This window comes from Columba livia, chromosome 2 (genome assembly GCF_036013475.1).
Source record: "Columba livia isolate bColLiv1 breed racing homer chromosome 2, bColLiv1.pat.W.v2, whole genome shotgun sequence".
Taxonomy (NCBI): domain Eukaryota; kingdom Metazoa; phylum Chordata; class Aves; order Columbiformes; family Columbidae; genus Columba; species Columba livia.
Window position 1 is genome coordinate 116,420,737 of NC_088603.1, and position 225,299 is coordinate 116,646,035.

A 225,299-nucleotide genomic window follows, 5' to 3' on the forward strand; every position below is an offset into this window, starting at 1 on the left:
TTTAGGTACTGTATAAGGGGTGGAGGATGGTGTGGTGTGGTGTGGTGTGGTGTGGTGTGGTGTGGTGTGGTTTGGTTTGGTTTGGTTTGGTTTGGTTTGGTTTGGTTTGGTTTGGTTTGGTTTGGTTTGGTTTGGTTGAGGCAGCCTACTTTGCCCCTGCTAAGAGAGGGGAAAGACCAGATTTTCTCTACTACTGTAGCTTGATGGATGGAATTGGTGATTAAACTCACCTGGTGCAATAAGAGCTGGACCACTCTCCATCATCTTTGCCAAGTCTTAGGAGACAGTAGAGGTGCCTGAGGACTGGAGGAAAGCTAACATCACCCCAGTCTTCAAAAAGGGCAAGAAGGAAGACCCGGGTAATTATAGACTGGTCAGCTTCACCTCGATCCCTGGGAAAGTAATGGAATGACTTATCCTTGATGCCATCTCAAAGCATATAAAAGATAAGAGGGTCATTAGGGGCAGTCAACATGGCTTCACCAAGGGGAAGTCGTGCTTGACCAACCTCATAGCCTTTTATGAAGATATAACGAGGTGGATGGATGATGGCAGGGTGGTGGATGTGGTCTACCTTGACTTCATTACAGCATTTGACACAGTGTCCCACAGCATTCTCATAGCTAAACTGAGGAAGTGTGGTCTGGACAATCGGGTAGTGAGGTGGACTGCAAACTGGCTGAAGGAAAGAAGCCAGAGAGTCATGGTCAATGGGGCAGAGTCCGGTTGGAGGCCTGTATCTAGTGGAGTGCCTCAAGGGTTGGTGCTGGGGCCAGTACTGTTCAATATATTCATCAATGACTTGGATGAGGGACTAGAGTGTACTATCAGCAAGTTTGCTGATGACACCAAGCTGGGAGGAGTGGCTGACACACCAGAAGGCTGTGCTGACATCCAGCGTGACCTGGACAGGCTGGAGAGCTGGACGGGGAAAAATTTAATGAAATATAACAAGGGCAAATGTAGAGTCTTGCATCTGGGCAGGAACAACCCCAGGTTCCAGTATAAGTTGGGGAATGATCCATTAGAGAGCAGAGTAGGGGAAAGGGACCTGGGGATCCTGGTGGACAGCAGGATGACCATGAACCAGCACTGTGCCCTCGTGGCCAAGAGGGCCAATGGTATCCTGGGGTGTATTAGAAGGGGGGTGGTTAGTAGGTTGAGAGAGGTTCTCCTTCCTCTCTACTCTGCTCTGGTGAGACCACATCTGGAATATTGTGTCCTGTTCTGGGCCCCTCAGTTCAAGAACTACAGGGAACTGCTGGAGAGAGTTCAGCGTAGGGCAACAAAGATGATGAAGGGAGTGGAGCATCTCCCTTATGAGGAAAGGCTGAGGGAGGTAGGTCTCTTTAGCTTGGAGGAGACTGAGGGGTGACCTTATTAATGTTTACAAATATACAAAGGGTGAGTGTCACGAGGATGGAGCCAGGCTCTTCTCAGTGACAAACTATGGTAGGACAAGGGGTAATGGGTTTAAGCTGGAACATAAGACGTTCCACTTAAACTTGAGAAGAAACTTCTTCTCAGTGAGGGTGACAGAGCACTGGAACAGGCTGCCCAGGGAGGTTGTGGAGTCTCCTACTCTGGAGACATTCAAAACCCGCCTGGACACATTCCTGTGTAACCTCATCTAAGTGTTCCTGCTCTGGCAGGGGGATTGGACTAGATGATCTTTTGAGGTCCCTTCCAATCCCTAGCATTCTGTGATTCTATATGATTGTCTGTTTGCAGCCTGATGGGATCCAGACCTCTAGTTGCTACTCCAGGCTGTGTCTACAGGGCAGATCCCTAAAACCTTCTTCTGCTATAGATCCCTGGAGGTATATAATAGCTTGTGGAACTTATTTTTACCAGAAAGGCTTCCTAGGAGCCTACATAGTCCTTAGGGCAGTTGGGTGTTACTCATCATCTCTCAAAGGGTGCAAAGCTCAGGGAAGGGGGTCTAAGTGGGATAAGACTTCAGTTGTGACTACCATTGCTTCTACTGAGAAGACAGGTTCACCATGTGCATCACCTTAAGGATCTGAACTGCATGAAAGGAGAGAGTTAAACTTATATTGATTCAGAGCAGTAACCACATTGGATGACAGGAAATAGAGTCAGTTATCAGAAACTGCTCCAGTTTTTTTTTCTACAGACTGTGCCTTCCAGCAAAGCTTTCTAGAGTTCTTCTGTATGTCATAAAACAGGGACAGAGCACTCAACTCACCCATAATGCAGAGGAGAGAATAATTCATAACCTGAACAGTATCCTGAGGACTAATGTGTAAGTTCCCCAAGGAATGGTGATATTGCACTATCTTATTCAACAAAAAGCATGTAAGCTATTCCTGGATCAAGGATCTATCTATTTTTGTGGTATTCTTTTACTGCCCTATCTTTTCAATCTTTTCGGTGTGTCACAATATATATACAAAAAGCTCAGTTTCTTTGAATCCTAAAACATTAATATCTGATCCCTGAAAATGTTCTTCTGCACTCCAGAGGATGTGAATAGGATCTTTTTCTGCTTCTTCTCTCTTTTCTTCCTCCACAAAACTCGTTGTGGTGGTGTTCATGAGCAACATCTCTGGCATAAGGGGATCTGAACCTTTTCAGGGTATGCTTGCAAAAGTTTTAATCACTTAATGATGCAGTTTGCTACTTCAAAGAGAACCCAAGAAGTGCCTTTAATACAATTTATGATTCCAATTGTCTGTCCTAGGATTGTCTTCAATCTTGAGGATATTTTTCAGAAGTTGTGTATATCCAGAGGGTGGCCCCTTCAAACTTCCTAAATACTACAAAATGCAGTCCCTTTTCTCCTGAAAACACTATAAAAACATCCTACTGGCCCAGCCACTTTTTCCTAAAAGTAGTTTGCAACACTGGAGGTACACAGAGACCAGATTAAGTGTGGGGTTTTTTTAAACTGTAAAACTACGTAGGAACAAAATAACTTTCCAAATTCCATCAATGTAATGAACATTCTCTGGATTTTTTTTTTAAACTCACGAGTGCTCTTACAATGGATACCAGTAAAGAAGGACTTCACAAATTCTACTTTTCCAGGAGGTATTTCTTCAAGTAAACCATGAATTCAATCCAGATGAGGTGCCATAAGACAACTGTAAAACTTTATTGAAAAGTAGGACACGACAAAGGGTTTTGTTGCCCTATGTTTGAGACTGTGGAAGGAAGAGGTTAGCCATAAAAAAAAAAAAAAAATCACATGGAGCTGCAACACTGGGAAACACAGAGAATCCTGTGCATTCTGTGTCAGATGGATGACTGAAGGATGAGTCTGTGCCAGTGTGCTCTAATATGCTGCAAGTTATGCTGCAAAACGTAGAATTTTTGAGTGACTCAACAGACTTCTATACTCTCAATGAGCTAAAAGTTGAAGAACAGGATTATCCATCACTGTGGTTTACTTTGCTCTACGAAGAGTGAAGAGTTCAAGTGAAGTCCTAGTAGTGAATGGGAGCATCACAGTAGGTTTGCAGCAGTTGAAACATTTGTCACCACCAAAACAGGTTCAGTGACTCACCATAGCTTGAGTCCTTATACTGACTCTAGCCAGTAAATGCAGTGCAGGATACTTCAGACTTCCTTGTCGATTAGCACTTTTTTTCCACCCAGTATTTTGTTCCTTAATTAAGTCAATCTTCTTAAAATGTAAAGTTAATAGTGGTATGTTGTCAAATGGAACAGGTGGAGAGAGTAACCATTTGTTTAATGGGAATGATAACAGTGAAAGTGAGTGTGCTACAGGGTTCAGTGTTAATAGCATGTGATAAGAGGGAAAAGTATCATGAAATATGAAACTAACACTTTTATTGGAATCACAGAAAAAATAGGTTGGAAGGGACCTTCAGTCAAAGCAGGGGCAACTTTCAAGTGACATCAGACTGCTCATTCCAAACATAATTCAAAGTACCTCCTGGCAAGACAGTGTAGAAGATTCACATACGGATTTTTTTTGTTTCTTCCATGGCCCTGAGGAATCAGTCCATTGCATTCACAAGTTTCTTAAGGGTTTTGATCAATTGCTGTTTAAAAGCACAGAAGTAAAATGCAGGACACAGCTCCAAAATATTACATGCTGTGTTTCTACTCTCACTCTTCCCTGGGTCTTCTTTCCTTGATGCGATTCTACATAGCACAGGGTAGGTAACACGAAAAGGTAGCAGAATTCATATAGAGAAACTACAGGTATCTGAAGTTAACCTGATCTCTTATGTTCTCCACAGAGAGGATTATGCAGAGCACCAGAGCTGAAATCCCATTCTGAGCTGTTCTTTGGAACTCTGTCTCTACTAAGTAGGAGACTAATTTCCAAATCTAGGTCACTGTCAAAAGTATGAATGCCTCCCAGGGTGCCAGTTGGTGTCAAATAAGAATTCCAAAAGGCCTAGGTGGCCTTACTATCCAGGAGGTCAGATATTCATAGCCAACTTTTTGCAGGTTGTCAGTGTCTAATTGCTTGCTTGTGTCTTATCTGGGTAATGCAAAGATTATTTGGGTGCATATAAGCAATCTGGCCCAGTACTATAAAGATTATACAGTCCCTTCACACACAGTACACTGTTGACTTGAATTCAGTGGAAGGAATTATTTTTCTCCTGCAAAATCACCACTAGTTTCATTTTTTTTTTTTTCTGATTCTTCTAACTGTTAAAATACTTAGTCATTCTAACGTGCTTCCCTGCTCTACTCACTTTTCAGCATCTGAGTAAGTGATAAGTGGAAATAGCCAATTAACAACTGTTTCTTGGTTGCACTTTTCTCATTTTAGGGAAGCATTCTCTTAGTCAATTTTGAAACAGATACTGCAGCTCCTCATATGACCTGACACTTGTACAAACCTGTCCCTCGTATAAGAAGTGGTGTTCAAACTGGCTGCAAACTGGGAGCTTCACATCTACTGGTAACGACAAACCTTCCTCTGGAAAGACTGAGACGTTATTGTTTGCTCCCCTCTGTACTTTTGCATCCTCTCTAAAAGGAGCTTCCCAAAGTAATTGCTGTTTAATACAATTACCTGGATCACACACACATGCACACACTCCAGCCATGAAGGAACAGTAATTACTTTGACTTAAAATTACTTTTTCCTCACTACTCTTAGGCATTTCATGATGACTCAGGTCTTCTTCAGACCTGTGTTGACCAGCAGAGATTCAGATGAGCTGTTTCTTGCTCACATTGCTTCATGGACCACTAGTTTGGGAAGCAAGAAGCCTGGTTTCTTTTGTTCTCTACGCCTGAGCATTGCTTTCACAAGCATGCAAACACTCTTCTTTCCCATTGCCATAGGTGCAATGCAAACTTCTTTATAGATTTAAATTCCATCCATTTATTGTTTTTTCTTCTGTACTGTTACCTTCATGTAGAAGGGAGATTTTCTAGCTATCAGTAAATTTTGTAAAGACTTTTGAGCCAAGCTCTTCTTGCAGTTTGAATAGCAAGTGATCACTTGTCAGATTTGATGTACGTTTGCTTTGGGTACAGATAGGCAATGGATAAAGCTAAGAATTTTTCTTGCTGTCTTGCACATTTGATCTACTCTTCCCACTCTCGCAGGAATAGTAGAGTAACACAAGTGACTAACTACTGTTTCTTTCCAGTGTAATAAAGATCTGAAGGTCTCTCTTCACAGTTTCAAATACAACACCTTTACATAACACTAATTCTTCTTCCACCAGGATTAGAGAACTACAGTTATTCAATTTAATAAAAAAGGTGCTTAAATATGGCATCTTTTGACTTTAAACTGATGGACATTGATAAAAGAAATGTCCAAAAAAGGTCCTTGACACAGGCAAAAAAGAAAAGGAAATATATTCAGCTTACTCTAGGTCTGGCTTGCAGCATGCAGGCTGTAGATATTGAAGGGGAACCTGCCTACAGGTTCAGTAATGGAGTTCCTCCTGTCAGATGAAGGGAATTTAAACTGCTTTATTTCTCAAGGGGCTATTTCCCCAGCTAAGGGCAAGAAAAAAATCCTGTTTGAACACGGAAAATACACTTAAGAAATGTTATATGATAGCATGTAGCACTAAGCTGACAAATAAATGTTTTTCTTTAAACTTATACGAACTTTACATGTGGTGAGACTGTGCTTTTTACTCTCTTCATGCACTATATCTCATTCAATATTCCCTAAAGCCTTTGTTAATGCTTGAATGTATTCCAGCAGATGGATCAGCAGGAGTAATGGAGGTTTGCCAAACCTGGATAGTCCAGTCTGCCTTGAAAGTCCACTGAAGTTGTAGGGCCTTGGTTGGTCAGTCACTATCTCCAACAAAAATTCAAGTTTCAGATTATAGCACTGATTCTGTTTATTCTGATCACTGTTCATTGTGATCACTGTCTATTAATCCTTCATAAACATATGCCAAACTATATTTTAATAGAAAACCTAATTTTCCTTATTACTGCTTTAGCATTAGAACTAACTTGAAACTCTGATATAACTATTACCAATGGATACTGTAGGGTAATATCTAGCATTTATAGTCACATTTATGCAATATTAAATGCAGTAATATTGCTTGATTAATCCAAACTGTGTGAAGCAACCAAAAATAAGCTTATTAACATACAGCTTGGTTTGAGGTAAAATCACATAAGAAACCTTAAAGTATAAATTATTTTCTTCATATTAACCCTTTCAATAACATAAAATGCTAAGACATAAGTTTAGAACATTAAGCAAATTCAGAAAAGAGGGACGTTATTTATAGTGTTTTTCAGTGCAGCTATTTCTGTTCTCAATTATTTTTTTATTTTCTTATTTGCCAGTCTGTAGTTAATCTCTAAGGCACTGCTGTATATTTTCATTTTCTATCTTTCCAGACGTAGATACAATCAATTGTTTAGGTTCTGCACACAATGCCAGGGGAAAGATATTTGAAACTTTATCCTTCTGAGTGCCATAAATAAATAGCATCAGATAATGAAAAAAAAGAACAGCAATACTTTTGGGCATAAAAAAGAATTGAGAAAGCACATGCTATTACTTTCATTTTTACTGTGCTCCCTAGACTTTCCCTTTAACCTGATTATGCCTGAGATTGTTATGGAAAGCTAAGAATCTGACTACCTTTGGTTCTCACTGATGGTTTCTGTGAAAGCCTGAAAGCAGTAACAGTGCTCTGAAACACTACAGCGATTCTGAAATGGGAATTTCTCTCTCTGTCTTCATACATATTCCAAAGGATTGTTCAGGGTCTCTCCTCAAGCTGTGTAAGAGATATCAGCTTTCCAGAACAGTCCAACATAACCAGTGATGGAATGCTATCTAGCATTAACAGTGTAATACTCTCACATACTATTTGACAATGTTTGGGATTAACATTTTTTGATTAATTCCTTTGAGCTTTAGTCTAGTATTTCTTACCAATCAGAAGAGGAATAAGTCAGAAACAGTTTTATTTAGAGAAGAACTTTCTTAAAAGGAAAAGCACACATGCAATTTTCTGCTCTATTACTTATCATGTGTTTGAGTGGTTTTGTATGTTTTATAAGTAAACACATTGTATAGCAAATGCTCTAACAAAATATATTGAAAAATTTGTTAAAGAACAAATATCACAGTGACAAGATTATTCAAATTATCACCTTGTCAAAGAAGGAGACTGCTGGTTGTCCCATATGTGCCACCTGATGGCACTCAGGATGATCTGCTCCAAGACCTTACCCAGTACTGAGGTCAGACTGTCAGACTGTCAGGCTTGTAGTTCCCGTATCTTCCTTCCAGCCTTTCTTGTAGACAGGTGTCAAATTTTTTAACTTCCAGTCAAAAGGGACCTCACCGATTAGCCAGGACTTCCAATATAATAAATAATAGAAAGTGGCTTGATGAGCACCTCCACCAGCTCCCTTTGTACCCTTGGGTGGTTCCCACTTGAATGTGTTGAAGTGCCTAAGTGGTGTAGCAGGTCGCTAGCCAGCTCAGGGGGCTGGGTACCTGGAGAGCAACTGGTTTTACTATGAAAGGCTGAGACAAAAAAGGCATTAAGTACCTCAGCCTTTTCTTCATCCTTTGTCACTCTGCTTCTCATCACATCCAATAAAAGATGGAGATTCTCCTTACCACTCTTTTTGTTACTAATGTATTTATAGAAACATTTTTATTGTATTTTACAGCAGTGGGCAGGCTCAGGTCTAGTTGGGTTTTGTCCCTTTTAATTTTCTCCCTGCATCACATGTTTGCAACTCTTCCTGAGTTGCCTACCCCTTCTTCCAATGTTCATAAACTCTTCTTTTCTTCCTCAGTTCCAGCCAAAGCTCTCTGTTCGCTCCAGCCAGTCTTCTTACCTAATGGCTCATCTTTCAGCACATGGGGACAGCCTGCTCCTATGCTTTTAATATTTCTTTCTTGAAGAATGTCCGGCCTTCCTGGACTCCTTGGCCCTTCAGAATTGCCTCACAATAGCTTATTTTTAACAAAGACAAGCCTGAAGTATCAAAAACATCAGCTCCACCTTGTTTGTATTAGGTTGTTGCTGAATACATATTTGTTTAAACAGATTTCATAACCACAGAATAATTAGTTTTGAAGAAATATCTGAAGGCCATCTGTTCCAACCCCTGCTCAAAGCTCATCAAATAAGGTCAGGTTGCTTAAGATGGTGTCCAGTTGCACCCTAAATATCTCTAATATTATAAGCCTATCTGGGCATGCTTGCGTTTGACCACCCTAATGAGTTGGAATTTTTGTATATGTTTTGGATAATAATAATAATAATAAAAAATTATCAGAATTTCATGTTTTCTGAATTGTGTTCACTGGATCTTGTTTTATCACTGTACACTGCCAATAAAATCTCAAAGTCATCTTCAGTCTATCTTCTGATAAAGTAATTATAATACCCTTCCTCATAACTCCATGAAGAAAGGTTTCATGAAAACTAGCAATAATAATACTATGTGTTGCTCATTTTTGAACCAATTTTTAAATAAATTAGTCATCCCTGAAAACAATACAGCTTAGGCAAAAATATATAGGCTGCAGAAGTTCCTATTATGCCATTAGCTGATTTATTCACCTTCTGACACTTTGTGGAAAAAAAATGTAAGAAATCATATAGAATTCATAAAGCTTTCAAAGCTTTCTGAAAACTGAATTCAATAGATGATTTATTTCTAGGAAATAATTTAGCTACTTTGACTTATAATGGAGCCAGAAGTGGGGAAAACAGTATCCTCCTAACAAAAATCAGACAGATTGGTTTCTAATTACACTCTTATATGTTCCAGAGCCATGTAGTCTTCTGGGTTTTGTTTGTATTTTTCTCTGAGAAGAAACATCCATATAAAACAGCTGCAGCTCCAAAAGGACTTTCAGTGGTAAATTGATTTGATTGATTCAAATTTGATTACATACTGGAAACACATTTAGTTCAAGTTAAGCACATTAGCACACATCAGCTAGAATAAAATTCCAATTGCTTCTTTGTTATTCATTAATGGAACTTAATGACTCCAACAAAACATTAATGAAGAAAAAAATACTGGCTTGCATAATTCATTTGGAAAAATTAATTAATTGTTGTATTAAGGGCAGCTTGTTCCATATAGTAATTACTGAAGCTTTGGTGGGGAATTGCTTCACGATATTTATTTTGCAAACTACTGTTTACTCCTTTCATTTCACATTGATTTCGTTATGAAGATATATTTTTCTTACAGAAAGAAATTAAACACACTTTGAAATGATCATAACTAAGTATTTACAACTGATATGGTGACTGGATGTTCACACTCAAGCTGTTAACACGATGTTTACTACATTCAGCATCTGTTGGAAAGATAAGAAAATTTGGCTAGACATAATATATGAAGTCAGGAAAGACATTTGCAAGAACTAATTAACCAGTTCCAGTGGATAACAGAAATAGTCACTTTGGCTGAGCTGTACCTTTCTAACAAGTAGAAAATAACTTCTGGGGACATATTTTCTTCTTGCTAAGTTCTGTTAAGAAATTTGTGAGGATTTTCCATAAGATCTTAATATTAAGACATCTTCAAGAAACTTCGTTCTTTTGTTCACAAGTTACTTGACAGCCACAAGTAGGAATTTATTTTAATGGATGTAAAACTTTAAGTAGAGCTAGACCTAAATTAAGTCCCTACACCAATCAGGTAGGAAGACTTGCAGTCTAATCCCCTTTCCCTCACACATGGTTTAATATCATGTTTTTTTCAGGTCTAATGGAAGAATAAATCCAGTACAGGTGAGATTTTTACAGGTGAGAGTTTGCAGTGGAGTTTTTTGGTGCGGGGTTTGTTTTTGTTTGTTTATTTGGGGTTTTTGGGGGGTTTGGTTTGGTTTGGCTTGGTTTTTAGACTCCTAGCACCCAGAACCAATAACCAATGAAGGCCTGGGTCTGCTACTTACTCCGATCAGGTTTTGTTGAAAGTACTTTGCAGCTCTCACAGGTGCTATAGGTTGAAGTTTACTTAGCATGGAAACCAGATCAGTATGGAAAGACAGGGATGGAGCAGACTGAAGTGTCAAGGGGACAGGAGTGTGCCCTAAAACCCAGAAAAGGGAGGTGTTGTGAGGTTCCCATATCCATCCGTCTGTGGGTGGCTCCAGCTTACATCCCAAGCATTCCTATAAATGAAACACATCATAAGGAAGTCCGAAAATGTAAACTAGATTAAGCCAACAAAAGTGTTGCACATAAATTTTTTCTCTCCTTTTTGTTCTAGGTTCATGGTTCAGCATGCTGCTCCTTTTACTTTATGTTAGTGTCAGATCACTTTCAGTGGAAGGGAAGCACGAGCAAATAAACACGTACGAAGGGAGAATAGGTGCTCCTCTCAGGATCCTGACCCTATTCTGTAAATTAGGCAAACATAAGCTCAGTATGTAATTCTCACTTTTAAAGGAGTCTTAGTTCTTTACCAGAGCTAACCTTTAGCTGATTTTTAATTGAAACCTGACATGAGAGTGACTTTAGGTTAAATAGCAGCCAGTGTCATTCAGCAGTATTGTTGACAGCAAAACCAAAGTTTGCCTGGAGGGATACAGTTGACTGGAGCCAAGTGTCACTTACCTAATAATGGACAGCCAAAAAAGAAAAAGAAAAAAAAAAAAAAAAAAAACCACAAAAACAAAAACAACACAGCACTTCTTTAAGTGTTTCCCCAAGGGCAGTAGGACTTCTGTTTTGTTTTGTTTCTGTCCCTGGAAAAGAAATGTTCTTTTATCAGTGTAAGGTGAAAGGGAAATACGTGAGTGAAAATATTTCAGGCTTCTATCCAGACTCCCAGAAGAGCCAGTTCACCAAACACTTGGAAGACTCTGCAGGCTCTAGATGTAACGTGGAACCATACATCATCATAATGATAAAACTGTACAAAATAAATCAGAGGTTTGTTTTGTAGTTGACTTCTCATTGCTGCTTAGAAATTTGGCTGTTTTAATGAACAGTGCTTGGCTACTTAACTACTGCTTTAATAGAAAAGTAAAAGTTGCTTATATATCTTTTGGCATTTTGATCACAGCCCATGTACCATGTAAGGTTTGAGTTTCTTCTCTTGCCTGACCACAGGAGATAGGAACCAAAGCTAACTGTAATTTATGTGATCTTCTTGCTGCATTTAGTAGGATTTGCATTAAATTTTGTACTTAGAAATATGTATGGAACTTACTAGAATAGAAAATAGATACTGGAGATGCATTAGTTTAGGTGGTCACAGTTGGAATGAATTGCAAAAATCCTCTAGAAATAGTTTCCTTAGGTGGCTATTTTTCTTCAAGTACAAAGTCCTCTCATTTTATGACTGAGGCATGAGACAAAACAAACTAAGTAATTCTCTTTTATGGTTTTAGGGGATCAAGAGAGGACTTTTATCCAATTTCTCCTATGATAACGGTCAAAAGGACAAATTGTTTATATAAACTAAGGTAGAAAGTGAAATTCTACTACCAAATAAAGACAGGAGTTTCCTTCATCATAAGTGAAGAAGATATGATTACTGGAAAATTTCAACATCATGGTCATTAGCTTCTGATGTAAGGCTCTTTCCAGTGAAGCTGAGAATGACCCACAATATCAAAGGCTCAGCAGGGTTTGACCAGCATGACAGGCTGGATTTTCTGCTGCATTTGCAAGTAAAGGACAAAACCAGGAAAGAATCTGAAGAAAACTCCAAGGCACTAACGGGGATTTAAGTCTTCAGTCTCTCTCCTGACAGACACTTCTGAGCCAGCAGCATATGAAATGGGAAGAAAGAAATGGTGGAAAACAGATAAAATTTATTTTCTTTTAATGTTCAACAAATGAACACGCAACATGCCACATGATGGCAGCACAGGCTGCAAAATACAAAGGAGTTACTGTACATGGTAATCAGGGCAAACAGAGAAGATAAACTAATGTTGGACCTCCTGTGTCACAAATGCTTCTGAGGGGTAGGGTATCATTGAACACAACCAGCTGCAAAGTTCAAACCTGACCTTTTCCTGTACACTACTCATGTTTATTGAGAGCACTTTTCCAGTAAAGACCCTCTTCTTGAGTATTTCTGCTCAGAAAGATAAGGAATTATCGTCTCTAAAGACCTTCTTTTACTTTCGCACCACCCCAAATTTTCTATGCTCTCTCTAAAGAGTAATTCCTTCAGCTCAAGATACACTTGCTACACTCTGGGACCTGTTCAACCTGCATAAAGTTAAGGTTAGAGATTAGCAGGGCAGGAAACATTTCTAGCAGAAATCTCTGCTTTCCACATACAGCTGTCTGTAACACCATTTCAAAAAAATCAGGTTTCAAAAGAAAAAGTAAAATGAACCACATTGATCAAGGGAAGGAAAATAGGCTGCAATTTTGCTCCATAATTGAAGGTGGGCTTGGAATCTGTGGTGAAGAAGGCATCACTTTGACAGCTGAGTAAGATCAACACTTCTGGACTGCTTTTTAAATTTCTCTTTTCTTCTTTTTTGCTCCCTTTCTGTGCAAGCTTAATCCTGACCATTGGATTCTGTGCTGCTTTTTCGTGTGTCAATGATTAAGTATATAGGAGATGAACATGCAGTAAGTGAAACTATGAAAACCATAGCACTTACAAACAGAAATAGCAACCTAGAAACAAAAACTAATTAATCACTTTATCTGGATATGGGGCAGTGGTGCCTTTTAATTCTATTTTATCCTAAACTGATTTGTGGAAGATTTTTGCCGTTTAAGAGTTACTGCAGTGTTTATTTTCCATTTTGCTTGTTTGCAGCAAATCAGGATGCATATTGGAGTTGGAACAGGTATTTCAAACTCTCGCTTTACTGCCATCGTATGCTGCCATCCTGAGGCCGATGCTTGCAGCGCATATTGAACCGAGCAACCTACATAAAGGCTGTGCTTCACTGCCTAGTGAAATATAACTCCAGACCACCATTTGAATCTATTTTAAATCATTGCCATTTCAGAGGTAGCACATACTTTTTAATTTTCATTCCAAGTAGGCAAATTAAATTTCATTTTTAATAACCACACAAGATTCTACTGCACTTTTGACATGTATTTTTGGTTTGAAACTGTGCTAATCACTATTTTTATGATTGAAATCTAATTTCATGTTCTCCTTCACTAGATACATACAACTCTGCCTGATATAATTATTCTTTGACTTTTGCAAATCATAGATTATCTGTCTAAAAGTGGTATATAACCTACAACTTGTTATCTTTGAGTTCTAAATGCTACCCTAGAATTTGAGGAGTTAATATGTTGTCTTCACAGCTGCATGCTATTTCTAATGTATGTTTTTGTCATAAGAAAAAAGGCCTTGAAATGAAACTTAATGTTAAAGTTAAGCAATGATGTATGGAGATAGGGAAACTAGAAAGTTATATTTTTATGATTACTCAGAAAGCTGAAATACTTAACTGAACTAGTAAGAAACTTTGTAGATTATTTCCTTTGTGAATGTATATGTAATATCTTCCTCATCTCTTTTCACTGACTGAGTCACAGAGAGTGCCAAACCTATTTTGTCACATCTTTTTAATCTAGGTACTCATTATTTCACCTGCTCTCCCTCCTTTTTTTTTACCCTGTTTCTCAAGGAAGGAAATTAAGAATTTCCCTGAGGAGAAACAGAGTTCCACAAGTTTCTTTCACAACCCACCAAGGCAGAACTGGTGAAAGATTCAGTGTAAGATTCAATATGAGTTTATTTAATCTGTTTGCCCCAATGACTGTGTGCAGTAACTCCTGTGCAGGAGATTTGCTCCTCTGTTCAACTGTGGGTTGCTGTGTTCCAGGCAGAATGGGAATCGAAATATGAACCTAATCATGTTATAGTAGTTAATATAGTTCTGTATCATGTTTCACATTTTAAATGATGAAGCATAAAATCCCTAATTATTAGCAATGAAATTGCTTGTTTTCAACTAGTGTTGGTCTTACAGCCGGAAACATGATAGCTTTAACTGTTGTTTCTGCCAGCCTCCCTAATGTAATCGCAATGTTTTCTTCTTTGTATATAGTATTAACTGCTTTAGAACTAACTGCATTAGAGTTAGCCTATCTTCTGTGGCCAACTGCAACATTTAAGATCAGTTGACACATTCAGGATGGAGCGATGGAGCTGTATTGACAAGAAGCACGGGATAGAGCTTCAGGACATGCGCTTTCTGCAGAAGGACTCAAGTTTCTCAGGCCCACTTTCAACCAATTTGAAATAGCTGCTGTCAGGATCTTCAAGAAACAACAAAAAAAGTTCAGCTAAACATCTTCCAAGGGGTTTGACATCTGGGAAGAAGGAAATGTAGGAGTAGGAAGTCAGGGGACAGGAGGCAGAAAACTTCCAAGCTCTCTGTACTTACTGTGGGAGAGAGCATTGAGCTGTAAAACTGATTCAGTATCTTTATGCTGTGATTTTAAGTTAGACCAAGAATAGCCTGTAGATAGATGCCCTTTTCAGAGTGTCTACAAACACAAATACATGAAATACGGAACTCTAATGGTTTTCTGCAAGGGTTTTTTGGGTACACTTGAAGGGCTAGTTCCAATAAAAAGACAGTTCTGGAAATACTACTGGAAATTCATACTTTAAGTATGAATTGATATGAGTATTTATCTCTTTAAGTGCATGCAGCTAGATTTGCTTTTTTTTTTTTTTAAGCTAATTTGTGGTTTGATCAAATTCTTGCTTACAGAAGCGAGCTTGGAGAAAAACAGCTTGTAACATATTTGTGAGATTATTGTAATTAAAATATTAATGTCTTGTCAAAACTTGTATAATTATGAAAATTGATGCAGTAAAGACACCCAGTTATCATATATGAATATTAGGAAAAGTGGAAAAGTACAGATGAACTCAACTGAAATACAGAAAATTTCTGTCCCTTTACAGTAACATGAAATAAATTAAGAAACATGAAGTTTGTGAATAAGTAATTGTTTTACAAAAATGATAATTATAATTTTGAGAAAAAAGGTCATGTTTTCCATTGTAATCTGAAAACAAATATTTGTATTCCTATGAGTACACAAGAGAAACAGCATAAAAATAGCATCATATGATAAATGTCAGGTGGAATACTGCAGTGGTGTTACATCTGTTGACTGGAGAAATAGCCAACTGTGTTAGGCAATGTTGTACATCTAATAATGCTGTCCACCTTCGTAACTTCTTCCCTCCTTCTTCCCCCAGCTTTTATTGCTGAGCACAAGATGATACCGTATGGAATATCCCTTTGGTCAGTTGAGGTCATCTATCCCAGCTGTGTCCCCTCCCAACTTCTTGTGCACCCCCAGCCCACTCACTGGCAGGGCAACGTAAGGAGAAAAGGCCCTGATGCCATGTAAGGTCTGTACAGCGATAACTAAAACATCCCTAAGCTATTAACACCGTTTTCATCAAAAATCCTAACTGCAGCACAATACAAGCTACTATGAAGAAAATTAACTCTACCTCAGCCAAAACCAGTGCAACTTCTTTAGAATATATACACTGTAGTGTGGTTTCTTTTAATTTGCTATCTCCTTTTATAGGTTGGGCACAGTGAATCTCTGACCTATGAGCTTTACTGTTAACGGGAGTGACTTAAGACACTTAAGTCTTTAGCTACAAGGCTGGTAGCAGCCCTCTTACAGAAATAAAGGATCAAGGTAAAGAAAAATATCTGCTGCAATCTAAAAAGCATAAGCAATTTCTTCAGCATTAAGCAGCATCATACTTTTTTATTCCCGACCTTCATTCCATTGTTGTTGGTTCCTTTCCTAATTTTTTGCATGCAACTGGAATAGTTTAGGCTAATACCTTGGCAAAAGAGGTTGTTTCAGCCAGAAAAACACAATAAACCAGTTATTATTAATTAGAATGTAGAAAGTTACACTATGTTAAAATGAGGAATTGGACAAAAGTCTTCTGTCCGTCTTAAAGTACTTCACTGTGTTATCAGACACATATTTAGCTAGAGTTGAGCAACTTAGATGGCTGAAGGAATACATAACTAAACCAGCATTTGTTGCCAGCTAAGTAAATGGGTTTAAAAGAAAGGGGCAGGATGTAAGCGTCACATAAATTATTTTAAGAAATGAGACCCAAAATCCCAAACCTCTAAGGAGAACGATCTTCCCATAGGTACTACTGACTGATTATACCAGGACAACAATTACAGTATTTCTCTAATCTAAGTCCCTGAGTGTCTCTCCATGGAAATTCTCTGTCAGGACAGGTTTATCCCTGAGAATTAACTGAGAATTTGAATATTGAGGGTATCAATGGAAAACAGGGGATATGTCTGATAAGACTTATATTGTCTTCTATGTCTTGCAATGTGCAACTCTTTCAAGAAGACCTGCGTAGTATGTTCTTCATTACATTAGTAGCACTACTATTTACAACACTAATTCTGTTTTATATAGATACAGTCAGCACACTGGGCTGAAGTGACACCTAATACAAAGCTGCCTCTGGCTTTAACTAAAATCTTGCTTCCTTTCCAAAGTGTAAATGTTTTTTGTGTTTTTGCAGTGTTTCCATTTCTTCCTTTCAGAAGGTTTAAGGGTCTGTACCCCAGTAAAATATCTGCTCATGAGACACACTTTATATGTGCTCATACCACACAGCCACATGTGATTTCACCATTTAGGATGGGCATGTATTTGTGAAAAGGTGATTGGCCACTGTAAAACTGAACATCACTTAACACTAAATAAATGAAGCAGCTGTCATTCCAGTAATTTTAGGGCAAAACAACCCATGTTGTTCTGTCCCTGCAAAATGGTCTTCACCCACAGCCAAGAGCAGAACTGACATCTGCCCAGTCTCTGAAAGATAAATTTTCTGCACCCAGCAAAGTAGCTTTTGATGCTTTACCCTGCTGTTCTTACTGGTGCCAATTCATTGGGAATCAGCCCAAGAGGTGAATACTGCAAGTGTGAAAGGACACAAAACTTAAAGAAATACTGCCAACTTGCTCTTTCTTGTATTTCTATCTTAGATGGCAGTGAAGTCTATGCACTCCATCCTGGTTCACTTCACCTGTGAACCTCAAGAGTTACTACTTATCCCCAAGAGTCATTTTTGCCACTGTTCCTTTTGCTTACAGTCTTAATTTCCTCTGACAGCTAGTATACTACAATATTATGGTAGAATACATATATATAATATATATAATATATAGTATATATATATAACATATATATATTTTTATATAATATATAGTATAATATATTCCATCCTTATAGAGCAAAATCAGTGTGCTCAGCTTGCTCCCTGAAATGCCTGTACACCAATGCACACAGCATGGGGAATAAGTAGGAGGATTTAGAAACCTGTGTTCAGTCAGCAGATCATGATCTGGTGGCAATTACAAGGACATGGTGGGACAGTTCACATGACTGGAATGTGGTCATGGGTGGCTATGTCCTTCTAAGGAAAGACAGGCCAGCCAGGCGAGGTGGTGCAGTTGCTCTTTACGTGAGAGAGCAGTTACAATGTGTTGCGTAATGTCCAGGGACGGATGAGAAGCAAGTTGAGAGTCTGTTGGTGAGAGTTAAGGGGCAGGCTGGCAGGGGTGATACTGTTGTGGATGTCTATTACAGGCCACCAGGTCAGGGTGAGGAAGTTGATGAAGCCTTCTACAGGCAGCTGAGAGTGGCCTCACAGTCACAGGCCCTGGTTGTTGTGGGGGATTTAAACTTCCCTGATGTTTGCTGGAAGGACCATTCAGCCAGCCAGCCACAGTCTAGGAGGTTCCTCCAGTGCCTTGATGACAGCATTCTGATGCAAATGGTGGAGGAGCCAACTAGAAGAGGAGCACTGCTGGACCTCATCCTCACTAACAAGGAGGGTCTGGCTGAAGCAGTAGAGGTTGAGGGCTGCCTTGGCTACAGCGAACATGAAATGGTGGAGTTCAGGAACTCATGTGGCAGGATCAGAATATCAAGCAGAATTGCAGCCCTGGACTTCAGCAGGGCAAACTTTGGCCTTTTCAGGCAATTGCTAGGGGAAACCCTGTGGGCAAAGGTACTTGAAGGTAAAGGGGCCAAGATAGTTGGTTAGCATTCAGGGATTGCTTCTTTCAAGCTCAAGATCAGAGCATCCTGACATGTAGAAAGTCAAGGAAGAGAGTCAGGAGACCTGTGCGGTTAAACAGAGAACTGCTGGGCAAACTCAAGTGGAAGAGGAGAGTTTACAGGTCATGGAAGATGGGGCTGGCCACTTGTGAAGAATATAAGGCTGTTGTCAAAGCTTGTAGGGAGGCAATGAGGAAAGCTAGGGCTTCCTTAGAATTAAACCTTGCAAGAGTGCTCAAGGACAACAGAAAGAGCTTTTCAAATACATGGCAGATAAAACTAACATGAGAGTTAATGTAGGCCCACTGATGAATGGGGTGGGTGCCCTGGTGGCAGAAGATACAGAGAAGGCAGAGTTACTGAATGCATTCTTTATCTCTGTCTACTCTGCTGGAAGCTGTCCTGAGGAGCCCTGTACCCCTGAGGCCCCAGAGGAAGTCAGGACAATGGAAGAGTCTGCCTGGGTTGATGAGGACTGGGTTAGGGATCAATTAAGCAATCTGAATTTCCACAGATCCATGGGTCCAGATGGGATGCACCCATGGGTGCTGAGGGAGCTGGCTGAAGTCATTGCTAGACCACTCTTCATCATCTTTGCCAAGTCATAGGAAATGGGAGAGGTGCCTGGGGACTGGAGGAAAGCAAATGTCACTCCAGTCTTCAAAAACGGCAAGAACGAGGACCCAGGTAACTGTAGACCAGTCAGCCTCATTTCCATTCATGGAAAGGTGATGGAAAAGCTTCTCTTTGGTGCCATCTCAAGGCATATCAAGGATAAGAGCGTCATTAGGGGCAATCAACATGGCTTCACTAAGGGGAAGTCATGCTTGACCAACCCCATTGACTTTTATGAGGACATAACGAGGTGGATAGATGATGGCAGATCAGTGGATGTGGTCTGTATTGATTTCAAGTAAAGCATTTGACTCAGTCTCCCACAGCATCCTTGCTGCTAAGCTGAGGAAGTGTGGTCTGGATGACTGGATATTGAGGCGGACTGTGAACTGGCTGAAGAAAAGAAGCCAGAGTCGTGGTCAACGGGGCAGAGTTGAGTTGGAGGCCTGTATCTAGTGGAGTGCCTCAAGGGTCGATACTGGGACCAGTACTATTCAACATATTCATCAATGACTTGGATAAGGGAATAGAGCGCACTGTCAGCAAGTTTGCTGATGACACAAAACTGGGAGGAGTGGCTGACATGCTAGAAGGTTGTGCTGCCATCCAGCGAGACCTGGACAGGCTGGAGAGTTGGGCAGGGAAAAATGTAATGAAATATAACAAGGGCAAATGTAGAGTCTTGCATCTGGGCAGGAACAACTCCAGGTTCCAGTATAAGTTGCGGAACGACCTGTTAGAGACCAGTGTAGGGGAAAGGGACCTGGGGGTCCTGTCCACCTGGGTGGACAGCAGGATAACCATGAGCCAGCACTGTGCCCTTGTGGCCAAGAAGGCTAATGGCATCCTGGGGTGTATTAGAAGGGGGGTGGTTAGTAGGTTGAGAGAGATTCTCCTGCCTGTCTACTCTGCCCTGGTGAGACTGCATCTGGAATACTGTGTCCTGTTCTGGGCCCCTCAGTTCAAGAAGGACAGGGAACTGCTGGAGAGAGTCCACTGCAGAGCAACAAAGATGATTAAGGGAGTGGAGCATCTCCCTTATGAGGAAAGGCTGAGGGAGCTGGGTCTCTTTAGCTTGGAGAAGAGGAGACTGAGGGGTGACCTCATTAATGTTTATAAATATGTAAAGGGTGGGTGTCACAAGGATGGAGGCAGGCTCTTCTGGGTCACAACCAATTATAGGACAATGGACAATGGGTACAAACAAGAACACAGGAGGTTCCACTTAAATTTTAGAAGAAACTTCTTCTCACTGAGGGTGACAGAGCCTGGAACTCACTGCCCAGGGAGGTTGTGAAGTCTCCTTCTCTGGAGACATTCAAAACCCACCTGAACACCTTCCTGTGTAACCTCATCTAAGTGTTCCTTCTCCAGCAGGGGGATTGGACTAGATGATCATTTGAGGTCCCTTCCAATCCCTAACATTCTGTGATTCTGTGGTTATTGATTTAGATATGAACATCGTAAAGCATTTGAGAACACGTTCAATACGAATAGCAGTGAAAAAAAAGAAAAAGTGATATAGCAGTTCCCTCTACATAGCACAATGCAGACAAATAGGAACGGACCTGTAGAGCAAACTAACAGATGTTGAGGAGCAGTGTCTGCACTGCATGTGTCTCAGGGGAATTTATACTCAACCATGGCTATAGTATATACGAGTTGGGTATACATGTTGATTCTGATCCCATGGGCTGTGTGTTCCTGTGTGTTTCACTCTTCAAGGTGAGGTCCAAAAACAGGACAATGGAAAAGAAAATATAATGTAAAAACAAAGAATTTTCACAAGCAAGTAAAAGAGATTATGTTGATGACATGTACCTAAGCAAACTAAAAGAAAGATCCACCCCCCAGCTTCTGAACTCCCGCTTCCAGGCCTTCACTGATCACGTTTGTAGATTGACGTTCTGTAATAGGTTATTCACTTTGAAGACTCTAATCTTCCTTATAGTTTAATCTTCCTTTCAAATGTGATTTTCTGATGATTATGTTGGCCCAGTTGCCTCACAGGGCATTGTATTTTAATATTACTTTTCAGGTGAGTAAACTACAGAGTATTTTGTCTTTTGGCAAACTTAGCTTTCCTGAGTGTCTCATGTGGCAGGAGTCAGTTTTAGTTGCTCAACATCTCTCTTCTTCTATTACATTTATGTTTGATCTTGTCCATGACTGAGTCATTGTTGCAGGAAATTTTGCAATCATTGCTCTTTGAGAATTTTTATTATCATAGTAATTTGATGAGAGCCAATTAAATCATGTTGGTAAGACATGTTTGGACAGTGAGAGGAGACTGCCTTGTAGCAGAGAACAATGATCAGTAACAGTGTCAAATCACATCAAGTAGCAAACCTCATGAACAGATATATGAATTTCAGCTTACTTTTTAAAGCAGGTTGCATGACCAAAATAGAAACTACCAAGTAAGCTGATATAGAATCATGGAATAGTTTGGGTTGGAAGGGACCTTCAAATGTCATCTGGTCCAACCCCCTCTGCAATGAGCAGGGACATCTTCAACTAGATCAGGTTGCTCAGAGCCCTGTCCAGCCTGGCCTGGAATGTCTCCAGGGATAGGGCATCTATCACCTCTCTGGGCAACATGTTCCCGTAATTTACCATCTCCATTGTAAAAAACTTCTTCCTAATGCCTAGTCTGAATCTCCCCTCTTTTAATTTAAAATCATTACCCTTTGTCCTGTCATAACAAGCCCTGCTAAAAAGTCCATCTCCATCCTTCTTATAGGCTCCTTTTGAGTACTGAAAAGGCACAATAAGGTCTCCTTGGAGCCTTCTCTTCTCCAAGCTGAACAACCCCAACTCTGTCAACCTGTTCTCATAGGAGAGGTGTTCCACTCTTCTGATCATCTTGGTGGCCTCCTCTGGACCCTCTCCAACAAGCCCATGTCTTTCTTGTACTGAGGGCTTAAGAGCTGAATGCAGAACTCCAGGTGGGGTCTCAGCAGAGCAGAGAAGAGGGGCAGAATCACCTCCCTCGACCTGCTGGCCATGCTCCTTTTGGTGCAGCCCAAGACATGATTTGCCTTCCAGGCTGCAAGAACACATTGCTGGTTCATGCCCAGTTTTTCATCCACCACTACCCCCAAGTCCTTCTCTGCAGTGCTGCTCTCAATCCCTTCATCCCCCAGCCTGTATTGTTAGTGGTGGTTGCCCCAGCCCAGGTGCAGGACCTCGTGCTTGTTGAACCTCATGAGATTCGTATGGGCTCACTTCTCCAGCTTGTCCAGGTCCCTCTGGATGTCATCCCATCCCTCAGGCATTCCAGCTGCACCACTCAGCTTGGTGTCATCTGCAAACTAGCTGAGGGTGCACTCAATCCCACTGTCTATGTCATTAATTAAGATATTAGACAGCAATGGTCACAGTATTGACCCCTGAAGGACACCACTTGTTGCCAGAGTCCATCCAGACATTGTGCCATTGATCATCACTCTCTGGGTGTGACCACCCAGCCAGTTCTTCATCCACCAAACAGTTCCCCCATCACATCCACACCTCTCCAGTTTAGAGAGAAGGACATTGTGGGAGACCATGTCAAAAGCTTTACAGAAGTCCAGGTAGTTGACATCCATTGCCCTTCCTTTGTCCACTGTTGTAGTTACTTTATTGTAAAAGGCCACTAGGTTGGTCAGTCAGGACTTGCCTCTCTGGTGAAGCCATGCTGGCTGCCCAGAATCACTTCCTTGTCCTCCATGTGCCCTAGCATAGCATCCAGGAGGATCTGTTCCATGTTCTTCCTAGGTTCTTCCTAGGTGAGGCTGACAGATCAGTAGTTCCCAAAGTCCTCCTTTCTACCCTTTAAAAATTAGGTTCAATGTTTCCCTTTTTCCAGTCACCAGGGACTTCACCTGACTGCCATGATTTCTCAAATGTCAAGAAGAGTGGCTTGACCACGTCAGCAAGTTCCCTCAGGACTCTGGGATGCACCTTGTCAGGTTCCATGGACTTACGTATGTTCAGGTTTCATAAGTGTTAATGAACCAGATCCTCACAGTGGGAGGGACTTTGCTCCCAAAGTCCCTTTCTTGTGGTTCATTTTGCACTTGAGAAGTGTAGGAAGAGAGCTTGCCTGTGAACACTGAGGCAAATAAGCTGTTGAGTACCTCAACCTTCTCCTCTGTTGTTACCAGTTTACCAGTCTTGCTCATCAGGGGGGCATGCTTCCTTTGACCTTCCTCGTTTGGTTGACGTACCTGTAGAAGCCCTTTTTGTTATCCTTTGCATTCCCTGCCAAATTCAGCTCCACCTGCACCTTGGCCTTCCTGACCCCATCTCTGCACAATCAGGCAGTGTCCATGCACTCTTCCCAGGACACCTGTTCCTGAGTCCACTACTGGTGCATTTCCTTCTTGCCCTTTAGTTTGACCAGCAGGTCTCGACCCAGCTACATAGGCCTCTTGCCCTTCTTACCCAATTTCTTACACCTGGTGATCAAGATCTCTTGTGCTTGATGGAAAGCATCCTTAAAGATCTGCGAGCTCTGTTCTGCTCCCTTGTCCCTGAGGGCAGTTTCCCAGGGGATCCTGTTGAGTAACTCCTTTGAACATCTGCTGATGGATGCATAGGTGGAAGCAATACTTTTAAATATAGTTATCATCTTCTCTCTTCAGAAATTTTATTCACTGAGCAACTAAGTATTTTAGCATTTTGAAGGGTTTGCTGGAATACACATTGTCTCTGCTCATTTCCTCTTATAGCCTTTCTCTTTCCTCTGTTTGCCTGGAAGGAAAAGGAGAATTTTATGCAAATTTCAAAGAAAAAAAAAAAATTGGAAGTACCATTTTGAGAAATAAAATATATTCTTTTCAGAATACAAGGAGATTAAGGTGATATTCCTTCTGTAAATGTAAAGAATTACTTCAGTGCATTAAAGTTGTAATGTTTTTTTTTTTTTTTGTATGAACTTAAATATGTCATTGGTATAATACTTTTTTTTTTTAAACTTGGCTTGAAAATTGTTTTCCACAACTCATATTCACACAGCCATTACTATATTTAAGTTAACTAGTTTTGATATGTGCTTTCTGCCTTGATCTTAACTGCTTTTAATATTCTCTTCATTCTTGGTATGATGCTATCTGTTGTCCCAGATTCTGCACCTACTATGTCATCAAGGGTTTTCTATGCTGTGCTAGCAAGATGTTCACCAGTTTCTGCACAGCTATAGACTTACTAGTTGATCAAGACAAAAAAATCCTGTTTTCCTTGTGCACTTGAGTTTCATAGCCTGGGGTGCACATCATCTTGGCTTTACATGATATCAACAAATTTGTCAATTGATTTTTTTATAATATTAAACTTGTCTACTTTCTGCTTTTATTGCAATGAACCTGTCTTTCCATTTGGAATGCCAGAGACAAATACGGTAGCTGTAGCTGAAGGTAACTAGAAAAATATCATATACTCATGTATCTTTAGTGAAATTTGATATGAAGTCCACGAAGAACCTCATGAAATATTAACTTAGAGATGTCTTCTTACTGTGTCAGAGGTTTATAGCAAATCTTAGATCTCACATTCCTTTGACAAGCTGCTGGATCCTATGATCCCTTCATTGGGCAAGAGTCCCCTAGTCATCAGAATGGTGTCTACATCGACATTTTACTCTACAGCATTTTGAAGTGAACGTCCCAGTCATCATTATCTACTGCATGCCAGTGCAGTTCTCAGACCAGTTTTGGTACCAGAAATCTGGATTTGTTTAGGAGGAAACTCAATCAAAATTTCTGCTCTGTGTGTTCATCAAACACACTCATCACCTGTAATGAAAACATAAAGCTTCAGCCAGTGAACAGCCCTTTGAATAGCCTCTAATCACAGGAAGAGGACATTCAGGTCAGGGAACCAGGCTAAATCTTGATTGAGGCCACCTGAAATTGCCCTAACCACCTTCAGTGTATAAGCAGAGGCCTTGGCAACACGTGCTTTAACCAACTGTTCCAGTGTTGGTGTGCCAGAGCTTTTGTCAATGTAAAAGTAGCCTGAGACTCCTACAGCCCCTGCTGAACTAGTCTTTGGGGCTCTGGTTGCCCTTCGTGTAGTGTGCAGGAAGATTCTGGAAAATCTATCTTGTGTTAGCAATTTCCAGCACTGTCTTGCAATGGCCCAGCTGCTTGATTTTAAACAATACTTGAAAAGGGAGTTATTGCTCCCTTGTAACCAAACAGATCTATGCAGATGACATGTTATTTCCAAACTCAGTTTTTACTTTGTTTCAAGTCTTGCAATAGTTAACTTACTGCACATTTTACTCATTCAAAAATGTTTCAGTTTACTTTCAGTAAGAGTAAACCGTGGTTTCAAAGTTGTCTGTTCTCATGATATTTATTCATCAATGTCCTCTCTAACTCTCCCTAAACCAGATTGTATGTGGATGCTTATTAAGGCATAAATGTTGAATGATTTGCCTATTTTTTTGTTGCAATGTTGATCACAGGACAGGCTACATATCCTGGGATGGACGTTCTGACTATCAGTCTGTTATTTTAATGTTGAAAAGAGTCACTTAATACTTCCTTTTTAAATCTGGATTTACATGTATCATAGTACATTTATACTCTGTCATTCTACAAATAGCTAAATAATGCTCTCTTCCCATCTTCTAAACTTCCTTTCGCAGTTTCTGTTTCTACTCTGCTCATGTTCCTATCACTAATGAAAACAACTTTCGGTCACAGCTGTGGTCCTTATTAACAACAGTGCAGCACTAATTGCTTCATGCACAAATGTCAGGGAAGGGAGTATTCTGTCAGTTAGTGCTGTTAGTCCCTGTACTCACTTATCTTTATATACGCAAATGCGTGTGAAACAGCCACTATCCAACACTTTGCTATAATTCTGCAATAGCAAACATAACTGCCGCTTCCGGGATCAGCTGATTACACAGGCTATCTCCTGCTTAAATCAAACCACACTTTTCATCTGCAATAACAACTAATCAAACTGTAGTTTATTTTATTACAACACCTACCCTGCTCTGACCAATTAAACCATCTCTTATCATTCAAGCAGAAGTAACTGCCTTGGAACTGCAAAACTGTCTGACAGCTTGCAAGGTTCATCCTCCCTGTTAAAATCACATCAAACAGATTCTTCATCTCATCTACATGTTTTCCTCTCTTTTGCATATATAGAATCATGTGCATGTATATCTTCTCCAAAAAGAAAACATCTTGATGTCTAGAAAATTAGTACCAAAATTTGTATTTGTCAGAAGGGCAGCACTGCTTTTTACTCCAGCAAACTGTCACAGGAGAGGTTAGGGTTAAGTGATATTCAGGAATGAGTTCCAGTCTTTCTGTAACTGTATTAAATTTCAGAAAATTTATAGGGCTGCATTTATGACAGGCATGTATTGCATCGCTGTCTGGACTCTGGTCTTCCCCGCAAACTCATTTCCAGAAACACAAAGCACAGCACGCCTGGCATGTTGGCACGTTCTCCTTGGCTTGGCATCTCCCACAATACCAGCAAGAGCTGCCTCCTTGGGAAGCAGAGATGGGAATGGTGTAGCAAGGTGCAGCCTTGCTACAAGAGAGGATGCAAGAAATGAGGCAGATATTGGTGCCATAAACCCTCATTCCTGCCCACAAGTCACCCTTTAGTAAGAGTTTCAAATCTCCTGTCCTCTCACATGCTTCCTCTTTGAATGAGTGAATACTATAAAAGGAGTACTGAGAGCAGAAGTCACATTTTTTAAGCACTCAGGAGGGTACTAATAATAGAAAGAAATACATTTTCATCCAAAAGTGATGGCTCAGAGATCTTTCACATAGTGTTTTTTACCTCATTCTCATACATGAAAATGCAGTAGCAAAAGAGGGTGTCAATGCAAACACCTAACAGAAATTGGAAGAGACTTTAGCAAAATGCAATAATTTTAATAAGAATGGTGAGGCAAATAGATTTTCATTGGTCAGTGTTTACACTTGACTTCATTCAATGCTAAGTGAGCCTTGTAGTGAATGGAGAGGACACAACTATTTCTAACATCTTCTTGCCACCATGTCATGCCTTAACACAGCACTAAAGCAGCTGCTAGAAAGAAAATCAACTCTATCCCAGCTGAGAACCAGGACACAGCATTTTTCTTGTAAGAGTGGGCCAGGCTTTCTTTTTTCCCAGTTATCATGTTTAAGACCGGCGGATCCATGCTATACCAGTACACAAACAAGACCGTTATCCCAGGAAACAATGTCATTATTTAAAACATCAGTAGTTAAAGGAATATTTTTCCTGAATCCATAGTGCACACTAGGCTTAATATTTTATCAAACATTTTTTTTCTCCCATACAATTTCTGTAAGATAAATAAAACTAATAAAGCTAACACAGCAGAGGTTATGATTGTCTGCAGTGCTACCTCACATAATGGTATGATCTTTGAATTTTAATTTTGATATTGTTATTTCCTTCATCGTTTTTAAGTATAAAAGATAATATGTTGTGTAAATGCTTGCTGGTGTTTAAAAGCACTGTGACTTCGGAGTTCTAGCTATCATCTGGTTGATTCTGGTTGTGAGGTAACAATTAAAATTTTATTTTCAGTGACTTATTCACCCATCCATCATCAGCGAAGCCTCTCCTGTGTTACTACAGAATTCAGCAGTGTGAGAAAATCATGTATCCTTTGATTATTATCTAAAGGCTTCCTGTATTTGCTTTATGTTAGGGTTCTGTGTTTAACCTCTTCCCTTTAATTTTGTTACTGATGTAACGACTGTTTGAGCTGTGTACAAAACAAAATCCAGGTTATAAGATGATCTTAAAACTATGTGTTAGGGTGGCAGGGAAAAGGTGCCAACTGCTTTTGTGTTCGAGAGCACAGGTGGAGCATAAAACCTCATCATATACGCTTTGATCTGGTCAAATTATAGCCTCTTTAAAGTGGGAGGGAAGAGATGGGTCTTTACGGGCCTATTTATCTGTTTAAATATTTATGTGATAAGTTTGTAGTGGTTTGGTTGTAGTTGTGGGATGGCTTAATTATAGGTTGATCCAGAAAAGCTACCTGTATTTAAAGAGTTGCATAATGCTTCCTTGTTTGCCCAAAACTACTTTCAGTCACTCATAATGATTTCAACAGATGAAGATCATTTGCATTGAAAATGTAAGTGGTTTAGGATAAGTGGAGGCTGATTTTTTTCTCAACAGCCTATTTACCTTTAGCTTAAAAACATAATGTTTTCTTAGAAAGTGAGAACAAAAATAAAATAAAAAGCATTGCATACATACACACAACCTGCCTGTTCAAAAATGTCAGTGTCTCTAGCTTTTAAAAGAAAAGCTTTGCTATTTCCCAGGGATTACTCTACTGTCAGGTATATGTATATTGCTATCATGGCTGTCACACTTGATTAAATCATGAGTCTGATTTGCACTTTGCAGACAAGTCATTAGTGTCTGTTGGCTCATATGCAAAGAATGACCTTTCTGAAGTGTGTTTCATCTAAGGATATTTGAGGCTGACCAAGGCTTTCCTTTTAGTTGTCACTGTAACCATAGGCCTCATAATTGAAATTAGGTACACAGGTCAGATTTGCTTGGCCAAAGGGAGACCTTTATCTTAGATTAAATGAATCATTATCCAAAACTCTGCTAACTATAAATTCACTGCAGGATGATTACCTTATTTGTAGTTATCTACATTTTAGATGCTTATGCTAAGTTATTTGCTTTTTCCTCACATACCCTATACTGCCTCTCATGGTGTGCAGATAGCTCACTCAGAAGCAGATGACAGAGGAGCTGAACTGGAAGAAGAGAGGGTAAATTGGAGCAAAGGTGTTTGAGGTATGAAAAAAAAAAAAAAAAGAAAATAGGCCTTTTGGGATGTAAGAGATCATACCAGTATTTAAAGAGAGTCATGGCTGAGAACAAAGAAGAGACAGCTAGGGTAAGAGAGAGATGTGGAGGCTAGAGCTAAAGTGGACAAGTCCTAAGACAGTATGAGGAGGCTGGGCTCAGAGAATAGAACAAATTGTTTTGGGAGTTGCTTGTATATTAAAAATGTCAGTTCTTCAAACCATACAAAGCTAGCAGTTTGGGGTTGCATATTTCTTCAAGGTACCTGCTGGTGCAAAGCACTGCATAGAGAGTTTTCAGTGTGCTCCAGACAAAACAGGACTCTAGATATTTTGAAAACTGTGCAAAACAATGTATCACTTCTATAGATCTCCTTGCTTAGGTTTGCTTATCATCTGTATTACTTGAGCAACTTCCAATCAATTTTTATGCATAAACTCTTTTAATGTCAAAGATTCATCTAAAAATATTACAGAGTTTCGAATGAATATCCATATTGTTCCACTTGAAGTGGATATATAGTGAAGGCTAATAATCAATGAATATTTCTATAGTAATCAAAAATACTTGATGGGAAAACACACACAGTCCTCTAAGAGAGATAAACCTGCTAATGTTCTTAGGCCAAAACAAAACCCATGGCAAACAATGATAGATCTCACAGTAGTCTATTTTCAATGTAAGTAACTATTAGACAAGCCAGTGCCCTTCTCGTCTCAGGTATATTTCTGTTCTAATAACACAGTTCTTTTAATCCAAACAGCTTGCCTAAAATGCATTCAGAAGGCTCTGAGGTGGATTAAAAGAGCGAGAACAGTGTCTTGTGTAATAGCCTTCTGAAAAAAGAATGCTTTGCCCCCTTGCCTCCTCCTGGGAAAATACTTAAAACATGGAAAAAAGCAAGATTAATGGGAGATTTTTAATCCCATTTTCATTGTAGTGTTCAAGTATAGCCTCAGCTTGAGGTTGACTGAGGTTGTGGTGATTCAACTCAGTTTCAGGTCTTTTTTCTCTCCCCTCCCACCAGCTTCTTCACAGCTTAGCTGCCCCAGCACTCAGCACTGTGGATGTAAGAACTCTCCATCTCATGAACATGGCCCGCGCACAGGTGCTGAGCTCAGCCCTCTGACACCTGCTGCTCAGTGAGGCAGCAGGGAGTGCCAGGGCACACCGACTCCCTCCATGCTGCCTGTGTGCCCACACTCCTCCTTGCCTTACAGGCTCCAGAATATCAGGTCACGCAGGTCTGGAAGAAGTGGCACCCTTCATATGAACTACAGCTGAAACTCATCAATTGCCTCAATATTGACAGTAGGTGAATACTGAAGCAGATTCACTGTCCTCAAAGCTGAGGAGGAACCAGGTGTGCTGTCAAGAGAAACATCTGGGCCGACTGACCTTGAACCATGCAGAAGCACCAGGAGGAAGCAGTGAGTGACAGTGATGGGCGAATCCCTGCTGCAAGAGATGGACACACCCATTTGCCAACCCAACCTGTTGTCTAGAGGAGTTTGCTGCTTGCCAACTGTGACCTTATGGGTAAGAATTAAAGAGCAGACCAATATGGGTGACAAGGTAGTGAGGGTCTGCTAATGGGCCTCCTGACCAGGAAGAACAACTGCATGAGGCCTTCTGTGGACAGCTAGAAGCAGCCTCCCGTTTATGGGACCTGGTCCTGAAGAGCTATTTTAACCACTCTGATATCTGCTGGAGTGGCAATAGCATAAGCAACTCAGGAGTTTTCTGGAGAGCATCGATTACAACTTCCTGACACAAATGATAGAGAAGTAAGGGAGGTGCTCTGCTGGACTTCATAATAAACAACAAGGAGGGGCTTGTCAGTTATGTGAAGGTCAAAGTCAGTCTTGGATGCAGTGACCATAAAATGGTGGAACTTAGCATCCTGGGTGACAGAGCAGGGCAAAAAGAAAGATTACAATGCTGGACTTCAGGAGAGCAGACTTCACCCGCTTCACATATCTGTTTGGTAGAGTTCCATGGGATAAGGACCTGAAGGGAAGAGGATCCTAGAAAGTTGAATCATATTTTCCTCTTCCAAGCTCAAGAGTTCCATCCCAACGAATATTAAGTCAGGGAAAAATGGCAGGAGGCCTGCATGGGTGAACAAGGAGCTCCTAGCCAAACTCAGACACAGAAAGCAAGCCTACAGAAGGTGAAAGCAAGGACAGGTAATGTGTGAGGAATAAAGAAACACTTTGCAAGCATTCAGGGATGCAGTTAGGAAAGCTAAAGCCCAAATAGAAATTATTTTGACAAGGCATGTCAAAGGCAACAATAAGTGTTTCTATATGTACAGAGGTGACAAAAAGAAGACCAGGGAAAATATGAACTCACTGCTCAGTGAGATCGGCGACCTGGTTACACAGGACATGGAAGAGGATGCAGTACTGAATGCCACCTTTGCCTCAGTCTTTACTAGTAGGAGAAGCCTTCAGGTATCCCAGGTCCCAGAGATCAGCAAGAAAGGGTGGAACAAGGAAGATGTACCCTTGGTGGAAAAAGATTAGTTCAGTGAATATTTAAGCAAACTAGATGTATATAAAGGGTACACTGCAAGTGCTGAGGGAGCTGGCAGATGTCTTTCCAAAGCCATGGCAACTGGGAGAACTGTCCAAGGACTGGAGGAGAGCAAATGTCACTCCTATCTTCAAGAAGGGCAAGAAGGAAGACCCAGGGATCTACTGGCTAGTCAGCCTCACCTCAGTCCCTGGGAAGGTGATGGATCAGCTGACCTGGAAACCATTTTTTCAGGAACACAAACAACAAGAAAATCATCAGGAGCAGTCAAGTGCGGCTTCAACAAGAGGAAGTCATGCTTGACCAACTTGATAAACTCCTACGATGAAATAACTGGCCTTGTAGGTGAGGAGAGAGCAGTGAACATTGTCTGCTGGGACACTGGTAAAGCCTTTCACACAATATCCCATACGATTGTTATAGAGAAGCTGCTGATGTATGGGTGGAGTAGCGCTGGGCTCATTACAAGAGAGACATGGACATACTAGAGTACAATGAAGTGCCACAAAAACGACAAAGGGGCAGGAACATCTGTCCTAGGAGGAAAAATTGAGGCACACAGGAATGTTTAGCCTTGAGAAGGTTCAGGAAGGATCTCATTAATGTACACAAATACCTGAATGGAGGACACATAGAGGATGGAACCAGATTCTTTCAAATTGTGTTCAGTGACAGGACTAAAGTCAACGGGCACAAACTGAAACACAGGAGGCACCACCTGAACACCAGGAAACATGTTTTTACTGTGAAGGTGACTGAGCACTGGAACAGGCTTCTTAGAGAGACTGTAGAGTCTCCACCCTTAGACACACTAGAAAGCCATCTGGTCCTAGACAACCAACTGCAGGTGGTTCTGCTTAAGCCAGCAGGTTGGACCAGGCAACCTCCAGAGGTCTCTTCCATCCCCAGCCATTCTGTGAACATACCTCTTCCCTTGAAGCCAAACAACTGAATCTGATGTTCTGCTGGCCCCTTGATCATAGATTCACAGGGATTGCACAATCCCTAAAATACTAATATCCTGCAGCTTATGACTGCCAACTATGTGAAAGTTCGGTATCTGCTGCCATTGGTTTTCCTTGAGAGGTTTTGAAAACGGGCACTGTGTATTGTTTCGAAATTTATCAGTCAGATGACAGAGTAACACTTTGTACTTTTAAGATCCTGAATGCATCAAGTGTTCCATGATCATTTTAGGAGCAACAAGGAAGCTCCAGACAACCATCCAACTTGTGCTATAAAACTTCATCTAGAACTCAGCACTGCTCATGTTGCAAGGACAAGTACTACTAGCCTGACAACACTATAACCACACAAGAACACTTCAATTAAAATTTAAAAATCCAATCCCCTTCAGAAATAGACATGCTTATCTTCATAAACTAGTTGATGTACAATAAATGAACAGTTTTTGTAGAAGATCCTTTTATTTGGAAAAAAAATTTATCACTCACTGTTGTACAAAAAAAACCTAAAACATGATGTTAAGATAATGTTGACACAACTAGATAGTTTGCAAATTATCTAGTTGAGAAGAACAAATCTTCACAATTTTTAAAGTGATTTGAAACAGTAACAACAAGTGAATTATACATTTTGAAATATTTCATTTTTAGGCTTCACCAAATGTTATTTGGTACTTATATTTGTAAACCTTAATGCTTTATACAAAATTTTCATTCAGATTAGAGGATACAATGAAAATAATGACTTACAGTTCATTTTTTAAAGCACCTCAATTACCCTTCTACTCTTGGTTTTACAGAAATAGCTGGTTCAGTTCACAACTTTGATTTTTAAAAGACACAAACAAGTAGAAGTGCTTGCAAATTTGTGCTTTGTTTGAAAATGGACAAAAAATGCACATAACCAATTATCTATGTTTGTTGAAATGTAAAAGAAAAAATAAAAACATTTTTAAGGTAAATTAGACTAGAAAACATTATTTTGGTTTCAATAAGTTATTATTTTAACTCCAGAGTGGAAAGGGGACAACCATCTACTTAAAAGAGCCAACATCAATTAAAACTCATACACATTTGGTCTATTCTTTTAGAACAGTACTAGTATTGTATTTCATGAGGAAAGAAAACATATTTGCAGAGATTTGTCTATGCCATCCCCCAAGTAATTTTCAAGAGTGCATTCTGTTATTTATCCTAGGTCCTTCCGAGCTATAGGATTTTTATATAATTTAAAAACCAAAAGAAAACACCAAACACTAAAAGGAGGGAGGGGAAGACATTAACACTACCTTAAAAAGTGTATAGCAAATAACTGAAGATAAAGATGAAAGACACAAAGTAGTAAGGACATCACTGGGGACAGATCTTCACTTGGCATAAAGTCAGCACAGCCCCACTGTCATCAGCTGAGCCATCCTGCCCACATCAGCCCCAGATGTGCCTTCCCTTGTGCAGCAAAACTCATTCACGTTAGTTAGTGATAAAGAAGAGTAGTGTCCAGATGAGTACTGTTAGCATGCATTTTTAAGATCAAGTAAGTTTATAACATCTTGGTTCTCATCTGGTGTTTTGCTGCTGGTGACTGTTGCTCTTACCACTGTCAGTGTATCCAGTTCTGGATGAATTCATCACCACTTTCAAATGATGGAATATATATAACATTGGTCCACAAAGTTATTAGCCACAACTAGTTCTTATCAGAAATAGTCTGAAGCCCATTTACAGTGTGAAATAGAAGGTTTCAAAAGTACTATTTTATAACTTGGGTAAGTTTTTATACTGTTATGGGTTTTCACTGACCATAACCTGTGTGGAATGAACCACAACCACTGGAAGTCAGCAGCAGATGCACACTGAAATTTAGAGCAGCGCGACTTTTTGTTGTTACTAATAGTTCCTTTTACAGATCATTAGCTATAGTAAATTTTTAAAAATATCTCCATAAATCATATGTTTACAAAGCAACTCATAAAACCAGAATTATAACAACAGAAATAAGTAATTGCACAAGTTTCTCTTTCTGATAGGCAGGAAGAAAATTCTTTTAAGGCACAAGAGAATTCCCAGATTGCAGAGGACAGGCTGTTTAACCAGAAGTGCAAATATTAAAAACACAGGAAACCTGGGAAGCAGAGGCTGAATTCCAGAAATAGCTTATGGCAGTACTCAGGTCTCACTACTGTCATCTGTCAAAGGTATTTCAGACTTTCATATATATATAGTGTATATGTATGCTTAATCTAGTAAAATAACAAATGGGATTCAGATGATTTCTGCCAGAGATCTGTGTAAATGCATACCTCTACGTCCACCACATAAACACTCAAAATAGTCTAACCCTGTGTAATTTTGCATCTCAAATAAAGCTATTTTTAAAACACATTATTAATGCAGTGTATGCTCAGTCCATTTGAGTTGTATTTTCTGTGAAGTTCTACTTACAGAAAGAAACATTTTAATGAAGTTGGTAACAAGGCAAGTAAAAAAGGTAGTGGTAGCTACACTGAACAAAACTCTTGGCAATGCTCATCATTTCTGCAATGATACTGTGTTAAAACTCACAAGAAACTGAGGTACAAACTTATGTGAAGTAAACATGAGATTTGTCTTGCACTCATTAGAATTACAATAGTCACCCCATTTCCTGATTTTGTTTTAAATCTTTTATTTCCTTAAAAGAAAAATATATACTCGCATACAATGCTGATACCCTATGTGGTGACGCCATAATCCCTTAGGATAGCAAGTGTGATGGGTGGTAACCCATTAGGAGAAAAATATATTTTTGAATATTATTTTACATATATACAATATATATATATATTTAATTTTCAATCAAAATATAAAATTTTCTAATGTATTCATCAGTATTTTTAATGTGAAAAATGAAGAAGTGTTTTGTATTTCAATTCATTTAAGTTAAAAATTAACAAGGTATTTGATATCCACCAGTAATGTTTTTTGGTTTATTTCTACAGCATTAAAAGAAAACAAAGAAACAGTGAGTTAAAAAGCTTTCCTTCTCCAAAGCCAAATACAATAAAATTTTGAAGCTGAATAATTAATTAAAAGGGCAACACCAAGTTTTGCATTTTGAGTAATCACAAAGAATAGGAAAGGTAATCTAAGTAGAAACTAGCTTCACTAAATTAACATAGTCTAAAGAAAAATCATTTTGAATCCCTTATTTTTGATGGAATGTGTCTAGCAGAGATAAAAAAATAGTTGTAAATTTTAAGTAAGAATTACTTACACTCTCATCAGCCTATACTATTTTTGATAAACTTCTCTCTCCCTCTATTCCAAAATACCTAATATCACAAAAGTATGACAGCCACTTATTTACAGGTCTTTTTTCAGCACTGTGAAAGGCACATTTATCTTTTTACGCATGCTTCTGCTAATGTCCTAAACTTGGGTTCCAGCTGATCTAAGAAGTCAAGTGCCTCTTCTTCATGCTGATCACTGCAGCAGCCTACAGAGCCAGCCAAGGATCCTTTTCCTTCATAGTGATACGAAAGAAGATAATCTTCAGAATGCTTCTGTTCTTCATCCTGTCTGCATAGGTGCACCTTCTGCATAGGAACAGAACACACCGTATTATTTTCTTAAATTGATTATCCTAAACATATTGCATAAAAATAATTTCTTTTGATTTACCTTTCATTGATTAATTTTTAATCAGAGTGTGTCCTCTAATGGATTCCTATATACAAAAAATGCACATGATTGGTCTATATCATTAAGACTACAAAATATAAGTATTTAATAAAGAAATCATTTCTATTAACCATGTAGGTAACAATAAAAGAGGAAGAGCCTGTTTAAATAACCTGTCAAGCAACTAAAATTCACTCAGTATTAAAAGTCTGATTTACACATAACTAGTCAGGCAACTAGTGAGAGTTTTTGATCTCCAAAGCATGGAGCAACTACATTTCTAATGCTGTACATTCTCTCCCGCACCATTGCTAAGTATCAGGTTTAAATTAGTACAAAGCAAGCAGTTAGGATAAAAGCAAACAGAAAAATTTTCTCAGAAAAATATCAAAAAAGCTTGAGTAATTATTCTAAAGAAGTAAATATTCTACATGAAAAATAGCATACTGTCTATAGTTTAAGCCAAGAAAAGTGATTTACACTGATGTCTAAATATGTGAAGTGTGACTTTCTGAAAGGGCATTATTCCAAAGGGGATGCAGGGGAGCAAAGGAGAGGATAAACAAAACCAAAAACAGAAAGCCACCTTTCTAGCACAAACATGTCTTCCTTCAAAAGTCTGTATGTACTGACCACAACCTACACTCAAAAAAAAAAAAAAAGTTTCAGAATACTTACTTCACCTAAACGAGGATGTGTGAAATTATGCCATTCTGAGTAGGAGTATCTACACGTATCCATCACAGTCTGTCCTCCTCCTTCTTTAACTGATCCCAGAGTCTGATGTCCGCCTCCTTTGACCGATTCCAAGGTATGCCCTCTTCCTTTTACTGATTCAAATGTTTGCTGATCTCCTGTTTTTATTCCATATCCTCCTTGATCAGTTGTAGTTTGTAGAGGAATTATATTATGATCCTAAAAAGAAAAAAAATGTGGGGATACCATTATTTTTCTTTGTTTCTCCCTGCACCGCCCCCCCTCCCCCCCATTTTTTTTTTTAATTCAAAAGATGAAACAGCAATCAGGAGATGTTGATACTGAAAACTAGAAAGCCTCCAGCTTTGTACTGTGATATCTTGAACAAAAACCTATTCTTAGTAATTAGTGTAAAAAGATCAATAAGTGGTCTTTGGAAAGGATACTATGACAAGCGGGAGAGGAAAATCTGCCTTTATATATGATATGAGATACAAAAACTGAATCTTTATCCCAATGAAAGCTGTACTATAATCCATATACTAGTTTCTAAAATTGTCATGTAAAAATAACGTGGTGTTCAAAGTCAACAACCTGTAACCCATTAGGTGTGGTATATGGTCATATGCATCAGTTTCATTCTGTTTCTTCACACATTAAGTCTTCATACCGTGTGAAATATGGAAAAACTAGTATGGGATCACAAATGAAAAACTACATTATCAGTTTTTAACAGCACTGCATTACGATTCATAGACAACAAGAAATTTAACACTTGTCACCATTAGGACTTCTTGGTTTTCAAGGTGAAGTAAACTCAATGGGCTTTAAACTAATCTCCTTTTCTTGCAGAGGGCAAAGTCAGAGGGTGGAGGGTAGAGAAGAAGAGTCTGAAGTGCTTAGTCTTTGTGTATAAATGCAGTCTCAGGCTAGAATATGATCATGGTAGACTGAATCTTAAAGTTTAGATGCCAAAAGCAATTACATCTTTCACAAACATGGACTAATCAATTTTTTCCACTGGCTCAAAAAATCAACTGTATTTGGGGTCTTTTTTCAGGGGAAGGGCAGAAATTGCACCTGATTTTACAACAGCTATCTGCTAAATTTAAAAATCCTTCTCCAAGGAAAAGCAATAACATTTTTCCACAAACATACATTCAACATAGACAAAATGGTAAATTTCCATCTGATCTCATTGTTGAAAATGACTGACATGACTAAAATAGTCATCTGAATGTTCCAACCAAACAGTTGAAGTCTGGAAAAACCATAAGCAGCTGGGCTAATAACTACAGGATATGTTTAAATATATATGGTACTATCAACTGTGCCTAAAATACTAATTTTCAAATTCTTGTTAAATAGCAAAGCATATCCAACAATATGTGCATTTATTGCTTATTCCCTTTACTAAATCACTTACTTGCAGAGGGTCCCGTTTTCAGACTAAAATGGTATGGATATCTTAATTACATGCTTCTATATTGAAGTAAACAGGTGACTTACCATCACTTCTTCTCCTGGAGCTTCTGTATTCGAAATTATTAAATTGTGATTGGCACAATCATCAGTCACATGCCTGTGCATTACCCCAGTGCCACAGCAGCCACAAATTGTGATCAGGATTACTATGGAAAGGAAATCAGTGAGGAAGATACTATTACCTCATAATGGTATCTACTTCTATTGGATAACTACTCTTGTTGTATTAGCTTTTTTAAACGCCCAAGCATCAAATATGGTTTAAAAAAATAATTTTTTTCCAAAAATGCCCATACTCAAACTGTACATATGTACATTTTTTTCAAACAGTATTTGGAGTTTTCACTAAACTGTTGAACTAATTCATTCTTCTAAAATTCATCTTGGTTTCCCTGAAAGAAATGCAAGCATCCTTTACGAAAACACTGTGACTGCAAAATTTCACAGTAAAAAAAAAAGATTACACCAAATCCACATGAAAAATCATGTCTTATGTACAACGTTGTTGTAAGCATAAGACATTTTTCATCTATGAATATGCAGACATCAAATTATATCATAAGGAACTAATATGCAAGCTAAAGGTCCCAATACCAGAAACTTCTGTTTCCCAGAAAAGGTCAGCAGAACCCTAGAGGATTTCAAGCATTATGTTACAGCACAATCTTATTTAATTCCTTGTATTCAGCTTATTCCTCCTACAATACTACTTCATGTTGTCATGGAGACTCAGCCAGAAATGACTTTGTATAAAAGAATCATGAGCAACTAATACCTCTCCTAAACAAAGGACTAAACATTTCATTCAGAGAACCACTCTTTCCTTCTCTTTTCAAGTTGACAGCTTAAAAATAAAGAAGCCCAGGAGGAACAGAACAGTTCTGCCTAACTGCCCACTGAGCAATCTGATCTCTGAACATAAAACTTCTGTGGAAATTGGCCAAGAGCCACTTTCAAGTTTATTTAGCTTCTGCAGCTATCAGCTGTCAGACAGATCTGCATCAGTGGTTCCAGCAGGTCACTGGCAGATGGGAAGAAGACGTCAATGACAGCACTGAGCAGAGGATACACACACTAAAACCTAGCCACAATAAAATAGTGGCTCTATCTGGAAGGGGTGCACTCAAAGAGGCAGTGACAAAAAGGTAGCTGACATTTCACACAGTCCCCACATTTGAATGTTCCACAGTCCCCACATTTGAATGTTCCACCTCCAGGCTGCATCACAAACTTAGGTACCTGTGCTGCTTATATAAAACATGGCTCTATCTAATCTTCAGAACATGTGCAGGTCCCAGTGTTCTATCTGCCTGAATAAGAACAGTTAGCTGAGACTGAACAGGGGCAAGATAGGTTGATCATTCCAGATAAAATTGAAAAGAAAGAAAAAAAAAGAAAAACAAAAACAAACTCTGAAGGATTTATTGCTGTAGTATATCCTCTGGTAATTAGTCAGACTATGTCTGATTCTGGTAAAAAAAATGATCTGACTTTGCTATTACATATCACTGTCACCACCTCACTGGTTAACAGCAATATTAAGCTGCTAAGAATCTGTTTAGTCTTTGGGCAACTCCAGTACAACATGTATTCAAGGCTTTGGTTTGTTGTGGAAGTCTCCAACCTGTCCTTCAACATCATGCCGGCTCTTATAAAATCCCTTGTGAAATCCTGTGTCTCAGTCCATGTTTTAACCCATGACATAAGAAAGGCCACAAAAAGCTCTAGGAAACTGATGTCAGCATTCCCACAAACAAAAACGTGCATCCTAAAACCAGCACTAACCTCACAAAAAACTTTTGCTATCCTCACCTCAAGATGAGATCTGATAAGCACTACAAATCCTATCTTCTTTCCGTTCAAGTGCTGAATGCAGCTTTTTTGGCCTTGCTAACATGAACACACAGAACATCTCACATAAAAGATACTTAAAAGAATAAACAAAAATCCACACACAGTAACTACAGGACAAGATGAGAGCAAGAAGCCTGTGACACTGATACAAACAGAGCAGATACATGAGGGCTACGCAAGTGCTTGAATAAAAAAAGAAACATTTGAATCAAGTTTTAATCAGGTCCTCTCAATTTTAAAATTAGGTGGTTTGCATTTTATGGTAAAAAACAAGTCTACTTACACAGCAGCAACAGTGATCCTAAGATCATTGCAAGGATGGCCCATATGCCAAGAGTAACGCTTCCTTCACGAAGCTCTCGGGTACTACCATTGCATTCAGTTGGAGTCATGCAATCGCAGTAGTTAACTTTTACATGGGTCTCTCCTACCTTTCCTCCATTATCAGTCACACTTACAGGAATATCATATATTCCAAATGGAATATCACCCTTTGGTGAAAGATACACAGAATTATCTGTAAAAAAAGACAAAAACAGATCTAGTGTTAACAATACCTGAAACTCTGCTGTCATAAATGTAACTGTAATCACCATCTTCCCTTCCTTCACAGCTATACTGCTACCAGACCCCCATTAGCTGGTTTAAAGCTAGCTTAAATGTGTTGACAAAAAACTACATCTTGGAAGGATTTATACTATCAGTACCTTTTAAATGTTAGAACTGAAAAAGCAAACCTTATACATACTTCTGACAACATGTGATTTGAAACTCTGAAGTTGATTCGGTTCATTATATGAAATTACACTATTTGGGCTTACTAGTAAAGAACTATCAGCTGAACTGACATTTACTAAAAGGACTTCTAGCAGTGTGATTGGAATAATTAATCATAAACTTAATAGACCTAAAGAGTGAAAGAGCTATAAATTGCTATAGTCACTGAGAACATCTATATCCAGTAGGAAGTAAAATTCATTTAGTTAGCTGCCCTGCTTAGTGGCAATGATTAGTGGCCATTAAAGGGTGAAAATATGCACAAGATAGACACTGATGTACATAATGGTTGCTTCATGATGAGGTATATGAAACTGCATGTGCCATCTAAAATGTTTTTTTAATTTGCCCAATATAAACCTTAAAACTCTCAGATGTCTTTGCTCTCAGACTGCTGTCTTCTGCCTTTCATTGGTGAACGTTTGATGGAACACTTCGGAATCAGATTCTTTTCAGGCTAATTCATGACAACACAGTATCAAATGTACCTGCTGATCTTATTGCTATCATCTGGCACCCACTAGGAAACCACCATCAGCTGTAACTTTTTATATTAGCAACCTTTATGAAACAATTATTCCTATTGTAATAATCATTTATCTACTTCTACCAAAATTATAAAAGATAACGTAAACATATATTAAGGGAGATAGTAAAGTTTTCTTTCACCCAGCTCAGCTTTACCAAAAACATGCTGGCTGATTGCAGTACTAAGGAAAAAAAAAAAAAAAAAAAAAAAAAAAAATCAGGATATTTTTAGTCAGCTTCAAATCAATTTTAAGTAAAGTTTCAGTTTCCAGTCCTTGACCATATCAGCCTAAGAAAAGTTGTATTTTTCTTTGGAGTACTACCCATTTCACTCTTATGAATTATGAGTGCATACTTCCTTTTCCAGAGGGTTTGATGCAATGTATTACATCAGTTCTTGTTTTCCAGCTAATCTTTTTATATCATAATTTCAGACAGCACATGATTGCTGACCCAATGATGCTAGGACAGATTCTTGTTCAGGCTTTAAAAGGCAGAATATCATATCCTTCTCTTTGTCTTTGTGATGCCAACAACGCCACCTTCTTATCTTCTGCAAACTGTTTCAAACCCAGGATGGTCAAGGTAAAGAATACTTTAACTGTTGCCCTTTATTCCTGGCATACTCTTATCTCCTGTATGAGAAATGAAACTGAGGAACCACTAGAGATCATCAAGGCTACCTTGTCAGTCCCACTAACTATACCAATTCCCAACATACTTTCATCTAATTTATCCTTATAGCCCACCCAAGGCAGAGGTGGCAAAGCCTCCTCTGGCAACCAACAGTCAAGTGAGGAGGAGGAAGTCAACATACCGTTGTGTCGAGTTATTTTCCACGAAGAAGCCAAGTTACGGTCAGTTATGCGATATACGAAGGGCGCGCTGTAAGGAGATGCGTCACCATCCTGTGCAGTAAGGCAGATGGGTTTTCTGTCCCTGCACATTATATAGTCAGTTTTCAAGATTCGTGGGTAATTCTTGTTCCCAGGCTGGATGACAACCTGAATTGTTCCAGTGCCTGTTTTGCCATCTATGCGACAAAAATAACTCCTTTTAGCACTTACTTTTAACATTCACATTTTTTTTATAGTCCAAACTTTCACAATGAAATATCATCAACTGTAGTATCCAAGTTTAGAAGTAAGTTGGAAAGCAGCTGCTGATTTAGCCAAAAAGAGAGAAGGGCTTCCCGCAGTCTCTCTTGGCTGCTTCTCTTTGCTTGGCTGGCTGTGGAACGGATCAACAGCTCCCAGACCTCCATATTCTGCATGTGCAGACATTGTATTTTGTTGAGCATGTGTATCTGTGTAGAGACAGATACTGTTCTAACAGGAGGATAAGAGAAGAAAGAGCCCATAAATCAGGGGCAAAGGATGCTAAGCCAAACTGAGAGTCAAAAGCAGAAGGTCTCCAGCCTTTCCACTTCTGGAAGCAGAAAATAAATTATGCTTTCCCTTGGGAACACAAACACTTTCAGAAACAGTGGGCTTCTTTCTGTCCTCTTCCCTCTGAGTCACCATGCAGTAGCATGATTCAGTAATGACACATACTATGTCACTGAAGTCTACATGCAAGAAGTGAATGAGCTCTCCCTCTGAATTACATTTTTTCCAATAAAGGCATGGGAAATGCTTGTATATGCATTCCAATGAAATTACATCAAGTCTAATTTTCAAATTTCTCTAGAGATACCTGACTGCAAATGAACATATCATGTTTACTAAGTGATAAACAATTTAAATTCATTTTATTTACATTTAATTTTAATATGCGAGATTTGGATGGAGTCAGAATTTTTAGCTGTAAACCACCTTCCAAAGGTCTGCTCAAAGGGCTCAAACTAAATCCTGCCATTGGATTTATAAAAACAGACCATTTTTCCTTTTTAATGTAAGACATATTTTGGAATTAAAAGTGTAATCTATAAGCCTAACATTTTTCTTTGTTAATCCATTTGCTAAATTTAGTATTTGGGAAGTGAAAGGCATATTAAATCTTCTTGGCCACATGTTGTTGAGGCAAAACTATGTCTTTTCCTACAATAAATACATATACCCAAATTAATCAAAAATAATAGATGATCGTTCACATTAAATCAGAACAAAAAACTGTTTCAGAATGAGAATCTGAGTGTACAACCCTTCCTTTACAATCAGAGCAATTTGTAAGAGCTTGTCACCTGAGCAGCATATAGTGTGACCAGTCACAGAACCTGGATGACTCAGAATAAGAGCCTTGATTTCTTAAATGCTTTCCCTGCTGCATAAAATTCCCTCAGCATTTGACAGAGCTATTCCAAAGACAAGACAATGGACTACGTAGGCCTATGGTCTAAAACAGTATACCTGTGCCCACACAAAACTTGCTCATAAACATCTTGTTATAGATCACAAAGAACACTGACAACATTTAGTACTCACTTCTGTCTATTGCGAGGACTGTGATATTGCATTGACCTTGTCTCATTTCTGCTACATCTCGGTCCAAGACTCTAATGGTTCTGACTTCACCAGATTTTTCGTCTATGCTGATCCAATTACATTGGCCAGGTGCTATCCGGTAGCTGTCAAGAATAATTTGTTTGTTTAAAGATGTCAAATACACATGTATACATACATACATGTACATATATAGATACATGTATTCATATACACTCACATGTGCACACACACATATATATATACAATCAACAACTATTTCCCTCTTCCCACATCCCATCCATGCTTCACTCCAAAAAAACTAGCAGATAGTGTTGTTTCATACCATATGCCTTCACTATTTCCCGTCTCTGGATCTTCTGCTACGTATCTCCCAATACTTGTCCCAATGTCTTCACATTCTTTAACGTCTATGCGTAAGAGACAGGGTTTAAACACCGGCCCCTCATCCACATCCATGACATGCACAGTAACAGAGCTGGTGCTCTGGGAAACTTGTTGTGAATGTGGTACCAGCATGTAGGGTGCCTCATTGTTGACTGCAATCACCAGGACCCTTTGCTTGGCGGTTTCATAGTCCAGTCCCTGTAACAGAGGTGTGGTGTTGGGTTTTTTTCTTCAAAATAATACAAAACTTGGTATTGTTTTCACTGCTCAATTATTAAATAGATACATCTGTACCACATTTATTTACAAAAGAAGTCAACTATCCTTCTAGAACATCCAGGTAGAGACACAAGAAAGGGACATAATTAAAAAAAACAAAAACCACGTTAAGTTCTAAGTCAAAAAAAAGAACCTGAGGAACTATCCCTAATAAAGTAAGCAGCAACACTGTAAAATTTTAGGTGAATACTCTGACAGTCAATTACTAATAGAACTGAGATAAGAATTACATGTAGTGGGGGATTTTCTCTGTCTGTACCTAGTTGGCCATTATTTTTTGTTACAACTATTTTCTTTTCAGCACAAGTCAATCACACTTCCCACTAGCACCTACATGTATTTCCTAGTAAGATTTCACCTATGGCAAACACATCTGAACTTGTGGGGTTGGTAAGTATCTATCACTTAGTCTTTTGAAACCTTCTCCAATGTTGTCATATGCCTTTAAAAGAGCTATTTATATCCTAAAGTCATAATACTCTCTAGCCTACCACAGCATAATACTAAATATTAGAAATTTCAACTGGGTTACTATACCAGGGACACAGCTTTACAAAAAACTCTAATGATTACCAGCAACAAAAAAACCCAAACAAACAAAAACAAAACAAAAAAATGAACTGGCACATCTACCCTTACAATTTACATCTTCAAATTTTAACATTAATCTTCTCTGCTCCTTAGAAGTTACCTATTATTGCAGTTTTAACAGATAATGAAAAAGAGGCATGAAGAGGCAAAAGGACATGCTGAAGTAGAGCTACAGTGGTGTTTTTACCTCACGTCTGTAAAGTATGGCATATAACAAGTAACTAATCTAACAGAAACTCACATGTGTATGTGAATTCCCCCACACCTCAGACAAGCAAACCTGAAGTCGCTACCCTGCAAAATAAAACCTGGAGAGTTTTATGCTGAGTCAGTAAGTTAAATCAACTCCTGAAGAGAACAAGACTGGAGGAGGTGCTCACCCTTCCCCCCACTGTGACACACTCCTGTTTCTGTTAAAAAGCCAGCCATGACGCATTCCTCAGTTACATCCCTAACTCTGAACAACTTCAAAAGCTTCAAGTTCTTCTGGAATGACAAACCAAAGGGAATTCCTTGAATTCTGCACACACAAAACTGAAGAGTAGTCTGGAATGTGAGTTTTGTAGGTTATGTATCACAAGAGCCTCATTGGCATTATGCAATCTGCTCTAGAAGAGAGTTCAGATCAGGAAGAAAGCATGATTCGCATGATAGTTACAGATATTCTTTGAAAAAAAAAGACAGGCTTCTAGATTATTGGTTTTAAAAGCAACACCTGAAGACACACAAATTTTCCTCTAGCAGTTCTATTTCTACTTACCTTAACAACACACAGTACTCCTTCATTTGTGTTTCTATCTGTTGTAATTTCAAAGGACCGATCGTCATTTCCTCTTATAATTTCAAACACTACTGCTGAGGCAGGCGAACGAGGTTCATCGAGATCAACAACAGGGATTCTCAGTATTTCTACATTCACTCTGTTTTCCTCCACTCGTACTTCATACTTGGAGTGTGCAAAAAAACAATAAATTTAAATCAGAGAATACTGTTCCATGATGCCGGACTGAAGAACACTGTATTTAAATATGACTATTTAAACCCAAAGAGTCAATCTACCAAGCTACTGTAACCATTTATTTTGTTTTCACGCATTATCATATTTCCCCCACTCCTCCCTCACATCTTAAGTGAAAGAACAAACCTTTCCTGCCAGCACAGTTGGAATCTCAGCTCCTTTGTACACTCAAACTATCACCAATTTAATTAAGTCTGGAATTCTTCTTCCAGGAAAGGTAAATTAGCATAGTTTCCCCCAGTTAAATCAGCTATAGATGCTAATTCACATACAATATGATCAAACTGAGCATTAGAAAAGCTATTGGGGTAACTTAAATAAATAAATAAATAAATAAATAAACAAACAAAACACGAGAATTTGAAGAAAATCCAAAAAGGGTGAAATACATGTCTATGAAGATGGCAAAGGATGAAAGGATTTTTCTTATTCTTTAACCTTTTAAAGAGCTGTGTTATTCTGTACAAGCTCAATAAGCACAGATAAGAGTGAATCTGAATTAATATTACCAACAATATTCTACAGTAGTGAGTGGAAAGGATAAGGTACATGTATTCCTCATGGATAATGAATTATCTTTCATAAATTTCATATTACAAAATCTCCTGTAGTATTTGAGCTCTATATATGCTTATTGAGACATACTCTGCCCTGAATAATTCAGATGGCTGCAACAAGCAAAACCTTAGGGCTGAGTTATTAGTGAACCAGAAGTGGTTAAATAATACTTCTGTAGAAGAAAAAAAAGTTGGAAAAGCACTGAAAATCTCAGTGAAAATCCTTGCATCTACTCACTGACACTAACACTTTATTTTGCAAACAGAGTAGCCAAAAGCTGGTGAATGGTAACAAGATCATGACAATGCTTAGGAGTGTCCCCTCCCTGAAAATGGTTATACTATGGGATTTCTAAGACTATGCATTGCAGCAGAGGTGAATGAGGGAGTCACGTCAGCTCTCTCCCAATGGACACAAGGCAAATGACTCAAAATATCTAATATACCAACAGGTCTCATTACCAAACAGCACAAGCAACAGAGCATGCTCAAATGTCTATTTTTGTATTAACTGTCTCAGGCTTCATATTTGAGAGACTGCCCATGAAGAAATCAGAAAGAGGTTAAAAATAGTCATCTTTTTTTGTTTGTTTTTTACCTTTTTACAGACACTTAACTTATGAAGACTTACTTGTGTCTGTCTAAAGGACGGTGCGTTGTCATTTGTATCTTCAATTCTAACAGTAACTGTTCCTGTAGTGCACAAACCAAAAGGCTGACCTGCCATATCTCTTGCTTCTATTAACAAAAGGTATCCAGATTCCACCTAAAAACATTAATAAAACCATACAGAAGTTTGACATACTCGTTTTTGTTTTGTTTTGTTTTTAACCACATAGTTACACAAGAGTAGAACTACATATTTTATTCCCATTCCCCAACTCTGCTCTACATTCAATGCTTCCCTACAAAATGGGGCAACTAGCTTTGGGGCTTTTCCCCCTATAGTTCCAAAGGGAAAACAAGCAAAATATTTTTCAGCAGCTAAGCAACACCGAATTCAGCACCTGTTAGTAAATGTGTACACCATATGCTGCATCAAATAAAGCTTCTCACAATGCCAGCTTTATTTTCCAATGCTTGAAGTTTTGGAAAACACATATTTTGCATGTCAGTGCGTGTCTCTTATTTCAGTGAGGATGGTCAAAAACAGTGCTGCCATCTGCCTTTGTCAGGGCTATAGGTGACAAGGCAATAGCTGCCCTTCCCCAGGGTCTGGCACAGGAGTCACTGCCCTTATCAGTTTCAAGGCAATCACTGATAAGCAACCCACTTAAATCCCTGACTTGACTCACAACATCAGAAGGCTTTTTCAGCCTTATTAATACCTAAACAATCCAGGGATAGGGGAACTGGACACAAAATGAGGGAGTTTGTAAATCAAGACAGTAACTCCCATTCTGGATGCCTGGAAGTAGCATTATGTTTCTCAGGTGAAGGATATAAATGTTCTGTTCAGCTTGGTAAGTTTATCTTTAAAAGATAGGTAGTGGACTCCTTTTTGAAGCTTTTCTTCCTTCCCTCAGTAGTTACTGTTTCCTTAGTAGTCATGGGGATGCTCACAGTCACTGATAAGAATAATGGTTTGTGCTTTAATTTTAGGAAATGTTATACTGCTGTTTAGGTTTCAGATATCGGAGATATTTCTGTTGAGTACAGGATGACAGACTACTTCCAGAAAAGTTGGCTCATCTTTCCTGTAAGGAAGCAAGAAGCACCTCAAATGGAACTTGATTAGGTGGCTCATGGGATTCATGAACAGACAAAGAATAAAAATCTGTAGGATTTGTGACCCATAGGTCAAATAGGAGAGCAGATGAAGGGCCCCTGCCAAGATTAGCTAGAATATGGTAATCTATGCAGAAACTCTTTGCACCAATTACAGGACACTGCAAAGCTTCAGAAGCTCCTTAGGGAAATAAAACCAGAAATTATTTATCTGGTGATTTCCATGCCAGCAATTCAGAGTTAAGAGGCTATGTGCCCTAGATGACAGGTAAAGATGCTTCAGGAAAGATCACCTCTCTATCCAGCTGCGGTGATGCTACAGAAATGACACCTGTGTCACCATGTAAAGAAAACACTGGGGGTATTGGTGGATTTTGTGACACAATGCGGTACTTCAAAGCAGTATGCAGAGTATAAGGCTCATCTTTGTCCTCTGCAGTCACTTTTCCAACAATTATACCTGTGAACACAATACAGCAACTTTTAGTTCCAGAAAAAATGTAAATAATCAAACATTACTTGAATGGGCACTTCTACTTTAGATACATGAAAATAGCTATTCAATCATTTAGCTCCAAATTAACATAATATTGATAACACAGTAAATAGTAGTGAAAATACAGTAGCAGTGTAAAATTGTCTATTTTAATCCTCTGGCTATTATTTCTCCCTCTTAGACAAAGCTGTAATTATTGCAGCTGTCACAAAGTATACTATACACAAGTATACACAAAGTATACACAAAGAAATACTAAAAGTTTAGATTTCAGTGGTTTTGACAGTGACTTCTAATTGAGCATCCCAAACACAGCTGAAGAGGAGTTGCTGGCGCTGGCGGGGATGAGGTGGAGTTTCGGCACCTTCTGACACAGTTTGAGCTGTACTATCACCTCTCAGGAACCACTGCTGTCCTTCATCCCTATAGCCCAAGTGGTTTTGAAACTTCACTCTAAATCAGCAACTCACCCAGCAAGAAGTAGAACAGCTCAGAGAAAGAAATGCAACTGGTGTTTGGGGGCAAAGGGGAAGATGCTTTGCTTCCTTTTTTTGTGAAACAAGTTAGATTTTCCCCATGGTGATGCTCCTAGCCTACGAGATGAGCGAGGAAGGGCAAACCAGGGCTTTGGCATTCCTTATTCTCTGGGGTCCATCCTAATCCCTGCTTTTGTCCTCTCTTACACAGATACGTGAAGGCAGTAATGCTCAAACCCCTGCCTTTTACAAGTATGTGCAGAAAAAGAAGACCTTCTCCCTGCCACCCCAGGCAAAATCCTACCCTTAGTTTATCAGCTTAAACACTGTAAGCTTAATCAAAGGCATTTTATACCTTAGAAAACCACTGATTTAGTTGTTTAGGAATCTAATTTGTTAGAAACTGCCGTTCTGTCAATGAAAACATTTTATGGAAATAGGTGATTTTGGATAAAGCTATAAGAATAATGTTCTGAAGCTCTTCCATATTTTTAGGAACACTAAATCATCTCAATTTTTAAGAACTTTTTTACACAATACTTTTCACTATGATTGAGATGGTATTTTGGAATTTCTAATCATTAAGAAATCTTCAGTTGCTCTTTGCAAATCCAGCCTTTGCTGTAAACAAATACTCATTAGGAAATCCTACTGAAATTTATTAAAAGGCAAGCTTATGCCTAGTCATACTGGTATGTAACTGAGCTGAGTAGTGGTAACTGAGTTCATAAGTCTTACCAGGTTTGGAATTTTCTGGGACAGAAAACTCAAAAAGGTCTTGTGTAAAATACGGAGCATTATCATTATCATCCTCTATCCTGATTGTATGCAGAAGTGGTACCTCTGGTGAATAACCATCAGGAGTGGTTGCAAAGCAAATGATCTGTAAAACATAAATTAAGTAATTTGCTTCATGCTTAAGCAACACAAAGTATTATTACACTTTTAGTTCAATAGAGGAATCAATAAAATGAAATACAGCATGCTAAGTATGCTCTTCTCAAAACTAGGCTCTTCAGCCACACGGAAGGAGAAGTGACTGGTGTCTTATGAGGACAGCAACACAAAACCTTAAAATGCTTCCCAGTCTTTCCCCTTTCTATTCCTCACACTATAGGTATTTGAATCACTTTTTTTTTTTCCCCCTAACTCTGTCAAACACTTTTACCAAGTCTCTTGGATGCATTTTTCCAGGTGTCTAGGAGACCATCTCAGCCTTACCAAAAATCCAGATGTAAATATTGCTATTTAAAAGAAAATCAAGAACAACAGCAAAACTATGTACCCATTCCAACATAATGTAATAAAATGCAGTAAAAGGTACTGCCAATTACCTAACTATTTAGAATCTGTTTCTACTAACTGTCTTCTTACACTTCTCAGCCAGTAGAGAGAGCAGTGTACCTTATTAACAACATACCAAAGCTGAACAGCTTGAAGGAAAGGCCAAAAAAAACAAACCTGTCTGGAGTTTCTCATGATTTTAGTTTTAGGCAGACCTTTTCAACCTTCCCTGAAAAACTCTGGGATAACTTCAAACTCTTCCTAAACGTGATGAAAACCCTCTAGCTCACTACATTTATGGTGTAACTAAAGTCTAGGCAGTGAAAAGTGAAACTCCTCTTAAGATCTAAATGATCAGCTATTTCTTTATTTGTCACTGATTTCATCTCTACACCACCAAAGATATTACTCAGAACAGACAGCTGATTCCAGATCTTGTCTGCTCCTGGTTTCTCCTGTAATCCAGCTTTCAAATACATGCATGACAGAAATAAAAAGATCTAATTATATTTACATAATTTAGGCCTGTACCTGAAAGCTTGGATATTGTTCACGGTCTACTGCACGAGTAGCAAAGATATTTCCAGTTTCTCTTTCTATGTAAAACAAACCCTTTGGATCTTGATCAATTCCAGGTCCACTTGCAGAATAATAAATGGTGTAGTTCTGGGCTGTGTCTGACTGGACCTATAAGGAACACATTTTTAAGCTCAAGAAAAAACAGCAGCATCATTCTAATACATTTTTCAATTTTTCATGATTATATCTTGCACAAGCAGAAACTCTTGAAAAAACAAACCTCAAACTTCATCTACTTCTTTAGCAGCTTAAACTTCACAGGATAAGAGAAGAGCTTGCCATGTAACTGCCATCCTTTATAATGTGTTTGCATGAGAAGGGGTAGTTAATCCAAACTCAGAAGTGTTTAGGACTATGGAACAATTAAAGAAATAACGGTGTGCATAAAAAATTATTTTGAAATCTATTTTCTCTAGGATACTGCACATACAAGGCACATTCAGATACAGATGGCTTATTATTTCTGTCCCTGTTCAAGAGATTTTGGTTTTAGTGCACTCATTGAGAATTTGGTTTGCAACTGCAGAAGAAAAAGCAAAGCAGAAAGAAAGAGACCACCTAGACTACAGTCCAGAGATAAGCCAATTCAGATAGCCTCTCTGCATCTCATTACAAACACCAAGGAGGTAATATCAGCAGTTACCTATTCATAAACACTCTCCTCCCCAAATACTTGCTTTACCTTCTGAATGCTAGAAGTGAGGAAGGTAAGATTAGTAGAAGAATGATTGCTTTGCACAGACTCTGTTATTACACTTGTCTCTACACATCTGCTACCAGCCACTCTCTAATCTAGAGAGGGCTAGATGGATCTATGATAACTTTAGTTCTTGCTTTTCTCTTTCATGCCTACATGTTTTCTTACAGTAAGTACTTTTCCTAATAATATAGGCCACATTCAGTCTTCAGTGGTGGAGGAATATACCTCGAGCTCCAGAAAGGATGTAGATGTGTGGGTAAGGTTGCCCCCACTCTGTGTCTACAAAAGCTTTTTCTAGGCAAGGCTTTGTATGGGGTTGTTTGTTTTGTTTGTTTGTTTTCTATTACACACCACTGATTTGCAGGCCAAAGAGCTCTCTTCTGATGGTATGTCACTCTCCTTTTTACAACTCTTTCACATCTCCAGTTCACCCCAATAACTATGACCCCAAGTTATTTCAGTTACAAGATCACAGATACACAATGAACAGGACAGAACAAGACAGAGGAATAGTAGCAGGAATGGCATCAGTAGGAAATATGAGAGCTCACTTTTGTTCCTCTCTTATTATAAAAGTCACATACAAAACTACCTTGTGTCATAAAATTAGGATCCATATAAAATATACCTGCTGAATTTGTAGCGGAAAAGGTCCCAGTGAGTTCTCTATCATAACGGATGGAATAGGGCCCCACCTTCTTTTGGTTCGCTTGAGAACTGTATCTCTAGCATGCCTGGTCCTCTCTGTCTGGGTCTAGAAGATAAAAAGGCAGGTAAGAATATAGCCAGCTATATTCTTAACTGTGTATATTTTTGCTTAACTACTGTCCTGCATTACCATCTTTTTTTCCCTCTGCTCCAGTTTTCCCACTGACCTTTTTTTTTCCCAAGGTCTCCATTTCTGATTATACCTGTGATAGTATTCCAAGAGTTTTTTGTTTTATTATAGTTTCCACACATAAAATCTGCTTTGATTCCTCAAACATGGCTTTTAAGGTTCTTGATATACCTGATTAAGTTCCTTGCTATTAGTTCCTGTTTCAGAAGGGTCGTCTGCTAACTTAAGCAACAGAGTAATCAACAATAAAAATACACTCTACATCAGAGTGCTTTGCCTGATTATTTGAATTCCAAAATTCAGCTACAACTACCCAGCATGAAGCTGTACTCTGTAAAACAGTATGTTAAATAAGTATGGTTGATATTAGAGGCTCACCTTTTTTTCTTCTTTTACCAAGCTAACATGTATTTTCTTTTGTACATGTTCTTGAATGTCATTAAGTAATATGGTAAAATTCTTTCTCTCAGCAGACAAAGAAATAGTTGATGTTGTGTACACAGAACCATCCTCTAGAATTTTGAAGTTCCCATCAGTGGAACTGATGAACTCTGCAGACGGAAGGCATTCCTTCAAATCAACTGTAAGAAAAAGCATTCAGACAATAACTCAAACACCGAAAAAATAACATCCCTCACAAAACAAAAACAATGTTCCCTAAGTAAAAATTACATTTACTGACACATGGAGTCTCCAAACATTTGTTCTTTCTGTATTTAAGTATCACAAATACAGACTCTAGAACCCATTTGTCCACTCAAATTTACAGAGTCTACGTGAATTGCCTCTTTGGTGTTCATAAGCATTTCATAGAGGACACAGGTGCATCATGTATATCTTTCAAGACATTATTACACTAGTAAAATAATTGAAGTATCAGAGATGAACTAATACATTTAAATGCAAAAAAAATATTGTAGACATGCTCATTATTGGATCAGTAGCTATTACATCTGCCTTGTGCTCCATGCCCCACAAAATCAGTGAAGATGATGAATTAATGCAAATGCCCAATGGAGACAGTACATCTGGAAGTTTTGCCCTCAGGAGGAAAGCAGTGACTGGTACTATGTGATTTAATAGTCTTAGGAGGACAAAGACCTTTAAATTATGAGGCAGACAGATGGGAGAGATAAAGACTAACTCTAGAACAAATGATTGGCAGGTTTTTAATACGTACATGATAGAAACCCATGCAGTTTATAGAAGTACCAGGTAAGTTCAGCATACTCCTCAAGTTTTTTGTTTTTGTTTTTTTTTACTGCATTTGCTATGACTTGTGGCTAAAATAAACTTAAATACACTTCACTAAACTTGGTTCATCGGTAGTAATTCATCACTCTGTAAAATCAGGGTAAACATAATGACCTGCAGTAGGACCACAGCACTAAGCAAGAATGACCTGACACCCTGAAAAAGATGAGGGCCAGGGACCTAAACTCTAGACAAATGACCCTTGCAGAGTACAAGAGGTGTCAGTGTAATGTTCCCAAAATCAAAACTCTTCAGTACTTCTTCCATGTTACCACAGTGGATAGGGCATTGCCCTATGAAAGCTGATTGCAAAATTCCCAGAGTAGATTCAGAATTTTACCCCATATATGTAGATGATATTTTCAATAAACTAAATTTCACTTCTCTTTCAAGAACACAAGAACTGATGGGAAGGACAACTTTAAATATAATGCAATTTCTTCCTTCCTCTTGTTAAGACTTTCTTTTAACTGCTCAATTAAACGTTTCCTAGATTTTCTGCAGCACTGCAGCAGTCACTACTCTCTCTTGTCAATTTGTACAATGAAAATTTAGTATTAAAGAGAATATCATTGCCTCACTTAAAAGTGTCTCATACCGCTGCATATTACAACACTGCATTTCCAAAAATACCAGACTGGAGATTTTGTTTCTGGTGGTTATGTGAGTCAACATTATGCTCAGTTAGCCATAGCTTTGTGGGATCTTTTTTTCTTTACAGCCTCTCATATACAATGCACAAGTCAGAAATATAAAAATATCTTAAAACAACCAGGAAAATTCTTACTTATTTTATTGTCACGGTATGGACCTTGCGTCACTGCAAAATATAACATGCTTTCTGAATAACTGTTTAAGTAATGTCATTCAAGCTATAAAGGTTTTGTTAAATGTTTGAAGAAAAAAATAAGTTCAATGTTCTGCAATTTCTTTAATAGCACTGTAATAACATGGAATTTTGTTTTTATATAAATCAAGTTTATTTACACAGGGAAATGCTAACATCTCTGAGAACACACTAAATATTTAAAACAGCTGTAGCAACCTTTCATTTTAAAATTTAACAGTAAGGTCAATTAATTTTCATTTTTAAAGCTAGATTTTCTGAGCACTTGTATTGTGAGGAACTACTAAGCCACTTTATTTGTTCCTTCTATAGGAACACTGAGTAGGATTTCAGATTTGGAACACACTCCTCTGTTGTTCTAGAACGCACACAGGGCAACTCTGAATCCTCAAATTCAGTCTCAGGCAGCACAGAACCGCATAGCAGCTCCTACACCACACCTTTAAAAGCCGCCTTTCAAAGACTGGTCTGAAAAAAGAAAAAGGAATGGGATGTTTTCTGGTCTGCACGATTCCTCCTGTCCCTGCGTGTCCTGAGTGCCCCAGCACTGCTGAGAAATCACAGCCATGTTTCATGTTTCAGCTTCTGGGTGACTGGTTGTGTGGGTTTTCTCTTCTTTTATTTTCCATTACCCAAATGACTTCTTCGTATGACTCTGAGGGTTATGGGCGTGTTTTGGAATATTAAGCCACTTATTTCAGTACTAAGCCCTAGACTCCGAATTTTGAAAACATCTGGTTTTAAAATAAATAGTGAAAGCTGACAATAGCTGCTTGCGCAAAAGTCAAATGGATGCACGGTGCCAGTGTTCAAATCCGTAACAAACGCAGGGCGTATCCTTCATAAAAAGGCTGATCCAGCTGTTTAACTGGCTGTCCAGTCATCCATTCATTCCATTAAAAAAAAAAAAACAAAAAAAAAAAAACGGAAGGTCTTTTTCACTGTTAACAGCATCTCCAGCAAAGGTGCAATGTTGTATTGTTAACACAGGGATCTCATAGTTTCTCACCTCTGCCAACTAATGTGTCAGCCTCTAGTTCAGAAGGAACATGAAAAATTACTTTCTTGCAAGCTTCACAGCACAAACTCAGTACCTAGAAAACAAATTAGAAATCAGGAAAAAGAAAAAAATCACATGGTATTTTGAATAATATCGTCACTCATTGAAGCTACCTTTGGTTTGTTTAAGACAAGCCAGTTAGACAACACAGAAAGCACAATTCAGCTAAAAATTCAGGTACTAGGCAGCACAGCATGTAAAATTCCAAACTGAGAACAAGATCTGACTGTAGCCCCTGGATCTGTCCATGGTTTGTGGTTTTTTTCCTAAATTACTGCAGCACCGACACGAACAGCAGGATTTCCTTTTGACTAAAGATTTGACCTACACTATTACTTTAGTAATGTAAAGATAAAATACAGCTTTGCCATTCACTCCCTTCAACAAAACTCTTGGCTAATTTAAATCTGTCTCTGAATATTAAGGTTCAATCCATCAACACCCAGTTCAGCAGAACTGTGGTGATGCTCAACATTAAAGGGACAAGTGTCTTATTAGAACCACATGACGACACTTGCACTTACATAGCACTTTACATGTTCAAAGTACATTCTCAACAAACTAATTACATCTAGCTTCGGCAATTAGATATGACATAAATAAAGCATTGTGTATCACAGCAGTCCACTCCCATATAACCAGTTACAAAATGGGGTCCTCCTCAAAATTCAAATGAGTAGTAGATAACCAGTCCTTTTCATAAAAAGTATCATATGGAGGTACAAAGACTTTCCTCAGCACAGAGCAATTTAGTCCTGACTTTGCCTCGTTTCTATCCTGATGTTTAAAATTGTAATCCAAAACTCACATAGCCAATTAAAAAAAAGAAAGAGAGAAATGAAATTAAATGTATTCACCCTTTTAAGGATTAAAGTCTAACAAAAAGAAAGTAATTTTTATTTTGTACATACCTGTAGGATTAAAGGTATAAAAAAGCAAATAGCTAATGGAAAATCTGAAAAATACTTGTGATGCCTATTAAGAAAATATTTAAACAAAAATACTTTAAAATCTTCAAGGAGCTAGGAACCTACAGAAAAACTATTACCAGCTAAAAAAATTAAGTTGAAATGTGGAATTTGATCTTGTATTAAAGCAATTTACATGCTGTGTTTGCACCACATGAATAAAAGCTCTTCACGGTGTTTTTACATGTATACAGAGACATAAAAAATGTTGTCTATAAAACAATTTAAACATCCTTGCTTATGTATTAGTAGACACTTTTCTTATTAAGAGATACTTAATAAAACACTCTCTCCTGACAGACATTGTATTAATTTTAAGTTATTAAAATCACACCATCTTACTACATTGTTCTAAGATATTTTAAGGATCAATGACATCTAAGTTTGAAATAGTAATGCCAAGCCAGTCTGATGTCAGCACGAAGAACTATTGAGGAGTTAAATGTAAATGGTGGTTATTTGCACATATAACGATATAAGGAAACACCAGGCAAAAATAAGCTGTGATGTCCTTTCACGTCATACAAAGAAGACACTTCAGCAGTTATTTTGAGTTTGGGTGTTTTTGGTTTTTTCCTACTTGACAGGAGAATTTCTTTTTTTATTTTTTTTTTTTTTGGTGTGTGTGTGTGTGTGTGTGTTTAATTAAATGTATGAGTAAACTCGCTTGGGTTTCTTCGGGTTCCATTATTAATATCCTAGCAAAGGCAGGCATGCATAGTGTCTGGAATGGTAACACTTTCATTAAAATGTACATATATAATTAATATAAAAATAATAAATTCAGTGCTTCAGCACTACTGAGCTTTTTTCTGTCAGGCTAAAACGACCATCAGCCCTCTTTTTGTGAACGCAATAGGGAAGAAAGGGGGTAAGAAACAGAAGACAAATTACTTTCACTCATCCACTAAAAAAGAAAAAAAAAAAAAAAAGAAATAACTCCTCCACTTTCCCCGACAATGGCTTTTCTGTAGCTAATAATTATGTACAAACACAGCAAAATGAAGGTAAAGGAAATCGCTGACATTGTCCAAGACACAGCTAACTCTTCCAGAGGAGTTTAAGACGCTCCACACCATACGCACAATGCTTCCCATGGAAAAGGGACAGCCGTCGGGGGGAGATTTAAATGAAATTAACTGCTGTTTAAATTTTCCTCTGAATAACCAGAAACAGTAGCAACGACCAGAGCATGTGTCCACCGCGTAACATCACGGCACACTCCAAAATCCACCCGACCGCCGGTCCGAAAGCTGACCGAACCACCAACTGGTGCTCTTCCTTTTCTGAACCACCACCCCCCCACAACCTCTCTCGGCTCCGGCACCCAGAGATGCGCCCCAGGGCCGCGCAGCCACCGCGCTCCCCTGCGCGGGACACGGGCTGCCGGCCGCTCCTGCGCCCGTACCCGAGCGCGCCCCTCGCGAAAGCTTGTTGGGAATAAGGAGCCGCAGATCAACTCCTCCAGAGTTTCTCCTCTGCGCTGCGCACCCGCGGAAAAGCAAATAACAGCGCAGAAGAAAAGCGCCTCGGCTGTGCACCACCACCCGACCGCTCCGCACCCACCCACTCACTCACCAGAAGGCCGAGGACGAGGCGGGGAGCTGCGGGGACCATGGTGCGCAGGGGTGCGCAGGGGTGCGCGGAACAGGGGGAGCCGCCGCCGTCTGTGCTGCCGCGGCGAGCGAACGAGTGCGCGGTGGCGGTGCCGGAGGTGACGCGTCTCCGCGGCAGGGCCGTCTCCCTCTGTCCCCTCCCGTCAGCCAGAGGAGCCGGCCCGTGGGGAGGGTGGGACCGCGCGCAGCAGCGGCGACTTTAATTACTTTTTTTTTTTTTTTTTTTTTCCTCCTTTTGAGAAATGCCTGTCCCGGGCACGGCGCTGGGACACCCCGCCTGCTCTGCCCCGCCCGCCCACCTTCGCGGCGGGGCACCGCCCGTCCCCTCCCCTCGCTGCCCCGCCCCACCCCGCCCCGCCCCGCCGCGGCGCCGGCTCTGCGCGGAGACGCGCCCGCGGAGGCTCAGCCCCACCCCGCGCCCGGCCTGCCCGACCCCGGCGCGTCCCGATGTGCTGCGCTTCGCGGGGCGCAACGCGGCGCGATGTGCGCAGGTACCGCGCACGGGGGTCCCGTCCCCGCGGGGCGGTGTCAGCCCCCGGCCGGGTCGGGAGGGCAAGATGCGCCCGGCCGGTTGGAGGGGTGCGGGTGGTTATCGCGAGCGAAACCTTCGGGTTTTCGGTCGGATTTCTTTTCAGGGGTTTTGTTTTCTTTTGTTTCAGGCTGTATGTGCTCACCTGTGGCTCCTCGCCTTGCGGGTTGCAGAGTGGCTTCAGATTAATAAAAGCAGAAATAATAATAATAATAATAATAATAACAATAATAACAATAATAACGATAATAATAATAAACAGAAATGTGGTCACACACACAGGAGATGGGCTTTCTGCAGAAACACTTTGCAACTGAAGACTTTTCAGCATGAGTGAGGAATGATATTTCTATTGCAAGCTAGTAGATACAGGGATTTTTATTTCATGCTTTGCTTCAGAAACTGTTCTGACTGATTTGTAACTTTTTTATCTGCCAATCATAAAGCACATCAAAAAGGACATCAAGTGGATTGGGAGTATTTGTTTACATTCAAATGCACAATTAAGAAGCAAAATATATTGAAAAAAACCTTCAATTTTCTCTCTGTATCAAGTTAATAAGGGGGATCAATGACCTCGTTGCATCTGAAAGCGTAAGACATTCGCCTCTTGAGGTCACTGATATTGTAGGTGGCAAGGAGGTAGGGAGAGGTGTAACTATCAGGCAGTTGCAGTGGGACACTTGCACATTTGTGTGGGCATGAAAAATGCTGGAATGGCTGAAACCACAGCCATGGTCACCACTAGTCATGTGTGCAATCTACAGAGGTGTGCGCCCTACGGACTGGTTGCAAACGAGTCCACCCTGGGCCCAGTGTGCTGGGAGAGCAAGAGGTGGATTGAAAGAGTTCCTTGGGCCTAGGGCACTGTGGTAACCTGTGATAACCCATGATAACCTATGATAACATACACAACTGTGTGCTGCAGAATTCCATTGCATGTTGGTGTTGCAGACTGGCTCTGTTGATGGTTGCACCGTAAATATAAACATTGCACTAGGCTCCAGCATACAGATTCAGTGGGAGCAGAGGAAATATAGCTGCAACATTCCCTTTTTTTTTGTTTGTTTGAACCGGTAAGGCCAAGTTTGTATTGAGAAGCAACGTCGTATCCCTCGTTTCATATCAGTTAGATTCACCTGGCATGAAGTTCATGTGAGCAGACAGCGAGAGCCCGCACCCCCCTGGAGTCCCCTTCAGCTGTGCCCAACCCTTCACTTTGCCATAGTGGGTTTCGCAGCTAGGTGGGAAGCACAGGGCCTAATTTCTGAATATTTTAATTCATTATGCTCTCTTCAAGTAATTGTGGACATGGAAAGGGAATGGATTTGTTTGGACCTGCAATAATTTCCAAACATAATAACTCAGAATACTAACTTTGTAGTCAGAACTTCATTTTTTGAGCTTTTTCATTCTTTGTTTAGTGTCAGTGTGGGACAAACCCACCTCTGTCAGAATAGATACCTAGAGCTGGTTGACCCCAACTGTCTCTTCCAAAGCCCTAATTAACTGTCTTAAAGCTCTGGCCTGACTTCGTACCAATCATGTTTTCCTCCTCCTACATGCCATTCAGTACTTGCAGTAACACACTGGACCCCTACACTGAATGTGAAGCTCCTTCTGTGGTTGTGAGAAGTCTGCAGGAGTTCAAAGAGTGGGCAAATACTGGCAAAAGACATATAGACAGGAATAGCAATGGGATGGGGTTGTGTTACCTGCAGCCCAGGACTGTTGGAAATGTCATAGCTGGCAGCCTTGTTCCTGCTTCTCCTGGGCGTCAGCTTATGGCCAAAGCTGCAGAAAGCACACTAGGCTGGATAGGCTTTTGATCTGATGCAACATGGTTGGTTGCTCATGTGCTCCTGTGCTGCCGTGAGCTTCTCTCAGAAACTCTGGAGCCTACTGTAGTGTCAGTAGTGTCAAAGTTGCTATGCTGTTCAAAAATCCGATTGGAAATTCCACCTGAGTGAGTAAATGCCTTTTTGTTGCAGCACTTTTTAGAGTCATTCACGCCTTCTTCATCACCAGGAAGCATTTGTGCAGCAGAGAGTTATTTGAAAATGGGCTGTCCTGCCCATCGAGAGAGTGGTGTTGTGTAACTGCAGTAAATCCCTGCCCTGTTTGCTACATATCCATGAGCCTATGAATGCATTTCAGGGCTTTTGTTTGAACATGAGGAATCTCTCATAACTAGAGCTCTGAATTAACTTTAGAATCAATCATAGAATCATAGAATTGTTTGGGTTGGAAAGGACCTTCAAAGGGCATCTAGTCCAACCCCCTGCAATGAGCAGGGACATCTTCAACTAGATCAGGTTGCTCAGAGCCCCATCCAGCCTGGCCTGGAATGTCTCCAGGGATGGGGCATCTACCACCTCTCTGGGCAACCTGTGCCAGTGTTTCACGACCTTCATTGTAAAATATTTCTTCCTCATGTCTACCCTGAATCTCTTCTATTTTAAAACTATCACCCTTTGTTCTGTCATAACACACCCTTCTAAAAAGTCTGTCTTCATCCTTCTTACAGGCTCCTTTATAGTAGTGAGATGCTGCAATAAGGTCTTCTCAGAGCCTTCTCTTCTCCAAATTTTCTTCCTTTGCAGTGCTTCTGACCATGGGTATGTATGGATGTGCTTATATTTAAAGTTTCTTTGAGGGAACTAGGGGCTAGAGTCAAGGATCAAGAATGTGAGGGGAAAAGCAATCCTTTGTTTCATGCTACTTTGGGCACAGAGAGTCTAGAAATGTCCACAACAGAGTCACATTATTGCAGAATGAATCCTCCAACAGTGTTAAGTCTAAATTTGACAACAATATTTACCATAGACTTGGGGAAAAAAAAAAAAAAAAAAGTTATTTGTAACTTTCTTAGCTTGGAGCCCACTTAGTATATGAGAATATTAAAGGCTCAGTGACCACATGAATACCTATATAATATTGGAAATGAATTAGCATTACTTTTGTATAGGGAAGTTATTTCTCACAAATCAAATGCAAGGTAATGCTGGACTCAGTAGGTGTATTGCTAAGTTACACCTAATCAGTGCAGAAAAGTTCAAAAAACTTTCTAAAGACCATTAAAAAAAATCCTAGTGAAAATTGCAATAGGAGGAGAGGTTTTACTGTGATCATAGGTTATTTAAAATGGAGAAAAGAAGAATTATACAAGTTCTGCATTAGAGGAGGTTGACAGCTGGAGCATGTCCATATATTCATATAAGATGTGGGAAGGGAGATTAACAGTAACAAAATAACATTGGAGGATAGCATATTCATGACAGGCAAATGTAAATCTGACTACCTGAAGTTACACAAGGATATTACCATATTAAGTGAATGGGCGATAAATTGATAACTGAAATTTTAAATTAGCATCATCATGGAAAGGTTAACTAAAGTGGTAAGAACAGAGTGATAGGCTCTAGCCTTTCTGTTACCTCGCTGAGAATAGATTTGGGATAGTTCTCTGGGAATATCATGGGCTCAGTGACCAATGTCAATCAAAGGGAAATAAACCAGCAGGAATTATTTGGAAAGAAATAGCATAAACCTCTTTATGTTTAATTTTATGTATTCTCTGTAATCACAGGTGCCTTCATATATTAAATACAGTTTGCAATTCCATTAACCCTTCATATATTAAATACAGTTTGCAATTCTGTTGACTATTCTATTTCATAAAAGGAGCAGTAAAAGAAAAAAATGGTACCAAAAAACAACAGGAAAAGATTGTGGTTATGAACACTAAGTGCAGCAGAATTCTTGAGCTTGGAATAAATAAGTTGGTGTGGTGTTGTAGAGGTCTACACAGTTGGTTATGATACAGAGATGTGTTGTGAAGGACTGCTTACTGTTTCTCATAGTCCAAGTACCAGAATAATTAGACCACAGATATTAAAAGCAGTGCCACCTTTGGTTCAGAAAGTTGTAAAATGCTTATTGCTGGAAGCTAGCAGGGTATATGACAGAAAGTAAATCCAATATTTTCTGATTTCTATTCTTTTTCTGTAAAACTCAGCAACTTTTTGCTGCTGAGGGCCACAGACTGTTGAGGTAGAAGAGCAAACCAGTTCTTACCACTTCCTTAGGTAGCTCAGAGTGCGTTCCTGGCTGGCTGTACTCAACTCATCACAATACACAGTGCAAAATAAAACCAACAAAGGAGTGGGAAAACATGGAGGCCACTTTTCCATGTGCAGTGGGACAGTGTAAACTTTATTAGTTGAGTAACCAAGAAAGCTACAGCCAGATGTTTATGTTGGAAGCATCCTTGGACGTGAAACTTGCTTCCTTGGTAGGCCATCTCAGAAGGCAGAGGCCCAACACATATTTTGGCCCAGGGTTTCTGTTACTGTGCATTGCTAATAAAACATGCTAAATGTTCTTAATTTAGGTCAGGCATACTAATTACGTTAAGGGTGCCTGAACAATAAACAGCAATGACCCTAACTGAGAAACTAATTAGCTTTGAAAATTTGGCTTTCTTCATCATCAAAGAAGATCCGATAAAGCTCATCTTTAATTTAGAGAATAATTATTATCAGTGCTCTGAAGCTTTATACATTACTCATTCCCGCACAAGGGTTGGATTGAATAAGGCTCTGGAGCCTGTAGCCTTATGCTTTTGCACTACTCTTTCTCTCAACATAAAAGGCAAGCATACTCTGAAATTTAAGATGAAATCTCAGTTTTTAAATTGCTTTAAATTAAATGTTTGTCTAAATTTTAAGTTATATCATTTTTGCATCACAGAATAATAAAATGCACCTTCTGTACTTAAGCCAGCTTTTCTTGTTTGCTTTGCCTTTTGCCTAGCAAAAGGTGCACTTTTCATGATCCAAGTGTACTTGTTGTCACAGCAGATATTGATTTTCATATGCTTTTTTGGAACCAGGAAATAATCAGATATTTCATGTGCTATTTCAGAAAAATGCTAGATAATTTCTTTCTTTGCCATTTAAAAATATATACCTCCAGATATTTATATAAAAAGATCTTTTTAGAAATTGATACATTTTAGTAAATATTTTTTGTTTAAATAAAATCCATTTTAATACTGATGATTAATGTCTAAATTAAATGGAAATAATTTATTTAATATTGTATGGGTATATTTGATACTTGGATTTTAAAAAAGTATCTTTGGGTGAAATGCTAGGAAAATAGTGGCTGCTGTGTCAGTTTATTTGGTCTGTTTATCTGTAAATGAGGAACTAGAATATTCTACCTCTAAGAAGTGACAATGAAGGAAACATTACGGCTTTTCTTGCCGTGTTCGGGCCAAACCCAAAACCAAAAGGAAACAAAGAGCTCACATTAAAAGTAGCTTCTTCAGAATTAGAACAAAAACTTGGTCCAAAACAAAAGAATTTAGAAGAAGGTGGCTGGTGATGAAGTATCATAAACTAACCTAATGCAGAAAATACAGTGGTAGGAGTTAAAATATGTCTTGTCAATAAGAAATTCAGTGCAGCTTTTTTGTGTGTTTAACAAGTTCCTCTAAATGCTGCTCTGTCCTCTTTTCTTTTGATATGAGAAATGACAAAGATCTACCATAGGTGATATGATCTAAACAGTCAAATGGTAGCTATGATAAGAACTAATGGTATTTATAAGCAAATAGTTTTCACTATTACCCAAGTGTAAGTATTTGCTTTCTAGAAGTGCACACACTTGGTCTTGAATTACAGGAAAAAGCATAAATAGCTTGCAGTGCAGAAACCCCTCACAGTAAAGGTTAGTGTTGTTTCTCAGAAAATCTAAAGTCATTACTCAGGGGCATTCGAAAAGCAAGAGGATTCTTAAAAATTATTAGGAAAGGAAGAGAGGATGCAAAATCTAAAACACAATCATGTCACAGTGTAAATCCACAGACTTATACTTTGAATACTGCGTGCTGGTCCAGTCATCTCAGAAAACAGCTATGGGAGGCAGAGAAGCTATCAAGAATAGAAATTAAAATGAGTGGTTTTCATATACTGAAACTAAATGTAATATCAGCAATGGAAGACAGTAGGTGGAAGGACAAAAGTGTGAGGAAAAGGACCATGACAGGGATTTGCAATGTAACAAGTGAAAATATAGAGAAAAATTGGGAATGTTCAGTCCGTTTCTTGCAAGCTGAGAATTTAGAATGTATCAAAGGAAATGGTCTAGCGGTAGAGATGAAACAAATAAAAGCAGGCACTTATATTTGTACAGTAAAACAAATGGTACCACTCAGTTCTGTCACATTATGAAGGGTAAAAGCATAAATATGTCAGAAAAAGGACAAGAGAAAAATAACACAAGGTGTTCTCATCATTGGTTGCTAGAGGTGCAGGTCTGAACCCTTGACTTTGGAAGTCCCTAAATATTGATTGGTAGAGTTGGACTGTATACGGGAAAAAGACCACACTACACACGCTTTACTTCTTATACTTTCTCTCTAAACATCAGTTAATATTTGCTGCGAGAGACGGGATTAATTTAATGGACCTTCAATAAGATGTAGTAAAGCAGTTGGATTTTTTTCTTTTCTCATAAAGTCTGTCTATTGAATTTTCCTAGAGATCTGACAAAGGTGAGGGTGTTAAGCAATATGAGACAAATGTGATTTCCTGCTTTTTAAAAAGCTCATAAGGCACATTTAAAGTCTCAATTTAGTTCTGTATCATGCTTTTTTCTCTGTTTTCCTAGTTACATTTAAAGAAAATTATCTAAGAAAGTAATGTATCTAAATTGAAAAAAATTAACTAAATTAAAATGACTTGTTGAATATTTTTAAACGGGAAGTATTTGTTCTGCACAGCTTTATTTTTCTTACGTCAAAGACAGGTAATAAAATTGCATAAGAGAGGCTGATATGGGAGTTGCTTGAGTATTATTCATCAAACATCTTTTTCATATACTATCTTCACTAATCCTATGACTCCTTTTTCCTCATGTGAAGTATCAAAACTGAAACTTTTTATATCCATATTCCTTGTGTGAAAGAGAACAATAGGTAGAAATCATTCAAAGAAGAGGTTATTTTGAAAGAACAAGAGCACTCCTCTAACACATTGGAGGGTTTTTATAGTCTGCAAAACAGAGTTGGATACGGGCTAGAAAACTCTTTGAAACTGTGAGAAAAATACATACTAGTCAGAGTTACGGAAAACTTTACATTTTCTAGACACAGTTTTGACAAGAAATCCTTACAGGTTACAGCAGTAATCAATACCATGGTAGCGGTTCAAGTATTCTTGGAGACTGTACCAGACAGATTTCATTACTAAGGTATCACTGAACTATAAATAGCTGCCATGTTATATTTAGTTTAAAAACAATTAATCTTAATTTAAGAGTGGGGACTGAGCAGTGAGAAAAGTTGTTTGAGAAAGTAATCTTGGAATGAGTGAGCACAGATAGATTTAAAACTGCCATGTTAGGTTCAAGTGCAGGGTAGACAAACAGGTCGGTAATAATCAAAGCCTCATATTTCTGGAGACCAAATGTTGAGGCTATAAAGCAACCAAGAGGCACCCATGGACTGAAATGTGAAAGATACATGGAATCACATGAAGATAAAATTCCAACAGTCTGCGCTTGAGTTTTGAGCAGGAGAAATGCGTAGATAGGAAGAATTATGGACCTGTGTGGACCACTAAACAGCTAACATGGGACATTGTAAGTAATCAGGAAATGAGAAGCTTATAGATCTATAGGTCAGGAAGTGCAAAAATATAGTGAGAATAGCAAAATATGCATCTGAGCTGGATCCTTCAAAGAAACTGAGAAGGTTTCTACCCACAGTACCATAGAGATAATATAAAGGGGACAGGTAGGGCCGTGTCCTGAGGACCAGGTGCTGAATAAGGAACATCAAATGTCAAAAATCTTAATACTTTGCCCCAATATTAATAGAAGAAATTATGTATGCAATTAAGGAAACATTATCAAACTAGGATAGGAAATGGAAATGATCACATCCATAGTGGATATAAAAATAATAATGTATCATGTGAAATCTGAACAGTCTGGATAATGTCCAGTAACAGTGATTTTAAAAGAACCTGCAGTTTTGGGAGTGGTACTTCATTCCCATGAGAGAACAGTAAGTGTGATAGATGTATCTGAAAAGGCAAAGTAGGTTATCCAAAAGAATTTTCCATTTATCCATAATACAATATGCTATTACAGATTTTGAAAGGAAGAGTAACCAAGAATGTGAAGTTTAAATAAGATAAATTAAAAATGATCTTGGTAAAGTTAGATTGTGTCATGTTATAGTATATCTTTCTTTGATATTGTTATAAATGGGATCAGTGCAGTCAATTTAATAATCTAGATTTAAGTAAAACATTGATTCAAATGAATTAAAATGAATATCAAAGGAAATTAACTGAAAGTGTGAATTAAAACCAGGACTATGAAATTATTAACATGCTACTTGAAGGGAAGACTACATTGATAAGAGAGATATTCAAATGGATAGAGGCCAGAAATTATGTTTTCCATGAACCAATCTTGGAACAAGTTCTGCTTAATATCGTTATTCATGATACTGCTTAAAAAAAATAGATTAAAGTTTATATTAATAATCCATGGTATGGATGATACAACACTTGAAAAATCCTGCCAGTGTTGATAGGAACAGGTGGGTCAGACATTGTGAACTGGAATTACAGGAGTAGGATAAAATAGCATAGTAGAAAGGAATGCACATTGAGACTAAATCCAGAAATTTTACTCTGAATTGAAAGCTTATCAACTGGACTTGGCACTTCAAGAGAGGGAACTAGATTTACTGACAAATCACAGGAGGACTGTCCAGAATGATGGGGAATCATTTCAAGATTAAAAAAAAAAAAAAAAAAAAAAAAAAAATCGAAGGAATTTTAGTGTTACAGTGCATAATGTTAGCAAGATGTTCTTTAAAATGTCAGTTCAAGTTTTTATCATCCATGCTTATAAAAGTATATATTATACATTTGAACAGAGATAAAGGCTAGTATAAGAATAGGAAAAGGTATTTTAGAAAGTTAAAAATTCTATTTAAGCTCCCAAGTCCAAGTTTTAGAGGAGGTATGATTAATCTTTAAAATTCATCTGGATAATCATCAGTGCTGGAGAGAATAATCTTAGAAAAGGCATTGGATCTGTACAGTCTGTGACTATTAAGAGAGTGAAGCTCTGTAGGTGGTTTTCAAATGAAGCAAAATAGGCAGGAGTCTTTCATTGTTTAAATATGATGCTTGTTAAATTTATGAAGTGTTTTACAGACTCATACATGCTTTGAATACACTGGTAATATTTGTTACAGAGTCTTTTATTGAATTCAGTTTATCCCATGGATCACGGGTTCACTTAATTTGTACATGAGATGGTAAAGAATTTTTACAAGTTTTGGTGCACAGCTTGGACTCCAGGGGAATCTTTATGCCCTTACTTTAAAGTCTGGAAGATATCAGAGACTGGCAAAAGTCAGGGAGGAGATGCCATCAGTCATTAGACTTAGAAACAGAAAGTAATTTTTCCTCAGTTGCCAGTATCGGAAGCCCTTTTTTTAGAACTCATGCTTTATTTTTACATCACTTTTCTAGAAAGCTTGATACTTTATTTCTTTGGATCAGATCATTTACGAATATTTCATGCTCCAAATCTTTCTTGTATCAGAGGCCAAAGCAACATTTCTTCTGTTTTCTGGTAGAGAGAACATGTCCCAAGACATAGGTTTTACTGAAAACCTAAACATCTTATAACAAATAGCAGGAAGTCTCTGTGATGTCCTTCAGTGGATGTGCAAGGAAGGGTAAGTGAACTACAGTTTATGATAGATTCTTCTGGAATTAACATCAATTACAGACTGTAATACCATTCTCCACTGTGGTGCTGGAGAGCTAGGTAGAGTTTACAACACAGATGAGTCTCTGCAATGCTATACTGCAACCTTCTAATGAATGCTGTTTTTAAAAGTTCTCTTAACTTGAACAGAAGTAATTTTGGGATGCCCAGACACTTGCTAAGGAATTTTTACTGTGGTGCTGTGGCAGTGTCTCAAAAAAAAAAAAAAAAAAAAAAAAAAATCCTCTTAGGTAACTGAACAAAGATCAAAACATATGTGCTGCAACTTTCAAAGTCAAGCAAGAAATAAACCAGCACATGTGGGCAGAGAAAAGAAAAAGCAAACAACAAATGCTGACCTTGCTGGTTTCTGATACTGAAATTTTTTGACATGTGAGAACAGTGACAGCAAGAAAAGCCACCTTGCTATTAAAATAAAGGACTTCATTGACACCAACTGCTTCCTTCAATTGTGAAGAAGTGAACCACATCTGAAGGGTGAACAGAGAATAAAACAACTTTGAAGAATATACCGCTTTACTTTGGACACCAAAGAGAGTTTTTGGGTAATTTTGATTACTTTCATATTGAGTTGGCCAAGTATGTGTGATGTAGGTCAGATAACTGTAACAATGTTTTATCCATGTAACATCTGATACTGATATTTTTCCACTTTAATGTATAGGCAGGTATTTCTATTTATTGTTGAAGTTTCAGGGTCTTGGAAATGTCGTCATCCACATGTAGGAGTGGATGATATGTCAGAGGGCCATGCTGCCATCCGGAGAGATCTTGACAGGCTAGAGAAATGAACCAAAAGGAACCTCATTAAGTTCAACAAGGAGGAGTGCAAAGTCCTACTGTGTCCAGTCCTGAGCTCCCCAGTACAAGAGAGACATGGACACACTGGAGAGAGCTCAACAAAGGTCTGCAAGGGTGATGGAGGGACTGTAGCACTTCACATATAAGGAAAGGCTGAGAGACCTGGAACTGTTCAGCCTGGAGAAGAGAGGGTTTGGGGGAGCCTGGTCAATGTGTATAAACATTTAGAGGGAAGGTGCAAAGAGGACAGAGCCAGGCTCCTTTCAGTGGTGCCCAGTGACACAAGGTGAAGGGATGGCTCCCTAAGGTCTCTGCATTCTGAAGCCTGGCTGTGGAAGTCTCAATAGTTAGGACTCTACATGGCTTCAGGTATGAAAACCCCTCCCTGCTGAAGTCATTGGCAAAAATCCCATGATTTCACTCACAGACTTTAATTGTAGCATTTGTTTGGTAAAACACAATAATATGGTGGAGCAACCCTGAAAGTTTCCTTAGCTCCCAACACCACAGAAAGTCAAGCCCTAAGAGGACAGATTTAGAAGGCAGCAGAAACGGGACCGGAACAGTGTGAATGTAATACTACTGCTGTGATAGAAGTAATGCTATACTATTCTGTGAAATTATACTGCTGATTGTCCTTAAGCAAATATTCTATAATGACTAAGTCTTACTCTTGACTTCTTTCTTTCTCTCTGACTCTCTCCCATTCCATTTTGCCTTCATATTCTTGCTGATTTACTATATGCACACCTGCATATGAATATTAACAATTTCCTTTATGCTTGGCAAATATTGGGCAACTATTTAGACAGAGATTATATAATTAACAGTGTGTTATTAAGGATGCTTTTAGAATGTGTATTACTGTATCTTAATTTCCAATTGAAGCATAACAGTAAATATTAGGACATCATTTTTAAAAGCAAATATTGATTAACTAAGAAACTTTTTCTTATAATGCTTTAGCTTTGATTATACTCTGCATAGCAATGTAGTAACTGGTGCAGTGGTGATAAAAGGAAGATAATAGAATAGCAAGATTCTGATGTGGACAAGGTAGAACAAAAGCTAAGAAGATTTATTACCAAGAACCTAAATCTACACATACATTTTAATGATACAGAGTTCTGATCATAATATAGAATCACAGAATCATAGAATCATACAATAGTTTTATTTGGAAAGGACTTTCAAAGGTCATCTAGCCCAACCTCCCCTGCAATGAGCAGGGATATCTTCAACTAGATCTGGTTGCTCAGGGCCCTGTTCAGCCTGGCCTTGAATGTCTCCAGGGATGGGGCATCTAAAACCTCTCTGGGCAACCTCTTCCAGTATTTTATGACCCTCATTGTAAAAAATTTCTTCCTCATTTCTAGTCTGAATATCCTCTCCTTTAGCTTAAAACCATTACCCCTTTTCCTGTCTTAGCAGGCCCTGCTAAAAAGTCTGTCTCTGTCTTTCCTATAGGCCCATTTTAAGTACTGAAAGGCCACAATAAGGTGGCCTTATTCCCCAGAACCTTCTCTTCTCTAGGCTGAACAACCCCAGCTCTGTCAGCCTGTCCTCATAGGAGAGGTGTTCCAGCCCTCTGATCATATTGGTGGCCTCCTCCGGACCCTCTCCAACAGGTCCACGTCTTTTCTATGCTGAGAACTCCAGAGCTGGATGCAGGACTGCAGGTGAGGTCTCAGCGGAGCAGAGCAGAACAGAGGGGCAGAATCACCTCCCTCGACCTGCTGGCCATGCTGCTTTTGGTGCAGCCCAAGACATGATTTGCCTTCTGGGCTGCAAGCGCACATTGCTGGCTCATGTCCAGTTTTTCATCCACCAGTACCACCAAGTCCTTCTCCACAAGGCTGCTCTCAATCCCTTCATCCCCCAGCCTGTATTGGTTCTGGGGTTGCCCTGGCCCAGGTGCAGGACCTTGCACTTGTCCTTGTTGAACCTCATGAGGTTCAACAGTAATAGTTGTGATATAACTGCTATAAAAGTAATGAAAGAACCTTGCTGTAACACAGCAAAAGGCAGAAGTGGCAGTTTGAGATTGAAAGCTTGCCAGAACAACTATTGTTTACATCCACTTAAAGAATCAAACACAATTTGTTCAGGCAAATGAGGGACTCTAGTTCAAAGTAGCATGTTATTATTTTTCTGGGAAAAGATTTGGCTAAGTTCCTAATACATTAGTCCATCATCCAGACTGGTTTCTGTTGAAGACAGAACTATAATCTATGTGCATATCATTGAACTGTAGACATGTTCCCCTGTTCTCTTTCCTACAGCATCAAATGAAAACTTTTTCTAGAAGATCAACTTTCCTGGAAGGGGAATGGTCTAAGAGAAATCTCAGTATTTTTATATACATAAGTAATATAATGAAAAACTCGGCAATTGCCAAGGAGAACAAAAGCCAGAAAGAAAGTGAGTCACAACCATTTGGGATTTTATGTGCAAATGCAGAATTACCCTAGAATGTTTTTCTGTCTTTTCTTGTTCTGTGTAAATTGGTTATTCAGGTCATCTGATTATTTGAACAAAATCACAGTTAATTTACCAAATGGAAGCATGAATTTAACAAATGCAAGTATGTCTTCAAACCTTAATTTTCTTATAATCAAGAAGAAAAACTGTTAACACTGTAGAGAAATAGTCATCTTGTGGCATTTATATACTGTGGCATGTCGGAAAAATAAAACAATATTACAGACACAACAAAGAAAGTAGAATGGCTAAGCAGGTTTTGAAAATATGACTACATCTGGTACTATTTTTGTAGCTATATTGTTTTGTAATTCTATTACTACATCTTTTACTGCCACATCTAGTCTATTTCCTTGTCTTGCTGGATGCAAGTATCCTAGGAAAGGGTATCTATAGGTGTGTTAGAGAGAGTTATGCAAATAGTGTGAAGAAAATGAAAAATATGCTACAGAAGTGTGATGCTTCAGCTAATGAATTACATGCATTAAACTAGCCTTCAGTCTAAAAATAGTCATTTACATTGGTAACAAAAAGAAAAAGGCTTTTCCTTTGGCAGCTGTGCATAGATGTTTTAATTCTATCTTCATTCTATTTTATTAATTTTTGAGTTTTGCTTTGTCATCCATAGGTGAAGGTAGCAAATGGAGATGTTGGCAGTGAATTGTTTTACAGCATTTCGTATTTTATTAAAAGAAAATAAGCAAGTCCCAAGGTTTCTGTAGCTTCTCTTGACTGATGCTTGGAAATCTGTACAAATCTAACATACTTCTTCATTTTTCTCTCACATAAATATTTAAAGCAGCTTCCTAGGACATGTTTCCTGAGTGTCCTTGAATATGCACTCCTGTTGGAACAACATAAACCTCAAGGGCTTACTTTTTCTTTTCTTATTCCCCTGAAGATTAGTAGAATATGCAGATACAAAGAATTTCTGAGATGTACAACCTTAGGAAAGGTCTCCGTGCAGGGGATTGGGAAAGGGCAGCAGTATTTCTTGTGATTGAGGAAACAGAAAACTGTTGAGCTCAAGGAGAAGAAAAAGGAGGGAATAGAAAATTTTTAAACCCAAATTCCAATGTTGTGCTACTGAAACCCAAAATAAAGCTTCTGTGAGTACAACTAAATGACAGAATGGCAGCAATGCAGGCAGCACCTTGAAATACTGCCAGTATTTTGGCTGTCTTGCTGTTACTATTCTGTATGCATGTAGAATTGCTATGAAAAAATACGGAAAAAGTTTGCAAAAGAGATACTGTTTCAAAGAATATGGGATTAAATGATTTGGGCTTTCCTGGAGTGTTAATTAGATGGTGATTGAGATGAGCACTCTCTTTATCTCTGTTCAAAAGTATACATTAGTGATCAAACAAAGTTATGTATCGGTGTGACATGTTTTAGAGGAAAGTGTTTCAGAAAGTTCTAGATCTAATTCCATGAAATTAAAACCAACCAAACAAACAAAAAACTTGATTTAATCTGTACTATGTAAAGTTTCATTCTGTGCTGTGAAATTAACATTTTAAGAGAAAGTCTATCCTCTGTGATCTCATTAGGGCTAGTACACTATCCACAACATACACAGAAATTGTATACCTGATCAGCCAGTGTTTCTAACTGAAAACTTCCTACTTAGATTGTTTACATTTGGATTCTTCTCAGTTTTCTGTGGCCAGTACAAAATACATGGAATTAAGATATTTAGAGAGATTACTTCATTTCAAAATAAACTTTTTCCATTGTTGATTTAAGAAAAGCCAGTAGATAATATATCCTTTTGGAGGTCTTAATCTTGGTTGAATGCTTGGATGTTGGGTATAACCAGTAAAATCTGTACTTTTAGAACTAGTATAAGTCTTTAAGATTATTTGGATGGTTTACCTGACTCTTTAGTTGGGTTCAGCACTACAAAATAGGGTTTGCCTGAATTGAATCTAGTCATATATATGTGATCAACACTAGTCCGAAAAGGGGTGCAGTCTGAAAACATAACATGGAGTCCTTCTATATACCATCCATTCTTCAAGGCCAGCTATGACCATTAAAGTATCATCCAACAGGAAGACAGGGGAAATGAAAGCTGCTTAGTTGAATTGTATTGAAATCTGAAATTCTTTATTCTTATGCATATCTCTGAAACATTATTCAAGGAAATGTAGAAATAATTCAGAAGCTAAACCAGTGTTGGCATAGGTATTCAGAGTCAATCAAACGGAGTCTCGAGACATGCATACCTTCTTAGAGAAGTATGGAAAGATGTATTATGTTGTGTAGCTTACATTGAAAGCCATGTAATATCCTAACTGGCATACATGCAACTGTATGGATGACTTCGCTGGTGTTTAGGGCATATTGATCTCCTACCAAATTTTGCTACATACAGGAATAGATGTAGGATATTTCTTATTCAACTGATTTTCTTTTCAAATTGCACCTATTCCTAAGTTTTCAAAATGCTCATTGCACATCTGGCTTTTGGAAAGAGCAAAGTACATACATAGGGTGACAAACTTACGGGACAGTATAAAACAGCCTTTGTAAGAGGCAGAGGAAACAAATGACTCTACAACCCTGTGTACTCACACTGAACTTGGTGGCTGCATGGTTGCCTCCGAAGAATCAGTCCAAATCACTGGTCAGCAGCTGGCTTTGGTTCCTTTTTGTAAGAGCATCTTGCTCCACTTATCTCAGGCTTTGCCCAAAGGTCAGCAGCCCAGTTCTGTCCCTGACCTGCCAACCCAAGCCTCACCCTTTCTTCTTGCCCATGGCAGGAGCAGCCCCATATAATTCATATAACCCTCCCACAAAACTCCATATGGGAGGTTGAGTTGGCTACTGTATGTGAGGCAGGTGCTCCAGATTTTTAAATCCGATCAGCTGGTAGGTAAGTGAAGGAGTTTTCAAGGGCAGAAGTGAGAAGAGAAAAAGAAGGTTCTAGACCTCTCTGGCACTTTCTACAGCCTCCTGAAGCCTCCATGTCCTGTTCCAGGGCTCTCCCCAGCTTCATACCCTGGAAAGTCACTGAGCTCTTCCAGCACCCAGAATCATCACAGGCCTTTCCTGTTCCCTCCAACACAGCTTCTGGAGCAGCCCATCTGTCTCAACCCTGCCTCATCACACACAGCTGTCTCTTGAATCCCTATGAGCCTTCTTACCTCACCAGATCTCCAGTGTCTGACCAAACTCCCAGGTTCCCCCATCCTAACCCACTCATATGTGAAATGCCCTTTGCCACCGCCTAGTTTTGCCTACATTGTTAAGGTGCCTCAAGCCAGTTCTGAGATTAATTTTCAGATATACATGCCCTCAGACATGTTAATGCCCAGTCTTTATCCTACCATAGTTCAGATAAATCATTGTCTCAAAACAGCATTCACAGAACTATGAACCATCCATTTTGTTCCCAGTCACCTGAACTTACTAGAAGCTTTTGACTCTGGTGCATGTCAGTTTGAAAGGCTGGCCAAGAGTCTTTCTTCTGCACTTTAGATACTAAAGTCACATTGAGTTGTGTTAAGTTCCCTCACTACTTTGTAGGGTGAGGTGGGCCCCCTGCAAAAAGGTTTTATGGTGAGGGGATTTACCCATGGGAGATGCTCTTCTTTGCTCTCAGTCGCTACTGGCCTTGCCTAGGGATTACAGCTTATTGTCCTCTATTAGATGGTACAAGACCAGGTAATTCTACCTTTGCTTACTTGGGGGAAAATGGTACATAAAATGATATTTTTACTTTTATTTTTGCTTTTTAGTAACTTATCATTCTTACTTTCCCTGTCATTTTGCACAGAAGCATCTTGTACCCAGCTCTAAAGCTTTTTCAAACTTCTACTTCTGTCTTTATTGCTGTCCTACCATTTGTTTTTGCCCTAATATGACCTTTTTGCACTGTTCCATGTATGTCTGTATCAATTTCTTCCAGGGCTGGAATACTATCGTAATATTAGTTGTGATATCTGAAAAGAATTGACAATTAATAAAGGCTAGGGAAATTACCCCTGGAGACTTTTAAAGTTTTCTTCAACTTGTACCATATTTTGATTATAAGAAAATAAATTACATTAAAATAAAAGATGCCTATTTGTTGAAAAAACATGCCTAGGCTGCAGCTAATAATGTGATACTGTATCCTGTTGTGATGATTTACAGATTCACAAAATCACACAATGACTGAGGTTGGAAGAAACCACTGGAGATCATTTTATCCAACCCCTCTATTCAGAGTAGGGTCAGCTTGAACAGGTTGCTCAGGACTGTGTCCAGCTGGATTTTGACTGTATCCAAAGATGGAGACCCCACAAACTCTCTGGGCAACCTGTGCCAGTGCTTGACCACTCTCATAACAAAAAGTTTTTTCTTTTGTTTTAGTAAAATTTCCTGTGTTTCAGTTTCTCATTGCCTGTTGTCATATTGCTGAGAACAGCCTGGTTCCACTTCCTTTCTTCCTGCCATCAGGTATTTATAAACATTGAAAAGATCCCACCTGAAACTTCTCCAGGCTCAATAGTCACAGCTCACTCACCCTCTGACTGCATGTCAGATACTCATCTTTTTGGCCCTTTGTTGGACTCTTTGCCCTTTGGCCCATTTCTCCAGCCTGTCCTGGTCCCTCTGGATGGTGGAATGGCCCTCTTGTGTATCAGCTACTCCTCCCAGTTTTGTGTCATCTGCAAACTTTCTGAGGATACACACTCAGTCCCACCATCCAGGTCACTAATGAAGATGCTTAGCAGCATCAGACTCAGTGTTGACCCCTGAGGTACCCCAGCAGTGCCTGGCCTTAGCTGGACTTGGTGCATCTGGTTGCAGCCTTTTGAGCCCAGCAGTTGAGCCAGTTTTCAGTATACCTCACTGTCTACTTATCTAGCCCATATGTCAGTATTTTGTCTGAGGATGCTATGGGAAACAGTGTCAAAAGCCTTGCTAAACTCAATGCAAACAACATCCACTGTTATTTTTACCTTGTCCAGAGAGCTAGTCACTTCATCGGGTTGGTCAGACAGAATGTCTCTCATAAATCCATGCTGACTACTCCCAGTCACCTTATGCTTAATATATTTGTAAATGGCTTCCAGGATTACATGGTCCATCACCTTCCGTGGGACAGAGTCTAAACAGCCTGTAGTTCCCTGGATCCTCCTTCTTGGTCTTCTTGAAGATAGGAGTAACATTTGCTTTCTTCCAAGCCTCAGGAACTTCCCACAATAGCCACAACTTCTCAAATATAATCAACAGTGGCTTTGCAGTGTCATCAGCTAGCTCCCTCAACACTCTGTCCCATGGATCAGTGTATGTTCAGTGTGTTTAAATGTTCCCTGACCTGATCCTCCTCCACTGACTTTCCTTCTGGTCTCAGGGATGTGGGATCACCAGTAAAGACAATGGCAAAGAAGATATTGAGTACCTTGGCCTTTTTCATGTCGCAGTGTAGGAATTGTACCAGAAGCAGCAACTGACCACTTGTTTCCAATGCAAGTAGTTAACAAACCAAAGTTAATGTGATCCTCTAATATGCAGAAACTGGGAAAAAAAAATAATTCACATCCAGTACTGATGAGAACAGTACTAGAAGAAAGTACCTGATTCTTATGGTAAAGAATTTAAAGGCAACAGATAAAAAGCCACAATTATTATTTGAAAATTGGTAGATACTCTACACTATGAGACATTTTAAAATCTCAGCATGTTAAAAAAAAGGGATGAGGAGTTGGAGACTCATGCTTCGGAATCTTAAATCAAGACCAGAGGCTTTTCAGAATAATTCTTAAAACCAAAAGGATGCTTAAGTATTAATCAAGCACAGATTACTGGGCCTACTGGTAGAGAAGCTGACCTATGATGTACAAAAAGGCCAAAAGATCAGATACTGTAGCAGTGCTTTCTGTTTAAGTTCTTGGAATACTGAATGGAGATGGACCGTTACTTTCTGTATACAACATGACACAGAAGAAATTAACCTCAACCAAAACTTTTAATGGCAATTGAAGAAAGAAGAAACAGCTTTATGGATTGCATAATTTTAGTAATATACATAAGACAGCACATTCTCCATGTTGTTGAATAAAACACCTCATGCAAGTCCACAGGCATCAATAACACAGCTGCATTTAACTGACGAGCTTGGATATTCCCATCGCTTCCTGCTGCCTTGGCCATGTGCTTGCCCAAACAGAGTAATGTATAGCAGCATAATGACATACAAAGGGTTGTCAGCATCTACAAGTTCCCATCCAGTGGAAATCAGGACACAGAAATGGTAGGAAGGTGGAATGATTTTGATTTCCATAAGGATGTGGTTGGGGTTCTCTGATGTTGGTGCATTCCCAAGTCTCACTATATGTGCTAGAATATCTGTAGAATTGTTATACTACTGAAAGGTGTTTTCAAATTACAAAATAAGTATTCACTTATTGACAGAGAGTAAAGGATATTTTAAATAATCTCACATATTTAAATTTGCATATTACTTCCAGATTGCTTACGTTTGCTCATTTTTTTTTTCCATTAACTTTATAATGCTCATGAAAAAAAATCTGCAAATATGTCCCCAACCTGTAAAAAAAAAAATAGCCTTGTTTTACTAGGGGAAAACTTTAAATTTGGAATTGGGTGTCTTTGTCCCAAGTTGATGTTTTCACACTGGTTCCTGCTGAGATCAGTTTCAAATTCTGTAGAATTTTGTTATGATGGTCTGGTTTGGTGGCTAGAGAAACTACAGAGGAAGACCCTTTGTGATTTCTACAATGTGTACAGTACATTTTGGATATAATTATAATCCCAGAAATATTAATTTAAAATGTCTTCATCCTGACAGCACCCCACATTAAAATATTTACATTTTAGTAGTTTACTGCCATAAGGATTTTTCCTGTAAAATCTCTGCGTTAGGGCTTGCGTTCACAAGAAAGGTTGAAACTCTGACAATAATAGAGCAATTAACAGATGAAACGCTTATTTAATTATTGTGTTGGTCAGATCTTATTCTGTCATGGGAAGAGGAAGCTGACCAGGTCCACCTCATCCACTTTGCGTTAGTGATACATTCATTTAATATCACCACCTTAAGTAGTGTATACACACGCACATACAATTTTCTTTCACTCACTCATGCTCTTTCATGTTATTCAGTTTTACATGCTTTACAAGGATAGGTGTGGTTGTTTCTTTATTTTTCTAATACCTATGCCATGTTCTGTTTAAATTATTCCATTTGTAAGCATAGACAAGTTGATACACGTACGTTAGTTTCGGCACACGTTTAACATTCATTAGTTTAGATGTTTTTTTGAGATTATAAAGGAAGATAGCTGCAAAACCAAAATACTTTCTGGTCTAATTAATTTATACCCTTTCTTGTAATCAGTTTGTTTTATGTGTCTTTTCTTTTCTGTCTTTCATTTGATCTGTATTTTTGTCTGATAGGCAGAAGAATGAAAAACTTATTTAAAAACTAAAGTAAACCAGTTCTAATTTCCATCTTCATTGTGTTGCTATGAGCAAATGCCATTAAGAAGTTTTTATCTTTGATATATTATTGCATTGTTGAGTACCACAGAAAAAAACACAGCTTTAGCTAATTATATGTAGATTAAGCAGACTTCAGTTCACATATCAGAAGATCATATGCTATTCACAATATTACCAGCATATGTATCTATCATTGGCATATACAGATTCAGCAGACAGAGACCTGCATTATGAGGATGCACAACTGTAAAGGCAGCTTGACAGAACAAACCTTCCTGGGGTTTCCTCCACGTTGAAACTTGTTCTTGTGTGAAGAATTAAACTAGACATTAGAACAAAGAGTTATTCCTTTAGATTTCAAGGTGCATCATAAACCACCGCTTTTGGTGCAACTCAGACCAGAAATATGGTCATGACAGTTCTGCTTATGGGCCTGACTCTGCTTCTTGGAGCTTTTTGTAGAAATTTAAATTTTTTGCAAAGTAAATGCATATTAGACTTTGATCTTGTTTTATGACTTTGTGCTCACTTTTTAACAGAATAAATTAAAAAAAAAAAAAAGTTGCAGAAGAATACAATCCTGTCACACATGTTCTTTCTAATGATAAAATGAAAAAATGGCTTCTAAGGAGACACATTTTCATGATTTTCCATTACAGAGAGCTGCAATGAAAATATGCTAATCAGAATGCATAGAGGAAGAACAGAAAGAAAATATGGGTGAGTAATCAATAATATGCAGCTGTTTTATTAAACCACCAAAAGACCTGATATTAGAAAACAGAAAAAGAAAGAAAAATGTCAAATACAGAAGTCAGACATTATTGGCGTAGATGGTGGTGTACAAACACTCAAGTAGAGATGTCTGAAGCAAGTCACCAGTTTTACTAATGTTTTACTAATTTAATCACTTTTCCACCTGTAAAAACTAAGCCTGTATCTGCAGTAAAGTTTATAACACAGATATTTAAGAATAAAAAAGTCCCTTTTCCAGTTAAATTTACATGAACTGTGTTTTTAGTATACACGTTTGGACTAGCTATTGTATAATGATTTGTATGTTCTGTATGAAAATAGCCTCCGTAAAATGTGCTGAGGCACCCATACTGACACCAAAATTGAAATGGTATTGCCAGTACCTTTAAAAAGAGTAGTAATTCTTTCTAACCTCTGAATTAAATTAATTCATGAATAATTTAAAATGTCGTTAAATACTTTGAAGCTGGCACTTATTATATAATTCATAGCATTGGACTTATTCAGACTCACTGAAGCAAAACAGTGGACTCCACCAGCTTCACCAGCTGATGGTCAGTGGAGGCCAAATGTCAACATATTCCGTTGTTGATATTCATGGTGCTTGAATTCCTCATCTTTATCTATCATAATCATTACTCTCCAGCCCTCCAGTCTTTCCACATCCTTTGTGCTCCACCCAATGGCTTTGGGGAAGTCCTCTTTCATGTTTTCATTCTTCAGGGAACCACCATCCCTCCGAGGCTCTCATTATCCTTGAAAATGAGGTTGCTACTCAGTATGGCGTAGAGTGAGTCAGTCAAACTGTGTTTATGGACTTTGCAAAGATAGCATTTTTTTTCCTGTAGGACAACAGTGTGTTCAAGTCAGCCTCCTTCCTCGTTTTCTCTCCTCCCAGTCCTCTCCCTTCCCACCACCAGGACTTGAAAGGCTGAGCAAGCCATAAAGGACACTGCCTGAAAATTATGAAAAAATAACTATTGAGGAATTAGAGAAGGGAAAACAAGAGTAAAGAGGAATGTGAGGGAAGAACTGAATGGACAGAAAGAAAGAAAATCAGAGGAGAGAAAATGAATGAATGACTAGAGGAAAAAAGTAACAAGACTGGGCAAGAAGTAAAATAAAATAATGAAATAAAAACAAAATACAGCAAAGAATATGGAAATATGAAAATAATTAGAAAGCACAAAAAATGAACCAAAGAAAAATAAAGCTACATCAAAAAGACATCTATAAAAAAAATTCTTCTCAGTGCTGAAGAAGGAATATATGCTACTTTGTGAAATGTCACAGCATAAGTTAAGGGCAAGATTCACAAAACCAGAGATATGAAAACAAGGAGGAAAGTTGTAAAGCGTATGAAAAAAAAAAAAGGCAAAATGGAAGGTAAAGGAGGAGTAGCTTAGGCCTTTTAAATGTTTGTTCTTGCCTCCTTTCCTTACGATGAGCTGTCACTCCCTGAGCAGGGAGTGTTTGGCTGATGGAGTCTCAGCCGCAGGGCAGACAGGAGTGCCTCACCTCACCCAGCAGCCAGCACCTCTCCCCGTTCTGGGAGTGGTATTCGCAGGCTGGAAGGAGCTCTAGGAGAACCCCCATGTGTGTCCAGCAAAGAAAAGGGGTGGACAACTCCATACCAAAACGCACGCCCCTTTCCTTTTCCAAACAAGGAAAAAAAAATGTGGCTTAGTGCTGGTGGTACAGCTCAAAAAGCTCTCAGCTCTTCTGTGTGTGTTTAATATAAGCTCCTCAAGCTTTTTTATAACTGGAATGAAGAGGCTCAGTTTTCTTAATCAGCTGTGCTGTTTCAGCTGGTATAAAACTCGTGGCCTTGTGGCAGCAGCTGTTTGAAAATTACCAGTGAATTGAATTCCTCTTTTGGCTAACGGGGCACCATGAAATTATATTGGTTGTACATTATTCAGACATCCGACTGATTTAGACTTATGTAGTTTCCAGTCTGTAAGCACAGACCCTGAGGAAAACAAAGTTCGGGTTAGACTTGTTGGGTTGTCTACAGAAGGCAAATTCAAGGGTCTGTACCCTGAAGCACGCACACACACAAAAGACACAATGACACAATGTTAGATGGGTTTTCTCATGTTTTTTGCTTGATCTTATGTGAACATGTTTAGTCACATGACAACACCAAATTCCTTGTGTACCTCAGGCATATGGATGCAAGTGAAACTGTTGTCTCACAGTAGAACTGGGCAAATATATACTGGTGATTCCTATAAGCTTACCTTCTTTTTGAATGTGCTATACCACATCTGAATATTCCGCTTTATAACAGCAGAACACCATTACAAAATTGCGGAAGTGTACAGTATCATTTATCAAAATGAATTACAAAATATGTAATTTTAAAAGTCTGGGATATATTGTGTAGAAATGCATTTGATTGGTGAAGAGACATTGTGAACCAACTTAAGAAAGTTGCAGTGAGTGATATCATTTCTGATGAGTTCAGCAAGGCGAGTTCAATCATGCCAGTTTGGTGAGAAAGCTGAACCTCACCCAGCTGTGAGATTTTGCACTGGAACCTCAAAGCATCATGAGCAATTACGGTTGAATGTGTGCAATGCTTATAGCTAAAACAGCAAAATACTTGGTATGGGTGAAAAATAATCTACATAAAGTTAGCTCAAGTGTTGCTGTTTGTTTTTATTTTTTTCGCCAAGTAATTTCTGTGTATGTGAAACATGCCCACCTGTGCAGGGGTGTACAAGAGGGGATGGGTTTGCTCTCCCACTTAAGAGCTACCCTGGCCTTCCCCGCCTGGGAGGCAGCGGAGGACCAGCACAGCTTGCGGCGATGGAGGCAAGTGCAACCGTGGTGCCAGAACAGCACCGACTGCTTTCAGGAGATCCTGCTTTCATGTAAACACAGACTGCACCACTAACAGGTTTAAGAGCTAGCCTTCTACAAAAGCGTTAACAAGGCGGAGCCACCAAGTTTTCCTGTTTTCAAGGCTGATTCTGACGTGATATTCCTCCAGCAAAATATGAAACTTCCAGTGATGGTGTTTACAGCACTTAGAAGTAACATTTAGAAGAAAGTTCTGGCAAATGCAGAGTAATGTGACAAAAGCACATCTTTGAGGCCTGCCACATTTCCAGTGATTAATGATTTCCATTGAGGGATTACCTACCACGACCAGTTAAGTCCTTCCTTCAAGGTGTGGCTAGAATATTTGTGGGAAATTCCCAAACACCCATAATGGACTTGCCTCTCTGCTAGGGCAATCATGTAGGTACATAAGAGAAGGGTTTACAGGTCAGTATCACCAAAGTAATCAAGAATAGTCATAAGGAAAAAGAAAATATCAAAGTAGTAATGATTTTGACCCCCACAGTTAGGAAGAGTGGACAGAAATAGAAAACCTGGCTCAACACCTACTTCATTTACAAAACTCTGCTAACTTTCACTTTTTTGTATCACCTTTCGCATCTTTGGGTCATGACATTTTCTTTTTTGTTTTCTGTGTCAAAACCAAATATTCGGGTATATTTGTCTGAAAATAAGCTCCATACATTTTCGTAAAAAAAAATTCCTTGAGACAAAGCACACTGGATTCCTATGAAATGTGGAACTGGTCAGTTTAGGTTCATTTCAATGCCTTACTAACGTGAGTAGTATCAACTGTCGTAGTACTCTCACAAGCTTGAGATAAAAACACAACTGGTAGACTCCAGTTATACATAAAAATCTCAAATGTTGGTTCAAAATAATGTACCATGTCCATGGGTTTTGTTGTAGGAAGAAGGTGAAAACAAATGCTTGAACATCAGAAAGCCCCATTTTAAAACAACTCAGTTTTTGTTGGAGTATTTACTTTTTTTTTTTTTTTTTTCCCACTAGTGCCATTATTTTAAAGTGCTGCTGTTATGCAGTATTACTTGACAGTAATAAGCTTCAGTGCACAAGCCAGACTTCACAGTACAGATTTTTGGATGAAGTCTTCTATGTTTAGTATGTATATGTGTCCCATTAGGTATCATGTGGGGGACTATGGTGGGTCCGTGGATTCCCTGATGGAGGGCATGGGAACAGAAATTAGCCTTGAAGATATTAAGGCCTACCCGTGAGAAAGATGGGAGTAAAGGAGTATCCGGGGATGTTAAGGATGTACCCGTGAGAGAGAAGGGAGTAAAAGAGTAACATTGATGCTAGCAAAAATAGCCAATGAGATGTTATTGCTGTAACTTCTAATCAATAGTGAAGAGACACATGAACTGATAACTGTATAAAAATGCACTTGTGGCAATAAATGGCATCTACTACTTTCATCCTGGAAGAACTTGGTCTATGTCGTTTGTCCGTCTCAACCGCAACAGTATCATTATAGTATTCATACATCTTTTGACACTCTTTCTTAAATATGGATAATTTCTTCTTCAGTGAAAGGAAAAATCGCATATCCATTTTAGCATATGTATAGAAAGAGAATAGTGTAAAATCTGACATTGAACAAAAAATATACTGATTAATATTCTTATCAGATATACCACAACCACTTGCCTTTCAACCACGATCTCTTCATCAGCTTCCTTCCAGTCTACTCTTCATCACTGAGTAGCTTTCCATTGCAACGAAAGTTTAAAAAAGATTTATCCTAACTGACAAAATAAATAAACTTTACATTCCCCCAAAAATAACTCTGCAGTCTTAATATGCGTGAGAAAGATGTAGACATTTGGAAGTGTTCAATATTAAAAGACTGCATTTATATTGTAGATAGAGTAATAAAGCAAAAGAGCATATTAAATACATTTGGTAAATCTTTTCACAAAATATAAAGGTCAATGTTATTATTCTTGCTATTGTCTATTATCATATCTGCATACTTTTGATTTTTTTAATGCTGTAATTATGGTATTAAGGACTCTACCAGTACAGAAATCTGTGTGCTATAAGACTTCATGATTAAAGGGGTACTGAGAAAGAGCAAATGAGTTTCTCTATATTATTTCAACACATAATGCAAACTTCTGATTTATTTTTATTTTTTATTATATTAATAGGTAAATCAGTATCAAATTTCTGCAAATATCTTTTGTTTGCTCCTGTAAATTAAGCAACTTAACTCTAATATTCTGAAAATGTTAGTGTCTAGAAAACAATATATATGGTACTCAATTATTATTTTTGCATGCCCTTAAGAGACATTTCTATTTACACAGAACAAAAGAAATCCAACCAAACCTATTTCTTATATTCAGTATTTTCTGAGGACAAAATTATGAATTATTATTATTATTATTATTATTGGACACTCAAGCACCAGTTTAAAACATTTGTAACAAGCCATAGCTAAAGTTGCTGATTGTGTAATAAATTTCAAGAAATCTGCACATTCTGAAGTTACACTCTAGCTTTCAAACACGATTTACAACTTTAATTTGCACAAGGCAATGTTTGTCAATCTCCTATCAAAGATATTAAAAGAATTTGCCATGGAGTGTTTGAAGCATAAATATTGAGTTATAACATATCTAAAGACAAATAACTTAGAAAATACTAATCTTTGCTAGTTTCTAACAAGTTTGAATTTGGTAAATGAACATTGAGCTTGTTCTTTTCCAGAGTGGCCCAAGCCCACCACCAGGCTGAACTTTGGAGCTGGCACATTAACTGCTCCATGGAAGATGCAAGCACAGTGCCCACAGCAGAAGACGAAGGCAAGCAGGCATGTGGTTAACTAATATAGTAACAGGGAATCCTAGATCAATACCTTGCCTGGCCTCAGCAAGATCAAGGCCACCTTTTTTATTATTAATATTATTATTATTTCCTCTGCAACTGCCCTAAATATCAGATTAATTGGGGTCAAGTCACCTTTCCTTTTGAGGCTGCACCTACTTATGCAGGAATAGGCAATGTAAGAAAGCAAGGACATTAGAGGTTAAAGCACTCAGAGTGCCCTAATCCCAATAACCAGAACCTTCTGTTCTTTTCATTTAAGGCTTATTCAATACTCACGTATTTCCAATAGTAGTTAAGGTCTTGATGCAGATTACAGAGCTTGACCTTTGTGAGATAACTGTCCCTTCTGACCCTAAAATCCATGATAGGTTCACGCCTTTGAATGAAAGTCATACTCCTAAATTCATAAAACTTTTATTATTATTATTATTTAATAAACAAAATGAAAATGTAGTGTAATAATTTATGTTTTAATTTAACAAACCATGTTGCTGGGACTGCACTTCATTTAAGTGGATCTGTGACCAAAGATAGATTGCTGCTTTTTTCCTATTTGTTTGAGTTTTTAAATTACAATGTAATAACCTGAAATTCCAAAGGAGTTTTAGAAAATTTTTCCCGGTGTCGGCAAACATCTAATTTCTAATATATTATTTTCTTGAAAGAAAAATGCATAGCAACTGGGTTTACATAGTGAATCAATCACTGCAAGACCTTTTTAGATAATATTTATGTCCTCTAAGATTTCATAGAGTAAAAAAAAAAAATCTTATAAGAGACTGGGTTTTTTTTTCTGATAAAGTTTAAAAGAAGTTCATTAAAGTTTTGGGCAACTGAGATTCTTTCATATTCTCTGGGTTCAATGTTGAGGGACAGGAATGAAGACTTTATGTAAAACACCTAATTTGAAAAATTATGCTTTTTATGGGCTAATAAGAAGTTGCATTCTATAATTAGGTGCTTGTACATACTACTTCTTGCTTTGAAAGTTTGTTGCAGTATCGGGTGAACAGTTGCAAGAATCACAGTAAGCTGAAGCTGCTTTCTTGCAAGGAACCAGCCATATGGTATGGAAATAAATTTATTGATGTTTCACATAGACTGCAAGCCTGCACACATGCAAGCTCATACATAGTCCATTTTATAATTTATAGTTTTTGTATATTATATGCCATGAATATTACTGTAATTTAAATTCAAGCACACTCTTGTCCTCAAGCTTACAAAGCATTTCTACACGTGATGAACTGTCATTGAAGTTGCTAGTTGTCATGCACATCATTAAATATTTTCAAGATTAGAACAATTTTTTAGTTAGGGGATTCAAAAAGATTATTTACGTATGTTAAACAAATATTCCTATATTGCATAACATACAAAGCTGCATAAGATAATAGCAGAGCATGTGTACATGGTCACAGAGAAGACTCATGCTGAAATATCCTCATTTCTCATCAGCACCAGAATCAAAAAATGAATATTGATGACAAAGTAAATGCTGTTTTTGGAACACACAACCAGAGTAGCCAAAAGTCACAGAGGGACTGACGAATTTTGAAAATAATTGTATTTCACATTAGGATGGGTGGTGTTAATGAAACTTAAGGAATGAAAAATATTCTAAAGTGGCTTGAAATTAGGCACCTCTAGGCACCTCTAGGCTCTGTCTCTTTCCTTATATTTCTTTTTTTACCATGAGAGAAATGTGAATATTTGAAAAAGTTTATGGGTATCAGCCATGCTCTAGTCACTTGTAAATTAGAGATTATAGGCAAGAAGTAATAAATGCCAATAGATTTTCAATTCCAAAATAGGCAAATGCTTATACTTTCAATGTAATACTAGGAAGAGTATTTGATCCATAATCTACATGCCTTATTGGATAGGCAAGATATTTATTTTTAGAAAACTACATCATCTGAGTATTGTAAATTAAGCAGATAGTTTTACTGTTAATGTAAACCAGGTCATTGGAGACATTTTGCACAGCACAAAACTCAGAACTTCCTTTTAATTAAGGATAAATGGGAAAATTTATAATGGGAAAATTATCTCTTCCTACCGTACCAACCCACACTTGCATTGTATTTAGTTGAAAGACTGGAGTTCAGAATCTGAAGTCAGATTACAGTTATATTCTTGCTCTTTAAAACATTTATCTGCTTATATCCTTGGTTATAAGTAAGCAGGTGTTAGTGTACTTAATGTGTACCTTTTCCCAAAACAGACATGTATCCTTATACAAAAGTAGTCTCATATGCTCACTGGTTTCTGCATGACAGGAAGTAAAAATGGCCTTTACATTCTCCACTCATCAAGGGAAGGGACGAAATGCATGTATCCAGTACTGAAATAAGGGGACTATACATCATACATTAAAAGTTTTGAGGATAACGATTTCTGGGACATGGTTATCCCAGGCATGAGATAAAGCCACGCAGGAATATCTAGCCTGCTCCACAGGAAAAATGTCAATTACAAGCTGTCTTTGAAACAATGTTGAAAAAGTAATTTCTTATTAATCAATGCTACATATTAAACATTTAAATATATGTCATCATATTGTATAGCTCTATTTCAGAGTCAGATTATTGTCCATCTAAGCAGATGCACAGCAATTGGATATATTTAAAAAGAATGCCTTTGAGAAAGGTGTCCTGTACTTGAAAAGGACAACCTTCCACATGACAGAAATCTCCACCTATGACCCTTATAAAAATAAGTATTTTTATTGTATATTCCCAATACAACTGTTGGTATTGTAACAGTAGTCTACACCAGTCCATTTATACTAAAACTCACACATGCACATCAACATACCTGCGCACACTGAACTGACTTGCACATGTGCAACAGAGTGATTAGATATTGGTATGTGAATGTATGCTTGTTATATTATACATCAACATGTATATTAGGACTTTGCAAAACACAGGTGTATTTTGTGACATATTCACCAGGATTTCTAAATGTCCTTTTTATCCAAAGTGTTACAAAACCTTATGAGAAGCACACCATGGTTTTAAATAAGTTTTGGGTAGTAATTACCCCAGGTTGCGAGAAGAATGATCTGTTGAATTTTGAATCTTAAGGATAATAAATATAGATCTTTTTTTCCACTTTTGTTCTACGGGCCAAGTCTGACAGATATTCAATAAGAATTTTTCCTAAGAAAGGGATAAAAGTATTATTTTTTATTTGCCTTGTTTCTTGAGTTCATAGTAAGTGGCTGGTTTCCATGTAAGTTTCCCTAGTCATACATTAAACTGTAGTTAAGTGTGAAAATCTTTTCTCTCATCTGAAACCTTGATTTTTCAAAGTAAATAGTAAGCAGTAGACTTGTGGCCATTCTCTCTTTTAATAAATTTAACATGGCACCAATGGAAAGAAAATAAAAGACCAAGACAATTTAAAGGATAAACTATTCTAGCAAACACTTTATGCCTCTAAATTGGTGAGGAAAGGTTGCTTTTGAGGGTGTTGAGTCTGTCAGCAGACTTGTGCTTTGTCCAGGAGATGCCCTGTGCAGGTCTCTTGGAGGCTCTCAGAGAGCCAGTCCTCTCTTCCTTGACTTTTATTGGTGTTCTCTTTGAAGTCAGGAAGAGTTTGGCCATCTTTGTCAGGAGAATTAGTATTCGAGTGCTCCTTCTGTATAATAGCAGGTGTGAAAAACTGGGATGCCACCTCTGCAGCTGTTCTGTCCCCAGTTCCCTCCCCTAGTGCAGGACCAGAGCTGTGTACCAGCTCAGAGTAATCATGCCACATATTTCAGCAAAACTAATTATAACTCAAATAAGCTGTTGGGGAATGTTCTTGTGGTATCTCAGAATACAATTCTGTACCATTCCCCAAAGGGAATTTTGTACCAGAGATCTGATCTAGTTATAAGCAAGCTCATTAATTAAATCAGACCACATCAATAATTTTATTTAGTGAAAAAATGAAGGCAGCAGCCACACCTTCCTCTGGGTAGCACTGCATCTCCTAAAGCCTCCATCCCAGGGAACAGGCAGTCAGGTGAAATCTTAACATGACTCATGTGTTCTTGCAATTGGATTATTCATTGTAGGAGTAGTCACTGTACAGAAGCTTAACTTGCCTCTCACTTCTGCAAGACCAGATTTTGAAATGGTAATAGCAGTATGTACATGCCAGAAATATTTTATCAGATATTTCAGATTTGTGAGGAAATATCATCTTGTAGTATTTCCTAATTCTGTTTAATACTTTAAAGCTTGTGATCTTTTTGTTTCATATAAAGGCTCAGAAAAATAATTAATAAACTCCTGTATTATTTCAAATATTAGATCTGCAAACTCTCACATATCTCTACTAAAAGGAACAACAGACAAAGCAGGATCAGTGGCTCATGTATTACTTTATTTTTCTTTCACAGATCCAATTGTATTCACACATTGGTAGGATCTACCTAGACCTACTTACATAGAACTACCAATATGTTTTCCTGTTAATTATGACCAACAATTTTGGACCTACTGCAAACCTTTTACAATATATGCATCAGATCAAGATAGATACATGCTTTGATATAGATACCACGAAATTCCCATTTAAATAGCAATCTTATTTCCCAGTTGCTAACTAAGTCACTACTCACGAATAAGTAGAAGTGAACAGCCTGGTAAGCAGTCTGTATAAGCAAGTTCTTTGCAAGAATACATAACTTCTGACAACAGCATCTTTAAGATAGAAATAATTTTTCAAAATCTTGATTATACATTTTCTTACTAAAGTAAGGCTCTTAAAGCATCTTTAAGTCTTGCACAATGAAGTACAATAGTTTGAAAATAGCAGGTGAGTTTTCTTCTAAGTCATATGGTTGTAGCCGTTTTCAAGGGAAGGTGAAGGAGTATTTACTAAGTAGTAAAATGTTAACTTTTAAGATGTTTACTAGCTTCTATCTCCCATTGTCTTATTACTTTTGACATCAGATCTTACAATCCTAATTCCACATCTATCAGGCGTAGAGGCATGCCTTTATTCCTTTGGCTTTGTGAAGAGGCCTCAAAGTTAGCTTCAGAGATAGAAGTTAAATACATTTCATAGGTATCCTTAAGAAGGCATAGGACAACTTTCCTTTAAAAGGCTTCTAATACATATTATGTTGATGCCATATTTTTCCAGGTATAGATTGCTTTTCAAATTTTGCATTCACAGACACACACACATCTTACCAGCTTTCCCACGTTGTTACAAAATCACACACAGAAAAAATCAGTAACAGAAATCTCAGAGTTTCTTCATGTAACACTGGCAACATTCCGCTGTCTCTCTATCCTTCACCTTCCTCCCAGCTTGCAGGGTTTTGTGTTCACCTGCTGCCTCAGCCCCCTGTATCCCTGGCTCGCCTGGAAGTCCACCTTGAGATCCATGTTTTGGCTGGAATCAGACTCCCCTCTAGTGAACCAGAAAAGAGGTGACAAAAAGTGATGCCATCTCCTGGCATTCTCCTATGGCAATTATCCCTGTTCCCCAGGTCACTGTGATGGAAATTGTGCATCTCTCTCCCTCCTTATTGAATGTGTTAAAATAAAAGGGCTCAGCGTGGGAAAATCAAAGAGAGCAATATAGGTATACGGGAAAGTCCTGGAAATGTGGGGAATCACCATGTTCAGCTTTTTGCTTTACCAGAGGGAGCCCAGCTTTGCAGGATTTATTCAGGCCTGCAGGGATGAACCCCAACTCTAGCAACTGTTGTCAGAGAAACAGACCCATTTCCAGCCTTGCATAATTACAGGAGAGTCTTTGCAGGATTACATGGAGCACATTATTTAAACATAAGTGTAAAATCAGAGTGCAGGCTGGGTTGGAAAGTCACGGGGAGAAACTACACTGGGAGGAACTGAACATGCGGGCAAATTTTGTGTTTCTTGGTACAGGAGCTTAGCTCAGCGTAGAAGGTGACGCTTCCATTGGTGGTTTTTATTTTTATTAATTGCATAAATGGGAAATAGGTTTGAGCACCTTTACCACTCTTTTAAAAACAATGTGATTCAACTAAATATAGATAATGCTTGATTGTCTGCCTTTATGGCTCCTTTCTCAATGAGAGAGTGATTTATTAATGCATTTGCTCTTGCTTTTCTACTACAAACTTGCAGAAACAGCTTCAGTTCTGAAGGGAGAGACCCAGGCTGGGTCAGAGTGCAGTAAGGATGTTTAAGGCCACCTGTCAGAACTGGGGTGTGTGCTGCAGCTGTGCTGGCTCCTCCTTAGCCCTGTGTTTGAAGCACCGTCTCTGCCAAGTCCATAGCTTTGCAGGATTATGCTCTAGGGCTGTCTTGGCTTGTTTCATTTTGCTCAGGGGAAGAGACTGTACTTGTTATTTGGCAATGTGGGTATTGTTTGTCTTCGTTTCCAGAGCCATTAATGGAATCCTGTATTTTTTTTTAATAATTTCTTCTTTACTTTTCATCCTCTTTTGATGGTTTTCTAACCTGATTTGAAACACCAACATAGTTACTTTGAAAAACTCAAAAAAAAAGGAAATTCTACTCCACAATTCATTCATATATATGGGATATGCAAATGTTTACTAGTTTAAATTCCCTTCCTTTCACTGGCCCCAGTGTGAAATAAACACATTTCATATGTGTCTTTGTGTATCCTCTGAAGTACATAGACTGAGTGATGTGCTGTTGGTCATTCTAAATTATTTCTTTGTTGTTTTGTATTTCAAATGAATGCCAAACTTTAAAAAAGAATAAATCTCTATAATTATTAGCTGAAATATCAGCTTTCCAACCATGGTATGAGTGGCACCAGTGAAGTGCAATTTATAAAGCATCTTTGTAGTTTTCCTTTGTTTTCTTCTTCTGTTTTCACAGTTTACTTTTTGTATCCTTTACATCCGTGTCCTTTTGAAGACAACTGTGTTAAAATGCAGGTTCATACTTGCTTTCGTGATACTAACTGTATTTCAGTCATGACAGCTTTTTGTAAGGGTTAAGCTTTATATTGATGTCCAGCTATGATTTACAGTTACGCTATTTCATAAGGTATTTCTTTCAAAGTACTCAAAGAAAGAAATAAAATACTGAAAATCAAAAGCAAGGACTGTAAATGCATCTTGTAATCTAGTACACTGTACAGCATTGCACACCCTTCACCCAGCTTGTAAATGTAACATGTTAACAGGACAGGTATGTGCTTCTGCATGCATTTGTTCCATTTCTCATGTTTCCAACAAAATACACTTCAGGAGACTGATTATTACAGTTCAACATCTCTCTTAACTAGATTTCCTTTCTTAGTATCTCTGTACACCTTTAAAATTAACCTAAATGTCTCAATTCATAATGTAAAATTAGTTTGCTAATAAAAAAAATAAAAGTGAAATAATACTGTCAAGCTAACAACTTATATATCTTCTTTCTGATGTTACACAACCCTTTTGGCACTGACTTACCTGACATGTTCATTGCTGCTACTGCAAATATCTTGCAGATTATCTAAAGAAAAAAAATCAATTGCTAATGCTGAGAAACTAACCAGAAAACAAACCAACAAACAAACAAAAAACCCACAGGTTTCTATTTTTTTAAAAGGATTCCTTATATGGGGTTATAAAGCAAAGCTCTAAAACAATTCCTTAAATTAAATTAAATTGTTATGATGGAAAAATCAAGAATTGTGATCAGCATTATGTTTTGAGGTGAAAAAGCAATATATAGATGTATAAACTAGCAGTGCTTTAAATGTTCTAGCTGCCACAGCAGACAACACATGGCTGTGCATATCCCGCCTGCATCTGGGTGGCCTTAGGAGCATGTGCAGGTTTGCAGAGCCCCATGTCTGAGCTGTTCAGCAGATCCTCTCTGATGAAACACATCAAGGCTTGAAGCATCACCTGGCCCTTGGGAAGGGGATGTGTTCAGTGTGCCCTCTTGGCACTAGACACAGCTGCCCCTACTAAGCAGGGACAGAGAATGGACTCATTAAGAGAGCTAAGACAAAGGCTGGGGAGTGTGCAAGCCCCATTACACACTTGCTGAGGAAAGAGCTGGTTTGGGACTGCCCTGCAATTTTAGTCTTTCATTTCTGAGAGAAAGGGGTGGAAAAGTGTGGTTTCTCTGCAATTACCCCAATATGGCCATCAGGCTGTAAATGGAAATGGTTAGATTAGAGCAAATTAAAACTTTAATCATGCAATCCTTATTAGTTTGTAGCATGGCAAAAGCTATAAACTCAGGAACTAATTTGCCAGCCCAGTTGTGAGCAAAAAGGAAAGAAATTTAGGTCATGGGAAATAATTTGGTTTAGATATGAACTTCTCACTTACACATCAATCCTTATCTCTCATATTTTGTGAAGGTCAATGGGTTTGGACTCCCCAAACCTCCTAAACATTCAGAATTTAAAGTTCTTTCAGAATAAGATTTTGAAGAAATTTTGCATGATAGTATTTCTTCTTGGAACAAGTTCGTTCTACCTGTGAAACAAGTCAGCTTTAAATCTCCTCCTAAATCCCACCTCCTTCAGCTAACCTTTTTGACCTCTGTCTCTTTGCATCTATTCCTGTGCCTAATCCTTAAATTGTTAGTGTTGTGGTTGTTCAAAATAGGCTGCAAATATTTCAGGGCGGGAACCTTGTCTAAATTTGTATTTGTAAAGCACCATCCACACACTCTGCACCTGGGGCACTATATGGACAGTAAATTATCATGAAACTTCTTAGTGAATAACATGTGTCTAAAACTCTTTTTCTAAAAGTTATGATTGGAACATAAACATTACTGATACTGAAAATATTGAAATGATAAAAGGTACTCGAATTTAATAATGGCAAGCACACTGCACTATAATTACCATTTATCTTTCAAAAACATTTATTTTTCTAATCGTGTTACTACTATCATAAAGTAAGGAGGTACTGTAATCAAAATGCCATTTTTTAAATAATTTGAACTTCACAAGGACAGAAAAATATTTAAATCAAGTGTTTTACCTGGGTCTACAAGAAAAAAAATGCACCTACTATTGTTGGTTTTATACCCTTATAACTCCACAAAATTTCAATGCAATTACTCTTGATTTGCACTCTGCTGTAAGAAACAAGCATGTCACGTTTCTCCTCAGGAAATCGCTGCACCAAAGTTTGCTGTAGGCTGAATGAGCTCGCTAGGAACATGACATCAGATACCTGCCTTGTTCATATAAGCTTTCCTGGAATCTATTATTGACCACTATCAAAGAGAATGAACTGGACCAGCTCTGGTTTGATTTGATATGTTTGCTTTTACAGCCTTAGATACATGTGGAGAACTTAAGCTCATCCTATAAAATGCAGAACAAACAAGTAAAATTAAGGCAATTGTTGTTTACTAATCATTCCTGATACTTTTGCAAGAACCAACATGATTTAGAAGACTCGTTTCCATAGACAAAAGCCTGGAGATATGCTTTCAGTCTTATCTGACCTTCTGCAGGAAACCTCATGGGATTTGATTCTAATCTCACTTTGCAAATGAGAAGCAAACTTCAGGGAAATGAATGGAATGTCATAAAACTGGATTTTAAATTAGGATTGGGCCAATAATGCTGTTTTAGAGGATTGTAACACAATTGACTTCAAAGAGCTCTCTGTGTCCTAAATGTGATGATAAGGGTAACTTAGTTTACTGACTTCAATATTTTAGCCTGAAATTACTACAAAAAGTACTTATTTCTAATGTAGACTTAATACAACTTGATTATAGTGCTATAAAGATGTGCAAAATCTGATGAAAAGCACAAAGGTGAGTTGAACATGCAAACACAGAGGGAAAGCCAAGTTTCTCCAGCACTGTTAAAAGGCACAGGTCTCATATTTCATGGGATTTACCAGATTGTACAGAATTTGGCAAAGTTTAGGTAGTTTTGGTGACCATCTGCTGTGAGCTGTAGTCTGAGGACAATGTGACTGTCAGACCTCTATTTCCAACTTGTCCTGAGGCCTTTTTGTGCTTATATATGCCCCACCTACAAATGTGCTTAACTAAAGGACTAGTACTTATGAGTGACGTTCAGTCAGCATTTTCACACGATTAACTTGCCAATTAAAAATGGGCTTGGTACTGAGTTTAGAAGTTAACTTAGATACTCCTAGCTTGGGCGAAGAGTTGCTTTCAGGCAGGGTGAGGCCAAGTCTGATTTTGCAGATGTCACGCCTACTTGGAGGAGAGACGCCGTGACTCGCTGGGGATCTGGTGTGGCCTCGGCCTGCGCACTGGCTCCCGTCATCGGCCTTTTTCCCTGGATCGCAGCCAGAGGCAAAAGCACCTTTGTGAGATGGGAGCGTGGCTTCCAGCCAGCCAGAGGCTGCAACTTTGCCCAGTGCCTCTTCTTTGTTTATTGTGGTTTCTTACACATCCTCAGCACTGCTCTAGTTGAAGGTGTCCCTGCTCTTTGCAGGGGGGTTGAACTAGATGACCTTCCAACCCAAACTATTCTATGATTCTATGATTGCTGCCATAATTTGGCATGCTCTACTACATACAATGGTTTCAGAAAAAAAAAAATAAATAAAAAAAATAAATAAAAAATTCTGTCATCAGTTTAAATTCTTTGCAATAATTACCTTGGTCATAGCCTAATTATGTGTTGCTTCCACTCTAAGAGGAAAACCATATGTTTCTGGAATTTGAGGACTGCAGACTGCAAGAAAGGAGATTTACAGTGTTTTAAGTATAATCATTATATATATTTTATACCAAGAGAGAAGACAGAAGATACCACAAATATGCCTTTCCTCTAAGTGATGTACAAACAGAACATAACAACTGCTGTTTGTCTTTGGAAATGTACTTCTGGGGGTTTTTGAGAGGAAAATGCTTATCTTGGAGATCAAAAACATGAAAGCATCTGGAAAATAATAAGTTGTTCAGATGTGGTGTTGCACCTGGAAAATGCACACTTCAATCTGGAAACAAATTGATTATTGGATGTATCTGGTTATACATATGTATGTGACATTATTCAATTTGTGCAAATAATTGTGATCACTGTGAATACAAATTAGATGTCTGTCATTTGCACATATTGTGTTTGATATTGGGCTTATGTATTTACACATTAACATGTGAGATATTGCAACATAAGGGGTTACCTTCTTCTTGGCTTCCTCATGTCATAAACATGAAAATGTTTGGATAATCAGAAAACAGAGCTTGATTATTTTAAACAATTGCAACAATTACTTTTGGTCTGCTCTAATATTCTGAATTAGTCTGAATAATAATGAAGAAAATTATAGTTCCCTATCACTGTCCAAATCAAATAGCAATACAAGTTCTCCCAGTGGCACTCGTGGAGATATCGCTTGTCAACACCTCCTACTCTTTGTGATCGCTTCAAGGGCCTTATCTTTCGTACAAGATGAAACTTGATTCATTTACATTTTTTCTTTTCAAAACAACAAGTAGTAAAAGCCAGAAACTCCCTCAGACCTACATTTTTCACATCTTCCCTGTCACTGTCATTCGTGCCCTCTTACTTAAGTAAGACATAAGTTAGACATAAGAGGCACGTTTTCCAAAGGAAATAACTAACACTCTAAAGAAAATCCTCGGAAATTTCTCTCTGACCATCTCACCTTTGCTTTGTTTAGTAACATGATCCAGAGCTGTTCAGTGGAAGTATTAAGTTTTTTATGATGTTATAGCACTTTCTGCATTATTGGTGCTTCTATAGTACAAAAACCCAATAATGTTAATGAGATTCAAATGTCAGCAGATATATTCCAGTAGCCATTCCAAACAGCAATTCTATTACTCTCATCAGCTTCTTTATTTTTCTCCAAAGATTACATGTTGTTTTTCTTAATCAAACTGTGGAAAAGGTTCATACCAATGAGACTTAAAGTATCTCTTCGGCTCCTGGGGGAAATTATTGATTTATTTCATTTTTAACAGGATTTTCATCTTGCATATCCTGCCTGAAAGTTTTGCTATATTTGCCATTTTGAAATAATGCAGGTAATTTGTAGAGACAGAAAGCTAATCACAGGAAATAGCATTCAGTACTAATTCATTCAAATTAGCTCATATAGACAGAAACAAAAATGTAAAAGCGTACATGAACCTGCTATGGTGATGCAGGCTCCCTGCATACCAGACTTCTCAGATCTGAAGTTCATATGATAGTTTAAGGAAAGTCAAGGTCCTGTAGCTTTTTCTTCATTGACGGTGAAATTTGGGAGCTGAATTCTGTCTATTCATTACATTGTCTTTCACCAGTGAACTACAGAAGGCAAACGCACCCCATAAGTTCTTCACTTGGCATCTATTGGCAGGTGTCTCTGAACTGAGTGGTGCTGTGCCTGGGGTGTCACTCAGCATAAACACTTTACCAGCCTTCTTCAGCACAACAGGGTTTTTAAATTAATAATAGAAGGCTGTCTTAACCAGCCCTTCTTGCAGCACCTTTCTCCTTCTGTCAATATTTGTGATGCCATTATATCTTTCTTCAGTCAGTCTCACTCTGCAAAACACAGTCACTGGCCAATGTAAATCACAGAAGTTTGATTTGTGTACCCAATGATGTATCCAATTCTGTGCTATGCTGAATATTTTATGGGTTTGCAAGACTATGTAATGGTGTCTCAGAGACATAGCCTGATTAGTAATGATGCTTAAATTGCCTCAAATGTCAATGTTTTTAGTTTTAAAGCACTTAAAATAGGAACCTTAGACTTGTAAGCCATCCTACACTAGATACAGACCATTGATTCACTCCAAAGGAGCACCAGTTTTATTCCTTCCATGTATAACAAATGTGGGTTTAAAATCATACAAACTTGACTACTAACTTTTGTTTTGAAAATGGATTAATAGACCTGGAAATGAACAATAACAACTGAAAAGCAGATTACAATGAATTTAAGGTAATACGGGATAACAGTGATATATTTTCAGCTATTAAATAGCCAGATAAAACTATTGAATTCTTTTTGTAAGAGCCAAAGAGTGCCAGGAATTTAATAAGCACTTAGGATCTGTGTGACATTCAAAAGGCTGACACATTCAAGCAAACCTTTGTCCTCATTGTTTCAAGTCTGACTAAATGGTGATAAAAGGATCAGTCCAGAGTTGACTTTCATAATATAAGGCTATAAAGGACCTTCACAGGGTCACAGAGTCCGCCTCCTTGTTGTTGTAAGCAGAACGTCAGAGATGTCCTTTTCCCAAAGTTATCAAGTAGCCATCTCCTAATAATTAGATGTGTTGTTCTCCGTCCTTCAATTATAACCTCGGTGACACTGCAGAAAACTGATCCCTTCTTTGTCTATATTGTTTTAATTCATGGAAAAGTAGTACACCTTTGGGTGGAACACACACAGGTTCCTCTCCTTCAGTTACTGTAATAAATGTCTCCTATTATTTAATATAATAAGATAAGTGTCTAACACAAGACCAGAGGATTTCTGCTATAATTTGTGGGAATGGTGTATGCTCAGCAATTAGAATATTTTTGTAATATAGCTTTGCAAAGAAATACAAACAAGAAGACAAAATAATTATTTTTTATTCTAAATAATAAATATTTTCTTCACAAATCACTAAAGCTTTTTAAAAGACAAAGCCAGAAAAATGTCCTTCACCCCAGGTATAGAATAGTCATCTTTCAAGGGAGACTGTCTTTCCAGGTGAGAGGAAGGTGTTGCTCCGAGGCGCTCTGTCACACAGATAGGCATGACAGTTCTCAAAGAACTTCAATCCTACTGGGCTAACATTAGGAAAAAAGCAAGATTTAAGGCATATGACCAGTTTTTGTTTGTCTATATGATTTTCCTCTAAAACTGTGTTTCTGACTGCGAGGGCAAATAGAAGTTTGAATGTAAGAAAACAGAAATTCATAAGAAAACAAATGTTTCTGATTTCAATGAGGCTGGTTTGGTAAGCCTGTTATATCCTGAGGACGTGTCTGGCCTGGTGTAGCAAACTTGCAGACTTCAACTATGTGACAGAAATGACATAAATCCTGAATAACTGTGTGGTGCCTCGAAGTGACCAGAAGGGGACAGAGGCAAGGATCTACTTCTAAATTAGAAATTCAAATATTTGGCTTGTCTTTCAATCACTAGTACTTTGGTTTGAATTTCCTTCATCGTTTTCTCTTTACTCAATCTCAGCCAAATCTGAGAGTGAGAAGTTTAAACCCCAGTATTAGCTTTTTTATAAAATCAGCCACATTTGTTACTTATTTCAAACTTTCAGGCAGGTTTGGTCACCTATTTCCCTACTCTCCAAAGTCTTCATCTGAATCATTCTTGCTGTTTTCCTTTCCCTCAGCATCATTCTATGGCTCCCTTTTCCATAGCATGGTAAACTCAGGCTCCTTGAGTCTAATATGACTTACCCATCCATTTGAAAATTTAGTTCCCTTCACCCCACTTTCACACACGTCCTCTATTTCACTTAGTCATCTGTCTCCTAGTTGATCACTTCATCTCTTCATGCAACCTCCTACTGGAAAGATCTCTTACTTTTTTCCATCAAACTTATGCAGAAAGCAGAGCACTTCTTTGACTTCAGATGATCCTTTCACCTTCACTTTTCCCCCTATCCCAAAAGTCAATAATTTCTCATAACATAGTGCTTTCACTGGTCACTGTCTTGTGACATTTTTAGAACAATAAAACATCCTTCTTGACTGAGAAAAAAAGAGCCTTTGTTGTTATGACTATTGGCAGGAGATTTTTTTTATGAGCAACATACTTAACACAAAATAAGAGTTAACTTCGTTGCTGGAGTTTATTTTGATGACAGCAGTTTTTTCTCCTTGACAGTTTGAGGCAGTGTGCTATATTCCTGTTAGTACATTGTTTCATTTCCTTCATTTTTGACATGATGAAAGACCACAGAAAATGCTGAGTTCATAAAGAAAAAAATATTTTATTAGAAAATATTATTTATTAGATTTTTTGTGTTTAAACATTCCTTTTTCCCAGAGAGCAGTATATCACCATCAGGAAGAACTGTGCACTAATCAATCACATTGTGCTGATTATAAAGTGTCATTGGTGAGACTAAAACAAAGGTTATTTTCTGAGCTGCACAGACAGTCTAGGATTAAAATCAGAAAGTAAAACTATTGTTGGATATGTGTATTAATAGCAAAGCAAATGACCTATATCTCAGAGATTCTTTAAGGCATTTTTGGTTTTTTATGCCATCATGGGAGTTGCTGGTGTACAAGTCCGTGTAAGCTGAAGTAGGTTACAACCTTCAAAATAAAGATACACAGAAGCTAGCTGTTACTTCCTGATTCTCTTTCTTGTTAATTTATGTAATTCTATTGCAAATGGGTTTCTTTATGGTTTATGCTTTATGTTTTCTTTACAGTTGAACAGTATGGACAAACTACTAGGAAAGAAAAGTTGCATTAGGGGAGTGACTCTGTACCAAAGTGTGGTTTCTTTGGGCATTGAACAGTCCTTCGCCTCTAGCGCCTCCCCAGCGGCTTGATACATGGTCTTGTCCCACTTATTGCCCTCTGGAGCAGTCAGGAGTCTCTAATTAGTCCAGTCAGATTTCTCTGATATTTCCTAGTGGGTCATTCTGGATCCCATGCTATGTGGCCCAACAACAGAAGTGCCAGGAAAGGAACTGTTGTTGGTTGCGCAGCAAAGTGTTGGAAAGCCCAACCAACACCTAGTTTATGTTCTCCATTACTGTTGAACGGATGTCCTTGTCTGTTTGCTACTCTTGATTCTTAGTCACTGTAACTGACAGAAATATTTCCTTCTTCCTCAAAGAAAGTAAGAAGCAAAGGAGGCATCAGCCCTTTGCTTTCATTTGTGCACAAGCGTCATAACTCCCATTGACACCTGTGTATTTTGCTAGCTGGATTCACATGTCCTTTACAAACCTGCTCACTGTGGAAGAGAGCCCACACCAAAAACCCACTGACATTACTCAGAAAATGTCCACATTGTCTGTCCCCTTTTCCATCCCAAACATCCTGAAATAAAAAATATGAAATCATCAGATCATAAAGATGACATCAACTATGAGTTTAAAACTACTATTGATTTTGCAGCCTGTCTGAGCACTCCAGTTTTTGGTTTACAAGTGAAGGGTTTTTTCACCTGCCAGATAAGCAAAGGAGATCCACCAGAACCAAATATATACTTTTTCATACAGTGTTTCATTGAGGTGTGTCAATGGTATACCAAAATTTTGAATTTTTTATCATAAAATTGTCAAGTAAAACACATATATAACTATCATATTTTATGATTCAGACCCTGCTCAACTACAGAGCATATTTCACTAGATTTTCAAGCAGCCTTAAAATGTAAAAGATGTCCACTCAAAAATTAACAATGCTACCTGTATTACAGGTCAAAATATTCAGCCTGTAACTGTCTGCCTTCCCAGACCTTATTACATACTTTATACATTCCCTTTCACTTTTAAATAGATAAGTGTGTGATTATAAGCAGATAATGTTTTTTAAAAATATATTTTAGCACTTAATTTTATTGATAGGGAAAGATAATCCTGTAATGTATTCTCATAGAAATGATAAAGTCTCTTAAATGTTTTATACCATAATGGAAGACTTGGTAAAAATATAAGTGTACATTTAGGCTACAAATATTTGGACTAGTATTTTATGTTTTCCTTCATTTTTAAATGTAGACTATACTGTATTAATTCCTATTATATTTATACTGTGACAGATCTCCTGCAATGTTTCTTCAGTACTAATCTTGAAACACAAGCTTACAGTTACTGGATATGTACCCAAAAAGTACAGATGCACTAAATAAATATTCAGGATAGTCAGTTAGTAGACAAAGAACATGAAAATAACAGTGCTAGATCAGACCAAGATAATAGATAACACAGGATAACAAATTAAAAATTATAAAAACAGGGCAAGTTAGTACTGGTACTTCTCCCAAGCATTGCAACAGACTGGTTATTTGCAAGTTGGGGAGTTCATGAGCACTATAGATTTTCCTTCCATTAACTCCTCCAGTTTGTCCTTCAACCTGTGCAAACTTTAACTTTCACAAAACCCTTTAGCAAGCAGTGCTTGGATTTAATATATGCTGCATGAAAACAAAACAAAACAAAACAAAAAACAAACAACACAACCTTTTGTTTGTTTTGAACCAACCACCTATAGGTTCACTTGATGTCACTACTTCTGCTATTAGGAGACACAATGAAGAAGTGATGCCTATTCACCCTTCCCACACCACTCCCCATTTTCTATGACTTTGTCTCAACTGTCTGTTTTCCAAGTTGAAGTCTTCCAGCCTGTGTAATTGTTCCTCCCATGGAAGTCATTCATACCTTTGATCATCTTTATTGTTCTTCTCTAGATCTGTCACAGCTCTTCCATATCTTTTTCTAGAGGTGGGAAAATCAGGACTGCACAGAACTTTCATTATGTAGGGACAAAGCAGCACCCTGATAATCAGAATAAATATTTCTTGAATAATTTTAGTGTTTACATTTATTAAAACATTTAATTCTCTCAATTTCCTATTACAAGTCAGGATTTGAAATTCAAAATTGACTAATGAATACTACTTTTGACATAGCAAATTCAAGTTTATTTTTATGTGATGCAGCTCCAGGCAAGCATATGTTTGCAAGCTGAGTTTGACTATGCTGAAACCAGACAACATAGATCCAGTTCTACCTTTGAATGTTTAGATAATAATGAGTCATGCTAATAGAGACTGTCTAGAACAATTCAACTCCAACTCACTGAAGAATTTATTATAAAATATATTAAACAGAGACATAGTCACAAGTGAGTCATAGATGTTAATAGACCAGACTAGTCCAATGTACTAACAAGCAATGGAAATGAAATGTATCTTCCTAAAGGTGTTCATGCTCTGGTGATAGCCCAGATAGGACCACTTGTCATATGGTATAAAAGAGCAAGGCAAAATAGCTCACCCTGGAGTAGGACACTAGCCCTGTTCCTTTCCCATATTCAAAAAATTATTCAGTGGAATTTCACCCCAGACATCTAACAGGTCATTTATGAATGTAGACAGGAGATAAACTAGCCCATAGCAGCTCTTTCTGTATGTTTTATTGAACTTGCTATAATTCTAGAACTGCAACTTACAGGCATAATTTATCCCTTTTTTTGTTGTTGTTGTTTTTTTTTTTTGTTCTTCAATTATAATTCTGTTTCAGGTGTGTGTGGTTTTTTGGTTTTGGTTGGTTGGTTGGTTGGTTGGTTTTTGTTTTTTTTTAATTTAAGGAACAGAGGTTTCTCCTGTAAGTTTCAATATTCTTTTAAAATCAAATATTTCATCAGGTTATTTTAAAGATGATATTTTAATCAATTTAATCAATTCATTCCTGATCATAGCATTACCTATTCAGCAGTACAGAGAAGTTTCAACAGATAGACATGTCTTTCTTGAATTAAACGAATTTCTGCTTGTATTTTACTTCAGGTATTATTGTGTTTCTTTGGTGTCTTACTGGATTGTTTTGCAAAAGAAAAGTTATGCAAGTATTATTTTACTATTTTCCCTTAATTATACATAAATTGTATTTCCATAACAAGCTTAAAAATTATTTAAGGGAGTCCAAAGGGAATACATATTTTAATAAGCATTCATTTATTTCTATGCATTACTTAGAAAGTGAAAGAAATGAGAAAAAATGTTGTCAATCCAACTTTATGTCTGAAAATTTGAATAACACAATGTAAAGATGCTTGAGGTTCACATTTCCCATCATGTGAATAATCTGGATTATTTGTGTCTTATTACACTGCTGTGACAGCTAAAATATTTCTCTCAGTCTTTGCATTCATCAAGGAATAAATTAATCAAACAATACAACAAAAGCTTGAATTTTCTTATTTTGGACCTGTGAAATAACCAGACACAACATTCTCAGTAAAAGAGACCATATCCTGTGCCTATAAAAAAGTTACCAAAATGGCACATTTATTCAAAAATATATATATTCAAAAATATCTAACATCAACTAACAAGTTTTCTCTGAATAGAAGTTTAATGAGAAATTACCAAGAACTCCAGAATACATTGTCACTTGCAATTTTTAAATGTGTAGTGGAGATTTATACATCTCCCATGAAGTAGTTTCTTTCTTGCTGAACAGGTTTGAATTGCCATGAGTACTCCACCCATGCATGTATGAAAGATTAGCAATGAAAAGAATGGTTGGAAAATGTCAGCTAGGAATGAATTAGTAAGTGTGTGTCATACAATTCTATTTTGCTTTGGAAGAAAACAATGGAAAATATTCTGTGCTGAATCCGCAAAAAAATACTGAATTTTTCCCATGCACTTTGAGGATGGAATTGGTGGTGTACAAGGTTCAGTAGTCACATTATACTCCTCTCCTCTCAGGCATGTCTGGCCTTCCAAGACAGATATAAATTTAAGTAAATGGGCTCAGGGTTTCATTTACTTCCCAAGTCGCATAGAAGTTGCATCTGTTTAGAGGAATGTAAATAACACGGCAGCAAGAGGAGCTGCTGAATGTGTTGCAAGCAGATTTTACATGATGCAGGAATCATGCTGGACAAGCCTGTGATAAGACAGGACCTATGCAGAGGGTTGTTCCTGGGGAAGAGCTGATAAGAGTTGCCAGCTGCATGTGACACATAAGGTCAAAAAACAGAGATGTTGCCTTGACATGTGGCTAAACCTGAGACATCACCGTGAGGGGACAGGCCAAGAGGGGAGCAGAAGGGTGAGCGAGCCTTTACTCAGCACATGTGACTTGACAGGTCTGGACAGGCTACAGATGAAACCTTCAAAACTGTAACTTCCTTGTTAATGAATGAACAAGTGATAATGAATGTATGGGAGGTAACATGGTGAAATCACCTATCTTTTCCTTGCAATCAGTTTGCTGCAGTCTGACCCAGGAAAGGGCTAACCACAGTCCAGTTTTATTTAGCGAATAACTAGACATTATCTCTTGAAGTTACCCAGCTGTGTAGAGTGTGACAGCCATGAGGATATTTGCAATTAAATATGTAGCACAGAAGCACAGTGATAATTATATATATACTGATATTGCGCATAGAGCCCGATGCCAAAGTTATGTTTCACACAGTCCAGCTATGATCATCCAATAGCAGGAATATGAGTGGTGCCAACAACTTAACAGAAGAATATAATAGATGAGCTGTAGTGGGGTAACAAAAAAGCTTCTTTAAAGGTCTGTAGCCTCCAGTATAGCCCTCCGCTCTCCTCTCCCCTCATTTACAGATCCCTGTTCTGTGTCATAACTGAGGTGACAGCACTGCGATGTCTACTGGAAGTAAACAAGAGCTGATTAGGCCTTTGAACTGTTATACTCCATGAAGCTGGCTTGTGGGAAACTGATATTTTTATCAAGAGGTAATGATTTAATGACGCATTTTAATTATGAAATTTAAATGCTGCTCCATAAAATATTTAACTTTATTGTGCCATTTTTCTTTTCCTGTAGCTATTACACTAGTGATTGATGACCACCCATCTTACTCTGCTATTACTTCTTCAGGAAGGGATCATTTTAGGTAACAGCAAAGATTCCTATAGTCAGCAATCACGGCAATTCATATGAAACTAAATAGAAGACCTTTTCTGCCTTCTGACTGATATAGCTAGTGCACAATCTGTAATAAAGCTTTTAGCCAAATGAGGCTCAACTAGACCTCTCATTAGAAAGGAGCACTTGATGACTGAAGTGCATTTGCTCTTTCTTTACTTTGTGATCTGTGTTGTTTAAGCCCTTGAGACTCCATGGGCCCTGAGCCCTCTGTTCCGTTCTTTTATTCATAATCTCCATGAAAGCACTTCCCACCTCAGGACATGCTCCATCGTTGAAGAGTTCTGGCCAGCATGACACTGGGACTTGACTCTGGAGCACTGCAGCCAGTGTGGCTTCAGCTACTGACTTCAACAGGGTTAGGAACAGTTCCTAACTACCAGAAGTATGTTCATGTAACATAGGTTGTGTAACAGGTGCTAATATCGATTTTAAGATGTTTCACCAGCAATAGACCACACAGATCTTAAGTTCAATGCTGAATCTCCCGGTAGCATGCAGGGACAAAGCTTAAAAATCTTGTGTGAGGATCCTGAAGAACCACAGAGCAGCCTAAACTGACTACTCAGCAGTATTCAGGAGTGATCTTAGCAGTTAATCCATGGCTGTAAAGAGGATTAAGAAGCCATCTATTTGCTCTTTGCATCTCCTGATCAAGTTAGATGTTTAAATCAGTCCTTTCTCATAAAGGGTAGGAAGATAGAGTTTAATCCAGGCATCTGTAGTACTCAGGCTGTAGTACTTAGTCCATTTATGAGGCATATGTATTTAAATTCATCTTTGGCCTCATTTCTGCACTATTTGTGGGAGTGCCCAAGGTTATTAGGTATTAACAGTCTGCAGAGAGATGGTTCCAGGAGACTGCTGGTTTTCCCACTAGGCTGGGAGTTGGGAGGCTTAGCTTTGAATCCCTGTTCCAAAGTACACAATGTAACATATTTAATGTTTACTGGTAAATTGAGACTACCCAGTCCTCCTCCAAACATGTGTTTTGTATGCAAAGAACTCTTGTATAGGGACCTCATATAGGACCTCACAGAGCTGACTAAGGGTTTCTCAGGGCTGGATCTTGTCCTAATAACTTGTTTTTCCATATCTAGACTAGCTTTCCTCAAATCCCGGTGACAATTGCGGTGGTTTAAACAGCTTTTCATCACATATACTGTTAGATTTGAAAGGCTGTAGACTGAATACTTTAAAAATATTGACTTATACATGATCATTTGTTTTTACTAAGTGATCTCCAGCACCCTGCGGCTATCAAGGCTCTTGTGCTCTTGCTGCTGCTTCATAAATTGCTGGATAAACACAGACATCAGCAGGAGTGCTGAACCATGGTGTGGCTAAACAGTTTGGAGAAAAGAAAGCAATAGTACAGCTATGATGTTTCTGCTGTTCAGGTTAGTGCATTAGGCCTGCTGGAAGGCAATGAACAAGACAAGAGAAAGGGAAGGACAATGACAACAATAAAAATGCGCTCTTGTTGTTTTGCTAACTATCACACAGCTCAGCATGGCCCAGCACTTTGTAGATATTTGAAATCTCTGAATCTTCTCTTGTTTTCTATTCCATCATGTCTTTACAGTCACGTAGATCTGTCCCTAGAGGAAAGACTGCACTGATTACAGCCTATGTGTCAGCTGAGACACCATCCAGGACTTCAGAAATTACTGTCTAAACCCTAGGGAGCTTTCATTGGAGAGAAGATTCTTCCATTGTGTCCTTCCCATACCTCCGGGAGAACTCAGACCTGACCTTAGCAATTCATATAAACAGGACACATGGAAATACATGCCTTTTTAACCTTTTGCCCTGCAGTGCATGATGTAATGAATGCTGTGAGAAGGATGGATTTGTCTACATTGAAACTGGGAACTGACCCTGAAGGGCAGGTTTCACTTGGGCCAAGCCACATGAACTACCTTTCCGTGTTTCTATCTTATTGAAAAAGCAGTCTCATCTTCTCAGCTTTTCTTCTTATGGAAAATAGAAATAGAATGTGTAGAAGGGAAGGGAGTGAAGAAATCTGGGAGAGAAATTGATGGATTGCTGAGGGTGGATTTCCTGTGATTTAGGTGTGTCCTTGAAATGATTTCTATGAGCCCTGCGGGATACAGCTGAGCAAGGACAACAGACACTAAAATTCATTGGTGCTTCTAAGCTTAAACTGTATGGTTATCAGAGTGAGAAGGAGGAAAACAAGCTAATGCTTTTTAGTAATACAGATATATTTAACAAGTCTCTACTAGGGAATTTATCAGAAGGGTCAGTAAAACTTTTTTTTTGGTCATATGAAAGGTGGGATTTCGTATTCCTTAGGAAGAATTTATTTTCTGCTGTCTTTCTGTCTGTTGATCAATTACTTATCAATTATTTTCAAATATCTACAAATGTTTAGTACTATTTAGTATGTTTTTATGGTCAGTTTTCATTCAGCTGAATCTGGAAACAGTATGCTCAGTATTAATGCTTTTAGATAAAGAAAGTTTCACCCTAGATACACTAGCAAGTTACTTAGAGCTACAGCCAGAAAAGGATGTAGGGAAATAATTGATACTGTAGGTATATACGCAGGATCTCCAAAGCCTCCGTCACTTGCTGTCTCCTCTGGCAGCAGCTGCATTCCTCCATCATTACATTACCGCCACTAAAGACCCATCGGCACTGAGAAGTCTGACGCGAGGACTGTCCGTAATGCCACTGAGCTTTTGTCATACCTGTGCCTCCCCATTTGCCAAACTGGGAATGTGGATCCAAGGGTGGCTTTAGGCTTAGGCAGAACAGGAAACCGTCTGGGTCATTTGGCTGGCAAGTAATCACAGCTCTGGTGGAGGCACTACTGCCAGCAGCTGCTTTGCATGGGCATCCCGGAAGGGCATCAGCTTTTCCAGCAGTTGGTATGGCTCGATAGGCTAATCCTTGCCTTTTGCTTGGAACATTTCGTATTGCTGCTCCAGCTGACAGGAGAAGAGCTCAAAAGGAGAGCAATCACTTCTCTTTTTCCTCTAGGAGCCATTAAGCTTTAACTCCTGAATTCCAGGATCCTTTTCCAGCTTTTCTGCGGGAAAGAGAGAGAAGACTCCAATAACTCCAATAACTGAATAACTCCAATTACAGGCTGCCCAGGGAGGTTGTGGAGTCTCCTTCTCTGGAGACATTCAAAACCCGCCTGGACATGTTCCTGTGCGACCTCACCTAGGCGTTCCTGCTCCAGCAGGGGGATTGGACTAGATAATCTTTTGAGGTCCCTTCCAATCCCAAACATACTGTGATACTGTGATACTGTGATACATATATTAGTCACAGGTATATCAGAAACATCAAGAAGTCAAAAAACTCAGTCTTTATAGGGAAATATCAGATAGCAATTAACAGCCAGTTAAAAAATCATGTGACATTAATGGAGAGTGTCGTCAATGAGCAAAAGGCCTGTAAAGGAATGGTAAGAAGAACTGCAGAAGAGACTTTGCAACTAACTCAGTGGATGAAGAATATAGTAGGAAACTGTTTTAATTGGAGGATCTTTGTATACTGTTAATCAAACAGGAGGACAAGAGTCTGGTAATGTTCACCATAACTTGGTAGAGAAGATGGAACAGTTAGAAATATGAGTTGATATGTAAGAGACAACAAACAGTGCCCTGAGCATGCAACTGAGATGACAAAAGAAAGAGACCAGCTAAACTATTTCAGTGGATTTCAAGCTCATTGTCACATGGAAAGAAGACTGAGGGTAATATCGAGATCAAAGGCCTTTTGATTATTACTCATGTTGAATAAAATTTGTCCTTCACAGAAAGTCTGGGGGGAGGTAAGTTGGAAAGCAACTAATGTCTCATGTTTGCAGACCAAGGAATACAATGCCAGAAATAATCTTTGTTTTTAATTTCTCATAAATCTTAACAGCAGAAAAGTCAGACTCTACGTACTTAGTACCAAATGATTTACCTTATATCATAGAGACTATATTGTACATTTTTTACTTGCAATATTCTACATATAATGAAAGAAAAAGTTTTCACATGTTCTAAATGTCTAGTGTTAAGTACGTTTGTCCTCCATACCCATTTCTTCTTTGTGCTTCACATAAATGTAACTCTGAACAAATAACGTTGCTTTAGAATAAGCAACAGTGTTGTCATTAAAAAAACCTAAATAATACTACTATTTTTTTAGCAAAAATACTTATTCTAGAATTACTGAGCTATTTAATTTTGAATAATAGAACATTTGTCTTTTTTTCACCCCTTTAATGGACAATAAATATATCTGAATGCATGTACATGTATAAATGTTTAGAAGGACATATTACAAAACTAACTGGAGGTAAAAAAATCAATTTGCAAGCAAAAAAAAAGTGGAAAAAGCAAAAAGAATTTTGATATTAATATGGTGACATAAGTATAATAAAGGTTCTTCTAATAGAGAATGAACTTTTATTTTTTCTTACATAGAAATGTGGTAGTAGGATGGATTAAAGCAACACTTAAAATATGAAGTGAGAACTCACTAAACTTATTAAAAATTGAAATAAAATATTAAAATAAGTTAAATTAAAATGAATAGTTGAGGTTGTTATGTTAAATAAGTTATGTCACTGACTTACAGATAATAGCCAAATTTTCAATTAAGTCTCCTTGGGCCAGTCTGCTTGATAGTGAAAACTGCATATGCCTATGAATGTATTTATGTGAAAACAATGTGTCTGTCCCAATATTATCTTTAAATGGAGCAAGAGCAATTATTTTCATTCCACATAGCTGATTTTTACACTTTTTTGGTTCCCTTCACTGTTGCTGCTTTCAATGTGAGATCAGTTTGGAAGATTGCTGTGTGCCCACCAGTGAAATGTTTACTTCTGGTGTTTCTCCGGGGAGAGCATACTTTTTAGTATTTTTCTGGTGTCTTTATGGTTACTAATTGCTGATAATACAGCAGCACACCCTCTAAAATATCTCTTCCTATTTAATGTTTTGCATTTGTTTAACAGGCTAAGTTTGCTAATTTTTCCCAGCAACTATATTTCTTAAAAGGCTTTGAAGCATATGGAACAGTTTTCTAGCTCCTGTTTGAAGGCACATAAACACTCAAAACATTCAGTGCTTTTGCATGGTCAAGGTTGTACATCTTTATGAGATGACCTTGTTATTTCTGTTCTTTCCATGGCTTATTTGAGTTTTCTGGTGATTTATAGGCAAACTGAAAGACCGGTGCCATGTCTCTTGTTTTGGACCCTATCTGCCCAGCTCAGGTGATCACAGTGACACCATCACTGCCATAGGAGTAGCTATAGGATCATGGGAACACATGAGCTTTTCCACCACATTAAGGTCAAACACTTGCTAAATATTTGTGTTTTCTTCTTTTGGGAGAGTTCTGTTGTTGCTTCAAATATTAGTAAGTTACTTTGGAACAGCTTACTATTAAAGCTCATGGGTAGATCACAAGAAAGTCACTAACTCATAGGTATTTATACAATAAATGTGTATGTAGGAGGGGCAGATAGACATAGAATAGCGTAAGCAAATGAAATGGTGTGCAAACACAGTGAGATGCATGCATAACACAGTGGATTTTATTGGAAAAGAGGCAGAGGGCCCAGTGGGGATAAACATCAAGCAACACTGTATGTTTTCTCACTTGTGTGTTCCTGGACCACAGATGAGTTATCACTAGATCAGGTTCATTTGTTTCATTTTTATGGCCAAGCAGACAAAATAAAGAGGGAAAACATTTTGAACAACAACAAAAAAAAGTATGGTTAAAAATGCCATGTTAGTGTGTTGTTCATGGAACTAGAGTGAAAATAGTCCTGAAGACAGACACTACTGGATCTACTGCACATAGTCACACTGATAATTGTGATACTGATTGATGGACAGCCATTAAACTTGATATGAGGTTACTTACTGTTTTGTGGCTGTTTATTCATGAATAGCATCCTTCTCCTGAAACTTCCTTGACACATTTCACAGGGCAGGAATGTCTGCAGTCGGTTCTACAGGGAGGGAAACTAAAGTACAGAGCTTTGAAATGGCTTGTCCAAGGATGTGGACTCTGCTGGAAGGGCTCAGAAAAAGATTCAGATGAACTGAGTCCTAGTACAACCCTCAATCTTCGGCTGATTTGTCTTTCTTCAAATATTGGATCAAGATTAACTCAAGCCAAATGATTTGACAGTGTTTTATGTTGCAGTCATCATCAAAGATTATTTTTTTGAGAGTGCCACAGAGAGAAGCCCCGCCATGGAGTTTACCGAGGAGCTGGAGCATTAGCTGGGTTACTGAGGAAAGTATTTTAAAAAGTAGCATCAAGGAAATAGTGATGTGGTTTTATAGTCAGCATCTCTTTCACGTCTCACTTCTCCAGGGACAGTCAGGCATGTCCCTTTGTGGTTGTATTGCAGTTCAATTGTTGGGGTTGCTCTACCAAAAGACTGCCAGCAAAGTCATGTTCTGTGGCAGTTGCTGTGTGCCCAAAAGCCCTGGTAAAGGGAAAAAGCAAAGGAGTTGTTGCTGCTGGGGCAGCTTGCCCTTGGGCCCGGTTGCACATTGGGTCCTGCCTTGTCTGATGATGGGGTAAAGTGGCTCGCAGGAAAACACCACGCTCTCCTAGTCAGAGCAGCCTAATCCTTCGCTTCTGTCACGTGTGTGTTCAAGGCAGTGTGGGTTTGGCACGGTTTGCAGGGCCAGGAAAACTGTCTAACAGAGCTTCAGTCCCTTCTGAGCATTGGAGTAACCTCTGGTGAGAGAGTCAAATGGGAAAGAAAAGCTTGATGTTCAGGATCCCGCTTCAGGGTGTAACAACTGCACTCAAACCATGGACAGTAACAGGGAAAGTACTTTGTTTTATTCCTTCTATCACCCAGTCCAACCTCAATGAGGGAGGGAGGAAGGAAAGAGTAAAAAATTTTAATTACCTGGGGTTATGACCCCAATCTTAAAACTTAGTGTCTGTAAACAACCTTGCATAGTCCAAGGAACAAATCTTGAATTAACTGATTTATTTTACACAAAGCCTATTTTTACATTTATTAAACATTAATCTGCTTGAGATATATGAAATTGTATACATAACCAGGAAACTTGTACCTAAATAATGTAACACGAATAACATTACAGGGAAGTCTGTACTGTGCAAAGGAGAAGAATTCCCTGGACTAGTACTGAACTAGCACTGTTAACTGCATCAGCGGCACTTTGCATTCGAATTAATTAATTGAAAAGCTGCTATGTAATTTTAAAACCTTACCTTGTATTTCTTCATGGTGCTATTGTGTGCCTAAGAACACATATACTAGCTCAGGTATCAATACACACACCGTAAGATGGAGTCTGTAATGTAATGGCTATGTGGTTTCACAGTCTGACCCACAAATACAAAGACAGAATCCATAAAATATATAAATAACAGTTATCTTAGTCTTCTAGCTAAGTGTGAATAATAAGGCTGTTTGTGCATACATTATTCTCTTCCTCTGTTGAAATGTGACCTTTGATCATTTGTAACTACTCCCACATGAACAGCACAATGCAAATATATAATGGAGGATGGCGTAAAGTTCTTCCCTCCTATTGCTTTGATGCCGCTAAAGCCCCTTATTTGCCTGCACAAATGTTTTTTTTCATGTTTCATGTATTTGCTCTGGCATGTGCTCTGCGTATTTTCAATAGCAATTTGGCTCCTTGTCCTTATGCTTTAGCAAGGATATTCAGAGCTTATTTAGGGCATGCAAACAGGTGTAAAACAACTAATCTCACAACATTTTATACCAAATTGCTATGCATAGTCCTAGGGGGTCCACTGGGCTCCTCAGCATCTGCTCAGCTGAGCAGACCTCAGGACCTTACTGTGTTCACCTGCTCAGCACAAAGTCCTGCCTGCTGCAGACTTAAGGATATGAGTTTGCCCAAACCCACCAGATTAAGCTGCATCCAGTTCCTGAATTCTTGTTCTTTCTCACAGCCTCAGTCTCAAAAGCTTTCAAGCTGTATAGCTCATCTTTTCAAGGACAAGCTTGATCTGAGTCACACAGGTATATTTTTGGCAAGGGTTCAAAACCTCATCAATCTTTTCCAAGTACAAGGAAGAGCTACATATCCAGACAAAAGAACAGCCAGCTGCATGTGCTTTCCTGCCTTAGCTGATTGCTGGGTAATCACTTAGGTCCAAGAACCCAGGAGATATGAAAACACTTCCCTTTGTCTCTGTTACAAACTTTTTCCCAAAGCACAGAGCCCACTGTCATGCCAGCAGCAGACACAATGATCTCTCTCACCCTCAGCTACCCATAAGACACCATCAATATAATAATCGTCGGTTCCCTTTACAATCACACTCTAGCACCAGTCTTGTTAGAAACCTCCCCTAGGTAAATGAATTTAGTTTCCTCCCATTTGAGAGGATTCAAACTAGAGAAATGTGTGTATTCCACACAGAAGTCAAATCACTAAAGGCAGTTGTCTTTGTCTTCTTTCAAACAAAAACATTAGTAGAATATAAAGAAGAAAAACATCATTTCCCCTGAGGAGAAATATAGACAAAGGAGACACACATGAACATGGTAGTCAAGTTACTTAATGTAACTTTTGGAAAACAATTAGAAATATACAACACTCAAATATGAGAAGAATGGGATCTTTTTTTTTAAATTGTCAAATACATGAAATGCAAAAGCTGTTTTAATTTTCATCTAATTAACTTTTCTGGAGGTGCTGTATTGGAAGCACAGATTTACTTTAGTTCCAGTGGAAAAAAAGCATTATGTCAGTTTTGCTTAGAAAGACACTCCCTAATTTATCATGCCATAACCAAATTAAGCTTGAGAACTACTAATCGGTAGGTGCCTATTATACAGTAAAGCATTAGCCTTAGCATGTACAATGCCTTCGGCATTCAACAGGGCATATACTGGAAATAAGAATTCCTTTGTCATTTGGCCAGGGAAGCAATTATCTTCCTAGTTCACGATTTGTATAATAATCAGTTAAAATAAGGTGTGTCATCTGCAGAAGCTTGTGAAAAAAATTAACGTTCTGGTTCTTATTTAGCAGCTTTAACTTCTTAAAAACTTGCAAAGCTCCTGAAAACACAGAGTGCATATTCATGTAAGCCAGTTTCTCTTTCTGCAGTGGTTCTTTTCCCTCCTCTCCCTTCCAAAATACACAACCTAAAAACTTGCAATTTCCAGTCACCATTAGTCTTCAAAATTCATCACATTCTGATTTTTTGTCTCCAGTTTCATGTATGCACAGGTGAGCTACGCATGTTCACATGTTTACATCAGCTCCTTGCTGCTATTTCCATACTAGTGTGACAAACTTTTCAGGTCAGATCTCTGAGCCAGGCATGGCTAGTGAGCTCTAGCTCCCCTTCAGGTACCCTCAGGAGGCACTGTGTCCCCAAGAGAGCTCTCTGCTGCCTCTTCCTCTCCCTCTTTTCCCTTTTCCCAGAGGAAGAAGTGATACACGTGTTGTGGACAACGCCAATAACAAAATGTGTCATCTTATTATGCCATTTTATATGCTGTTTATTTAGAGTTATTTACCTTAAATAATGTATAAGCTATTATAAACACTACTCATTTAGTGTTTACTTAATTCCCCACCCATCTGAGCAGATTTACCAGGCATGCAATCTATGATGGTCTGCATGTATTTGAGCCCAAAGTCACATAGCTTATACCTAACTTCCTTGTGCTACAAGTGCTACAAATTAGAACAGTTTTTTCTATTAGGTAATTGCAAAAAAATGCTTCACTAATGGTATGACATCAAGTGACAGAGACTACTCCAGTCCAAGTCACTACTCCAGTGACTTGGTTTTACCAAATCCCAAGTACTGATATTTAATATAGAATAACTAATAGCCTGTGAGCAGGTTTCAGATCACCATCCATCTGTTTTCTTCACAAGAATTTGCATTTTAACCATTGGGGATTGCAGGTGGTCACAAAATCCAAAATCCCACATTATAACTAGGAGACCTCCTGATTGCTCTGATTAAAACCATCTTAAACAGTACATCACTCACAAGTCTCACATCTCACACAAGACCCAAATTCAAGGATTTAAAGTATTTAAAGTTCTTATTTATTTCAAATAACATTATTTCTCCATCTATGCCAAGACTGTGTTTGGTAGGATAAACCCCTGGTGTGATGGATCAAGCCAGTCTCATCTACCTGTTCTTAAGAGGCCAGGTAATTTTTACTTCCTCCTCCAAGCTGCTGTGACTTACAAAAGTTATTCTGATGACATAATGAAGAATCTTTTTGAACTTACTGTTTTCTATAGGACTTCACGCAAAGTGTACTCTTGCCAAAAACCCAGCTGTAACATAGTGAGGAGAGCATGTACATAAGCACATCTGTAAAAATGGCAGGAAGATTAAGCTACTTACACTATTATTATTTGAATTGTTCTACATCTTATTGTTGAAGTGAAAAAAAAAATAAATAAAAAAACCTTAAAGATACATTAGTCTTCTCTGAAAGTGACAGTGAAGGCCATCCAGATTGTAGTAATACAATCGTTTTCTAACACAGCTAATAGATGGGAACTGAGGAAGAAATGAGTTCATCAGTGCAAAGGAATGGATCTCTGTGGTCTTCTAACCTGATACCAATAGCCAAGACCAGACACAAACTGAATAAAGGGGAGAATCACACCTGGAATCAGAATTACCTGAAAAAGTGTTATTTCACTTATTATATCTTTATTTTTGCTCTGCTAAAAAAGTCATAAAAGCTTTGTCATTGGTATCAAAAGTATTAAATGCATCAAAATTTCAACACAGATACCATCTTCCTGAAAGGCTGAATCCTGTGAAGCCACAAAACACAGAAATGGTTCTATTTACCTATTCATGGGAGTTATAACCACCTAATAAAGTTAATTGACTAAAATATTGTTTTTAGAGAGGGAAAGAGGATATTTGCCTACCTACCTTAAAGAGGAAGTCAGTCTTTGGTGGCCTGTGGCCATACCAGAGTGTCCTGTCCAGTGACCCAGTCAGCCTCTCTCTATGCAGGCATGGCACTTAATTAGTGGATGCAATATTTTATGGCAGGTGTAGTACAGTGGACTAAACACAGCATTAAAGACTCAGCCTTCCTGATCTCAGTAAGAGCTCACATAATCACTCATATATTTGTCTTTCCTCTAATAAAGTATCTGCATCTCAAATAATGCATAATGACGCCTTCCTTACAGAAGTATTTTATTGATTTGTTGATGTTTGTGATACTATTGGACGATGAAAACTTCTTCAGATGTCCCGTTGTGTGAAATTGTTACTCATTCCTGAGTCAGATGGAAATTGTATTGTCTTCCAGGGTAATTTTTACTGAGTAAGAATCTCAGCTTTTATTGTTACATTCAAATATTCATGCAAATTGACTGTTTAGCTTACTCACCTCTTGAAAACTCTCTGTGTGACAGATGCTGTTACTTTTCAGTACTATCAAGACATTTCTTACAGGTAGATATAGAAATACCAGGGCAGAGAGGAGAAAACAAATAACATTTCAGATGAGGGTAGAGGCAGGCAGAACCAATAAACCCACAGTGTCAACTGCTAGGAAAAAATAATTTGTTTAAACAAAATATTAGTAATTGTTTTAATAAATGGGCTGCCGCTACCAAGAAATAAGGTACTCTAAAGAGTTCTTGCTTGCTCAAATAACTGAGCGAGGCTTCCGAGTAGTTCAACTGTACCTTTAAAAAGAAATCTGGAAGAAAACGTTGAACAGAGCACTGCAGCAAGAAACAGGATTGTCTCTGCTTCTTTAGCTGTAACTTGATGCCCAGGACAGAGTTATTGTCTCTATAAAGTGCTGTTGTTTTTCTTCACTAATCCTCCTTGTAGCTATGACAAGGACAGTTGATTGCAATAAATCTTTTGCCCTTTTTTTTGGAGACGGACTGAAGCAGTGCTGATTTCAGCTCATGACTCATAAGCAAATAAAGGTAGAGGTTGTCCTTAAAAAGGTCTCTAAAAGTGATTTTTTGAAACTATGATGATAATTGATGCATTCTTAGATGAGTTTTTTTGTTGCATGCAGTGCAATGTTTGACTTTTTTGGGTCATTTTCAGAATAAATGTTTTCAGTAGGTTTGCTTTTTATGAAGTTAAAAGTTTCAGCATTCTTTACAGTATTGTTCTTTTGCCTGTTTGCTGAAATTGGTTTTAATTAGAGCTCAAGCATGAGCTCAGGGTTTTGGAAACTCCTGTCTGCTTCTGGGATAGAAAAACTACATTCACGTGTAATCTCCAGTTGGTCAAATATCTCATAAAATCTGTGCAATTGTTTTGGATGGTGTAGTGTGTCATACAAAATAGCTGAGCTTAGGTAGTGTCTTCTCTAAAATGTCTACCAGCCAAAAGATAAACCTGCCAGACAAGTCTCTAGGGTGGGGACTTTTTGTGAATAATTAGCCTTGAGCAATGAAACTCCAGAGCCACACCTGGGTTGAATCTTTGATCTGTCTTTATACAGCTAGAACTGCATTATAGAGTTTATGCATTATCCTGATGTTGCAGGCGATAAAATCTTTAGTCTTGCATACATACTGCAACAAATATATGTGTGTATGTATGTATACAGGGGTATGTATCTCTCTCATATATATATAAAAATGGTAAAAATGAATGTTATGGCTCACCATTCAATTATGTTGCTCCATTGTTCATTCTGGTGTGGTTTAATCACTTTTAGGATTTGTTATTTTTTCTTTCTTTCTTTCACGTAAAAGATGAAACTCAATGGCACATTCTTTCTTGATGACATCAGAACAATATGTACAACAATCAGTGTGCTGACACGGCAAAATCTTTACCTGACCTATTTAGTAACAAAACTTGTTAAATACTGTAGGATGGAATACCTTTATTTTTTACAATGTCTACATTTCTTTTTTTTACACATAATACTAATTTTTTTAGACAGGTTTTATTAAATAAGAGCAAGGGTCAAATAGTCTCATTTATCTGATTTAGCTGCATACAGTCTTTACTGGTCAATCTACAAGAAGTGTGAACTGAATGATAATAATTTTGTCCTGCATTTTAATCCTTGATGCATTTCCAGCTCTACCTGTGGCCTTGCGCAAACCCCTGAACCCCCTATCTTATACATGCAGTGAGAATTATAATAATATAGCATTAATTGCTTATTTGTTTGCCATTTTGAATATTGTTAGCCACATTTTTATCTTGTTTATACCAATGTAATATCCCAAATGAGTGAATTTGTGACTGTAATTTAGAAAAATTCAAACACACTTTCTACCCTCATTCTTAATGTTGTAGATCTCTTCTATCATTAAGTTCTGGAAATACACTTGGGAAATGCCCATGTTTCTATGAAAACTGTCAAGAATAAAAGACTTTGCTTCTTTCGCCCTGTGCAGCAATAATTGCTTCTGATTTAAAAAAAAAAAAAAAAAAAAGAAAAAGGTATTCCAACTGTGCAACTATGTATTAAAGCTCTAGGATGATTAGAATAATTATTCTCATTTAAAATTGTTTGAAACTTAGTCTCCTTACCCACTGACCTAAGAAGTTCGCCACATCATTGTGTATTTTGTTAATAAAACAGGCCCAACACAGTGTTGTAACTGCTAACTTGGCGGGGCTGTTGAACTTGCTTCAGTCACAGTCCTTACATGAATATTCAGATTTACTGAACTAATGCTATTGATACCACTAAAAAGTAACCATCTGACTAGTGGATAGATCATCAGGAAAGTATCTGTGAATTGTAATTCTTTCATAATTTTTACAAGTCGGGCTAATTTACACAACCAAAGAGAAATTCAAGATGAAGGCACTTTAATTTAATTTTGGTTTTAATATTGACATATTCAAAGATCAACATTCTTTACACATTCTGACATTTTGCTTAATTAAACTATTTTAAAAATAAAATGTTTATGAGCTAGATTAATTTAGAATAATAAATATCCCTCCCTTTCTATATTATACATGAGTTCTAATGAAATAAGTGCTTTATAGGCAGGTAGAAACAGCCTTTTAGAGACACTTGCGGAACATTTTGTAATGACCAGATTATAATGTATGTGATAAAAATACAAAAATATGTTTCCTCATATACAAACAAAAAGTGGTATATTCTCCTATTTCCAGATATAATTCATGAATATGTATTTAATTTTCTTCACTTAAGCTTTTACGCAGCTGTAACAGAAACAGAACATGGTTTATTTACTAATGTAAACTCTAGGAAATTCCATAGTCAGCTTGGACTACATGTCTAAAAGGAAGTAAAAAAAAAATAAGCTGCTTTTACACATTAAGTTTCACCTTTGTTTAACAGATAATTTTAAAATCATTTCAATTATTTTATCCATTTGTATTAAAAAAAAAAAATAAAAAGGCAAGCAACACATTTCTAAGGATAAAAAAACTGATTTTCTGATCCTATGGATACCACGAGGCTCTGAAATACAAAATTCTTGTTTTCAAACTAAAAAAAAAAAAACTTTTGTATCCTTCTTCTTGCACCCTCTGCTCAGCAATGGTGACTCCACCACACAGAGTCCCAGGCGTGGGACTTGCCCAGGAGAAGTGAAATGCAGCCAGGGCAACACCTTTGGTGGGGGACACTCCCCACCTCCCTCTGCAAGGGAAAAGCCTGCCCAGCTTTTCTGCCCCAGCAGCACGATACTTGCGTTCTGTCATCACCCGGGCTTGTTTTTGTGCTCAGACTCACAGCTGAGTCTCTGAGAAAGTCCCACGAATCTTGCATCTGAGTGAGGTTTCAGTCAAAACCTCAAATAGCGTTTGTTAACAATGTTTACAGTGCTGTGGTTTCAACTTCAGGCTGAGAAAACGAATACTTAATGGGCAATAAAATCTTTAAGAGACTTGAAAAGTAGGAGACTGTGGTTTTGCTTGGCTACACGCTGTCTCTCATGCTGAGATACCAAGCAATGTGTTCAGTGTGTGGTTTCTTTTTAAGACCTACGCAAAATGCTTTTGGGAAGATGTTACAGGGCTAAAATCCACCTCAGTTAGTGTTTTAGTTCAGGATTCGTGTATTCTGGCACTCTAAAACTTGCTAATAGGATTGGTGGCAGCAGAACTGGAGGACCGAGTGATTTGTCCAGTATATAGCTCAGAGGAAGCGTGCTACCCGTCTCCTCATTAGCCTTATTTCCACTCACACTGCACAGCTCCTTTTCTCATCTCCTGTCCCTGCTGTGGGTTGCAGTGTGCTTCCCTGTTTCTCAAGTATGCTTTTTAAAAGCTGTGACTCCAGCATGAACTTTTCACTTACATGCTCAAATAATTACTATTTATTTTTTTGTTCTTTCTCCCTCATTTGCCCTGTTTTACTATACCCAGCCTATAAAATTCTGCGTTAATATGACACACGTTCCAGCGCAAACCCTGGACAAAACACAGTTCCTCTTTAGTTACAGGTTTGAGAATGATGGTGCCCATCAGCAAAAAATCAAAGGGGGAAAAGATGAGAAACCAATGTAATCTATAAGGAATGACATAACAGAAAGTGTAAGAATTTCTTCCCTCCTCAGATTTCTCACAGAGTCAGCAGGATGGGGCCAGCATTCGGCTGCTGTAATTCATGGTCAAGTGCATTAACCAATATCCACTTTGACTGACATTAATGCTCCAGGCTGTGAACTGCCGTGCTTGAGGAACTGGTTCACATCCACCTCTGTGACAAGCTGTGAGGCAGCAACCAGGAGCAGAAGCATGGGCCAGACATCTCCAGTGCTATCCTTGTAGAATATCCCAGCAGTTATTTTAGAATCAGGTGCTTGTAATTATAGAACTGGCGGAAAACTAGAGAGCATAACAGGACTGAGAAAATACAGGAAAAGAAAATTAAGCTTTCAAGCTTCAGTGCAGACTTTACTCTAAATAAAACAGAACTAGTTATACGAGTTAAACGGTTACTTTGTCCCAGCTAGGTTGTTCGTAAGAGTCTGAAATAGGATTTGCTTCAGAAAGGTGAGATCGTACCTGACTTGCTGTGGTTAGCTAGGCCACGCTTGGTGGCTCTGCTTTACATAGTCTCTTTTGCTTAATGCTGTGATCACCTCTTTAAAGAAGCCAGCAGAGCTGATTTCCAGGCTGTGCTGGTGGTTGCAGATGCAGCCTTCTCAGCACTCACAGGAGGATGTCATTTCACCTCTGTGGTGCTAAAAACAATTCAAGCTTGACAGGTAAAATATTTTAGGATCTTGCAATATTTTATTTTGGTATGTGGTTATCACATTCAGACAGTAAATACAGTGCGTTGGTCACCTAAGTCAGTTAAAATAAGGAATGGGTTTTTTTATTTGTTTGAAAATGTATCTTTTCCATATGGATTTTGTATGCATATGTACAACACATACGCAACATACATGCAATACATGTATGAATAAATATAAAAATCCCAAATATTATTATAAGTAAAAGGTTTTCTGTATTGGTAATTACATGCCCCTTTGAAACAAACAAACAAACAACAGCAACAACAAAAAAAAATACATAAAAAAACTACGACAAACAAAACCTCTTTTAATTAGTGGGCAACAATTATTTATTCCAGAAGTATTTCTAAGCTTTTTTTTTTTTCATGAACAGGAATAATTTATTCTGGAAGTACTTCTATGCAGTCAGGCAAACAAAGGTCTTTGTAGCTAATCACATTTTATTGGGCTATTTAGGACTGATAAGGTAAGTAGAATATTTACTGACACCCCTCCCACCCCATTCCTTCAGCATAGACTCAATCCCCACGTTTTCTCTAGGGGAGCACATGGGAAGCAGCCCAGCTGCTGGCAACGCTGGGCTTGTCCCAGCCCATCTGAGGTGCCTGAGCAGGGCTCAGGTCACGTTAGCTGCTCTGCCACCTAAGGTGTTGCTTAGTCCCAGGAGGACTACAGCTCTACATCAGATGTGCACAGGGTACTCTCACTCTGGAGTGAGAGCCAGGAAAAACCAGAGCACTCAGCAAAACACTCTGAGGTGGCAGGCTGCTTCCCTTGTCACTGTGATACCAGGTCCAGTAAAAACTGAAGTTCACAGAAATAATAAGCAAAGCATGTAGTTATTTTTGAAATAATAAGTAATACAACTAACAAAATGATCATATTCCTTCAGCCAGCAAATGAAAACTCGGGGTTTCTACAAATGCAAAATTTATATTATAGTAACTTTTTTACAGCATTTTGGATTGTGTGTATTTTTCGTAAGTGTGGTTTTTTTCTCAATATATCTGATATGGAAGCCCATAAAATTCTCTGTGTTTTTCTTCCTCCAAAGCAAATGGAATGTAACTTAGATTTATTGTCAGTAATGAAAACACCTGATGAAATAATTTTGTCTCATTCTGTTGCTAAATAAGTAATGAATGTAAAAACAAGCTCACAGTTATAGCTCTTCATGCAGCTTTTTCACTGCTTTATACTGTTTTATGGCATAGTTAATACTCACATTTGATCATTTAGAGTAGACATATCAGAATTATAGTACCATTTTTTGTTGCATGAGAGATTAGCGGTCAAAGTTTTTGTGCACAAACTTGAAAATAATTAATTGAGCCAGCACTTACTGCAAGAAATCCGTCAGTTTGTTTTATTTTTTAATAATTCTTCCCTCCAGGTATTGAAAAGATAAACAAGTTTGTGAAAGATTGATTACAGTGTTTGTCCGGTTATCACCCAATGGTATTTCAGTCCTTATCTGTTGTTTGATTACTTTTTGTCAGTCATTAAGTACAGTTGTTTCTGAGCCTCCTGGGACAGTTCTGAGGCTCAAGGTGCCCTCTCTTTCAGTTCCAGTCATATTAATAAATAAAAGATTTTTCTCCAAGTGTGACAGCACATTATCTGTAAATGAAGCCAAAAAAGCTTGATGACACAAAAGATTAGAGAAGAAGCCTCTCAAGGGATGACTGATAGAATAGAATAAGATAGCATAATAGACTATTTCATTTGGAAGGGACCTACAATGATAATTTAGTCCAACCGCCTGACCACTCCAGGGCTGACCAAAAGTTAAAGCATGTTATTAAGGACATCCAAATCCCTCTTAAACACTGACAGTCTTGGGGTACCGACCACCTCTCTGGGAAGCCCGTTTAATGTTTGACCACCCTTTCAGTAAAGAAATGCTTCCTAAGGTTGGATCTGAACCTCCTGTGGTGCAGCTTTGAACATTGTTTTAGGGGATAATAAACTGTTAAAATGTTAAAGTGTATAATAAATTCAAAATTTCATTTAACTACGGACAACAAAAACAGTTTCTTTCCATCCAATAAATTACTATTAGGAAAGAGTTAATTACATCTAGTAGCACATTTTATATGAGAAGTATTAGCTATTTTTGTCCTTACTTTTAGTATCGTTAATAAGCGTAGTGCATTACGAACAATTCTGAGCCAACCAGGCACATTGTCATTCACACCTACTTTATAAGCACGTTCATGTTGTATGTCATTGGCCATAGCAATCTTTCAGACAGGAAATGCTTTGGAGAACAAAAAGGAAGTTGTCTCCAGAACAATTTAACTCCCTTTGGAGTCGTCCAGAATATTTTGATTGACACTCAAATGCTACAGTCCTTACTCAGTCAAAATGACCTTCAGAGTCAAGCACTTTAGCCTAGGTAATTATTTTTCCCTGTGGAAAGTGTGCAGAAAAATAATTACAGTTATAAACACCTGTAACATGAAATATATAATTGCTACTTCTCACTTTATAAATGACTGTACAAGGAAAGATGTAGTAGAGAGTAATAGAGAGTAACTACTTAATGGCACTTCTGTGAACAACAGAAAGCACAGTGGGCTGTTTCCTAATCGATTTTTCCTTTTTCCATTTGCATAATGCTGTTGGTTTTTGGTTTTTGAAACAGCTCTTGAGAGTATTTATTGTAACAAAGTAAACTGAGAAACAAGCCTACTCACTAGTCTTCAAAAATATTAGTATGGATGATGAAACATATTGAATTTCATGCCAACTAAGTAGAGAGTAACTTGCCAAGACTATTTTTCTTGTGTTTTCTTGGACTGTGTTATCCAGCCAAAGCTAAACAACAGGCGGTGTCTTGTTCTTTGTTTAAAGCCTGTGTGCTGTAAGGTTCTGCACAATCTCTGAAGTTCTGCAGAGCTCACTGATATATTTCTTAACAATTTACCATATTTACACCATATCAAACCACATAAAACCTGAAGAAGACAACTTGTCCTTTTCACTGTTTATGTTTTCCTGGTGTGTTTATCACTTTCATGGTAACTGTTTCCTCAAAGATAATACAAAATCAGACTCAGATCTGAAACACTCTGTTGTCCTTTGTGCAGTTAAATTAAATCCAGGAGGAATCATCTAGCAAACAAAATCTACCTTCAGCCAGTTTTGCCCACCCTAACTTATCTCTCATTTTGCAAAAAGCAAGATAAAACCAATATTCTGTAAATCAATGTTAAACAACAAATGTATTCCACCTTCAGAAAACCATAAAAACGAAAAGTTTTCTTCCCAGTTTAGGCTTTCTTTCCCTTTTTTTTTTTTCCCATATATATGCACGTCTTGTACTCCTTAACAAAACTGATCGGTACTGAAAAGACCAAGGAATGCTCTGATCTGTGTTAGTGGAATGGTATGAAAACCAAGCTGCAACATGCATGTTGATGTACAAATGCTAGTAGTGATTTATCAACATGATTTCCACATAATCAAATGCTCCATTCAAATCACATCTATGCATACAAACACAAAATACACATTCAATTTTATCACTCAAAATCTTGTATCCATGGGAACAAACTCTATTTAGTGTAACACCAGTAAGTTTGGCTTTGATGTTACTCAGCGATACATGCAGTTTTTTAACTTTCCAAGGAAGAAGTAATTCCACATGTGAGTTATGTCAAAAATATACTGCTTCTGCATAAAAATATTTAGCTTCACAAATATGAGTTGGAGAATGGCTAAGTAAGAAACAAGTATGCAAAATTGGCTCTAACTTTTTGAGGATCACAAGGTGAATTGGATCTAAGGTTTTCAGCTACTGCAGAAAAACAACCTACAGAATCAACAAAATTATTATTGTCCTGCTAACCCTGATATATAAACAGAAGCACTGTTTGTAAGACATACAACCCAACTTGCTGACCTCCTAATAAGGAGGCTTATTTCATTTGGGTCATTTGTAAAATGCCTACAAGAGAGCTACAAGGTTGATCAAAGGCCTGAGAAACTTGGCCAGGTAACAGTTTGAAAGAACTTGTATTGCTTACTCCAAAGAAGAGTAGATCCAGAGGAGGCATCATAAATTCTTCAAAGCTGCTGCAGGAAGAAGAAGGTAGAAGAGGAGGGAGATAATTTTAAGAAAAGTGAAACTGTGGGAGCATCTGTGAGAGGATCTTTATGCAGAGGTAAGGTGGTCTGAGACAAAACAGAGGAAGACCCTTTTCTGTGCTATTTATGAGCATCTCTCAGCCCCTCAACATGGGCAATGTGCCTGCCTAGCTTTTTTTCCTTACCTTCACCCTCCTGGACCATCTCTCCCATCCCTCCCTAACTCCTGGAGAAGTAGAACTCTGTGAGAGCACCACTGGCCCCTCTTGACACAGAAACAGACTCCTACTGCTAGTCTCTTTCCCCACCTTTGTGCATTGCTCAGCCACCCCCACGCCATAAATTAAGCATATATTTCTAAAGAGCCTTGAACAGGACCTATGTGAAGGCCCTCATGGATTTCATAACTGCCAAATAGTGAAGTTCTCTACTACTGTTAAGATACTATAACTTGCAAGTCTCTTTTTGGGGAAACCTAAAGCACTGCAGAACCATTGACTACTTGAGCACTCACAGTGGCATTTTAAATGCTGTAGTATGGCCCATTTGGTTTTCAGAGGGAAACACAGATCCCGGGAAGTGGTGTGTCTTGCCATACTTCTCCGATTGCAGAATTAATCAATGTCAAGGAAGAGAATAAAAGACAGGAACTGTTGGGCCCTGGACTTCAGCATCTAAACTCATAACAGTAAATTCATCTCTCTAGAATAAAAAGATGCATTTCATTATTTGGTAGATTTACACTCAGTCCATACCTTTATATATCTGAAAACTGATCTGAAATGCACATGAAAAAGAGATTTTAAGTTCCTCTGTATTTGGACTGGCTGATTTCAATATTAACTGGCTGTCTCATTTCTGCCTATCTTCAGATTGCCTGTTCATAATAACTTGTTTTCTCCCTACTGAAAAAAGAAAGGTTCATTTGTTATTTTGTGAACTCATCACTCACTTTTCTAAAGGCTCAAAACCAGGCCTCACATTCCTCTGTTATCAGATGCTTGTTAAACTGCAGCTCATCCACAAGCTTTCAGAGGTCCATGAACTTAAAGCACCATTTCACTTACCTGTGATATAATTTTGTAAATGTTGGGTTGCTTTAACTAACCAAACATACTTGCTGATTTATATACATTCTGAATGCATTTTGTTAGCTTTCTGAGAGATGGATTGTGGCCAGAAAACAAATATGTAAGAAACACAGCTGGGGGTTACTCTGGTTTTGTTTGTTTGTGTGTTTAGTGGATTCAAGAATTAATATTACTCCACATTTTGAATAAAGCACACATTTCAGTTATGACTGCAACTATCTGTACTCTAAACTTGAATTGATGTACAAAATGAAATCTCCCCTGACAGAATCCTCCATTCTGCGTTGCAGTGTTTTTATTTACAAAGAAAGTTATTACTCCTTTTCTTGCAAAGGGAAAAGCAAAGAACTAAAAGAAAAGAAATATTTTTATCCTGAATATGATAGACTGTAGATGGCATTACACCAAACCTTTGATACATTAGTTATTGCATACAGTAATGATATTGGGATGATGTAGTTTTTTTATTGAGGTAATCCACTATATTGGAAAGCATCTTGCAGGGCTCTTTTATTTTCTATTGGACTTAGAAATCAGACCTTTCCATAGTAAATTATTATTGTATGTAACTGTGAAACCAAAGAGCTATATTCCATGAGCTAATGCACATCCAAGCTATTTAGCACAACTTTCAGCTTCTTAACAGAGAAACAAATGTGTTTATAAAAATGCACATAACTTTTGTTGATGAAGTTTTTCTGAATTGCCTCATCATCTATCTTTATTTTTATTTATTTCTCTCTCCATAAATTCTTATATAAAATATAGTGACTTAGAAAACTCAGTCAACCAAAATTATCTCTTGGTTTTGAAGACAACAAAAACATTGCCCTGTAACTACAAAATATTTCTTCCTATTAGAAGGTACTACTGAAACTTGTTGTTATTCTATGGGGTTTACAGCTGATCAGATTCCTTTTTCTTACATTCACACATAAGAAGGAAAAACAATGCTGTTAAACCCGAGGTGTAATCCTGCCACAACAGAAGTTATGGTCAAATGACAAAGGAAAGGGCAATATTTGAAAACTTATACTGTGACCTGTTTGTTTCAGATTAGGGAAGGGAGGTATTTGAGGGTGAGGCTGCATCCATATATTCACAATATCAAGGCTCTTCCTTTACTGTTGAAAGTAACTCTCCGAAAACATACCTCTCCCAGCTTCCTGTCAAGACAAAGCAGTGGATGCCTGATAGCATCCTCTATTTCTTTTCTGGATCCAGGGCAACTCCTGTTGAAGTCACCAGAAAGAATCCCTCTGGCTTGAGCAAGAAGTTAAATTGGACTTTCTTGGTTTTGTGGTGTAGCCTTGGGCAAGACACAAAACCTCTGTCCCATAATTAATTTATCTGCATGCTAACTTCCAATATTATAGCAAGACAAGTTAATACTGTATTTGGAGTGTGCAGTTCTTTTATGTGCAGTTCAAAGCACAGTCTTATTTAGGTACCTATATATAATGATAAAACTGAGATCATCAAATGATAGAAGCAGATAAAATCTGAAGGGTACACAAGGATATTACAGAGTTGTTGTTGGCTTTTTTTCTTCCTATAATTAGCTTTCTGTTTACTATGTTAGCTGAAAAGATGGACACCATAAGATAGGGACTAGCTAACAAAAAATGCCAATAATATTCATTATATTTACATTTTCCCCTTATGACAACTTTAAAATTATGATATATGAATGCCATGATACTGCACTACATGAAATTTTTAAAAAGTGGAAGTAAGGAAGTAGGAATTCTACTTCTGACATGAGAAACAAACCTTTCATAAGCTGAAAGCTTTTTCTTATGTTGTACGCTCAATTTTAGGAAGGAAAGTTTCAAATTCTGAGCAAATTTATGGGAAAATTAAGTAAGAAAATGTATATCTGTGATTTTTTTTATTTCAGCTGAAACACAGTTTAAAGGACAGAGAAAGAATTCAGACAATACTTCCTTACAAACCCAATTTGAATCTACATCCTACAAAAGGCACATGAATCATAGAACCAGGCTTGCTGACTAAAAAGTATCTAGTTGTTTTTGCAGCATAGACCTGGTCTGATAGGTTAGGAGGATGTAAGAAAATTAGTAAAGGAAACATTTAACTTTTGTTCCTAAACACCCAGGGTAAGCATTATAACCAATACCTGAAATTTAGTAGGGAATTGTGTGAGACCCGTGATGAAATCAATGTTTACTACATCAACACAAACATCTGAGCTTAGGCTTTTTTATAGTCAGCAGAGATCTGACCAATAGTTGATGGATATGTCTCATCCTAAACTAGATACCTACATTTGGTCAAATAAATTTTGCCCTATGTGGCATCGAGCGTATTTACTTCCACTGACTACAAATGGTGACTAGGTGACTCGATGTTACCTGTGTGACTAGCTCAGATGTAGACATCTACACTGCAGACACCAAAAAGTGAGATAAATTAGTATTGACCATTGTGATATTATGAAGAGAGTTTTTGTAAGATTCACTTGTATGTTGAACAGATCTAATAAAAAGAGCCTGAGAAAGGCATACTTTAAAATAGCCAACTGATTAGCTTACATTCTTAGAAGACACCTTCTTAATTATCCAAAGCAAGGACTGAAATCAGTATATTTTACATCCTACCAAAGTCTACTAAATACAGGTCTACCATAGTTACTGTTCTCATGTGAATGGCATTTAAAACTTTGAAAGATCCCCTTTTCATTCCAGTGCTGTACAGGATTCATTTGAAAATCTCTAACAGTTCAAAGGGATAGAAAAAAATACCTTTGCTTATTTTAGTTCCACACCTTTTTTTTCTACAGTCTGTGCCTCTAAGGCATATTTGAACATCTAACCCTTCTCATCCACCTAGTGGAACATAGCCACAGAGTGGGAGTAATTTAAAAGGGGGGTTGATTTACTTTAATTTACACATTCATATAGCTTTTTAGTATCTGCTTAACATGACACATCTTTTACACTGTACCCTTGGCACCCTAATTAAACCAGCCTTGGATTGCCTAAGAATTTCTTAGCCTTAGACGATGAAGGCTAAGGTCAGAGATGATCTGTCAGATGAACACAGAATCCAATGTGGATCTAAGGTTGTTTACATGCCTGGTAAATCAGTTAAACTTAGATTACCGCTAGAGTTATTTCATCTCACAACTACAGTTACCTTAAATTTACATAAAACTTAATTCCTGAAGGTGGCAGCATCATGGCCAAATTATATACAGCCTTCAATGCATGCAAAAAAACAGAACGTGACCATGCAGTTATAAGTGTTAATTTAACAGTAGTACCCATATGACATTTTAACATGTATAATTGAGAGTAAGTTCTGTGCTAGCATTTGGTTCAAGGTTTGCACTGAGTATTTCCCACATTTTTCTCTTAAGCTGTAAAACTTAAAAAGAACGTCCTTTTCCTTAGATGTCTTTTAGCATTTCGTGCTGCTGGTCTTCATTAATTATTGCAAGCATTACATATCAGAAATGGTGAATTTTGAACATTTTCGTCCTGGTTCTCTGTTTCCCAAAGGTCCTTTTACATAACACAGGCACTGTAAAAGGAATCATGTCATAGATGTATTGTCTTCTCTGTCCACTTTAAAGCCTTCTTCATAATGTGAAACGAAGACTGTAGGAAGTCCCTGTTTGTTTACAAGTTGTTTTTTCTTTTTTTGTTTCCTTATTTTTTGCAGTTACTAGCCACTTGAGATCATACTGAAATCAGGAGAGGAAAAGTTTAATTAAGGTTAAAGATGATGGGATAAATTTTTTACTTAACTAGACTCAACTCAGAAAAAGCAGAGAAGAGGTACAAATCACTTTGCAAAGTCCTCGGGACAGCCAGAGGGAATCTCACTCTACTCCCAGAGGAGCACAAGCTTTACTCCATCCCCATCTCCTCAGAAAAAACAGGCTTTTCAGAGAGAGCAAGTCCAGCCTTTCACACTTAGGTTAGCAGGGTGAACCACCCCCGACAGCGTGGCAGAGCTACAGAAGGGTAAAGCAACATGTGGGCACATTACCCAGTGCTTCCTCCTGGAAGAAAGAATTTGCATCATTCCTTAATAATGGCTACACCTAAATGTTGCAAACTAGCCCTTAGTTCTCCCTAGCCATTTTCTAGTATGCAGAGTGCATTTTCCAGTTCCACAGGACTCCCTCCCCACTGCACTGGAGGCCTTTGTTTGTCAGGTTCCTGAAGCAATAACCTCCAGACCAAGGTTTTGTGTTTGGGTCTCATTCAGCTGGTGAGTGGGCTGGCTTCCCTGCACCTCCCCCAGCGTGCTGTTCTCTCAGAGGCACCCAGGAACCAGCCAGCTCCATAAAGCACATACAATTTAATTAGAAAAAGCATTTAGGAGAAAACATGCCTTAAAAATGTTGAAATAGCATGAATAATACTTAGCTTACCTGCTTGTCACATGTTTTTTTCCACATCAAAATTCTTTAGAGGGTTTGCCTCTGTCTTGCTCAGTCTTACATCTCTCACTGATGAGATGGGTAAAATTCCTTTTCTCTCATGTCAGAACCGTGATTCTCTGCATTTTCAGATCCTCTGTCTTCTAATGCTTTTCAAACCTGACCGAACTAGTCTAACCTAGCCCCACGGGGCAACACTTCAAAAGGCTTTTTTCCTGCTTTGTTTTAGTATTGCAATTTACCCTCTTTATTTTTAGTTTCTACAGCAAGCTTTCCCTGTGTTAAGAGATAAGCCAGGAAAGCTTTCACTAACAGCTCTGTAAAATGTATATATAACCTCAGTAAAGTCAGGATAGTTGCTACTGGATATTCTGTGCTCCTCTGCAATATTAGCACAGATGAAATGACACTGGTGCTGACAGCCTGTTATTTGTGTTGGGGAGTTCCTGATGCAACTTCTTTAAATTTCACTCCAAAAAAAATTTTATCAGTTCTCTCTGGCAAAAATGCAGCTGTCAGAGATCCACTGCATTGCCTCTGGCCCCAGCTCTGCCGAAGCAGAATTAACTCATCTCTGCTGTGATTGCATGATTGTCAGTATTCCAGCTGTGGTTTTGTTTACGCCTGGGCCACTTTTGTACTCCAGATGCGCTGGTAGACTAAGATGTGAAGACAACATGTTGGAGTGTATTGCAAAGAAAAATGGAATGGCTGACTAGTATTAGCTCAGCTAGTGGCAAGTATTACTGATCTGCTATTCTGAATAATCTGCAGAATAAAAAATAATCATCACAAGGAGAAAGAAAGTGCACAAGGTAAACTGAGTGGGAATGAGGACTTCCTTCTCTTTATGAAATAAACTTGTAGAACAGCCCTGAGTATAAAAGGCTGTATATACTGGGCTGTGCCCAGACACTACAGAGTCCATGTCTAGAACACAGACCTTCCTGTGCACCCTTCCTCCAGTTTGTCTGTGTCTTGCCTCTGTATCTACTCATCTCTGGTCACTGTCAAACAAAGTAGGTGACAATCTCAGTTCCCTATTCCTTCTTCCACTTCTTTTTCTCTAAAGAGCAATACTTTCAGAAATCTGTTTTCCAGATTTCTAACCTGAGCTTTCACCCAGGCTATGACTAGATAAGCCATAAATACTTTACAGACCATTCAGATCTATAATAGCTGAACGGTAAGAAAGGTCATCTAATTAACTGCTGCTTAAAAGCTTTTGAAATGATTTATTTAAATAATTGCATTTTAAAATTAATGTAAAATTTTGCCTGGTTTACATGCTAGATGAAAGTATATCACATATTTTGATGAGTGGAAATGAATCTGTATTTGGGGAAACAAAATTCAATGCAATTGCACGGGGAGAGCCTTGGAGCCTTTCCAGCATTCACAGGTTAAAGATAACAAAGATTGTTTATAAAAAGGTAAACAGAAACATACATGATCTCTTAGTCACAAGCATAAAGTCTTACCATTGCATCTGCTGAGCTTCCAAAAAGTATTCACAATATCTTAATGAAAATGTGGAAGTGGTTGGAATTCATCGCAGACATTTTCTCCAATCATAATTATGAACAACACCAAGTGTGCAAAAATATTAGAAGTACAATGCAACCTTCACATAAAAAAAACCTTTTTAATGCACATGCCTATTCTTGATCTAATACCTATAAACAGATAATTTCAATTTGTAAATACTTATTTTTATTAACATAGAAAGAGCAAGTTGTGCTGCATAGGGATTTGTGTGCTCCAAAACACATTTCTGCTTCTGCTTTTATGGACTTTACTCAGAGAAAGCCTCTAAATGAAGTGTTTCAATTGGATCTGAATCTCTGGATATTAAATATATATCAGGCTTTCATGGGAACCAAGAGCTTCAGAAAATGGTTTTTAAATCAGGGTGACTTGGCTTGGGAGTTTACATTGGCTTCTGTCCAAGCAGAAAGATCCAAAAGAGCGTATTACACCTCCACACCCAGTTAGAAAGTCTGCAGGCATTAAGCTGTTTGTTAAGTAAGTCATTGCGTTAGTAATTTTAGCTGTGTTTGTTCTTTGTGGAAGGCAACAGGCTCTTCCAGGTAGTTTCAAAACACGGCAGGGCAAAACTTGATCTTATTAAAACTGAGTTTCTACACGAACTGTTGTTTCTTGCTTCACAGGTTTCCTCTGCTCTTCTCAGCCAAAATTATTGCTAATGTATCTTCCTCTGTGAAATTTTTTTTTACAAACATTTATTTCAGAAATTACACTAAAATCCTTTGCTTTAGGGAAAACAAGCAAAATCAGGATGTTCACAGACTCCTTTGCCTCGCAGGCCTGTCTTCTTGTCTTTGTTTTTTATTTTTTTTTTTTTTAATTTGTCCGATTAGAAGAAAAGCTGTACCTCTTTCTTGCAGAAAAGTTCTGCTGTCTTTTTTACAAAAATTAAAATAAAACATGCTTGCACAAGGTCGGTAAATCAGATAAATGCTTTGCAAGCTTCCCTAGAATTCTTAATAGAATATTTCAGGGTTACTTGAAGGTGTAGCTCAATTCTGAACAACGAATGCCTTATTATAGAAACCTGGTCAGAAATATTTATTTTTCTGAAGAGATCTGACTTCAGAAAGCAAGGACGAGTAAATGATCACAGTAATAACCATTTGTTTCTCTTGGCCCTTTGCTGTTGTACTAGGAAATTGCTCTTGGAACTCTGAAATGAGTGAAAAGGTCTAGAGCTGTTCATCTTTCCTCTGTAGCAGCAATTAAAGATCTCAGCAAGTTTGGAGTCTTACTTAAGTGTAACTGAAGGTAGAGTTTAGCTCAAAGGCTGATATACATGTAACCAACAAGCTCAGCTTGTTCCTCTGGCTTTGTGGGACTCCTCATACGAGGAGGCAAAGCAGGATCACATTTCACAGAGGGAAACATTACTTTAACTCTTACCATATTAAACCACAACACAACCCAGAACAAGTCTGCTCTGCAAGTGTGTACAGTCCCTAGCCAAGATAACCTCCCTAGCAGAGGACTCCAGTGCAATGCAGTGCCCCCAGTCACCCGCGTATCTTTAGGGTGTGTGCAGACTACTGGCAGAACTGTATAAGAGATGTAGCTGTGGCAACCGGACATGCAGGAATTGCAGGCACAACTCTCTCAGACTTCCTTTGCCTTGCATACCACTGCAAAATTGCTGTACAGGCTCCTGTCCCCTCACTTGAGAGGCTTAGCTGTCCCTCAGGCTCAGTGAGTACTGCTGACACTGGTTGGAGCAGTCTGAATTATGCCAGCTCTCAGAGGTGATTCATCCTTCCCATGGCCATGTTTCCAAGCATGCTGAAAATCAGTATATTTCAACTGTCATAGGATTTCTACACACACACACAAAAAAAAAAAAAAAAAAAAAAAAGGTTCAGCTGCCATTGCTGTGGATTGTACAGTTAGTTTCCAAGTTTAAGAGGCATGAATTCCTCCTTGTTGGCTGAATTTGTAATCTGCAGATAATAGGATAGATTTTCTTTTGCCTTCTCTAGTAAATTCAGCTGCAACATAGACACTGGAGCTTGTTTGGCAAGCCATACAGAAGTGGGCTGGTAACACATCTAAACAGAGCATAAGCCTTGAGGCTTCTTTTCCAGCCAGCTGCCAAAGCTTTGAGACTACCATATGTTTAAGGCACTGCTAGGACTGTGAACCATGAGCCTGATGGAATGTGTAGTATTCATTTATCTCAGGAAGTTTGTGTGTCCTGCTTGATGAATTAGAGCCACAAAGTGACAAAGTAAAAGATAAAAGAAGCTGCAAAGGAGTAAGAGCCCCTGCAGCTGTACAAGCTGCTTGAAAGCATGAGTTCACCAAGCAAAATCTTGGTCCTTCGTTGAAAATACGTTCAGGGGTGAACAATCGATCTTGTACCTGGATGAACTGGAGCCTGATGGTGCTTGAGTCCAGTATGATTTATAACAACCACCCTAGAAAAGGACAGTATTTTCCATTTAATGGATACTTTCAGCACTGAAGCCGAAATGTGAGTAGATGCCTGACCCAGCGTCACAGAGGAAAAGTAACAGGAGAGAGAATGAGCCACACAATAACCCTTAACCACAGAATCATCCCTCTCTCTTTTTAGGAGTCAGCTTTATCTTTGTGCTGAGCATCCACAAAGATCAGTAGATGATTGTGTGACCAATTTGCAGCTAATTCTATATGTAAACAGCCTATATTGAAAAAATTACTTAAGAGTTAAGAGCAGTTTATTCATTTATATATTTACTTCAAATGTAGCCAAAATGTCAATATGATGCTGCAAGGTCACTGCAAAGGCTGCTGGAGAATTCACTTAACCATCCAAAAGACTAAGTTTAGAGTTAGGCCTGCTATGCAGCTCACTTAAGTCACATGACATTGTTTCTGTAGTCACACCATGCAGAATAACTTCTGTAAGTGAATAAGTATCTGTATCTTCAGAGGAATGGAAAGCAAACACACTGTAGGCCTCTTAGCTGCCTTGCTAAATGTCATCATCCTGTGTTCCCTGTAGTCACTTGGGAGGAGATAAGTGTCTCCAGTCAGTAACTGAGATCTTGGACACTGATTCATCTTCTACAGGTGACTTCCTCTCCATTGACTGCACAAGGAGACTGTGCTCCTATTTGGTTTACTCAAGCTAGGTGCATAAAGTCAAATGAACTAAAGATTCCTTCAGACTAGAAAGGGAAATTCCAGTGTAGTCTTCTCTCTTTGTTTCCTTTTTTGTCCTGGAAAGCAAATTACACAGAATTTGTATTTAAAATATGTGAATTCCCTTCTGCATATCAAAAAGGCATATATAGGCTGGGCATGATATCTTTTTCACAAGGAAATTATATGTTTGGGGGTTTATTATTATTATTATTATTATTATCTTCAACTGCACTAAAATTTTACACTACAAATTTTGGGAATGGTTTGGGACCTCTCTACTCCTTTCCTCTCTACCCATAAATCTTATGCTCCTACAGCTGGAGTTTCCAGCCTTCCTGATGGACCCAGTTTAGGGGTGGAAGCAAACAAAAAACCTCCTCTTTCTCAGATATGCTTGTTGCCTTTCTGTGTACTCCCTTCTGGGAGAATTAAACTCTCTGAGGGATTGTTTTCCCAATTAATGATTGCATGAAAAGAAGGAGAACAGGGAGCTCTTGATTAAGAGATGGAAAGTGCTTTTGTAAACAGAGACTGAGGAAAAGGTCTTGCAGCTCACAGTATCTTCTAGGAGAAAATGAGAGTTGTGATTGTTGCTGATATTACAACTTGTGACCAGGAGTAGAGAAGCCCGTAAGTATTTTTGTTTGCCATAATTATGTCCATGAGTGGAAGATTTTGGCAGTAGAGGATTCTTTAACTTCAGTAAACTAAGCCATACTCAGAATCTGGAAGATATATGCTAGAGAAACACAAGCTGTAAATACAGTGCCAATTTTTCAGGTGCAAGTATAATAAATATTAAACAAATAACCAGAGGAAGGGAAGAAATCTCCAATACTCAAAGGCTTCAAGTGAAGATGAGGTATATTTCTGAATTATGCATTCTATTTCTAATTCCTGGCAAGTAAAATTATTGTAATGGTCCCCTCTAGCCTTAAAATGTATGAACTACTTCCTCTGGTGTAGTAACACAACAGAGCGGGCCAAGGGGAGAAGGAGTTTATTACACCAGCTGCTGCTGCTATTCCTAAAACCACACCCCAGAGGAAGAGTGTTTGAGAGGAAATTGGTACAGTAGGTTAATGAAAGGCAACAGCAACCAACGCAAATAGAGGATTCATCTGTGCTGTTCTCTGTACAAGGAGCATTTGCACCAGCAGTGGTGGACCAGGGGGAGCACCTGGGAAGATGCAACTGAAGGTGAAAATCAGGATTTAGGAATGTTCTTCCATTGGTGCTGGTGGTCCAACCCTTTTGTTTTGCTTGTTACGTCTGTGCAGAGATACTAGCCAAGTACTACCTTTCTTGAAGACCCAGGAAAACATATCAAGTGAAAAAGCTTACAGGCATGAACTCAGATCACCACAGCCACCACAAATTACTTATTTGTAGATTCTCAAACTTTTCCAGATGGCGTCCTCCTATTAAAAAATTGGATGAAACTGCACTATATATATTTATGAGGTAAAGAATCAAATCTGACATGATTCAGAAAAATGTGAAGGCTTTAATGACCTTTCCTCAAATCATTTCAACCTTATGGTAAAATCAGACTTCAAAACGTTTGGTTTGTTTCTGTTGGTTTTTTGTTGGGGTTTTGGTTTGGTTTGGTTTGGTTTTTTTTCAGAAAATCACAAACTTCAAGATTGTGCCAAATCCATCAGACAATATCTTGCAGCCATTTCTAGTGGTAAACAGCAAAGAAAAGCAGAAATAGTGTCCATAGTGGGAGCTGGTTTTGATAGGGATTTTTTTTTTTAAGTATTGGCTTTTATTCATGATAAATCATGATTGAATTTTAACAGGATTCTTAGAAAAATTGCTTCCACCCCTAATCTATGGATTTGGTGTAAGCTGAAAGACCTACATTCCCTGAAGAGAAAGACAGCTTACTTTTTGCTTTCTTAGCAATTTCCATACCAAACTACTGGCTGTGCCACTCTCTTCCTCGGCAGTTTCCTAAATCTGGTTGTACCAGTAGAGTGAGGTTGATTTATTACCCTTCTTTTAGCTTTTTTGACAACTGTTAAGAAAAGGACTATTAGATTATTTTATAAACTTGTGTATTTTACCCAACCAATAGCACTTATAATATAAAAAGTTCTCCCATGAGATTTTTATAAGCACCTAGCCCATTATCCAAAATATTCATCATTCCTTTATTTTAACAGATGTTTTTGGGTTTGGTTTTGGTTTGTTTTGTTTTTTAATTTCTTATAGACTCTTTACATTTCTGGATTTGTCTGCTGTTTATTTCAAGTCTGAAATATTTGAGCGATAGCTTAGAGGGGAAAAAACAAGTATTTGTTTTCAATAAAGATTCTGTTTCACACCACAAGAAAGTTTTCTTGCTTCCCCACTGTGATGACCATTATTGCTACCATTACTAATAATATAAAATGTTTATACCACACTGTATTTCTTATAAACATGACTAAAACCTAATTCTCTTTCCCCAAGAGGCTTGCCATTAATTAACAAAAAAAGATAGACATAGTTACAGTCCGATCATAGACCAAAGGTGGGAGGGCAAAAAGAATTTGTATACATATATATAGTGAACAGGGTGTTATATCTTTGCACAATATGCAGCATCCTGGGCACTGATTCCTGGAGCTGCGCTCTCCCAGTCAACCTGAAGTCAGTGCTTTGCTGAAGGATGCTTAAGGTTCATGCTCCTTTCTACAGCGGGTTTGGAAGACCTCCACCTCTCAGGTACAGAGTTGAAACAGTGGACTAAGCGTTTGCCTTGACAGAGTATGGCTTATTTCCTCAGATGTGAGGTAAAGAAACTGTTTATCAGTTTCCCGAGTGACTGGCTGTTTTCCTAGGTGTGTACCTGTACTCAGGCCACTATGAAGCCACACCTCTCCATTTTCACCACTCTTATTCCCTGCCTAATTACACACGCACTGTCATAGTCTTGAGAAACCAAATGGATAACTTGCTAATATCATGACAACACTTTTTTTGTTGTTGTTGTTGTTGTTGAGGCATCAATTTTATATCTAACAATGACTAAGACATTTCAGTGTTTAATCTTTGCTTCTTCTGACAACAGTGTTTAATCTTTGCTTCTTCCTCTGTTCCTCTATGCATCACAGTCATAAAAACATAAACTGCCGGTAATCATTTACTTTTTTCAGAACAAAACACTAGTGTGAAATCCAGTATTTGAAAACTTATCCTGTTCTTAACACCAGCTTTTCTATTGTTGGCTTCACTTTCTCACCCTTTGTCTTTGCATATGATTAAACCTATGTGGTTTAAACGTATCTTGCAAGCTCAAAGATAGCAATCTGGAGGTTAGTGGCATGTGAGGTGTTTTTTAAATTTGCTACAAGAGGCAGCTTTTCTCTCAAGGTCAAAGTTTAGTACATTCCCCAGGTGAGGGATGTATGTGGGATGTGGGATGTCGGGGGCAGGGAAGGAGGGGTTGGGTATGAATTCAGCCAGATAGCAGACAATTTAATATTGTCTGAAGTTACACAGGTATCTCACCATCTTTTGACAGATGCAAGATGTTTATAAATTCCCATTATATTCATTAATTTGTGAATGTATGTTCAAGTACACTGTCATATTTAGTGCATGCATTAGATGCACCACAATATCAGAAATAGCACCTGGAATAACTTGTGTATCTTCCATAGCAGCAAGGGAGCTCTCCTCAGAGAGGAGACCAGAAGAGAAAGCTTAGGGTGCTGTAAAAGTCTGGACGTTGAAGAACCTCAACTACATGCACCAGAGAAGGAACTACCACAGTGACAATGCCTGCCCTCCTGAGGGACACCTCTGAGATACCCCTCAAAATGCCATGGGGCTCAGCATCAATCCCAGCAAGTATCTAGTGCCACTTGGGGTGTGGGACACGCCCTAATGAAAAATGGTCACTTTTAGATTTGTATGGCTTAGGTCTGAACCATTTTATCCAAAATGTCATGCAAACCAACTTAGAAAAATATATATCTACTGGTTTAAAAGAGTTTCCTAGAGGAATTTTTCCCATGTAAACCACCAGAAGTGGGAAAGTAGCTGAAAAATAAAATATTCAACTTGGAGAATACATAGTTCTCTAGATTTTCTAGTATACCTGGATTTTCTAGTATACCTAAGTTCAAGTGACTTAAAGTAAGCACAACTTAAAAATGTAATGTGTCCTTTAAATAACATGCAGATGGTGAGCGAGCATCTGGCATCAGTTTTTGCAGCCATATTGGGTCAAGACAGCCCTGCCATCACTGTGAGTCTTGGGAGCCATGGCTGCAGTGGTGAGCAGTATGAGAGTAGACAAAAAAGAGCAAGGGGTTTCAAGAGGTATAGTAAAAGATGAGTTAGTTAAACTGGAGAGCAACAGGAACTGAAATTTTGCAGACGGGCAATGTCTTTCCTCCATGTTATGTTGACCAAATTAGAAAATTAGTCACTTGAGATTCTGGAAGAGACATAAACAGCTTGATTTTGTGAGAAAGACCTGGATAAAATGCAGGACTTTATAACAAACCTTAATCTCTGCTGTGTATACATAATTAATGGAAATTAATAGACAAACATTTTTGTAAGAAGTATTTTAAAACAGAAGCTTCAATTAATGCCAAAATGGATATTTGCTTGTGCAGAATCTCAACTGTACATGTAATCCCAGTAATTGTTTCCTTCTAATTAGACTTGTAATAGGTACCCAACCCAGTCTAGATGTTCTTCAGCAACTTGTCTGAGAAGTCTGTGGGCCAGATTGCAACAGAAGTTGACACAAGAATGATGGAGCAACACACAGCAAGCCTGTCCATCATTAAGTGACCAGCACAGGGGTCAGCCACATCTTCAGTTCACGCACAGTTTGGAACTCAGGCCCAGATAAATCCCATCTGCCTGACTAAGCACCTACCCATCAAATGTGTCATGTTAGAAGCACAGTCACTTTAACTTTCAAAACAGTCAGAAAGAGACATCTCTGGAGGCTCATCTTTGAGTTGGTTTGAGTAGGTGGTACTTTATTGACGTTATATGCATCTGTGATGCTTACGTTAGGCAGGCGATATGAGTCTAGGCTTTGTAGGGATATAAAGGAAAGTTGGTCAGCAGAGCAGATGTGGTAGGCTATGGGAAACAGGCTGCGCTGCATCAATAGCAGACACAAAACAAAAATTGCTGATCAACCTCTGGTGATCCACCTTAGGCCCTATGGGGACTTCTTGGATTTAGGCATGTAAAAAATTTGCACCATCTTTTCTTCAGCAGAGCATTTGCGCAGCCTAGCAGGGTGGCTGTTTCAGGTCTTCCGGTACAGTGTTCACATCCAGCTGTGTCAGGAGAATAAATTAAAAACATGATTCACGTAATTTAGGACTCTGACTTCATGGATCTGTATTCAAGCCTCCTGTAGAAGCATTTCTTGCTCTCCTTGATTACATAAATTAGGGACACCCATTTCACCTACAGAAGCAGATTTCCCCTAATGGAACCTGTTCCAAAGTTCAGCAAACTCAAAGACATCCATCTCCATGAATTCAATAGTCTCTGGGTCAGTCACTTCCCAGAGATGAAAGACAGAATCCAGAACAACTGGAGAGATAAAACAAGCTGATCTTTATTCCCAGCAATGCACTATGTTCATCCTTAATGGTGCGTAATTACTGTTATTTACAGGGAAGGCTGACTCTTGATTAAAAGAGAAGTTTAGTAGTCATTCTTAGAAGGTATGCACTTTATTTTGTTGTGTAAGTCCCCATTGTTCAGTGGGATGCCAGTGAATGACCTGTAGAAGGTGACTAATGAAAGACTACTTGCTGCTTCTCATAACAGAGCATATACAGTGAAATAATCAATCCTTATGTTTAAAACAACAGAAGGAAGAACTTTTTCACATTGCATACAACTTAATTTGAGGAACTCGTTGCCAGAGGATGTTTTGGTGGTATAAAACTGTTCAAACAAATTAATGGAAAAAAGGTGCATCAAGTACTATTAGGCAGAGACAGATGGATGCAATTTCCAGCTCATGAAGTTCCTAACCACGAATGACCCTTGGCTGTTACACTAAGCAACTGCTGTTGGACACTCTCAAAGGCAACCTGTTAGGCTTAGAGGGAACTTTAGTCTGATGTCTATACCTAGTGATGTGATACATTCTTATGTCATTATCTCCACTTAATATTTTGTTGGGACATCTTCTCACAAATTCAGTATACAAACATAGAATATGCAAAGATCCTTGGCCAAATATAATGCTTTATAGGCTTTGCCTGAAACAGAAAGGTTTCAGATGCCTACATTACTAGTGCTCATATAAAATGAAAAAATAACAATGCCATTGCATTAAATAAGATGATATTTTATATGTTATATAAATAAAATGTAAACCAGAAGTATTACATTCTGGAAAACACTAAAATGCATATTCCAGGCTCAAACCTGTGTATTGCCTATTTCCTCAAGAAAAAAAATAAAAATCTGACATATTAAAATATTTTTTGTTGGTGATGTGTATATTTGTGTTGATTTCACAAACGCTAATTGTTGAAATTGAAAGAACTGGAAGCACTACTTAGGAATTTGGCTTTTCCTATTGGTCACAGAATACTGAAGTACCACGGTTCTCCCTCTTCAAAAAAAAAAAAAGGAAAATAACCGTAATTTTACTCAGTTTTTTCCCTGTCTAATTAATAATTTTTAATAAAGCACTGCATTAGAGAGATGGTTTTGACTTTACTAGTTACTGTTGCTAATAATGATACTTTGATAATGATTGCTGAACTATATGACTTCCACTTTCTTCTTGCTTCAACACCCAGATGCAGGTTACACCACAAAGATCTCCTCTGAAAAAAAAAAATAAATAAATAAAAATACATGGGTATATATGCACCAAAATAATTTGAAGAGGTAGGGCCACACTTGAAGTTATTATCAATGTAGTGATGACTAAGACAGCAAAAACACCCAAGCAAATGGCTACTTCAGGCCCCAGTTCATACTTGAACAAGGCTGGATTCACAATGTCTTTGTGCTATTAGTCATGCAATTCACACAGCAACCACTGCCTGAACAGTCAGATTAGACAAGAAGCTGCATGCTTTACTTGTGGCTTACATACCTGCTCTGTGCAGTAGGTTGAAAATAAATGATCTCAGTCCCAGTAGTGTCCTGACAGCTGGTTTGTTACTGTTATGAAAGTGTAAATGCTCCCTGAGCCTCAACAAACACAGCAGATGAAGACCGCTGACCATGCCCTGCAGCAGTGTATACAAATATTGGTCATTGCTATCCAAAGCTTGTGTTGGGATTTCCGTAATCACCTTCAAGTATACTATGTTAATTAGAGTACAGGCTCTAAGGGCTAGAAGGAGAGTCACTGACTTCCTTTCTTGCATCCATCCTTTCATTCTTCCTAGGAAGAAAGGGCAGTTAAGGGATCAGCTCTCCTCCTACCACGTGTGCAGGCATTGTGACAAGCATCTGGTCAGCAAAACTCTTGCTACCTCTCCTCTAGGTTCACTGCAGTGAGAGTTGGAGGCAGAGTGTGCCTGTCTGTCTGTCTGTTTCTCACGTGACTTTCAGGTGGAAAGAGATGGCTGGAGCCATACACAGGCTGGGAGGAAGATATATTCTCAAATTATGCTAGAAATAGTGGTGCGATAGGGCACCATACCAGATAGCATAATCTGGTATTTCATTGTTAATTAAAACCAGAAAAGAGTGTATATGTATGAAGGACTAAGACTGACAAGTAGCCTGTTCTGAGATATGTCTGATGCTAGCTAATGGAGATTAGGATAGGAAAAGCTCATTAAAATGCCCTGCCTTTTCAAACAGAAGGCAAAAAAAAAACTTAAAATGTCTCCTCTAAGCTGCTATCCAGTGTTAGGCAAAGTATACTAGTGCCACTGCAGGTGCTCAGCTCTAGTGCCACTCCAAACACACATCCCCTTTCAGACACAGTGTCTTAGAATCATGGAATAGTTTGCTTGAAAGGGACCTTCAATGGTCCTCTAGTTCAACTCCCTGCAACGAGCAGGGACATCTTCAATTAGAACAGGTTACTCAGAGCCCCATCCAGCCTGGCCTTCAATGTCTCCAGGGATGGGGCATCTACCACATCTCTGGGCAACCTGTGCCAGTGTTTCACCACCCTCACTGTAAAAAAATCTCTTCCTCATGTCTAGTCTGAATCTCCCCTTTTTTAGTTTAAAACCATTACTCCTTTTCCTGTCATAACACGCTCTGTTAAAAAGTCTGTCCCCATCTTTCTTCTGGGCCCCTTTCGAGTACCGAAAGGCCACAATAAGGTCTTCCCAGAGCCTCCTCCAGACTGAACAACCCCAGCTCTCTCAGTCATCATCAGTTCTTGCCTTCAGCACCCTCTTGTCTGCCCATCCTGCTCAGCAGCTTTCAGAGGGAAGGATCCAGGTGCAGAACTTGTTCAGACTCTGAGACAACACAGTGATCCCAACAACCAAGAATATGCTTGAGCTAAGATGGGAATGACACTTTCAGTCACATTCTCTTGGCAAGCATGGAAAAAAATTGAAAGTAAAACTAGGATGACAGCACTGTGCTTCAGGGCTTTACTTGCCTTTGGATACTGAAAGCAGTAAGACTGGATAACACTGTAACACTGCTCAGGTTCTAGAAACCATGGGTGCTTTAATAAAATATATTTGAATTGAGATGTTGAGGTTGCTTGTGTGAATTTAGACACACATTCCTGGCTCATTTGAGGCTGATCATGGGCTTGGAGTAAATGTGTATATATATATATATGAATAAAAATCTAAAAAATCCAAACTGTCCTGTCATAAATGTTCAGCTTTTCAAGTTTATACACAGGTATTATGCTCAGTATCTGTTTCTCCATTTCCTAAGTGGTGTGTGTCCTTGCACGCCCTCCACCTGTAAAGACAAAGCTGCAGCATGTGAGAGGCAGCATCACCATTTAGAAAATAGCTTATTTTGAGATAAGATTGGAATTTTTTGCTACAATTGTTATGAAAAGTCCAAATGCGCTTATCCTTGGGTCTTACTAACATCCACATTAAAAAATGTGAAATGTTATTATAAATTTTTCTTTTCCAGTTGAGAAAACAAAGTCCAAGATTGAGCAAACTACATCACATTTTAACACTGAAAGTCAGTGAAATTGTTCCTAAATCCCAGAAAAAATTCTCCTTACCACGTGCAAAAGGTTAGTAAGTCAGTTGAGAGAGGCACAGTGGAAGAGTGAAGAAGTGCTCCGGACACAGTTTTATAACTTCGTCCTTAATGCCCAGGCATGCTTCTGCTCTTCCACTTGCTTATCTGAAGTAAAAACTGTTGGAAGCGATACCTAATTTTGCACTATGTAAGGCAAACTCACCTTTAAAACCTGTAAGCATTTGTTGTGTTTTAGATTGCCAAGCCAAGATTTTCTGATTTATTTTTTTTAGTGCCTGCTGATGTAGACTCTTAAAATCATCTCCTTTTGAAGTGATGCTGTGATGCTGTTACCCAACTTGGTTTTCTAATTAGCAGGCCTGATTTTAGCAGTAATCTGGTGATGCTTGACGTGTTTGAAAGGCATGTCACTTAGGTGTTTGAACATGACTTTACAACCCTTTTAAAAATGTTGCTTGAAATGGAGCCTCTGCTTGTCACCAGATTGGTCCTGGGCAGGTTCAGATTGCTCCTATAGTTCCCAGAGGTTCCTGCATCTTTGGCTTTTTTCACTCTTGGATATAGGTTTATAGTTGTTCTTTGTCCCAGCACGGAGATTCACTTCTTTATTAATAAGCAGTATAGCTCATGAGATATCAAATGCATTAAATGCATTTTCAGTTAAACAAAATACATGGTAAAAGCAAATTTTTCAAATGAATATCAGTATTTTACTCTTTAGCCACTGAAAACCCTGATCTAAACAGCAAGATACAGAATACATTTTAAAAATTAGGACTAAGTTTTATTTATCCACATTGGTTTAGTCACCCTTCTGTTCCCAAACCCTAGCTTCAACTTCCCTCGCACACACATCCCTCTCTTTTGGGGTTTTTTTTGGGGGGGGTTGTTTGTTTGGTTTTTGTTTGTTTTTTTTGGGGGGGTGGAGGTTGGCTTCTATGGCTGTTATATAAGCCTTTGGCATCATTTAAATTCCAGAAATGTAACCAGATGCCACTAATTGTCTTTCACGTAACACTGATGATTTAAAATAAATAAATAAATAAATAAATAAAGAGAGAATAATATTAAAATATTTGAATTTAATATAAATAGTAGATTATTTGTTGTTGTTTAATAAACTATAATGTCTGCAAGATGTCTGGAACAAATGTGTATAGATATTTTATTTTAGAGACAAATACTTTAGAAAGTACTACACATTCTCTGAGTGAAACAGAGGGATGGTGTTCTTGAGAAGCCATTCTTTCTCTGCTCTGCCTCTTTGTACACACCACTTATATGTATGTATATAGATACATAAGACATAATATCACCTGAATAATTATAGACTTGGTTTACAGCATCCATATAGTGAATATATGATTTATTCAGAAACTGTGGTATTACTGTGACCTACAAAAATATTTTAAAGTGCATCCTCAATTCAGAGAACAGAAAGGAAAGCAAGATTACATTTGAAGAAGTGAAGTTCTGACTGGCTTAAAATATTGACTTGAGATTGAAAACTCTCTTCTAAAATTGTTAATCCTTTTTCTGCATCGTGAGCTCCTCAGAAGGGAGACTGTTAGTATGAGTGTTTTAGCAACAAACACAACAGGACTTGATGCTGAGGGCAGCCTCTTGGCCGTTTCTGTGCACTACTGCAACACACAGGTTCAATCATACGAGTTATGACGTGACTTCAGTTTCATTTTACTGCTCAGTATAATACCATTGGCCTTTAATAAAATACATATTTCTTGGCTTCTGATGGATGTTTCCACTAACATCACAGTCTCTTCAATTCTAATAATCCTTTATTTTTTATCTAGCTGCCTATACTTACGTCACATATACTGCAAAGACTAACTTTCCGATAACTTTTAATTAAGTAAAATGGGTAATGAAATGAAGCATGCTGATTTTTCTTCACACATTTATAAAAAAAATCCGCTTTTTACTTTTTCATGCATTTTAAGGTGTCCTGTCGCTGGATACCAGCTTATCCTCTTTTCTTCTAAGATGCACAGGCAGAAAGCGAGGAAACTTGTGATGGTTCAGTGGTGAATCTAAACAAATATCCACAGACATACTAGCTCTTTCACAGGTCTTCCACCTGTGCCCATATTGACCCACCAGCTTTTTCTGAGGCTCTGAGGGAAAGATTAATTCTGCCTCCTGAACTAACTCTTCCTCAAGAGATAATAGATAAGAGCATAACTTTGGAGTTTGAGAGAAATGGGATGGGATATGTGCCTCTAAGACTTTCTTGACTTTCCATCGTGGTATTTGAAGTCCTATGAAGAACTTCATTGGTCAGCACCTGACATGTTCTCTGATATCACCTCCCAGCTATTGTCACCATGGGAATGTGACAGTGAATTTTCTATTTTACAGCAGAAGTCTGTCCTTTGCAGCTGCAGACCTGCCTTGCACAGAAAACTCAAGGGAATGGCATAGTCTGCACACAGGTCTTGGAGAGATCCTGGGCCATGCAGCTGGGCCCAGGAGCTGGGAAATACTTGTCATAGTAGAGAATCACAGAATGTCCTGAGTTCGAAGGGACCCACAAGGATCTTCGAGTCCAACTGCTGTCCCTGCATTTGACAATCCCACAGTTCACACCATGTGTCTGAGCATGTTGCCCAGTCTCTTCTTGAACACTGTCAGACTTCGGGCCGTAACTACATCTCTTGTTCCAGTGCTCCACTACAGAGAGATGGCAAGAGCATTAACACTGAATTTCAGTGGTGGACTCACCATTCAGAGGGAGTCATACAGGCAACATTAACCTGCAGATAAGCCTAGACCTTACTGCAAATCCTAGAATCAGTGAATTCGTCTTCACTGGAAGATAAAACTCACTGGCAGTTAATTACAAATAAAGGGAAAATAGTTCTCCAGACTGGGAGAATAAAAAGGCAGCTAGGAGATCTGACTGCTTGAAAAAGTAGCAGATGGGTGTTACCCAAGGCACTTAGGAATTTGAAGTTTTTTCTGTTGCTGTTAACTCCAAAGGTTTGACAGAGCAGACAGGCATCATCTCAGAGAGAGCAATTTCATGATTACATAGCCCTAATCATTCTCATTTCTGCAGATCTTATTTTTCTTCCTTGCATTCTACTCCTTGCACCATGTTTATTTTTTCTAGTTTTTTGCAAGGTTGTCTTTCTGATTATGTTCCCAGGTTTTCCCTGCACATCTTCAGCAACTCAGAAATGACAGTGCTGTCATCACGATTATTATTATCAACAGTTGCTAACAATAAGTAAGCTGAAATGAATAGGCTGCAAAAATCATCTATTTCGAGGAAAGTGAAGAATTGCCTTTGAGGTGATCATGCCTAAATCAAATTTTAACATTCAATTTCATATCCAGGCAGATGGGTTGATAATATAATGCAGGGTGTTGTTAATGAAGCTGACAACAGGAGATACTACCCATCCTAGCAGCTATTTTTAGAGAGAGATCTTCTTTTGAACTGAGATGGATGCTTAGCAGTCTGAAATAGTTTTGACAGAAGCCTGTACTCCATAAAAATTTTATCAGCAACAAAGTGATCCTGCTGATATTCATGTGAGATTCACGAAATATATCAAAACATAAAGTATTTGACAAAACATAGATCTGTATATCACTGGCATTGCAAAGTGTGTCTGTGTGCCTTACCTGTCAAATAATTCCCAGGAGCTCCAGCTCCGTGAATGTAAAATAAGATATATCAGAGGTGTGTGCATTGCCATATGCCACTTGTAAGTTATCTTAGAGTGCAGAAGGTGAGACAGAGCTGTGTTTCTGCTTTGCTGAGGTATTTCAAGCAAGTTGCTTCATCTTTCTGTGCCTTGGGTTCCTCGTATTAAAATTGGGTGAACGGTGCTGACTTCCAAATCCACTGCTTTAATAGAGCTAACGGCATTTACCATTTGCCTTCTCTTACTGTTGCTGAAACTCTTCTTTTGCCTTCTGTGTAGGTCTGAATATAGCATTGATAAAATAATTTAAATCTACACTCCTGGCTTCTTGGCAGGAAGCAGATAGTTCAGGAAAGACTGTTGTCCTCTTCCAGAATGATGGTGTGTATTGACTTAGGAATGACAGATCCTCCAGGTAAGTGCTGAGGAAACATGATTCCTTTAATCAAGATGGTAAGGCTACAGCAGAAAAGCTTAATTATTTAAGTTGTTCGGGTTTTTCACATCCCACACAGGAGACTTTCACTCAAGGCTAAGTCTGAGACTACAGTATTAAGGGGTGTGTTCATGGTTATCTCAGGTAGATCCAAGCCCTTGTTACAGCCCAACTGGGCTGTCCTGCCCATCCTCTGCCCCAGCCTGGCACTCATAGTTCTTCCCCCCTGCCATTATCTGCTCTGGATATTTAGTACCTTTTAAAAATGCAGGGTTTAAGTCATTTAGGAAATCTGAAAATCATATGCAGCCTCTCACACAGGTGAGTATATGCATGTTCTTCACAGTCATGGGTAATATAAAATTGTTTAAATAGGTATGCTTAGTAAAGAAAGAAAAACTGGAAAGATATTTAACATAAACTACCAGGAAAAAGAAATCAGAATGGAACTTTCCCTAAAAAAAAACAAAGCAACAACAACAACAACAACAACAACAACAAAGGGAAAAAAACCCAACAGACTGAAGTGAAGCAAAGCAAATAAAATACAGTTAAACTGAAAAATAAATATTAATAAAAATAAAAAATGTGTAAGATGTGATTTATATTATTAAAATAAAGAATGAAAGCGAATAAATCAGAAGAGATAAATCTTTTAATTTAAAAATTCAATTAGGATATCCACATTAGCCTACTCTGCAACAGTATGATACAATCATGATGAATTTATGCACAATTCAGTTCTGGGTTTTTCATCCCAGTCTGTAGTATGCTTACTTTTAAAGGCACATTTAGTTTCTTTCATGTGTTTTCCCCTTACGTAATAGTACAACTCTTGAGTTGAGGTTGTGAGCTTTAGCCTACAGAAACATTTATATTACCCATGTGTGAAAACACCTACAACATACACCATACACCTGACTAAGATACCTGGTGTGACACCCCATTTCCCTGTGTCCTTTAGCATTCCCACCTGGTAACCTCATCACTTGTCCTGAAGGGAGGGGGTCGTGGAAGCCAGTGATCAGCTCTCCTTGAGCAAGATTTTTGGCCAGACCCCACACTGAAGCAAGTGGATTTATGCCAGCTGGAATTTCTTCTCTGCCATTCAGTTATCTCTTCATCATTGGTGACTACTTTCTACTTCACCTCTGACATAAACAAGCAAAAAAAATCATATAGCCTTTCCTTTTGTACTCATGCCGTAGGATTCAACCTGTCCGTAGTGACAATGGACTCATGGGTAACTTCAGATCCTATTGATTCCATTTTCATTCTTTTTGCAAATGGCATATTTCTGAGATGTTTTGGTCTGCAAGAGCATATGCATATTTTACAATTGTAAGAAATAACTTCTTCTATTCAGTGGTCAAAATAGAAATTCAGACCAGCCATGAGCAGTTTTGAGTGATACACACCTTCAGCCTTTCTTGGTTTCTTATCAAGGTTCCTATATATTATAGCTTTCATATGCAGTGATTTCTTAACAATCTAAATAAATAAGTTATATTTATCTTCTTTCAAGGATATTCCAAAAATAGTCTACTGACCCAACTCTCTGAAGGTTTGTAGAGAAGTTGAGAACTATTCATTCTGAAGGTGTGTTTGCCGTTAATTCTGTTTATTTCCCCTACACAGAAAGAACAGAACCAACTCTGAAATGCCAGAATAATGGCCTACCTCAACCCCTGACTATTGCATTAGTAATACACATATTTTACATGTTACTGCAATAATGATGATATCAGTATGGTATGAAACATTAAAAAACATACAAACTTGATGTTAAAAATTTTGCAAAATAAAAAAAAAATAAACCCTCCAAACCAAACATTTGAAAAATTTAGAAGGAAACATGTTTTAAAATTGTCATATTTTGCAATATTTTATTAAGCAAAAGTTCTGGAATAAGACACTTTGATTCATTAAAAAATATGCACATCTTATATGCGCAACAAATAACTCTTTACTTTTGTTTAATCCAAAAGCAAATTTCAAATTGATCTCAGTACCAGAAGCCGAGTGAGAGCATGGACATGCATGACTGAATTTGGCAGCCCCAGCCAGCTGCAAGGCAGTAAAGCACTCGTGCTAAGCAGTGCATAGGCACAGCACGCTGCAAAGCTGCTTACCCAGCAGGAGCATGGGGCTTCATCCTGGGAGGTGCTGAGTAACCTCAGATGTGCTGAGCCCTCTTTTCCCAGCTTGAGTTCAGCCCTGGGAGATGCCCAGCACTGTGGTGGGCTTGGCAGGCTCAGGAGAGCAACAGTCATATTGCACTTTCAGGGATGAAACGTGCACCCTCGTCCCACGTTCAGTGGTAGAGCAGAAGCTCACTCTATGCTTTTCTCGCACGTTGCAAGATGATTCAGGTGTCCCAAGGATGCAAGGTGGGACTTACAATGCCTCTGCTACAGAATGGAGGGACCTATTGCACAGTGAAGTGGGGAATCCTCTCTGATCTCTCCATTCCTCACATATTTGTGCTCTTGTCATCCAAAGTGAGACCAGAAGTGAGCTGTGCAGCACATTGTTCCTTTTCTCCACTACATGTTGATTAGAGCAGCTCTTCGGTTTCTCTGGCACAGCACATGTGTACATCTCCCTCTCCACTATGAGCACAACCCATAGGAAGGGAAAGGTATGGCATGAGGAAGCTTTGCAGTTGGTGAAAGCAGAAAGTCTTCTTCCTCTGCTTCAGATGTTCTTGTGGTCTAATAAACAAAACACTGCTTTTTTCCCCAAATGAATATGTTACCTCTTTAATGACAACCCCATTCTGGTCTGAGTGCTTCACGTCTGTTAACAATGCGCGTGGAACTGAGTTCTTTGCACCTGGAAGTAAACAAGTAGACTTATATTTTAATTCAAACTAATCAGTTCTGAAAGTCCATATTCTTTACAGTAATATTCATTAAGATCTTCTATTATAGTTGGTGCAAGGAGAAAACTGGTAATTGCGTTCAAAGCAATGATAAGTTACCATTTTAATGCTTCCTTACATTGTGAGTAATTTATAAATCACTCGGTATCTTCTCAGCGAAGCTTGCCTTCTGTTTTTAAAACGTACCTTTTCGTATCCAACAAAGGGTTTCAGTGCAATAAGAATTAAGGTGTGTCTCATAGCTTTTACCTCCAAGCAATAATGATGTTGTCAAGCGTTTCAGGTGAGACCAGCCCAGGATTTTGGGGTGGGGAAAGACACTCTGTTATACAGCATCTTCAGTGCTTCCCTCAGAGGGAGGCAGAGACACCTTGAAGGGCTGAGTATAAGGACATCTACCGAGTGTCTTTTTAAGTAGACACCAGAGTTGGGGGGGGAGGGGAAAAAGGAACAGGCTTGTAACCATAACTCAGTTGGACTTGTATCCAAGCAGTCAGATGCCATGGATTGGCTGCCTCACCGAACGGCTGCTTTTCTTTTCCTTTTGTTGGTAAGTCAGATTTTAAAACAATATTTGTAAACTCTGTGATTATGCTAGTTGAGTGTTCCTCAGAAGACCATTAAATTTTACAGTGTAAACTACCTCCCAAAAAAATCTTGTGAAATTTAGCATAAAAACAAAGCTGTGCTTATTTTAAGCTGCACTTCTGAAGATTTTATACAAATAATTTAGGTTTTCATTAAATACTGACAAATTTTTCTCTTGATTTTGACTTTCTGCACTCTGTTGATGTTGAATATGTGACTTTCTATGTTTAATGCATGACTTTTCGGGTTACTTTTGTCTGTGGCTACTAATTAAGGAGTCACTGTTATTAATAGAAGTCTTATCATTATAAAAATCCTAATAACTTGACTGATTATCGTTTGGTTCTACGTCTTTCTTTTTTGTATCAGTTGAGGGAATATGAAGAGCAAATCTCTTTTCCTAAATTGATTATTAAGGGTGCTTCAGAGCTGACCAAATCCTACAGCTATATTCAAGAGAAAAACATTAAATTTAGTGAAGACCTTAGCTGAGTAAAAATCAAGACTCAACCTACTATTTCACATTACAAAGAACTCCTGTCTTGTAGTGCATTAGTGTCTGAGCTGCCATGTGCTGAACAAGTGAATGCATGATGAAAGTGTTGCTCTTTGGATTTGTTTTTCTCACTGTAAAAGGAAAGTTGTGGCTCTGGTCAAGTGGCATAGTTGTACGATGTGTTCATCAAGGCACATAAATTACACAGAAAGGACTTAAAAGAATTATGGAGGCCCTTCTACTCTTGCAATCTGATTTTTGCGTGGATTATTTTTACTTGTCTGTGCTGCTTTGGTGAAAGTAGGTAGAGGTTTAAGCCCTGAAGATTGAAAAACGTAGGATTTCTTTTATAGTTATGTTCTTCTGTGGTTTTCACATAATTTTACTTTTTACACAATGTATTAGTAAGTGTGAATGTTAGTTAACTTCTTGTTAGTGACCCCTCTAGAAATGTTATAGTCAGGGCAAAAGTGTTTGTTGTTATAGAACATGAAATCTTAAAACTTACTTTGAAAATATAATTCATTAATTTTAGGTGACAGCTCTGCAGCCAGTAAAGTAGAAGCAGCCAACATAGGGCAGCTGCAAAGCAAACAGTAACAAAACTTGGCAAAAGCAAGTTATGGTTCAGATAAGTTTCTGCATGTTCAACGCAGCACAGAGAGTTTGGCATGTAGCACATCACACTGACACTTCTGAATTTTCATGTAGCATTAGTGGCTCCTCGTTTTACTCAGCTACCTGGTGATGCATACTCCTGATGTGCTGAAGTTCAAGAAAATGTTGACTGTACTGTATCTAAGCTGTCCATTCAAAAGAGATTTTACTGCTGTATCTTCTCTTGGCAACTCTGGAGACATTTTAATTCTTCCAGTATATTATTGTTACAGTTGTAACTGATGCGGGATATGTGCTGGGTCAAGAAGAAGGAGCACTTGTGAAAATTGCCATTATGTTTTTATGTCTATCAAATATTTGAATTTTTACTACACAGTGGAAACAATTGTTGTCATCTATTCTTCTGCACAGCAGTGTTCATGGTTCTTCTTTCAGCACTTTATAGAAAGCTGATGGACAAACCACAGAGATTAAATATATTACAAATTACGTATCCAATTTTAGTGTATGCTGAGAAACAGTCTTGGCTTTCAGTTTGATTAATGTTTCGTGAAAATCACCTGTCTGAATGGTGTGTCTGGTTAAAAATTGCTGTGGAATGATACATACTTCAGTACTCTACTACACTCTCAAAAAAAAAAAGAAAATTTACCAGGCCTGAAACTAATAATTTTCTACATACATTTCACCATTGGTGGGACTGATTCTGCAACACTTGCTCACGTGACTTCAAAGGCGTTATTCTCATGAGTAAGGGAGTTCTGTTTGTGACACTTGCACAGACACGTTTTATGGAAATAACCTGTTCGGTCGGGTATGACTCTTCTCCTGCCAGCTATCATGTGACAGCTAATAATTGTAAATTCACCACATCTCTTATATGCACTTTTGTCTGGCTACATTTTCCCATGTGTTATCTACACTTTTCTGTTTTGTTTTTTTTTGTTTGTTTGGTTGGTTTTTGTTGTTTTTTTTTTTTTTTCACAATTAGGCTATGGTTACACCTCTTACTCATAACTTGGTTGCACATAAAAATACTAAGGAGCCAAATCCTCTCCTTGCATATGCATATGAAACTTCTGCCAGGATATAGCTAGCAGCCTGCAGGCTCTTCTGCCAAAGAATTTTGTCGTAGAAATAGAAGTAAAAGCAATTCCACATCCAGGAATTATCACCTAAGGTTGGGTTCTTAAATCTGCAGTTTAGCATTCCTAAGTAAAAATGAACCATAAACAAACATGCATTTGCAGATAGAGCACTCTAAGCTATATCAGAATCCAAATTTATTGAGGAGATTTATTGAGAATTAGCATAACTAATTTGAAAAACTGGAATTTGAATCATAATGACACACACACTGTATTGAAATTACTTTTCTGTTCATTTTTCCAATATTTAAGCTCAGTTACTGTATGGAAATTCATTATTTCTGTATAACTCATCAGAATATAAACAATCTCAGTGGAAGCTTTTCCAAAGTGGTCACTTCTTTGAATAACCATATTTTAAAATAAATAAAGCTTTGGAGTATCTTCTTATGACTGACATGAGCATTGTCATACTCCTGCTGAAGTAGCAACGGATTCTCCATCCAGGGTGTAATATCAAACCTTGATATCAGTTGCTAACAGAGAAAGCAATAGAAACACCTCACTTCTGCAGAATTAGAATACAAAATTCCAGAAAAATTACCCTGAAAAACTTCCACTTAAAGTTGGAAGAAACACATTCATTAGTGACCTACAAAAACAAAAATTACAGACAAAACCACAGTCATGTTTCAATTTTAAAGTGATCAAATGGCTTCTTTTTAAAATATGAGAGTTAGTCTTATGTTTTGACTCTGCTTCTCATTATTTAATACGCACTGATTTGTCCTTTTTTTAAGAGATACAGAATGAATAAAGGGAAGGGTTCGTTATTTCAACCCTTTACTAGTCAGGGCTTTGACTGAGTAAGAAAGATCCAAAAGTCACAAAATGCTGACACAATCAGAGCTACTATGGCACCATAATGACTAATATAATATGTGTGAGTTCTCAGCACTCCTCCCATCCAGGCCAATAACAATACCGCTGTTAACTTCAAAGGAGGAGAAGCAGATCCAATATGAATAATGCCAGGAAGATGTTAAAGGCGTGTTCAGTCATTTAGATTTGAGTAGGTGGAGGAGGGAGGATTCCATAATTGCGTATAATATTGCTTGGCAGTCAATTAATGATTAGTTAATTCTTGTTTGCAAATTGCTTTGAAGGTGCAAAGAACCTAATACATCCTATGGGCCTAATTCTGTTCCCAGTTACATCAGAATAAATCCAGAATAACTCCAGTGTGACTCTAAGGCGTCATTTTGGACAAAAGGTTCAGGCTCTGTATCATTATAATAACAGACAAACTTCCAGACAGGCCACTATGTGAATGACAGTCACTGTACAGATAATTCCTGCCCACACCTCTCCCAGCCCAAACCAGAAGCAGCTTGTGCAACGAGCGTCTAGCTTCTCGTCAAAGTTTCCATTTTGTCGCAGTCTCTCAGACTAACAGGACAGCATATTTTGATACCGCTCTGATCAGCTTGCCTAGCCCAAGGACCTGAGGATGCATCCCACACATTTCTGTGGCTCCTCTTGCTTTAATTATTGTTAATCACTGAATCTACGGAAAGTACTTCATGTAGTTATTCAGATACTAGATTAGAAGGGAAATCTGTTCACTACCTATAAGCATGCCATAGTTAGCTGCTAAAGACAGTATTTCTCTGCTGGAAATAGCACTGGAAAAAAGGGTTTGCACCGCAGAGACATATTAGAAATAGACAGCTGGGGTGAGGGGAGCCTTCTAACTACTGATGATAGTGGAGAACTGGAAACCATTAATTGAGGAGGCAGAGGAACCTCCATCTGTGGATCAAGTTGGATATGTATCACTCCAGAATTGCTGAGGTTTAACTTGACAACTTTGTCTGGTGTCTGCCCACCCTCCTTCCTACTACAGAGCAGTAACTGAGAGAGACATACCAATTGCAGACATCAAGTTAATCAGATCAGCCTTTTCAAACACCATCACATTCTGTGCTAAGGACTTTGGATTCAAAACCATCAGGACCTGTTTCAAGTTCTTCCATAAGCAACAGGTAGCAGAATGGGTTTTTCCTTAGTCAGCACAACTGTGGAAATATGGGGCCTAAATTTACAATCCCCAGTATTACTGATGAACAAATACCTGACATTCCCATTATTGGTGCTCAAGAACAACAAATGAAACTCCAGTGTAAAATGTATATTCTTCACTGGTTGACAACAAAATTCCCTAAAGGCTGAAAGCAAGCATTTTATGAACATCAATGTCCTTAAAGAACAGAATTTTTTACAGATGTAATTCTTATTTCAGAGATACTCAACACAGTTTTCCAGTCAGGCCTTCTGAGTATGAGAGTAATGTGCCCTGGATGTGAAATATTAGTTCCAATGTTGAATAGCAGAATACGCCACAGGATGCAGACAGCAGACAAGATTCACTAACGTTTCACTGGGAGGTGTATACCCATACTTTTCTGCGTCAAGACAATTGCTTGCATGCCAGAAGGGATTTCAGCCTGAGGGTGGAGAGGATTTCACTGTACTCTCCAAAGGAGGGTCTGCTCTGCCTGCAGAATCAACTGATAGGAGATGTTGAATCAGTGCTCCTTCTGGCAGACTTTATCACTCAGCTTCTCTGGTGAGGGTGTGATGTGCCCCTTCCATTCTTCCATGTTTCTCCAGGCTCCACAGGGGCTTGTAAAAAGACAGGCCTGAGCTTCCACTGAGGTGAAAAAAACCCTCAGTTTAAACAGAGCCTGACATTGTCCCTTTCTGAGATGAGTAATGGCTGCACATGAATTTGAACCCCATTCTGCATCTAAAGATTTAAGTAGCCATTAAGATATAGACTCAGATTGAAATATGTATTTATGCTTTTAGCAAAATATGTACATAATGTAATGATTTTCCTACAGAGTCCCACGAAGTAAAGCTACCATAGAGTAAAAGATTGTCATCGATTTCATCCAAGTATAACTGACATGAAGCCCACAAATAAAACACATCAGGAAAAAAAAAAAAAAAAGTGCTATTGAAAAGCACCAGGAAATTATAAGGAAAGTGAAAAATTGATAACTATAGTTGTTAACCACATTTGGTGAGAAAAGAGAAACTCTGCAACACTTTTTGAGTTACCTGGATATTCTGTTTCTCCCAATGACGAATGAAGCAAGCATCCAATCCTGCAAATCCCATATTCTTCACTCTTTATCATCTGAAGTGAGTAGAAGCAGGTCCTAAACCCAAAAGAAATGCTCCAAAGAGATACATTCACAAAGTGAACTTCATTATCACAACTTATTTAGGAATAAAGTTAATTAAAGAGTGCTTTCTTCTAAATTGTGCTAATCAAGAAATTGAGGATTTTCTATTATTTTAATTTTAAAGCAATTACATATTCCATCCAATCCTGCCGCCTCTATTTGCTCAAGACTTTGGTCGCATAGTTAGACTTCAAGTCAAAGCTCACTGCACTCCAGGGATATCTGACTGATGACTGCAGCTGTCTTTCCATCTTACGTTGAATCTCTTGTACCTCATTGGGAACTTTATAGAAAACATTATCATTCTTTTTTGGTTAAACTACATACTAAAGTACTTCAGGTCTACCGTGGACTTCCTAAATAAAAAAAAAATTTAAAAAGAAAAAAAATAGTAAATTATTTTAAATAAATACTCCTCCTTTTCTAGTTTCCTAGACATACATTTTAATGACAACTCTTGCAATCACTTCTCTCTTCAGCTGATGTGTTCCAAGCTAAAAATCAGTGCGAAAGTTGTCTTTTGATGTAGGTATAACTTGAAATATGCTATGGCACCTTCATTCAAAGTTCTACCTTGAAAGACAGAATTAATTATGAAGGTGTTAACTCTCAAGGAATTCAAGTGATGGATGTAGAAAATAATTAATTGGACAAAGTCGTTTATGGAAATCTTGTGCCTACTACCTAGATAGGTTATTGCAATAGACTTGGGAAAAAGTACTGCTCCAGTCCTGCAATATATGTCAGCTGGGCTTTGCTTACTGTGTTTTGTCCTACATTTTTATATGCCTATCTTCTTATTGTTCTTGCAGGCACTCTTGGATTTCAGCACAGGATTTCATGTAGAGGTAATATATATTTCTTTAGAAACTTATTTTCTGGTCAAATGAAATGTAACCAATGCAAAAATGAAATGGAAAATACTGAAATAAGACATTTCTGAACTTGAAGATTGAAAACATATTGAAATATTAACTAGCTGCAGGTAATAACCTGCTCAGCCTCTCAAGAGAAGTTCTCCTGAACCTAAATAAGTATCTCAAACACAGGAATAATTTTAAAGTAAACATTTACAGTCTTGGAGTTTGGGACTCACAGACAGCAAAAGGTACATGATCTATAAAAATTCCTTTTCTCCTCGGTGTTGGAGATTCTAAATGTCTGTATTAATTTAAAGTGTATTGATATTACTGGTCATATGAAACTGTAACTGTCTCTCAAAGGTAAAAGAATGGGCTGGAAATGGAACAGCAAAATGGAAAACCTTCAGAAGACAAAAACGTGAATGGATCAAATTTGCTGCAGCTTGTAGAGAGGGTGAAGATAATTCTAAGAGGAATCCAATTGCCAGAGTAAGTAGAAAGAAAAGTAAAAGCGTTCACTGACAAGGAAGATTTTCTAAAGGCAGGATGATACAAGCAGAGAGATTTGAAAGTATATTTGCTTAGAGTAGTCAAAGCAGGGAAAGTAAAATATAAGAAAGATGATGCAATATTTCCAGCTCTGCTGAGACAGTCTCATAAGGTGAACCCAGGCAGCTCCTGAAGAGTGACCAAAGGCTTCCCAGAACATTGCCATCAGTCTGCTTCCAAGACAGCTCCAACCACTTCATGTGCAGCATCTGTGTACTAAATTGTGATATTTTTCTGTTCTCTCCCATTCTGAGAAACCCTTGAGCAGAAGCTCAAGGACAGCACATGACTTGTGGGCAAATGTCTTTCTGTCCTCTCATCATGACCATACCCTTACTGAGGTCCAGCCAAAGTGTGATAGTCTTGGAATTTTCTCTTTCCTCTTCCCTGCCAGAAGATTTAAGGGAAATAGAAAACCTGTACAGCGCTTAAGGGAAGATGGATCTCTAGGCTGGCTGTTTTGTAGAAGAGCCGTCAATTAGTTCTGTCAGCTGAACCATGTGATATGTGGTTGAGAGACAAACTGAAATTATACAGATATTTCTACAGGAACTGATATTAGCAAAAAAAAAGGCCTGCATGTATCCTCTGTAAACTTGCACAAATTGTAATTACCTGTTATTGTAGATCCGATCAGACTGTGAAGAAAACAATCCAATCACATACAGCATCTCTGGAGTTGGAATTGATCGTGCCCCCTATGGAATATTTGTTGTTAACCCAAGAACAGGAGAAATTAATATAACATCAATAGTGGATAGAGAAGTAACCCCAGTATTTGTTGTAAGTACTCTCCTTTTTCTTTTACCTTTATAATGGTGTATCCAGGGTGGGGCAGGGAGAGCAGAAGGAGACAAATTGATTTGTTTCAGATTGTTTGCCCTACTTCACTTTTGGTTTTAAAATGAGTAAATCTCTTTATCTAGATACGTTGCTTTGCTAAACACTCAGTGACTGGTGTAGATTTGGAACCACCTCTTGAACTTCGAGTCAGAGTTCTGGATATAAATGATAACCCTCCTGTATTTGCACAAACTGTATTTACAGGATCTATTGAAGAAAGCAGTATGGACAGTAAGTAACTATGTTATGCCTATTATAGTATAGTTAGTGAAGATCCCAGAATAGAGTTAATATAAACCTGGGGTGCTCATTCTACTTTTTTCTTAGGCAATGACATACATTTGCTAGACCTGCTGCAGAGGAAGGAGTGAGAGAAGCTTCTCCAAGCGCTAGTGGAGCTGTGGCCCAAGCTCACTGACTAAAATTAAGCACTGATGCTCCCTTCCTCCTTTCCTCCCAGACATGAATGTGAATGTCCCAGTTTCTAACCATACCATAATGCAAATTATTTCAAATGTGAAAATTCAAAGTAAATAATTAAAAAAAAAAAAAAAATCAACATTACATTTACACTTATTTCCTTTGAGGGTATATCAAATACATTTTTTACTATATTTAAGGTTTCAAATATTTGTGTTTGTAGCCTGAGTATTGCTATTGCATTAGAATATCACTAAATACACGCTTACTTAAAACACTAATATGATTCTTTTTACCAAAAGTAGAGCAATCAACATCAGACATGCAAATAGCACTGAGGCAATGTTGCCTAATGCTCATTTTATACTTTCTAGAAATTCTCATTTAAAACTGTGGAGATTTCTTATGTGAATATCTACAAGCAGAGTACTTACTGGTTTTACATAGTCCCTACGATGACTTAAAGAAGTCCAGTGAAAATCTGCATTACTCCATCTGACCTTAATTTTTAATGCATTTTAAAGTCATAAACATTTAGTCAGAACCAGTGCTACAAAATTAAACTTTTGTTTTTCTCTGCAAATGTCAATGAATGGACAGCTTTCTATCATCTTTATACACCAAGTTTGAGCAATGTCTTGATGAGTGGTTTGCAGAAAAAAAGAAGTTCTCTGATTTGCTTTTTTCATTATTATTTTTTTTTTTTTTAGATACACTGGTGATGAAAATAATTGCAACAGATGCAGATGAACCTAATCACTTGAATTCTAAAATTGCCTTCAAGATAGAGAGTCAAGAACCTTCAGGTCCACCCATGTTCATTATGAACAAATATACTGGAGAACTCCATCTTGCAAATTATCTTGATAGAGAGGTAACACTTCCCTTTCCAAAGTTAAATAACATGATGTTGTGGTGTATATGTGTTATGGGGGGCAGGGAAAGGGGGGAAAAAAAGGTTGTGTGTTTTACAAAACTTAAGGGATAAATGCTTTTCTTCTATATGTTACAATAAAACATCTAAGGCAAATTCCTGCATTGGGAAACAGCAGGAAGACATGAGTATTTGTAACATGTAAGATGTACAGGTGGTCCCTCTAACATGCTCATTTTTCTTTGACAGCAACATAGCAGCTACACTCTTGTTGTGAAAGCTTCCGACCGGGATGGAGCTGCTGATGGAATATCATCCCTTTGTAGCTGTAACGTTAAAGTTATTGATGTCAATGACAACTTCCCAACTCTTGCTCAAAGTTCGGTATGTTTTGAATACCAAAAGCAACATTACTGCTTTGAAATCCTGTTCAAAAGCCCAGCTGATAACAGAGCCCTTACTACCCCACACAGCGCTTTCACATTTGAATGCCCTGATGGATTAAGAGACATGTTTCCTTGAAAAAAATCCAACTGGTCACTTGCACACCAATTCTGATAACATAGGCCTAGATTATTTTTGTATTCAAAGAAGTCAGTCCTGACACTGACTTCTCTGTATTCAGAGAAACCCAGTAATTGAGGCATCCAGACCCATGCAATATGACCAGATTACATAGATTAACCTAATCTTTGTATAGTCTATTTTTTATAGAAAGCACAAATCCATTTCCTCTAAACTGACTCTGCAAACCCTTGAGGTGAGACAGCTCTTCAGATTTGCAAGCAGAATCACAATTTACCTTGAACACGATTTTTATTAAATTTGCATGAGTTATGGGCAAGACATCCTTCGAAAGAATCAGATGTGTTTTCCTCACATTACATATTTTAGTGTTTGCTAATAGGTATTTATCTGTCATTTCAGTTCTCAGCAAGCATTTCAGAAAACTCACTCAGTTCAGAACTGATACGAATACAAGCTCTGGATGCTGATGAAGAGTTTACAGACAATTGGCTAGCAGAGTTTTTCTTTATATCCGGTAATGAAGATAATTGGTTTGAAATTATTACAGATCGAGCTACAAATCAAGGAATCCTTAGAGTAATTAAGGTATGGATAAATACTGTGATTCAACTGATGAAATAATAATCTTAGAATAGTTTTAATTAATTGTCACAAAACTACACAAGTAGTAAAAATGTTGTCATTCAACTATTTAAAATATAAAATATTTAAATAAAATTAATGGAATTTTTATTTATTATCTAGTTCTCTGTGGTTTCTCTTTTAGGAACTGAATTATGAACATCTCCAAACTCACTCACTGGTTATCGGTGTCAGGAACGTAGCTGCCTTCCACCACTCTGTTGCGCACGACTTCCAAGTGACTGGAACACCCCTTACCATAGAAGTAGTCAATGTGAAGGAACCGCCAAGATTTCATCCATCTTCAATTGTGTTTTCTGTACCAGAAAATACAAGAGTGAATTATGTTGTGGGAACATACACAGCCATCGATGAGGACACTGGAGCTATTGCATCTAATGTTGTGTAAGCTCTCCCTGCTTAACTCCCTGGGTGAAATAATTATTTTAATTGAGATTTCAGTGGGATGAGGAATAAGTATTTGAAAGGGTGCTTAAAAAATAATAATAAAAAAAGTTAATAGATTAGTAATAGAATAATAGCAAGAGAATGATATTTTCTTCAGCCCAATTTTATGCTATGATTGCTTTTGTTTCCTGACCTACTGTCCTTAGCCTTGGGCATGAGATAAAGAAAATATAGTTTTTCTGACAGGCTGTAACTTAAATAAATCAGAACAGTTTGGTGTTTTTTTTTTCCTAGCCCAACATAAGAATTTTTTTTCTTGTAACATTTGAAACATTTGCTACAAATAGAGATTTTTTTTTTCTCTCCTCTAAAAAGGCAAGTAGAAAACCACAATAATGGGCAATATTATACAATCAGAATAAAAGAGTTTACTACCAGCTCATTCTATAGTAAAAAAAAAAAAAAAAATTAAAAGGTATTTATTTCTGCTTAATGATAATTAATAGGACCATAATTTGCTTTTTAATGTACGTAGAAGTAAATACATCCAATTTCCAAATATTTGAAAAAAATTCATTAAACAGAGAAATATGTAAGCAAATGCCACTGCAGAAAATTATAGGAAGAGCTGTGAAGATTTTACTTTCAGACTACAATACCACTTTCAAAATAAAATGGATTTCTATGCAATTATTTTATTCCAAATTATTTTTCTGGTCTACATCTTATGAAGTGTGCAGGAAATTTGCTTGAACAGTGTGAAATGCAATATGACCTAGTACTGCCTAAAACAAAATATTCCAGAGTGACAAATATTATTTGTAAAATGAATATGTAATGCAGATGTTCATAACATAATGCTGAGTATTTTCATTTCATCAAATACAGATATAGTATAGGACGTGATCCAGGTGCCTGGTTCAAAATCAATCAAAACACTGGTGAAATCGCACTGAACAGAGTTATTGACTGGGAGTCAATCTATGTAGTCAATGGGCAGTACAGAGCAGAGGTTCTGGCTATCACTAGAGGTAAGAAAATAGAGTAATTTTTCTGAAACAAATCTCTGTTTTTCCCAGATTTCTCTCAATGTCTTTTCCTAGATTTCCCACCTGAACTGCATTATTTACAGTGTCAAAATTCCCTCTTGACCACAAGTATCTTCTTTTTACAGGGGTTCCTCAATATACTGCTACTGGCACCATTGTGCTTTCAATACAAGACTACAATAAGAATTGCCCAACTATTAATACTGAACTAAGGAAAGTATGTATGCATTCCCCCTCAGTGATTATCTCAGCAAAGAATGCGGATAGTGGTCTATATGGTACTCCTTTTACATTCAGCATACATGGTGAACCTCAAACTACATGGATTATCAGATCAATAAATGGTAAATTAACTTACATTTTATTACAGAATAAACCATATTAATAAGGTCTTATCTAAGACAGCAGATTGGGATAACCTTCAATAGCAAACAAAACAATTATTAGAGTAAATTGTAATTTCAAATGTGATTTTATGCACATATGAATCCAAGAAGTTGCTCTGAATTTGCATATGTACATATATGTATTTAAAAAATCATATTAGAACTAGAATCAAAATCATTATATGTGTTTTACCTACTTATCATCTTTTAAAGGAAACAAAATACACTGATAAAAATAGAGCAGCAAAACTGTACTTTACTTGAGTGTAGCTATGATAAGCACCTCTATTGGTCTAAACCTAATGAGGTAATTCAAAGGGAGTAATTTGATACCTTTTCTTTTTTCGATATTATCAAAAAAATTCTAGACACATGATAAAACTCTCAAATTTATTTATTAGACTATAAATTATAAGTTGACAAAGCTTTACTTTTATGAGAGGCATATGAAAATGGCAAATAAAGATTAAAGCTTTTGCAATCTATTGTACAAACGTTGATCAACAGCCAGTCGAACATGAGCCAGGAGTGTGCCCAGGTGGCCAAAAAGGCTACCAGTATCCTGGCTTGTATCAGGAATAGTGTGACCACCAGGGCTAGGGAAGTGATCGTCGCCCTGTACTCATTATTGTTGAGGCCTCACCTTGAATCCTGTGTTCAGTTTTGCACCCCTCGCAACAGGAAAGTCATTGAGGTGCTGGAGAGAGTTCAGACAAGGGCAACGAAGCTGGTGAGGGGTCTGGAGCACAAGTCTGATGAGGAGCAGCTGAGGGAACTGGGGCTGTTCAGCCTCGAGAAAAGGAGGTTGAGGGGAGACCTTATCACTGTCTACAGCTACCTGAAAGGAGATTGTAGCATGGAGCGGGTTGGTCTCTTTTGCCGGATAACAAGAGATAGGATGAGAGAGAATGGCCTCAAGTTGTGCCAGGGGAGGTTTAGATTGGATATCAGGGAAAATTTCTTCACAGAAAGCGTTGTTAAGCAGTGGAACAGGCTGCCCAGGGAAGTGGTTGAGTCACCATCCCTGGAGGTGTTTAAAAGACATGTAGATGGGGTGCTTACGGACATGATTCAGTGCCAGACTTAGGTTATGGTTGGACTCGATGATCTCAAGGGTCTCTTCCAACCAAAATGATTCTATGATTCTAAGAAAAATATTTTAGTCAGTGCTCAGTGAAGCTTTTCCTTCCAGTTTCCTCCAAAAGGACATGACAAACTGATGGATTAATCCAATCTCATACATTACTAAATGACAGCATTTGCCTAATTTACTGTATGCATAGAAGACTATATTACATGGTAAATAACACAGTTACAACTACTCTTGTGTCTCCTATTTGTCCTAAACAGATGCAAATGTGTAACTTCAAGTATTTTAAAATTATTGAAAAATCTTTTGAAAAACACATGGAAATTCCATGTGAGAGAAAAAAATAATCTATGAAATTTGCAATGTTTATATTCACTGTTGTGTGAGTAATAATCAGGAAAAGCAGAAGTAGATATAAAAACGTACATTTGCCCCTTTTATATTTCTCAGGTTAAAAAATTATGACTACACTGATCCAGCTTAGGTTTTCCAAAAGGAAAAACTAGCACAGATGAATATGATAAGTTTCAGCTTTGAATACCATAGACATATAAGTAACTGAAGATCTAAGAATGGGAACACTGAGTCTTCATTCTGTTCTATGAACATTACTCACTAAAATTAAAGATTTGTACAGTACTTACAGTCAATATTTTAATCTGAATATTTTTCTCTTTCCACCCCTTCCCTCTCCCACAGCTTCATCTGCAGAACTAGTGAATCAGAACATGGATTTTTACTATTATAGGATCTATGTCACCGTAAGAGATAGCCAAGGCCGACGCTGCCCTAAACCACATATAATTCCTGTGCAAGCTTGTCAGTGTGATAGTCGTAATTACTGCACCAATGGGGCAACAAAAATAATTATCATTGGTGGCGGTGGCAGTGCCGGTGGCAGTGGCAGTGCTGGTGGCGGTGGTGGTGGCAGCGCCGGTGGTGGTGGCAGCGCCGGTGGTGGTGGCAGCACCGGTGGTGGTGGCAGCGCCGGTGGTGGTGCCGGTGGCGGTGGCAGTGCTGGTGGTGGTGGTGATAGTGGTGGAGGATACCAGGGAGGTGGAGAAGGACCAGGACAAGAAGGTGGTGGTACTGGAGGAAAAGACTATGATAACTACCCAGAAACGCCGGGTGATTACACTAATATATACGGTGGAACTGACGAATATACTGAAGCCACTGATACTTATTATGGAAGTGGAACTTATGGCAGAGACTTGGGATCTTCTACTACACTTAGTGGTTCTGCCATTGGCCTGATGTTTCTTGGTGGATTAATATTTGTTTGTAAGTATAAAATTAAGAAAACAGTTTTATAAATTTTCTAAAAAATGTATTTTTTTAACTCTCCTAAAATAAGGTGACTTTTCCAGTTGGTTGTTAACCTGTTGGCTCCCATGGGCCATTTGCCAGAGAAAAAATTGTCTTTTGAATTACAAGAATTTCTCTATGTTTTATATTCTACATATTAATATATTTCATTCAGAAATAACTATTTCCTTCTTAAGACTTAGGTGTTTTTTTTTTTACTAAGGTCTTACCCAGTTCTCAGACCATCAGACAGGGTAAAAATCTTTAGTAGAACACTTAGAAGGTTTTTTGGCAAAAGCTATCCCTGTCACTTACAATTTACATTTTGCAATTCCTATTTCCATGACATTACTAAAAGAAATAGACGAGTATCAGTTCCAAGTTGGGTATGAATAGATGAAAAGAACAAGCTTCCTCTGTACTCAAAGCCAGATTTCAGTAGTAGAAAAATAAATATAATCATCCTAAATTTTGAACATTTTTGTCTATGGCTGCCAAAGGTTACATCTATTAAAAAACAGTAGCATTTGTGGTAACACTATCAAAACAGATCATTCATTCAATGTCTTAGTATTTTTAAAGAAATATGAGTTTCAAAGGTAGGAATTACTCAAGTTAGACTTCATAAAAGCAATTACTTTCAGACCACCACAATCAGATATGATCATCCTTTTCTCATGGCCCAGGCATTGAACAATCAACATCTGAAATTTCCCAATGGAAAAATGCTGACCGTAAAACCAGAGGAAAATTATTTTTCTCTGTATTTTTTGAAGAGTGGGTTTTCATTTTGGTTTTGATCTTTGATTACTAGAAATCAAGAAACACAAAATTTTGAAGCTGCAAAAGGCTGTTTTGTTTGTAGTTCCCAGGTGATTAACATTACAGGACAGACTGTCTTTCCACCTTTGGAAAACTCCTCTCCTAGTTGGTAGTCTGGAGTAAATATGTCCTTAGTCATGTAGTATGAGGTAGCACTTTGTACACTGTTTAGTTCTTTCTCCTTTTCAGTTCACTTTGATGTTAAACTGAGCATTTTAGAGACAGCTTCGTTTGGTATAGGCAACAGTCTCTCTCCACTCCCTCTGCAGTAATACCAGCTTACTAACTTAAGGACCTAAAGACAGTCAGAATTAATATTGCAGTGCCTTCTAAAATGTGCAGTGTTTTCGATGTTGGTCTTTAAAGCATTCAGTAATTTTCAACACTGAGTTCTTGAAATAACTTAGCATAATACAACACACTGAGAAACCTCACTCACTCTGTATAAACATTTGTTAAAACTGGGGTTTGGAGTTTTCTTCTATTGTTTTTTTCAAATCAACCATTATGTATGTGTGATGAAAATTGCAACTGGACCCTTAGCCAAAGATCATTGTAGCCAGACGGATATCTCTTCACTGATTCTCATATGTCTATTATTACTGATGCGTATTTCTTTTCAATTACAATATCTGAAGAGACAAATGTATGCTTATATATAAAAATGAATAACACTGAATGACTTACATAGCAAGACTGGTTCTGTTTGTTTAATTTTCATATGCAACTTATATTAATTCAGCTGAGATAAATCACAGTCTGTTCCCAGGTGTACAGTCTTAAATTTGGAGTAACAACCCTACTCCACCCCTGCTTTGCTCTCCTGTAACTAAAGGTACAAATTATTCTGAATTTCCAAATACATACATTTCCAAAAGCAGCTAATTATTCTGAAAGCCAGACTTGCAGGCTTTTGAAGCATTTAAAAAGACATATTTACAAAAGTTGTTGAGCACCTGCCCTCTGGAAAAAGCAGCTATTCCTGTGAGTAAGAGATGTCCTAAATCCATGTTTCCTGTTTTCTTCCTGTTAAGTGATTCCAATTTTGATGTCAATGAGCGACTGTTGTGGCTGTGGACCTGGTGCTGCAGCTGGAGTTGGAACTGGATTTGAACCTGTACCTGAATGCACGGAAGGGGCAATTCATCCATGGGGAATAGAAGGTGCACAGCCTGAAGACAGGGTGAGTGCATCCCATGTTTCTAAAACCCGGAGTAACTCATATTTGCAGAAAAGACTACATCTGATCAGAAGCATGGAAGTGATTGTAGCATTGTGTCATCTTCTAAAAGAAGCCTGGCATTGTCAACAATTCCCAGGCAGATATAAAAAGTGATTCTTAATTAACATTTGCAGGTGGAGTTTGTGTGTTTTAAGTTATGTTCAGTTAGCTCATCCCAGCACATTGGTGTTACTATTTTCTCAGCTGAAACACAACAACTAGTAAGCTTTTTCAGTGCAAATTAGGACAAAATAACAGAAACCATCTTCACTGATCACTTTTCACCTTGACAATGAAAGAATCTTGGATGGAATCTTTTTGTTGGTGGTGGTTGTTTTTGTTTTCTGGAGATGGTAATTAATAGCTACCATTAACAGTTTAGACTGCTAATTCCTTAACGTGATTCATAAAGTCTTGGTCTTCATGTGAGAATTTCAAAGTCATAATTCAAGGAACCAAAATGTTGTCTTCCAGGATGTCTCACACATTCTCGCTCCAACAACAGCTGCAGGAGGTGATTTTTGTGAACCCTCTGGTAAGGCAATCCTAACACTTTCTATGTGTGCTGTCACAAAGCTATCTTTCAAAACTTCATATCTTTTGATTCAAGGAACACTTTGGCGTCTCAGCTACAACCCAACCCTTCCAATCCTCCATCTACAGATAGTCAAACTGATGCTAGTAGGACTTCCAGTATGAATAAAGGATCTGAGATTTAAGCCTTTGAGCAGATTCATTTCTGCAAACTACATTTATTTTGAAATATCTGCTAAGGCCTTCAAATCTCAGGCAATTTTTTTTTATGATTCCATCTAGTAAATGGAGGGTCTTTTTAAGAAGTCAGTTTTAATAAAAATCAATCTTCAAGACAGAATATGGAAATTTTCTTTCAAAACACCGTGATGAAAGGCTCATTTCTTCCCAATTTCCAGGGCCTGCTTCCCACAAGGGAGAATAGGACCTGTCAAGTAGCCAGTTAATTACTGTCCATTTATGCACCAGCCTAGATGGAAAGCTGGTACATATCACAGTAAATTTATGCTTTTGAGATAAGGTTTCCCCAGTAATTTGACTGCCATAGAGAATAAGTCAAGGTCTGCAGGGCCACTTTCTGTTTTTCCCCTTTCCTTACTCCACAACAGGAAGGAGGGATACTGGCACAGATGCATTTTCACTAGCTTCTGACAGGAAGAAATGTCACTCTGCCGGACAACCTCTCTGTTGACTACAGATTATTCAAAAATGTTCTCATCCTTAAGGTAAAATCAAAAGAGAACATTTTGGGGCACAAGCATGAAGTTGAGAGTCTTTGTTCTCAGGGAGGTTCTGCTGCCATGACAATGGAAAAGTTTAAGACTTACATATGTGTTATACTTTATTTCTATTGTTCAGTAACACCGTGGTGAAAGCCCCTGATTCAAAATGTATAAACTCAGACTAATGAGACTGAACAGGAAAAAAAAAAAAAGCCTATGTTTCTTGATGTAATAATAGTCAAGACTACTGTATGCAATTGGTTTATTATATTACATGTCAATACTTAAGACCACTCATTGCTTCTTATCATATATGAAAAATTCTGGAGAAGATAAAATTCTCAAAGCATGACTTCATAATTTATTGTAAAGGTCATTTTCCTTCTGCATTGTGAACACTGTTGGTAATGATCAGTTGTTTTTCTCCCAAATACCCATTACAATCTAACAACTAGAAAATGTGAAAGGAGTTACAAAGCTATTTCTTTTAAAAAAGAGTTTAAGGCAAAACAATTTTAACCCTGAAGAGATCATAAATATATATTTATATATTTGCATAAATATCCATAAGCATTATCTGATTTTCTAATGCAAATGCCATGACAGCATGTATATACACCAGACAGAGGAATCTCTCCAGCCAATTACACAAGTAAATCATCGATTTTCTAAAGTACATATGTACATGCATCCTAGCCTCAGGAATAAAACCAAGATCTTAGATGTCTGCTAAGATGTACTTCATTTTTATTGCAGTTTCAATGCTTGTAACATGTGCATGGATCTATGACTAGAATTAGCCTAAAATACCTTTAGAAACTCTGTAGTGTCATTGTATCCTTTTTAAAAGCAACTTTCAAAATCAGTGTAAATTTTCACAGACCCTTTGCAGAAAGGATAACTTTTCTTTTCCTGTTTTCAGACATATATACAAACACATATGGAGGAGGAGGAGTAGTAGCTTCTGGCGTTGAAGAAACTACAGGGGTTGGCTATGGCACTGGTACTGGTTACGGAACAGCTGGAGGAGTTTCTGGAACAGGGGAAGTAAAAGGATCAGTTGGAGGAACAATAAAAGAGTACCGAGAAGGAGGGGTGAACATGGCCTTCCTAGACAACTACTTCTCTGAGGTAATTACCTGATCCTCTTTGCATTAAGTCTGTGAGACTACTGTTAGATTCTCCTCCCTGAGTTACATGGTGGAAATCCAAAATAACTTCACTCAAATTGAAACTTCCATGACATAAGACTGGTGTAAGAGCAAAGCTGACCGTACTAGTAGGAAAAACAATGACACTAGTCGTACTGCTTTTGAGCAGCTAGGATAGTAGATTTGGTTGCTCAATACCCTTTTTGTAAAACTGATGGGACAGAGTTATGGGTAGTAAGTAATTAAATTATTTCAGCTTCATAAGTGACGACTGAATGCATATATTTGCCACTTTTTCCAGAGTATAAGTAGATAAAAACTTTGTGAAATTGTTCACACGTACTTTCTGTACAGCTTGTTTAATGAAGTGACCTTAACCCTCAAAGAACTATGAATACCAGTTCACTTTCTCCCTTATTTTAATTGCCATTTCTGTTCCCTAAAAGGAAGTGAACTGCAAGCAAAACAAATATGCAGTTTTGTAATTGGCAACATATTTAACAGCCTTTACATATACAATGAAAAAATACTATGGAGTTTACATGATTAATGGGATATATTTTCATTATTAGCATAAACTGTGAGGTATAAATACTGTAATTGCATATATCACCAAAATATCAATTAATATATAAGGACTATTGTATTTCAAAGTCTAAACAAGACTCAGTGGAGGACAGAGCAGCCCTGAAACACTGAACATAGACTTCTCCCAGACTGCAGTCTCCTGACAGCAGACCAAATTTGAGATGCTAAGTGCTTGCAGAAACAATAAAATATCAGTAGCATTTGAATAAAACCTATTTCAAGGTGAGAGAAATGTTGATGATATAATGTGCCCAGTTGATGTCCTGCTCTTCAAGGCAGTTGGGCCTTACTGTGGTTAGGAATCCCTTACTATGGTTTGAGTCCTCCTAGTTAAAAATGTGGTGAAAAGTCAGTCTTTTCTACTTATTTTTTCTGTTTTTGCACACTACAGAAAGCATTTGTGTATGCTGATGAAGATGAAGGTCGGCCAGCAAATGACTGCCTATTAATATACGATCATGAAGGAGTCGGTACTCCTGTTGGCTCTGTGGGTTGCTGCAGCTTTATTGGAGAAGATATAGATGAAACATATTTGGAGACATTAGGACCAAAATTTAAGACCCTGGCAGAGATCTGTCTGGGCAAAGAGATTGAACCATTCCCTGATGTCAACCCACCCTGGCCATCTGTTAACATCAGCTTTCCCAACCCTGAAAGTGATCTGAACCTCCCGCCACCTGGAACCACCATCATTGTCAACGGAAGTGCACCTATGCCTCCCCCAGCTGGCACTACAACGGTCATTACAGAAAACACCTACACATCTGGGTCAACCATACAGCCCCCGAGGCCAATGCCAGATCCTTTGCTCCACGGCAACATGACGGTGACTGAGACCTACACCTCCGGCTCCCCTTCTCTTTCTGTCGACCCTCTGCGTGCATCCAACGTTGTTGTAACAGAAAGGGTTGTTGGTCCTGCATCTGCCTCTGATTTGCGTGGCATGCTAGATATCCCCGACCTCACAGATGGCTCCAACGTTATCGTCACGGAAAGAGTAATCGCACCCAACTCCCGGCTCCCTACCTCTCTGAGCATTCCCGATTTGGTAGATGGGTCAAATGTGGTGGTGACAGAAAGGGTGTTCAGGCCTGCCTCTGGCATGCCAGGCAGCTTAATAAATATTCCTGCAGAGTTATCCAATGCCCACAATGTGGTGGTCACTGAAAGAGTAGTGTCAGGGTCTGGGGTGAGCAGCCTGGGGGCAACAAGCCTAGGAGGAGCAAACCTGGGGGGCCTGAGCAGCACAGGTCAGATGCTCAGCGCTGACTGTCACCTTGGCCAGGCAATGGGCACAGCATCCCCCGGCACTTCCCGGAGAAGAGTGACAAAGTACAGCACTGTGCAGTACTCCAGCCAGTAAGGCCTCTGTCAGCGCCCCTTCCTGCCAAAATCGCCAATTTGCACCAACACTCATTAGCTGCCACCCACCAAGAATATCGTTATTAAGTGTAACTAGGAAATAGCGCTAAGGTTTCTGGGATTCCTACTTGTGTGAGGATCTCTAAAGGGTGCCCCATTTCAAGGTCAAATGCAGGACTTTGTCAGTGATGGGAAAGTTGAAGTTAGCTATAAATTTCTCTCCACCTAGCACTACAAGTGTACAAACACATGCTAATGTTTTTGGAGAGAGATCTGATTACAAAACAGAGCACTGAGATGGGATCCTTGTGTGCATACCGTATCAGCATGAATTAATGTATTATAAAAAAGTATTAAAATACTGAGTGATCTCCCCCAATAAGTAGATTTGGGTTAATAGCCCCTCACTGAAAAGACAGGAAAAGAATGTAATTAATAATTAGTCAACTCAAGACTAAATAAGCACTTTGAAATGCATCACTTTACTTTGTGTGTTAGTCAAGGAGCGCTACAAAATGGCACTTTCAATAATTTCTCCCATCACCAGCAATAGTTATAAATAATAATCATATAAACACAATACATTTTCATCGCTTTCTGAAGCTCTCAGTAAAAAAAACCACTTTGCCATGGCCTACCATGTTGCTACTCTCATGGCGAGGAGCACGACCAGCAATGCGCCGCAGCCAGTGCTGCCACTTTGTCACCTGGGAAGATGTTGGTTTCACCTTTTCTCCATTACCATTACAGCTTTACTTAAATCTAAAAGGACTTCAGTGACAACCAGGAGCTCTTAGTCAGATTTTTGTGCCAAACTATGACTACTATCTAAGTTCAATGTCAGTTTATCCTAAGAGGGCTATGATATACCATACCAGTTCTCTTTTCTAATACTGACAAGAAAATAAAGTCTTAGAAGCTTTGTGATGTGGGGAGGCAATAGCAAGTATTGTTTCACTGGCACTGGTAGCTGAAGTTCTTCATGAAAAGCAAAAAAATACTTCAAAGCAATATAAATTTGCTAATAACCAATATGGAGAATTGTTATTTCATATGTCAGTGTATTTTACATTGATATTTTTAAAGTTTATTTGAATGTGTTAATTGAAAAAGTCTTTATGATTCTATAATCGTAATTAAATCTGGCTTTTATTTTCCCACAAAAACAGCTCTACTGTACTCTGTTATTCTAATAAAACCTTAAGGTGGCTTAGAATATGACCTGAAGGAGCAAAATACTGAGATATAATACTTATCTCATTTTAATTTTGTATCATATGTACAGTAACCATAGTGTCTGCAACATCAGTTTATGTACAACAGTTATAGAGAGGGACTAGCTTTCTTTGCTAGACCACCAAATCAGTAGTTTTCCCTCAAATATTGCTTCTTCAGCTTTGATGGATAGGTTAGTGAAAAGTTTAAGAGTTGTCTGTGAACCACCCACTCTATGAAATGGAGAAGAAACTTTCAGTTGTGTAACCAGATTAACTCATCTCAGAAGAGCTGGATGACAAGTTTCTGAGTCTGATATCAGGAAAAGGCTTTTTAAAAGATGCTTTCAGAAATGCAACTAGATCTACTGTCAAAGACAACCTGCAGTGGCATATGCGTCAATGCAACATTTATGAACACTGGTAATCCCCATGAATCATGACCAAAACCAAGGCTACCTCAAGAAAGGGTCCCTTCCAAGGCTTCAAGTTTTATTATGAAGCAACTGAGCATGCTAGATGCTCTCCCCATAATATCTGAAGTATTGCAATTTTTACTTCATCCTGTAGCCTTGATTATCTTAAGTATCACTAAAACTGCATTGACTTCACTGGGATTAGTCTCTCCTATAAATTATGTACCAACTGTAAATTTATGGATTATGGATCAGTTTTTTAAAGAAGGAAAATAGGTACTAATATATAAAGCTGTATCCTTTAATATCTGGAGAATGTGTGCTGAAATTCACTAAAATCCTGACAAGCTCCCTTTCATTTTGCTAACCTGTTTACATAAAAAGGAAATATTTGAACTATGTATGACTCTCTGGATATTTAGAAAGCCTATAGCCAAAGCCCATTAGATGTATTTTTCAATGTAAAAAAATAAAGTCTTGTGTAAATAATTCCATAATCATCTTATGCTCATCAGAAATATTTTTCCTAATTGTGCTTCAAAGCAATATCTAGTCTTCAGAAGCACATGCTGAATTCCTGAACAGGAATGCTGTGTGAAGTATGAGTGTCTGAACTATGGTCTCTTGCATGTCTAGAAATAGAAAGGGGAAGAATTAATAGAGAAAAACTGTATTTTGGTTATGCAGTGGTTGCCTACTTCTAGTACTATCTTTTACCAGCTTTTTAAAGATAAATAGCTTATTATTTAATACAATTTATTGAAAGATATCTTTAATATATGTCTCACATCAAACAGTCCCTCAGCACATTTCCAGTGTTTTTCTGAATATTAATTTCTATTGCTGTGTAATTTGTACAAACTTTCTTAAAATTGTTTTCTTATTGAGATGTGGACAATTTTAGGTTACTACAAATCGTGGAAGAAAAATGTATCTGAAGATGCAAACAAATACCCGGTTCATTAAAAATTCTGTGCAAATTCTTTTTCTAGCTTTGTTCTTAAAAAAAAAAATAGCATATAGTTTAATGCTGGTTAACAGACATTAGTTTGGTGGGTTTTTTCCTTCAGTTGTAATTTAGAAGCCCACTTACTGTCTACCTTTAATCCTGTTGTTTAATAATGAAGAATTAATAGTTTTCAGGAAAGAATGACAACTTTAAGTAGTGATATTAATCCTGCTCTAAATTATTCAAGCAAAAAACTCTTCTTAAAGTGTCAGCAGTGTGTAACACTGAGACTAGGGCTTTGTTTTTTATGTGGGTTTTGTAGAGCAGGATCCTATAATTTTACATAGGTCCACTCAGATCTTGGCAGAATGAAAAGTAGACTGCCATGGAAGAAAATAGAGCCACAAGTTGAGGTTCTTATTAGATTTCTATCTTGGAAACACTGTCTGAATTGGAGCTTCAGGTTTCTATTATTTTTACTCAGTCCTAATTTTGTGGTAATAAATAAGACATTTAAACTATTGTAAGCAGCATCTAGTACTTGTAATATGAAAAGATCACACAATTTGAGAAAAAAAAGTCTACTGTTTTGCTGCATAATTGATATGCTCCTCGCAACTGAGCAAACAAATGCATTATTTTCATTTTATTTAAAATATAATTAATAGTACAGTGTTACTGTGTTTTCATAAATAAAAATACTAGAAATTTGTTTGTAATAATTTCTGAATGGCACTGAAAAATACAATAAATGATCATTTGGGACATCATGTTTTAAATAGAGTGGCTCAGGAGATTTTTTTTTTCCATTTATCAGTGGGAAATGTAGTTTCCTTACAACTGCTGGTTTGTGCTGGAAAATTATAGTTTTAATTTTCTTAAAACAAAAAAAAAAAAAGCTGTTGATTTAGGAAGTCAAGCTATCCCAGGGCTAAACCATTTCATGTGTCAAATTGACTGAGACATTTTGGTTTATGTTGTCAAACAGAAACTTGTGTCAGGTTTCACAAGAACTGCAGTACAATTTCCTTGAGCCATCATTCTCTGCGTTGTTCTCTCTCTTTAGACAGCCTTTCCTGTGACAGCCTTCTGTCCTGTAAGTCTGAAACAGTGCTTCAGAGAAGCTATACATTAACACTGGAGTACAAGCCAGAAAGAAGAAAGAGAGCAAGAGACACTTGAATCACAATTTTTGTGCAGCACAGGCATTGCAGGTACAGCACATACAGGTCAAGATGAGTTGAACCAAGCAAAACCACTTTGGTTCTAAGAGTAAAAACTGAACATTTTGACTTTTCTGAATCAAATTTCTTTCCAGTGTTCCAAGCCAGGCCATTCTTATTAATGATAAGATTTTTTTTTCAAAAAGGTGTATCTGAACTTAGTAGAACATTGCTTTTACTAAGAGAATCATGTAGTCTAATGTACCGTTTTATTTTGCTTTAACATTTTGACATATTTTTTCTCAGTATGTCATGCAGAATGATTTTTGGCACTCACACAAACTTCATATAATGATTTAAGTACCTTTTCAAGAAGTTAAGTTAGAAAAAAACATTGTCCATGTTCAGATTTATAGCAGACATTGCTATCAGTCTGATGACACTGCTAATTCTAGGACAACGAAGATAATTTATCATTTATCTTATGTGCATTTAGAACCTGCTTAAGTGGAAACAAAGCAAAATTCTGTCAAATAAAATCATCTGTTATGCTCAAGTAACTAGTTGAAATCTATGAGAGTGCAGGTACAAGTCAAGAATGCATCAATACACAATGTTATTTCATATTGCAAATGCACTGAAACTTTACAAAAGGAGAAAGATGACAAAATTACAGTTGGTGACAGTTTTGGATGCACTTTTGTATAATGATAAACCTCTCCTATTTTATTGTTCTGACAGTAGCTAAACAGCATCTTGTAATTCAGAATACAGCACAATAATGTATGAAATAGTCATAAAAAGACATTTAGGAAGCAAAAGCATTTAACTGACATCTACCAAATACTCTGAACTTTGATATTCATCATGCACTTTTGGGCCTACCTGCAAATTTAGTTAGCTACCTATTTAGCCCATTTATTTTTCCTATTTTTTAGGAAAGTTTTTAAAAATAAAACAAAAAATATATATTATTTACAGACTTTTTCCAACTCATTCATTAAATATTTGATTCAAGGCTGTCAAAATCTAGGTAAAATAAATAGTAATTTGGTACCAGCAGGCTTTGATCTTACAGCGATTCAGTATCAAAGATCTGAGTGAGGGTCTGTCCATGTGCCAGCCAATGCAGGCTCAAATTGTAAGGGAGATGAATTATATTGTGCCATCAGACTGGGACTCAAGAGACAAAGAGGACTTCGTACTAAAACAAAGGGTTTAGATTTTAGAAAAGTAAACTTTAGCTTACTCGGAGCTCAACTGGGAGCAATTCCGTGGGAAGATTACATGGTGAATAAAGGAAGTAGCAAGTGCTGGGAGGTTTCAAGAATGCTCTCCTGGAAGCACAGAAACAGTTCATCCACTTTGAAGTTAAGGGAAGTAGGCAGAGCAAGAGACTCCCTTGGATAAACTGCGAGCTTCTAAGTCTGCTTAAAACCAAAAGAGAAGCACACCAGAGATGGAAAAGCAGATGAATACCCATTGAGAACTACAACAGCATTGGCAGTGCAGGCAAAGATGCAGTTACAAAAGCAAAAGCTCAGCTCAAAATTAAATTGCCCAGAGATGTCAAAAACTACAAGAAAGGGTTCTTTGGGTATGTGAACAACAAGAAGAAACAGAAGGAAAACACTGACCAACTGTTAAACAGCAGGATTGAATTAGTCACCAACACTGAAAAGGCAGAGGTTCTCAACACTTTCTTCATCTCTGTCTTTACCAGAACTGTTGGGCCCCAGGTTTTGGGAACAAAAATCCATATTGATGCAAACACAGAGCAATCATCAGTGAAGGAAAAGTTGGTATGTGTAGTACTACAGAAGCTTGACACCTACAAATCGATGGTCCATGACAATACCCACCCAAGGGCGTTAAGAGAGCTGGCTGACATTTCTGAGGCCACTCTCCGTAATCTTTGAGAAGTTGTGGAGATCGAGTAATGCCCCAGAAGACTGGAAGAAATCTAATGTCACCACATCTACAAAAAGGGCTTAAAGGAGGATCCAGGAAATTATAGGTCCATCAGTCTTACTTCAGTCTCTGGGAAAGTTACGGAACAAATTCTGCTGGGAGATATCACAAGTCAGATGAAGCACATGATTGGGAAAAGCCAGCATGGACTCACCAGGGGCAAGTCATGCTTGACAAACCTGCTACAACAAAGTAACCTGCACGGTTGATGTGGGGTGAGTTGTGGTCATTATTTACCTGGATTTTTCCAAGGCTTTCAATATGGTTTCCTACAGCCTCCTCTATCTGACAGGCCATACCCTTAGGGTGGTGGTAAATGGCTCCTTTTCAAATTGGCAGCCTGTCATGAGTGGGGTCCCTCAAGGACCAATATTGAGCCTGATACTGTTTAGTATCTTTATAACTGATTTGGGCAATGGGATCAAGTGTACCCTGATGAAGTTTGTCAATGATATCAAACTGACTGGGGAAGTGGACACTTCGGAAGGGACAGCAGGAAGACATGGATAGGCTTGAAGAGTGGGCTAACAAAAACTTTACAAAGTTCAACAAGGACAAATGTATGGTCTTGAACCTGAGAAAACATAATCCAGGAGTGCAGCACAGGCTAGGATCTACATGTTTGGAGAGCAGCTCTGTGAAAAGGGACTGGGGCGTCCTGGTGGACAACAAGCTCAGCATGAGTGACCAGTGTCCTGCGGTAGAAAAGAAAGCCAGAGGAATGCTGGGCTGCATCAACAACGGCATCACCAGCAGAGACAATGAAGTCATTATCCCACTTGGTGCTTGTCAGGTCACACCTGGAATGCTGTGTTCAGGTTTGATCCCCACTACACAAAAAAGAGGTGGACAGACTGGAGAGGATCAGAGAAGGGCCACAGAGATGATCAAAAGACTGGGAAGCCGCCATAGGGGGAAAGGCTGAGAGAACTGGGTTTGTCCAGCCTTGAGAAAAGAAGGCTTAGGGGAGACCTTATCACCTTATCTCACTTTATCACCACATTCCAGTATTTAATGGGTGACTACAAAGAAGATGGAGACTCCCTTTTTACATGGAGTCACATGGAAAAGACAAGGGGAAATGGGTACAAGTTACTCATTAAGAGATTCTGACTGGACACGAGGAAAATTTTTCACAATGAGAACAATCAGCCATGGAATAACCTCCCCAGGGAAGTAGTGGATTCCCAACATTGGACACTTTTAAGTTTTGGGTAGACAGGGTGCTGGGCCATCTTGTCTAGACTGTGCTTTTGCCAAGAAAGGTTGGATGATGCTTGAAGTCCCATCCAACCTGGTATTCTGTGATTCAATGATTCCTTATAGGACCTCGGTAAGTTGTTTAATTTTCTGAATTTTCATTAAATTGTCTTTGAAAGAGGAATGGCAACTTAATCTCTTCCTCTTAGGAGTATGATAAATTCATCAGTATTTGTAAGATGCTCAGGTGTTAAGGTGTTTTGGTAATACATTTAAATACGTCACCAGCAATGCGTCTGTGTCATGCATACAGAGGACACTTCAGAGTCCCTTTTGCTGTATTCATTAAAATGAATACCATTTGACTGTAAAATACACTCTAGATCAATTGTTTGTATACAAATGGCAAAATATCAGCTACTGGGCATGCAAAAATTATTAATAATAGCAGGAAAGTAATGCTTTTCTTGTGTTGTTTGTGGGTACATAAGTCTGACTTTTATTTCCTTGATTTCCTTAGTTAACATATGACTGAATCAAAATTACCATGGCAGGCTGTAGGTGCAGCATCAACAAACTTAGAAAGGGCCTAGAGAAATTTGTATGTAACAGTTCTAGAAATACTAACTAAATAGCCTTGTCTGGGTGAGTACTAGGAGACAGACTACAAACGAGGGTCTGGATTGCACGTGCTTTCTAAATGAAATCTGCCATTGCGACTGTCAGAGACAGAATGAAAAGAAATGCACCAATTTTTCTTGTCAGTTACGCTCCAGTATCATGCAGGGGATACTTTCAATTTTGTCACACCTAAGCTCAGAGTCAACTCTGAAAATTCAGCAGGAGCATTGACACTGATTGAAAATAGCTTTTTTAATCATCTTTGGAAAGTTGCCTTGTGTCAATTTTGGGAGATTGCCTGGGATTTGCACTTCTTATACAGGAATGATATATCAAAAACACCTGAAATAAACAAGTCTTAAGGAAAAGTTGACAGTCTTAACACTGATGTTGCCCAATAAGGTTTGCATTTTCTCACATTCATAGCTGTGCAATCATTAGGAAAAAAATTAATACAGCCCTTGAGCCATTTGGGATGTTTCTGCCTTTTGCCATCAAAATCAGAATGTATTTTGATTTAACAGAATATCAGTGATCCTATACCCATCCCGCACAGAAACATACAAGTCCATGGCCCACAGAAATCTCACCAGAGCCAGCTCTCATTCTGTTCTTTAACCACCTGTGATTCACAGAGTAATTCTGTAATTGTTTTTATCAATGTAATTTTATGCTTAAAAAATAAAATACTATTACAGTAAGCATATGAAAACTGCTTTAGCATTATCCTTAATATCTCATTTGTCTAAGAAAAGCCTGTGTAGAATGGCTTCATGTCTAATAGTTTCATAAGCCCACTGAGGAAGAAAAATGACAGGTCTAATATGTGACAGACTTGCAGCCCTTTACAGTACTTCATATGTGTGTATTCCAGCGTAATACATCACAAGCTCTGCCACACCACACACCATAAATGTCACAGACAAAATCATCAGCAAAAGTTTCATCTCAAAATTTCCAGTGCCTTTATTATACACATGATAAATTAAGGTCTTGCAGGACAAATTTACCATCTATAATGAAATATCTGAACAAAATATGCCCTGATTTCCCTCACACTGTGGTAGCAAAAATGTTAGCCATGTAGGGAGCAGATCTTTTTCCCTTCAAAATCAAACTGTTGCTGATTTTTTAACTTTACATTCAATTGAGCTCTGCATTGAAATGAGCTGTGACTAGATTGACTCACTTGATATTTTAAGCTCCCGAAACCATAGCTTACATTACTTCCTCATGTAAACTTAAAATAATTTCCTTGATTAAATTTAGCCAAGATTAAAGTATTTTCATCTGTGACAGACCTTGGCACTAATATCTGATGACAGGCATGAGTTTTCTTCACAGCATTACTTCTGTCCTCTTTTGTCATCAGTAAGTATTTCATCAGTAAGGAAGACCAAGGTGTGGCTGGAACCAAACTTGGCAAGGGATGCAAAGGACTTCTACAGGTATGTCAGCTAGAAAAGAAAGGTCAAAGAAAGCATAACCCTCCCATGATGAACATTATTGGCAAACTGGCAACAGCGGACAAGTAGAAGACTGAGGTTACTCAACAACTTTTTTGCAACAGTCTTCACAGGCAAGCTCTCTTTCCACACCTCTCAAATGAGTGGACAAGACAGGGACTGAGGCTGCAAAGTCCCTTGCACTGTAAGAGAAGATCAGATTTGTGACAACCTGAGGAACCTAAACATACATAAATCTATGGGACCTGATGAGATCCCAGAGTCCTGAGGGAACTGGTGGACACGGTTGCCAAGCTACTCTCCATGGTATTTGAGAAGCCATGGCAGTCAGGTGAAGTCCTGGGTGACTGGAAGAATGAACAACACACCCATTTTTAAAGAGGGTAGAAAGGAGGACCCCAGGAACCATCAACCTGCCAGCCTCACCTCTGTGCCTGGGAATATCATGGAAGCTATGCTAATGCACACGGACGACAGGGAGGTGATTTGAAACAGACAGCATGGCTCCACCAAGGGCAAGTCTTGCCTAATCAATATAGTGGCCTTCTATGACAGAGTGACTACATCAAGGGACAAGTGAAGAGCTACAGATGTCATGTATCTGGACATCCATAAGGCCTTTGACATGGTCCCCCGCAACATCCTTCTGTCTAAATTTGATAGGTATGGACTTGATTGATGAGGAATTGGTCAGATGGTCACATCCAGAGGGTAGTGGTCAATGCCTCAATATCCAGATGGAGATCAGTGACAAGTGGTGTCCCTCAGGGGTCCATATTAGGACCAGTACTGTTTGATAACTTCATCAATAACATAGACACTGGGACTGAGTGCACCCTCAACAAGTTTGCAGATGACACCAAGCTGAGTTGTGCAGCTGACATGCCTGAGGGATGGGATGCCATCCAGAGGGACCTGGACAAGCTCGAGTGGGCCCATGTGAATTTCATGAGGTTCAACAAGGTCAAGTGCAAGATTCTGCACCTGGGTCAGGGCAACCCCCAATATCAATACAGAATGGGGGATGAAGGGATTGAGAGCAGCCCTGCTGAGAAGGACTTGGGGATACTGGTGGGCTAAAAGCTGGACATGGGCCAGCAATGTCCACTTGCAGCCCAGAAAGCCAACCATACCCTAGGCTGCACCAAAAGTAGAGGGGCCAGCAGGTTGAGGGAGGTGATTCTGGCCCTCTGCTCTGCTCTGGTGAGACCCCACCCGGAGTTCTGCATCCAGCTCTGCAGCCCTCAGTGCAGGAAAGATATGGACATGTTGGAGAGGGTCCACAGGAGAGCCACCAAGATGATGAGAGGGCTGGAACACCTCTCCTATGAAGACAGGCTGAGAGAGTTGGGGTTGTTTAGCCTGGAGAAGAGAAGGCTCCAGGGAGACTTTGTTGTGGCCTTTCGGTACTTAAAGGGGAACATAAGAAAGATCGGAACAGACATTTCAGTAGGGCTTGTTGCAATAGGACAAGGGGTAATGGTTTTAAACTAAAAGAGGGGAGATTTAGACTAGATAAAAGGAAGAGATTTTTTACAATGAGAGTGGTAAAACACTGGAACAGGTTGCCCAGAAGCAGTAGATGTGCCATCCCTGGAGACATTCAGGGCCAGGCTGGATGGGGCTCTGAGCAACTGGATCTAGTTGAGGATGTCCCTGCTCACTGCAGGGAGGTTGGACTAGATGACCTTTGAAGGTCCCTTACAACCCAAACTATTCTATAATTCTATACTTTTAAAGAGGATCAGCCATGTGAAGCCCCTACAGTACAAACATAAAGAAGAGTGAATCTAGGATTCACAGTAAAGCCCACAATATTCAAGAAAACAAGGGCTGAAGTGCAAATTTCATGTAAAATTAGGCAACGTGGCAAATTCTTGGCAATATATTTTCCTATTTTGATTTGTAGGTGAAAAGAGAAAGAGAAGGTGAAGGAGCACCCAGACTATTTCCTTGGAGTTGGGAGGAGGGGATTTTTGAGAGGATGAAAAGAAAAAAGAGAGGGAACAAGAAAACCAAAAGTCTAATTCTGAGAAGTGCTTTACACACCAGCACCATCCATTCAAGTAATTATAAGAAAAATCAAGAGCACACCCAGTCACAGAGTCAGATTCTACATCTCCTGTCACAAATGTATATAGCACTTGACTACATCAGCAGTGCCTCTCAGATCACTAGGAGATGCTGAATAGAAAAGCCTAGTGGTTTAAATTACTGGACCTCACAGTCCCATCTAACTTGTCTATGTTTTATTCAGTCAAATTGCCTTCTGTTAATGAAAACGTGAACAGAAGGGACTTGACACAGGATCAACTCTACTGCTGTCTTTCCTGACAAATGGCTATCCTAACCCTAAGATATTCCAGTAATGAGGATTCAACAGCCTCCCAGCTGATAGAAGTCCTTTAATTACTACTGGAACGTTCAACCAGTAACTTCCTTAAACCTTGCTTTCTATAGTGTCTCATCCTCTGTAAAGCCCGAGAAAATATAAGCCCTTTTTAATATACCTTTTAAATATCATAGAATCATAGAATGGTTTGGGTTGGAAAGCCCCTTCAGAGATCATCTAGTTCAAATCCCTGGGCTGGTGATTCATCCTGACTTGCTAAAGTTTCTTGGAGTCTGTGAGGAAATGGAAACCAAGATTTCCTTTTATCTTCAGATCGACTGGTTTATCCTTATTAGCGTGAATGATGTGACTCCTTATGAGTGCCCTTCTCATGTTATAAATCAAACACTTAGAAAATTTAATAATATATATATAGACTGTGTCCTGATGGGTTTTTTTGCCTTTCCAGTTAACTTGGAATTATTTCTATTCCTATATAATTATATATTCATTATTATTATTATTATTAACTGCTTACAATATTTTCTTGGACCAACATGCATTCTCATTTATCCTGCACAAAACTTTCAGATAATACTAGTAAAATTTTATTTTAAACACAACTAATGGCACTGTATCCCAAAATCAAACATTTATTTTGTTAGTTTAGCTATGCAAAGTAACTCAGCAAACAGAACACCTCAGCTAACTTCACAAGAATTATTACCATAGAAGACAATTCATTAAGTTCTGCAACAACAGTCCTTTAGGAAATATTACCAATAATGATCAAACAATTTCAATTCCATACATTTTTTCAACCTTGGGTATTTTGTATCACTTAAATAGATTTCTCTCTCATAAATATTTTACTTCTTTATGATAAATACCACCACAGATATATGTGAGGTAATGTCTATGCATAAGCTGAGAGCAGTTATTTTTGCTCCAAGGCTTTTCAGGTGGCCTTCAATGGGTCTTTGCAATAGCATAAATTATTTTAGGACTTCTTCCAGGAGTGCTGTGAGTTGACTTGTGGCCTCATGTAACAAATTCAGGATAGGCCTTAGAAAAGTATCGACTCCAAATGGGTTAGTCTGTAATCTCACTGCAGTGCAACTAAATTTCCAGGACCATTAAAAGCAAAGCCAGAGATCAAAGTATGCTCTCTGCTATACCATCATTAGCATAATTTAATGAGAGGATTTTGCACACGGATGGTATTGTGGTGATTCTCAACTAAGAACATGAGTTAAATGTAGCAAAAACATATCTTAATGCATCAGCCAGCTCCTACGTGTATTTTCATGACAGACATGCTTGTACAGAGCATATTTTTCAACAAGGTACTCTGTGGTGAAACAACCAAGGGTGAGGTATACATTGCACACCAATGTAACTTCCAAGCAGTCTTCTAAGTAAAGGCCCTTTTGGTAGGGCCTGTAGTGATAGTACCCGGGGTAATGGTTTTTAACTAAAAGAGGGGAGATTTAGACTAGATATAAGGAAGAGATTTTTTACAATGAGGGTGGTGAAACACTGAAACGGGTTGCCCAGAGGCAGTAGATGTGCCATCCCTGGAGACATTCAAGGCCAGGCTGGATGGGGCTCTGAGCAACCTGATCTAGTTGAATATGTCCCAGCTTATTGCAGGGGATTGGATTAGATGACCTTTAAAAGTCCCTTCCAACTCCAATCATTGTGATTCTATGAAAATCTGAAAGAACTTTCTCTGCCATCACATCTAATCCATTGATAACTGGCAACAATGTTACAGAATCTCTTTTATGAGCTGAAATCTACCCAAAAAAACAGTTGAGTTCTTGTCTCTGCCTTTCCAACTGGAAGTCAACCCAAACTCTGCCAGTCTGAGGGTTCACTGTTCTAATTTCCAGCCTAAACTTAATATCAGTTGATGTGTGTTTTTGTGCCTGTATTGTTCTTCACTTTTAAAATGGAGACCTGTATTTTGCTAAGTCAGTCCCTTCTAAGTTTACCTGCTGACTTACGTAGAGGCAGACACAATAATTTTAAGTAGATAACCTCATGTACTCAATTGTGACAGAAAAAAATAACAGAATAGTACTCTTTTTCTCCTGAGACAGGGAATGCCGCATTCCAGTATGTATAGTCCTTGAAAACTTACACTCTGCTACAACAATGCAGCTGATACTGGACTTGACACATTACAGTAAGAATAGCAGATATTGTTTCCATAGTCCAAGATGTAACTTTTAAAAATAACCTTCCTGTTGCATACAGTTCAGTTGTCCAGCACTGATGAAGATTCGTGGACCAAAAAAAGGTTAATATTTCTACTTATTTTGGACACAAGTATAAACTGGGAGAGCAGTGGCTGGAGAGCAGCCCTGCAGAAAGGGATCTGTGGGTGCTGGGTGACAGCAGCTCAACACAAGTCAGCAGTGAGTGCTCTGGCAGCCAAGAGGGCAAACCCCATCCTGGGGTGCATCAAACACAGCATGACCAGCTGGTCAAAAGAGATTACTGTCTCCCCGTATTCAGCACGGGCGCAGCCTCACCTTGAGTGCTGTGTGCAGTTCTGGGCTGCACAATTTAAGAAGGACTTCAGAGCACTCAAATGCATCCAGATGAGGGTAACAAAGCTGGTGAAAGGGCTGGAAGGAATGTCCTGTGAGGAGCAGCTAAAGACTTCAGGTTTGTCTAGTTTGAAGAAAAGGAGGCTGAGGAACGACCTTCTTACTCTCTGCAGCTTCCTGAGGGATTGGGGAGGAAGGTACTGAGCTCTTTTTTCTGGGATCCAGTGACAGGACACATGAGAATGACCCAAAGCTGTGCCAGGGGAGGTTCAGACTGGACCTTAGGAAGCATTTCTTTACCAAGAGGGAGGTCAAACACCGGAACAGGGTTCCTGGAGAGGTGGTCAATGCCCTGAATCTGTCACAGTTTACAAGGCATTTGGAAAAAGCCCTTAATAATATGCTTTAACTTTTGGTCAGCCCTGGAGTGGTCAGGCAGTTGGACTAGAAGATCATTGTCTGCCCCAGCTGAATTGTTCTGGTCTAGTCTAGTCTAGTCTGTTCGACCAGCTGTATGGCCAAATCTGAGCAATCACTTGTATTTACCTAAATGCTGTCAAGTAAGTTTTCCCATAAAGAGTCACACTACCCTGAAAAAACAGTCTACAGGCAACTTCAGAGCAGCCTCGGTTGCTATGCAGAGTGAAAACAACAAAAGAGTTGCCCTGCCACTCCTTGTTTCATACACATAAAAGACAGTATTTCATGCTGTCAAACAGTAAAAAAAACACTTGTGTTCAGGGCAAGGTTCTGGTCTGGCTTTTTTATATCTCTACCAATCCCACAGCTCATGGCTCGGCAGGCGTATTCATTTCTACAGCTGCAGCTGGCACCTGGAAAGTTAAACAACCTGGCCGCTCTGGGAAAGAAAAAATAAGCAGGCAACAAACTGGAGAGTGAATATAGAGGGAAGAGTTAAAGAGAGAAAGATAAGGAGAAAGCAGCTGAGAGAGAGAGGAGGTAAACCAATAGAAAGGCGGGGATTATTCCTGGTGGTTATAAGGGACTAAACAGTTTGAATTTGTTTAAGGAGTGTGACAGGAGGCATGGAGAATCAAGAACAGAGTTAACGTACACAGGAAAAACAATGGCTCTGTTCTGAGGCTGCCAACTGTTTACTTAAAGTACCAAACCCTGTCATTAATGTACTTCTCAATCTGTTCATTTTTCCCCCTGAGGGCCCTGGTCCTGCAAGCACTTTGAAGCTGGTAACTGGTCCTAATGCAACTGGTCTGGTCCCAAGAGCTGTCTGGGGGTTAGGAACTCTGTCTGTGATGTGCTTATTTTTTCACAGAATATAAATAAACCATTATATGTTTTGAATAACTAAATGTAATTTTGATATATTCATGGGCAGCCTCAATACACTCCTTTCTACTGGGATCTTTTTCCAAAAGCCGAGTGGCAGGTGGGGCCACAGTGCAGCAAAGAATCTTTAAACAATGCAGAAAAGAGTAATGACATAATTTCAAACAATGTTAAATATTTGCATAATAGCTTCATATGAATCATAAATGAATTTCAACACCTCATTACTAAGAATATACACTGGATTTTCTACCTTAACACCATTTGCTAAATACTGCACTTGTCTCACTGGATTGAATTGCTTGTATAAAAGAAGAAACTGTACTTTTATATATATTAAAAAAATAATAATATACAGCTGCAGTAAAGGTACTTTTGCTTTTGTAAAAAGCCAAAGTGGATTCCGTTGGTCTGATCTAAAGCATGCCCTTGTCCTCCACCCCAGGGCAGCCAGCAGCTGCCTGGCACTGCTGTAAAGCATTACTCAGCATGAGGAGGGAGTGGTGGGCAGAGCTGGGTACAAGGCACAGTTTCAGGGAAATCACCAAGGGCCAGCCATTGCCCCTTATGGTCAGCAAAATCATAACTCACTAGAATACTTGTGCTGTCAACTATTATCCCTGAAAGCAAACACTGCCTTGAGAAAAGTAAGGTTGTTTTAGGTGATAATTTCTTTGCTGTTAAAAGCTTATCAAGAGAATTTAGACAGATGTTTGTACTTTGAGAAAAGAGCAACCCAGTGTGTACCTCACACCTCAGGAAGCCTCTTTCCTCACCAGGCACTGAGGGGTTCAGATGCTTTTATGGTTTGAAAAGCAAAGATGAACTTCCTCTTTGTTCTGTGGTGTCAGTGAACTCTGAACTGCTGCTGTCTCTAGAGGGAAAACAAAAATCTAATGCTCCATGGATCCTCCCGTGCAAACTGATTGCAGGGGCAGAACTGTGGCTTGGTTGTGGGAGGAGGCGTGTTTAGCCAGGTTAAAGTGGAGGAAAGGCAAAAAGAAATTCAACTTTAGTGGTCAGTGACACAACTACTAGATTTGACAGAAACAAATTGATACTGTTTGACATTTATTTCATAACATCAGGCAAATTATTGCTGTAAAATATGAATAAGAGAAGTTTTCCATAGAAGGGAACTGAGAAACCTTCACAATTTTTAAATTAGTCCTGCTTAAAAAAAGCCCCAAACTTTTTTATGACAACTGAGGGTCTTGTAGGATTTGCAGGACGTGTAGCTGACCCATGTGAAAGTTATAAGCAATATAACAACAGACATCTAAGTTGTGGCAAGATAATTTGCAGAACAGCTTCTGTCTCTCTATGGCTACAGAGTTCTGTGAAGAAGAGATAATTTTACACATTCCTCCCATAAACACATAAGTAAATTTGCAGGGAAATCAGTGCTAAGGATTTTTGAAAGGAAATTAAATTAGCCTTTTACTCTACTATATCAGCATTAAAAGAATGGCAAATGGTTGTAAATATATATATTTACTAATACCACATAACAGTGCATTGGATAGGCAACCAAAAACTTTTTCAGAATTCCGGAGAGCTAACTTCCAGATTAAGAAAAAAGTTTCAAATCAGTGTTCTTCTCTTGCAGCCTTTTGATGTAAAGAAACACTTTCAAATTATGCTTAACCATCAGGCTAGGAAATGTAATATACAGTCAGAATCAGAATCAACTTCTAAGTCACCAAATTAAAAGTAGTGTAATATGAAGCCTCTCCAATACATGCTCTGCCTCCTTATCTCAAACAGGAATTACTAAAAGAATTTCACACTACTTTTACCAACATTAGCTGCACTGGCTTCATTGGCTGCTAAACCTGTACCAAACAACACGCCTGCTCTTGAGACCCTGAAGAAGATCCTCAGAAGATCTTAGGGTGTATTCTTGCGAAAACATACACATTTCTGTTTAGTTACAAAGGGATCAGTCCAGCCTAGTGACTCACTGACAGAACCAAGAACGAATACCCTTAATACTATGCATTTTGTGTACATTAGCTTCTTTGCTTCTGCCTTTTGTTTTATTTAAGAAAATTATATTGATGATACCAGCAAACTCCTAAAATTGTGATATTCTAAGTAAATAATACAAACAGATATACGTAGCTTCAGAATAAACTGTGCCGTAAAACTGTTTCCCTTGTGATCACCATGTAAGTTACAATTGTTGCAACCAACATCACACGCAATGTGAAATTATCTATTGTACACTGTTACGATATATAGTAAGAGGACATAATGTAATTGGATAGACTCCGATAAGGCTGGTTCCCTCACCAAGCCCTGATAGTATCACACATCGTATCATAACCAGCCCCTTCAGAAATTAATTAAGACAATTTAGTGTGATCTTTGGAAAATTCATTGGGTGTCTCATAGAAAAGAGGATGTACGGGAAGTCTATGTAACTGTTTCATCATCATGAGAAATAAGTTATGCCTTCATAAACACCAATTAATCAGGTGTGTCCAGGAAAGATCTCTGCCAGATAAGAGTAGAAAGAATATGGCTTGGAGCATATTAAAAAGAAGATTACAGGGAAGGTTATGCTAAACCAACACGATTTTATTTTCCACGAGGCTGTATTCCGCTCTACCAATTACTTGTCAGTTTATCGTTTTGCCGTCCCAGCAGCTTCGCATGCCTCCTACACCCTCCAGCTCGCTTCTCTTGGCGGAGCGGGGGAAATAAAAATCCACCTTTGGAAGCCCAAGGGAAATGGCGGCCGCCCGCCCGAGGCGCAGCGCCGGCGGCACCACCGCGGCCCGGAGCAGCCTCTGCGGGCTCCCGCGGGCGGAGCTCGGCGGGGCTGCGGTCGGGGTTCCCCGCCGCGGGGCGGGGCGGGCGGGCCGGGCGCCACCTGCCCCCTCCCGTGGCGGCGCGGCCGGCTCGGCTCCCGCCCGGCACACTCCACCCACCGGCGGCTACTTGTGCGCCCCTCGACGGGCCGCCTCCATTTCCCCTCGCGGGCGGCCCGAGGAGGTGACCCCGTCCCGAGCAAAGCGCGGAGGAGACAGCGGCCATGTCGCGGGGCCCCGGCGCACCGATGCGGCTGCTGGCGCTGCTGGTGAGTACGGGCCCCGACGGCGCGCCCCTGGCCGCGGGGTCCCCCGGTACCGGGGAGGGGGAAGGCGCTGCTATGCCGCGGGCAGGCTGCGGGGTTGTTGCGCGGCGTTGCGCGGAGCTGTGCGGCAGTGGGGGGGCAAGTGCGCCCCGCGGGGTGCGGAGACGGCGGCACTTGGCCCCCGCGCCACGGGGACTCGTGTGCGGCCGCAGGGGAGAGCTCTTCCCCTCGGGGCTTGGCAGCCCCCCGCCGCCGGCTGCTTGTGGCTGGGAATGGGCTTTCTCCTTTCTTTGGATAGCAGTTCGCTAAGCCGACAGCAGGTAAAGGTAGAAAAGCCTTAAGCAGATAAGAACGGTATCTCGAATGGGTGGGGTTTTTTGAGACGCCAGGAGGTACAGAAACCCAGTGAAGAGTTCGCATTATTGCCGACTTCATGTTCAACATATTATCTGTATTAATAAAGTGCATTACCTTTTGGAAGGAATAGTACCAGGAAGGAAAATGCATCATAAAGTATGTTTTAATTGAAGTCTTTGTTGCCTTAGAGAAATGATACCAAATACTTAACAAGCCAAGACAATTCAGGTTTTCTCCTTACCTGCCTTCACTCTTTTTTCAGCCATCATCCTTTAGACATTGCATCCTATTAAATACCTTTTCAGGCTAAAAGCAAGGACTATTTAATAACAAATTTGAGACCAAAATGCCTAGGGGTTTTTTTTAATTTGGTGTTTCTAGCTGTGGCACAGGAAGCTCTCCTCCATATCTGTGGCATTGTTCTTTAGCTCCTCACCTTTCCAGGCTGGCAAAATGCCTGCGGAAGTTGGGCCGCCGCTGCTTAGACAAAGGCGAGGGTGGAGGCCAGGCCATGGACTGTGCCAGGGAGCTGCCTGGGAGCTGGGCAGCGTTCAGGAACGGCTTGATGCAGGGTCAGACTGGCAGGTGCTGGAGACTGGGACTTTGCTCTCTGAGCTCGAGATCTTGCAAAGTCAGATTTGTTAGCTGGAGACCTGTTCTGTTGCCTGGTAACTTCTGGTTGGCCACAAGTCATCCAGCAAACAGTTGACTTCTTTGCAGCAAGCTGGGAGTTACAGTTTGTTTCAAAAATGTTTTATCTTCGTTTTGCCCAGAAGAGCAGTGGGAAACATGCGGAATTCTACTTGTACAAAAGTTTTCACCAATTCTTTCTGTAACACCTGAAGCCACACCCTTCTCCGTTTTGGTGGGCTTGCAGTGACTCAGGATGCTGTTGGTTTTGCCTGAAGGGCAAAATTATTTTTCTCACCCCTCATCATCTTTAGTCTCAGCTAAAGATGGGTCAGAGGATACAGTACATAAGAGTAAACTCAGTTTGGTGCCTAAATGCCTCATTGCTGCATGGAATATTAGAGCAAATAAAGCTGTCTTAGTTTTTGTCAGGAAAGTGTGGCAGTAGCCTCCATGACAGAGAGAGGGGCTCTGCTGTGTTGTGCCTTCTTTGGCTGCTTGCTTGGTTTGGGTTTTTTTTCTCTTATCTGGACAAAGCCATTCATGTGACGGAAAGTCTAGTTGCTTCTTTGAGAGCATCAGATTAGGGTCATTTATATCCTGTGGCATGCAAAAATGGCACTGATAACTTCAAAACCTTAAGAAACTACTGAAAAACAAAGCCAGTATTGTCTTCCCAAAGCATCTTCTACCTTAGAAGTGTCAAGAACTATATGTTTTTCCTCTCCCTGTTTTTCTTGGAAGTATCGCATGGTCATCTGTTCTCCCTCCCTGCTGGCGGGGTCCACCCCTGTATCCTCACCCCCAGGTACCTTGCAGAGGTCACAGCAGCTTTCCCCACATCTCTGCCTCTGACCCTTTTCCCAGAAGGTCCAGGCATGCTGGACAGTAGGGAAACCATAGGGCTGGTCTTGGCTTGGCACGTGTCCAGAACACACACCCAGAGCCATGGGCTTGCCGGGAGGGCACAGCTGTTGAGGATTATCAGGCTGGGAGGTTTCCTAGTCACTTCTGAAAAGGGTGGACATGATGTCTTCAAGAGAGAAAATCTTAGAACACTTCCTACCTTTGAGTGAAAGAAGAGTTGACAGATGAATCTTACTATGCGAGTGGCAAAACTTATTTTTTCTCTGATTGTACTTCCTTGATATTTGGGATATTAGACTTATGCTGGATATGATGAAATTTGGTCCAGAATACATTAGATCATTATTGTAATGTTAGAGCCAGTAACAATTATTTTTCAAAATTCATATAAACTAATTAAATTTATATATAATTGAGAGAAAAAAAAAAGAGAGAAAACATACTATGATGCTTAGTTTTAGAAAGAGCAAGGGTGAGATAATTCAAAGAAGCCTAGCTTCTATTGTCAGTAACATGTTGAAACATGGTAAAAATATTTACAAGCGTCTGTGCATTGGTTCAACAACTTAATATTGTTTCAAAAAAGGAAAGTGGGGGGGGAACCAGTGCTATGGTGAGATATGAAAGCGTGTGAGAAATACATGAGATCTAATGTTTTATCCATCCTATTGAACTGAAGTGGTATGTAATTTTGGATGCCGGACTTTAGAATAAAGTGGATCCACCCAGGGGAGACTAGAAGAAAGCAAAAAATGCAATCTAAATTCAGGAAATTCTGTTTTATGATTCTTGAAGTGTGATTCAAGATCTGAGAACTGAGAAAAGAAAGTGGGTAAGATGCATAAGTTTCCAGATACATGAAGGGTAATCAAGAATAAAAGTGAACAGGATTGTCAACATGGCAAAGAGGGAGATTTGGTTTAAGAGTAAGACATCTCAGTATAGGTGTTTGAGTTTCTGTTATGGTAAATGGAGGTGCAGTGGATGCAGAGTGCACCTATTTGGTTGGATCAAACTGTGCTTTCGAAGCAAATCTCCAGGCTGTGTGAATCTGATCCCTCCTGGGTGAAACTATGTTGAGACATGCATCCATCTGCTCGTGGGTGTTCGGTCTGTGTGACCAGGTTAATTCTAGTCTGAGGTAACAACCACAAAACATGGGTTGTGTAGTGGTGGGTTCTCAGCAGCAATTGCTTTGCCCAACAAATCCTCTTGTGTTGGGCTTACAAAGTAGACATAGCTACAGGCAGCAGAGTCCAGAGAGAAATAGCACATGTGAGCTGGTTTTGGAGTGAGTTGAATTGCACTCGGATGTCCTTGTCTGTATGGGCTGTATTTCTGTTGAGTATAACAGAAGTTTAGGCACTGAGTGTTCATTTAGACATGCAAATTTGTGTGCCTTAATCTAGAACTGAATCTTATCCAAACAGCAATATGAACAACTTTCAAAGAGCTAAAAATTGGAATAATAAAATTAGAATAAAAATTAACAAAAACTTTTCCATTCGTAAGATTAGCTAGGCATCACCTTAGGTTAGCTAGTAAGGCTGGGGGACCTTCTTCACTTGTTTTATGAACAGGTTAAACAGTTGCCAGGAAGCACTTAGTGTAGTGTTAGTGCAGTCTTGCCCCAGGGCCAGGAGATGGGCTAGTAGATAATTTGGATGTTCTCTTCAGCCTGCTTTTCTAAGTATGGAAGATCTCCACTTGCTCATCCTCTTCAACACCAGACTGACTCACAAGAGGTATGCGATCCAAATCTCCCAACACACAGTGTACGTGAAAGACCACATTTCTAGGACTTACTGTTTCATAATGTAGCTAATACGGACACATACCTTCTTGCTTGCTCAGTCTGGATCTTTACGTTATAAAATTAAGCTGCGTGTTCAAAACCTGTCCTTTAGTCACTTCCTGACTATACATGAACATGGATTTGGGCAAGAACAGCCTTGCGCTCCCTATACATGGCAATCACTCCGTTCTTTCCCCTGTCCTCTCACCTACTCCTGCTGCTTTTCTGTAGTATTTCATTCTAGTTCTATTACTTCGGGCCTCAGGCTTTCCACTTCATTTTCTGTAACAATCCAGTTTTCTTCTGACAATGCCTTCTCGGCTGTGTCATCAGTAAATGTCTCTTTTGTGCCAAGGCTATGATCCGCATCAAATGACAGACAGGGCTTTCCTACTCCCTCTAAGCCATTTAAAAGTAGGCTATTAAAAAAAAAAAAAACAAACCAGAATTCAGGACCTGTTGGATATGTGACTTTTTACTTTTCCTTGAAGAAAAAGTCATTGAAAAGTTCTTTACCCCTTCTTCAAAATTTTAGAACATTTAAAAATTTTCGATAGAAATGAAGGATCCCTTTATATACTAGTTCCACATGTACTTATGCACCTTGTAAATAAAATTGCCATTCTTAAACACCTTTTGTAGATATCTTAGAAGTCCCTTATGAGATTACCTGCAGACTGGAGATTGAAAAGTTCAAGAGCAGAAGTATTTTTTACTGTCTTAGCAGTAAAACAGTGTTTTGAGGCTGCTTCTCTACTAAGCAAACAAATCAATTTTTACTTTTAGTTATCTTAATGGAAGACTTTCTCTTTATAAAGACTAATGGGATTTTCTTGATATGTATCTCAATGGACGACCTGCGTATTCTTGAACTTCCGGCACTTGTGTTTGTACTTTGGTTCTCAGGTTTCCAATACAAGGAAACTTCTTGCCTTAAGCCTCTTGTCTTCATTCAGTATGGAGATGGAAACACTTTTCCCTTCAGTTTGCCAGTAAGAACAAACAAGGATGTTCACAATGACATCTTGACAACTATTCACCTTCTGAAATTGTTGTAGCTTCTGTTGGAAAACCTTGACTATAAACCAGAATTCTTCTCTCACTCCTGCTGGTAAAATTTCATTAATCATAAAAATAATTTTAAAAAATCCATATAACTAATAAAACCAAATAATAATAAGAATGTTAATGAAAACGACTTGGTCTAAGGTGTAGTATCTTGTAGCCCTCAAAACACATATCTCTTAGGGCACTTAATTGCTTGCTGATTTTTGTGTTCAGAGTGTATACATTGGGAAAATTGCTATTGGAGAAACAGTTTTATTGTGCAAGTCGAAACAGCAGCCTGCTACATTGCTCAACACCATCCTCTGCATTGCTGCATTGTGTGGGAAAGAGATAACATCTTAAGAAAAAAAAAGCTGTCATCAATACGGCAATCAGGGCTGGGTCAGAGGGATGGACAGGGAGAACCCAGTCAACAGTCTGGAAACCAGTCAAAAAGAATATTAAGAAATACTCCCTGACATATTTGGCTGGGAAATCACCTTTTCTGTGCCTGCTTTTCCTTAGGCATTAGTATTAAAAAAAAAAAAACACCAAAGATGCAAAATGTAGGTTGATATAGTAGTTCTGAAAACAATAGAAGTGTTCTCTTCTCTGCTTATACAAAGCTCAATAGCTCTATTTATTGGTTTCACATGTTATAATAAAGTACTTCGTGTTGTTGTTTCCCAATGCCTACATTTATGCACTGTTTGAAGAGTTTTGTTACTTGCGTAGTCTTTGTTACGCAGAGAGTGGACGTAAGCAACTGGGACTCTGGTAATTTTGCTGATGTCTCCAGTTCCTTCCATCTAGCATGGTGTTCAGGGACATGCATAGCTGTCCTGGGCCATCCTGGTGCATGAGGAGATGGACAGTCCCAATACTGGATGTTGGCAGAGAAGGTTTTGTCAGAGCATGATTTGCTTGCTAGTATGCACATGTCTCTGTCTCGTTTAAGAAAGGGATGTATAAATGACATTTATCCTCCCTGCAAGACACTAAGTAGAGAGCTGCTTCTATCATGTATACTTCAGCAGATGTTTTGATTAGTTCTTGCTTTTAAATGTTATCCAACCTGTATTGTTCACTTATGTGGTTGGTAACCCACTGCAGCCTGTCTAATCCATGATTTTCCCAAAAGAGGGAGCTTCTCCAGGGTGCTGCTGGCAACCAGCACTTACTTCCATGGCACTTTCGCATAGTTTTGGAATACTGAACCATTATTTGGCACTATAAAAGTGTTGTTAAAATGTATATAATGTATATACAGTTTGCCATTATTTAAAAAAAAAAAAAAAAAAAAAGGTGAATTGCCTATTATCTGTTTCCTGGTACTGCAGAATCACAGAATGTTCGAGATTGGAAGGGAACTCGAAAGATCATCTAATCCCCCTGCCAGAGCAGGAACACCTAGATGAGGTTACACAGGAAGGCATCCAGGCAGGTTTTGAGTGTCTCCAGAGCAGGAGACTCCACAACCTCCCTGGGCAGCCTGTTCCAGTGTTCTGTCACCCTCACTGAGAAGTTTCTTCTCAAATTTAAGTGGAACCTCCTGTGTTCCAGTTTGTACCCATTACCCCTTGTCCTACCATTGGTTGTCACCAAGAAGAGCCTGGCTCCATCCTCATGACACTCACCCTTTAAATATTTGTAAACATTAATAAGGTCACCCCTCAATCTCCTCTTCTCCAAACTAAAGAGCCCCAGCTCCCTCAGCCTTTCCTCATAAGGGAGATGCTCCACTCCCTTAATCATCTTTGTTGCCCTGTGCTGGACTCTCTCCAGCAGTTCCCTGTCCTTCTTGAACTGAGGGGCCCAGAACTGGACACAATATTCCAGATGTGGTCTCACCAGGGCAGAGTAGAGGGGCAGGAGAACCTCTCTCGACCTACTAACCACCCCTCTTTTAATACACCCCAGGATGCCATTGGCCTGCTGGGCCACAAGGGCACAGTGCTGGCTCATGGTCATCCTGCTGTCCACCAGGACCCCCACGTCCCTTTATCCTACATTGCTCTCTAATAGGTCATTCCCCAACTTATACTGGAACCTGGGGTTATTCCTGCACAGATGCAAGACTCTATACTTGCCCTTGTTATATTTCATTAAATTTTTCCCCACCCAACTCTCCAGCCTGTCCAGGTCTCGCTGGATGGCAGCACAGCCTTCTGGCGTGTCGGCCACTCCTCCCAGCTTCATGTCATCAGCAAACTTGCTGATAGTACACTCTATTCCCTCATCCCAATCATTGATGAATATATTGAATAATTAATTGCTTATTATCTGTTTCCTCCTGGAGAAAAATGAAAAACTTCATAATTATTTAATTATAGCGTGTTTTTAATGTAAATGGTTATTGGTACATTTTTCAGAAGTTCTTATGAGTAAATAGTAAATATTAATTGAAAGAGGTCAGATGTCTTCTTACTTACGGTTTTGTTGTTCTTATGAGGTAGGCTATGTCAATTAAGTTTTAGTACTGCTAAAGTGATGTAAAATTAATCATTATTATCACAACTTTCATTGCAGATCTGTTTGAATTATGGAAATGGACTCTATGTGAAGGTAGGAAATAATGGAAAACTGCTTTTCTTTATCTGTGTCTGAAGAAGGGTTCTCTGAGCAAAGAGCAAGTGTCAAAGGCCTGCTTTACTTCAGTTGATAAATATCTTGATTTTTACCATTTTCTGCAATGTGAAAGTTGTATAATGAATAAATAAATGAATAAAATATGATGAATAATAACCTGAAAGCCAAAATGTAAGTGAATATATGCCTACATCTATCAAAGTGGGTGGAGTTCAACTTTGAGAAACCTCCCCTAAAATATTAAATTTGTAGAACTCTCTTTTTAAACTCTCTATAAATGAAATCAACTATTATTTTATGGAAGGTGTTGGTTGTGGAAACATTTCTGGTTGTTAATCTAGGAGCTAACAGACACTGCAGGGACTAAGCTGGACAGAAGGACAAAGGGTGTCATGCAGATTGAGAGTGAGGGGTAGTTGAGCAAGGATAGCAGGGGCAGTGTATGGGTTTGATAGCTGTTGGTTGGCCTGCTTTTTCACGTACTCTGGTTCAGAGAGAAGGCTGAGTATGAGGCAGTATTGGTGGGATGCCTAACAAGTTAATAAGGCAGAAATGGTGGTTTAAAATAGCCTTAGTGCCAAACCTTTCCCAAATCTTACGACAAGCACTTAAATCTTCCAGAACACGTGCTTTTTTGCCAACCCCTGGTCATGGGGGCTTGCTAATGTATTTAAAGCCTGTCTTACCTAATTCTGTCTTGATGAAAACACTAGTGTTGTTTTCCTCTTCAAACAATTTGAGGAATAGGTAGCTCTTAGATTGTGGCTTGGAAGGCTAGTGTTGCTCCGTGATTTTGAAGTTACTGGGTCTTGAAAGAGTAAAAGCTATCCAGAAGTGTGGGCTACAGCAGCAAAAAAGTATTCATCTGAAATGGCTCAATGTAATGTTGACATTCAACCTTGTTTTTTCACAGGTTTATGATCAAAATGGCAGGAATGGCATGTTGTCGCACCCCAACAGCCTAGTCAGACAGAAGCGAGAATGGACAGTCCCTCCAGCTTTCATACGGGAAGAGGAAGACAATTCCTACAAGAACCCAATTGCTAGAGTAAGCCCAGAAAAGAGATAAATACAGAATACACATAAAAATAGAGATTAAAATGTAAAATAAGGGTGTGGCTGCCCCAAGCACACGCACAAGTATTTCTTGAATTTGAAAGGACTGTTGAATGTCAGTTGAAGATCGGCACATTTCCTTCTGTTTCCCTCCTTCAGCAGATGAGTTGCTCTTGCAGCATGGTTTGACTCAGTCTCATCTTTTCCCAGCCACCAGTTTTCATAAAACTTTTGGGAACACAATATCTTTTGAGTTTTTTCGCTCCATCACCCGTACTCATCTGTGGCTGAAGTTGGCAAGTGGGTCCCAAAACCACTGGTGGTGTTTGGGCAGAAGAGTGTACATGGGGCATGATTATGTATGCCTAATTTTTTTAGGAAACAGACTAAACATAAACAAGGTGTTGTTCTTTGTGCAAGAGTAATATGCATTTGGTTCAGCACTGGTGTTGAAACCTGAATTCACCACACTTGTCACTTCAGCATATAACATAACTGCAGATGATAGCAGGCTGTTACCCTCTGCTTGGGCTGCACCTTGATAGTGATGCTGGCACAAGACGCATGTGCTTTTCCAGATGTTTCAGGCGTTCGCTGATGGCAGAGGAAGGGTATATATAATCTCTAGTCTCTGCAGCCTCTTCAATCTGTTCCTCTCCAGTTCTGACACTTCTTCCTCCACCCTGTCACTTCTTCAGTCCTGGCCACACTTGCTAGCTTGGGTCTAATGTCCCTTAAAAAATTGTTGTATTTTATTTTCAGGCTTTACTCAAGTAACTGCAGTCTCCTCTGCTTAACTCATTGTTCCAGAGGTTTGGTTTGGTTTTGTTTTTGTTTTCTTGGTCTTTCTCATTTTATTTGCCACCATCCATTTGATCAGCCGGTTTCCTTCTTCTTCCCTCACTCCAGATTTTCACCTTATCACAGGGGTTTTCCAGGCTTTACTTGCACTTGTATCCTATCCCACTCTTGTTGTCCAAACAAACCAAATTTTCTTCTCCCAGAGACCTCTTCACTCTACAGTTCCCAGCTATTGTGCTGCCCATCATGTTCCTTGTCTCCCTGCACAAGATCCTCAGATGGAACTTGTAACACTTCCTGCATTTGTCTCAACATCTCGACACGCAAAGGAGTGCAGGAAAATATGTGCTTAATATTTATATTTGTCGGTTCATTACAAAAGTATTTTATTTGCATCTGATAATGTGGTTTTATTTACTGAACAGTATTTAATCTGTTATACTCCTGCTAGATACATTCTGATCTTGAAGCTTCAGGAATAGTGGTGACTTACACTATATCTGGTCAAGGAGTAACAGAACCCCCTTTTGGATTATTTGTTATCGATGGCAAGACTGGAGACCTGAACATAACAGGAAAGGTTGACAGGGAAAAGACTCCGATCCTGCTTGTAAGTTGAATAGTTAGTTTTTTCTTATAGGTGCCCACCTATCCATTTTTAATTTATTTTGTTCAGATGTGTTTGCTTAAATTAGTTTTAAAGTTTCTGGATATTTGTGAGTGTATGCATGCTTATATTTATAAGCATATAATATATGCTTAATTAATGCTTACATTTAGTTATATGTATTATATATTTCTATATATTTCTATTTTGCATATGTATTTTTATATATTTCACTGCCGCTCGTTATATTTACTTATTGTTTCTGTCTGTATTATTTCAGCTCAGAGGTCATGCTCTAGATAGGAATGGAGCAAAACTGGAAGAACCAATAGACCTCCCCATTAAAATTGTGGATATAAATGACAATTTTCCAGTGTTTTCACATGAAGTTTTTGTTGGTTCAATTGAAGAATTAAGTGAAACAGGTAACATTATTTTTAGAATTTTTTTTTTCTTTCAGCTTTTCCCAATGCATGCAAGGGCACAAATGAATATACTCTTTGCAGCAGTGTATCTGCAGTAACAAGGATGCATTTTATTGCTTGCATAAGCCAGGTTATCCATGTCTGAATGTAAGTTTTTATTCAGGGCTAAACTGTGTGGCATGATGATGGGAAAGTGTCCACATAAAGGCAACAAGACAGCAATACTTCCTCTTATGACATCTTTGGTTTGGTGTCAAAGTTACCACAAATCCAGAGGCCAGAGTCCCTCAGCAGGAATTGCAGGGGAAATGCAGTTTACCTTCTGGTCTCATAATCCCAGCCTATTTGGGAGCAGCCTCCACCATGCTCATGAAAAGCCCCCTTTCGTCTGTGGGCTGGAGAGGTACTTCACTGTTAAGTGCATATGGCTGTGACCTAACCCTCAAAGAATGAGTTAGTGGCAGTTTTCCTATTGATGTCAGTAAACATAAGAGCAACAGGTTATTTCCCAGAAGATAAGAAAAGCTGGAGTAAAACAACCTAATAAATACCTGACATTGTGTCCCTTTCAACGTCACGGTAATCTGAAGCAAAAATTACTGACCATCCACTTGGGTGAGATTGAATTCCATTAGCTCTCTTTCAGGTCAGTAGTGGCCATATGGTAATTGCTTCTTTACCTGAATTCCAACTAATATTCAAACTCAGGCACTGCACCCTGTGGTACACCCTTTCCCAGAGGACAAAATCCTGTACCATGAGTTGTAAGGGGGTTGTGCCATGGGGACCACCATATATTTTGAGTGAAGCTGTTGGGAAGTGCAGCTTGTTGTGCAAAAACTGTTTCTTTCTTCTCTATATGGTATCTACAGTTTTCTGACAGAATTTATGTGAGAATTCAACCTGTTTTGTAATTCTAGTGCATTGATTTCTGTGAGTTACAGACATGGTGATACAGTCTTTTTGTTTGCTAGAAGATATATGTTTAACATGTATTATTTGGATTTTAGGAATGCTTCTTCAGGTCTATTCATTAAATAAAGTCATGAACATCAGAAAATTGTGTGGTGCATCTGACAACAGTCCCCTAATCTGTTGAATTACTGTAAAATTACTTGGCAGTAGATATCAGTGTAAACATACTACATTTTGGTTTTTTTTCCAGGTACCATTGTAATGAGGATAAATGCAACAGATGCAGATGAACCAAATAACCTAAATTCCAAAATTGCCTACAGGATCGTTTCCCAAAGCCCTGGCGCTGCATTCAGCATGAACAAGGATACTGGTGAGGTTCGAGTGGCAACAGTAAACCTTGACAGAGAGGTAAAAAAACAACCTCCCATTTTTTGTCTATTAAAAGTGATCTTCTGATACCTGTTGTGTCACCTACAGCTCCGCCTGCCAGGTTGGAGAGCTGGGCCTCCTCTTAATTTCCTTCACCTCCCTTAGGAATGAAGCTTTGTCTGGCCGGTGCATGTTTTTCAGGGGTTGGAGAAAGGGGCGGGGGGGTGACAGGATCAGGGTTGTATTTCCCCTGTCACCTCTCTAGCACAACACCAGCCCCTTGGCTGTCGATTTCTCTCTCCCATGCAGCCAGGGCAGGAGTTAATGAAACAAGGGGTCGTTTCTCTGTGCTGGAGAGCATATGGCAAAGACAACCTAGATCACCATCTGCAGAGCTGCTGCCTACATCTAGATTTTTGTAGCCGCCTGTGCAAATCATGGTGCAAAGAGATAGGATAAATGCTGCAGTGAAACACCTTTGAAAGCCACATATTACCAGCAACTTTACCTGTGCTTGCATGAATTTTCACTGGCCAGCAGATGGTGATCTGGCTGTTAGCTTTGCAGATGAGAGCAACATCTCTGCCTTTAGCCCTGTGCTGACATGCAGGTATTGCTGGTCCTGTCCCTGGTTTTGGCCACTGATTTTTTTTAATTTTTTTTTATTATTTTTTATTATGCCATGCAAAGACAGTTTAGCTTTTTGTGGGGGAGGTGGAAAAGTCCCAAATCCTTTTCAAATCCTCAGTTCTACTCCAGCAGAGCCTGTAAAGGTGGTTGTGTGTGAGATTCACTATAGAGAGAAGCTATAGCTGGCCACAAGGGGGTTTACCAAAATATAATAGATGTAACACAGCAAAGGAAAAGTTTTCAGCTTGGCTTAAACACTCTTTTCTTATCGTGGCAGGCACATAGTAGCTATTCTTTGGTGGTGGAAGCAAAAGACCGTGGTGGTGAACCAGGTGGGAATGCTGCAACATGTTCCTTAGAAATCAAGATTTTGGATGTCAATGACAATGTGCCCGTGGTTGAAAGTCGTGAAGTAAGTGCATTTCTGACAATATTTGTCACATTCCTACACCTGCCAGTATCCTGTTGCTTAATGTGAGGTTGTGCACACTTTCTTGCACTGGTGAAATGAGGTAAATCATGACATCTTTTTAAGAAGCGTGTTTTTTGATTGCAGTTTGAAGTAAGCATTGAAGAAAACAGAGCAAATGTGGAAATTTTGCGGATAAAAGTATTTGACAAAGATGAAGAGTTCTCTGATAACTGGCTGGCAAACTTTTCGTTTGTGTCTGGTAATGAAGGTGGCTTTTTTCATATAGTAACAGATAAAAAAACAAATGAAGGAATTCTGACTCTTGTGAAGGTTAGTGTATTCTTTAGAAAGTCTTCTTTAAATATTAGAATAATTTATTCCCTTTAAGCTGACATACAAATTATTTATATTCAGTCAGTAGGTAAACTTTAAATTTACATGGTGAACACTCCTCCTTTGCCATGTTCTTTGTTGGTGTATTCAATAATTCCATGCAAAATAATAATTTTATCCAAGTTTACCATTTACATTCTGTGTGATCTCAAATATACCTAGTGGGGCAGAAGTTCCCAGCTTTCCTTGTATGGATGACAGTGCTGACACATATGCCGTAAACTTTCCAATGTTTTTGCTGTCCTTGCTGGTCTCAGTTTAAATTACTTTATTTACCCTGGCCACAGATAATGTTGCAGGCAACATCTACTTCATGAGCAGTGGTCCACACACTTATTTTATGTATTTCCATAAATTGAAATTATGAAAATATTTTCCATAAATTGGCATTTCTCTTTTATGAATATCATTCCTCTTTAGTCCACAAAAATTGAAGATTCATAGTGCCCTAAGTACCTTTTCTCTTTTGTTTTTTTTCTACTCTGGTTTCCTTATCTGAAAACTGATAATTGTAACAAAAAAAATAAAAGCATTATTAAGTAAATGAATTGGTTAAAAAAAATAAAATAAAACGGAAGAGCCAAGTAATATTGAGCACTGATTCTTGAATGTAAAGACAGAATGTGTGGGTTGGACTCATTGCACCTGCCTTATATTAGTTTAAATTCAATAATATAAAGACATACCTATCATGCAATCCATTAAAAATAAGAAGAGTAATGTTCCTTTTGTAATTCTAAAGAATTGAAGCATTACATGTTGAGGTATCGAAACTAACATTTTAACCAACAGTTCTTGTTTGCACTGTAGCATCCTTATTGTCTAAATAAGGATGCTACAGTGTTATTTAACTAGTGTTATTTAAATAGTATTATTTAAATATTAAATGTATTAATGTTGTTTGGATAACAGATTCTGTCAAATTCTGAGTGGTTTTTTTGTTTGTTTTTTGTTTTTTTAATTGCTCTAGGAACTGGATTATGAAAAAATGCAAAGCCTAAACTTGGGCATTGTTGTTACAAACAAAGCAGAGTTCCATAAGTCAATTAAATACAGTTATAAAGCACAAACAATTCCAATCAGAGTTAGTGTGATTAATGTGCGGGAAGGCCCTGTCTTCCCTGGTGGCACAAAAATTATTGAAGCAAGTGAGAAACTGGAGATAGGACAGATTATTGGACAATATCAAGCCTATGACGAAGACATGGGAAAAGCAGCAGTTGACATTAAGTAAGAATCTTTTTATAATAATCATAACTGAGTATGTCAGAAATCACATCTTACTGTAAAAATGTGTATAATGAACTGAAATAATTTAAGAGACAATAGTTTTCTACTATGCATAATTCACACCTAAAACAACGTTGTTATCTTCATCTTCATTATTCCATTATGCAGGAAATAGCTGATGTGGAAATCCTACTTGTTTTGTTTATATGTTGAGACATAAGTGTTTGTGCTGAAGTTTCCCGTGCTTGCACACTGCTTGTCATGATTGTCTGCTTTTGAGAGTAGATTTACTCGTCTGACTTCATCACTTGCAGAAATGTTAGGAAGAAATACACAGAAACATCTAGCAATCGGACAGAAGGGGTGTGAAGTAGATAAGCCTGTGGCTGTGTGTTCAGATCTTGAATCGCAGCTCTTCAGCTAAAACATTGAATCACCACTGTGGCTTTTGCAAGTGGTGCAGACCAGCAGAGGTCCATACCCAGCGGTGGACCCCTCTCCCCTACACCCGTAATACCATCTTTCCTGGGTGCTGGCTGCTCAGCTTCTGCTGGGAGTGGGGATGGAGGGAAGGAGGACAATGACCAGTAGCACAGCTCCTGCTCTTGCTCCGGTTTCGCTCCTTGGATCTACTTTTTATAATGCCTCCACACCTATATCATGGCTCTAAAGGGCAAAGCAGGTTTCAGCTCTCAGGGTAGGTTTATAATCTTAGGCTTATGGTTGAAACCAGTTCCAGTGGCAGGAGAATCAAACCACAGACCTAGGGATGTGGGCTCTGTTTTAAACGAAGAGTAAACATACTGTGAAGCTGCTTTTTCTGCTGATGGTTGTTTTCCTCATTATAAATGTGTACATCTTTATCTGCAATTTTAATCAGATACTTGAAAGGAAGCGACATAGCAAACTGGATCACAATAAACTCACAGACAGGTGAAATCCAACTTGACCAAAATCTTGATTATGAATCATCTTACGTAGTAAATGGTACCTACACATTCACCATGTTGGGCGTAACTACTGGTAAGTTGAGAGGATTTTGTTTTCACACTGATTGGTTTGCTTAGGGTTTAATTTGCCTTCCTACAACTGAAGTTGGTTTAACCTTCCTATCTTTAACTGCCTAAAAGTGAGGCACATAGTACAGTTTCCTGTAGGCTCTGTATTTGGAGGAGAGACATGTGCAACTCATCAAAACAGGATGAACCTTTGAATGGGTTCCTAAGGTGCCCCTTTCTCTTCTTTGACTAGACGGAGGTTAACTTTTTGTAAAAGTTTTGCAAAGACCTAGTCTAATAGGAACATCCCTTGTCAAGGTGGAAATTGCAGGTATGCTAATCAATAGACTTCAGAGTCCTAAGTTTTCTTGAATGTTAAGCAAGAAAAACTCCCTGAACTACTTGTGTATCTAATTAGAATTCTCCTTTTACAATCTGCATGTTACTATGCAACCATACACAGGACATGCTTTTTTCGTAGATTAAAATAGTAAAAACAATTTGCTTTCAGGAGAACTTTATCAATATGTTTATTAACATTAGGAATGAAATATTGCTCCCATAAGCTCCAGGGAGAGCTCTTTCAACTTATTTTAGCAATGTTTGTGTTTTAGAATATTTTTTTTTAATTTAAATATGCAAGTTTTTCAGTTTCCAAATTAATTTAATTTTTCATATTTTTAAATCTTAGCTGCTCCTACGAAAACAATCACAGGCACAGTCATTGTTCAAGTTAAAGATGAAAATGATAACTGCCCAGTTCTTGTGAACCCCATACAAACTGTGTGTTCAGATGCAAAATCAGTTGATGTTACAGCTCATGATTTGGATGGTTACCCATACAGTGATCCCTTCAGCTTTACCGTCATTGATGAGCCAGAAGGAACAGCAAGAAACTGGATAATTGCAACCAGAAATGGTAAGAAAATATAATTTTAATTACTTTCAGTTCTTTGGAGTCCAAGTGTTTTAATTTGTTAATTCCAGTAAAACTGACAGTTTGGCTGATCCAGCCTGGAAAAACCCCACGTATATGGAGTCAGGTATGAAGACACATCACTCACATTCTGCTAATGAATATAAAAGCACAGTCATGTCTTCTGGGGCCTGTCACCTTCCGTCAGCTGGACCATCTTCACCTAGCTTGATGACCCGTATGTGGTGACCAGGATTTAATGGGTAATGCTGGAATTAAGCCATTCTCATCTTCCTGCAAAAAACATGCAGTGAATGAGGATGCTTTTTGTTAAAACAGCTTTGGGGATATGGTGATTCTGGTTGCAGTTGCTCTGACTTAACAAATCAGCCTGTCTGCATAGTATACCTTGAAAAGGGGAAATACAATGTAATCTAAGATTGTCTAGCATAGTAGGAACAAGTCATAAATCACAAGTAATTTTAATGAGTATTTCAAAATGAGATTTACATTTTCTTCTTATGTTTCCATTCATATAAGCCAAGGAAATGCCTGCAGGAAGTGCTTCAGGTAGAATTGAAGGCACCAGAAAACACTTCTTCCCAGATTCATTATTCTGTCTTCTGTTGATCCTACAGCATAACACTGCAAAGCAATCAGCAGAGTCATCCTAATGTTTAGGTTTAGGACCAAGAAGGAATTTTCTGATCTTCCCTCACCCCTCTTGCAGCCAGACTAGCAGTAATTGTAGGGGTCGCAGCTCTTCCCTGACTGGAAACATCATCTGGGCATCTCTTGTCTAGTTGTGTCCCTGACATGACACAGCCACAGGACCGGGTGGCATGCTGGCTCCCTCGTCTCTGCCTGTGGCCTATAACATATTAATCTCCTGAAGACTGCAGGTGTTTTCTTGTTAATTCAGCCTTTGGCTGTCTGGATGATGTGAAGGTTAACACTACCTTGGCAGCTGGGCTGTCTTCCATGATGCGTCTCTGCTGAGGTGAAGCTCTTCGCAATGACCTGAGACTGGAAGTGAGCATGGCTGCTTTGTTACCAGCACAAGTTATTTGATAAAAATAGGAACGCATATGCTCTAGCAGCAGCTAATTAAACTTAATTCCATTGCATTAGCTGGACTTAACTGGAAGGGGCTTGTTGGGCGGCTGTGAAGGTTTTATTACCCTTAGTTTATAGGAGTCAGCTTTCTCTCAACTCATTTCTTGTTTGTCTTTTTCCCCCTTCCTTTTCTGCCTCAGGCACAAGCATACAGCTGATACCACAAGAACTGAAGACAGGCACAACTGAAGTTCCCATTCTAGTAAAGGATTTCCAAGGGCTGAGCTGTGCTAAAGCACAATCTCTGCAACTGAGTGTTTGTAAGTGTGCGGATGGCGGCGGATGCGAAGACAAAATTAGTGGCACTGCGCTAGTGAGTCTGGGACCAGGAGCGATTGCGCTGATCGTCTTGGCATTTTTACTTTTGCTGCGTAAGTAATTGTTTCATGTTATCTCAGAAGCACTGTAAATATGGCCTGCAAGGCATCAGGGAAGAAACAGTCCAGCTCCCAGGTTTTACCATGTTGATATAGTCTGTATAAACTCCTGATCTGTGTGAAGTCCTGGCAAATCCCCGACTAATTTTGGTAACATCAACATTTATCCCTCAAAGGATTTCAAGCTGTGCATTTTAATATATATAACTTTAATATTTGTTTATAGCACTGTGGATAACAGGTGAAGAATCGTAAGGAATCCTTTCAGGGTTTCCCACACCTCCCCATGTGAACCCTAATTCTTCCTAGTCAAACCTCAGCACCCTCTCCACTCTCTTCTCCCTCACTGCAGACCCAGCTCTGGGGCCTTGTTCTGAGCACCATGTGTGTTGTTCTTTGGTAAGACAAAATAGATGCTTGAAAATAAGAGAAAAATGTTTGTTGTCAGGGAATGGCCATGTGCACCAGTGCTGTGTTTAAAATGGCAATATTTAATTGCTTGTACTGATAGCAGTCTAGCTATGGCAAAACAAAGTTCATGCCCCACAAATATGCTCTGCTACTGAAACTGGATTGTTTTGAGTTCCCAAGCAACGCTCTAGATGTATCACAGGAGTGGTGAGGTGAAATTTGCATGACACCATGTCATTATCTAGTAGTAAAAGAACAGGAGGAGTTATAAGTGCTGAGGTTGTACATGTGATATTTAGGGCTTGGTTTCGGTATATGAGATCTTCGATAGAAGTATAGCTATATTCATGTGTGGTCATTTGCAGGATTGAAGCCCTGACAGGTTAATTGCTAGTTTACTCTCTAGGAAACCATCTTGGCATATGTTTCTAGGAAATACCTTGAATATTTGGGAACATGTCTTCATTCTTTATGAGCCCTCATTCTGATTACTAGCTCACTAAAGATATGTTTTGGTATGAGAGCTGACCAAACTGCAGTTCTGGCTTCTTTTAGCACGGTTGAACCCTAATCACATAGTTAATGGCAAACTTCTGTTTCCCCATAGTTATTCCACTGTTACTGCTGCTGTGTCCCTGCGGTTCGGGAGCGAAGGGATTTGCTGCGATACCCGACTACAGTGAAGAGATGTTGCGTCAGTGGAACAGCGAAGGGGCAGCTCCCCAGGAGAAGGCATGTATCCCTAATAGCATTTCTCTTTTATTTCAATCCAAGCGTTCACTTTGACACTTGGCTTCTCCTCCACATTATGGGCTGGTGTTTCAGGACTGTACAGCAGATTTTAACGACACGTGAACATTAATGAAAATTAACCCAGTGAGGCTCAGGGAAGGATACATGGAAGATTAATTCCACCAGCAGCCCTAGAAACACCAGCCACAGTGTTTGAATCCCAAAGTCGAGGGAAAGCAATCAAGCAAATGTTGATGATATCTGAGCAAGAGATAGGAGTGTGGGAAAAGTATTGATGTTGTAAAGCGTGAAGCATTTGCATTTGCAAGCCTGGAATGTTCTGTGCCCCTTTGGGAGCATGGTAAAGGAGCAAAAGAATGGGCTATAAAGCTTAGCTTCTAGTTTAAAGTTTCAGGTTGCATTTTAACTGACTTTCCTGTGTGTTTGGCTTCTTAAACAGAGTAAATTCTTTAAAAAAAAAAAAGGCAGAAAGAAGTGCAAATCTGCAAAGGGAACCGTGAATGCCAAAAGAAGTTTGTCCTTTCTTGTTATGCTACGAAACCCAGTTTTCAAAAAAAGGGCATGACACTGGCATGCTTTTGCACAATAACAAAGAAACAGAAGTAAGGTAAAAGACTTAATTTCGGGCCAATGCTTACACCAAATTCTTGGTGAAAGACAATTAACAGGGAGGCCAAACTACTAGAAAAGGAGAAAAAAAGCACCATAGAGGCAGCAGGCAGTGCATACTCCCCCACTTTGTGTCTGAGGAAAACTGGGCAGAGTGTGTCTTGAAAAAGCTGAGCTCCCTGGAGTTTTGCAAGTCTTTTTTTTTTTTTTCAATTTCCCACTTTTACTCCCAACCCTTTTGAGTTTCACTAAAATCATCTATAGAAACATTTCTATGATCCTCCTTGGGAGCACAGTTGTGGAAGCTGCACTCTATTTCAGGAGGCCCTTTACTCTTTGCAGCAACATGTATAAGTGCGAATTCAAACAAGTCATAAGGTTGCACACTCCCAGGTCCCACCCAGCCCCGCTGCTGGTTTGGTGAGTTCCATGTGCTAGGCTTTCATGTCACATCCTAATTTGTTATTTATGTAGCCGGTGCTAAGCCTTATTCCACCCACTGGACTGGGGAGCGCGGTAGCAGCGGCCGGCGGAGCAGTAACAGCAGCGGCAGCAGCAGCAGGAATGAGCACAGAGGAGACTGCAACAGGAGGAGGCAGCTCTGCCTCTCATGTAAGAGAGCAGCACATCACTGGCACCAAGGAAAGATGGGAAGAGCAAAGGCATCTCCTTTCTGGTGCTGAGTATGGAGCCATGGCAGCCGGAGGGGCTGAAGGCATGACAGGTATTGAAGGCAAGACAGCACTGGCTGGAGGAGGAGTCGCAGTGGGAGCGGCAGGAGCCATGAATGAAGAATTTTTGAGAGACTACTTCACTGATGTAAGCATATGACCTGAGAATAACAATATTTTGATACTTACACTTGGTGTTGTGAAATGCTGTTCATGTTATTACAAGCACAGATGAGTAGATATGGGTATATAAACAGTCCTGATACAGTGATCAATGTTGCATGCATGTGGAGTTGGGAGCATTAAGAATTTTTGGGTTCAACTCACCTGTGAGACAATGCTCAGTCTTCTAGCACTGGGTCCTTACAAGGTGTCCCACAGCAAGACCCTTTTTTCAAGGGAGGTCCATTGGAATGGGATCCAGAATATTCAGCAATAACCAAGGAGCCCCTTGCCCAGAAAGAAGCCATTAGAAAGACTATATGATATAAATCTCAGGGATTAAGCACATTAAGCTGGCCTATAGGGAGGCACCTGTGACTCATCATGAGTCACAGCTACAAACTTTATAATGGAGCAGGTTTTTGAAAGATAAGCTGTAGATGTCAAACGGTAGAGGGTGGGTCTGCATTTTCAAAGTAGCTGATGAAGTAAGGGTATTGGACTTGTCTCTTTGCCCAGCAGCCTGAGTGAAGGGCCATTCATCAGAAGCGTATGAGGCACATGTTGCGTTCTCCTTTCTGACTTTTTTTATCTGGGTGACTAAACCATTGACCAACAGGCTATTCCTGCTCCTTGCAGTTATTCATGTTTGCATAATGCAAATTTTTAATCCTCAGGCTGGTGAGTTCCTTTCACTTCCATATGCCAGTGAATGTACGAGTTGTCCATCACCTTTACAAATAAAACATCTTCACACTCTGTAGCTGGCTGATGATGCAGTTCTTCAGGGAAGGAGCTGTGCAGCTTTACTAGTACCACCTCAGGCCAGGGAAGGATTTGAGTTTAAAACACTTTTGTGTCTCCTGAGTGCTCTGGCTACTGGTCTGCTGGGTGAACAGATGCAACAGCAGCAATTCTGCTTTCCTTCCACTGTTCGTGCTTCCTAATATTAAGACAAACTTTAAGCATAGCTGCCTGCTGAAGTCCTTCAGGAGGGCTTCATAAAGGTCATACTAGAATAACCTTTACAATTTTTGGAAGGCTAAAATATCTCAGATTACAGGAAAGAAAGCCAAAAAAAAAAAGACAAATTACCAAACAAAATAGTTCCAGATGTATGCTGACTTTTGTAGAAGCATCTCAGGTAATGTGCCTCCTTCCAGGATCGAATGCAGTTAAACATACAGAGTCAATTTGCGTCTGGATATATACCACATTACACAGATGCCTGAGCTAATATGCACTGCAGAACTTCAAATGTGGCAGAAAAGTGGTTCTATGCACAAGCCAGCAACTGCATTAGGTAAAGCTGGTTCAGCAGGCCCAGAGGGTTTGGCTGTCTTAACTCCCTGGAATGGGAGCTGCTGCAAGCATGTACACTGGTGTTTGTGCTGTCACCAGCAGCACCTCCATTGCAGACACTGCTTTCAGACGGAGCTGGCCCTGTGGGCACTACAGTCAGAACCTGTGAGCACTCCTGGTTGCAAAGTGGCCTGCACAGAGTCTAAACATTTATATGCTGGACTACGTTCCCGTACTTATCAAGCCATTTAACTTTGGAATTTTTCTCCTGTTGGGCTCCATGGGTGTGATCCTGCAGGCTATGCTAGTGAAAAGGGCCATGGCAAGTAATGACATGTCAGCATGTACTCATTAAATCTGTATTTAAATGTTAGGATACTCATAGGCATGGTTTTGGCACTCTCCCACAAACACCTAGTTAGAGGTGAAGTCCATTCACTGAAGCAAAATAAAAGCAATCTCTTTTGTGAAGATGGAGCAGTGTCACAAATGGCAAAATTCCAGGTAGGAATAGCAGCATGTGGTGATAGTTCCCAAGGTTTTCAATTTAATCTCAAATGTTTCTTTTCATCAAGTGTACTGTCAAGTTCAGACTAACTTCAAAATAAAGAACAAAAGCCCTTTTAGGTACTGCCACTGCTTGGTTGACAGTTTCTCTGGGTTCCGTTAAATTTTCTTATTTTAACCTTTTTGACCAAGCATTACTGATTTTCAAATTTATTAAGTCTAGAGCTGAAATTAATGAATTTTTGCTTGTTTTTGTTTTCTGTCTGTAGAAAGCTGTCTCTTTTGCGGATGAAGACGAGACTCAAGCTGCGAACGACTGTCTCCTGGTTTATTCCCAGGGAGAGTCAGGCTCGCCCCACGGCTCCATCGGCTGCTGCAGCTTTATTGATGGTGATCTTGATGACCATTTTCTTGATGATTTAGGAGACAAATTTAAGACTCTAGCAGAAATATGCATAGGCAGACACATCAACATGAAAGATGGTAGCTCCACGAATGAATCAGGTTTTGGTCTTAGTGACACAAAATCACGGTTCTTAGATCAGCAAAATGCTTCCAGCTCCGAACAAGCCTTTGCCTCAGGCAGGTGCTTCCAGCCCACGGGCAGCGGCACAGGAGAAGACACCATGTCCAAGGAGGTGGTCACGGAAACAACCTTTGCATCCCGCTCTGGGCAACATGAGGTCCGGCCTCTTCCCACGGCCCATGCAGAGACCAATTTCACTGTGACAGAAACATCCTACTCTGCGGGGGCTCCTGCCCGCTCAGCCACTGTCTTTCTAGACCCAAAGTTTAACGAGAACGTAGTGGTGACAGAGAGAGTGCTGGCACCCGCGTCGAGCTTGCAGGGTATAGTGGAAATCCCTGATTTGCCACATGGAAGTAATCTGGTGTATACAGAGAGGATGGTGAAGACGGAGGGTGCCGGGTCAGGAGCCCGGTTGGGTCAGGATCTCCCTGACTCCCAGTACGTTGTGGTGAGGGAGCGGGAGAGGGTGCTTGTGCCCGCTGCAGAGCAGAGCTCGCTCAGCTTCCCCGCTTCAGCAGAGGGTCGCAGCGTGGTGGTGACAGCCTCGGGGACGCAGAGCAGAGCCGAACAGGCAGCAGGTGCTGGCTGGGGGAGCCAAGAGCACATATTGATCACAGACTCCCTGCGTAACCAGGTGGGCTCCAACACTGAAGGGCCACCTCCTGCCAGTGCCACACTGAGCAAGTCTTCCAGGGTCACCAAGTACAGCACGGTGCAGTACACTCGCTCGTAGCCTGGCCCCTGGCAGGGACGGCAGTATCCAGCACCCTTGTGCCAGCATGTATCTCACCATGGGCTTTTTCTTGAGACCTGGGTTTGCTGGAGCTTTCAGAATGACATGGACTTGCTTGCAGTAGTTTGTATAACTAAGGATTGTGACCAAGAAGCTAGTAAGTAAATCTGCTGTTATTATGCAACTTTGGCAGCGATGCTTATGAAGTGGAAAGATGTAGGAAATATATTTTTTCATTGTTTTCTATTTTTATAATTGCTTTTTATTATTTGGTTAGTGTAATAATACCACATAACCACAGCTGCATAATTATAGGAAAGCAGAAAAAAAATCTAAACCTGTACTGATGGATAGTAGCATACAAAGCACAAGTTAGTTTTTCTGAATTGCTGGTTAGTGTATATGGTACTGAATTCACCCCTAAGAGGCACCAGTGTCTCATTGCATGTTTGTAATCTATTACTTTCTGCGCCAGGGCAGCTCTTCCTGAGCTGCAGCTGCAGATCTCTGCACCTTGGTGAATTGATAAGAAATCTCTCCTGCCTGAGAAGGCCAAGCCATCAAAGCCTGTGCATCCTCGGGGATCCTGGAGGGATATCATAACTTTGGGTTATCAACATTTGTACCTTAAGCAATCAGTACTTACATATTAGCACAGGAGTTAAAGAGAGCAAGTAGTGAAAAAAGTGAGAACTGCAATTCTTTTGGTACCTTGATGTAAAAATTACATTACTTGGTGTGCGTCTAGGCTGACTTGGACAAGTAAGCATTTACATCACATAGATTTTTCACTGGGTCCTAATTTGTCCCTTAATGATGTATGAGAAACAGCCAAAACTGACCTTAGCTTCAGAGCCAAAGATTTAGTCAGTGGCTTTGCAAGCAGAGTTTACAGCCCTCTGACATTGGTAGGATCTGATTTGCAAGTGCAATTAACTGAGTGATTTTAATTCTGTCTGTGAACTCACAGATAAAAGCATAGAAGTGCAGTCTGATGTGTGTGTGTCTGCCTGTGTGTTTGTGTCTGTGTGTGTGAGGTTCTGCTGGCTCCAGGACCAGAGCTCAGGTGGCCTGTGTGGTGCTGTATAATGGCGGCTTTCCTTAGCTCTGACAAGACAAGAGAAAACTGCCTGTAGTTGTGCAACACTTAGAATTACTTTACTTTCCATGAAATGTATGTGGTAAAAAGCAGAAGACAGTACTTCACTGTTTGGCACCATGTATATATGCATATGTAAATATTTATTAGTATGCAATTTGAAACGTTTAGAAGTTAATTTTATAGAGAAAAATTGCCATACACTCCTTATGTTTTGTCAGAGTATAAAGAAGTATTTTGGATTAGGTATTGGTACCATGTTTATCAGCAAGCTGCCCATATGTGTTTGCAAAGCTCGTGCACCTACAGAGCTTTCTGGTTGTCTCCATCTCTCTTGGAGTTTTCCTGCAGCTGCAATGTTGTGTTTTCCACTTATATTTTTGCCTTTGACTAGAAGTGCTTTCAGTGTATTTGATTTGAGTGATAAGCATATTAAAGCATAAAAAGTAGGAACTATGGCTTTGATGAACAGGGTGCATCTTGACAGACAGGCCATTACATTAGGTGGAGGAGTGCTTCCAGGCAAATCAAACTACTTGCTTGCTTGGACCTGTTGGTTATTTATCTTCTAAACTTCATTTTTAAAGTACATGTATTTACTTTTAAGCAAGCATGAAGTTTTAAGTGGTAACCACTTTTTCATGCAGTTAGAGGGAGTGAACTTTTTTCTGAATTTTTAATGGAGTATTTTTGTGATTTTATGCAATCTTAAAATAAAGAACTCTACTGTATTTTTTTGTTATTATTCTTCATTCAATTTTAAGATAGCTACCGTGGTGAAAACACTGACTTTCCTATTGCAAATGAAAGCTTTAAGATAGAATGAGGACTGGGATTTCCAAACAGCCTGAAGGAATATCTGAAAGACACAAGTGTAATAAAAGCTGGCATCCTGCTGGTTTACAGATTATGAAAGAAATGTGAATTCTACCTGCTGGTTAAGCACACTAAATTTTGTAAGAACTTGATGCAAGACAACAGCATCTCATCCACAGATTTACTGGGCTTTGAGTCAAACTCTTCTGATCAGTTTATACTTCCAAACCACATGGCATAAAATATTGTCTTAGTTTTATAGCTGCTAAAACATATAGTTGTTAATATCCAGAAGAGGATGTAAGAGTCAGGACTGTGACACAGAAATCCTGACATCCCAGTGTATTGTTTATATATAAACTTTTTTTCACAGATTTGCTAGTGCTGTAAAGACTCTGTTTAAACAGATTAGTTGAGAGTGAATCTCCATTATTTGTCTTAGTCATGTACCAAAACTTCAGATGCTATCAGCATGTGCTAATCCTGGCAAAACATCCATCGGATTAAATAACTCACTTCTAATGGAGCTGTGTTTTGTAAACGACGGTGGCTGGTGGAAGGAATGCACAGACCCAAACTAATGAGAACACCTGGTTAGCATCCAACCACTAGATAACCCTGACAGGGGGACTAGCCCTAGACACTTATCTTTACCAGAGATGCCTCATTCTGACTTCAAAAGTAAAAACAAAGTCTGTAATTTTCTTATCTAAAAATAACAGAGCATGGTTATGCTGAAATACCAGTGTGACAGGGATTGTATCCACACTGCTCTGCTGTGATTTATGTTTCCTGTAGATCTTCACTAAGTGTGTAAGACTCCACGAGTATGAACCACCGTGCTGCAACAAGGATGCAGCCATCCCCAGCGGGAGAACAGGCGCCGGTCCCAGGAAAGTATTTCCTTCATTGTGCCTTGGCATATAGTTGGATCCAGGCTAGACTTTGAAAGACAGGATGATCACTTCCAGGCTTCATTCTTTACTGGTAATTTGACCATTGTCCACCATCAAGAGTGTAAAGCCTGTTGGGGTTATCAGCAGTAAATCAGTTTTTAAAAATTTAAATGAATCAGCTGCCCTCCCCAGGAGAGAGATGGTATGTGTTTATGGCCTTGAGACATCCCAAAAATGCAGCACTCCTGCTTGCACTGCAGTAGAGCTAGTGGCTCTGGCTGTCTCCTCCACTGGCCGCTTCTCCCTCCTGGTGGCCTTTGAGCTCCCTGCAAGCTCAAAACGTGGTGGCAACCATCTGGTCTTCCTACCTTGTTGGTAGCAAAGCTGTCTTGTGCCTGGCACCAGTGCAGGTTTTCAAATGCATTCCTCCAGCTGAACCAACTTTGGTGTAAATCAGGAGGGAAAAAGAATTGATGTCAAATTCCTTTTGCATGAGGCTGGGATGAACAAGGTCCCTAGGGATTCAAAGTGTCAGTCAGGTGCAGTGTTTGAGCCCATCTTGAAGAACACAGACGGGGAGGGTCAGTCCCCCAGTGCCTGAGGTCCTGTAGGAGCTCAGTGCATCATACAAAATTTGCCAACACACCCCCAGCTGCAGGGGGTGTGTTGGCAAATACAGGATCTGGTTTTGTTGGCATGACAAGCAAAACGGTTCCTGTCCACCTGGGCCTGTTCAGGCTTTGTCCCAGGGGCCACACATGGAGGTGGCTGAAGGACTGCAGCTTGCAAGCACACATACCCCAGCCCGCCCACACTGGCTTGGGCTGGAGTCTTGAGATGGGGTTGGCACTGTCCCATGTGGCATAGGTGGGAGTGGTGGGGCCTGAGCACAGCCAAGGACTCAGGATTTTTGACCTTTCCTTGAGAGATTTGAACCTACTGCTGGGATGCTCCATGTGGGAATGGGCATCGCATCTCCAACAGCACAGTCCACGCCTGTAGCTGAAGCTGAAGTACACACTCCATTACAAAAGTTTCTGTGAGTGATAGTTAGCATTGATTCAAGGCACAGGTGTGTGGAAATGAAAGCCATTGGGGGTTACTGAATATACAAAAACAGCTTCCAGCTCTGGGGAAAGGTAGCAGCTGAGAGTCCTGGTGGGAGACTCTCTTCCCTAGGCCTGCCTTTATGGTGTTCACTGAGGATGGGATACTGGACAAAAAGGACTCTTGGCATGATCCAGGAGTGGCAGTCACTCGAGACAAAAGGACAGTAGATGAGGGAGGTGACTGGATGAGGAGAAACAGGGTGTTTTGCTTTCCCTGCCAAGAGAGCAATCATTGAATGAAAAGCTAATGCAGAACAGGGCCCCAACTGCCAGATAAGCCATGCTCAGTTCCCCCGACCCTCCCATGAGAGCTTCTCTGCCAAGACAAAACAGCACAAAAAAAGCTGGTGTGAGCACTGAACCTACAAAGCAGTTGCAGTCTCTAGTTCCCACTTTCTCCAGGTGGCCTCACCTCAGGATCTGGCACTGCAGATGTCCAGATCTCTCCAGCACATCTTGTTGCTCAGCACACTGACTGAAAATCAAACTCAGGACCTCCCTCCCAAGAGGGAGATAGATGGCAGTACAGTCTATGCAGAACAGATGCTGAAAGCTGCTCTAAAAATAAGCACATTATTTAACTTCGGGTGCTGCCTCACAGAGCATCCCCATGTCTGCCACTCTGCTGCCTGCCTGCCATGAAGGACATCTCCCCAGGCAGTACTGAATGCTGGAGAGTCTTGGATTTTGCAATCCAAGGACACAGACAAAATAAGTTGTACCAGTAGTTGGTACCAGTAGCCCATGCCATCCTCCTCACTGCACCACGGCTTTCTTTCTGCAGCCAGAAAAAACATCGAAGTAGGCAAAACTGCAGATGTAATTTTGAGGCAGAGAAGGGCTAGATTCTTCTTCCCTTATTTTGTAGGGTTGGTATGTGGGGAAGTTAGCCTCATTTTTACAGCTCCCCATTCATGAAGCCACTGAGGCTGCAATGAAAGGAGGCATGAGAGTAGGGACCACACCTGAAAATTGTATTTTTATTTAATATTAAGCAACTTTTTTGATGTGCCAAATGCTCAGGGAAACTTCCTTCATTATCTTGTAGTAGCCAGAGGAGCTTAGGGAAAGAGGGATTTGCACTGTGCAGATGTTCCTCTACTTCAATATTTTCTTTTAATTGTTTAAATATATATACAAAGTGATAGCGCTGGTTTTAAAATTGCCCTGAAACTCATTTTCTTGAAATATATACCAGAATACCTTCAGAAGGTGCTGCAGACGTGCAGGGGGAAAACCACATAGCAAACATTTTGTTCTGGGCGGTGCTGGGGGTGGGAGGGTTTATAGCCCTCCCACCTGAGCTCCAAGCTGGTTTCTGACCTACAATTCAAATGTTTCATCAGAATATTACTCTTAGATCTGTTATCTCTAGCAAATAAAACTGAGTTGAGATATCACCTCCCAGTGATTAAGCAACAAGCAACATTGATTCTCTGGCTAATTATTATCCAAGATCTTTGGAGTGTGGCTAAAGTTTAAACCCTGGGGTAGCACCGTGGTGTTACCAACTGATGGGTCTCCCTCAAGCCTGGAATCTGGCCTCCTGAAGTACCCGGCTATCCTTCCCTTGCTGGGAACGGGGTATCCAGGAGCAGCTGTGGGACACAGGATGGTGGCAGACACTGAACTGGTGGCAGTAGCTCAGTGACAGTGAAATGGCACTGGGCAGCAGGTGGGCATGGGCTGCAGCAGTGTCCTGGGTTGAGTACTAGGGGCAGGGCTGCAATAGCCTCTCTGGGTGACTTCCAGCCTGGCTGGTTGCCTTTGACACCTTCTGCTGAAGCCCATGCTGGTCAAGCTGGTGCCATCCTTGCTTCCCTTGATTACTTCCCCTTGTGAAAAACTCCCAGTATCACCCCTCTAATGTAAGGCAGATTTATTTTATTTTTGTTTAATCTGCGAGCATTACCAATTACTCCTTTCATCCTTTCTTGAAAACTAAAAGCAGAGCTTCCAAGTAGAAGGAATTATGTACTTATGGCATCAGCTTTTAGATGGAGCCAGACGACGTCTCTCAGATGATACATTGCACCTGATGTAACTCGCATCTGACAACACAGCTAGTGCTGGCTGGGGGAGACGTGCTCTGTGTGCAGGGACCCTCACTGTTTCACCATTTATCATCCTGTGATCCACCTAACTCTTCTGTCCTGTAGCCAGCAAGACTGACTTTTGCAACAGCAGGAAAGACCAAGCCTCTCACACTCCATTTGTATCAGGACCCCAGAGAGACACTGTCAAAATAATAGGTTTGTAAAAGAAAAGTTTATTTGTCATCCATCCTGCCTTTGTTTTGTCCCTGTAAGCAAAATCTAAGACAGCTGAAATACATATTCATACAAATATTTAATTCTCAATAGTGCTGGTAACTTGGAAAGTGGTTATTCCTCCTCCCTACACTCTGCCTCATTGGAATAAAATATTTGTCCCTAACACAAACAAGCCAAACTTTATCCATTCAGAGTTCTGTGTGAGTTTTGTTCAGGCATCTCTTACAGCAAACAAGCAAATTAGACAGTGTCAGATAGGTAAAAATGTGGTTGCCTCCTAAATGCCCCAAACACCTTTTCCTAGGTTAAATACTACCATAATAAGTGGTGCTAGTGGAATTAGTTGAGTTTACATCACTCTGGATAATGGCTGTCGGCTAGGGCAGATGAAGTACAGACTACGGTAGATAAACAGCTGGAGCAGATGTCAAGGACATGCCCTGAATGAGGGGTGGAGGATCATTCTCAGGCCCCGGTTCTTCTAATTAATGATCATTTATAAAGTTCAAACTAAATGAAACAAGTCCAAGCAGAGTGATCCTACAGCACCTTGAAGCTTTTAGTTAGGATGCTTTCATCAAAGAAAGGGAGAATAGGATGGAACTAAACACATCTCTCATGTGAAAATTTCCCTTACAGCTTGAATACAGACAACCACCACTATAAACTGTTAATTTTTATGGCTCACTCTGCTCATGTTTGTTCATAAGATTAGTTAAAAATATTTGTGAAACATTCAGAATAAAATATTTTTGAAATATACAGTTAGAAAATCTTACCTGCCTTTAAATCTTTACCCCTTCCTGTTGTCTTCTCCTCCTTTCAAATCCAAGAAAATTCCTGCAGAGTGGTTTATAATTAAAAGTACACAAAAGTGCCTGGCAGGTGTTGAGCATAACATGACAGTAGGAGCTGGGAAGGCAACCCTCACAAAATTTGCCTCATTAATTAATCCAGGTCAGTATAGAAGTATAGTTAGCTGTTCAATGATTCAGGAAGTCTTTTAAAGGAGATATTTAAGCAAACATTCTGCTAAAAAATCGGAAGTATTCGATTCCTCCGCTAACCCACTCATAAAGGATATTTTAGTGTATAGTTTGCTGAAGGTCTCACAGTTTTGTGATGATCCTACAAATCCCACTAGTCACTTCTGGTGCTGTCTGGCATCCCACTGTACTGGTTTAGGCTGGGATAGAGTTGATTTTCTTCATAGTAGTTCCTATGGTGCTACGTATTGGATTTGTGACCAAAACAGTGTTGATGGGCAGGGATGCATTAGTTATGGCTGAGCAGTGCTTGCACAGCATTGAGGACTTTGCTGCTTCTCACTTTGCCTGGTCAGCAAGTAGGCTTGGGATGGGCAAGAAGTTGGAAGAGGACACAGCCAGGACACTACACACACAGTGCAAAATCCAAGAAGGGCAGAACATGGTGCTGTCCCAGAGTGCTTTTACTTATTTTTCAGATATCCTTTCCAGGTTTTTCACTGAAAAGGAGTATTCCGCCTGATGACAAAAAGAAAAGAATAACACATTTGAAGCAAATGAATGGAACAGAAACATTCTTGATGTGATCTGGTGTGAGAAGAAAGAAAATTGAGGTAGAAAGCTCCAGAACAGTGAGGTTCTGCTGTAAGGATGATTTTAGGCTCCTGAAAGGCTGATTTATTGCATCAGCTGAGGTTTGGGATTAGCAGAAAAGGACAAGGTGACACAATATGTGATGGTGTGGAAGAAAGAAAGAAGCTGTTATTTTTAAAATTGCTTTGGGAGGAGAATGTGCTGAACATACCGCTCCATCTGAGCTTACAAAATTATCTGCTGTGTGTTAGAGAGAAATAATCTGTGAGGAATGTTTGCTGCATTGGAAGGAATTTGTACCACAAACAAATTAGCAGCTAGTACCACCAAGGTTCACTGCAGAGAGAGCCTCCTTTGAAAAGCCCTGCCCCTCAGATAACCCCTCTTTGCTTCTCTTCTGCATCTACCTTTTCCTGCTGTGCTCTACAGCCAGATTAAGGGATCAACAGGAATTGAAATACTCCACTGTGCCACCTACTCATCCAGCAGACTCAGTGCTTTGTTGTTTAAATCAGTGGGAGTCTGACAATATCTGACCCATCTGAGTGCATTAAGTTTGTTGGTGGAGCTTTAGGAAAGAAATCCAGGCTTTCAAATAGAAGGGAAATCTGTCTTCAGCATTTTTTTTTCTTTGTTTATGTTGGTGACAGAATGATTCTTAGTTTTTTACAGCTGGCTCTGTCTGCCACAACAGATAAGCTTCTCAATCACAGCAACAGAGGAATGTCAGACATTCTCCCTGGTGTCACTGAAAAGATAATTGGTTTATTATCTTTCTTACCAACAGATGACCAGCTACTTCCCTAGAGGCGCCAAGGCTGTAATGCATTTCTTGAAGCAGAACCATTAATTTTTTTTTTCCTTCTGCACAGGAAAGCAGGATGCTCCCTTCCCTGCCAGCCTCCTGCCTGCAGTGGGTCCTGCCCCACCACCTCTTAAAATAAAATTTAAAAAAAAAAAAAAAGGTATTTTCTTGAAGTAGCCTGAGGCCACCAGGCGGCAGCCTGCGATCGCGAGTGTCCCCTGGCCCCCGGCACGCAAAAATCCCCAGTGACATTACGGATGCTGGGAGAGGGCCGGGTCACACGGCGGCACCCGAAAAAGCGGTGTTACAGATGCCCCTGTGAGGGTTGGGCAGCAGAGCGGCTGGCAAAAAAAACCTTCACACCCAGGAGTGCGATGCAATAGCCAGCGAGGCTTTTCCGGCATCGTTGCATCTGAAAGATTTTTTATTTGGTTAGAAAGGCATCTTTACCGGCATTAAAATGAAACCAGTTG

General features: G+C 38.8%; 3 protein-coding genes and 4 long non-coding RNA genes across 10 annotated transcripts; 3 read left to right on the forward strand and 4 right to left on the reverse strand.

The window, feature by feature from the left end:
• Positions 1-32,910: 32,910 nt before the first annotated feature.
• On the reverse strand, positions 32,911-58,793 carry DSC1 (desmocollin 1). Of its 2 annotated transcripts, XM_065053401.1 has the most exons (17): positions 58,549-58,793; positions 55,952-56,036; positions 53,220-53,422; positions 52,632-52,757; positions 51,256-51,411; positions 50,179-50,323; positions 48,762-48,928; positions 47,372-47,506; positions 45,926-46,111; positions 44,234-44,493; positions 43,891-44,033; positions 42,285-42,500; positions 40,446-40,679; positions 38,333-38,454; positions 36,806-37,042; positions 36,128-36,173; positions 32,911-36,042 (listed from the first exon to the last, which is right to left on the reverse strand). In XM_065053401.1, the coding sequence occupies exons 1-16, from the start codon at positions 58,585-58,587 to the stop codon at positions 36,138-36,140; spliced, it is 2,490 nt and encodes an 829-aa protein (XP_064909473.1). In that variant the 5' UTR covers positions 58,588-58,793; the 3' UTR covers positions 32,911-36,042; positions 36,128-36,137. The 2 variants fall into 2 exon arrangements, with proteins under 2 accessions (XP_064909473.1, XP_064909472.1); XM_065053400.1 differs by lacking the exon at positions 36,128-36,173.
• Positions 58,794-58,920: 127 nt separating this feature from the next.
• On the forward strand, positions 58,921-86,156 carry LOC135578607 (uncharacterized). 2 transcript variants are annotated; one of them, XR_010470543.1, is made up of 4 exons: positions 58,921-59,077; positions 61,643-61,733; positions 80,346-80,406; positions 86,029-86,156. It is a non-coding gene; the product is annotated as an uncharacterized LOC135578607 (long non-coding RNA). The 2 variants fall into 2 exon arrangements; XR_010470544.1 differs by lacking the exon at positions 86,029-86,156 and adding an exon at positions 83,161-83,296.
• Positions 79,155-133,091, reverse strand: LOC135578606 (uncharacterized). 2 transcript variants are annotated; one of them, XR_010470542.1, is made up of 5 exons: positions 132,545-133,091; positions 96,728-96,804; positions 93,578-93,620; positions 86,425-91,566; positions 79,155-85,021 (listed from the first exon to the last, which is right to left on the reverse strand). It is a non-coding gene; the product is annotated as an uncharacterized LOC135578606 (long non-coding RNA). The 2 variants fall into 2 exon arrangements; XR_010470541.1 differs by having other exon boundaries at positions 79,155-91,566; positions 132,545-133,088.
• A 19,355-nt stretch (positions 133,092-152,446) lies between these two features.
• On the reverse strand, positions 152,447-153,691 carry LOC135578608 (uncharacterized). Its single transcript, XR_010470545.1, has 2 exons — positions 153,561-153,691; positions 152,447-153,325 (listed from the first exon to the last, which is right to left on the reverse strand). It is a non-coding gene; the product is annotated as an uncharacterized LOC135578608 (long non-coding RNA).
• Positions 153,692-153,726: 35 nt separating this feature from the next.
• On the forward strand, positions 153,727-178,116 carry DSG4 (desmoglein 4). Its single transcript, XM_021290068.2, has 16 exons — positions 153,727-153,924; positions 160,231-160,266; positions 160,642-160,770; positions 161,458-161,613; positions 161,757-161,904; positions 162,804-162,967; positions 163,217-163,351; positions 163,895-164,080; positions 164,262-164,521; positions 165,413-165,555; positions 165,699-165,917; positions 167,749-168,333; positions 170,214-170,362; positions 170,876-170,936; positions 172,580-172,788; positions 173,788-178,116. Exons 1-16 carry the CDS (start codon positions 153,877-153,879, stop codon positions 174,757-174,759), a joined length of 3,600 nt encoding a protein of 1,199 aa, XP_021145743.2. The 5' UTR covers positions 153,727-153,876; the 3' UTR covers positions 174,760-178,116.
• A 14,708-nt stretch (positions 178,117-192,824) lies between these two features.
• Positions 192,825-218,078, forward strand: DSG2 (desmoglein 2). The gene is made up of 15 exons (XM_065053402.1): positions 192,825-193,041; positions 200,264-200,299; positions 201,237-201,371; positions 202,632-202,790; positions 203,068-203,212; positions 204,378-204,538; positions 205,407-205,541; positions 205,686-205,871; positions 206,905-207,164; positions 208,045-208,187; positions 208,854-209,081; positions 210,335-210,565; positions 211,590-211,714; positions 212,819-213,163; positions 215,256-218,078. The coding sequence occupies exons 1-15, from the start codon at positions 192,997-192,999 to the stop codon at positions 216,246-216,248; spliced, it is 3,327 nt and encodes a 1,108-aa protein (XP_064909474.1). The 5' UTR covers positions 192,825-192,996; the 3' UTR covers positions 216,249-218,078.
• LOC135578609 (uncharacterized) lies at positions 209,545-213,483 on the reverse strand. Its single transcript, XR_010470546.1, has 2 exons — positions 213,343-213,483; positions 209,545-209,723 (listed from the first exon to the last, which is right to left on the reverse strand). It is a non-coding gene; the product is annotated as an uncharacterized LOC135578609 (long non-coding RNA).
• Positions 218,079-225,299: the final 7,221 nt, after the last annotated feature.

What these genes read in the sequence shown, in the direction of transcription:
- DSC1 (XM_065053400.1), bottom strand. Translation starts at nt 58,587, where the DNA reads ATGGTCCCCGCAGCTCCCCGCCTCGTCCTCGGCCTTCTG. An exon ending in TTCCGCTACAAATTCAGCAG is followed by an intron (nt 51,412 to 52,631) that starts GTATATTTTATA and finishes TGTTCCTTATAG; the next exon opens with GTCCAGTCAGACACAGCCCA. An exon ending in CTCCAGGAGAAGAAGTGATG is followed by an intron (nt 37,043 to 38,332) that starts GTAAGTCACCTG and finishes TTTTCTTTTTAG; the next exon opens with GATCATAATATAATTCCTCT.
- DSG4 (XM_021290068.2), top strand. Translation starts at nt 153,877, where the DNA reads ATGGATTGGCTGCCTCACCGAACGGCTGCTTTTCTTTTCCTTTTGTTG. An exon ending in TGGTGGATTAATATTTGTTT is followed by an intron (nt 168,334 to 170,213) that starts GTAAGTATAAAA and finishes CTTCCTGTTAAG; the next exon opens with TGATTCCAATTTTGATGTCA. An exon ending in TGATTTTTGTGAACCCTCTG is followed by an intron (nt 170,937 to 172,579) that starts GTAAGGCAATCC and finishes TCCTGTTTTCAG; the next exon opens with ACATATATACAAACACATAT.
- DSG2 (XM_065053402.1), top strand. Translation starts at nt 192,997, where the DNA reads ATGTCGCGGGGCCCCGGCGCACCGATGCGGCTGCTGGCGCTGCTG. An exon ending in CATGTTGGGCGTAACTACTG is followed by an intron (nt 208,188 to 208,853) that starts GTAAGTTGAGAG and finishes TTTAAATCTTAG; the next exon opens with CTGCTCCTACGAAAACAATC. An exon ending in GGGCAGCTCCCCAGGAGAAG is followed by an intron (nt 211,715 to 212,818) that starts GCATGTATCCCT and finishes TTATTTATGTAG; the next exon opens with CCGGTGCTAAGCCTTATTCC.